This window comes from Vanellus vanellus, assembly GCF_965231255.1.
Source record: "Vanellus vanellus genome assembly, chromosome: 3".
In the NCBI taxonomy this organism is placed as follows: domain Eukaryota; kingdom Metazoa; phylum Chordata; class Aves; order Charadriiformes; family Charadriidae; genus Vanellus; species Vanellus vanellus.
The window spans coordinates 129,294,884-129,534,945 of record NC_138907.1 but is presented as its reverse complement, the minus strand read 5'-3'; the positions used below and the strand labels follow the sequence as shown (position 1 = coordinate 129,534,945).

The 240,062-nt window shown below is 48.6% G+C and overlaps 1 protein-coding gene across 1 annotated transcript; it reads right to left on the bottom strand.

The window, feature by feature from the left end:
* Nucleotides 1–310: 310 nt before the first annotated feature.
* Nucleotides 311–216,319, bottom strand: DTNB (dystrobrevin beta). The gene is given in 23 exon segments (XM_082481519.1): nt 311–579; nt 2,548–2,582; nt 6,078–6,131; nt 10,157–10,246; nt 17,058–17,217; nt 61,091–61,111; nt 67,662–67,758; nt 72,218–72,331; nt 73,938–74,023; nt 90,948–91,035; nt 98,733–98,747; nt 98,749–98,850; nt 115,018–115,095; nt 145,380–145,504; nt 155,521–155,687; nt 168,034–168,139; nt 175,753–175,907; nt 185,349–185,434; nt 190,324–190,537; nt 192,512–192,592; nt 196,799–196,866; nt 215,446–215,524; nt 216,183–216,319. Coding segments are annotated over 20 exon segments (1,911 nt in total). The 5' UTR covers nt 196,866; nt 215,446–215,524; nt 216,183–216,319; the 3' UTR covers nt 311–579; nt 2,548–2,577.
* Nucleotides 216,320–240,062: the final 23,743 nt, after the last annotated feature.

Here is a 240,062-nt window from a genome sequence, read left to right as displayed (position 1 = left end):
GCGGGCGGCTGGTGGCCCGTCCCTGCCGTCGCGCCTCCCGGCCAAATATGCCCTGGACCACGCGCGACGGCAACCAGACATGGACAGACCACGGGGTTTGGAGACGGTGGGTGTTTGGAAGGCAGAACCCCCTTTGTGTCACAGGGAAGGGGGCCCGGGGGGCCCCCCCCCATTTTGTCATGCATACCGAGGGGCAGACAGCGAGAGGAAATAATGGCGTGTGACACGATGATGACACCATTTGGGAGGAAATCAAAAAAGATCAGTACACTCAGCAGGAACAGGGAGTATCAGCTTTCCTTTTGTTGTTTTTTCGTTTTTAACCTCTCATAAATTGCTGAGTTTGATGGGGCATTGTCGGATTATCGTTAGTAAACACATGGAGGAGAGCAGTACATGCAATGACCTAAGGGGCACGTGCCCACGGGGAAAACCCTCCGGGTGGTTCGGAGAAAGCCGCTTTCGTCAGCAGGTGGTTGAGGTCGGTCACAGTTGCACGATGGTGAATGGATCAGCTGAAACGTGCCTCTTCCGAAGGACGGGGAGACGTCTCTCGATCGTCAGCGTAACCCTCCGTGCCTGCGTCAGCGGAAACACACAACGCGCCGTCAGCATGGCGGAGCTCCAGCCTGGCCCCCGCGGGTTTGGAGATCAGCTCCTGCACGGTCACGGGGCGGGAGCCAAGCTGGGACCTCCTGAACCTTCTGGTTGGGGCTGTGCGTCTCTGGGGCCACCCCCGGCAAGCTCTGAGGGGACCAAACATGCAGCACCCCCCATGACCATCAAGTGTCCTGCTGACCCCAGAGCTCCTCACCCTGGAGCCCAGACAACCCGGGAAAGAGAGGAAACCTGAGCTCCGCAGTCAGTGACACCAGGACAGCAGGAGCACGGTGCTGTGGCATGTCCCCAGGTCCCGTGAGCGAGGGCCCACGAGCTGACATGCTTGACTTCGCAAGCCCGGGTGAGGGTGGTGCTGGGCATTCCTCCCCGGGGACAGCCCAGATCTGCCAACAGAAGGCCCCCGGTGATGCTGCCCATCCCGGCCCCCTCCATCACCGGTGGGCAACCAGAGCCGAAGGGCGGCCAGAGCCACCAGTCCGGCCTGGCCAGACCCTGCCACCAGCAAGGGCCAGAAGGACTCATCACAGGTTCCAGCACCACAAATGGGAACGGGAGGACCTTGAAGAAGAACCACCGCAGCTTAAAAGGATTTTTTTTCTCTCACTGACATGTCTTTTTTCATTCTTTCTGGAGGATAAAGAAACCTGAAAGTAGTTTCTCTTATATTTTCAGTTGTCTCTAATTTAGCACTCATCAGCGCCGGTCCTTGGTGGTGTTGGAGGCACTGCTGGGCTTCTCGGGGAACAGGGAGCTTCTCATCTCCATATCAGCGGCTACGGGGTGACCAGGGTCAAAGCCACCCTTTTCTCCAAAGCCATTAGGCTTAAAGGGACATTAAGAAAAAGCCACACACAGCCAGTATAAACAGCTCTCCATTGCCGGCTTCCTCTCTAATGGTATAATTTCACTCCTTCTTGAGTTACCAGATTGTCTCCCAGATGAGGCAGGACTTGAATTTCTAATGTAAAAACTATCAGAAAAACTCTCAAGCCGCTTTCGGGTTATCTCCACCCGGCACTAAAATGGCAGAAAGGGCAACCCTCCTTTTCTTCTCCTTTGCAAATTACTTTCAGAAGACAACTGTGGCGGTTTTATTATGCAAAATTGGGTTTCAGATCCATCAGGACTATCACGGTGGGCTGGGTCTGAACCGGTAAGTTAAAGATAAAAGACTTTCTCCTGTCTGGTTTCTACAACTCACCAACCTACAGCGTCCTACAAAGAAGGTTACCTATTCCAGTGGTCCCCATCCCTTTCTGGCTAATTATGTGCGTGCCCACGCTGCGTTGTTCTGCCAGGAGAACCCTTCTTCTTCCCACTGGGGAAGGTGAAAGATGGGCATTGTGGCTGCGTGTCTATGGGGAGTCTATGGGGAGCGTGGAAACCTGATCGCGTGCCCTCCTGCAGGCTTTTCAGATGGGTCAGGATAAGGATCTCATTCAGGTCCTTCAGAGGCATCGTCACCACAGGGCTCGGGGTCGCTCCCTCGCCACCATCTCCAACCACCTGTTTGTCTATCCATCTGTTGCGCCTTATTATAACTTAAAGCCCAGGCTCTTTGAGGGTAGAGATTGTATTTTTAGTACATCTGGATAGTGTCCATCACAATAGGGTCCTATTTCCTGGCTGAGGCCTCTCACTATAGAAGCAACACTAATAAAACAGGAGATAATGCTGTTCTCACTGAGGTTAGTGACATTTTCCCACTGTCTGCAGCAGGAGGAGAATCGGGTGGTAACAAGAAAACCACTCAACATCTTTTTGAGTGGTTTTGGAGCGATGGGCAGGTGGGGAACCTTCCTTGTGCAGAAACAGGACATAAAGGACAAGGGCGGGAGGTGACCAGGGACTTGGTCCTGTGCATCGCAACGGTGACTACAGAGCGGTGCTGCTGGAGACGGGAAGAAAAAAGATATCCATCCTTACCTGAATGACTGTACAGCCTGCGCCGCCTGTCTAACCTGCAACACAGCGGGGAGGCGCGTTTAGGAAATAGGCAATTTTAATTCTCGTAAAATGAGAAATCCACCCCCTCCCCATCCCTCATTGCTCTAATGGGTGACTCTTCCCAGGACTGCAAACAGCTTCACAGCGTTGGGGTAAATGGCAGGTCCCCCAAAATACACGGTAGGTACAAAACTGTTCATGATCTTACTGAACCCCAGAAGTCCCAGTGTCGCTGGGGTCGCCCAGCCCAACCCCCCAGAGCAGGGTCAGCCACCGCAGGCGCCTCAGGACCTCGTCCCATTGGGTTTTGAGTACCTCCCAGGGTGGAGACCCCACAACCTCTCTGGGCAACCTGTGCCAGTGTGTGACCAGCCCCACCATAAAAAGGTGTTTTTTATGTTCAGACAGAATTTTCCATATTTTGATGTGTGCCCACTGCCTCGCGGCTCTTCTCTGGGCACCACCGAGCAGAGTCTGGCTCAGTTCGCTTTACTCTCTTCCATCAGTTATTTATACACACTGATTTGACGCCAGCTCTCTCAGCCTCCCCTTCATAGATGCTTCAACGCCTTAACCATTGCCATGGCCCCTCGCTGGGCTCTCTCCACTCTGTCCATGTCCCTCCTGCACTGAGGGGCCCAGCGCTGGACCCACCACTCCCGAGGTGGCCTCACCAGCGCTGAGCACAAGGGCACACTGCTGCCTTATGGTCAACTTGGTGTCCACCAGCACCCCCAGGTTCTTCCCTGCAAAGCTGCTCCCCAGTTGGGTGGCCTCCAGCACGTCCTGGTGCCTGGGGTTCTTCCTCCCCGGCGGCAGGACTTTGCACTTCTCCTTGTTCAGGAGAACTTCAGGAGGTTCCTGCCGGCCCGTTTCTCCAGCCTGTTGACGTCCATCTGGATGGCAGCACGACCCTGTGGGGTAGCAGCCGCTCCTCCCAGTTTGGTGTCATCTGGAAACCTGCCGAGGATGGTCTTGGTCCTGTCCTCCAAGAACAGATGGCTGCATGGACTCCAGTTTTGATCCGTATGGGCAGCTGTATGTCAAATTGCATATTTTTGTCTAACAAATGTTATGGGGCTGCAAACCATGCCCTTCCTCCCAGCAGTTTGAGCGAGCGGATCACAGCACTTTAGACCCTTTTCTAGTGGTTTGGGGGTTATAACATCCAAATGGCCAATACACGAAGGGACCAGCTCATGGAGAGTCTCGTTTCAGGTGATACTGTCAAGGGTCCACCCCTTGGTCACCAACAGGAGCAGGCTGTCTTGGAGAGAGGCAACAGGACCATGGCAAACAGTGGCTGCAGGACAGCCCTAACCAAGCAGGCGTCCGACCAGAGTGATGCCTGGCACACGTGCAACGTATGGATACGGAACACCAGGTTTCAAGAAGGGGCAACTCGAAGAGAGCACCGAGGCTGGCTGAACTGCTGTGGGGTGATGTCTAAACGCGACCGGATGGACGTGGCTTTGCCAGATCCCGACTGTGCTCTTTTGTGCCTGGAAACCCGTGTAGACATCTTTTCTGGAGATGCTGCTTAATTCGTAATCCGAACCACAAAAGGCGCAGCCAACTTGGGAGTCTTCCCGAATGATTTCATCCTGCTAAAGCCGTACCACGCCGCTGCTATATTGAGCGTACGAACGTAAACCTCTCCAGCGGGGAAGCGAGTTCTGAGGTTGATTAATTGGGACACAGAGAAATATGAAATAAGTCTGTGAACAAACTTGTGAGGAAGCCCAAGGGCGATGCTGTCCCTGGGAAACACATCGCAGCAGCGTCCCCACGAGGACCGGCGTCTCCCTTCTCTACGCCAGTGCAGTAGTTGCAGAATACGTGACCTGCAAGTGATTTTTTTCTTCCTGTCTGTTCAGGGTGGGAGGAACAGAAGAGCTTTGCTGAGATGGGGCTGCGCACACAGTCACTGTGCAAAGACAAAGCCGGGGCAGGCAGAGCTCGGTGTGGGTACGGGGTCTGTCGGACCCCACACGCCTGCAGCATCCTGTCCACGGGTCCCCATAGGTGACGTGGGGCCGAGCACAGACCCTTTCCGAACGTCCGTCCTCGACGTAGCCCCCACGAAACCCAGGGCCGGACTCCCCATCGCCACGTGCGCTTCGGTGTCTGGAGGAGCTCCCGGAGCGCACACTCCGCGGGAGGACTGCAGTCTATGTACCCATGATTTTTCTGCCAGATTTTTATCGCACTAACTTTGCGGCATTAAGAAATCACTTACTCTCTGGCAGAGATAATATTTACATTCCACACGAAGGCTTTTGGACCAAGTTCTGCTTTTGGTTACACGTCTCCGTCCCCGTCCCCCCCCCCCGACTCCAATGCTGCTGCAGTGAGTAACAGAGCTGAATTTGTCTTACTACGTCTCCGCTACCATGCATCGTATTTCAACTCTTCAAAATCCCCCTTTCCCTATTTCCCATGCAAGATACAACGCACATTTGGAAAAAAGCAGAAGGGTCATCTGCTAAGCATCTAAAATATTTAACTGGAGAGGAATGTTCTAGGGCAAAGAGAGCCCTGTGATTTAGAGCCAGCGCGGTTCTGCTTTGAAAACTCCTGTTTTAGCTAAAATCAAACTTACTGCACTTCTTCCGACAGACTTAGAGTGTCTAAGAGTGATGGACACACCATCAGGAAGCAGAGCACTTCCAGACACCCGAGTGCTTTGCAGAACTCGCTGGACAGGAAAACTCGGGGAAAACAAGCTGTTTCGGCCAGAAACGTGAGCGCTGCCACTTCAGCGGAGCCAGAGGGAAGATGTGCGTACACCAAAAGAAGGATAAAAACTTCCGCTTTGTTGATGCTGAAATTAGGTTTGACTCAAGCGAGGCAGAAATGCTCGGGCTGACTCAAACCCGTCCGAGTCTGTTTCTTGTGCTTCGGTTTAAAACGTGGAAAGCAAAAGCCGAGAGCCCCCCGGGACGGCCCCCTCACGACGGCACTGCTCACGACGGCACTGCTCAGGCGCGGTGACCATCAGCAGAGGAGTTCCGAACGTTTGTCCAGCCGAGGGCACAGGAGGCGGTGGTTCAGCAGATGACGGTCCCACTGCTCAGGAGCTTCGGTGGTAACCGGCCCACGCTTTGCTGCTTTTCTAACATGAGACGGGGATTTCTCACAGCACTCGGGGCACCTCCTCCTCCTCTGACACGTTTCTGTGCATGACCTTTGCTGAAAGAAAAACATCCTTGAAAAGCTGAATACACACGCTGAGGAAACCCTGGCCACGATGTCACCTCAAGCCACGGCAGATGTTGGAGAGAGCGACCTGGCGGCGCGGCGATGACCGGGGCGGGCAGATCCACCGGGGCCGTGTCTGCAGGTGGTGTATGAGCAGCAGCGGCAGCAACGTGGGCTGCTTCCACCCGGAGCCATCTGCGCTCAGAGCCCTCTCCTGGGGCTCCGAACGGAGACGGCAAACCGAGCTCCCGCAGAGGAGCGAGTCACAAAATGCTTTACAGCTCAGAGACCGCAGTTTGTCCCCTTACCTCGGTCCTTTCCGTTCTGCATTTTTTCTGTTTCTTCTTCATCTTCTTCCTCTGCTTCAGAAAAAAAGAAAAAAGAAAAAAAGCGCATGTGAGACAAGTAGGTGAGGGACCAGATACTTGGGGAACTTGGAAGTCCTTCCTTGGAAGCAGGGAAGAACTGGCTTGTCAGGCACAGCTGCCACGGGGAGGGGGAAGGAGGACGGGTGCTCAGGCTCCCAAGGAGAACCTGGATGGAGGTGTCACCACCCCTTCCGTGGCACAGTGCCTCTTCACTGCTGGTGGCAAAACAGTCCCCGCTTCATCCTGATCGGATGGTGAGAGGTTGCAGAGCTGGAAGCAGCATCTACATTGTCCAAACGAGTGGACTACTAGTGGACTAACACCCGGCCCAGGCAGCATGAGGGCCGAGGTCCCTCGCGCACGCTTAGTCCCGCACTGTAGGAACCACAGAACTGCACAACGTACAGCGTGGGAAGGAGGTGGCGACTCTTAGGCTGAGCTCAAATCTAAGGAATTAAAATGGAAGTGGTTTGTGGCGAGGTGAAAAGGCGGAGGGTCCCTCCCAGCGCCGCAGGGTTGGCCCACACGAGGGGTCTGTTGGCACCGATGGTCACACTGGGGCAAAGCCCCAGAGCCGGCGAGAGGCTGCGCCCCCGGAGACGGGCCCTCGTTTTATGCCTGAGAGCTGGTGGTTCATTATATTTAACTCCGGTTAAGTTGAAAAGAATTTATGGCCGGGCTCGTATTTATGTAGCAGAGAGCGGGAGCAGGAGGTCACATTCTTCTGCAGATGGTGGCTGCTATCTCTGCGCGCACCATTTCAATGAGACCTGTGTAAACAGGTAATCGGTATTATGAGCAGTGATATCACTTCTGCCTCCTTCGCATGCTGCTGAGAGCAAAGAAAGGGAGAAACCCCTGCAATAAAAGGCACAATTTGAAAAAAAAAAACCTGAAGTATTCTGAGCTGATCTGATCAAAGGGGATCTTATAAACATTTGCTCTCTTTGTTGCTTCGACAGCAGGGCCGATGAGACACCGGGGAGTCACACCACCTCTGCCGACTCAGCGACGGCCACCGACAAGTCCTTCCCGCGAGCGCAGAAGAGATCACTGACAAAACCAAACGTGTTCTGAATAACAAGAGGTGAGCTAGCACCCAGCAGCTACTTCGGGTCCCGACCCTGCCTCCTGCCTGGCAGCTTCACGGGGCAGTGGCCAAGATGCCTCCAGCAGCATCACGCCCGTCCCTGGAGATCCGCCATGCGTGTCTTTTTAAGCTCAGCTGGGGTGAGAATCATAAAATCACAGAATGGTTTGGGTTGAAAGGGACCCTGAAGCCCACCCAGTCCCCGCCCTGCCCTGGGCAGGGCCACCTCCCCCCAGCCCAGGTTGCTCCCAGCCCCGTCCAACCCGGCCTTGAACACCTCCAGGGATGGGGCAGCCACAGCTTCTCGGGGCACCCTGCGCCAGGGGCTCACCGCCCCCACAGCCGAGAATTTCTTCCCAATATATCACCTAAATCTCCCCTCTGTCAGTGTCAAACCGTTCCCCCTCATGCCACGGCTCCCCTCCCCGACCCAGAGTGCCTCCCCAGCTCTCCTGGAGCCCCTTTAGGCACTGGAAGGGGCTCGGAGGTCTCCCCGGAGCCTTCTCTTCTCCAGGCTGACCCCCCCACCTCTCCCAGCCTGTCCTCCCAGCAGAGGGGCTCCAGCCCTCCCAGCAGCTCCGGGGACCCCTCTGGCCCCGCTCCACCAGCTCCGTGTCTCTCCTCTGTTGGGGACTCCCGAGCTGGAGGCAGTACTCCCGGTGGGGTCTCACAGGAGTGGAGCAGAGGGGCACAATCCCCCCCTCGCCCTGCTGCCACACTTCTGATGCAGCCCAGGGCACGGTTGCCCTTCTGGGCTGCGGCTGCACGTTGCCGGCTCGCGTTGAGCTTCTCATCGATCAGCTAATGATGCCAGCGGTCCCTGGGCAGCACCGGGCGCACTCGGCTGTCACCTCAGGAGAAGGGGGACAGCGGGAGCACCCCTGGAAGCCCATGGAGGAGGGGGAACCCTCGGCACTGTTGCCTTCCCAAAGGACCCGTTTCCCGGCCTCGTGCAGAGGTACGGAGCGGCAAACAGCGGCGTGGGCGGTGCACGCACCCGTGTCGCACAAACCGCTCCAAACACAATGCCTGCAGCTATATCGGGCCAGCCCGGGGCTGGAGGAGGTGTCTATTCTCACAGCTCACCGCCGGGACAATATGCGTTAAATCCCACTGACTCTCATCAGCTGAGGATAACTCATGCTTTTCCTAATTTACACAAACGAAATGATTTCAGATACTTTCAAGGGAGCCTTCTTTAGTATCTGCATATCCTCATGTAGGAGACTGTAATTAATTCCGTCCTCACTCCCCTGTGAACCGTAACTGCTTTCACAGACTCACAGAATGGTCAGGGCTGGAAGGGACCTCTGGAGACCATCCAGTCCATCCATCTCATCCACCCGACAAGGCTGAAAGGGCGCCAGTGGCGCAGACCCGGGCTGGTTGCCTTTGCCGGGCTCTCGGGGGTTTCAGAGGAGGGCAGGAGAGCCGCCGGTCCGGCCGACCCTCCGGCTCTGCTCCGGCCACCCCAGCCCAGCCCCTGCGCTCTGCCGCGCCGCCGCAAACGGGCTCTTCTATTAACAGCGTAAAAATAAATTACTGCAGACATCTGTTTTGGGCAGAGGGTTTGCTCACCGGGTTTCAGCCCAGGGGGAAGAGCGCGGCGCGTCTCGAGCTCAGTGATTTATTGATGAAAGACACGGCCCTGCCCTGCAGTGGCACCGGCGATGCCGCTGTCATCCAGGAAAGACTTTATTAACCCGCAGCTGCCTTTGCAGCCAAGGCGCGGGGTCCGGGCCCGGTGAATTTACTGCTTGGCAGTAAAAGATCAACCCGGCTTTATAACTCTGACTTCTCCACTAAGGGCAGTGGGAACAAAAAAGCCCAACTGGTTTTAACATGGAGTTTGATAAATTTATGGAGGGGGATTGTGGAATGCAGCTGCCGATACAGCAAGGGGCTGGGGGGCGGCAGACAGAAGCGGCGAGGTTCAGCCCGCGCACAGAACGCTTCACTTTCTTAAAAGAGGAGGTGGCCCACAAACAAGCTGCCGGAATCCTAAATGACGGTATTCTCCATTGCCGACACGGCTCGAGAGCCACGGGGTGCGTCCCCGGGCTCCAGCAGGAGCGGCTCCAGTCCCACCGGCATGTTCACCTCCACTGGCACAGTAAACAGGCACGAAGGGAATAATTATCTTTTTTTTCCACACTGCTACTTAGTCCTTTGTTGCCATTGGCCTCACGTACATGTACGATCTATTTGTGATAGGTAGTAACGGAAACAAAAATGGAAAAAGCCTGTGGAAGAGGCTGCCCAGAGAGGGGGGGAGTCTCCCCCTCTGGAGCCATTCCAAACCCGCCTGGAGGTGTCCTGTGCCACTGCTGGAGGTGCCCCTGCTCTGGCGGGGGGTGGCACTGGGGGAGCTCCAGGGGGCCCTTCCAACCCCACCAGTGTGGGGTTCTGGTGGAATCATTGCAGAAGGGGCTCAGCTGCTGCTCAAGTATCGCCATCACTAAGCGGTGCTTTGGGGAGACTCTCTCACGACTCTGCCCCGGCCCCCGGCTTGGCTCGTTAAGGAGCTCTGACTTCCAGAAGTGGCACTTCTGCCTCGTAAGCACCCCAGGACGTGCCTGCAGGGTGCTGGAAAAGCTGCCCAGTGCTGTTATACACGCACGGATCAACGCGAGCGGGAGCGAGATGTGAGTCTGCTTCACGACTCACCGACGGCGCCATCAGCCAGGTCTGTCACCACCGAGTGTCGCCTCAGCTATCAGCGACAAAATCAACGGGAAGCCTGGTCAGAATCTGGAGTTCTCAATGACGTTAGCTATAAAAATGATTTTTAATTTTCTCATTGAAAAAAATGAACGCAAAATCTCACATTACGCTTTTATAACAAACTGATCTAAAGACAAATCTCCCACCTGTGGCGTCAAGCTCTCCTTTTTCTGCAGTGCCCATCTGCCGCGAAATTAACTCTTACCTGAATGAAGTTCCTTCACCAGCGACGACATGGTGTTGGTGATGGAATCGGCCGCTACCAGCAGGTCGTTGCGGAGGTTCCTCCTCGTACCTGGGGACAGAGCAGACACACAGACAGCGGGAATCGCACGTGCCGCATCGCCACCGCCCGACCTCCCCGCGCCACGCTGCTCGGCCACGCGTCCCGCACCCCCCCCACCCGGTCTCCTCCCCGGGACGGGGCTCGGACACCCCATCAAAGCAGCTCGGCTTAGCGAGAGATGACGCTGCCTGGCCGCCTGATCGCCTGTTTGGCTAATTAGCTGTCACACCGCTCTTCTCCCGCACAAGGACGGCAGCGCAAGGGCAGATGCTTCTCCCCCCCGGCCGGAGCCGCCACGTGCTGGCCGTGGCGCAGCTCATCCACGCTCTGTCTTTGTGCAGAGTCGTTATCGCCGCCGGCTGCTCTGCTGCAATCGATATCGCCGAGGTTTGAGGGGAATAGAAGATAACTGAATTCTCCCTCTCGGCAGAGCTCTCCTCTCGCATGACCGCAGGAAGCAATCCTCTCCCTCGGTGGCACTTTGCTGTCACCACCGTGACACTGCAGTCTGGACCCTCGTCTTGTGTGAGCCACTGCTCGAGGGACGTGCTCGCCCCACCACCACCCCGAGCCTCCACCACGGCTCCGCGGGAGCGGCGGGGGCCAGTGTGGGGCTGCGATCTGCGGAGGACCCCTCACACTGGCTGCTGCCCCCCAAAGCCATGAGCGGGGGCGGCAGGAGCTGCAGCGTGGCAGCGATGATGCTCGTTGCCTCTTGCTGGTGTTGGGAAGATAACGATCATCTTTGCCACCTCCTCTGGCTCCCCGTGCCGGCCCCTCCGGCAACACCAGCCAGACTCTCACAGCAGATGATGGCAGTGCCTGCAGACGCCAGTCCCCGTCCCCGCCGAGCCCCTCTCCCCCGGCGCCTTCCTGCGCTGCGCTGGTTCCGTTTTATTTGGAGGCTTTGCTGGTGTGGGGGTCACGTTCTCCATTTCTCAGGTTGTGGAGCCGATGGCCCCGAGCTGAAGCTTTGCCGGGTCCCCGTAATGGTTCATCGGCGCCACCTCAGCCGTCCCCGTGCTGGAACTGCCCACAGAAAATGGCTTTAGGTGGTCCGTTGTCCCACACAGGCACCAGATGTCCACACTGGCGCAGGCTCCGGGAGCACCGCTTCCATGCCGAGTGCGTGCCGGTGCTCCCAGATCTCAGTGTTTGGGGTCCCCTCCTGCCACTTACACCAGCGAGGGCATAAAGATGACACATGAGGAACCGCCGGAGACATCTCATGCGACATTTTGCAGCTGTACTGAACTGCACCGACGACAGCTGTGCATGACACGTTTACTTTTGTTTGAAGTCGGGTCCCTCTCTCATGCCAGATGTGCAGCTTTCACCTCCCAAACGCTGTGCTGGCTTTCACTCCGTCCTTGGCTGGGGGGCTGTCAGAGCGCCTGCTCCTACATCTTGCCTACGGGTTTTAGTGCTGTTTGAGCGCTGCCAGAGCACGCTACCGACCCGACACGCCTTCCATCAGCATCTTCTTCCTCCAGGTTAGGTTTCCAACTGACCGGCATAGAATCATCGCATCATCAAATGGTTTGAATTGGAAGGGACCTTGAAGATCATCTCATTCCACCCCCCTGCCCTGGGCAGGGCCACCTCCCCCCAGCCCAGGTTGCTCCCAGCCCCGTCCAACCCGGCCTTGAACACCTCCAGGGATGGGGCAGCCACAGCTTCTCGGGGCACCCTGCGCCAGGGGCTCACCGCCCCCACAGCCAAGAACTTCTTCCTCGGACCTAATCTAAATCTCCCCTCTTCCAGTTTAAAGCCATTCCCCCTCGTCCTATCACTACACGCCCTTGTAGTGAAGGCCACAATAAGGTCTCCCCGGAGCCTTCTCTTCTCCAGGCTGAACAGCCCCAACCCGTGACTTAGGGGTCTCCTCTGCACCTCTGACACCATGGAAGCCACTTTATCCAGGTCTCTAGGTGTCCTGAGTCCTGTCACCACCGAGGCCTCTGCCCGGCGTTAGTTTTGGGAGCGAAAGGTTGTAAAATTCCACCCTGTCTCCCCCGTGAAACAGATGAATAACGTTAACGAGCTCGTCTGGACACCGACGTGCAGAAGCCACCCGAAGCCCTCCTGGCTGGTGGCATTCAATTATTTTATTATGTGAAAACATGGACATTCTATCCTGTTTCCTGTGTTCTCCACTTGCCTTGAATTTGCCTGATTTTGCATGATTAATATGAAATAGCACTAATTGTGCAGATTGCCTTTCCGGAAGGATCATTCCAGGAAACTGATTATGGAGTCTGTTGGCCATTTTTTTTCTTGCAAGAGTTTTTCTAGTAGCTGAGAAGAATAAGCCATCGCTGCAGTTGTCGCAAGAGGAACTTCCACCTGTCCGTTGGCAGCGGTGGATCGTATGTGCAGCTGAGACAGCCCGAGGGACTGCTTGCTTCTCTTTCAAGATGCTCAACAGCAGCATTAGTTTTCCGATTAGACGGTGGCCGCTGTATCTGAATACTTCAGATGGAATACCATCAGGGCATCTTATTCGAATACTGTATTACTGCATTCTCCCTCTGGCCAAGTGGAAGATCAAGAGATCACCTACGGAGGAAACTTATCTCATCTTAAGGCTGTATGATCAAGATCACCGGGTTCAATTCTTTAAAGGTTTCCTTCTCTAGACCTTCCCGCACTGATGGGGAAGCTTGCAGACTTGTGCCCTGGGAGGAAAGACAAGATGTTGGCATCCCTGCCCGCCCACAGCAGCAAGAGGTGGAACAGCCCCAAGGTCTTCACTCCCTTTTCACAGAATCACAGAATGGTTTGGGTGGGAAGGGACCTTGGAGACCATCTCGTTCCACCCCCCCGCCCTGGGCAGGGCCACCTCCCCCCAGCCCAGGTTGCTCCCAGCCCCGTCCAACCGGGCCTTTTCCTCCTCTCTCCCACCGTGACATTTTATAAGAATCTGATGGATATGCAAAAGTTAGCAATAATAATGTAAATGTTTTTGTTAAACAAAAACCCCACCATAAAATAAGTGTACTGCAGACATTGCCTATAGATTTTTTGCTTCTGGGGAGTCACCACCCCCACCGGCACCGAGCTGTTGTGGTGCGGCTGCTGCACAAGCCCTTAGCCCAGCCCTGAAGAGTTTTATACAACACCTGGTTCTTTGCAACATGCATTTGAGATGCTGTCAGGTGCTAAAAACCTAGAAAAAAACGAGTTTTCACTTTGGGCAATATCAACAGGTCCTGACGAATTCTATCCCCTCACGAACCAGTCATTCAGGTAAAAGGCATGAATGAGTCCTTGATTAATTACATCAGCTTCTCCCGGAGCCAGGAGTTTGAGGAACACAGCTCTGGTGATTGGAGACCGTGCAGAGAGAAGTTTGCTTTGTCATGGCTTTCGCTTGTATCTCCCGAAGAAAAAAGCAGATGGATAGAGAGCAAACGTGGATGCCAAAGCAACACTGTAAAATGAAAAAAATATCAAGCAGGGCAGTTAATGTACTACTATAATCATGTGTTCGTTACTCCGAGCAGCAGAAAGGAGATCATTTCATCTCTTTGTGCTTTCCTAATTAAAAAAGGAAAGGGGAAAATGATGAAGCAGATCGAGCAGATTTTCCCAGTAACTGGTAGGACTCATTGCGCCGCTGTTCCACTTTACGCAGCCTGGAAAAAGAAAGCCAATCTGCGAAGGGGGGAAGGAGAGGCAGCTGCCAAAGAAATCAGTTGAGAGCTCTCGGCTGTACCATCAAACTTGTTGTAGAGATGAAGAGGAGGCGACTGGACCACCCACAGCAACAGATGGAGTGTTGTGCCTCTGGTATTTGGCATCTTGCCTCCCTGGAAATGCCTGCTTCTGCTGTCGTTTCTGGAAGTGTTTAGAGAGATGAGGAGCTTGTTCCTACCAACGGGATCGGAAAAAGACATATCCTTCTCCCAGATGAGTTGTAGATACTCGGTGTTGCAGACAGACATCCTCCATCTCCCGACCTGTTCACCACCTGAAGTTCTGGAGAACTTTCCTTCAACCGCGTACGCTGGGGGCTAAGGGCTTGCAGTCCTTGCTGTAGCACTCCCGGAATTAAATACCAATTAAAAGTATTTGCCGATACTTCCTGCTCCTCTGCTACCACTTTGTAGCCTCTTTCCTCACCTTCCTCTGGCAGCAGCTCATTTAGGCAAGGAAGATCATTCTAGAAGGATATACCCGATGAGCAGCTGATAAATGCAAATTGTTATTTAAAATCTGTTTGGTTTTGAGATACATCATCAGTTCTGGGAAGTTTATTTTCATGTTTTCTTTGTTTTGAAAAGGAGATCGTCCATCTGACAAAGGTATTCGACACTAATATTCACGATCTTCCCTACCCAGGATGAGAAAACACCACCTCCAGTTTTGTGACTCCATATGATACAATTTGTCATCTTTTAAAGAAATAAACAACCTGGGCTCCGCCACAAGGCGAGGGCTCGTGTTTACTGCGAGGGACCAGCACACAAGAGAGGCTGCAGCACCCTGCCACTACGCGCGCTACAATGTCCATCACCCAGTGGGGTTTCCCACGGAGCGCCAAGAGGTCCATATGAAGAGTTCCTGCCGCCGGTTGTCTCTGCCCGCAAGCCGGTGAAGTCTTTGCCACTGCATTAGGGAGAAGTGGACTTTCTGTCCTGTCTTTTATTGTCAATAGGAAGAATATAAAATACAAGTGGACTTCCATCTCCAGAAACGTGGATGTGTTCAGAAACAACCTCCCTCTCTGAGAGGTACGCAGCGATACCAGGTCCTGCTGCTGATTTTCTCACAGCTCTACACCCCAGGGTGCTTCTGGAGTACTAAAGATGAAGAGTTCTGAACCAAAATGAACAACAGAGAAGAAAAGAGCACACAAACCTGAGAGACACTACTCCTGAGAAACAGAGTAGTGGCTTCCTGAATGGCTTCCTTCACCAAGAAGCAGAGCTGAAGTAGGTAGGACTGAAGAATAACTAATTTCCCTCTGCTCTGCAGTGAGATGGTCCCTGAAGGGAAAAAAGTATTTGCCAAGCTTCTTGACATCAGCCTGACAGTCATGTCTTTGCTTTGCCGCCTTCCAGCATCGCCAGGTAGTCAAACCTCTTCAGTATTCGAGGAGGAGGCAGTGGTCTGCACTGGGCTGAACGAGTTTCCATTGCTTCTGGTTGTCTTCAAATTTTGGAGCCCATCTTGCGCTGACAATGGCTTTGACGTGGAAAAGTTTGAGGTTTTTTGTAACGCGTAACTGTAAAACTTTTTCTCTTTTTTTTTTTTTTAAAAAAGGAACAGCAGCTAAGTATAAACTCACGCTACCTACAGGTGTTGGGGAATAAAACTATGTATGTCAACTGCTGCCCTGATTTTCCACAAATCTACACGATACGCTGTATTATTCACAAATGGACAGCTTACCCATTCGATCCAACCACACCGATTTTGCCAAAGAACTGGAGGACCAGGCGGACAGAGAGGAATACAGCTGAAACTACCGGAAAATCCAGCACTTCTTGTGTCTACTGACGGAGCAGTTGGCAGCAATGAGCTTAGCCCAGAAAGTGCTATTTTTTCAAATGCGGAGGGGAGTAACATGCAGAAATGGTGCAAAAGAAGGAGCCCCTCTTGGAGCAAGAAAAAGCTCATTGTCCTATCTGTGCTTCTGCCTCTGCGTTATGCTCTTCTCTTCTCTTCTCTTCTCTTCTCTTCCTCTTCTCTTCTCTTTCTTCTCTTCTCTTCTCTTCTCTTCTCTTCTCTTCTCTTCTCTTCTCTTCTTCTCTTTCTCTTCTCTTCTCTTCCTCTTCTCTTCTCTTCTCTTCTCTTCTCTTCTCTCCTCTCTCTTCTCTCCTCTCCTCTCCTCTCCTCTCCTCTCTCTCCTCTCCTCTCCTCTCCTCTCCTCTCCTCTCCTCTCCTCTCCTCTCCTCTCCTCTCCTCTCCTCTCCTCTCCTCTCCTCTCCTCTCCTCTCCTCTCCTCTCCTCTCCTCTCCTCTCCTCTCCTCTCCTCTCCTCTCCTCTCCTCTCCTCCCTCTCCTCTCCTCTCCTCTCCCGTGTTCAGCACGTTTTTCTCCCTCTCCCCACAGGGCTGTGCAGTCTCCAGCAGAGCGAGAGCGCCATTCCGCAGATGTGCACACCAGCCAACCGCTCCGTCAGGAACAGCCGTGAGCTGTGCTGCAAAATTTCCGCTTCCTTTCTGCCTCGTAACCAGCAGAGAGGTGAGTCGCCGTTAGCTAAATACTCTGGATAAGAGGGGCTGTTTGTCTTCCTGCTTTTGGTCATTAAGCTGCTTTTTTCCTCTAGTAAATCATAGCACAGTTTGACCACCAGATTTGTAAATATGATCAGTTCTTAACGTCTAACTGTTAAATTACTTGCGGGCGTCACTTTCTGGGATGGAAGATCCCTTCCCCGGAGGGAAGATCATCATCACAGAAATAATTACATTGAGTTGTAAAGATTAAAAATGTGCCCCCGAACTATTTGGTTTAGAGTGCAGGAGAGGAGGTTGTAATTATTGGCTCAATACTGGCGAGGTACGCTTCTGTTGCACATAGAACCAGAGAATTACAGAACATGTTGGGTGGGAAGGGATATTTAAAGGCCATCTAGTCCATCCCCTGAAGAAGGGACCTCAACTAGACCAGGTTGCTCCCAGCCCCGTCCAACCCGGCCTTGAACACCCCCAGGGATGGGGCAGCCACAGCTTCTCGGGGCACCCTGCGCCAGGGGCTCACCGCCCCCACAGCCGAGAATTTCTTTCTTAGACCCAGTCTGGCCCTCCCCTCTGATACATGACGATGTCAGGACCAACACCAGATGTGGTTCTGCTCTGTGCGATACTCACCTTGTGTGAAAGCGTCCTGCACGTCTCCCCCGACACCTGCGAGCGAGTCCTGCGGGACGTGCGTCGGGGTAGAGCCGGCGGAGGTGGATCTGACGGGCATGGGCATGGGGCGGCCGGCTCCGTGGGTGGGCGAGGAGTGCGCCGAGCCTGCTGCTTGCGCCTGCACGGGAGACACGAGACACACAGTTTCCAAATTTTTAACTTTTTTTTTTTGGGTCAATGTCTAAAAATAATTCTGGAAAAAAAAAAAAAAAAGATAGCATGAGGAAAGAGACGCTTCACCAAAACACCCTCAATTTGAGTAAGACGTGATGCATGATCGGGAGGTGTTGTGGGAGGACCCCGCGGTGGCGGCACGCCGGGCGCAGCACATCACGCGTCGGGCCGCAGCACCCGCGCGGTTGGGCTGCACGTGGTACCCACAGCCATGCTGCCTCCGGCGCAGGATCTGACCCACCACCATATGCTTACCACGTCACCGGTCAAACGCCGTGCTGGAAAAAACCCCAGGAAGGCACGGCGTGACCTTCCCAGCCCTGTGCTCCAGAAGGACCCTCCACCGCTCGGCATCTGCTCGTCCTCCCCGCAGGCTGCACCGAGGACAACCCCAGAGCTCCGCGGTGCCACCGAGGCTCTGCTGAAGCTCCAGCCCCTTTTTAAACTTATTTTTATACTTTTCATACATATGTTATGTATTTTTATTACTAAAATAGTGATTTTTTAAAGTTCTTTTTTTAAAAAAAACACATTTTCTCCCAGCCAACCCCACCCTGTCTCTGCCATGCAGCGCCGAGAGCCTCGCCAGCAGCTCTGCCCGTGGGTGCCCGTGCCGCCCTCCAGAAGGCTTCTGGTGCTCCCCTACAGCCCTCCACAGACGGCGAGAGATGGCCCCAAGGGTCTTTCAGGTACTGCCTATGTACCCAAAGTCTGCTGAATTTCATAGCAAATCACAAACAAATAGAGAATAACCTTTTTCCCTGAGGTTCGAAGGCTCAGAGAAAACTGCCGTAATATTCACTCAGGCAAAACTCCCGCTGGCTTCGAAGAAGGTGCCGCCCCAGCAAAGCCTCCTGAGCAGGGCCTGAGGTGGGAAAGGAGAGGGACTGACGAACGGATGATGAGGAGATAAATATAGGAGACTTCTGACATGCACTTATGGGCTCCGTGTTTCCAAAAAAACCCATCTCGGCGCCTGGTGCCAGCAGGAGGGCGCGCAGGGCGGCGTCCCCGGTGTGACGCACCTCGCCGGGCGGCGAAGGGCACTTTGCAGAGAGGTCGGGTGCCCATCTGCCTCCTCCGGCCGCTCTCGCGCAGCCCGGTCGGGCCCCTCGCCCTCGGGGGCCGCTGGCTCCCCACCGTCCGTCCTCCACAGACCTCCCCCTTCCCCGCGGCATCGGCCGCCGTTTCCGCAGGCTGTGAACGGGCACAGCGCTGCTCTACTGTCACTAATCTGGTTATTCTCTGCAGCCACTCCTGTCTTTCAGCAGCCCCCGAACCCTCTTGCTCAACCGCAAAGTTGCCGGTGATGGGTTCTGTCCGGCTTTGCTAGCGAGGGTTTACGACCTGTGACTGCATTTATATTTAAGCGCGGTCCCCACGCTGCCGTTGATTAAAGGAAAGCTACTCATAAATAATTACACACTGAGGGCATTAAAACCGCACAGCCCCTCTGAGCAAATACCTGGTTTGTTTGTGCTGTTTGATTTATCGTCTTTTTTTTTTTTTTTCCGAGCCTGTTCATCGTTTGCTCCCTTTGACGTGCATCAGTTACCGGGGCAACCCGGCCGGCGCAGCGGTGATGCTGCGCGGTGACACCGCCGATGACACGGACAGCACCCTGCGCTGCCGGTCCTCGCGCTGCCGTGGGGCGCAGCATCCGTCGCCGGCACGTTCGACCCGCGCTGATGTCACACGCGGTGCTGCCGCGAGGTCCTGCGTCCCACAGGACCCCCCAGGAACGGGGACGCTGCGCGGCACTGCGCGGGGACGGCCGCGGCTCCGGCTAATCCCTGCCCGCCCAAAGCTGATATTCTTATTAACGCGAAAACCGAGTCATGTGTGAAATTGTCATTTTGAAACTGTATTAATAATAGGGGGATTTAAAGAAGTGAGTAAAACGTTCTCGTGACAGGGGCGTCTGCAGGGGAGAGGGCTGCAGGAGGGAAATGACATCTTTCGAAGGTAAAATCATTAGAAAAGGCACACGCAACACCAGTGACTTCCCCTCCCTGCGCCGAAACCTCAAATAAAGCCTTAAAAAATGACCTGAAGGTGCACAGAAACGGGCAGGAGTGGCTGAATTCGCCCACAACCGCGGCGTGGGCACACCGCTCGGCGCTCCCGCTCGCGGCACGGGGAAATCGGCATGGCTTCGCTGCGGGGGAACCGGCTCGGTCCCTCTCCTCCCCCCAGAGCCAGCGTCAGCCTCGGCGCCCGCTCAGACGAGGGGAACCAGCCCAGGCGCGAGCGAGGACCGAGAATGGGGAGAAATCCGGAGGCAGAGTGCCCCTTCCCCGGGGGAAAACTTTCCCTTTCGGAGCTCGTTCCCCAGGCTGCAGGCGGCGTTGCGGGACCGGGGCGCGCGCGCTCCCGCTAACCCCCGGAGCTCTGCCTCCCCGTGAGACTGCGGACGAAATGCCGCCTGCAGGTTTTGTCATCTGGAAAAACAAGAGTTCCATTAACGGAGTGGGACCCCACCGCTGACCTCCTCTCCCCAAAACATGTTTGCCTGCACCGCGAGGGGACGGATTTTTACCCCGGCGCGGCAAACTCGACCCATCCCACCCGCCTCCACATCTGGCCCCGGACAGCGTTCCCAGATGTGCGCACTCCTCGGACCAAGGGGAGACCCCAAAACACAGCAGAGCAGCACCCGGACACCCTCCCGCACACGTGGACTTCAGCCCTGCAGGAAGGGAAATCTTTCTTTCACCATCATTTACCCCTGAGACACACCGTCTACGGTTATATTCTTAGAGTAAGTGCCCAATTTTTGATTTCTCTTTTCTTTTTTTTGAAGTTTTTTTTCTAACCGCTGGGCAGGCAGATGGGCTGTGCCGATTTGCATACAGCCGCCAGTGGCGCAGAGGGGCCGGGAACGTCCCTCATCCGCGTGACGACGCAGTTCCTGGAAACCGTCACGACTGTGCGCGCAGACACAGACGACGTATCGCGACAGGGAGCGGTGGCAGGGCCGCCCCTCCTCAGGGATGCTCACGCTGCCACGCTCAGCGAGCCCAAGAGATGCACCCCACCGCGCCCGCTGCTCCGAGGAGGATCTGAAAGTTTTTGGTTCAGTGAAGACTTGAAAAATCACCTTCACGAGAAACACCGCCTGCTGGAAACGCCACCACTGCCGGGACCCCACGGCTGCAGTTCCCAGGCTGCTGGTGCTGCCGGAGCTGCCCTGGGACCCCACTGGGACCCCCTTGGGACCTCATGGGCTCCAGGAGCCACAATGGGACCCCACTGGGACCCCTTTGGGACCTCATGGGCTCCAGGAGCCACAATGGGACCCCACTGGGAACCCACGTGCTCCAGGAGCTGCACTGGGACCCCACTGGGACCTCAGGGGCTCCTGGAGTCACACTGGGACCCCGCACACTCCAGAAGGTCCACTGGTGGGGTGGCCCCAGCCAGCAACTGAGCACCCACCAGCCGCTGGTGCCATCCCCACCTGTGGGATGGGGGAGAGAAGTGGAAAAGCGAAAAAGCAAGAAAAACTGGTGGGTTGAGGTGGGATGGAGGCCCTGGGCAAGGAGAGACGCACCACTCACTGCTGGTCTGGAAGACGAATGAATGAGCAGCTCCCGGCCAACCTCCACACAAAACCTTCTTGTGCAGCATCTGCTGAGTGTGTGCCCGCCTGCGGGGGCTGGAACTAGGCACTCCACGATCACGTCTCTAGGAGGAAAGGAAGACTCCGATCTCCTTATGGGCAATTTCTTGGGAGATGTCTCTGAGGCCACAAGTCCCCATCAGGTGGTCATATTTCTCATGAGTGGAGAGGACACCTGAACAGGCCTAGAACAGGGCAGGAGACCTCCACACGCCTCTCTGGGCTGCCTGGGCTGGATGAAGAGCTCAACACCTTTGGGGAGGATGACTCCATTCTGTTCATGGCAGACCCTGGCACAGGCTGAGGGCTGATGGACCCTCCCCAGGCCCAACCAGAATCCGGGCATCAAGGGCACAGAGAACAGCAGCAACTGTGACTGCAGAACCCAAACCCCAGAAGGAGCACTGACATCATCGACACAACGCACCGGAGCTTTGGAAAGAAAAGGAAGAAAGATTGAGCCCAGAGCAAAGTCGTAACGATGCGTTCACTGAACTCCAAGCCAATAAATGTTGATTCAACCTCAGCAACAGCCTCAGGGGGTGTGGGGGGTGTTCGCTGCTGCGCACAGTTTGGGTAAGACCTTCTCAACACGCTCTGCAGGTAATGCCGCAGCAAGAATTACCGTTCTCTCCAGTGGGGAGATGTACTCCCAGCGCGAGTGTACACAGAGGCAAACACCCGCAGGGGAGGGAAGGGGCGCGCTTCAGGCTCAGGGCCGCACGCGGCTCTCCAGCGCCTGGCAACATCTGGTTTTGTCTAATTCCAGCTAAACCGAAATAAAACAAAACAAAGTGAAATGAAATAAAATAAAATATCTGTGTTACATCTTGATCTCTCTCTTCTTGTACTTCATATAGCACATGTAGTCTCAACACGCTCGCGTGCTTTCCGTCTGCACCGAATGATGAGCCCTGTGGAAAGATGATGCACGTGGAAAAATGGCGTATGACCTCTACCCGTGATGCGCATACGTACAGAAAGCAGAAAGAAGAAGGTATGAGCTGGAGTTTCCTAACGGTTAACACTTTTGTACCTGCCCGCAGCCCACGGCTCTCCGGCAGCGTGGTGCCTGGGGGACCCCGAAGGCATCTGCAGCCACAAGGAACGCGGGGCTGGAGCCAACGGAGGATGCTTGAGGACACCCGTCGAAGCCGAGGACAGCGAGGGTGACAACGAGCCCCACCAGCAGCTGTGCTCACGCCGCACGGCATGAAACCAGCCCTGTCCTAGAAAGCACTTCATCGCCTGAGAGAGCAAGAAAGACACCTGGGGCAGAGGCAGAGGGAGCAGCGCGGCGCCCGGTGCCCAGCGCGGGCACCCACCGCGCCACTCATGGGCGCCACGGCGCAGTGCCCGGGGCAGAGGAAGCCGTGGGAGGACACGGCGGGTGTCACAGTGCCCCCGCGGAGGCGGGAAGTGGAGCCGGGACAGCCGCAGGCAGCACGCCACCCTCCACGGGTAGGCGCAGGGATGGCTCCCACGGCTGAAGGAGACTCCATCGCTGAAGGGGGTCAATAAATGCCTCTCGCAGCCTCCAACGGCTGAGGGCAAAGGGAGCGATGGAAGGAATGACGCAAGGTCCAATGAATACCGGAGCTGAGGCTGCCCCTGTGGTTTTTGAAGCTGCTGAAGTGAGCCGGCGCTGGGGCTGCCGGTTCGGTGTCTCCCTTCCCCAGCTCAGGCAAATGCTTCTGCGGCTTCGCCTGGTAAAGAGAGGGGACTACCGAGGAGCTGCGCGTGGTTCTGCTCTGCCAGGGCCACCGCCGCAGAGCTCACGGGACAGGAAGCTCCGCGATGCCGCTTGTACACAGAGCAGGGGCGGATTTGGAAAGGTTTGTAAACTCCTTTCTGACTCTGTCAGAGTCGCAGCCTTAGAAAATCCTGGGAATTATTGGCTCGTTGCACGTTCTTCCTGGAAACTGCACCAGGGAGGACGCAGAAGATGGATTTCAATTTAGAAAAACAACGAAGGAAACCTCTGACCCAGCTCCTGAAGTGTTTGGGAGCTGACTTCGATTTATTGGCCCCAGCTTATCAAGCCTCGTACACAAGAGTTCTGAGGTTTAACCTAAAAACCCCTTAACATTTCCTGAAGGAAAGAGGCAGAGCTCTGGTCTGTGCATTAAAAGCAGTTCAATGGAGGTCCAGGAAGGAGTGACCGTAATAGCTTTTAGCAGGTATAGAAAATGCTGCTGCACCATCGCCTCCCTCCTCCCAGCAGCTTCACTGGAGGTCCCCCACCTCCCTGGTGACCTGCCGTCAAATTTCCTACAACCACCAGGACAGAGGAGAGTTTTAAAGGAGAATGGGATGAAAGAAGCATTGGAAAACTCAGGTCGGAAGGAGCTTCAGAGGGTGTCCAGTCCAACTTCCTCTACTGAGCAAGGCCAACTTCAAAGTGTTGCTCAGGGTCTTCTTCAGCTGATCTTTCACAATCCCCCCAACGGGAGATCCCACCACCCCTCTGGGCTGCTGGCTCCAGAGTCTGACCACTCTCCTGGGAATTTCTTTTCCAGATCCAGCCAGCTTTCCCCAGCCAATGTGTGACCATTGCCTCCTGCTTTCTCCATGCACCTCGGAAGGCTCTGGCTCTGCTTTCTCCTCCGTCACCCATGAGGAGACAAGATTACAGCTGGATTTCCCTTTTGCCCCCTCTTCGCCAGGCTGAATGCAACCAGCTCACATGTCACCCTGACCAGAGAGTTTCGTAGGACATTAGGGAAAGCTTCTTCAGGGGCAGGTCACCAGACAGGCAAGGGACCTCCATCCTTGGAGGCTTTCAGAGCTTGCCTACACGAAGCCAGAACTAACTTGACCTAGTGCCAGCAGCAGTCCTGCTTCAAGTGGAAAATTGAGCTGAAGACCCCCAGAAAGCCCTGCATTGCTACGATCTGCAGATGTTTACTGAGAAACTAAGAAATCTTGCTTTGCAAGAAAAATACATTGATTTTAATGCATTTTATTATGCAGCATATTCCTATGAATAGATTAGTATAAAAGGGATCTTGTATGCACAGAAAAACGAAGAGCTAACAGTTTTTAGATAAGCGATTTAGACAAGTAAACATCTCATCATGCCCCAAATAACTAACTCCAGAAAATATGGCAGAAACAGAACAAAAACGAAAATATGAACACATGCTCTACAGCTCTCATTTTTTGTTCTGCATCCTTGCTGCAGGAGGTGAAGCAAAGCCAGAGGACCTCAAACGGCACCCACGAGAAAGCAGGGGTCTTCATTAGAAAGTGAAATGGTGAAACGGCAATGGGTTTTTCATCTGCGTATCATGCACACTCAATGTCTAATTCACGTTTACCACGCTCTCCTCTCTCTTTACTCAAGGATGATGAAACGGCTCTCCAGCCCGGCTTCCTCGCGTCAAGTATCACGGGGCTCGAGCTGAAGAGCTTTCATAACGCTCACTGCAAGTAACCGGAGCTCTTCTCCACGCTGCAGGGGCTTTCTCGGAGACAAAAGCCCCTCTCTTCTCGCCCAGGTGTTCTCCCCACCTCGAGGGTGGGGGGAGGACACCGGACCGAGCCCCCGGAGCCGACACTGCCCGTGGTGCTCTCTTCTCGTTCAGCCCCTCAGGCCCTCTATATCCCCATGTTTTCCGATAACATTGACACCACCCAGCTCCAATGGGCAGAGTAACCTCTGCCGACGATACCGCGTGTACCGTGGCCACCAAGTATTGTGTAGCAGGGAAGAAAAAATACGCGTCCTGCATATTTCACCAAAAAAAAAGTCAAGTAGGAAATCAAGTTATTCTTTCCACGGAGGTACAGGTCATCCGCCTAGCCTACATCATCTGTGTTTAAAATTTCACGCGTATATACAACCCAAAAGCCGCAGTGCCCTTGCATTCCTCTGCTCCTCTTGGAGCCGAGCCAACTCAATAAATAGCATCGAGGAGCCCGAAAACAGCGATCCCAGGCGCCCCTTGCACCGAGGTTAATTTTGTTTAGAAACGTCTTGAAATTGGGGAAATTTATGAGTCCTGAAGAGCGTAAATATTTTACTACGCAGAATGTGAGGGGGTGCCGCAGGCAGGTTGGGCGGACGGCAATCCTCGGCCAGCGACCACCTCAAACAAACCAACGAACCCGCACGTTTACAACGACGAGGACTAAATGACAGAAACACAGCAGATGTCGGACGAGTTGGTTTTGCTGAAAACAGGCCTTGCCAAATACCACCTGATTTCCTTCCTTGAGAAGATTATGAGCTTTATTGACGAGGATAATTACGGAGCAATAATATCCTTCATAAGGCGTTTGATTTAGTAACGTGTGAATTTCTGATGAAAAAAGCAGTGGGCAGCAGCAGCAGCAGCAGCAGCAGCAGGAGGAAAGCGCACTCCGCACCGATTACGCAAAAGAAGACTGTCAAAAAATGCACCACCACAGGGCATGTCCCATCGAAGGTGGGTTGGGTTTGGTCTTCAGAGCAACGCGTCACCCAAGCCCGGCCTGACTCTCCTGCCACAGCCACGTGCTGTGCACCTCCTCCTCCACCCTCACCGCTTGTTGGCATCACTTTCCCCATTTTCTTGCGGTTTTCATGCACGCTTCAATGTCCTGCCTGTCCCCACCGGTGGAGCAAGAGCAAGCCCTTTGTGCGCATGGACATCCCCAACGTGGTCGCAGAGCTGCTCTTCCCTGAGAGTCTACCCTAGAACCAACATGCGGGAGAGCTACAGTGACTACTGCCACTGAAGTGACAAAAATAACTTGTGTTTACTGTAATTTCAGGCACTTTTTCTGCAGTCAAGAGTTATGGAAGGCGCTGTTTACAAAGGTGTGGTGCAGGGAAAGGCTGTTGTTTGCCGAGACGGGAATGAAGAGAATCACAGGACAACGTAGCTGTAAGAAAACACCCCGTCCCCGCCATGTGCCACAGCTGGATCTGCTCCTCGTAGTCCCTTCCTGACAGATGTTTATCTGATGTGCTCTTAAAAACCTCTTCATCCAGATTTCCCTAAAGTCTAAATGAAACTCCAAAATGAAATTTTCAGCAAGCGGAGCTCACGGCACAGCCCAGCTCTGTGGGACAAGGACAGCAGCTCCTCCCTCCTCTGGGCAGCGATCTTTTCTGTGCCTGACGCCTTCTAAACCCGCTATTCGCCCTCTCTTCTCCAGCTGAACAACTCCGGCCCTTCAGCCCCCTCGGGTGAGCCCGCGGTTCAGCCGGGACAACTCTCCTCACCCACCTCCCCGGGACTTGCCGCATCTTTTTGGAGAGCTGGACTCCAGAGGTGGACCTCCCGTTCCAGGTGGGACCACAGGGATGGTGTAGGGTGTAGTGAACCCCAAAGTCATCTCTAGGCTTTTTTTTTTTCAATACCACGAGAGCATTGACTCATGTTTGCTTTGTGATCCGCCACGGCCCCGGGTGCTCTCTGCAGCACGGCTGTCCTTCCAGTCGCTTTGTATTTCGTATTTGCCTAGCTGATTTTCCCACACAGAAGCTGCACACAGTCCTTTGTACATACTGGAATCCATTTTTTTTTTTTTCCCTCCAAATATCCCTGCAATTTTTTAGGATAATTTTGAATTCTCATCCCCTTCTCAAAAGCCCCAGCAATTTCCTCCTGCTGGACGCTGAGAGCAAACCCAAGTCCCTCGCAGGAAGGCTGAATAGTAATTAATTCAGGACAGAAATAATGAACTATAGAGGAATTTCAATTTACACATCTTTCTATTTTAACAGAAAACCCTTGACAACTGATCTGGGAGAAAACTTTCCCAACCGAATTTATAACTGCTTTGCATGAGGCTCATCCAGCCCACGCCGCTCCAGCGCCGCGGGAGGGACACAGGAGTTCGCTCTGGAGTAGGTTGGCAACGAAGACCTCCAAAGGGGACGTCCAAAGGGGACACTCGGAGACCTCCAAAGGGGACGCTCGCTGTTTGCTGCTTTTTCCTAGCACACATCTGTTTGAGTTGCTTTAACCTGTGATAAAAACTGGAATGCTGTTGAGCCGGTTTGGAGTAAGACCGTTGGGTCTTGTCCTTGCGGCAGAGGAACGGGGTAGGTGCGAGAAGCAGGACAATGCAGCTCGCAGGTACCAAATCCTATTTTCTGGGGACGCCAGGGGAGCCGTCCCCGCTCCCCATCCGCTCGTGCAGTTGAATATCACCACCGCAGTCACCCGGGCTGTCGTTTCCCTGCACGGCCTTTCTCCAGAATTCGGGTCTGTATCACAATTTGCGGTGTTCCTTTTTACTAGTAATTTAAAAATTATTTATGTTAACCAGAAACGGGGGAGAAAAATCCTTTCACTGCTGCAAATGAAACTATTGCTGCTGCTGCCTGAATAATTCCAGCTCGATCGAAGCGTGCGCTAAAAATAATCCAACCCCCTCGCCACAAATACTCTTTGAGGAAAATATTTAAAACAGAAAATAAGGTCACTAAATCAGACACCCCCTCCCCCAGTCGGTCCTGTTGAACTTATTCTTGTAGGAAAATTGAATTTTACTGTCCTCTGTGGCACACCAGCCAGGGCTATCGGCTCCCACAGGCCTCTCGCTGCCTGCCGCCCTTCTCCAGGAACAATCACGCCAAGGAATGCATAAAAGCCTTATTAGCCGGGTAGGCTAATAACCTTTCTGCAGCGTTAATAAAATCCCCCGACTAAAACCTAACGCAGGGCTGTTTTCATGGCAACGGAGGGACAGAGGCGTGATGCCCGCGTCCCCTGGTCCCTCCCAGTCTCCCCAGTCCCCCGGCAGGACAAGGACCTCCATCCCACCGCAGCCTGTTTGAACACATCACCCTCCCAACATCTATCTATGGACATACGCACCTGCCTATATAAAATAAACATATATATTTATAATATATTAATATTTTTAAAATATATTTTTCAACATATTGATCAAGGACTCGAGTTGGGTGAGAGGACAGAGCGTCCCCTCAGCAAGTTTGCTGATGACATGATGCTGGGAGGAGCGGGTGAGACACCATAAGGCTGTGCCACCATCCAGCGAGACCTGGCCAGGCTGGAGAGCTGGGTGGAGAGGAACCTCGTGAAGTTCACCAAGGGCAAGTGTAGGGTCCTGCACCAAGGGAGGAATAATCAGTACAGGCTGGGGGCTGACCTGCTGGAGAGCAGCTCTGCAGAGAGGGACCTGGGAGTCCTGGTGGCCAACAGGATGCCCACGAGCCAGCAATGTGCCCTGGTGGCCAAGAAGGGCAATGGCATCCTGGGGGGCATCAAGCAGAGTGTGGCCAGCAGGGCGAGGGAGGTCATCCTCCCCCTCTGCTCTGCTCTGCTCTGCCCCGGTGAGGCCACATCTGGAGCACTGTGCCCAGTTCGGTGCTCCCTGGGTCGAGAAGGACAGGGAACTGCTGGAGAGGGTCCAGCGGAGGCTGCGGAGGTGCTCAGGGACTGGAGCATCTCTCTGGTGAGGAGCGGCTGAGAGCCCTGGGGCTGTTCAGCCTGGAGAGGAGAAGGCTGAGAGGGGATCCCATCAATGCTGATCAATATCTAAAGGGCGGGTGGCAAGAGGATGGGCCCAGACTCTTTTCAGTGGTGCCCAGTGACAGGACAAGAGGTAATGGGCACAAACTGGAACACAGGACATTCCATCCCAACATGAGGAGAAACGTCTTTCCTGTGAGGGTGGCAGAGCACTGGCACAGGCTGCCCAGAGAGGCTGTGGAGCCTCCTTCGCTGGAGATACTCAAAACCTGCCTGGACATGTTCCTGCCCAACCTGCTGTAGGTGCCCCTGCTCTGGCAGAGGGGTGGAGGAGACCATCTCCGAAGGTCCCTGCCAACCTCTGCCGTTCTGTGATTCATAGAGAGAGGGCTGGTGCGAGGGTGTGCGGGGGATGCCCCATGAACACACCAGGCTGCTCCGTGCTGCCTCCCCGCCGGCACCGGGCTCTTGGGTGATGCTGTCCCAGTGACGCCAACTGCCGGACTGGGGTTGCAGTGCCAGGGAGGCCGAGCGTGCCGGGGGGGCAGGACTGTGCCCAGAGCAGCCTTTGTTTGCGAATCACAGTGCAAATTGAAGGCTAGTTTGGTTGGGAAGAAGGTGGCCACAGCTCCAGCCCTCGCTGAAGGTGCAAGCTGGGTGAAACCCCCGACTGCAGCTCGGCCAGGACCGAGCCCGCCAGGCTGCAACACAGCTACGGCCACTAATGCCAAAAGCTACGGCCACTAATGCCAAATTAAATCTGCTTCGCCAGAGCCCCCATGTCCAGTCCCAAGGGCAGGGCCCCACGGCAATGGCCTCCATCCCTGCAGCACGGCACGGCTTGCCAAACCGGGAGATGCTGAGCCTCAGCGTTATTTCCACCGCTCTGCTGGCAACTGTCTCATATGACTCAGCTCCTTCTGCAATTTGCTTTATCAGCTTTAATCCTAACGCGCAGATAAGGCACGACTTCAGGACAGGTACGTTATCCAGCTCCACTGCTGCTGTGATGGGGGTGAGCCTTCCCAAAGCCGTCGCCCATCGATGCAGGAGCTGCCTCCCCCGCGCAGCCGCCACCACGCACAGTCCCTGCAGAATGAACACCAAGTCTTATAAAGGAGAAGAGCGATGAAGGCGATTGTCCCTGGATCATGATAGAGAAAAGCGGGGGAAAGAAGAGAAAGCTCCACTTGGCTTTTCCACTGGACCAATTTAGAAGAATCCATATTTTCCAGTGTTTACCACTGAGCAACCCAATCCTTCTTTTATCAGTACAGCATCCCAGACTGGTGGGGGCTGGAAGGGCCCTCTGGAGCTCCCCCAGTGCCACCCCCCGCCAGAGCAGGGGCACCTCCAGCAGTGGCACAGGACACCTCCAGGCGGGTTTGGAATGGCTCCAGAGGGGGAGACTCCCCCCCTCTCTGGGCAGCTGTGCCAGTGCTCTGCTGCCCTCAAAGTAAAGAAGTCCCTCCTCAGGTTGAGATGGAACTTCCTATGGTCAAGTTCGTGCCCATTTCCTCTTGTCCTGTCACTGGGCACCACTGAACAAAGCCTGTTCCCATCCCGCTGGGACCCTGCCTTTAAGGGTTTATGAGTATTGATAAGATCCCCCCTCAGGATCTCCTCAGTACACTAAAGCAGAAGATGTCACCAGTATTGGAAAGCTGGGGAGGGACTCTGGATCAGGGAGGGACAGATCAGGGAGGGGAGCGATGGGACGAGGGGGAACGGTTTGACACTGAAAGAGGGGAGACTTAGATGAGATATCAGGAAGAAATTGTTGGCTGTGGGGGTGGTGAGCCCCTGGCGCAGAGTGCCCCGAGAAGCTGTGGCTGCCCCATCCCTGGAGGTGTTCAAGGCCGGGTTGGACGGGGTTGGGAGCACCCTGGGCTGGGGGGAGGTGTCCCTGCCCAAGGCAGGGGGGTGGACTTGATCATAGAATCATAGAATGGTTTAGGTTGGAAAGGACCTTGAAGATCATGGAGTTCCACCCCCCTGCCATAGGAAGGGACACCTCCCACCAGCCCAGGTTGCCCATGGCCACGTCCAGCCTGGCCTTGAACACCTCCAGGGATGGGGCCTCAACAACCTCTCTGGGCAACCTGTTCCAGTGCCTCACCACCCTCACAGGGAAAAACTTCTTCCTAATGTTCAACCTGAACCTGCCCTCTTCCAGTTTAAAGCCATTCCCCCTCCTCCTATCGCTACATGCCCCAGTAAAAAGTCCCTCCCCAGCTCTCCTGTAGGCCCCTTTAGGGACTGGAAGGCCGCAAGAAGGTCTCCCCAGAGCCTTCTCTTCTCCAGGCTGAACAGCCCCAACTCTCTCAGCCTCTCCTCATAGGAGAGGTGCTCCAGCCCTCGGATCATCCTCGTGGCTCTCCTCTGGCCCCCCTCCAGCAGGTCCATGTCCTTCTTCTGTTGGGGCCTCCCGAGCTGGAGGCAGTACTCCAGGTGGGGTCTCCCGAGAGTGGAGTAGAAGGGCAGAATCCCCTCCTTTGATCTGCTGGCCACACTTCTGATGCAGCCCAGGGTATGGTTGGCCTTCTGGGCTGCGATCACACATAATGATGTCCTCAAGATCCCCTCCCACCCAAACCATTCGATGACTTGATGATTCTATTGGCAGCTCCTGCCTTTTCCACTGCAGTTACTGTCCCAAGGATGCCCTCCTTACACTTTCTTATCATTTGCTTTTATCATTTGGCTTTTTCTGAGACAAAAAAAGACAAAACCCACGCAATCCTCATGCTGCCGAGGAGACCAGTGCTGCCCCAAGACCCCCTGAAAACAGGTCTGCTCCGTCCCCAGCTCCGCTGAGCCCGAGATCGCTGTTTGAACTCCCCCATTCACGAACCGCTGTTTGTTTTCATTCCTCCCTATCCCCCCAGCTGCGGGACGCAGAGCAGGGATCAGGAAACAATAAAATCTCGGTTACCACACAGAATGCCTCCTTTTTCCGAGCTCCTTTCAAAGCCTGACATTTTTGCTTTCATCCGCCATTTCCACAGTGCTGGGGCATGTGCTGCCCCCCTTCCAGCGGGGCCTCATGTGGGAGCCCATAACTGCGCTCAATATGGACCAGATTCCTCCCCCCGGCCCGGCATCGCCTCCAGCCCCACCGCCCTCGCTCTGGCGCTTCCCAGGACTCCGGCGGTTTCCATTCCCATCCCGTTCCCCCCGCCGACTTGTATTACAAAGGCCAAAAGCGAGTGTTATCTTTCAAAATTGCCCGAGTTTAGTTTTCAGGCTTCTCAGTTGGCACTTTTATCCCGTTAGCTCATCGGCGTTGCTAACGTGGCTGGGAAGCTTTTCCCCGGCCTCCCTGGGGGGAGTGGAGCTGCGGCTGGGCAGGGGGATGGAGGAGATCCCCGTCCCCACCCCGCATCCCCAGCCCGGGGGGGTCTGCACCAGGTTGGGGCAAAACCTCCTGATTTGGGAGCATCCAGACCAACCTCTAGAGCCACTCTGCGCAGCGGGTGCGGGATTTCTCTGTTCCGCAGGCATCACCAGGGGACACGTGAAGTGCCTCAGGTCCAAGTTCTCCACCGCTAGAGAAACAGCGAGCGAAGCTCACCCAAGCTGAGAAGGCAGATCTGCACTGCCAGGGGTACGATGGGGATCCATAACTGACTTTCCGCACGGTTATAGCACGGCAGCCGCGTAACGACTGACCCACCACTGCCGCCGGGACCTGGGGGAGAAGCCATCTCCCTGGGAAAGCACCGAAAATCCCGTGCGGGGAGCTGAGAGCACAGGTCCTGCAGCTCCGGCTCCGCACCGAGTGCTCCGCGAACGCACAGCCTCATCAAAGCTCCTCTCGTCATTCGTGGCTACCCCTGAGCGAGTGGCCACGGAACAGTCCAACTGCTCCAGAAGGCGGTGTCACCGCAGCGGGGGAACAAACCTGGAGGGTGCGATAATCAGCGTATTGCAGCGCAACACCCATCTCTGACACCTTGCTCCCCCAAACAAAGTTCCTCCTCCCTCCACGCAGGCAGAACTGCTCTTGAGGAGAGAGCAGCATTGCTCTGGGCAGGGTGTAGGTACCGTGATGATGGAGGCCAATTAAAGAGTTTATGGGATAAAACCCAGAACTAATGAGTATCTCGACAGATCCAGCTTTTAAAGTCACCGATGAAATTCTTCCTTGGTAATAAGAGCACGAAGCTAAAAAGACGGTATATAAACAAGTTTGCACACGAGCTTCTAAGCAGGCAAGGGCATGTGACGTGCAAGAAAGTTGGACGCGAACCACAGCTCTGTCTAAATGCGTGACAGACACTGACAACAAAGAAGTACCTTTGTAATCCTGGATGAGCCGTGCTCCCCTTTCACGGACCAGGAAAAAACCCCTCCAACGCCTGCAGCTTCTGGGGGCCAGACTAGACAGGATGACACGTATCTAGAAGCAAACGCTCAAACACCAAATCCAAAGGATGAGGGGGTTTTGGTGAGCCTGACGTGATGACCATTGCCAGAGACACACAACAAAGGCAGAGATAAGGTAAACAAGCGTGTGAGAAGCTGAAAAGATGGATTGTCGACTGGCGACCGTGAGACACAAGCGTGAAATCTTCAAGCCAGGACACAAGAGTCGTTAGATGATGCTCAGAAAAATGCACCACCGAAGGAATCTGCCCCAGGCACCCCGCAGGAACCGGCCACAGGGGATGAACCCTCTGAAGCCGTCGTCTGCACAGGTCAGCGACTGTCGCCGTAAAAGCGAGAAGAAAATGGGTTCTGCTGAAAGACAAACCTGCGAGCTGGAGGATACAAGAGGGATTCCTCAGGGATTCATCTATTTAATATTCTAATTATGTGCACAAAAATAACCACACTCTAATGAAACTTCCTGATGACATAAAGGTTAGGATGAATCATTAACACAGAGGCAGAGCAGAATATTACACACGAGCCGGAGGCTCAGAAGAGTAGGAATGGCGCGGGGTATGCTCACGCACAACCCAGCGAGGGTTTCTGACGCCCGGGCACAGGGACGCCCGCAGGAGGGCAACTGGGGACTGGTTACCAGGCAAGTACGAGTTACTGGTTACTCACGCCAGGTTAGTACTGGTTACCAGGACAGTGTAGTCAGGTAAGCAGCCCCAGGGCACACTCTGAAGGCGGTGCCATCAATACGTCCTCACCTCTATTTTCACGTCCACAATACCGACGAGACGCTCTGCAGAACAACGCCCACCATCCGGTTAGGCCAGTTCCAGAAAGAGGAATTTGGAACGGAAAAGGAGAAAATGGGGGGAGACACAGACGCTGGTTTCCATCTCAGCAAAAGCAAAAATATTGTTGCTACCTAAGGACAACAGCGTTGTGAAAACTCGGATCATAGAATCATTGAATTGCTGATGTTGGAAGGGATCTTTAAGATCCTCAAGTCCAACCGTTAACCTACCCTGACAAAACCACTTCTAAACCACGTCCCCAAGTACCACATCTACCTTTTTTTTAAACACCTCCAGGGATGGCGAATCCACCCCCTCCCTGGGCAGCCCGTGCCAATGTTTGGTAACCTTTTCAGTGAAAAAATTGTTCCTCATATCCAATCTAAACCTCGCCTGGCATAACTTGAACCCGTCTGCTCTTGTCCTATCAAGATACAAGAATATAAAAAGTCCTTTGGGTATCCAAAAGTATTAGTCCAAAGAAGAAGCAAAAAAAAAACCCCAGAAATCCTGGTGAATCACAGAGATCACAGAGAACTTGTGTGCTTGGCATCTTAAAATCCAACTTTTTCCTGTTTAAGAAAGGTGAAGAACGTAAAGAGAAAGAGGTGTGTGGGTGGTAGCACATCTGAAATATTTTCCCTTTAGATATATCATTAACCCGGAACTCTCGGATGCAACAGATCCATGAGATCACTGATGCAGATGAAGAGCGCTAATGGAATTAAGCATCACAGCAAACGAGGGAGCAGGATGAGCTCTTCTTTAATCACCTGCTCACAAAGTGCAGAAACGAAGTTACACGTTTTTGGAGGATCTAAATTTGAGATGGGTCTGCAAGAGTTCCTGAGGAACCCTGCTAGTGTCTAGAAAGGTTAAAAATCAGTTTTCTTCTACAAACTGCACTGTACCCAACGCTTGGACTTCAGGATGTTGAACAAAGATGAAATAATTGATGCTGGGGAAACCTGTCATCGTTCTGGGACCAGATTTTATGACTTGATTACAGCACAGTATTTCAGTATTCAGCACACTGTTCTCCGAAGATCCTTATTTTTAAAGGCAGCAGGCTGGATAACTTGAACCTAGGAGTCCCTGAAGAGTTGCTTGAAGAGTTTTTTTGCCTTACTGATATCCATTTTTAATAAATCTTGAAGTAACAAGGAAATTCCAGATGGTATCTTAGCCTTCTCCCTGCTAATATTAAAAAGGAAAAGCAGAATGATTGGTAGCTAAGCCAGTCAGCCGAAGGTTAAAACCAGGCAAAATAATAGAAAAAGCTGACAGGAGATTATAATAACAAAAAACTGAAGGATTATAACTGATAAGTATTAACAGGACCTTTCAGTGGGCTGCGGCGGCAATGGTGGCGATAGGGGAATACCTGAGCAAAACACATTCAGAGGCCACATCGTAAAACAGAATGAGAAGGAGAAGGTGCTCACAAGAAAAAAAAAGCCAAACAGGGGCATTAGTTAAAGACTTGAAAAGACCAGGAGGCACCTACCTTCTTAGCGTATCCAAAAGGTAATTAAGAGCTGACTTTATCTAAGTAGGTAGGTACTTTCACAGGATGAAAATACGGAATATGAGAGATGTTTAATCTAGCAAGGAAAGGTAAAATCAAAACCAGCTGAAGCCAGATATGTACATCCTGGGATGGAGACAACATGTTTTTCAACGACGTGCGACGCAGCAGTGGGATAACTCACATTGCGAACCAACGGATCCTTTGTATCGTCATGTTTTTACAACATCAGAGCCATTTCTGGCTAAACAATTTAATACAGAATGAAATTTTACTGGATTCAAAACCTGAATTAAGCAGGTGAAATGCTTGACAATAAAAAGGACATCAGACTAGCTGGCCAAATGGTCACTCGCCTTCAGGAGTCCATGACCTGCTCAGACTAGTTTCCAAGCTGGACATCTGGACTTTTGGGCAAGAAACAACTGATATGAAGGAGCCTGTAGGGGCCCATGCCGGTCTGAGAGGAAAGCCAAAAGAGAACACCATCAACCCTTCCCTAAGGAGCACTGTTACACGGTATAGCCGGAGAGCCATGTGTCTTCTCGAAGGGGACGTCAGGGACCCCAGTGCACCAAAAAGCTGTGTCCATCCTCCGCCTGCCTGGGGCTCTGTGGAGCTCAGGACCGGCACTGCTACGGTGCAGCTGTGCAGGTGGTCACTGGTCTTGGCAAGCATGGGCTTGGGAAGGGGAGAGCTCAACGCGCAAGCAAACTCTGACCTCACACATGTCACGTATTGTCTAATCCTTAGGAGCAGGTGTAGTACATCAACCCAAGAGCACCATGAAATCTGTACGCGCAACATAATTTCGACATTTCTGAGTATGGGAGAACCTTTGCTATGCAAATGTAAATGTCTTCTGGACACAAATGTACTCACTGAAAAGTGAAGTTCCTAGCCTTGGGGATTTATTTTTTTTTTTTTTTAAAAACAAAACCCCCAGTTTTCTACATTTAGACAACACAAACTTTTTGGAGGAGTGCGTAAAAGCAGCAGTAGGGGAACAGTAGTCTTCCAAGGAATTGAAACATTTCAGTCACTTAAAAAAGGCTGCTTTGAGCAAAAAACACCTGCTTCATGGAAAAGATAAATGACAAAAACGCATTAACAGAATATTGTTACATTCAAAAGAGAAAACGATCTCCTACAGTACCATGCAATTATGGTAAATCTGATTTCACTGAGCTTGCAACTCTTGTGTTATTCAATAAAGTTTGAGGGAAGCCATCCAGAAAGGAGACTTCTCAAGTCAAGACTCTTCTTTTTGACCCAATAAAGACCTGCACTTGCTTCATGGTTTGGATCAGACTGTATCTGACCAGTCCTGACAACAGCATGAGACATTCCATGTTTAAGAGCAAGGCATCGCTCCAGGAAGGCATGTTCCTCTTGATGCATGCAAGGCGCCCAACCATGAGAATGCTGTTCCTCCTGGGCTATGTGTTATACTGCACTTGTTTTATATATTACTCACTACAGAGTAACGCTATGTTGACTCAACGAATGAATTTGCCATAGGTGAAGAAGTCCAAAGCTGGGCTCCCAGCCTCCCTGACACGCTGCTCCTGCCCATCCTCGCTGCAGAAGGTGCAAGCCAAGCCCCGTGGAAGAGGAGCCAGCAGCAGCAAAGGCCAACCACCTCCTGGGGTGTGCTGGCAGTCGGCAGAGCCAGGGAAGGGAGCCGTCCTCCCTGCTCAGTATGTGTGGCTGGAGCAACCTGCTCCAGCTGGACCTGCTCCGGGCAGGAGGTTGGACTGGGGACCTCCAGAGATGCCTCCCACCTACAGGAGAATCATCCAGAGGAGATCTTCCAAGCCAGCTCATGAGTGAGGAGGAAGGACCATTAGCAATTTGCAACTGGGATCGCCACTTGCCAGGAGGACTCTGTAACTGCTACAAGTCATGGGGTGTACACGCTTGTAAAGGGACCCACAGCGGCAATCGGGTGAAGGAGGAGAACAGTAATTCTGGCCCTAAATTGAGCCCTGGAGACTCTACTGACGTGTGCAGAGGAAAAAAGGTATAGAGTTGTCCCCTGGGGAGTCTGATGTGGGGTGGTGATGGAAACACTAACTGCATCTGAGAATTAATCATTAATTAATGATACAGCTTCAGATGCTGAAAGCGGAGAAACACTGGATGGATTTACAAGGTCGTTCATCTGTTGTTTAACTCTGCGGCTGTCATGTCAGAGAGAACGTGTAAAAGCAACAAAACGCTCAAGGGTTTTGCAGGACCTTAAAAAAAAGTGGCTCAAGGTTTGAGTTTGTTGGCAAAAAGCAAAGGAAGCCAATGAAGACAGAATGTGGGCGAGGACAGAAAACTCGGGAAAATATTTAAATTCTTCATGGCTTCCATCATTTCCTGGAACACTCTCCCAATATTTTATGCAGTCCTCAAGGACACTGGAGACTGTGCTTGGGAAGTTCTGCGTTGGTGACGAACACTGCCAACGCAGGTGTTGCTGGAGCCTAACCTGCTGCCAAAATAGCAGTCCTGTGCCGTGCCACGGAAATGGCTGAAACAGGCACGATTAATCTAGAAATACAGGCTGCAGCCACACATACGTGTTCCAGTGTTGGCCCCGAAACAGGGGCACTTGGGCCAGCACCAGCGTGGCGCGCGTGGAGGCTACACAACGTGCTGTGCGCGGGGCAGGGACTAGGAGCTGCCTGGAACGGGAAAATATAATGCATTATTCAGGAGAGATCAGCACTCAGTCTGCAACCAACAGCGCTGACAAACTGCGGAGACTCTCCAGGAGCTCAACTGGGAAGGTTTACTATGCCTACTTGGGCTCAGAAAGTCAAGACATGAAATAACGAAGAGTGACCCTGGCTTTGGCTAGCTGTCCCTGGCTGAATCCGTAAACAGTTCTCAAATCTTACCTTTTTGGGCTTTACATGTAGCTTTATGCAATCAAACCAGCAAGAAGTTAACACTGGTGGAGTACGCACAGAGCCTCCACGCTGCTTTGCGTAACTGAAGCACAGCCATCGCTGTCAGGGTCTGGAGATGACTTCTACAGAGTCCACAAACGGTGACTAAGAAAAACTGCATACTCCTTTGGTGTTCCCAAGAACTGCGCACAAAGTTTTTGCTTTTTCATCCACTCTTCCTTTGAAAAACTTTTGTGTAGAAAATCAAAAGAAAGAATAAACTTCTCTTCAATGGACTAAGAATAGAAACTATGCTGAGAGCTGGGGGAGGCAGGGCTTTTCGTGAAGTCTAGTTTCGCTTAGCGGGGCCTGAGGTCATGCTGAAGTCAACAGTGGGAGGGACAGCATCCTCTGGGAAGTGATTCAGAGCAGGAGGCTGGTTCAGCCTCTGACTTGCTCTTCAGAGGGCCACTGACTGCAGAGACAGTCATAGAATCATCAAATCATTGAATCATCAAATGGTTTGGGTGGGAAGGGATCTTTAAAGATCACCCAGTGCCACCCCCTGCCCTGGGCAGGGCCACCTCCCACCAGCCCAGGTTGCTCCCAGCCCCGTCCAACCCGGCCTTGAACACCTCCAGGGATGGGGCAGCCACAGCTTCTCGGGGCAGTTTGTTCCAGTGTCTCTCCACCCTCACAGGGAAGAATTTATTCCTGATATCTCACCTAAATCTCCCCTCTGTCAGTGTCAAACCGTTCCCCCTCGTCCCACGGCTCCCCTCCCTGACCCAGAGTCCCTCCCCAGCTCTCCCGGAGCCCCTTTAGGCACTGGAAGGGGCTCGGAGGTCTCCATGGAGCCTTCTCTTCTCCAGGCTGACCCCCCCACCTCTCCCAGCCTGTCCTCCCAGCAGAGGGGCTCCAGCCCTCCCAGCATCTCCGGGGCCCCCTCTGGCCCCCCTCCACCAGCTCCATGTCTCTCCTGTGCTGAGGCCCCCGAGCTGGAGGCAGCACTGTGGGGGGTCTCCCCAGAGCAGAGCAGAGCAGAGCGCAGCAGAGGGGCACAGCCCCCCCTGGCCCTGCTGGCCACGCTGCTGGGGATGCAGCCCGGGATGCCGGGGGCTCGCTGGGCTGCCAGCGCACGCTGCCAGCTCCTGGCCAGCTTTTCACCCACCAAGAGAGTCATGAACAGCAGCTTCACCAGCTAAACTTAGCGGCTGGGAATACAGCTCGTGTTCCGCGAGAAGCACTGGCACTGCGAGAAATATGGAAATACCCAACTTCCACAGTCCCTGGTGGTTTCAGTGTTTGTGCTGAGCTGTGTCTGATGTTGGATGCTGAACCTCCTCTGCACCTTCTCACCCTGAGCTTCTGCCAGTCTAGAGACCTACATCCTCAGAGAGTCACGCTCCAGGTCCAGTTTTCAGTTGGGAAAATGGGTATAGATGGCAAAATATTATCCCCTCTTCCAGTTAAAATGCATTAGTAATGCTCCTGGTGCTCTTATCACTGGGTAATGAGAACACAGTGAGGACCAACCTGTGCTCCTCCAAGACATGGACAGGAATGAGCAGCACCAAGACCAAACTACAAGTCTGACATGAGAGAATAAAGGGCCTAGAAAGTGACAGATGCTGAGTATCAGCCCTAAGCTCCTTCTCCTGCAGTGGCTCAGTTGGTTCAACCACCCAGGAACACCCTGCAGATACTGCAGGTGATGGTCCCGAGGTCCAGCACAAGGACTCGCTCTGAAGGCACGTGAGCAGCACCATGAACCACTCCATGCCAAGGAGCTCGGCAGGGAGAGGACCCTACAGCGGCCCCTTCCAGATGCTCCTGATGGCTGGGAGTGCTCAGCTCTCTTCCAGGCTCTTTTTATTCTGTCTGGTTCCTAGAGAAAGATTTGTCCCTTTTCTCTCCACAGTCCATTTCCTAACACTCCTCCTGAAAGACAATGTCAAACGTGGAGGTCACACGCCACAAAAACATAAGGAAACCTCTCCAGCCACAATCTCTCTCAGAAGACACGACTTTTATGGAGATAGTGACCATGACAAAAACCCAAACTAGCCTAAGAGCCCCCGCCTTCGGGTCCTGCACGGTGCCGCTGAGGCCAACGCCATCGGTCCCACGCTCCGAGCGAGAGTCGCTGCCTTCCCCTTCAAAGCCAGGTACGCACAACTGAGACACCGCCAAAGCACTAGAAAGAACAATCATTAGGAAGATGTATCTTTCACCGACCACAGACGAGCACAGTATATAGAGTCTTAACAAAGGTCCAGAAATGCCTACTTTACTCACAATAAACTTAAATCTAACCACCAAATAATAAAAACCGTACACAGTTTGATTTCTGTACCTAAACATTTTCTCTGAATAGCTGTAAACTGGTTAAAATAGATTAAAAGACAAATGAAGTGTTTGACGAGAAGGACACAACTCATGAGGAGCACCGTTTAAGGAAAGCGTATCCCACTGCTAATGTAGCATTATGAACTTCCGTAGAAACTGATCAAAGTGCGCTTTTTAAACCCGTTTCGGCAAGACTGTGATTACAAATAATTTATTTTGGGATGGAGAAAAACTGCTGTGCTGTTATGAAATTTGTAGTTCTTTGGATGATGTCTATGCTTCTAGCAGACCAGGGAAGGCTTACAGTGCCCTCAACAAGTCATTTCCCCGCTCTTTGAAGCCACGGTCTTATAAATTTTCATAGGTGAGTAGCAGCTGGTTACTTAGCAACTTTCACTACTTTTCTGAAGTGCACTACCTATAAAATTCTCAAGGATTTGTCATCCCTTTTTTAACATATTTGGCTCTTAAAAGAGCCAATAACGAATGCAGATTAGTTGCCTGCAAGGCGTGAGGACGCTGCGAGTCCTTTACAAACGAATAACCTCATCAAACAACCTGCGCGTGGAGCTACGCCTCGGCGCGTGCCTCCACGGGCAATGGCCGACACAAGAGCGTAAGGAGATGACACAGGAATGGGCTGGTGAACCTCATTCACACACTGGACCTCCTTCTTCTTCTCCTCCTCCCCCCCCGCCCAGCAGTGCCGGGGATGCTCCGAGGCTCGGCGAGCCCGGCTGTGCAGGCAGCATCCCCAGGCGAAGACGAGAGGACGGTTACTTACCTCCCCAAAGTGCCGCTCTGGGGATGGATCTCTGGGTGGGTTTCAGGCACCTCTCATGCACGAGATGGGAGGAATCTTCTCTCTGCTCCCCATGGAGCCCGTGCTCCTTCCGTTCCTTGGCATGGGGCAGCTGCCGGCACGGGGTGGATGCCCGCCGTAGCTGTGGACTTGGAAAATAAGCAATGGGAAGGATGCTCACGGGAGCCACGCTGGTCCAACCGCCCCAGCGAGGGCAGGATGAGCACTGGCTCCTGTCCTCTGAGCACGTGGCAGCGCGACTCCCGCGAGCGTGCTCTCCTGGACCGACAAAAGAAACTGGAATTCCACCTTTAGTAAAAGGTGAAAGATTTACCAGATCTAAGAGGAACGTGAGGAAGCAGAATCCACTCTAGATGGACAGCATCAGAAGCATCAGCTGGTACATGAATTTGAGACCGAAGAACTGCGCTCCTCAAGTTTGCCGAGACCCGACCCGAGGATCGCACATGTCACAGAAGGCAGTAGGTTGCTCCATTGCCTCACAGCTGCTGGAGGCATGTGTTTAAAAGCAAACTCCCCGTGTCCTGGCAAAGCCCCTTTGATCTTTGGAAGGAGTGGCTCACGAGCTAATTAGTAACACACGGACACGGAGTATGACTCATCACGAGAGCCTCTGATGTGATGCTGTGGTCTTTCAGTGAGCTGCAAATAGCCACAGGGAGAGAACCTGAAAGGCGTAGTCCTGACAGCGTGAGGGAGCGGGGCCCAAGGAACAGCGCACACAGCTCCTCTCTTCCCTCTCTGGGCTGTGGTTTCTGATGGAGAACTCCCCGGTGGGTCACTTAGCTGACCCCACCATGCAGGCGGTGCCTGCTGGTGCATCGCCCGCCGTCCCACGCACAGAACACGCACTGACCATGGGGGTCAAATGGAAGTGTTGTGCCTCCGACAGGCAACTTCTTCCCGATCGAGAGTGGGGTGGGGTGGCTGACACCCCAGAGGGCCGCGCTGCCATCCAGCGTGCCCTGGACAGGCTGGAGAGCTGGGCAGGGAAGAACCTGATGAGGTTCAACAAAACCAAGTGTGGGGTCCTGCACCTGGGGAGGAAGAACGCTGGGCACCAGTATAGGTTAGGGGTGGACCTGCTGGGAAGTAGCTCGGAGGAGAAGGATCTGGGGGTTGTGGTAGACAGTAAATTATCCATGGCCCAGCAATGTGCCCTTGTTGCCAAAAAGGCCGATGGAATCCTGGGCTGCATAGGGAAGAGTGTGGCCAGTAGGTCGAGGGAGGGCATTCTCCCCCTCTACTCTGCACTGGTGAGGCCACAACTGGAATACTGTGTCCAGTTTTGGGCTCCCCAGTTCAAGAGGGACAGGGAACTGCTGGAGCGAGTCCAGCGAAGGGCAACTAAGATGATGAAGGGATCGGAGCATCTCCCGTATGAGGAAAGGCTGAGAGCGCTGGGACTCTTTAGCCTGGAGAAGAGAAGGCTGAGGGGAGACCTTCTTATGGCGTACAAGTATCTAAAGGGTGGGCTGAAGGAGGATGGAGCCTCTTTTCAATGGTTCCCAGTGACAGGACGAGGGGCAATGGGCACAAGTTGGAACATGGGAAGTTCCGTTCAAATACACGGAAACACTTCTTTCCGGTTCGGGTGGCAGAGCACGGGCACAGCTGCCCAGGGAGGGGGGGAGTGCCCTTCTCTGGAGAGTTTCCAGACCCGCCGGGATGCAGTGCTGAGGGATGTGCTCTGGGCAGTCCTGCTGTGGCAGGGGAGTGGGGCTGGGTGATCTCTAGAGGTCCCGTCCAACTCTGAAACTCCGTGATTCCGTGATTCCGAGAGCAGAGAAGTCTCTGTAGGTTTTGTTCCCTGGGACGATAATATTCCTCCTATTTTGCAGGACCCTCCATAGGAAAGCAAGAATGGGGCATACTCTGGGCATATCACTTCCGAGCTGGAGGCCAGTAGGGAAAAAAGCAAGGGTCACCACCCTGAACCTGAGACAGAGCCACCGCTTTGTGCCTTCCTGGGTCAAGCAGCAGGAAAAAAAAGCTTTTTCTTTGAAAGGAAAAACCACTGGGAATAAAACCCGTTGTTAGCTCCTGTCTACAGCAACGAGCACATGCCAGGTTCCTGTAAGAAGCACCGCTTGAGGGAAGAAGGATCACGAGAAGGACAGAGTGGCACCCAAATGGGTACGGGAGGGACAGGTGGTGGCTTCCACCCTTCGTGCCTGATGCCTTGGGCACAGCAGTGGAGTTTCTGAAATGTCACGCTCCCTCATTCTGAGATGGTTCACAAAAGCAGCATCAACTTTGCAGAGCTGTCAGCTGAGCACCGCTGCGGATGACACAGACCGATGATCTCTGCTGTATTTTGGGTTTTTCCCTGTGGGCAGAGCAGCAGTTGCCTGCGACGCTGCGAGTGCGGCCGCTGCCTCGGCTGAGCCCATGGCCCGAGGGTCTGCGGCGGGGAGCTGAGACGGCAGGCGGGCAGCGCACAGCGCGTGGCGGCACTCGCAGCCCACCCGATAAACACCAGCTCCTGAAGGATCTCGACTTTCCCCCTTATTCCCTTTTCTAGGGCGAAGCCGGTGCTTGCAGCCTTGACATTCTGCATCATCACTCCATGCTGCTCTGGGTTTCAGAAATGCCTCCTGCCGTCTGACCCAGCTCCCCTGCGCCCCTCATTACCGCCTCGGAGTTTTAAGAGAAAGAAAGTCACCCTACTCCGGTTTAAATAAAAGCCGGGCTTGGCTATTGTGGTCTGGCAGCTTGCAGACGGGGATGCAGAAGAACTCGGGCCTTGGTAGTCACCAGCCTTGAAAGGTGCCCTTCAGCAAAGGGGATTCCCTGCGGTACTGACACATCCAGGGAGCGAGAATGGGGTGGGATAAGATACACAAATCCTGGCAGACAGGCTTAGCTCCCATCTCCAACCATTTGAACATGGGTGGCTTGAAGGCCAGTAGAGCAGCATGGCTGAACATCATCCACGTTATCTAATCTCATAAGAGGTTTCACTGATGATGGCCAGGGTCACTATCAATAGACTCTCTAAAACTCATGAATTTTTCTAATAATCTTCAGTCACCTGCTTTTTTTTAGGGTAATACAGAGCTGGGAAAGACTTTCTAGACATCAAGCCTGATCTCCTCATACCACATATAACCACATCAAGTAATTGTGCTACAAACCTGTCAAGAGCTTTGGCAATGGCTTCCCTTGGTAGGGAGGCTGGACATGACAGAGCTCAGAGCTCCTGCCTGTTTCCTCCTGATGGCCTTGCCCAAAGGCTACTCCTGCGCTCAAAGGAGATGATCATAGAATCATCGAATCACTGAGTGGTTTGGGTGGGAAGGGACCTTTAGAGGCCACCTAGTCCAACCACCTGCCATGAGCAGGGACATCTTGAACTAGACCAGCTTGCTCAAAGCCCCATTCAACCTGGCCTGGAACGTTTCCAGGGATGGGGCAGCCACCACCTCTCCAGGAAACCTTGGTCAGGGGCTCACCATCCTCGTCGTAAACAATTTCTTCCTTATATCTAGTCTAAATCTCCCCTCTTTTAGTTCAAAATCATCACCCCTTGTCCTATTGCAACAAGCCCTACTAAAAAGTCTATCCCCATCTTTCCTGTGGGCCTCCTTTAAGAGACGATGATCCCACGAGGCATCGAGGCATCTCCTAATGTCACAGGTGACCTATTCTCTGTAGCCATTCTTGACAATGAAAGTAAAACTTTGGATCTGAAACTGATGGTGAAGATTCTTGATATCCTTGATATCACGATGATGAAGCTCTTGATATCACCACTACCAGCAGTGGGAGATTCGGGAACCAGAGGCTTCCAGTCTCCTTCCCTGAGGAAGAGGGATGCGTAACGGGATATCTGAAGATACGGGCTGGGCTGGAGTGAGCGTGGCTGTCAGCATCCAGCTCAAACGGGTCAAAGCCAACTCCTGAGGCTGTGCATCAATGGATGAGAAAGACTGCAGGACTCCTTGAGAGAATTAACTGGGGCGAAGAATTTGGCAATTCGATCTCGCCAAGAGGGCAGTCCTGACCGCGACCACTCCCACCACGCGGAGACAGGGCGTACCTGAGATCCGGGTGTGCGGCCATGTTCAGCATTGACCGCGCGAGTGCCAAGAGCACTCGTAACAGCGTAACCCAGCTTTACAAGATGTAGATCTCCTGGAATTCTGTATTTTATTTAATCCGATGAACTCATTAATGTTGTCAGAAATGCAGGATTGAACCTACCACGGGTGCACTCCTGCTTTTATTCTTCTCAGTCGCAGGAGGCTACTGGAATTCAGGTCTTTCTTATAGCAAGCACCCCCCTCACCTCCATTTGGTGAATTTATTTCAACAGAGAAAGGTTCAGAGAAAAGAAAATTAATTTTCACGTTAGAAGAGTTCTTCCTAAACTACGTTAGTTAAAACCCCGAGATTTTCTATTTCGCTGCTGTTTTAATTCTTTGTGGATTTAAGCACATCTGCTTTAGGCTTGCAAAACTGTAGGGACATTTACAGTAGTCAGACTAAATCACAAATACAATACTCTAAACCCAATTTGGATTACATGACGATTTTAGTAGTTAGAACAACTGCCATTTCACTTTGATAAATAAAAGCCCCAAGAGGTTTCAGCCTGAAAGCACCACGAAGGGCCAAATCTACAGCTGGAACAGATATTTCATACAATCGGGCTCTTAGGTAAGACTATTTTGATCTAGCACTACAGATAAATTGATTCCAGGTATGGTTTTTTTTTCCCATTTCTGTAGTACAGTGCAATATTTACACCAATGTTTGACTATGCAAAGTATTTTGATGTTTTTGATAGCTAGGTTGTAAATACGTGTTGTCGCAGCGCAGTAGCCATCACAGTACAAGAGGAAGCTCTCTCAGTAATGGCTAACATAACATCTGAGTAAGCAAATATTGAACCTCATCATTTCCAAGGTCTTGAATTCATCATATTTCTTTAATACTAACCAGCACTGCATCTGTGTTTTCTGGGTCTCTTTATCTTCCTTCGAGCATGCTTCAAATCAGCTATAACTACAAAAAACAACACAAAAAGTAAAGCAAAACACACAGCTCAAAGGTGTTACCCTTTCAGGAGCACCACAAATCGGGCATTTAGCTCCATGGCCAGCAGAGAGGACACCCAGCCACCTTCCAGCCCACCTCCGGACAAGCTAGAGCAAGCTCTGCAAAGATCTCCTCTTGCCTGCTCGACCTGGGATGCGATTCAAGGAAAACAGAATCGACAACAGTGAGGTAGACGCCAAAATGCAAATCCATTCTCTAGGTGTTACGCGCTCTTCCAAACCGGGCTGGCGGGCACGCAGCTCACTGGGGTCCATCACTACATTAGACTTCAGTGACACAAACGCTGGTTTGAGAGAGCGCATCGTGTCGACAAATACGGGGTTGTGTCTTCTCGTAGCTCTTTCATTTGCTCGAAGCCGGAGTGCAAAAGTGTATTTGTGGGCTGGGGAAATAAAGAACAAATTGGAGAGAGGCCAATAACCCATAAGAAACTACCGACTTCAAAAAGATAAAAGTTTACAACACAGTTAGTAAAAGAGTGATTTATGCTCAAAGGGATCATTTTGTTGTACCAGACCGTACCTAAACCCTTGTGCCGCATGTAACATGCTTTAACAAGATGTTTCGGGACTCCCTTTGAAACAGACAGCCCTTATAAAGAGACGAGGTGGAAGAAGGGATAGCTCCTTACAAAGGAAAGGGCCAAAATGGAGTGATAACGTCTGCGTAACAGATGATGAAATGAGCCCCAAATTGCTGCCATCTGTTAGCAACCTTTGCCCAGTGAAATGAATTTCATGTGAGGTCAAGAAATCCCAAACTGCCATTTCCTCATTACTATTAATAAGGGCCAGGTGCCATATAAACCAACACTGGATCCAGATGTCCTTCACGTGGCTTTGATTACCCTTCCAGGCTTGGGTAATGATAGGAGGGAAAGTATTACAGATGCACACGCAGAAACACGTTTAATATTAATTTCTCTGCAATTGAATTACTGGGCATTAGCAGCATTATACGCCCTCCACCCTACTGAACGGCTGTGGGTCAGCTCTGGAGACGGCACTCCTGCAAGGTGTCGAGGAGGCCGTCCTTCGGGCTGAAGGTACAGCATCTGCAGCTGCCACCGGGGCTTCTGCCATCTTTCCCGTGATTGTGTATGAGAAGCAATCCTTCCCGCGAGCGACAGCCAAGATACAGGCGACAGCTCGCATTTGAATTTCATCAGCGCCTTGTTGGATAGTCTTGAATGTCTAAAAAAGTATCGGTTTTCCCTGTCTCTGAAATGGACACACTCAATTTAATACAGAAAGATGTGAAAATGTATGGTTGTGCAGCTCGGTTAAGATTAAAACGCCGTGGGAAAGCTAAGCTTATTTGCTATTTATGGCATCAAACAGTTGTATTTGGGTGCCAAGCCAGTGCTACAGCACAGTAGAAGCAATTAGTAATTGCAGAGAATTAAGCATTACGCTGGATCGTATCCTGAAGGAGGAGTGTGCGTGCATTGTCTGCACTTACTTAAGCTTATTTACATACTAGAGCAGGTCCTTGATGACAAAGTGAAGAAAACATTGTTTTAGAAGAGTCAGCATGGCCACGAAATTCAGCAGGGAAGCAATAAATATTTCACATCCCGGACTCTACAAGGATAATCATTTAACCCATTACAACCCACGCTCAAAGAAAATACGGTAAAATAAATTATTCCAGAATTCTGTCTTCTAGCTTTCACTCTTGCCAAACTCATCAGCAGCATCACATTTCTGAGGGACTAAACAAACACCAAGTAAAATCAGATCTTGCCAAAACAAATGCCAATCCTCATAGTACATCTCTCCAGTCATCTGAATGATACCTCCGCAACGGAAACACATCTATAGGCTCACGAATACATGTCCCCAAATGTAGCAACAAATGCTTTGGTGGAAACATCTATGTGAAATGAAAAACACCACCGACGCACCACAGTGAATTCTCATGAGCAAGTGAGAAAGGACAGAAACACCCACGGAGTGGGAGAATATCTTCAACAAAAAAACCCCACTCTGACCTTGCATATGGGAGCTTTAGTGGTGACTGATGAAATATTCCTATAGGATTAGGCCAAGCACTGAATGCATGGTCCTAAACAACCCCTGACTCTGCAGAGACATCGCTCGTCAGCCTTTATAACCTTCTCTCTGCTCTGCCGTTACACAAACTATCCTTTCTCTTACTGCTCCACAGGGCCACGCACCTTACCATGCTCCTGCTGATCCACAGGTGCCCACTACCTGTCCTCCACCCAGGAGCGTACGTCATTGACACAACAAGGTTCCATCTCGGGAATGGCAGCCAGCCTCTTCCAGTTCGGAAGAGTTCAGGGCTCCTCCAAGGTCAATGAAGGTGTAGTCACCAGAGCTTCCGGCTTCACCTTTTTTCTCGGAATGCTGTTTTTACGTAGGACCATTTCAGTGCTCTGATTTGTAGCACGACCCCTCAAAATCTGTGTGAACATAACGTCCAGAGCGGTGAATAAGACCCAGGAAAAGGAGTGTTTCAAGCTGGCTTTGCTGTCAAAGACCGGTTACCGTAAAGCTGAACCCTGAGCGTTTGACAAATACACCTGGGTGTTTCAAACATATTCCTAAACTGCCAAGAAGCGAAATTTCTCATAGAAGTCACTTGTAGAATAAAGCTGTTGTTGGCTCACCCCAAACCGACAGCCCATGCTCAGACACCTCTCGGACACTGTTCTCACTCTGCGGCCTCTGGGGCATCATCTGGACTATGGCTTGCTCCTGTCAAAGACGCAGCAGCAGCTCAGACCTGGTGGTGGGTATTAGCTCAAGCATTGTTCCCACGCACCTCTACGCCCAAGGTAAGGTTAGGCTTGAAGACACGATGCTCCTGCGTGCTGACCGCTGCTCTGGCACAACGCGGTGACCCCACTGATGGACGCTGTTGGATTCACACTGGCTGCACTGCACCCTGGTGCTGGGCTCCCAGAAGTGGGTGCTGGGTGATGGCACTTGCGGTTCTGCAGCGAGCAGCTGAGGTCTAACGGGATTATCAGTCCCAGCAGGTCCGACCCAAGCTGAGCCTGAGCAAAGCCATCATTTCTGCAGCACTTCCCCCGATCTCCACAGTTATTTGCTGGGGCACACAGTGATGCCTGAGATGGCTCTGTGCTCTGTGCTGCTGCTGCGGGACCCCTGTGACCCTGGGCCTCCGGGGGAGTGCAGGAGCATCCCACCAGGTCATAGAATCATAGAATTGCTGAGGTTGGAAGGGACCTTTAAGATTATCAAGTCCAACCATTGACCCAACCTGACAAAACCACTTCTAAACCATATCCCCAAGTACCACGTCCACCCTTTTTTTAAACACCTCCAGGGATGGTGAATCCACCCCCTCCCTGGGCAGCCTGTGCCAATGTTCAGTGAAAAAATGTTTCCTAATATCCACTCTAAACCTCCCCTGACATAACTTGAACCCATTTCCTCTCGTCCTATCACTTGTCACCGGGGAGAACAGGTCAGCCCACACCTCCCTACAACCTCCTTTCAGGTAGTTGTAGAGGGTGATAAGGTCTCCCCTCAGCCTCCTCTTCTCTGAGCTGAACAACCCCAGTTCCCACAGTTGTTCCTCATAAGATTTGTCCTCCATACCCCTCACCAGTTTCGTTGCCCTTCCCTGGATACGCTCCAACACCTCAATGTCCTTCTTGTAGTGAGGGGCCCAAAACTGAACGCAGTACTCGAGGTGGGGCCTCACCAGTGCCGAGTACAGGGGGACGATCACTGTCCCAGTCCTGCTCACCACACTACTGCTGATACAGGCCAGGATGCTGTTGGCTGCCTTGGCCACCTGGGCACACTGCTGGCTCATATTCAGCCAGCTGTCCACCAACACCCCCAGGGCCTTTTCTGCCAGGCAGCTTTCCAGCCACTCCGCCCCCAGTCTGTAGAGCTGCATGGGGTTGGTGTGACCCAAGTGCAGGACCCGGCACTTGGCCTTGTTGAACCTCACACTGTTGGCCTCGGCCCATCGGTCCAGTCTGTCCAGATCCCTCTGCAGAGCCATCCTACCCTCAAGCAGATCAACACGCCCACCTAGCTTAGTGTCATCTGCGAACTTACTGAGGTGCACTTGATCCCCTCATCCAGGTCATTGATAAAGATATTAAAGAGAACGGGCCCCAGCACCGATCCCTGGGGGACACCACTTGTGACTGGACACCAACTGGATTTAACTCCATTTACCACCACTCTCTGGACACGGCCTTCCAGCCAGTTTTCTACCCAGTGAAGAGTACACCTGTCCAGGCCATAAGCAGCCAGTTTCTCCAGGAGAATGCTGTGGGAAACGGCATCAAAAGCTTTGCAAAAATCCGGGTAGATAACATCCACAGCTTTTCCCTCATCCATTAAGCGGGTCACCTTGTCATAGAAGGACATCAGGTTTGTCAGGCATGACCTGCCCTTCACAAACCCATGCTGACTGGGCCTGATCACCCTGTTCTCCTGCATGTGCCGTGTGATGGCACTGAGGATGATCTGTTCCATGACCTTCCCAGGCACTGAGGTCAGACTGACTGGCCTGTAGTTCCCTGGATCCTCCTTCCTGCCCTTCTTGTGGGTGGGTGTCACATTTGCCAAACTCCAGTCAGCTGGGACCTTCCTGGTTATCCAGGACTGCTCATAAATGATGCAAAGTGACCTGGTGAGCACTTCTGCCAGCTCCCTCAGTACCCTCAGGTAGATCCCATCCGGCCCCATAGATTTGTGCACCTCCAGGTGCTGAAGCAGGTCCCTCACCATTTCCCTTTGGATTACAGGGGCTTCATTCTGCTCCCCATCCTTGTCTTCCATCTCAGGGGTCTGGGTACTCGGGGAACAACTGGTCCTACTGCTGAAGACTGAGGCAAAGGCAGCATTAAGTACCTCAGTCTTTTCCTCATCCTTGGTCACTATGTTACCGGCCCCATCTACTAGAGGACAGAGATTATCCTTAGTCCTCCTTTTATTGTTAATATATTTACAGAAACTTTTTTTGTTGTCCTTGACACCAGAAGCCAGGTTTAGTTCTAACTGGGCTTTGGCCCTCCTGATTTTTTCCCTACATAGCCTCACTACCTCTCTGTAGTCCTCTTGAGTGGCCTGCCCTCCCTTCCAAAGTTGCAACCCCAGCTCCCTGTTCAGCCAGGTCGGTCTTTTTCCCCGACGGCTTGTCTTTCAGCGCACGGGGACAGCCTGCTCCTGTGCCTTTAAGACTTCCTTCTTGAAAAACATCCAGGCTTCCTGGGCTCCTTTGCCCTGGAGGACTGCCTCCCAGGGGACTTTGTCAACCAGGCTCCCAAAAAGCCCAAAGTCCGCCCTCTGGAAGTCCAAGGTAGCAGTTCTGCTGACCCCCCTCCTTGCTTCTCCCAGATCTGCCGGAGTTACTCTGGAGCCGGCAGGAGCGGTGCTGGACCTGCACTAGGGAGGCCGGCACAGGGATAGGACACCCTCCCCATTGCAAGACCGGGGTTCTTCTGGGGCACCCCAGGGCCCACTGCAGAAATAAGGGAGAATTGGCTGTATTTAACCATCTGTGATGGTGTGCTCCACCCCCAACCTGACCTTTATCTCCCCCAACCCTGCCCAAGCGATAACCACGCGTGCTGGTCATCATGGGCGCATCTAGTTGTGATGGCGGCACCCGGCTCAACGTGTTTTCGGGGAGACAGATAACACAATGGCCATGGGCTGACTTGAGCAATGCGCCCACCTTACCACAACGCTGGTACAGTGGTCGACATGCAAAGATGACCATAGGTCAATCATCTCACCCCGATAAATAGGGAACAGCCCAACAACTCTTTCAGCTCTCCTAAACAACAGTGGGCTGCACGCCAGGATCTCCCCTTGAGTAGGGACGCTGCTCAAGGTCACTCCTTGGGATTCAGAGACTCGTTGCCGCAACAGATCCTCATTCAGTGACCAATTGCATGCTAAACTTTGGAATCTCAGCTAAGTGATATAAAGGATTGATTGTGCATATATAAAACCTTAGACATAAACCATTGACCAAGTCTGGGACCAAGATTGGGTCCAGCCACACCTAGACTCCTCTCTGAGAAGTTCAGAAAGCAAGAGGGTCGCCTCTGAACCTCGACTCCATGGGAGGGTCTCCCTGGCAGTTCTGTCCTCTATGCAGTAAGTAACCGTGTGCCTTGCCATCGAATCCCGTTAAAACACTGTTGCATTTACCATCAAACTTTGCTAAAGCCCTGGTTTATATCAATAAATGTATCGGTGCTTCTCGCTACGAATGAAGTGCATCGCTCCATCCGTGACACCGTCTGAAGAGACCTACAAAGCAGGCACCACATATATATTATATACAGCCTTCACACACCTTCCTGCATACAACCTCCCTCCAAAGCTCTGCTCCTCACCCCCACTCCCCCGGGGAGAGTGGCTCTGGGGATGGGATGGGATGGGGTGGGATGGGATGGGATGGGATGGGATGGGATGGGATGGGATGGGGATGGGAATGGTGATGGTGATGGGATGGGATGGGATGGGATGGGATGGGATGGGATGGGATGGGATGGGATGGGGCAGGGCTGGGGCTGGGGCTGGGGCTGGGGCTGGGATAGGGATGAGATGGAGATGGCATGGAGATGGGATGGGATGGGATGGGATGGGGATGGGATGGGATGGGGAGGGATGGGGATGGGATGGAGAGGGGATGGGGATGGGATGGGGATGGGACAGGAGCTGATGGGATGAGGATGGGGTGGGGATGGGATGAGGATGGGGATGGGATGACCCTACAATTTCTGCAATGGCCCAGGAGCTGCAGGTGGGAACTGCAACCAGACTGGTGTGTGACCCAGAGCCTTGGCCATTCCACCCTGGTGAAAGGCATCTCAATGCTGTCTCTTCCAGTGCAGCCAGCCGGCAGCATGGCCAGCGAGCAGCAGCACTGCCACGTCCCGGGGAGCACAATGTGCCTTTCCCAAAGCAAGGACGCTCCTCTCCTGCAGCCGCTGTGTTTCAAATTTATTAACAACAAAATGGGACATCAGAAGGAGGGGGAGAATATGCTGAATATGGAAATAAGCTCTCGGGGTTCTTGGAGCCCCTCTGAGCACGTGGCACACGACCAAGTCTTGACTTTCCTTGTAACCGCCCACGATAAATCTATAGGAACTGCTGTGAGCGAGTACTGTGCGCCCTGGTGTAAACGCCCTAACACTGCTTCATTTCTAATCCTCTTTTCACAAGTAACATGCATTAAAACAAAAAAGTATGCAAATAGAAACCGCTGGAAGTTAAAAATTGAATAATTTTCATGGTGGGCAGCCTCCCGACAGAGGATCTGTTTAGGAAATAAACCCAGCCTCTTCAGCTGGTTTAGAAGTACATTAGAAGGAATAAGTGTATTTTTGCCCCAAGTCAAAAGCAAGCGCAGCCGCAATGCTTTTGCACAGAGCTTTGTTAAAAATGGTAGCGGCTTAAAAGTTGGAACTTGGCACATGTGTCTTTCTCAGCGACGGCAGGACTTGGAAGACAAGAAACTGAACAAACTCCTGCCTGTTTCTAGCTGTGCAATCCAACGTGTGATTAAGTACAGAGGAATGCGATTCAGGGAAGGCATGAATGGAGCGGGACTCCGCTGAAACCCTCCTGCCTTGTGGCTGTTACCTCTTCACGGGACAGCGGGAGCATCGGAAAAACCACACTTCTCCCCGGCAGCTTTCCCAATGGCTATTTTGGAAAACATCTCTGGTTACTACAATTCAGGATTAAAAACATCTAAGGGCTCTCCACTGTTTTATTTTGCCTTCTGCACTGGACAGCACTTCCTCCCTCGTGCTGGTTGTGTGTCCTGCAAAGTGGGACAGAACGACCAGATGCCCTCTGGGCTGACAGCAACAGCCCCGCCAGTCCCCTGTGGGGCGTCAGCAGAGCCTCGTGCACCTCTTCATTGCTCCCCTCCAGCAGCAGGTTTATGCCAAGCCACCAGCCCCAACTGCTGCAGGTCTGCCTTTATTCGGGAAGGCTCTGGCGGACTTCTGCAGCGTTTGGCCTCCATCATCCACCAGACACAGCATTCGGAAGACAAGCACCAGCCCACTTCCCTCTGCTGCTGACCCAGCCACGGTCAATGCTCTTCGCTCTGCCCGCCCAGCTTGGCACAGACGGCAAAAGACATGAGCCCAGAGAAACTCGCTGATCATCGAACCCTAGAATGGTTTGGGTTGGAAGGGACCCTGAAGATCATCCAGTCCCACCCCCCTGCCCTGGGCAGGGCCACCTCCCCCCCAGCCCAGGTTGCTCCCAGCCCCGTCCAACCTGGCCTTGAACACCTCCAGGGATGGGGCAGCCACAGCTTCTCGGGGCACCCTGCGCCAGGGGCTCACTGCCCGCACAGTGAAAAACTTCTTCCTGATATCTCATCTAAATCTGCCCTCTTTCAGTGTCAAACCGTTCCCCCTCATCATATCACTCCCGTCCCTGACCCAGAGTCCCTCCCCAGCTCTCCTGGAGCCCCTTTAGGCACTGGAAGGCCGCAATAAGGTCTTCCCGGGGCCTTCTCTTCTCAGCATGCTCTGCTGGTGTGGGGAGAGGGCTTTTCTTTCTCTTCAGAAAGAAACCAGGTCTTCTGCAGACATCAGCTCCACACCTTGGTCTACATTTCACCGCATTCATCCCATCGTGATAACAAGCACCACCAGATTATTCAGGGATTTGTCGCTTACCTGACACTCAACCACCACAGGACAGTACGACCCACCAGAGCAAACAGACTGCCAAGAAAGTAATCCTGATGCATTTCCAGGGCTATTCTCTGCCAACCCTTCCTCCTCATATCTGCAAAAGTCGTCTGCTAGGGGCAGTGCTGCCAACGAAAGAGTAGGGTAAGGTCTTCTTCACCTCCAACACCTGACGTCAGCACAGACCCAGCCTTACTTTCTGAAATGTCTACTGACAGATGAAATCCATGGGTACGGAAGTACGGTTCCCTACACAACTTCAAATCTTTAACATCTAAATGGCTCTTTCAGGAGCCTTTCTGGGTTTGATACCCTCCAGGAGGCCCATGAACATGGCTCTTAGTGAGGAGGCACCAACTCAAAGCTTATTCTAAAGCTATGTCTGTCTATATTAGTGAATTGAACTGTACCCAGGAGTGTTTCTGGCACTGGAACAAGAGAATTTACAGTATCTAAGTGTTAGAACACTCCCCGGCATGGCTGTGACACATTTCAGCTAGCGCATTCCCCGGCAGTTCCCAGGCACACCGTTCCCAACCCTGCATGCAGCCATCAGGTCTTGGAGGCCAAGAAAATCCGCTAGCACGGAGGCGGGCATCTTCAGGCCGGTTGCTCTCAGCATCAGAGAATTTTTCTGTGCGTGTTTATGAACACAGGCGTAGCCCGTGTGCTACAATACCCATCAGCTTAACCAGAGAAGGCATTTAAGGCTGCCAGCGTGGTGGGTAACCAGATTTGGTCCCTTCCTTAAATTTATCCTGAACAGGCGGTTTTGTGTTAATCTACTTTATGCTCCTGGGACTGCCCACTCCTACCCTCCAGAAGGTGGTCTTCCACTTATTTCAGAGAAGTTTTTCAGTTATGAATGTAAATGAATGTCATTCAAGCCAGTTGGGTCGTGTTAGCTGTACAGCTGGCAGACACAATCCATCGGTGCTGAGAGTTTGCTGATCATCCAGAGAGACCACCAGCACTCCCTGCAGATGAAGGAGGACTTGCAGTGTGGAGGCATTAGGAGGAATTCTTCATATTTTTGTTAAAATGCATCAGTATGTGATGGTGGGAGTCACCCATCAGTGATCCACTCCGGAGAGGTGTACAGGACCTTTGGCTGATGCAAAAATGGATGCAGAACTGAAGAGCACTCTCAGACATCACCACGATGAGACTTCTTCAGCTGTTACAGGGCTCTTCAAGGGCGGGAATCCCTCGCTTGCAGGCTTCTACTTCTCTTGGGAAGGGACGTGGGTACCATCCTAGCTTGCTGTCTGGGCTCAGCTTTGTTACAGCCGTTGGTTAAGAAGGTTCGCCTCATTAAAGGTATGTGCGCTGCTGCCCTTGCACTTCTCAAGCGGACTGAAAGGTATCATCCATATACTCTGAATCATCTCAACGACGGGAGGAAAATGGGAGCTCCTGACTCCCTCTCCACGGGGTTAAGGAGCAACCCTCCCACGACTTCCACAACTTCACGAGGACTGTTGGGTGAGAGCGTGTTCACTTTTCCTGATTGGTAACACAACCTCGAAATTCATGAGCCCATTCTGCTCTGCTGTGTCGTATGGTTCCCACCATCTTCTGAAGGGAAAAGGTTTCCGTTCCAGTGTTTAAGCACTCCCATGTGAGTGCCTCTGCTGTGAAGCCATTTCTGTGCCTGTTTGGCATTAGAGAAGTTCTCTTGTGTTGGAGCACGAGCGCTTGATGCTCTTCTGGATTTGTTGTATGAATTGTACTACACGCCAAAGACATCATACATGTGAAGTACATCTTTGTGAATTCCTTTAACGTTCTTCTGAATATTGAACAGTACAGCTCCGATGCCTGTTCATTTGACTATAAAACAAAGAGGTTTTAATATTTAGCAGATTATTTAAGCCTCTCACCAGCTGTGACATGAAAACGGTCCTGTTGTAAATTAGGATCTACACTGGCAAAGATCTTTATTAGCTGGGACACAACAACCTCAGCAGTAGTAGAGAATAGTGTGGTGGACTATGAATATCATGTGGCTTAATACTCCATAACTGGAATAATCTCTCTGCCCAAGGCACGGTTCCTCAAGGGTGTGACCAGGACTGGCCCCATCCATTCCAAGGGGCACAAAGGGAACGACTCTACAGAAACTTTCAAAATCTTGGTAGGAGATAGACTCTGAAGATGGGGCACAGAAGTTACTGGACTTTCCTGTAAATACCGGGATCAGAAATAGTGGCTCTCTCCTGATACACATTCCTTACAGCTTGCCACGATTTTCTGACCAAGACTGGCCAAGAAACACAGTAGCTTCTAGGCCCTCTGAGGACACTTTTGTGACTGGAGTTTGGTCTCTCAGATGCCACTGTGCTCACCTAGTCTTTCGCTGGAGATGAAAGTCTGTTATCACAGTTTTCTGTAGGCACTTGGTGGTAATCTCAGTGTCCAAGTAACTTCTTCTTAGCCTCCCAGGAGCAGCAAAGATCTCTACCCAATGCTTACGTGTGCAATCACTCTGGCTGCAAACACATGAACAAACTGTCCCACCAGGTTAAGCGTCTTGCTGGACTAGGTGAATGCTGGCTTGTGACCACAGTCAAGCCATTCAAAATGGCCACGCTGACCCGGGCGCCTTCAGCCCCTGCAGTACACCGTATGTTGTCTCAGTTAAGTGCAGAATGAACGAGATGGCTTTTTGTTCAGGAAGCCTTTTCTGCTTGCCAAGCAACTTGCTTGAACATCGCCAAGAAAGCTGATCCTCTGTGACCCATCTCTGTAAATCTTCCCAGCAATATGGAGAAGGCAGAATGGGACTTGCAGCTTTAGCAGTGGAGGGAAATCAGAAATTCCTAACATGGCCGCTGATGGCACTGCTCTTGATGTGCCGCCAGTCCTGAGTCAGTGACTGATATTCTGCCTGTTACTCACCTTAACCCTCCATGTAAATTCATGTTGCCACCACATGACCAATCGATCTCATCAAGGGCTGAGACGATCATCACTTTAGATCACTAAGGCACTTGGGCATTCTCTTCCACAGGACTCAGATGGTGCTCCACGTTTTCCCTCATACGTGGTCCTGCTGTTTCTGGACTAGTCTGTAGACCTTTGTGAGGTACTAACCAGACCAGGCTCTTCTCCTCTAACTTCTTTTTCCAAGATGCATGCATGTGGACACAAGGATGGGGCTGGCTGAGCACACAGTAGACTGGTGCCCTTCTCTAGCTACTGTAGTGTTTTATACTCATGTAGAGGGAAGATGCGAGTCTAGAGCCACCAAAACTGGTAGAGGTTCTAAAGGACAGCGGGATGTTTAATATTTTTAAAGTTCTTCAGTTGGCTGTGTTTCTTCAACCCACACTCTCACAGTGTGGCCCTTCATTCGGCCCTTCATTCAAGTATTTCTGCTATTGGAGTACATTGATGACCATGATGTCCTGAAGACATCGGAAAGCCAGTATATGGTCCAATGAGTTCTTCTGGACTTCAAGCTGGAGATATGCCATTACCTCCTTTTCAGAATAGTGCAGTGTGTGATGTGTAGGGTTGTTATCAGCTACATGGAAGTCCAGCTGGAAGCCAGTTACTAGTGGTGTGCCTCAAGGTTTGATACTGGAACCAGTGCCATTTAACGTCTTCAGTAATGGCCTAGATGACAGGACAGCATGCACCTCAACAAGTTTGCAGACAATGCAAAACTGGGAGGAGCGGTTGATAACACCAGGTGGTTGTGCTGCCATTCAGAGGGACCTTGAAGCGCTGGAGAAATGGGTAGACAGGGACATAATGAAGTTCAACACAGGGTGCAAAGTCCTGTTCCTGGGAAGGACTAACCCTGTGCACCAAGTGCACTCTGGGGCTGACTGGCTGCTGACTGGCTGGAGAGCAGCTTGGCAGAAAACGATGTTGGGATCCTGCAGAGAAGTTGAACACGAGCCAGCAATGTACCCTTCCAGCAAAGAAAGTTAACAGCATCCTGGGCTGTGTTGGGAAGAGTGTTGGCAGCAGGTCAAGGGAGGTGATCCTTCCCCTCAACTTAGGACTGCTGAGCTCACATCTGGAGTGATGGGTCTAGTTCTGGACCACCCAGTACAAGAAAGATCTGGAGCAAAACTGAAGCAAGTCCAAGGAAGAGCCAAAAAGATGATTAAGGAACCAGTGTATCTGCCATATGAGGAGAGGCTGACGGCGCTGCGACTGTTTGGCTTCAAGAAGAGAAGGCTCAGGGGGATCTTATCAATGCATACAAATCCCTAATGGAAGAAAGTGCAGAAAACAGAGCTAGGCCCTTCTCAGTGGTATCCAGTGACGGGACCAGAGGCAGTGGAATGGAAATATAAGCACAAATGGAAATACAGGAAATTCCATTTAAAAATAAAGAGAAAACTTTCTTACGGTGAGAGCACTGAAGCACTAGAACCAGTGGCCCAGAGAGGTTGTGGAGTCTCCACCTTTGGAGATACTCAAACCCTGATGGGACAAGGTCCTGAACAGCTTGCTCTGGTTGACCCTGCTTGGAGCATGGGGGGCTGGACAAGATGACCTCCAGAGATGCCTTTCCACCACAGCTGTTTTGTGATTTCTGTGTTTCTCAGCCAAGTGGAGCACTGTATCCTGGGACTTCCAGCTTTTCAGGCTGCACCTTTATAGGTAAGGGGACAGCATTTCAAGTTACTTCAGCCCAGTAAGGAGGTGAAGTTTCAACTCCTACAGCTCAGCAACGTGTCCTTTGGTTGGTCAAAACCTGCCTTCTTGAGTTTCAAATCCTTTTTGGCTGATTCATCATAGATTCCACCAGAATGGGACGGCACGCAATGTCAATGTGTTGACATTATTTTAGCAGTCAGTTTTGGCTGTCTTATCCTCCTACTAACATAGCGTCCCAGGGAAAGAAGGGAGGTAAAATTGGGCAAATTCTTCCTTTGATCTCATATTTACCCTTTTTCTTTATCCATGATCAAGATGAATGTCACAGAGCAGGAAAAACAAGCTAAAATAATGCTGCATTTCCATGCAGGTGATCATTCCCAGCAATGATGCTGGGTAAGAGAACGACATGAGATGCAGCATTCCCCTTGCACATTAGAAGCTGGAAGACAGGGACGGTGGTGTCTTGGTTGTTTTCCTTCCTCCAGGAAAGTCCTTGAAGATCGCTGCCACATGCTGCGATCTGGTCCCTTTGCTAAGCCAAGGAATTTCTGCAAGGTGCCTTAGCGAACCCAGGGATACATCTTCACTGGCAGCATCAGCTAAAGATGAACTGGGCTCCAACAGAAGATACACACTTACCACCATCTTCTTTTTAAATTGACGTCAGAACTTTAATAAAAGGCCATCCAGGAGACATCAGAAGCTCATTTCAGCACACGTAGCACTGAAGCATTTTCAGCAATAGCAGTTACCCAGAAATATGTATTTCCTTACAAAAAATAAGTCACCAGAATTTCCAATTCATGTATCAAATATCCAATTCCGATATCTGACAAACAACACGTAACCCCCCCAACAATGGGAAACACATGATTCACCTTCATTAAAGCTTTGTGTATAAAGAAAAAACATGTTCCAAAATGCCGAAAATTTGTTCTGCTGGAGGGAAGACATTGAACATCTGGCCATTTCCGAGAAAAGCAAAAGGGCTCCCTCTGGAGTGGATTCCGAAATCAACACAGGATTCAGGTTTTAACAGGCGGGCAGAGAAAATGAAAATCAGTAACAAAGCAAATGCATTCTTGTCTCTTGTTAGTGTACTCATCCTGTTTACAACGAGCATACTGGGACCAATTCAAGGAGACTATATCATGACTGAATGATATGGATCCATGCCCAGAATATTAAGTCATTAATTAGTTTTCATGCATGGACTTGTATGTGGCAAGGAGGCAAAGCAAAGGAATCCTGAAGAGACAAGAAAGCTTTCCTAGCATGTAAAACACTCCAAAGCATCTCCAACAAAATATATTATGAAGCCAGCTGAGAATCCACATTTTCAAGCCTGGACGATCATGCACAATTCCATAAAAACCTAATGAATACAGCCACCGATTGTGTACCCACGGCAGTAAACTTAATTTGAAAGGGAGAGAGGAACAGCTTTGAGGACATACACGAAAACATGCTCTACTGGAAACAGGAGGGCTGCTTTCAAATTAACAGGTGAGAAAGACCCCACACCCCCATGGTTCATATGCATACAAGCCAATTAACAGAAAATTGTATTTTCATGCAGAAAGAAAAGAGTCAGATCACCTACAAACTGAAGTCAACTTACTGCCTGCTTTTGCTCTTCTTCCTATAAACGTCGGCAAAAGAAAAAGGTGAAGAGAGAAACGGGATATATTAATTATTGTGTGAAAAGGAAACACACACACACAAAACACACAACAGACCCGATGGAAGAACAGAACACGGCGAACTGTAGAAACATCTGCAGGCACGGAAGGGAACAAGGGCGTTAGACACAACAGCCGTGGTGGGAAGGTGTCATCTGCTCCATTCTCAAGAGAAGACTCTTGTCTAAAACGGCCTTCGGCGGTGGCGGGAGTTGCATACCCGGGATGGATGTCACAGTGTGGACATCTCGGACACAGGACAGGATATCCAACGGGTATCTCTTCTTCTATGTGGAACCTTCACTGGCTTTACTCCTCCTAGCCCGGACTCTCTAGCTGTCGTCAAGGCAAGAAAGACCAGACCACCATCCTCTAAAGTCTGGAAATGCCATGCGGAGCGTGCAACCGCTGCACGGCATTCGCTTCCCTGTGTGCACGGATCTGCCGTCACAGAGACCCAAACCGCCACCGCCCCAGAGGCAAAATGCCACCGCTTTGGTCAGAGAGTGCCCGTTGCTCCCCCCCACTCAAATTAACGAGCGGCTGCACCCGGGTCTGGAACGGGAGGGGAGAGCACCAGAGACGCGGAGTCTTTGCTGCGATGCAATGTTTGTCAGTACGGATCACTACTAATTTGAAAGACCAAAAAAGGTGAAATATGGATGAATTTATCCTCTTTTGAAGCAGAGAGGTGCCCACTGCGACCCTCTGGGGCAGCGGGATCACGTTCTGACTTCGACTATAGGAACATTCCTGGGAATGAGCAAAATACCACATAGTCCAGAGTTCCTTTCCTAATTCCACGGTTTTCATAGAGTTTGTCCTCGCATGTGTAACAACCCTTATGAGTCCCGCGGGCTGTTCTGTCTGCGGGCTGGGCGGTGCACTGAAAGAAAGGCTGGCGGCGTGTTTCGGACGACTCTCATCTACGCAGAAACAGCAACTGCAGCTCTGTCGGGGTCCCCTCCTACGCTGGCCTTGCACGGACTGCCAGTGCAGAGGGCAACAGGACCACTGGTAAGCACATCTCCCCAGAAATTCAGGTCATGGAGTTAAAATTCCCGGAATAAAAGCTCCTTCTCGCCTTGAAATCCATGAAACCATTTATCCACCTTCCCTCATTTTTTTTCCCCGTCTGAGCAGGGTTAACCAGAACCTTAATTTAGAGCAACTTCTTCTCACTGACCGCTGTCATAAAAGGTATTTTCCTGATGGTGCGCTGAGGGCACTGCAGAGATATCTGGGAACGACCGCAGAGAACTCCACATCTCTGAGCACAGACTTTTGTTTTTTTTTTTTGTCCCAAGACTTGAGGTTCTTTCAGGTGTGTTTTTGGGCACCGATGGAGCAGATGGAGGGAACAGCTCCGCTCAGCCGCAGCTCAGCATCAGCAGCAGAGGCCACCGCTGCCCTCCCCGCACTCCCAGATGTTTCCAGTCGTTCCTCCTACCGGCACTGGGACTTGCAGAACCAGATGGTGAGCCAGGTCAGGAAAAAGATCTTAAATGATCTCCACTCCACAAAAAAAAAGTTGTTAGTTTGAAAAATGAGGCTTCAGCGTTAACTACAGATGTGAAAGAACCTCTCAGGAGGCGTGGAGCTTTGCGAGAAGGACTGAGCAGTGATTAGATAAATCATCAAACTGGCCAGTGAGGAAATTACCCTTGGGGAAATGGAAAAAGTGAAACAGGATATGTCTGCTGAATATCCGTGTAGCTGGAAGCAAAAGCCCTGCGAGAAGGCCGGCAGTTGTCACCGCGGACTGCCTCCCAGCGGAGAGCTCACGGCACTAGGTGCGCTGCAGAAGGCTTCGGGGGGAAAGGGAAAGCTGAGCCAACGGCCTGGACGGGGAAAAGAAGGTAAGAAACATGGGAAGAAAGTCGCTGACGACAGCCCTGACAGGTTGTGGCCACCGATCAGCCCAGCGGGACAGGTGGCCTCTGGCGTGCAAGGGCTTCAGCTATGAACCACAGCCCGGCTGGAGCGGGCAGGAGGACAGGAGGGTAGTGGCCAGCGGGAGCCCCGCGGTGGCCACTGCAGCAGCCCCGCAGACTCGCAGGCTACAGCATTAAATGAAATTGCGCTCAGGCCTGCTGTCTGGCACGATGCGCACATGTCCTCGCTGTTAAAATCCCTTATCGCCCCAATCGGGGTGCCCACAGGAAGGGGTCCGGGTGCCGGACAGCCTCCGGGTGGTGATTGGAGATGGTTTGGGAAGTGCTGGTAGCTCTGCTCCAAAGGCACGTCAGCCAGCGCGCCAACAGCAGAGCAGGTGGGTGAGTGCCTCTCCAGGGAACGCTGTCCGGCACTAACGAGCTCACCCTGACAGCCACAGCCGGGGTCTCACATGGGACCACCCAGCAGAAGACACCAACGTGGTGAAGAGCGGAACGGCCAGAACTTCTCCTTCGGGGCAGAACACCAACACATTCCTGTAACGGAAACCTCCTAACAGGAGCGTCAACGCTCATTGCCATAAGATTTGGAAGGACACTCAATGCAAACCCCAACCTTAACTCTAAATTGCCACCGGCGTGGGTAAGTCACGGTGTGGGCTAATAAACATCAGAGCAGGACCCTAATCACGGGGTTCTGATTACCTCCGAGTCGAGAGCCCTCCTCTGCTCTGAGGCCAACTATCACAGCATGGCTCACCATGGGAAAACTGGATGAACCTCCCGAGAACAGCTACGTCCTTCCAAAAGTGGTCTTTCCTCTCTCTACTTCTTTCACAGAGGGAGACGGGGTACCAAACTTTCAGACAACCAAAGTCAGGTAAGCTGAATCCAGCTCTCAATGGTGAGATGAAGCAGCATTAAAAATGTAAAAAATACCTCATAAGAAAATGGAAAAAAACATAAAAGCTTAACAGCTGATATAAATTATAAATAAAAATTTCTGAAGTGCACCAAATGATGAGAGAAGCTAAAACGCTGCGGGAAAAATTTGTGTCTGGCAGAGCTAAAACCACGAAAAAGGAGACTTTGCAATGAACACAAATATCAGTAACAAAACAAAGCCTTGCGGTGCTTCTTGATGGTCATGATAAAATTCTTAATATGGGAAGAGGAATTAGTATTTCTGTTCTATGTTTGACTAATAGTACTTTCCCCCCGCAGTTTCTACCAGCAAACAGTGAAGTACTTTCCACTAATAATGAGAAGAGGTGTTAAAAAGCATCTACTAGAAATAATATTTGTAGATCAGCAGGCCCGGGTAGCTTGCAGCTGGGATTCTTAAAATAATTACATGAGGAGTTAGCCGGTCCAGTGACGGTAATTTTGCACAGACCTTGGAATCCCCAGGCTGGAACGCCCCGTGTTGCACTGAGATTCAAGAAGGGAAGTAAGACCACTCTCAACAAGCATAAGCACCGTGCCCTGTCGTTAATTTATTCAAAGCAACAGAAATGCTGACACAAGACTCAACTAATAAGCAATACACAAAGCATTGTAACTTCCCGGAAAAGAGCTCCTGCCAAATAACTCTGATTTTGCTATCGGAATGTCTTACAAGTTTGGCTTCTAAAGGAACGGCACAGATGTAATACATTTTCATATCTGCAGTTCCTTTAGAGGCCAAACTTGTAATACATTGTCATTAACCAGTTCGCACTATACAAAATAAATAAAGCCCTTTCCAGGGAGTAAGATCTGGATGACTGACAGCTGTCAAAAAGCAGTGACTGGTGCAGAAAGACACAAAAAGGAAAAAAGTGATGAAGAGTAATGAAACCCCTCCTGTAACTCTCTGCATACTGTTGCTAAGAGTCAGAGAAGAATTCAACATACAATTTGCTTTTTCCCAATTAAAAAAAAAATATTAAAAATCTGGAGAAGGCAAAGAAATCAACCATAAAAACCACCGAAGCACAGTTTGGTGAGAAGCTCAGAAAAGCTCTACCTGTTTAACTGATCTAAAAAAGAAGACTGAGAAGTGCCTTCACTGAGATGCATAAGTATCTGCGTAGGAAAAAACGAGGGGTGCTGAAGTAGTCCTTAATTTAACGGAGGGAGAACCACGTGTACCAAAGCCAATGGCTGTAAACTGAAGCTAAATACATAAAACTGAAAATGAGGCATAAATTTTGAACTGTGCAAGCAAATTTGCATTGGCAGAGAATTTTCCATTTTTGATTTCTTCGGCTCAAGAACAGATGTCTTTCTGGAAGATGCTTTAATCAAAGAGAAGCTGCCAGGCTCCATAGAAAGCGAAGCTGGGGAAGCGCAGAGAGCCATGTTACGCAACATGTAAGAACCGAATAATCACAATAGCCACGGGCTCACGGGTAGCTCGGGTTGGACGTGACCCCAGGTGGTACCACGTCCTCCTGCTCAGAACAGGGCCAGGGTAACCTCAGACCAGGTTGCTTCCAGCCCTGTCCAGCTGAGGCTTGACAACCCGCCAGGACAGAGAAGGCACAGCCCCACTGCCTGAGCATCCTCGTGGGGAAGAAGTTTCTCCTTATATTCAGTCCTGTTTGCCCTTATAGGTTTTAAACAGTTTGGGAACTGGAGGAGTTAATTAAAAGACGCTGGAGTCATAAATGAAAAGTCTAGTAAGAGCCAGCTCCTAAACCAACCTTCTGGATGATACAGCCTAGAAGATGTCATTAAAGTTTCTGTCAAGTCGATAACTCAACTGCATGATTCAACCTGGCGAAGGGGTCCTAAAAACATTAGTTTACCACATGGGGGTCAGTTACGGGTCCCTTCCCTGTTCCGCAATCGCCTTTCCTCTCTCCTTTGTCTCTGCAGCTGCAGCATCTGCTCGTGCTCGTGCTCCCTTCCCTCCGCAGCACCTCCGTGCTCTCCCCATCGCGGTGTCACCGACGCCGCCAACCTCTGCTGCTCCACACGATGCCACGTCCACGTGTCCGACCCGCCGGGCAGGAGGGACCACACAGTGTCCGGGCAGTTGGGAGATGGGAGTGCGATGGCCGAGCGGGCAGAAGGGTGGGCAACGCTCCGCGGGTGGCTCTGGCGTATGGGTTCGGAGCAGGGCGGCCGGGGATGGTGGCCCACCTGGCCGTCAAGGCTTTTGAGGTGGAAGAGCAGAAAGCCACGCCAGCCGACAGAACAGCCCTTCACCCTCGTGAGATGACGGCGCTTACGTCAGGTCGTGTTTGGGAGAGTTCATTTGTGGAGGGGTACGAGTGCTTTGGAAAGAACGGGATCTACGGAAAACTCACATCAGTGCTTGTCACCGTGTTAGGGCCGATGTCCAAACTCATTTTGTTATAAAGAGGCTCCTCAAACACGTGCAAGAAAAATGCTCAGACTGTGGTCACCTGAACCACAAAGAATGAAACTGTTTCTGATGAAACGACTTTTTATACTTTCCTAAAGCTGTGATTCAGTTTTGGGTGCCCGTTTTCAGCGATATCACACTTCAACTTACAAAGATTTTGGGTCTGAAGAAATCAAGGTGAATTTAGCAAGCGATTGTCTTCAAATTTTTAGAAGACAGACATTAACAGGCTGAAGAGGAAAAGGACTACAGTGTGTAGAACCACTGATTTAAAAAAAAAACCAGTTACTTCCCAAACATTAATACTGTGTGCTCATCTGCGCAGGGAGACGAACTAAAACGGGGACCTCTGAGGTGTGTGTGACCACAGCCTCTCGTGTGCGCACCCCCGTTGCAGAAGGCACGCCTCAGGCGAAGAGCGGCTGCATTCAGACTCACAGACGATGCGAATCCATCACCGCTTTCACCTGCAGACGAGCTCTACGTTCTTCTGGAAGTACCGAGATGCGGCTGACCTATAAACCCCGCGCTGCTCCCGCCAGTGCCGCCGCTGCCATCCCTCTCCCACTTCTTCCGTTGCCCACGGCATCTCTGTTGCATCTTGTCTCACACCAAAACCTCTTCGAGGAAGGACAATGTTTTGCCATTCACTTTCTAGAGAGGCTCTTGTCCAATTTAACAAATGGAAAGAATAAAGGCATAGCAGTATTTCAGACCACAGCCATCAACTGTGAGCTCAACTCCGGCGGGGCTCTATAAAGAATAACGACGGACCCTCATCAGGCATCCAAACAACAACGCGCCCTGCGGATGAGAGTCCACAGCGCCGTACCCTCCCCAGCTGCTGCGGGGTCAGCGTCGCACCCCTGGAGAGACGCAGCACCGCAATGCCGCGGAGTCGCAGGCTCTGCTGCAGCGACCGCAGTTTCCAGCTTATTCTCCAGCACAAGTTGGAAAACTGAATTATCACCCCCAACAGCATGCAGTTGATTACCAAATCTAATACTTCATTGAAGGCCTCCAAATCTTACAGTTCTTGACATTTTCACCAAAGCAGCAGCACATGCACCTGAAAACCCGTTACCCATCTGCACCAGTGCGCAGAGCCAGCACGGAAATGACTTTTCGCAAATTCCTTCTATTCCTCATGAAGTATTCATAACGGTACGGCAGCAAAGCAGGAATCTCAGCGTGGCAACAGCCAACTCCCGAGCCGGGGAAGAGCAGGAGGCACTGCATTTCCCGCGGGAGACGCCTCACCTTGAGCAGTTTCATCAGCCCTTCGAGCTGCACCATCAGTTCTCTCCGGCTCTCCTGAAGCGCAGACATCCTCTGTTCCAACTCATCCTTCCTCTGCCTGTCCAAGTTACATGAAAGAAAGAGTCAGAAAATAAACTTTGGGTATTTCAAAACCACTTCAGGAAATTCACCCGTATAACTGTGTCTTTGGTGTCCACCACTCCCCTCTGCTCCCAATTTAAAAAACAGAGCAAAGCACAGTACGATGACCACGAAACCTATATATACCGATCAGCTTTTCACTGAAAATCCAGAAATCTGCGCTCAGCACCTCGGTAGTAGGAAGCCCTTTCCAAGAGCACTGCGTTTTGAGAAAAAAAGCCCACTTTTTCTTCCTTTTAAGAACTCCCTTAGGGTGAGACCCAGGCACCCTGCAGAGCTCTCTGACGAGCAAGGACGAGCTACGGGAGGAAAGACAGAGAGAAAAAAAACGAGGGGAAAAGGCCGCAGATGTTTGGAAAGGAACAGCTATCACCTCTCTGGACGGAGGCTCAGCAGAGCTATTTCTGTCCACCAACGTGACGTACAATCTGTGGCGTATCTGCTGTACCAGAGCCCAGGTAACAAGAACAGGAGACAATACGTGACCTTCCCCTTTCCTTGGTGTCAGAAAACCACTGTATTTCTACTGACACCCATCTGTGAGATATTTAAGATACGACTGTTTGGATTTATTTTATATTTAAAAAATAAAGAAGTGACCAATATAAGGAGAAATTCAAAGATGAACGTCAACACATCAGAAGTTCATTATCTTTCATGATAATGAACATAATAACAACAACAACAACAATAACAACAACAACAACACAAACCCCAGACACAGATAATGATAGGTAAGTGTAAGAAAAAAACAGATTAAAAAGGCTTATTTATTAATCTACAGTTATTTTTGTGGACATCATCATGTCTTAATCCAAAGTTAAAGGCACCCCGTGTTATAGACTGATTTTTTAAATGTCCTAGACTATATTGGTATTCGCATGTAGTATATTATGAATAAATCATTCCGGGAATTTTAATAACCAACTGGTTTTAGAAACTGGACATCAGAATCCAGAACAGAAATGGGCCATTTACTCAGACTGAATAGATCCGTTGGGTCTGGCTCTGGCTTGCTTTTGCTCTGGTGACGGTGAACGCAGCACAGCATACACACACCCCGACCAGAAAACCGCCAGGACTACGTAACGGAATTAACTTGGAATTAACGAAATTAACACTGGTTCTTAAAAGGACAGAAGACTACAAAGTATTAACTATCCTGGGTGTTTCCTTCAATATCTTTTTGTATTTTGAAGAATATGGCTCTTAAATGCCAAAACATATCACAAAAATAAGGCAATAAAGAGATGATGGCACATGCCGGTCACCTACAATGTGTTAACCCCCCCAGACAGCTTTATCTGATACGGTCCTTCTTCTCTCTCTCGGTCAGTTCAAAGTCTGTGCTTTTTATTCTGTAGTTATTTAATGTAGCATTGTGGTTAACAACCACAAATAACGTAACAATCATCATATTAAAGAAGTACAGCTCTGCAAACGTAGCTGCTAACGATGGATCACAACCAACGTCTATGTCTGATTTTGGCTGACGTTACTCAATTTCCTTTTCGGTGACCTCCACTGGAGAAAGCAGAGGCACTCTTTGTCAACGACAAAGGCTGTTAAATGTTCAAAACCAAAAGCCAGGGGGAAGGGGGAGGCGCAGGCTGAGGCGGACGCCGGGGGGACGGGTCCTCGGCACTTGAAGGAGCATCCGCGGACCTGCGCGCAGATGTGGGGACCGCGAGGACGGGGGATCCGCCGTGCTTCATCCAGGGTGACGTTTGCCAGCGGCGCGGTGGAGCCGACTCTGCTCTGCGGGTTTCTAAACCTGGGGCACGTTGTTTTTCTGTGGATTATCCTTCTGGTGCTTTCACAGCCTAAATCCCACGCAGCAGCTGAACCCACTGGGCGACGCGCGCTTGCACGTACTCCTTGCGTACCGCTGGCGGGCTTGGGGCACCTCTCCTCGGCAGCTGTCACTTCGTGAAGTGCTTTCATGTCGCAGATAAAACTGCTAATTGTGACGCTACGCAGTCAAGAAAATGAACGTGCACTTTGAGTTTATTAATGAGAGTGACGTTCGGCGGTAAGAGAGCTGAGATCGGTTCTCTCTGCAGCAGCGCGGAGGCTGCGCGCGGGGGACCGGGGCCGGTGCACCCCAACCTACAGCATCCCAGAGTGGTGGGGGCTGGAAGGGCCCTCTGGAGCTCCCCCAGTGCCACCCCCCGCCAGAGCAGGGGCACCTCCAGCAGTGGCACAGGACACCTCCAGGCGGGTTTGGAATGGCTCCAGAGGGGGAGACTCCCCCCCCTCTCTGGGCAGCTGTGCCAGTGCTCTGCCGCCCACACAGGAGAGAAGGTCCTCCTCAGGTTGAGATGGAACTGCCCATGGTCACGTTTGTGCCCGTTCCCTCTTGTCCTGTCACTGGGCACCACTGAACAAAGCCTGTTCCCATCCCCCGGCACCCTCTCTTTGGGGATTGATAAGTGTTGATAAGACCCCCCTCAGCCTTCTCTTCTCCAGACTGAACAGCCCCGAGTCCCTCAGCCCTTCCTCAGCAGAGAGACGCTCCGGTCCCCTCATCATCTCCGCAGCCCTCGCTCCTACGCACAGGGGAGACGCAGAGGCCTTAGAGAGAGCTTGACAGCAAGCCCAGGGCACAGCTGGAGATCTGGCACACCTGCTTTGTGGGGAAACTGGAGAAGTTCACGTCACTTACGCAAGGTGAGGTTAAGAGGGAATCGAAACCTCCAAACCCTCACACGCAAAGAGGAATTTTGAAAAAGACCCTTTTTACCCCAGCAGGCGAAAGCACACGGGTTGGAAAAGCGCAGCAGGCTTACGAAGGTCAGAAATAACGCACCGGGCACAGGAGAGGCACAGAAATTAACTGGTGATCCCATTAACAGTTCGGGGAGACGCGGCACAGTGTTTCCATCCCTCACACGAGCGCCCGACCGTGACGGGGCTGGAGCGCAGCCGCAGGGCTGCGCAGGAGAAGGTTCCGGCCCGTGTTACACAGAAGGCCAGGCCGGACAATCATGACGAGTTGGCGGGTTTTACGTGCTTAATTCAGCTTTTTTTCCTTTGTAACTCTTCTATTTGCCAGTGGTGTTTACGTATTTGAAGGCCGGAAGGGGCTACAACGATCACTCAGCTTGTTTTTCCCCTTTAGCAAAACGCAGGCTGCCGAATTCCTCCTGGCCAGCTCTGGTTTGTTCCCAATAACCTCTATTTTTGGAAAAACATCTTCAGGAAAGATGACTGGGGACTGAAAACTCTATCACTGCCCTTGAGATTATCCCCTCGCGTTAAAAAGTGTGTGCTTTGTTTGTGGTCTGAGCGCGGCTGGGTTCCAGTTTAAGCTCTCAGCTCTCATTTCTTCCTCTGCCGGGTCAAAGAGCACATCAAGTCGCCCCTCAGTCTCTTTTTTTCCCCACCTCTTGCAGAACATCCGTGGGCATCTTCCGCATCCTCTCCAGTTTTTTAAACATTTTAAAAAAAATATACATAGCGATGTAAAGCATAAAGCGGGAAAATCTATGAGCTATTATCACTAGGTAATAGAATGAAAAATATCAGTGAGATACCAAAATATACTATAACGCGGCAAATTCTGTATGAAAAAGTAATGGAAGAAGAAGTAATGCGTATTTTGCAATGCAGGGCGGCTCACACCTTGCAGACGCTGCCTGCAGTTGCAGTCGCTCCCTCCCGAGCGCAGAGCGCTTTATGGAACGCCTTTAAACGCTGCGCGCAGCAGCGGCAGTGTGCCATGGCCCGACGCGGCAGGAGAAGCCCACCCCAAGGAGTGACGCACAGCGCAGTTTGCACAGGGCTGCTGCCACCACGAGCTCAGGTTTTAGAACCGGCTTTAGATTACAGATGGCATTTTTGAGGGTTGAGCTCTGAACTAACTGGTAACAGAAGATGCAATAAAATACAGCCGGAGAATGCCCTTGTGAGTACCCGAACTCTGAAACGCTTTATTCTAAAAATACTGACAATTTTCTCCCTGTCACTTCGAAATGCAAACTTAATCAAAGAGGCTTTGAAGACTGTCCTCCAGCTTTGGATGGATGTCTGACTCTGTAGGTATGAGCTTTGGGAGTTTCACTGACTAATCAAAAAACTGACATTTATCTACAGCTCTGCTCCTTTGGACAATAAAGGATGAGCAGTGAATGCCCGTTTGGCTCGTTCTTCCTACCAGTCTTTACAGTTTTCTGAACTCTACGAACAGAATTAATCTTAAGACACATTTTTATTTACTTCTAAACCCACTTTAAAAAAAGGCAAATTGCAGTATGCTATCCGTCGTCAGGATCCCGCGGTTTAAAACAACCCTTTAAGGTGACTGCAGATTCGCCGCCCTTCCCCTTTCCCAGGAACAGCCCGTGCGGTCGGGGCCACCCCGTGGGCTGACGGACCCGCGGACCGAGCGCGCGCGCTGTGGGTGTTTCTTTTACCGTAGGAGCCGGAGTTCAGCCAGTAAAGTGGGGTTCTGCTGGGCTTTCTCAGGGGTGGGCTGAGAGGCTTGCTCGTGTTCCAGCCTGAGACGCTGAATTTCTTGGAGTATCTCTCTACAGAAATGACAGAGGGAAGATTAAAGAGCCAAAAGGTCAGCCCCTGCACTGCTCTTAAACACTCTTTTAGCCCTTCAGGCACTCTTTCTGTCAGTCCCCGGCCTAAGTACAGCGATTTCGTTCGCGTAGGACTGGCACAGACTCAAACACACAACAGGGAAGTTCCTGCAGTCCCGCGAATCGCCGTAATACACACAGGGAATTTATCACTTAATGAGAAGGATGAAATCGCTCATGTGCCATAGGCTGGCAGTCTCTCTCCTAAACCTTTCATGCAAAATGGGCTCAGACACTGTTCTAAGAGGGAAAAAGTTCCATTTTCAGCATAATCGGCACTGCACGTGCTGCGGGGGGGGCTCTGAGGCAGCACCGCCGGCACCCGCAGCCGTGCCAGCACTGATTACCACCCCACACAGCCTGCCACGGGCTCCTGCAGGTCAGCGGGAACAGCGGAAAGCGTCTCACAGTCGTAGAATCATCGAATCATAGAGTGGTCTATGTTGAAAGGGACCTTGAACACCATCCAGTCCCCCCCCCGCCCTGGGCAGGGCCACCTCCCCCCAACCCAGGTTGCTCCCAGCCCCGTCCAACCCGGCCTTGAACACCTCCAGGGATGGGGCAGCCACAGCTTCTCGGGGCACCCTGCGCCAGGGGCTCACCGCCCCCACAGCCGAGAATTTCTTCCCAATATATCACCTAAATCTCCCCTCTGTCAGTGTCAAACTGTCCCCCCTCGTGCCACGGCTCCCCTCCCTGACCCAGAGTCCCTCCCCAGCTCTCCCGGAGCCCCTTTAGGCACTGGAAGGGGCTCGGAGGTCTCTGCGGAGCCTTCTCTTCTCCAGGCTGACCCCCCCACCTCTCCCAGCCTGTCCTCCCAGCAGAGGGGCTCCAGCCCTCCCAGCATCTCCGGGGCCCCCTCTGGCCCCGCTCCACCAGCTCCATGTCTCTCCTGTGCTGAGGCCCCCGAGCTGGAGGCAGCACTGCGGGGGGGTCTCCCCAGAGCAGAGCAGAGCAGAGCGCAGCAGAGGGGCACAATCCCCCCTCGCCCTGCTGGCCACGCTGCTGGGGATGCAGCCCGGGATGCCGGGGGCACATTGCCGGCTCCTGGCCAGAAGATGGAAACCAACTCCTACAGCCCATCTATCTCTTCCAGCCTTCCCAGTTTCTTCAGATGTTTTTGTTTCCCAGTAAAAGGACAAAACCCCTCATTCTTCTCAAGCTGAATTTACCCACCCCGGCTTTTCAACCTGCTCGCTCCACTACATCGCGGCTGATTTATTTTCCTGCTGCGAGAAGTTTGCTGGGGTTGCAGACAGCAACACCAGACAGCAGCGCAGCTCCTGGCGCTCAGAGCCGGCCAAGATGATGTTCAGAAGATCAGTGAAGAAGATCGACCTGCTCCCCGGGGAATAAGGGCACCGCAGCTGCATCCGCACTGAGCTAATTGGTTAATGAGGCAGCTACACCTTTCAACAAAAGATCTAGGAAAACAACCTGCTTAATATAACACAAAAGGTCAAAACCAACAAAGCACAAGGACTGAAGGCTTTTCTCTCCTCAGATGTTGTTCCCAAAACAATACTGATCAAAGTGTGCATTTTACCTGTTTTTGTTTTCCAGCTCCGCTATCAGCTGTCTCTGTTGTTTATTGGCATCAAAGCTGAAACCCAGGTCTGTTGGTGGGCGAGGCTGGTGGATGAGGAACAGAGAAAAATTAGACAAAATATTCATTACCTGTTACCGCGCTCGACACAGTTTGGATCCGGCCCCGTATTTCCCGGATGCCGCGGTGCGACGCTCACAGCCCCGGCTGCAACGCTGCGAAAACAGAAAATAGCGGTGCGGAGATGGGCTACGGGGGCACATCCAGACGTGGCTTTACAGTGTGATCTCAGGGTGGGCGGCTGCTGAAAGGGGGACCTGCCCCTTTGCCCTCACTATCCCTCCGAAGAATTTTATGTGCTTTTTTTTTTCAAACACCTTCAGAAAAAAATACACCATATCTATCTATTCCTAAAGCGCCGACAGGCTTCCCGGGGGGCGATGCACTCACACCTTTATCATAAAGCCCCTTAGTGAAACAGTGACCTTCCCACAGGCCAGCTAGTTAAGAAAAGTTACGATAACTTACAGTTCATGAACAAGATTATTCACAGAATCACAGAATGGTTTGGGTTGGAAGGGACCGTAGAGACCATCTAGTTCCAACCCTCCCACCAGACCGATTCACAGATACTCAATGTAAGCACGGTCGCTGCTTCTGGAAAACCTAATTCTTCTCGACCCCTCAAAAGCATCAACTGAAGGGAGATTGCTCAATAAATGTGTTTTCCCAGCGAGTCCTGACCTTTGTGATCCTTGTGTTTGGCACACTTTTCACCAGCAGCCATCACCGCTACCAAGGAAAGGACCAGGCAATTAAACAAGAATCTGTAGTTTCTGGGAGAACCTGTTGGCAGCTGGGCTGGATGGTGAAGAAACCAGTTATATGGACCAATAGAGAGAGAGAGACAAGAATTACGGGGTCTTGTGCTCGTTTGGTGCGTTTTCCCAGTGGAACCCCAAGATGCTGCTTAGGAGATCACGTACAACTCAAAACTATCCTTCTGACCCTCAGACACATGAAGCTGTCCACTTGGAGCTGGGGAGACATCTCTTATCGTGGACAGGTCTCCCTGGCTAAGAAATGCCTGAGGACTGAGATGGCGTGTAGGGTCTGCTTCTGACACCAGGTCATTACAGAATCACAAAACGGTTGAGGTTGGAAGGGACCTCTGGACATCATCTGCTCAAGCAGGGCCACCCAGAGCTGGTTGCCCAGGACCATGTCCAGATGGCTTCTGAATATCTCCAAGGATGGAGACTCCACAACCTCCCTGGGCAACCTGTGCCAGGGCTTGGATACCCTCACAGTAGAAAAGTGTTTCCTGATGTTCAGAGGGAACCTCCCGTGTTCAGTTTGTGCCCATGGCCTCTGCTCCTGGCTCCGGGCACCACTGGGAAGAGCCCGACTCATCCTCTTTGCACCCTCCCTGTAGGTATTTGTAGACACTAATGAGATGCGCCGGAGCCTGCTCTGCTCCAGCTCTGCTCCAGCTGAACTCTCTCAGCCTTTCCTCAGGTGTGAGATGCTCCAGTCCCCAAATCCCATTTCCTTATTCTGGTGGTCTTTGGGCGCTGTGCAGAGGGGGTGCGTTGGCATTGGCAGTGCGGATGATTAAGGCCACGGCGCCTCCGCCTCTCGCTGTGTCCTTGGGAAGTGGGGTGTGAGCATCCCCAGGCTGGTGCTCGCGGAGGAGATGATGCCAACACAGCAGCCCTGGGAGAGCAGAAGCATCCCACCCGGCAGTGGCTGTGCTTTGGGACCAGAGGGGGAGAGGGACGCTGCGGTTTAACTCTTGGGTCATCACGCTGATGGCAGATCACAGCGAGGACAACTTGTTTCATTTACAAGCATCAGTGCTTCTCCAGGAGTGCAGACTGGACAGGACTATGGCTCCAGGGGAGTCCAAAAGTGGGCAAGGGGAGCCTGGCTAAGTCCCCTCACTGCTGGTGCCAGCAGGATGGGCGCAGACACCAACGCACTGCGCAGCTGGTAGATCTCTGGGGCTTTGTCGAGAGCACTGAACTTCGGGGCTCTGCTTCTGCCTTTTGTTTTCATCTGATCTCGAGATTGCACAGATTTTTACCGCAACGTTTTCAGAAGGACCTCAGACTGGGATCCTGGTTTGAGAAGGGGGTTTCACAACCATTTTTGGAAGCTGTTTGGGTACAAAAACGGAAGTTGGAGGGAAGAGCTTGGTGTCCACCATTGCTCCCGGAGACAGGGCGGAGAGTGACAGACCCGGGACGAAGGGGACAGGCACCGCTAGGGTTTCAGTTTTGTTTTGCTGTGGGTATCTAGAGCCAACCCTGACTGGAGTAAGGGACAGCACTTCTCTTCTTTGGGCAAAACCCACGTGGCGGGTGGGTTTGCACCTGGCAAACGAGCCTTGTTTCAATGACACACCTATAAACTGGTCCTTTGTGTCCTCCAGCCAGACCAGACAGCCACCTCAGGAGTCTCCCAACAATGTGGAAACTGCCCGTGTAAAAACTGCTTGGAGAGGCAGGTCCCGGGCAAGAAGAAAGCAAACAGCTTGGCAGTTAAAATGAACAATGTGAAAAATAAAAATAAATCAACCCAGAAACCCAAGTGCAGAAACACCGTTTGTTGCAGCAGGGTCAGGAAAAAACCCTCTTCGCGCAGGCAGCGGGGAGGAGCTGAGGGCGCAGGGTGGGCTCTGCTCCCACACCGAGGAACAGAGCTGGTGTGGGTGAGGAGCTGGCATGGACCTGCCCATACAGCCGGGGCAAAACCCCATCTCTCATCTCATCTCATCTCATCTCATCTCATCTCATCTCATCTCATCTCATCTCATCTCATCTCATCTCATCTCATCTCATCTCATCATCTCCGTGGTCGGGGTAGGTGCACAGTGTAGGCAACAGCACTGCCACACCTCTTTCCATCTCAGGGTGACCTGGACAGTCTCAGTGTAGGTAACACTGATAGGACCTACTGGTCCCCCAAAACAGTGTGTCACAAAGCCGAGGTCCCACGGTCTCTCCCTGCATCCCGGTACAACCAACTGTGAGGGCAAGTGCAGGTGATGGGTTTCACCTGCAGCCTCAGGAGCTTTCTGAGGCTCTGCGGCTCCATCTGAAGCACATGAACCTTTGTTCTCCTGCCAAGTAGGACTGTGCCAATAAAACCACAATCTTGTCCTTAATCCATTTCTGCAGAAATCCTGTCCAAAGCCTGAAATCACCTGCATGACCCAAAGTACGCCAGTCCTTCGGAGCAAAGATGACACTGCAGAGAACTTAGAGGCGGCACATCCCTCATGCTGCTCACTTTCAAACATCACTAGCAAGAGGTCTTTTTGGAAACTGTACAGTGGCTATTTTGTATGACAATTCAATGTTCTCTTATTTGTTCTATTGCTTCCAAGAGTCCAATATTTTTTTATCGTAACTCAGAATCGGAATAATTGGGGTTGGAAAGGACCTTTTGAGATGGTCTAACCCCAAAACCCTGCTCAAAGCAATGTCAACTCCAGTGGGTTGCTCAGGACATCGTCCATCTGAGACCTGAATACCTCCAAGGATGAAGACTCCACAACCTGCTGGGGTGACCTGTTCCAGTGCTTAAGCACTTACACCCTGAGAAAGTTTTTTCTTCTGTTCAAATGGATGTGAGCTGGTGCCTGCTGTCTCTTGCCCTTTCATAGGGTGCCACTGGAGAGAGTCCGGCTCCATCGTCTTACGTCCCACCACCATGTATTAATACACAAAAGGACCCCCACAAGTCTTCTCAAGGCTACACAGGCCCTGAAAAAAAATTCAGGCTGCTGATTCTCCATCGATGTCTAAATCTTCCACGTTCGGTGCGTAAACTTGAAAGGGACCTGACGCTCACCCCGCGAGACCGCAGAGGGACTGCCTACGCTGCTGAGATAAAAAGCAGCAGCCAGAGGCACTGGAATTTGATCACCTCTATTGTTAGATATTTAGTGCGGCCCCTGGCTTATTTTTAGCCCAGACCGATCAGGGCTCTCACGCAATTCTCCGCGTGGTTTGGGATTTACCCCGACTATCTGCAGCAGGCGGGCTGCACCAGCTGCGCTCCGCCGGAGGGTGAGAGCGCTCGCTGTCCTCCACACGGGCACCGGAAGGTTTCAGTGACTGCCATACACAAAGCCTACGTGTCTGTCGTACGCTCAGCTACTGAGATACCGCAGTTACCTCTCACCTGGTCTACGCTACACCGTGGTCGCAGGAGGAGCGGCGTCTAAACTCTCGCATATCCCAAAGTGTGTCAGGGTCACCTGAGGCAGCACCGAGCCCGCGGAAAACACCACAGGGGTATGTGGCTAATTGCTGCTGCGCTTGTCCAGAAAACATCTGACACCGGCTCTAGATATATCTGACCTTGAATGGGTAAGAAGAGACAGGTCCCGTGCCCGCTCCCCACAAAGAGGCATCCGGAGAGGCAGCGGCTCCATCCGTCCGGCCAGCGCCCCGCCGCAGCCGCGAGGGGCAGCGCTGGAGCGGAGGTGGCCCTGGAATGCTGCTCCGGGCGCTCGGGGTGAGGCTTTATTAAAAAAAATAATCCAGTGGTGGTCTAACATGAGAAAACATTAACTGTTCAGGACATGGGATTTACAGCTTCGGGGTAAAAACGGATTAGAAAAGAGAAAGCAGACTGAAGACAACACAGACAGACGTCTCGAGTCGCCGGGGCACGAGGAAATTCACGGGAGGACTGAGACCTTGGCACTTAAATAAACCCGAGGCAACCGCAGAGCTTTTGCGTTCGCCCCTGAAAGCACCAAGTTTGATAAGGTGACACTGCAGGCGCTGGGAGAGGCTGTCCATAAGGGTGAGACCCGGAAGCAGCGTAAGAAGGAACCAACAGCTCCAGAGCAGGCAGCTTAACCTCAGCTCTCGGGGAAAAATCCGCAAGATAAACCCGCTCCTGCAGACTTAGAAGACGGGCTGAGTAATAGTCTACACGGAGTTTTTAAGAACAAATCACGCCAAAGCAAACTACTTTCCTTCCATGGCAGAATATCAAATCCTACGTACAGGAGAGGAACTATCAACGCAATACACTTTCACCTCCGCAACGCTTCTGACATCCTCTTGTGGGGGTTTACGGCTTTCCTCTCAGATTTAGTACCATTCCATATTTTCACTAATATCATGGATGCTGGAATAAAGCACACAGGGGCGAGCTCCTGCTGCTTTCTAGGACAAGACAAAACAGAAAATGACAAAGTATACTGAAATAAAATAATTATTTGACAAATTGGAGAAATGGTTTGGGAAAACCAGGCTGTATTCCATTAAGACAAGTGCAAACTCTCACCTTTACTTTTGACACGTGAACTGCGTAAGCACTCAACGGATGAGGCAGCAGTTCTGCAAAAGGGGTTCGCTAATGAGTTCAGTTCGCATCCCAAAGGCGAGGGGGTGCCCCGGGCCCCGGCAGAGCCCCGGCGCCGGCTGTCTGCAGCAGGAACGCTCTGCCCCACCACGCGGGGCTCAGCCCTGCTCCCCGACTCGGGGGAGTCCCCGTTTCCAGCCTGAGCATTACAACTTAACAAAAGCCAAGGGCTGGCTGGAGAAAGGGGGTGAAGAAGAACGATCAAATCGCAACAATGAGGAAAGATTATCCAAGAACTCAGATTTTTTTTTTCTTTTTCAGTTCTTTTGTTGATGGGAAGAAGTCTTTCTGTTTATGTGGCATTTTCAGGTGGCTTTTCTAGTAGCTCAGCCATTGCATTTATTTCAAAACTGGTTTTTCTCCAACTACGAGAGCCTGGTAGTCTTACACAGCACGGCTGTGCAGCATTTGTACAAAAATCTAACATTTTGCCCACAAAACCACAGCTGAGCTCCAAGCACCCAGCGTGCTGGGCACCTGTATTCACTTCTTCTCACGAAGTCACTTAAGCAACCGAAAATTTCGTATCAGTGACTTTGCTCACAGGATCAGTGGCCTTAGTCTTTCCTTGATTGACGGTTGATCAATAACCCCCCCGAGTTCCTTTACAACGTAGCCCTGAGGTGGAACTATTTCCTCTGTGACAGGAGTACCTTGCTGTAGCCTGTATAAAAATACGACGTCACAATGAAAGAGTTTACAACGACAGCTGGATTTGGAAAACTTCGCCGCTACCTTTCTCAAGCCTAGATGATTGCAGGCTGTTTTACAGAGCAGACAGTTTAACGAGCCCTGGTTCACCCTCTGCAGCGGTCCCAGGATGCCCCTACTCTTCTGCAAACGTGAGACTTCATGGGTGAGGGGAAGTATTACTTGGGGTAAAAGGATTCTGAAGAGTGACTGAGAAGCTGGTGGACATGGCGTGGGACCTGTTACTGATCTAAGGGTTTCAAATTAAATACATATGAGTTGTGGCTGCCCCATCCCTGGAGGTGTTCAAGGCCAGGTTGGACGGGGCTGGGAGCATCGCATTACCTCTTGTGGATGTGAGTATTTCAAATGCATCTCCCAAATACGACTATTAGGAGATAATTAGAAAGTATGAGGTATCATTCAAATGTGCAAGTACCATTCTGGGCTTCAGGTTGGACACTGGTGGGACTGCCCCTATTTCTTCAGGGAATTAACTCCTCTGGGACACAGGGAAGGAAATCGAACTGTAGTTGCTGCTCTCATTTCTGCCCAGCATTTTATCAACACCAAATTCTTACTGTCATCGCCTTTGGCAGAATTTTAGGTACACGGTATAGGATTGCGATGGCAAATGCTACTCTCCTTGTAAAGCAGGGAGGCAGAACTCATTAGAGCATTCACACGCTGCTCTTCACCTCGATGAGAGGTACCTGTCCTCTCCGTGAAGTTGTATGTGGTTCTTAAAACTTCTGCGCTTAAAAGAGAAAAACAACTGAAAACACTCATTTACTAAGTCAGCACTCTTACATTTGCACGCCACGTTGCCGGACAGGCACGAACAACTTGTGTCTTCCGAGATGTATTACTGTAATTCCTTCCTTTAAAAAGCCCGGCAGTTTCAGGTCCCTGCCCGCTCAGCAGCACTGAGCCCCGACGACACATCCCCTTTCTGCTCAACTCTCGCAAAAGCGTTCTACAAACGGGGAGCAAAGTCCCGGGGGGAGTCAACAGCATAAGACGTAAGGCCTTTGAAATTACCACAAAAAAACCCAACCCAAAACCCGTTTGCACATGTGCATGAGGAAATCAAGAGTTTATACTATTTTGTCCTCTGTAGCTTTCCCTAAGGAGTAAATATCTCAGGAGAGAATAGTCCTAACTGTTACGGCATGGAAGCAACGTGGAGATCTTTTCTTGGCCCTACTGGATGCAGCTCCCAGTTTTCTGACAGTAACTTAGTATGACCAAGCCCCAAAACATTACAGATCCCTGCAGAAACAACCCATAGAGTTTATCTGAGGTAAAAGGATTTTGAAGTATGGTGGAGCTGCAAATGAAAAAAGACTTTTTGACACAGTGAATTGTAACACAGCTCTCTCATTTTATACCAAACAGCAGCAAGACCAAAGCCAAAGTTTTTTGAGCTGAGGACTAACATTTTCATAGAATCATAGAACAGTTTGGGTTGGAAGGGATCTTGAAGACCATCTTGTTCCACCCCCCTGCCCTGGGCAGGGACACCTCCCCCCAGCCCAGGTTGCCCACGGCCACGTCCAACCTGTCCTTGAACACCTCCAGGGATGGAGCAGCCACAGCTTCTCGGGGCACCCTGCCCCAGGGGCTCACCGCCCCCACAGTGAAAAATTTCTTCCTAATATCTCATCTAAATCTCCACTCTTTCCATTTGAAGCCATTCCCCCTCATCCTCTCCCTACATGCTCTTGTAAAAAAAAAAGTTTGCCTTAGTTGATGAGGACTGGGTCAGAGACCAGTTAAGCAACCTGGACATCCATAAATCAATGGGTCCAGGTGGGATGCACCCGCGGGTGCTGAAGGAGCTGTCTGAAGTCATTGCTGGACCACTCTCCACCATCTTTACCAAGTCTTGGGAAACGGGCGAGGTGCCTGAGGACAGGAGGAAAGCAAATGTCACTCCAGTCTTCAAAAAGGGCAAGAAGGAGGACCCAGGTAACTATAGACCCGTCAGCCTCACCTCCATCCCTGGGAAACTGATGGAGCAGCTTATCCTTGGTGCCCTCTCAAGGCATATCAAGGATAAGAGGGTTATTAGGGGCAGTCAGCATGGCTTTTCCAAGGGGAAGTCATGCTTGACCAACCTCATAGCCTTTTATGAGGAAATAACGAGGTGGATGGATGATGGCAGAGCGGTAGATGTGGTCTACCTTGACTTCAGTAAAGCATTTGACACGGTCTCCCACAGCATCCTCATGGCTAAACTGAGGAAGTGTGGACTGGATGACCGGATAATTAGGTGGACTGCGAACTGGCTGAAGGAGAGAAGCCAGAGAGTCGTAGTCAACGGGGCAGAGTCCAGTTGGAGGCCGGTAACCAGCGGAGTGCCTCAAGGGTCGGTACTGGGGCCCATATTATTCAATATATTCATTAATGATTTAGATGAGGGAATTGAGTGTACTATCAGCAAGTTTGCTGATGACACTAAGCTAGGAGGAGTGGCTGACACGCCAGAGGGCTGTGCTGCCATCCAGAGAGACTTGGACAGGCTGGAGATTTGGGCAGGGAATAACTTAATGAAATACAACAAGGGAAAGTGTAGGGTCCTACATCTGGGCAGAAACAACCCCAGGTTCCAGTATAGGATGGGGAGCTACCTGTTAGAGAGCAGTGTAGAGGAAAGGGACCTGGGGGTCCTGGTGGACAGCAGGATGACCATGAGCCAGCACTGTGCCCTTGTGGCCAAGAAGGCCAATGGCATCCTGGGCTGTATTAGAAGGGGGGTGGTTAGCAGATTGAGAGAGGTCCTCCTTCCCCTCTACTCTGCCCTGGTGAGACCGCATCTGGAATATTGTGTCCAGTTCTGGGCCCCTCAGTTCAAGAAGGACAGAGAGCTGCTGGAGAGAGTCCAGCGTAGGGCAACTAAGATGATTAAGGGAGTGGAGCATCTCCCTTATGAGGAAAGACTGAGGGAGCTGGGTCTCTTTAGTTTGGAGAAGAGGAGACTGAGGGGTGATCTTATTAGTGTTTATAAATATATAAAGGGGGAATGTCATGAGGATGGAGCCAGGCTCTTCTCAGTAGCAACCAATGATAGGACAAGGGGTAATGGATTCAAGCTGGAACACAAGAGGTTCCACTTAAATTTGAGAAGAAACTTCTTCTCAGTGAGGGTGACAGAGCACTGGAACAGGCTGCCCAGGGAGGTTGTGGAGTCTCCTTCTCTGGAGACATTCAAAACTCGCCTGGACGCCTTCCTGTGCAACCTCATCTAGGTGTTCCTGCTCCGACAGGGGGATTGGACTAGATGATCTTTTGAGGTCCCTTCCAATCCCTAGCATACTGTGATACTGTGATACTGTGATACTGTGATACTGTGTAAAACGTCCCTCCCCAGCTCTCCTGGAGCCCCTTTAGGCACTGGAAGGCTGCTATAAGGTCTCCCCGGAGCCTTCTCTTCTCCAGGCTGAACACCCCCAACTCTCCCAGCCTGTCCTCCCAGCAGAGGGGCTCCAGCCCTTGGAGCATCTTTGTGGCCTCATCTGAACTTGCTCCAGCAGGTCCACATCCTTCTTATGTTGAGGGCTCCGGAGCTGGACGCAATATTCCAGGTGGGGGGTTTCACGAGAAAAAAGTTATTTTAAAATTTTAAATTTTAGAATTTTAAAAGTTAAAGTTTAAAAGGTAAGTAAACTCTCCAACACTGCTGAAGGTACGCTTACCATTGTCTTCTGCTTTCCTGGTGCTCAGCAGGAATGCTGAGGCCTCACCAGTTCCGAGAAGATCATGCAAATGACAGCCCCATCCTCTCTCAGTAAGAAAATTCACAAGATGATGATCATAAAATCTACTTAAAATCCTTACTATCACACAGGATCAGTAAAACCTTCTAGCACTGTAATTTAGTTTTCCTATGAATGGACCATTAAACTTGACAGAATTCCATGCTGGAACTTCAATTCAGACTGGTGGGGAGCATTCAGACCTCACCTACAGTGTAGTCTTTTTTCAGTGATAGCAGAGGATTTAATGACAGGTTAATCAAGCCCCCAAAAAGCCAGTTTTGCAAGCAGTTCCACTCTTCCATCACCCTGATTTGGAAGAAACTGTCAAAGAACAGTAAAGCTTGCAGCTCACGGGCATCAGATTCCAGGTTCCTCAGTACAAGGACTTCATAGTGTCACGGGAAGTCTGAACCAGTACTTCACCTGCCCATCACTGTGGTATCACAGTCGTCTTCTGATCAACTGACAAAGAAGAAGAGGAAACAAATAACAAAAATGGTTCCTATAACTGTTATATCCAGGAGAAGAAGAAACGCTCCAAGAACCATGGAATCATAGAACGGTTCGGGTTGGAAGGGACCTTGAAGATCACCTACTTGCAACTGCCTGCCCTGGGCAGGGACACCTCCCACCAGCCCAGGGGGCTCAAAGAACCAAGCTGCAGATTTATCCTGCAAAGATGTATAACAGGAAATCTGGTTTACTTGTTCTTTCTTTATTTAAAAAATATTTATGAAATAATGCCTAAGTTTCATACAGGGAATATTGCAAATATTATTTAGGTTGTAGGTACAGTAGCTTCAATTAGATGAGATGATGATAGGAAGAAGAGCAACCACACACTGTTTTCAAAAAAGAGCAACGTGGGCAAGAACCTAATTATTGTAACTCATCCACATAACCCAACCTAATTATCCACTCATCCATAATTGAATACTATCTTATATTTATCAGGTGCTCACGCTTTTCCTAGCAGCAAGGCTGCCAAGGTCAGCAGAGTCCTGCCAAGAGCGCACCGTCCCTGTGAACCTCTGCTCCTGCCGAGAGCCCCAGGCTGCTGCCCACCGTGGTGGGTGCTCTCCATCAGAAGTCATCGGGAAGCAGTGGGAACGCGCGGCTCACAGACCAGACACCGACCTGGGCTTGTACCAATCACCCTGCCCGGGCCTATCAGCAGGAATTTGAGGCCCTGGGAGTGTGCTAACAGCAGAAGAGGGGGGAAAAAAGAGCTGAGGTAGAGCAGGTGGAAGAGGAGATGAAGGTGGTATTGGCTTGGAGAAAGGGAGGTGTTGTGTAGGACAGTGGTAACAGAGGGCCTACGGTCGCTTTATATATATGGCTGTATATACATATATTCACCTAAAATACATGTCATCGCCCCTTATCTTAAAAGCACGCAGTCCCCTTATAGGCAGGATTACCTCTGGCCGAGCAATAGGGCAGCGCTGAGGGGGGATGTGCTGCCTACGTGGAAGGGGTTTGGTAAGGGAAGGCAGGCAAGGGGGCCGGGGAGGCGGGACGTCATTTTCAGTCCCTGCCTTTATCAAAAGATGGTGCTTGATAGGAAATACCAGATTTTTTCCTACCTCAGACTGATAATCTGAACAGATCAGCAGAGGGAGACAAACAGATGAAGCTGTGATCTTGAAAGCCGTGATTTAAGCGAGGTTTGGCTCGCTTTCCGTTAATTTCTTCACTTTATTCATCTAGTCACCTTCTGCTTTCCCCTTTCGCTCTCGAGCTGCGCGGTGTAGCGGAGCCGCCCAACAGCTATTTTAACGCACAGCGCTCCGCTGTGACCGAGCTGGCAGGCCACGCATAGCCCTGAGCGACGTGAATTCAATAAAAGGGATTTTGTCTGCTGAAGACTGGCTTGAAGAAAACCCGAGTAGCCGCGTCAGAGCTCGTCTGAGCGAACGCGGCCTCAGCCGGGGTCTCGCAGTGCGCAACCGCACGGGCCGCACGCCGTCAGCCTCGCCTGCCCCGCCGCGCAGCTCCCGCGCATCGAGCCACAAACCATCCATTCTCCTTTCTTCTCCTCCCTCCCCATTCATTCTTCTTCTTTAAGAAGGAACAGACTTGGAGTTCAGGAATTAACTCTGAGATCTGCCTCAAATTATTTTGCCCCTGTAAGACTTCCAGCAACGGCATTTCCCCTAGAAATGTTAATGCAATGTATTTGCATTCATATGGCGAGCGACATTTATCCCAGCAACGAGCCTGCAGAAGGCAGATCTAACATTTTATCTAATTTGAGAAAAAGCAGAAACTGATGGGCTGAGTCAGATCCTTTGCCACATAATCCAACGTACAGCTTCCAGCAGTGACCGCTGCCAACTACTTCAAAGGAAGGAGTAAGAAACTTTGCATTAGGCTGCCTGAGTATGAACAGTCTGCATCTGGGATCCTCTTAACTTCTAGCAGTTAGAGCACGTTAAAGAATAAAGCGTATTGCACCCCAGAAGTAGGGCTGGAGAGGACATCAAGAAATAATTTTGTTCACGTCAACCTCTCTCAAGTATTCCCAGCAGATACCGGTCTGTCTTGGCTTTAAAATCTTCATTGACAAATATTCCATAACCCCTTTACGGTGGTTTGTTCCCATCCTCCACTTTCTTTAAGGTCCAGATTCATAGAAAAATATAGGTGGGAAGGGACCTCTGGAGGTTTCTAGTCCGTGTGCTGCTCAAAGCAGGGCCAGCTCACAGCGGGTTGCTCAGGAACGTGTCCAGTTGAGCTCTGGATGTCTCCAGGTGGGAAGATTCCAATTCTTCTCTGGACAATCACTTGGACAACAATATTTGACCGTTATAATGGCGAAAAAGTATTTCTTAAGGTATCGTTGGAATTTCCCTTCTTGCAGCTTCTGTCTGCTGCTCCTTGCCCTGCCACTGTGCGCCTCTGCGGGGGCTGAGCTGGCTGGCAGGTCCCCCCCTGGCTCACTGGGCAGCTGCAGACAGCAGTGAGATCCCCCTTTGCTGTCTCTTCTCCATCCTGAACATACGCAGCTCTCGGCCTCTCCTCGTCTGTCACGTGCTACAGCCACCACCCATCTGAGTGCCCTCTGCCGGGCTTGCTCCAGTACGCCCACGTCTGTCTTGCCCCAAACCAGCCCCAGTACTGCTGATGTGGCCCCACCAGCTCTGAAGAGAGGGGGAAAGTCTCTTCCCTCGACCAGTGACCCTCGTTCTCCTGACTGCACCCTCAGTCGCGGTGGGCTGCTCTGCTGCAAGGCCGCGCTCCGGACTCCTGCTGCCCACCAGGACGCCCAGGGCCTCTCCTGCAAAGCTCCTTCTAGCCCGTGGGCACTCAGCCCATACCGCTGCATGGTGTTACCCTCTCCCAGATGCAGGACGGGCATTGGGCTCTCTTGAACTTCTCTATAGCTCTTCTAGTGGGAGGTGTCCCTGCCCACGGCAGGGTTTGGAACTAGATGGTCTTTAAGGTCCCTTCCCACCCAAACCAGATTCTATGACAGTTGTCAGCTCATTCCTCCAGCCTGTCAAGGACTCCCGAGTTAATGCCAGGCAGCTGCAGTGACTTACCTCTTACCTGTTTTAAAAGTTCCCATATATTTACTTTGAACTGATCTGACTCCTCCAACTGATCTGCTATAAAGCAGACGTTACATGATGCACCTTCAGCAGTAAAGACCGATGCAAACAACTCATTGGGCTTCTTTGCTATGGTCTTTTCACTCCTGACTTCTCCGTTGTACACCTCGGTCACCAAAAAGTCTTATTGATTCCCTAGTTAGATTCCTAATTTTGATGCTATTGAAAATCTTTTGACTATAGACTTCAGCACCCCTTGTGAAGTGCTCTTCAAATTGTTTTCCCATCTCTGAATTTCCTGTTAACATTTAACCAGACATGTTTATAGGCTTTCCTTTTCTTTCCATTGGGGCGAGCTCTCCATTTCTTTAATGCCATCCTTTCCTTGGGACATCCTCCTCAGCGTTCTTATTGACCCACGAAGAGAGGTTTTTTGTATGGCTTTGTTTTCTTTTTGAATTTTGACGTACAGATTTCCTGCGCTTCTAAGACGGGATTTTTAACAGCCTCCAGGCAGCTTACAGGCTTCCTGCTTTTTGGACTGATCCTTTTAGGATGTTTTTCTAATTGCTTCATTTTCACATAGTTCCCTTTAACTGAAGACCCGCATACAGGTGTGCTTGGCGTGCTCTCTCCTGCGGCCAAGCCTACGCGCATGACGGTGACCCCTGTGCTAGCACACTTAACGCTACTGGTTCCAGTCCTTGTGCGCCATCCAGGACCAAATCCAGGAGGGCATCTTTTTGTGGATTCTAAAACTAGTCGTTCAAAGAAGCATTTATTCATTTATTGCATTTATTCAAAGAAGCGTTTATTCATTCATTGCACTCCGAAGTGTTTCTGCACTTCCCCCTGAAAGGGCACTGATTTGGTCTCTATGTGGGTACTGAAATCTCCCACTGTCACTTGTCCTGAACTCACAGCTTGTCTCACCTCCCTTAACATTTCCTCATCGCTACTGTTGTCTAATCAGGGGGTCAGTATTTCTTTTCTACTATTAACCATTTGGAATTTCAACCCACAAGGACTGTGCAGTTCTTCTCTTTCTCTGTGACGTTTTTGTGCAGTTACACCGTGTATTTCCTTTACGTACGATGCCGTTCCCTTGCCTGCACCTCCTACCGCATCACTCGGTAAAGCGCACAGCCACGTGTACTCAATGAGCACCTTTCTCCTACTGGGCCTCTGAGATATGTATTATATTGGGATTGTGATTTGATATTCCCCATTTTAATTCCATATGGGAAGAAAAAATCGTTCCTTTTTTGGTTTTGTTTTGAATTTCCCAGCCTCTAACTTACTCCTGTCTCTCTGTTTTAACGTTATGATTATCACAAAAACGCGACTGTGGCTGACAAATCTCAGCTATTCCGTTCCCCACAACCAGCGAACGCCCAGGAGCGCTCCCGCAGCCGCCGCGCGCCGTCCCAGAGCTCAGTGGGACAACTGGCCAACTTGGCCACTGGTCAGGCAGAGCGCTGGCCAGGGAAGGGGCATCTCCTGTTGGCAAGAAATAATTTGAACCTGCCATGAAGCAGAGCATTTGGAAAAGGGCCTTTAAACTCGGATTCTTTCAGAATATGAAAAATATACTCATTTCAGCTGATTACTATTTCCGGACTGTGGGTAAGCAGTGGACCCCATCATGAACCTTTCGATTCCTGGCTGCTGAGTGCCGGTCGCAATGGAAACACACCGTTGTCACGCTTACATCCCTTCTCTTCCTCACTTCAATCCCTGGCAGCACTTTGACGTCTACACTACTGTGTAACTTATTTGGATGAAGAGAAAGCAGTAATTTGTCAAAGGTCTTTGAAAAGTCTCAATACACTCTAAATGCTGCTTTCTTTGCACCCAAGTAAGTAGTTTTGGTTTTGACCTTCTTCAGAACTACGAAGTACACACAAACGGGTTGAGGTGATTTAAGGATTTTTAAACGATCAGGTTCTTTCAGAGCCGATATTGTGACTCTTTAGTTTCCATAATGTTTCTTTCTTACTACCAGAAAAAGTCAAGTCATGAGTAAGAATTCTTCCACCATTTTCCAGAGTGAAACAGATTCAGCATTTACTATCTCAAGAACTTTAATTTTAACAAAAATCACACAGAATTTCCCTCTTTTTCCATCTGAACCAGGAAGTTTGCACTGTATTGCTTTAATATTTCAACACGAACGTAGTTCTAGTGAACCGATTGACTTCAGAAATGCCAATATGCCATTTCACAGAGATAATGGGAACTGACAGTTAAAGATGTTTAAAAAGCATAATTCTTTTATATTAAAGTTTTACAAAAGGGAAATATCTGGTCATATCTGTATGGCAAAGTCAGGTCATTGGCTGAACAGACACTGAAGGAACTTACGAGGAGGCGTGAGCCCACCTTGGCTGGGAAGGACTTGGCCGGATTTATACAACAAATATGCAATGAAAAGGGGACTGAGAACACTGACGTGAAGATGCTTCTCTAGCCACGCTAACACATCATAGAATAGAATCATTGAATCACAGAATAGTTTGGGTTGGAAGGGACCTTTAAGGGTCATCCAGTCCCCCCCCTGCCCTGGGCAGGGCCACCTCCCCCAGCCCAGGTTGCTCCCAGCCCCGTCCAACCCGGCCTTGAACACCTCCAGGGATGGGGCAGCCACAGCTTCTCGGGGCACCCTGTGCCAACACGTGGCAGGATGCAGACGCTGCCGTAGTGGTAAGATGCTCAGGAGAGGTCACTGCTCCTGCTGGAGGCTGCAGAAGACAAGGGCTACATCCGAAATGGTACACGGATAGGAACAGGTTTTGCAATAGCCATGGTGGGGCGCAGCAGTGAGGGTGAGACGTTGGGGCTGTTACAGCTGTCCCGAGGATGTGCACCGTCGACGGACGGGGAGAGCAGCCAGGTTTTGGGTACGGGCTAAGCCCAGCTGCCTCTGAGCAGCGTACTCGGTGGAAATGCTGTAAAGCGGCAGGCGGACTCCAGGGAGATCCACTGCTGCTCCGCAACGCGGGAGATTGCTCCTGCAAACACCGCTCTCCTTCGCACGGGCTAAACAGCACAGGGGGTATCTCCCCATCCAGATAGACTGCAATTATGCTATGGAATTTCTGTACGTTCTTAATTGCCATGATCTCCTATAGCAATTTTCTGTTAAAGCAGTATTTATTTTTACCAATTTAAAATGGGTTGGGTGTTTCCTTTAGTTTCTTTAACTACAAGAGACTGCAAACATAAGGAAGACCTTCCTTTCTCTCTCTCGGGCTCCTTCCCTCTGCAACAAACATATTCCAGAATGTTTGTTCCGTGATTTGCTTTCCTCGGGTATCTCTGTATTTATCTCTTCTCCAGACTAAGTAGGACTAATCTGCTTATTCTCTCGTCTCCTCTGACCTCATTTCTAATAATTTGCGTTGTCGTTTCCCGTTTCCCCGCTCTTCCCCCACTGCCTGAGCACGCAGGATTCCTGCTGAAAACGAGGAAAACGTACCGCTCTTTCGCATCAGCCGAATAAACGAAAAAAAAAAAAAGACAGTTTCATGCAGCTATTAGCGCTAAGCTACTAATTAGACTCTGAAAACCACCTTCCGTATCCCACGGTGGGTAGAGAGGGATGAACAGTCACTTACTGTGTTTCCAGCTTCGGCAGCCAGCCGGGCGGCGTACCTGGCGATCAGCCTGTGCTCCTCGTCCAGCCGGCCGGGGCTGTCCAGGACACTGCCGGGAAAAGCCACAACAGCCCGTCAGTACCCGCTGCCTCCAGGTGCTGCTCATACCGGGGGACGACAGAGAAAAGGGTGCATTACTGCAAAGAGACAGTGGCGGGGAGCAGAAGAGTGGCACTGGAAATAATCTAGATCATCCCCTTTTCCATTCTGCTTCCAACTGCTCTCAAGACCCTCTGCCTAGCAGCACTTTCCCCAGGATTCACAAACTCTGGTTTTAAATGATTAAAATAACTTGTTTTCCACAATTCATATACCCATATCATTAGGAAAAAAATTAACTTGTTTCTGAGGAGCTTTTCTGCAAATGCGTTTGGTTCACCCATGGTGAATTCGGGGGGGGGGGGGGTGAATGTGCTGGGTGATGGAGAAAAGCCTTCTCCTCCAGAGACGGAGGATGGCAAGCGTCAGAGTCAGGATGGTTTCCAGGAGGAAGAGAGGGGGCACCACGCTGACCTGGGAAGAAGGGGCTCCGTCGCCCAACAACAGGGCCGCCAGTGCCAGCAGCTCTGTGAGCCAGGCTGCCGGGGACGCGCGCCCTGGCCCCGCACACCGGCGGCAGAGGGTGGCACATCTCCCGCCGCCCGGCACGGCCCCCGCCGGCGGGCTGCGGCTGCCTGGGGAACGCTGCGGAAAGAGGTACTGCAAAATGCTTCCAATAGCCACCAGCAATGGTGACAGCACCGTGAAGCGACAGAAGCAAGGGACGGTGAATATTGAGGAAGGAAAAGCAGAGACAGCAAAGGTGAGAGATCCCCGGCGGGGAAGGGAAAGGCAACGCTGGGTCCGCCTCGTGTTGAACGCCAGCGTCATCCCCTCTGCTGGTTTGGTATGAGCGTGGTCAACCTGGCCCGGTAACCCGGTCAGTGCCTGGAGCGCTGAACCGCTTTCTACCATTCACAATCGTCCTTTGAACTCTAAACAGACGGTGGGACAAAGGTTTCAAGTTGTATTAACCGAAACCGGTCAACGCTAAGATCCACGACCCGCTCGGTTTCGGTGGCGGCGTGGCCTTGCCACAGAGAGTCAGCGGGGGAAAGCCAAACGAAAGAGCAACTCGCTAAGTCAACATCCAACCGAACTACTCGATAGCTGCTTGTCGTCTTACCGCCCACCACCATCTCCCTTTAAAAGGGAAGGCGCTGAATTAGTGACCGAAACCAAACCATTATCAACCCAAAGCAAGGCGGGTTAATGTGGGACTGAGCAATGCGCTTCATGTTGCAACGCAGCCGTTCCAAGGCCAGCCTCGGTGCTACACGTGGGATGCACCAACGCCACGCCGGCCGACACAACTCAGGGCGGCGCCGGGCCGGTACGCGCTCACAGCGACGCTCAGGGTCAGCACTGCGCCACAGACCGCGGCAAAGGAAAAGAGACACGTACCTACTGCACTGCAGAAGCTGCTCTTCGTCCACATTACTGCTTCACAAGACAATTTGCATTTCTTTAAGCTTAATTTCACAGGTTTATGTTTAACTTGTTTAAAGAACTGAATCTATATCGCATACATCATGTTTATTTAAAAATGTGGATTTATTTTCTTTTTTGTAATGCCAAATTTAACAACTCGGTCTCTTTTAAGACTCTGAAAGTCTGCCAGATGATGTGTTTGAGATGGCTTAGAGACACTGGACTGAATTTAATAGACATACGACTACAGTGTACACAGACGGGTCTACGATGAGTATAAACTGCACTATTCAGCCTCCGTGTTTGGGCTGCCGGATACCAACCTGAAGATATTCAACTCAAGAGTGCAAAGGAAGGAGCTGGCGGCAGGTGAGCTACAACAGGGGGAAAACAGGTTTAAGAGAACTAAACCCAGAGTCTTTACACGTGGCTCAGTGAGCTTCTCACGCGCCCTCACACCAGTTCATTTTCTGATTATTTTTTTGAAGAACAATCTTTCCCATCAGACTTTTTGAACTGGATATTGTTTTTTTTTAGCTTTCCTCTATAATTTTGTGCGTTCAAGCTTTTTTCTGCTTTCACAGGAATGCAGACCATTCCACCCCTTCTACCCTTTCCATAATCTGGTATCTCCTAATACCTCTCCCAGCTACTGGAACTATTATCTCGTCTTATCTAAGTGAATTAGGAAATAGTCATTGACAATTTCTTGCTTTCTTGAAGAGAACTTGTAATTAAAAAAAAATCCTTTTGTGTTTGCTTTTAGAAATATTTTACATACGGAGAGGAAGTGGAGTTCAAGCACATCTCCTGGCCCTCCCGTGTATTCTTTCGTACAAACCACTTTGAACAAATGAACCGCTACTGCAACCTACAGCTCTGTCGCATTAACAGAGCGCCATTAAACACAATCTACACAACACCACAGAATCCTTCACATCGCTTCACGACGGAAAACTCACTTCTTCGTATTTTTAATCTCTGTGGAGACATCGCACAGGACCCCTGCCCTGAAAACGCAGCAGCTCGAGGAGAACAGGAAGGGCAGCAAGGGGGAGGAACAAGCCTGGCCTCAGCCCGGAGCGCAGGAGGGAGAAGAGCACCTGAGTGAGAGGTCAGAGATTTTACAGAAGCAGAATTTTGGGAAGGTAACAGTACAGATTTCCCTGTCTTAAAAACACTGGGCCAGGTTGGATGGTCTATTTTGACCAAACATGTTTAGCAACCGATGTCATCTACCTGGACTTGTGCGAGACATTCGGCACTGTCCACACGACACCCTGGTCTCTAAATTCGAGAGACATGGATTTGACAGACAGACCACTCGGTGGGTAAGGAACTGGCTGGATGGCCGCACCAAAAGAGTTGCGGTCAATGTTTCCATGTCCAGGTGGAAACCAGTGACGAGTGGTGCTCCTCAGGGGCCAGTACTGGGACTGGGGCTGTTTAACATCTTTGTTGGTGACATAGACAGTGGGATCAAGGGCACCCTCAGCAAGTTTGCCGATGATACCAAGCTGTGTGGTGTGGTTGACACACTGGAGGGATGGGATGCCATCCAGAGGGACCTGGACAGGCTGGAGAGGTGGCCCGTGCCAACCTCATGAGGTCCAACAAGACCAAGTGCAAAGTCCTGTATGTGGGTTGTGGCAATCCCAAGCACAAATCCAGGATGGGTGGAGAATGGATGGAGAGCAGCCCTGCCGAGAAGGGCTTGGAGGTGCGGAGGGGGAAAGCTGGCCAGGAGCCGGCACCATGCACTGGCAGCCCAGCGAGCCCCCGGCATCCCGGGCTGCATCCCCAGCAGCGTGGCCAGCAGGGCCAGGGGGGGCTGTGTCCCTCTGCTGCGCTCTGCTCTGGGGAGACCCCCCACAGTGCTGCCTCCAGCTCGGGGGCCTCAGCACAGGAGAGACATGGAGCTGGTGGAGCGGGACCAGAGGAGGCCCCGGAGATGCTGGGAGGGCTGGAGCCCCTCTGCTGGGAGGACAGGCTGGGAGAGTTGGGGGGGGTTCAGCCTGGAGAAGAGAAGGCTCCGGGGAGACCTCCGAGCCCCTTCCAGTGCCTAAAGGGGCTCCAGGAGAGCTGGGGAGGGACTCTGGGTCAGGGAGGGGAGCCGTGGCACGAGGGGGAATGGTTTGACACTGACAGAAGGGAGATTTGGATGAGATATTGGGAAGAAGTTCTTTCCTGTGGGGGCGGTGAGCCCCTGGGGCAGGGTGCCCCGAGAAGCTGTGGCTGCCCCATCCCTGGAGGTGTTCAAGGCCGGGTTGGACGGGGCTGGGAGCAACCTGGGCTGGGGGGAGGTGGCCCTGCCCAGGGCAGGGGGGGGAATCGATGTTTTTTAAGTTCCCTTCCACCCAAACCATTCTATGGCTCTATCACAGTGCTGTGCTACCCATATCGCACCGATTGCTCAATCCATGATCTCTCCTACTTCCCGTGGAGATGCAGGTGACAGCTGACACATGGATCAGGCAGATGGACAGGTCTGACGAGGGGAGGCTTTGACATGCAGAAGGAGAGCTTGGCTCTGTCGCTGCGGCCCTGAGACAATGAGACAGAACCAAACTGATCTGAGCCACAGAAGAGGAGCACCCCAAGAGGGGCCAGGGAGGGTGAAGAGGTGCTGATTTTTAGGTGTCCTTGGAAAAGTTTGGGACAATGGGATGAACACCTACAGAAAGTATTGCTTCTGCAGTCACTCTGATCTGACCCAAACGTGTGCAGGGACATCCGCAGCCTCTGCCCTCCGCCGCTGTGCTGGCAGTCGTGCCGGGGGACGTGACGAGCCGGCCGAGGCAATGGGACCGGCTTCGGACTGGTCTGACAAAACGTCCCTGGTTCTCTGCCAGGGCAGCGCCTGAGCCAGCTCGGCCGGTGGCTACGGGAAGGTGGGACGGGACGGGGGAAGAGCGGGGAAATCAGCACCCCGCACTGCTGTTGTCCCGAGGCTCTCATGAAACCGTGCCCAGGAAAATGGGGGCACGCGCTGGCTGTAAAGAGAGGCGAGACGGCAGTGCCCTGTTGTGGAACGCTAACACAGAAATGAGCTGGGACAGCCAAAGCAGTGGCGAGGGCCGGGCCGGCCCTAAAGGGTGTAAGAGAAGATGATACAACATGGGGGGAGGTTTGAGGTCTCAGGCTCCTTCCAAAACTGCTTGGGAATTGATGATGCTGAGAAGGGCAGAGGAGAGCAGAAGAAGGCATCGCTCATTCTCCCAGCACTGACCTGAAGGGCCAAACGTCCCAGGTGTCAGCTGATGCCGAGCCAAGAGTAAGGATCTTGGGGACAGAATATCTTTAAGAATTTTTTTTCCTTTCATTCTCCTTTAAAATGCCACAGACAATTGCCGTTTCAGAGAGTCAGGAATTTAAAGGAAACCAAATCAAAGCAGCCGAGCAGCTGACCACCCACCCATCCGCCCAGATCAACCCACCAAAGGCAAAACATAAACCCCGTGGCCAGCTGTCTTCTGCAGGAAACGCAGAATTCAGAATACATAAAAATAACGCCACCCCAGGTAGGGGTATTTAATTTTTCTGGTGAAAAGCAGAGCTGAAATAGAGGCTTCACGGGGACTGGGGAAAAGCAGTGCTGAACGGTGCGGAGTGGGGCTTACGAAATATGTAACAACCGACCGTCCAAGTAATAAAGCACAACCCATCAGCTCCGTGAGCTTTCCAACCACATACGGTATAACATGCTGCGCTCTGCAGCTGTCTTTGCCTGTAGCACATCCTTTAGGGTGGGGATTTTCTATTATTTCCTTGAAATGCACTTAACCAATCTGGCTTGCTACCACAACAATACAGTAAGTAAAAAAAGAAAAATATGTTATTATAAGATAAATGAAGTCCACTGGGCTCTGCTTGCTGTACGCCTTATGTAGCTTGGATGGACTTTCTGCTTGGAGGACATCAGTGAATTAAATAATTTTGAATATGATGAAAAATCTCAGGGATCCAGCCAGCCACGGCTCAAAGGCGCTCAGGTTGGCTGGAAGACATGAAAAGCCGCTGGGTGATAAAGAGCAAAGGTGAGTACGCACAAAATCCGTGACTGGAAGAGGAAGAAAGGTAAGTTCAAATTTGAAGTAGGGCTCTGTTCAAAAAGAGTCAGCACAACTAATGACTGGGACAGACTGTCAGTGAGTGGCATCTCCATCACGGTGTTCTCTGAAAGCCAAACCTTTACAGAAACAGGGTGTAGGCTCAGCACAGGGATGGATGGTGGTAAATGGCTTTACACTGAAAGAGGGGAGGTTCAGATGAGATACAAGGGAGAAATTCCTTCCTGTGGGGGCGGTGAGCCCCTGGCGCAGGGTGCCCCGAGAAGCTGTGGCTGCCCCATCCCTGGGGGTGTTCAAGGCAAAGTTGGACAGGGCTGGGAGCAACCTGGGCTGGGGGGAGGTGGCCCTGCCCTGGGCAGGGGGGGGACTCTTCCTACCCAAAGCGTTCTGTGATTTGATGGATAGGACAGGACAAGACAGGATAGGACAGGACAGGATAGGATAGGATATTTCAGTTGGAAGGGACCTGCAACAACCATCTCGTCCAACCGCCTGACCGCTTCAGGGCTGACCAAAAGTAAAGCGTGTTCTTAAGGACATTGTCCAAATGCCTCTTAAATGTCCAAATTCCCGGACACTGGTGTGAGCCTGGTGTGAGACGACAGAGGAGATGCTCTGACGGTCTCGTCTGGCCCTGCAGGCTGAACTGCCCTGGCAGGAGAGGGGCCGGGAGGGGCACACGAAGAGCAGCGCTGCGCCTTGTCTCCGACGGCAGCCAGGAGCGGATGCAAGCAGGAGAGCAGCGGAGAGAAAGGCAGCGATGGTTATTAGAGGAAATGCTGTCCGTGAGCGAGATTTACTGTTATCTCAATCCGTCAGAAACAGGGAGGGTCCGCAGGGGCTGGCCAGAGCCCCCACCGCCAGCCGAAAGCAGATTTACTGTTATATGAGATTTTTGGGGGGTGAGGGGTGAAGATGAAGAGAAGTGACAGAGGAGCAGACATTTCATCAGTCTCTCATGCTGACTGGGAAGACACTCCCATGCACAATGAAACCGGGATCTAAATTATTCTCTTCGCGTTTGGCTCCTTCTAGGGGTGCGCCGTTACTCTGGTAACAGTACCAAGCGCTTTTTTAAAATTTAAAGACCTGAAAGACTGAGAACCTCTCCTCCAACTAGTTGTAACACGGCAGCTATGAGCTACACACAGTATTTCAATCTGTCATAGGCTCTTCAAGATGCACTCCTTTGTATCTCCAAATCCTATGATTACAGTAATTGAGGGAAGGTGCGAGTCTGAAATTCCTTGTTTTTTATTGCCTTGCGGACAATATTACAGGCTCTCAGCTCATAGCAGGTGATAGCAGACAACAGTGATTCACTACCCAGAAAAAAACTGTCTTTCCCCAGAGATGCCGCCAGCCAGAACGCGGCACTGGAATACAGATTTCTACATGACAGAGTGATGAAACAGGACTCTCAAAATATTATCCAGAGGATGACAACATGGATAGTGCACAGCCTTTACGTATAGCCTCCAGATCACTACGCCCCCTTTTCCTTTCCCGCACGGCTCTGGCTCTGTAAAGGCATAATTTAATTAGGTCCAAAAGCAGAATGGTGAAAACCTCTCGGCCACGTCCTGTGATGAAACGGGAGAGCAACATTTTGGGGCTTTGGGGTAAAATTTCTCTGCGTAGACACAGACATGAAATATAAATGTGCACAAATACTAAAGCTGAGATAAAAGCAATTAATTCTTCAAAGCATTAACGTTTTTTGGAAAGGCACAGACAGAAACAGTCCCGTGAAGCAGGTCACGTTGACAGGACTGAGCTCCTTCGGCCCAGCTCACATCTGCCCATGACCGCCTCTGGGGCGGAGAGGCAGAAGCAATAAGGAGAAGGAAGAACAGTTAGAGTTACAGGACAGCGTTGGCACGAGAACAAACGGGCAGGAGCTGGCTGGGGAGAAAATTCAGGTGGAAATTAGTTTCCTACTGGTGAAAGGAGAGAATGGTCACGGAGAGAAAAATTCCCATCTAACCCGTCTGGGACGATGTTAATCAGTTCACGTAAGGGATTCTGTCACCCAGCGACTGCGACGGGCACAAACTCATCCCCTCCAAGCTGGCGTTTGTGCGTGCAAACCTATTTGTGTGCTTTTCAGAAGATTTTAGACAATATTGATGCCTTTCCCTCTGTTTGCCAAGGGCGGCCAAATACCTTTGCCGGGAACAGCCCTCCCCGGGGGAAGCAGTGTTACCGTCCCCGTCCCCGCTCCTAACACTAACCGTGCGCCGCTCTGCAGCCGGCTGACGTAGGTCGCTATCAGCGCGTGCTCGTCAGCTAATCGGCCGGCGGCATCCCGGGGGCACCGTGACCTGGCAGCGACGAAGGCAAAAGAGAGCAAACAAAACACAACATAAACACAAAGCGAATAATTAATGGGTGTCAACGAAACAAACAGTTAAAAATTAAAACAAACAGATGAGTAATTAAAAATGCGAACGTCTTTCCGCAAGTCACACGAAAAGGATACCTTCTGCTGTTAAAGATTAAAACGCAATTAGAGGAAGGTTTGGGTACCTAAACACACAACGACTATGGCGGTGGAGCTTCCCCGAGCCGGCTGGCGCGCCGGCAGAGCGGGGCCGACCCCAGCGACGCCGTCCGCAGCACCGGGCAGGCTCCGACGGCGGCAGTGATGCTCCCGGCAGGATCTGCGTCCTCCGGGAGCCATCGGGAGGAGACTGCGGAGCACAGCCAGGACCGGAGCCTCTGACCCGCACAGAACTTACCCTTCCGCTGCCAAACAGCTCCAAAAATACTCCAAACCACAGTGGGTTGCAGTTTTATTGCTGTGTCTGAAATCAGAATTGAAAGCAGCCAGCCTCTTCTCTTTCTCTCATAACAACACACGAAAATATGAGGAAAGTGATAAAAACCTGAAATATTAGTGGTTGGTATCAGCAGAACTACCCTCTAACAGGGATTCATTAAACGATGGGGTTTTTGTTGTTTTGAGAACTCATAAGAATAAAGCTACTATAGGTTTGAATACTTCAATGAACAGAGATTGAACGTGAGAGGTATTTGCCAGAAGCTATCGCACATTAACAACTATTTGTCTGTACGGTCCAATTTAAACGTGCCGGTTTCCACCAGCCTTGCGACAGCAGCATCTCAGAACCCCTGAGAGAAGACAAGAAAATGGTTCTTTTTGTATCCCAGGCACCGCGCACAAAGGCCGCAGCATCTTCTCCTCCATCCCAAGGGCCAGGTCGCCTCCGCACCCAGGTGAGGTTTGGCCTCCGGCACCCCCGTCCGCCGGGCCACCACGCGGAGCGCGGCCACGCAGGGCAGGTGGGCAGTGCCGGGCAGACAGGAGATCACACTGTCCCCTGAAAAACGACTCCCAAAGACGTATCGCTAGGATTTAGGTATAATAGGCATTTCTTGCAAGCGTACGAGAAATTCCATTTTTCGTTTCAGTGTCAGCTCGTCAAGCCGCTCCGTCAACTTACAGCTGCAGTTAATTCCTTCTCCACACGTGTCCAGGAAGTGTTTCTCTCAGAAGCTTTTACAAACACGGCATTTATTGCTTTCAGCATCAATATACTGATACTATGAAAACAGAATTCACATTTTTCAGACATGCAAACTCTTTTCTTCTCTGCTATGTGCAGCAACATGTCAGAGAACTCTGCCAGAAGCGGAATAAGACCTTATAAAAAAAAGAGGTAAAATGGAATTACCCGCGTCAACCCCTCCAGGCAACGACCAACCTTTGTAATAATGGGTTTGTAATAAGAAAGAGACTTAACATTAACCACTGCACGGAAGAATTTTTAAGCAATCTACACTTCGTGAAGCCTGACTACCGGCAAGGCTGAAAAGCTGCATTTTAGCCATGCTTTATCGCAGACCCGTTCCTGCGACCACAATTAAGATTCCAAGGCCCTTCCCATTATAACTCCTTACACACGCTCCTTTGAAAAGGAAAAACCCCAGCAGAAACGACCGCATTTTTCACTCAAAATGGCAATAGCTTTACCAGTGATTAGCATTCCTGGTTTCGGAGGAAAAATGAGAGCGCAGAGAGTTCCCCATGGAGGAGAGCACCTGGGGCGGGGGCAGGAGAAAGCGCGGGGCTCAGTGGCGTTCTGCGGTTTGCGCCGGGGCGATGTAAGCACTTTGTAGGTCTGCGTGATGCTTTCAGAGAGCAAAATTATTAAAATAAAAAAGCTAGTGTGAGTAATCCTGATCGGCAAACCTCACATAAACACAAGCTTTGCGGTACAAAACCCCCAGCGTTAAACTCGTACTGCGTGCCCCGGTCCCCTCCTGCTGCCGTTTGCCAAGGGCAGCCCGCCGGCGCCCCCAGAAGCGGAGCCCGCAGGGCACCCAGGGAGCAGAGCTGGGGTTATGCTGACACAGACTTTTAACGCCCGTCCCCAAAGGGTTTGCCTTTCACTGACCCCCCTCCTCGGGGAAAGCCCGAGGTAACCACGGACAAGCTTAATTAATGGAATCCCAGCATCCCAGACTGGTGGGGGCTGGAAGGGCCCTCTGGAGCTCCCCCAGTGCCACCCCCCGCCAGAGCAGGGGCACCTCCAGCAGTGGCACAGGACACCTCCAGGCGGGTTTGGAATGGCTCCAGAGGGGGAGACTCCCCCCCTCTCTGGGCAGCTGTGCCAGTGCTCTGCCGCCCCCACAGGAGAGAAGTCCCTCCTCAGGTTGAGATGGAACTGCCCATGGTCACGTTTGTGCCCGTTCCCTCTTGTCCTGTCACTGGGCACCACTGAACAAAGCCTGATCCCATCCCCCGGCACCCGCCCTTTGGGGATTGATAAGCAATTATCATAATTATAAGCAAGTATTTATATTCTTTGTAAACTTGGTCAGTATAGTACCTACGGAGCATCGGCAGAGCAACAAGCACTGGTCCAGAGCAGCGGCAGCTCCCAGCAGGGCGGCCGGGAAAAGCAGCAGTAGCACATGGCGGCGCCACGGATGGGACGGGAAAAGGGATCCCAACCTGGGATCCCCACGGCTGAGCCGGGATCCCCTGGGGTGAGCCCAGATCTCCTCCTCTCCGCTCCATGACAGCTTCTCGCCTCTGCCCATGGCACCCCGAGGCTGCCGACTCGTCTCCTTCCCTCTCCCCACCTCATCCCGGGACACCATACATCACAATTCTGTATTCGCTTCCTTTCAGATGTGTAAGTGTATATAATCCTTAACCTCTGCAATTCTGGAGTTTTGAGGTTTAAGTGGAGGCACTCTGGATTTCGGAAGGCTATTAGATACCCTTGATTAGCACTGTATTAAAATGGTTCTGAGGCACTTTGTTTCTTCAGATGAGAAAAAGCCCCGTAGTATCGGCTCATCACAGCACAGCTCCATCCTTCCGCGTTACCTCCACCTCTGTCCTGACCGCCGCCTCACCGGCCCCGAGCTTCACCCAGCCCTGCCGCGCCACACAGCCGCGGCACAGCCCTTGGTCACCAGCCACCGAGCGACACCTCCCAGGGACACGCTCGTAACCGCGGGTGTTGATTAGTACAAATTCTCCTCTCTGGCCTTGACAAATGCAGTTCTGACCCTCTCTTCTCTATCTTTTTTACTTCCCACTGAATCACTTGTACATCAAAAGGCAATTCTGGAGTATCCCAAGCCAGTCGTGACCTCTCCGTATTGCTCAAGCCATACTCCCAGTGAACTTTATGGGGACATTCGGTCTCACGTTGGAGCTGTTTCATCTAATACACTTACACAGATTCTTTATGTTAAAGAAAATCAGAACGGCTCAGTGGCTTGCTAATTAAGAACTGCTAGAACTGTGACGTGGAAAGGGCCTCTGGAGGTCTCCAGTCCACCCTCTCCTCAAAGAGGGATCAAACAGGTAAGACAGCCGATGTTTTCCTAAACCGTTCTTAGCGAATGTACTGCTGTACTGCGGCACCGGGTCTGAAAGGGATCTGCAGAACTGAACAAACCTCTAGACCTACAGTTTCTACCACTCATCTGAACCACTACAATTCCCGGAACCATTTCTGCTTCTTATTCTCTGAGGGCGGTGAGCCCCTGGCGCAGGGTGCCCCGAGAAGCTGTGGCTGCCCCATCCCTGGAGGGGTTCAAGGCCGGGTTGGACGGGGCTGGGAGCAACCTGGGCTGGGGGGAGGTGGCCCGGCCCAGGGCAGGGGGGTTGGTACTCAATGATCTTCAAGGTCCCTTCCAACCCAAACCCTTCCGTGATTATTCATGCATTTTATTTTATTTTCTGTTGCTCAAAGCTGTCTATATTAATTTCATCTTATGGATCTACAGGACCGCTCCGAGTTAGAGGTTTGCCCTCTGGAGAACCTCCAGTACCTCCTTGGCGTAGTGCCAGTGTGACATTTGTGTACGCCCGTTCTCTGTTTCATGGTATAAGCCGCCAAGACATAAACTGAGTAACACTGAACTGGGAACAGCCCCTGTGGGATCCCACCTGACACGTGCTCCCACTTTGCTAGGAAAATATTGATATTTTCTTTCTCTGCCTGCATTTCTTCAACTGGTGTTGCACCCACATAACAGCAGTTCCAACCAGTCCACGTTTACCCAGTTTATTTATGAAAATACCATATGGGATAGTGTCAAAAGCTTTATGAGTCAATACATGTTAAATTAGTGCTTCCCCCTCCTTCCCGAGGCCACCCACCCAGGCAGAACCACCCGATTTCCATTCTTTGACACGATTTGTTCTCAACATAGACGTGCCCGCTATTTTTATTCCCTACCCCTCTACGTGGGTACGGACCGATCGTTTCACAATGTGCTCTGGAATCTGAAGGTATCCCTTTGACTTTCAGACACCTATTTCAGCAAAAATACTTCTTCATACAGCCTGAGAGCCGCGAAACAGCAATGTCGGCTCTTGACACCACAACGTCACCCCCTCTCCTTTCTCCTTTTTTTTTTCCCCATGATTAAATTATGAGCGGCTCGGTTCCCCGTCTGTGCAGAAGCAGCCCCACAGCTGGAGGACGGCCGGTGGGGACAGGGACACTGCTGCAGATGCAGCCACAGCTGTATTTGCACCTCTCTGAAAATGCCTTTAAAACCTGAGGTCTGGGAAAGTTCCTTGTTGAAAAATTGCCTTTAGAGGTTAACTTCCTATTTATCCAGCATTTTGACTTACATCCACATCTTCCAAGAGAACTTTTAGACATCCCCCAGAGTCACGCCTGGCTCTTAACATGGCCTGAATTCGGCGAGCGGTCAGACACACTGCTGAGGGCTTGTTTCCTTCTGCTTTTTAAAACAATGAACATATCCCTGGTAGAGAAACTCAGAACTACACGATAACCTCAGAAACTTTCTGTTTTCAGAAGATGGTGCCGAGGACAATGCACCACCTGCTCCCCCCAAGTTAGCCACGTGCTGCAACTGAATCCTTCAAAGCAGCATTAAAATGTGAGTTTACAGTATGTTTCCCACACTTTTCATAGAACAGCCGCCACCACGCGCAGAATGAGGTTACACCACGCAAAGCGATAGTCAAAAGATCGCAAGAAATACCACTAACCATTCTCCTTCGGAGGGAGTATTAAGCGGGAAGAGAAAGTGGAGGTCAGAGGACTGTGCGGAGCCGCAGGACACTGCTCCTCCTCCTGCTTCCCGGGGCGGGCGAAGGTCGGGGCGCTCAGTCGCCCCTGGGGCTCCCACGCGTAACCGCCCGCCGGCGGGAACGCGCTTCGGAAGCTTCCTTGGCTCCTGCCGCAAATTTGCCACGCTAAGACTCGGCTCTGCAGCTTTGTAAGCAACTCAGTAAATTACTCAGGTATTTAAATGGCGCTCCTGGTGTCTTAAATTAATTTTTGTTCTGAAAATTTACCAGGAAGGCCAAGTAAAATAGACAACTTATTTAAAAACCTGCGATTTACAGCAAGAAGTCCCTCAACTTTGCAAATCTTTATAAATTGCACACGGCTGCTCTGGTGACTGAGACGGGAAAGAGCTTCTGACAGAGTCGCCGGGACGTAATCTGGAGGGATCTCCTGTTTTCTGTCGCATTACTTTCCCCCATGATCGATTTAAACAGATGTTAAGGTCAAAAAGGATAATTACCACCATTCTCTCTCAAATTTAGCACAGTAATCTCTGAACCCAAGCCGCACTCCTGAGCGACCCGCGGCGCTCTGCTGCGGCAGTGGTGGGGTCTGGCTCACGGGGAAGCCACCGCTGCCCTCCAACACTCTAAACCACCTTTTAATTTGTGGAGCCCCCCACCTCCAGCCATCGCCTGCAGCACAGGCCACGGGGCCCACGTGCAAGCCGAAACCCGCGCAGTGTAATTATACAGGGAAACGTGGCGCGGCCCAGCGGCAGCAGCGTGCCGGCGGTCACCGCTGAAGAGGGGACAAAACGTGATCTTGTAACACTTGAATTTAAAGAGATTCATGGCGGGGGCGGATGGAGAGCCAGCAAAGCGGCTGCAGAAGGACAGCGGCGATAAAAACGGTTCGGTTACGCGTGCTGCTGTTAAGTTACTTCAAAAAAAATCAAATTCTTAATCAGGAAACTTATACGGAACATGTGGAAGTGTAAAAACAGATGACTTTAACAAAAATGAAAGTATCAGCATCAGAGTGTCAGCAGGAGGGGGAGGGAGGGGACCCTCCCCTCTGAGAGGCCACCCCGGGGGTGGTGGGTCCGGCGCTGGGCTTCCCAGTGCAGGAGGGACATGGACGGAGCGGGGAGAGCCCAGCGAGGGGCCACCGGGACGCTGAGGGACTGGAGCATCTCTGCGGTGGGGAGAGGCTGAGGGCGCTGGGACTGCTCCGCCTGGAGCAGAGCAGGTCGGGGGCTCCAATCCGTGCGGATGAACCCCTGCGGGGGGCATGGAGAAGAGGGAGCCCGGCTCTGCCGGTGGTGCCCGGTGCCGGGACCGGGGGCCGTGGGCACAAAATCAGAAATTCCATCTGAGTACAAAACCCTCACTTTTTTACGACGAGGGTGGTCAAACACTGGCACAGGTTGCCCGGAGGGGCTGTAGAGTCCGTGTCTGTGGAGCTATTCAAAACCCAACTGGGCACCTGGTTGGCCCTCCTTGAGCAGGGGATGGACCAGACGATCTCAAGATGTCCCTTCCAACCTCAACCAGTCCATGATTTCTGTAACTGTTCTATTAACGTTGCGGGGAACCGGGCTGACAGATCTCAGAGCAGACACAAATCAGGTAGCTAGCGGGGGGGGGGGGAGGGACCAAAAAAAGTGCAGGCAAAACGGAGTAAAAAAGAACTGCAGAAGAAACAAAGTGTTTGAAAGTGATGAGAGAGAAAGTGATAGAGAACCAACCCAAATTCTCACTCGGGACCGGCTCTGCCCGCAGGGCGCTGTGGACGGACCGTCCTGCTCCCCGTCCCCTTCCCTGCCGGCACGGCGGTCTCACCCCCGCTGGTCTCTTGGACCCAATGGCCCTGGGACAGCAGGTAGAGCACAATCAAATTATTGGAAAACACACTCTAAACTGGAGGGAGGAAGAACTGGAATGAATGAGAAATATTACATCATCAGCAGCTGCAAGATAAACTGAAGCAGTGCTACTGGAGAAAGGAAAAAAACTACAGAAAAGGTGAAAGTAGCTGATGTGAGAAGTGGTGAAAAGGCAGAAAAAAGCTTTCCCAGCAGAAATAGGTGAGACGGTACCATCAGAGCAGCATCAGGATGAAGGTCAGCTATCCTGCCCGCAGTCCCGTGTCTCCCATCCCACCCAGGATTCATAGAATCATAGAACCACAGAACGGTTTGGGTTGGAAGGGACCTTGAAGATCATCCAGTCCCACCCCCCTGCCCTGGGCAGGGCCACCTCCCCCCAGCCCAGGTTGCTCCCAGCCCCGTCCAACCCGGCCTTGAACCCCTCCAGGGATGGGGCAGCCACAGCTTCTTGGGGCACCCTGCGCCAGGGGCTCACCGCCCCCACAGTGAAACATTTCTTCCTAATATCTCATCTAAATCTCCCCTCTTCCAGTTGGAAGCCATTTCCCCTCGTCCTATCACTCCATACCCTTGTAAAAAGTCCTTCCCCAGCTCTTCTGGAGCCCCTTTAGCTACTGGAAAGCTGCTATAAGGTCTCCCCGGAGCCTTCTCTTCTCCAGGCTGAACACCCCCAACTCTCTCGGCCTCTCCTCACAGGAGACGTGCTCCAGCCCGGCAGGCGCGTGTGGCTGCAGGACGAGTCTGCAGAGCCCTCCGAGGTGTCCGCATGCCAACAGCAAGAGAGAAACGTCTGCGTTCCAAACCCAAGATTCCTTTTCTATTTTATTCAGGTGTTCTCCTCTTGATCCTTACAGCCGCTGCAGAGCAGTGCACAAATGTCCCAACTATTCCCCTTGCTGATGCCTTCTGACCATTTCCCCCCATAAAACTCTCCACGCTCTCACCTAATGCATCTTCCTCATAACCCACGTCCCACAGATGCCCAATTGCACCCGGAGGATTTTAAACCACAGGTTAAAAATAAATACCTATAGGCACCTAGATATCAGTTTAAATAATGAGCACTGAAACACGGAGGTTTTGTTTGGAATTGTTAGGCTGATCCACAATGCTGACCCTTCTCCTCACCCTTCCTTCCTCCGTGCCGTCCCCTTCTCTTTCATCTTGTTGTCAAGTGTCACATCTTCAGTGAGCGGGGTTACACACGAGCTGGGATCTCCCTTGTCTCGAGATAAAGAGATACTTTCATCCCTTCCCCAGAAGCAAAGTCCATTTTGGTACGATGTATGCGTACAGGAGGTGTTATGGTGCAAACGTGCCCGAGGACCCGGCTACATCTCCAGCAGCAACCCAGACAGGGCCAGCCGCCACCATCCACCCGGGCTCATGCTGCCAAACTCTTCCCCAAAACCTTTTTGTGGCTGAAACTGTGGCTAAAATGGATCCAGGCTCTCTAAGAGGTCACACAGGTCTAAGAAGGAGAACATAAGAAAATGAATGTGCTCCACCTGCGTCAAAGAAAAACGGCAGAGCGGACAGTAGCGGTAGTGTCCGTCACCTCCAGATGGAACTGGTGGCTGGGCAGCGAGAAGGAAATGTCACAGAGATGAATGTGGCCACGGGAACAACGGAGAAACACGGCACATTGGAAATTGTCAGAAGATAAATGAAGCTAGCCAAGCAAATAAAAATCACTCTGGGACACAGAACTTCAAAAACCAAGGGACAGCATCAATGACACCGCTGCGAAATACATCCACGCAGAGCCGATGGCAGAGGGCAGTTTGTGGAGGTGTGATGGAAAAGCTGACAACTCCCCGTCGCGCACACACTCGCAAACCCAGAGAGGGACAGGGCTCGGGGTAATCGGTGGCACTGGAGACAGCAAAGCTGAACAAGGACAAACAGAAACAAAGGCAGGAGCACGAGGGACCAAGCAGAGCACAGAACAGTGACATTAGGAGCAGAAGACTGAAAAAAAATCCAAGTTAGAGTTAGTGGAAATAAACCAGAGACGTACATAAGCCTTTTCGGGAAAAACAGAGACCGATCCATCCATCTTTTCACACAGTATGTACATTAAGAAGACTGAAACACAACGCATTTGAATTCTAACACGGATCTGCAATGAAAAAGATGCAAAATAGCCCACAGGCTGACCACGGCTGCTGAGAAAACTAACGATGTAGAAGGGTATTGAAAGAGGGAAATATATGTCATTAACCTAATTGGGGACAGGTTGTCTTTGGGAACAGAATTACTGAAAGAAGAAAAGTGCACATTGAGCACAACAGGAGGAAAAAAAATCTGTTCCTCCGGTAATTTAATATACATTAGCTATCAGCAAGAACATCTAATGGGCTTGGCCCTGTCTTACAGAACAGACATAATCACCTCCGTTGGTTTCGAAAGGCTGTAAGGATCAGAGAAATACTGTGCTTTCCTGTATCATAGGTAACAAATATAGGCAAGGTTGCATTAAAATTTCCCCTTTTGCAAATGTCTCAACAGATGCACGGAACATCTGTGTCCCACATCCGACAATACACTACCAAAAGTAAATGTGCCATTGAATTAAGCAGCTTTTTTCATTTGGAAACTTGTATTTTGCAAGATGAACAATATCAACACTGTAATGTTACATATTTAAATGGGGGATAAAAAAAATTCCACATCTGAGCATGGCCATAGCTCCAATTCTGCTCCCAAACTCCTGCTTACTGCAAAAAACTTCCTCTGACCTCATTCTGTCTACAGCGTTTCAGAGACGGCAGAAAGCCTCCCGCCGCGCGCAAAATAGTTATTGAAATGGTGGGATCCGGAGAGCTCATCGCCCCTCTGGATATTTTCCCAGTGACAGCAGAGGATGAGGAGGCTGGAAGCGCCGGGGGCTCCTCCGAGAGCTGTGCATGGGCTGAAGAGGAGCACCGACGAGGGGTCGTTTGGTTGGTTTGTTTTTCACTTTTTAGTTCACAAAAAAAGTGAGCTCAGGCATTAAAATCCTGTTCTTTCAGCTCAGTTGGGAATAATCCCAACAAAACAGTTGCCAAAGGGAGGTTATTTTCAGGTTTTTAACAGCAGGAAATCACAAAAAGAGGTTTCCATCCTGCCCTGCCACTGAATGGCAGTGTTCAGTGTGTCCTGGGAGAGCGAGAAGCTCCGCAGAGCAGCCGGTGCCTGTCCTGGCCTTTGGCACCCCTTGTGTGACAAACGGATGTGACCACCACAGGAATCATCGAATCATTGAATGGTTTGGGTGGGAAGGGACCTTAAACACCATCCAGTCCCCCCCCTGCCCTGGGCAGGGCCACCTCCCCCCAGCCCAGGGTGCTCCCAGCCCCGTCCAACCCGGCCTTGAACACCTCCAGGGATGGGGCAGCCACAGCTTCTCGGGGCAGTTTGTTCCAGTGTCTCTCCACCCTCACAGGGAAGAATTTATTCCTGATATCTCATCTCAATCTCCCCTCTGTCAGTGTCAAACCACCCCCCCTCGTCCCATCGCTCCCCTCCCTGACCCAGAGTCCCTCCCCAGCTCTCCTGGAGCCCCTTTAGGCACTGGAAGGGGCTCGGAGGTCTCCGCGGAGCCTTCTCTTCTCCAGGCTGACCCCCCCACCTCTCCCAGCCTGTCCTCCCAGCAGAGGGGCTCCAGCCCTCCCAGCAGCTCCGGGGCCTCCTCTGGCCCTGCTCCACCAGCTCCATGTCTCTCCTGTGCTGAGGCCCCCGAGCTGGAGGCAGCACTGGGGGGGGTCTCCCAAGAGCAGAGCAGAGCAGAGCGCAGCAGAGGGGCACAGCCCCCCCTCGCCCTGCTGGCCACAGCCTTTCTTCCCCAGGAAGACCCCGGACCAAGGACCGCCTACCGTGCCGCCGGGAGCCAAATCGCTGCCCCGGTTTCTCGAGGCCGGAGCTGTCAAGCAGACACTAGAGAGTTCTCTCACTCTCCCACAGCACACGTTACTGATTTCAGCCTCTTCCTTCCATGGGCGATAACGTATTTTCTGGACGCAGACCGGCTTACCTTTCGTTTGCAGGGGCCAGTACGGCGCGTCCGTGGCAGACGGCCGAGCGCAGCCCGGGGGCGCAGCAGCAGAGCCGAGTGCCGCCCAGAGGGACCCTCAGCCTCCGCCTGTGCCTCCCGGGCCAACGGACCAACACGGGCACGCGGACGGTTTTCACACATAACGTAGCGCAATCCACAGCTGTGACTAAAATCCTTCACTTATTAAAAGCATTACGGGGAAGCACACGACAAAGGCTTTTTGAACCGTATACATTAATTGGTACGGGCTTCCGCTGAGGTCCTGCGTTAGCCGTACCGACCAGCAGCTGTGTCTGCACCTACAGAAGCCCCGGGAGCAGCGACTTCCTAATGGCACGTGGGTGCAATTAAAGAATTGCAGAAGCGGTTCTCTTTTTCCAACAAAATCACACATAGGTATCCATTTACTATTCCTTCCAACGTTGCCTTCAAATGAATTGATCCATATTTGCTCCATCTTTGGGGGAAAGAAAGCAAAGCGAAACAACCCCCCTTACTCTCGGACTAGTCTACCAGTGGAAGCTGGAATATATCAGCATGAGGAAGGAGGGAAGTTTGATGGAGGTATAAACTAATGCCTTGAGAATGGGAAGGATTTAGGCAGGATACTGCCTTTTGCCCATACTATAGTATCACTCTCACAGACACCGAATACATTCCCAGCAAACGCTATTGCGCTTTGCCGATGCCCCTTCATCCCTTCTCAGCACTGAGGACATTCAAGGACGGGGTGAGCCCCATCCTTCCCAATCGCGGGATGAATTTTGTGTCCGCAGACAGGCAAACGTGTAACTTCTAACATTTTCACCCATCGTTTATTCCAGTATATATAACACAGCCTATTTTAGGAACAAATTCTGCTTTCAAGAAGAAGCCGAGCCAGTGAAAAGTGCCCAGTCTGAGCAGCCTCAGCCCATTAAAATGCAGATCCGACCCCCGTTCAGCTCACACAAAGCAACCTCAGCGACCCGGCTGTCTTCCGCTCGCGCTGCCGAGATGCGCGGGTGCCTCCAGCTAGGGAAACCAGGCCCTTAATTACCGTCCGTGATGGTCTTTCACATCACGGATTAACCTACAGCAACAGTAACTGTAATAAATCTTGGGGAAAACACTGTAATCGGACATATGGGAACTGACAAAACAGAAATAAGAAGTTTTCAAAGGGGGAAAAACCCGTTTCTCCTCCGGAGCTCACCCTATAATTAACTACTGCCACCAGCCCATGTCGCAGGCTTAACGAAACGGAGGACAGAGAGACAGCACAGACACGTGCTTCTGCGCCCCCGACAGACTGGATGGGAGATGAACCAACGACGCTTCAACGCGTTCAGTGGCTCAGTCAGTGCACTAAAAGTCTCAGAATACTCAGCAATACTATACCATATATGGTATAACGGGTATATACGGACGGGCCTGTGCTGAGACAGGTACAGAGCCTATTTAAGCCGAGTATTTTAGCTTTCGTGCTTGCCGCTGCATCCACAGCCCCTGTAAGCAGCCGGTGTGACTGGCCGTGCGCAGGGGCTACGCAGAGTTTAGTGGCTCCTGAAATGCCCTTCCGTGGAAGGCTAAACCCCTGCTACGGGGCGTATCGCCACGTATAAATATTTGAAACCGAGCAATCAAATCCCGTCTCTACCCTCCTTCAGAACCTAAACAGATAACGCTCCTTCAGCATCGCACTTCCAGCTTTCAGATGTTTCCAGAGCTCTCTTGCAATTCATTTTGCAGTGTTTCCATATTCTTTTTGAAATACGTATACTTCTCCTGAGCCAAAGTTTTGGCAGTATCAGGTAAAACCTGGTGAGCAGCATCTCCCTGGTACGCGTGGACACGGCCTGACTAAGATACTCTCTGCTACTTCAGAAGTACTTTTCAGTGCAGTTCCCGCAGCGACGCCGCAGGCAAGGCTGGCACAGACGGGAACAGTCCGGATCCTACAAATGCTGTAAGGTGAATGGCTTTCACTGACCGCTCCTTGTAGGACCTCAGCTGAACAAGCGGAGGAGCTCTGATGAAGACCCGTATTGCTCATTATTGTGCGGTTAAAACCGTCCCAACCCTGATGAGACCGGGTCAGGTGTACACCGCCACCACCAGGAGATACTTCGCAAAGAACAGAGGGCTCAGCGGGGTGTGCGTGACAATACCCTTCGAGGGATGTGTTTGGGTCCCACTGTGAGCCTCAGGCACATCCCCAGGGATGCCGTGGAGCAGTATGTGTTCTGCAAGCTGAGAGCCTGAGGAGCTGCAACGACGGAGGCAAACGGTACTGCCCGAGCCTGGGGCAGCCTGTCCGCTCCCCCTGGGCCCCGGAGCAGATAAATACCCCGTTCCTTCTTTGGAACAAGCAAGTATAGAAAGAAGCAGCCTCTTCCCATGAAGAGGAACTCTTGCGGAATCTGCTGGATGAAGTAACCTTTTGTATCAGGGTTCTGAAAGCGGGATCCTTGAAGAGGATGAGCCAGGACCTTGGTAAGAGGCGGGAACTAATATGGGTACGGTGATCACAGATGGCGACATCTACCATGCATTTGCTGCCTGTGAGTTCTCATGATGGCTGGCAAACGATGACACTTGAAAGTAAGATGATTTTGGCTTTCTAAAGATATGTTCTGGACCGATTTAGTGCCATTCCACACTTCTGCGAATGTCTCGCCTCTCAGCAAGAGCAAAGTGCAGACAAAGAATGACAACAAGCATCATTTTGCAGAATCAGGTCGTTTCTTTGGTGTTTTTTTCCCAAATTTATTCCAACTTCTTTTTAGTCTTTGCTGGGGATGGTATCTACAAAGTGTATGTGTGATAGAAAATTACCTCAGTGCAGCCTTTGACTCGCCGAGGGAGGGAATGACATATTTATCAGAGAACACCAAAGTTCTGCGCTTTTCGATGGGAAGTCACCTACAGTCACTTGCACATTTTCCCAAATACGATCTGCTTGCAATCAGCTGGTATATTGTTGGGTAATAACTGTGACCGAGGACCGTCCCAAAGGCTGAAGTAGCCTATCTCGACATTTTTGTTACCGTCCAGATTTTTCTGATGATCGCGCTCAACTCAGGTGGTTAAACAAAGAAGTGGAAACTACGGAACTAGGTGATCCCTACCCACGTTAACTGTTGCTCCCGAGTCAGAACGGACGGAGGGTTATAGCATCCCATTTTGTGTGACTTGTGTGCAAGGGGATGAGGATGCTGCAGGAGAACCCGTCGGACATCGCTACTGCGGAAGTGTTCCACACTGGTGTGTGCACAGGAGAGATGTGTCTAACGCAGGAGCTTCTCGGGTAGAGGTTTGAGGAGGATTGCTCTTTGCTCGACAGCCAAAAAACCCGACCCCAAGCGGAGGCTAGAAGCAGAGACAATGCAGGAGGCCCTGCCCACAAAGTTGCCTGAAACCCAGTAAACGGGAAGATGTTACGGGTCATGCTGCTTAAGGACTGCCCACATGAACGCTCTGTTGAGCACCGGCGTTGGGAACTGTCCGCTCTCTCAGCCTCTTTCTTCTCAGGCAGCAAAAGCGCATTTCACGGAATCACAGAGCAGCCCAGGTCAGAAGGCACCTCACAAGACCACCTGGTCCAGCCTTTCGTGGGACGGGAGCCCAGGTGAGATTATCTAACACCCTGTCCAATCGCATCTTGAAAATTTCAAGTGATGGGGACTCCACCACATCCCACATCTGAAGTCCTACACTGTACTGCACACTGGGCAGCGTTTGTGGGCACTATGGGGAATGGTTTGCAGACAGATTTTGAAATAATTTTAACACAGCCCGTTCAAACCTGCAGAATCCCAGAGTGGTGGGGGCTGGAAGGGCCCTCTGGAGCTCCCCCAGTGCCACCCCCCGCCAGAGCAGGGGCACCTCCAGCAGTGGCACAGGACACCTCCAGGCGGGTTTGGAATGGCTCCAGAGGGGGAGACTCCCCCCCTCTCTGGGCAGCTGTGCCAGTGCTCTGCCGCCCGCACGGGAGAGAAGTCCCTCCTCAGGTTGAGATGGAACTTCCTATGGTCACGTTTGTGCCCATTCCCTCTTGTCCTGTCACTGGGCACCACTGAACAAAGCCTGTTCCCATCCCCCGGCACCCGCCCTTTGGGGATTGATAAGCGTTGATAAGATCCCCCCTCAGTCTCCTCTCCCCCAGACCGAGGAGCCCCGAGTCCCTCAGCCCTTCCTGCGCACACAACTGACTTATTCTGTCCCGGGAAGCAGAAGGGCAGCACAGGGATCTTTGCTCTGTGCTGTTCGCAGGACTGCTGCGGCAGACGAGGGGTCCGTCTCACCTCTCCAGTACCACCCCGTCATGAAAACAGCGACAGTTCGGTTTCTCATTCCCTGCCGGGAACATTCATTGCTACGCAGCTCTGGGCAATGCGGTCTGCAGCGAACCCCCTCGCTGTTCTCCCTGGCGTATCTTCACGAGAAACAACAGCGCAAATACAGGACTGGGCTTGTTTTTTGCATGTTTACATAGGTACAGCCATACAATAACTCACGTGTACATAACTAAGCAAATGCAAACCACAATTCCACTCAAACCTAAATGCCTCTAGTGGACACGGGCAACTGGAAAGGACTTTGCAGCTCAGCTGTGTTTGGTGTGGAGAACAAGCGTTAACAACGGCAACGCAGTCGCCTCCTTATGTGAAGAGTCTCCAGCAGAACACAATAGCCCTTTGGAAGCGGAGGCGCCTCTGATACAACAAGACCGGCCCTTCTCAGAGCAGCTTTGGGAGCGAGGCTCTATTTACAAAGAAAAACAAAAATCTCTTTAGAGCTCTTTAGATATTTCTTCAGTCACATTCATGGAATAACATCTACTCCGATACAAGAAAATCACTCTTCAGAGAGAACCAAATGAAGCGCTGCAAACAGCTCCTTACATCATGAATGCTGCGTTCACAGTTTGAAGTGGCGGTGTTATTTGAAATATAATAGAAGAGTCCCAGTGATACGAAATCCATACTCTGTATTTTTTGACCTCTCTCAGAAATAAACCACCACCATCGCAAGGCACGCGTACCTTTTTGTCGGTGTGGGTGCTCCAGAGGACGTGTGGGTCACCATGGCGTCGTTCATGTTAGTCAGAGGTCGAGGAGGACTAGAAGAGAAATATTTATTCCAGTTAGCATTAAAAAAAAAAACCACAACAAAAAGGCAACAAACCCAACACTGAGGAAAAGGACATCACTGTGCTCTGTGACAACACCACGTCGAGGAGCAGCAGCAGAAACTGCTTTGCCCAAAGATGCATGAAGAGCTTGGGCTGCTCCAGTCTAACCACTTGTCACAATTGGTGTGTTACACTAAAACGAAGATAAAACTAACGCTTGTGATTCCACAGCTGACCTTTGGTAGTTCAAGCACAGGTAGGAACCATTCAAATTAAGGCAATGACTCGAAATGTTTAAAGAAATTAAGCCAAGTTTTATTCTAACAAGCAATGCAACAGCCACAGTTTGGTCTTTATATTAATATGCATTCACTTTCAGTAAGATTTACTGCAGGTAATACCGAAACGGACCCTGGCCGAGGTGAGTTTTCCACAGCCCGAGGGGCAGGAGGCGGCTGCGGCGTTCGCCCGCCCCGACGTTCCCAGCGCAGCCGCCCGCTCCCAGGGCCAGCACCAGCAGCTCATTACCTGCCCTTAGGGCTCATTACCTTATCGCATTCAGCAATCTGCAGAGCCCAGCAATGCGGAGTTGGGCAACCACTACGAAAAATCACCTGGATATCAAACATGTAAGATCACAAAGAACGCGTTCCCGGCTGAGCGCGTCCCTTCTCCATGTTGGGTTTGAGCGCAAAAGCACTTCTGTTCTCAGTCCTCAGGACAGCCATGCCCAGAAATGCTTATGCCGCACGTCTGACGTCAATGCTGCTCCAAATACAACGTTATACCAAGAAATGATTTGGTCATAATACATTTACTGAGGGTGCTCCTTTGGAAAAGGAACTCCTCACCGTACGCGGCAGCAGGAATGGGACGGTAACGCGGTGGGAAGCCGCCAGAGGTGGTGCCCCGCGGTACGGCTGGAGGCCGTTCATTTTGCTAGTGAACACGCAAATACACCCTGCGGTAAGGAGCGGTTAATTAGCAGCGCTTCCCCTCTGCCCTTTTAGCTCCCTGCTTACTTCTTCTTGCCCAGAGCGAGGAACGCTCTGTCCGCATCTACACTGCGAAACTCGCCTTCTCCCCCAGCTCCTGCTCCTGCTCTGCCTCTCCTCGGCGCACACCGCAGAGCCAGACCCGCAGCCGCCGGCGCAGCCGCTGCAGCGAGCAGCAGCTTTCGCAACCCAAACTGTATTTTTCAGCGACCTGTTTCGCCGTCTCTGTGTGCGCCAGCTGGGGCAAACCCCGGGACAAAGGGTTTCCGCACACCCCTGTGCTCTCCGGCACAGCAAACACCCCCCGATATTCCTCATACCCGGAGGACAGGCGGATTTCGGCGTGGAACACGGGCAGCGGGAGCGGAGCGCAGCGGGCAGAGGAGGGCACGCACCCCCCACCCGCCCGCGGGATGCAGACCACGGCGCGAATCTTCACAGAATTCATTTCACCCCCAGTAACAAACACTACCTGGGGCACATCTCCCGCTGTCCCGCAGAAACTCGCGATTTTGAGTGAGGGGTAATTCTTTACTTCATGACAGTACGGCTTTTGTATGACCCTTCTCGTAAGAAAGTGGATGTGATTCACCATTTGTAATCTGCTTTTAGTATCGTTATGAGACATTTCCACATGTTCCTTCCAGTTCTGTAAATACCACTGTCCTCAATTTTCCAGCTGAATTCTCGCTAACAGTGACAAAGGCAAAGAAAAAAATTAAATACGAACACCTGGCTAAAAGATTTCTAATAGCACAATTCTGTCCCCTTTACTATGTACAAAAAAGCCTTTCCCAGTGCAGAGAATTTCTTAAGGCCATTTATAGGTTTTTAGGGAATGTCTTTTCAAAAAACTGTAACTCTGTCAAGACGGGACCGTATTTTCTTGTATAACCACAACAGACAAATGGAGTAGTTCGTGAAGCCGGGAGGATGCTGGAAGCAGGTACGCAATAGCGCCGGCGCAGCACGAGCTGCTTGTATGAACCCGGGACTGCCAGTGCAGGTCAACCTCAGCCTACCAAAACTTCTGGTTTAAAGGGAACATAACGGATTTCCCCTTCCGAGATGCTCGTGATTGTCAGCATCTGCTACAGCCTATCAAAATAACAGAAAAAGAGACAAATATTCTTCAGTGGCCGAAAGGAGAGATTCTTCTGCATCGATAATCTCACCCGAAAACGTAACTATCCGGGCGCCTGAGGCAGGAGAAATCCCAAACTATCACTGGCGGAGAATCCCAGAAGACGCGGGCAGAGCTGTAACTCCTCTCCCGCCCTCGGCTGTAGCCGATATTAGAACAACTAAGGCACCCGGATGGATAGCAACAACAGCTTATGTCTTTCTTTCAAAACTAATTCTGAGAAATTTAACCTAACGAAACAGGTTTAACTCACCTGACATTTAAGGTGCATTTAATCAGCCTGGGGCGCTCTTGGGAAGAAAAGCACCTAAAAATAAGCAGTGAAATCAGAGAAATCTCTCAGATACCCGGGAGGCGGCAGCCCCCGAAAGTGAGAAATCAAACTCCTTAAATTTTCTTTGTCCCCACTGCTTACGAGACGGGACATCGGCCGCGCGGCTGGGAGGGCAGGGAGCAGCCCACCCCAGGCAGCAGAAATCACGACGGCGGCGATCTTTATTCCCGTTCCACGCGCGGGGTGCAAGGCGCACACTGCGTAAACGTTAAGTAGCTTGAAAAACACGACGGTGTCCTTTGCAAAAGGAAAACGCTGGTCGCACTCGGCACCTCGCCGGCCGCACTGAAGCGGGTGCCAACTGGCTCAGTCGCGGCGTGCGGGATGCCATCGCTCTCCGGGGAACCAGAAACAACCGAGGACGTGAGAGCAGCGCAGGCTCAAAGGCAGGACGAGGGCTCGGCGTGGCATCGGGGCTGGGGAGAAGCATCTAATGATGGGGGCTCCTTTGGGCAGGGACATGTAGCAGCAAACTCACAGCTTTGGGTCTGTGCGTTGCCACCGCGGTCTCTCTGGCTGTCCCGGGCTGAGCCGCTCACCGGGGACCGCAGGCTCTCGCGCGCCGAAGCGCGGCGCGGCAGTGGCAGACACGATCAGAACACAAATACAGAGCAGAGCTTTGCGGAGGGCTTGGAACAGGGATCACGAGAGCCCCCCCCCTACTCAGCGCAAATTTGGGCAGCAAGGAATAAGGACCAGGCAGAACGATGCAGGTGTGCCACCACTCAGGAGCCATTTAAACAATTTATTCGCCCACATAATTTTTTTTTCACACAAATGTCAGAGCTAATTCTGAAGCTGAAACACCTTAAGTCGTCTTACAGACGGTATCAGAAGTTTGAGCATTCCAGCCCCAGCATCACTTATCTTCCTTCATCTTTTCAAACCATAGTTATGTACAGATATCACCTCTGTCCCTCCTGCCGTGACCGACCCTCTCACTCAGCGTTCAGCTCTGGCTACTGCCGGAAACAGGACATTGGACCAAACAGCTTTTGGTCTAACCCAGGAGGGGTGACGCCCTGTTCTTAGGTTTCCCCATCACCTTCCTGAACACGTCAACAAGCTTTTACGGGTAATTGCCGTAATTCTAATAAAATCAGCAAAGATCTTGATTTCTCTCTACGGCCATTATTTACTCTTATTAACTACTGTCTCCTACCTGTAGTAAAACCAATGAGACCCAGACGTAACTGAAGTTGTTGTCACATCTGTTCTCAGTAATCTTGTCTAAATATGAGAGTAACCTTGTCTAAATATGAGAAACGAGAAATAGATTAGTCACTGCTATTTTGTGTCAACACCTTTCCTAAGCAGGAAAATCAATCATTGCGCATTGTGAAGAAAAGCACAATTAAGCCTAGGTCTAATTACTTCCTTGTCTTCCTTCAGACTTGATGGGTGAAGGTCCAGAACTAAAACCAGGATGACTCTGAGACCTCAGAAGTCGAAAACCTCAGTAAATAAGAGGAACTAAGTCCTGAGACTTTTCGCTGTGTTGGACAATCACCCTGTAAAGGGACCTTTACAAAAAAGCAAGAGTAAACAGAATTTACCAAACTGCCTTCCGCTCTAAACGCTTCTCCCATCTGAGACTGCTGATGTGCAGCAAAGCGCATTACTTATTTGCTTCCATCAGAGTACAGAGCCTCGGAAAACGCAGAGCTCAGGAAAAGCCATCTGCACCTGAGGGTTAAGGGCTGTCACAGCAGCCAATAAAAAAAAAAAAGGCAAAAAAAAGCGAGCAAGCATGCGCTGTCAGTCCGAGCTGGGGCGGGGGAGTCTGACCTCAAAGACTGATGCTTGAAATTCCAAAATTTGGAAAACGTCACTGGCCCTCGAGAAGGACAATTAAATGGGGTCTGGAGGGTCCCGAGCCGGGGCGGGATTTCAGGCAGTGGGAGATAAAGTGTATCCGTGTCAAAAGGGTAACTGATGACATCTCCTACCGGTATTTGAGGTTTTGTGCGTAAGAACCAGAGTGTGTGTCACATATCACAAAAAAAAGACAGTATTTTTCAGGCGGACTGATTAGCACTGTAATAAATGTCAGTGTTTGTTTAATTATCATATAATGATGCCTGGAATTAAGCTACTTTTTAATTAGGGATGGAATTAATGGGGATAGCTGCATGATATCATAGAATCAGAGAATGGTTTAGGTTGGAAAGGAGCTTGAAGATCATCGAGTTCCACCCCTTTTGTGTTACTTTTTCTAAAACTGTACCTATTGTATTCACACAGCTACAAACTGAACAGCGGTATATTTGCTAACTTGCGAGCTGAGTTTTGCTCTATCACCTGAGAATTTCTAAACTAGTATGATTTTATAGCAGAAGTTATTAGTCCTTTTGACATTGCTTAGGAACCCCACCGACAGTCCGGGCTGTGTTTCTTTGCGCAAAGAGAACTACAAAGAATTCCAGCCAAGGCCGGAGCAGCACAGGAAGGTGGGCACAAACCAACCAAGGGATGTATGGGATACAGTAGCGGTATGGAACTGAAAAATCATACCGACATTACATCCCACTGCACTACAGCGCGGTTGACCATAGACTCTGATGATTATTACTATTATTACTATTGTTATTCTACAGGCATGCCGACGGAATTTCAAGGACAGATTTAAAGGAAACCAGATGGGTTTGCAGGCGTTTGTAGGTAAAGGTGAACATAAAGCATTTGGAGGTGCCCGGCCGGGTGGTGTCACGGGCAGCAGACACCGCAGCGGAGACCTCGGTATCATGAGCGAGGTTTGCTTCAAGTTGAACGGAGGGTCTGTACCAAAGGCATAGCAACCGGCCCACAGGGAACCCTCGTTCAGGTTATTATCTGAAAAACCCCACCGTAAATGATAAATAACGGCTGCTGAAACAGTTGCCTCAACCTGTAAGAATACCCCCCCAGGTCGGCGCGGCAGTCCTCTCGCTCTTCCCAGATAAGGGCTCAACTGGAAAAAGCAATAAAGTGAGATTGATGCCTTCTTCTGGGAACTTCGTTATTCCTCGTATAGCGGTTTAGGAAGTACAAGTCACTCGAATTCACCGGAACTGTTTGCTCCTGACAACACACGCACCATTAACGCTTTTTGCTCAGCGCTTCCCTCCAGGTGAGAGGGACACTGACCGTACGGTCCGACCTGACTGAACGCCGTTCTAGCTTCCTACTGCACCCCGCACCTTCCGAGCAGCAAAGAAATGCCTCAACAGCCACCGGGAAGGCCGGTGGGAGACCCCCACAAACAGCCATGGAAAAACTCATCTCTTTCCATCATACCGTATCAGAAGGGATTCAAAGCAAGAGAAGCGTGACTGGCTTTTATCACGTCCCGTTCCTGGAAGAACCACGTCAACACACTTTGATAACAGCACAATAGTGTTACCTGCTCTGCCTCGGCTCTGCTTCTCAGTGGAGACCACAAAGATTCCTCCAAAGAACAGTCAGGACTGAAGTTACCCACAGTGAGGACCATCCCCGTTGGGCAGCAGTGCCGCCCAGTTCTCCCAGAAAGACAAATGCTGTGATGGTTTGAAGTGGCAGAAGCAAGGTTGTGCCCCCCAAACATATCCTTTCTTGCCTGTTCTGACAGCTGATTTAACAAGAGACACTCCCTCCCCCTTACTGCTCCTCAGGGCAGCGGAGCTGTGAGGGGTCTGGAGCACACGTCTGGTGGGGGGCGGCTGAGGGCCCTGGGGGTGTTCAGCCTGGAGAAGAGGAGGCTGAGGGGAGACCTTCTCGCTCCCTACAGCGCCCTGACAGGAGGGGGGGCGGAGGGGTGTGTGTGTCAGCTCTTCTCACAAGTTACAATCAATAAGACAAGAGGGAATGACATCAAGTTGCACCAGGGGAGGTTTCGGTGAGACATTAGGAAAAATTTCTACACTGAAAGGGTTATCAAAGACTGGCAGAGACTGCCCGGGGCAGTGGTGGAGTCGCCGTCCCTGGAGGGGTTTAACAGAGGGGCAGATGTGGTGCTGAGGGACGTGGGTTGGTGGTGGGCTGGGCAGTGCTGGGTTGATGGTTGGACTCAATGGTTCTAAAGATCCCTCCCCACCATACTGATTCTATGCATCCATTCTGTAGGAACCAAGGCTACTTGCTGCTAAGCATAGCTCGGTACCTCCGTATGCAAGGTTTTGATTATTTAAACTTCAGGTTGCAAAATCACACGTTGCTCAGTACTACACATGAACACACGACACACATCACAGCAACCGGGAGGCAAATCACAACGTGTTGCTCTCCTTCGCTACCTCACACCCGTACGTCACTGTGGTCACACCACTCGTGGTGAGGGTTGCGCAGGGCACGCCGTTGGGCTTCGGGTGGAAGCAGACACCAGCTCCCACTCTCTCATGAGCCAACAACTGCATCCACATCTGAGACCACGCCGTTGAGGATGTGACACCAGCTTATCATTCCAACGCAGCTCAGGCCACATTCCAATAACCCAGGACCTACTGCCACCACAACCTCCGTCTCTCACAACAAGCTAAATACGGGCTACGGGCACACTGTGGTACACCACATCCAGGATTGTGTGCATGTGAAATTGTTATTTCTCCCAAGAATATCACCCGACCACTCAGCCCGCAGACACAGACAGAGCCCACTCTCCTCCCCCATCTCCCTCCCTTGTTCTGCAAGCTTAGCGCTAACACTGATGGGACTGTACGTCACTGCTCTTCCAGTGTCACCAGCTCGAGCCAGGCTGGGACTCATCCTGCAGTGCACTGTGGCAGAACATGGGATCCTCTGCAGCACCGTGCTTTGCTCGTTAGCGCTCTCGGCTGCGGAACTTCAGGACCAGTGCTCCTTCCTCGTACCTGCTTCACACAACACCAAACCATGGACGATCCAGCACTGCTTATTCTGACTCAACGATGGTCCTGCTGTCGCAGAAGGACTGAGAAGAGACTCAGCAATATGATGAACAGCATTTCAGCAGCAGTTTCTGGTCACTGGCAGGCAGGGATGGCTCCTGAAGGGGAGTTCACAGGGTGGAGACACACATTAGTGGTCTTCCAGTGCCTAAAGGGCCTACAGGAGAGCTGGAGAAGGACTATTTACAAGGGCATGTAGGGATGGGATGAGGGGGAATGGCTTCCAACTGGAAGAGGGGAGATTGAGATAAGATCTGAGGGAGAAATTCTTGGCTGTGGGGGCGGTGAGCCCCTGGCGCAGGGTGCCCCGAGAAGCTGTGGCTGCCCCATCCCTGGGGGTGTTCAAGGCCGGGTTGGACGGGGCTGGGGGCAACCTGGGCTGGGGGGAGGTGGCCCTGCCCAGGGCAGGGGGGTTGGTACCCAATGATCTTCAAGTTCCCTTCCGACCTAAACCTTTCTGTGATTCTATGATTACAGCTGCAGCTACTGAGGGCTTGTGCAGGAGCACCAGCAGTCCTACAGCAGGACACCTAGTAAAGGACTGTCTCATGTGGAAGAACCCCATCGTGACATCAACCTGGAAAAGGCAATGGAGATTCTGGCACCTTCACAAGAAGAGAGAGTATTTTACAGAGATGTACATACAGATTACCTTGCCCCTTCATTATCTGGATGAAAATTAGGCTGAGGCGGTGTCCCATCTGCAGCAGGATGACACCACCGCCAGGAGCTGGCTGTTATACTGCTGCTACCTGGTGGCACACCAGTCTGGTGACTGCATCTCAGCTGGTGCTGGGATAGTACTGATTTATGAGAAACTACAACCTTTTTGCAGATGGTAACTAGTGCATTTAACAAAACAGATAATGTGGGTTTTACACTCAGAAACTTGGTGGTTTGTTTGCCAGAAGGAGCATGTGCATGTTTCATCCAGAAAGGCCATTTTTATGCGTGGACTGGTGGGTTCATCAAGGCCAGTAAAGGCAGTATTACACTTGATGCTGGGATGATGCATCATTTATTTTACTGGGACAACGCGGACATTATTCACACCAGAGATGATTAGTGGGTCACCTGTGCTTCCTGTTATTCTAGCAGGTCTTGTTTATCTTTAAGATGACAAGACACAGGATCTACTGCTACTGTTTTGTTTTAAAGCTTCTCTTCTGGCCAGTTTTACTCTATAATAATCCAAAAGCCCGAGGAGGACACACTCTCCCAGGGTAGCGTATGAAGGAGATTGACTCTTTGTTTTGCTCACCGACCGAAGACCCTACTGAGCAGTGGCAAGGGAAGACAGACGCAGAGACAAACACTGGAAATGCCCTCTGCCAGAGAACCTCACCACTTATATGGAACTTCTCCTGTTCAAAAACTTCCCACCTGTCGCAAATGAGACAAGACCCGGCACACGCTCAGTGCGGCGCAAGGGCACTGGGCTGCTCTAAGTCTCTCCCCTACCTGTCATGACACAGACGCGGCAATGGGACAAAAGGCACAAGGCACGACCATGAACAGAAAGCGTGGCCCGGCCATCGAGGGCTAGTGACAGTAACTACCCAAGTCTGCTCCCCCCGGCACAGCGGTCGGTGGATCTAAACGACCAAAAGGAAGGGTGGAGCGGGGGGGAGAAGGTGCAAGGGAGCAGGGACATGGTTAGCTTCCTCCCTCTTTGAAAGAGGATAAAGCCCTTTTACCGTATGCGAAATGCTCTAGACGGATGATGTGGATAATACAATTGAAATCTTTCCCCCTTGCGTTGCAAATCCTCCACAAATAATAACTAAGATGAGAGATACTATTTACCGAGTTAAAGATCCAGAGCCCATCCCAGCACGTCTCATTTGCAAACTGTTCCTACAGTTTATGTCCCACAAATCTTCAAGAACGTAGTGCGATGGCGTGATCCAGAGCCAGTTTGGCCCCACATATATTAGTAAATGAAACAGTGACATATATTAGTAAATGAAACAGTGCCGGAGCATCTTCCAGTCTCCTGGAATGGGATCATCCACACTTTTAAGCTGTTAGCGGACCCTCGCACAGCTTTGGCCTCAGTCAAACAGCTCTCTCCCAAACAATTCCCGGGAGTAGTTTGGGAGCCAGCAGGAGCCGGGAATGACTCCCAGTAAACAGCTCAGATGCAGCCAGGCTCTCTTGGAAGGTAAGAAAGATTAACAGCACGGATGTGATGGTTCAGAGCCGGCTGGCTTCCCCGGCAAAGAACGGTCCCAGGCACACTCAAATTAACAGCACAGGCAGCACTCGGACTCGATCGAGGCCTTATTCCTCCAACTTTGCATCTTCAGTTTCCCTCTGATATCAAAGCCACACAGCATTTGACCAGAAATCTGCCAGGGGATGGTGCTGGATCAGCAGCAACGCTCCAGGCAAACCCCGGCAGCAGTGGTAGCGGACAGGGAATCGACAATCGCGAGTTAACCCATCGCTTCCGGCACCGAGCGGTCTGCCTGACCGCCCTGCCCCCAGCACCTCGAAGCCGGTTCCTGCAGTTGGGTATTTCAGATGACAGAATCGTTGAGGTTGGAAGGGACCTCTTGAAATCACCTAGTCCAACCTCCCTGCCCCAGCTGGATCATCCAGAGCAGGTTGCCAAGTCCAAATATCTCCAAGGATGGAGACTCCACCACCCCTCTGAGCAACCTAAACCAGTGCTCAGCTCCCCTCACAGACTTCATCCAAAATCAGGCAGCCTTTCCTTTTTACACCAAAGGTTTTGATCAGTCTGATCTGGGACGATCAGCACGAGCAGAGCAGTCTGCACCAAGGTACTCACATCAAAGGAGTCGCGCTCGATGACCCTTATGGGTCCCTTCCAACTGGAGACATTCTATGGTTATAAACCTACACATGCTCAGGAGGGAAGACCAGACCATACAAGGTTCGCGCACATCGCAATGGCCTTTCAGGCCTGACTTCACACAAGCACTGGCTATTATCTAGCCAAAACAGGTATAGGTTAAAGAATGTCCAAAAGTGAAAGCTTTAACCCATGCTAGGCAAGAGAACATCACTCCAAAGAACACATCGACTTGTGTTTCAGAGCTTTGTGTGCAAACAGCGAGGATTCTGGGGCGGACAACGTCCATAACGTGGGCCAACCGTGCAACAGACATTCATCAGGTTGAAAGAGAAGGGAGCAGACAGGGATGTTGTGGAATGCTGCAGGATACTGAAGCTTCAAATAGCTTCAGCAGTAGCCCACAGAACTACTTTTAAATAAGATTAGGTGAAAATGGTTTCAGACTTCTTTCTTAAGCATTGCCCTTGCTATTCCACTCTCTGTGCCTGAAGAGTTCAACAATTACTTGAAACACTTGTGGAAGTTAATTGTGTCAGATACCTGCTTGCTTTGGAATTCATCAGCTCTGACGCCAGTAGGTCATACCATACATTTGATAACTGCGGGCGCTAGATGGGTGAACTTTCTGTCTAATGTTCTCTCTACTGAACAAATTTGTTATACTATTTAAGAGGGTAATTCTTTTACTGTTATTTGCTGTATGAACTCTTATCCTCTAATTACTCAAAAACTATCATTAAGTAGGTGGAAATGAAAGAACGACCTCTTCTGTACAGTATTTTATATAGAATCAAAACCATAAATAAGGCCCATTATTTATGATTCAAATCTAAATCACAATCTCCTGCTGCCTTTTACCTCCAACTACGTGCCTGAGTGAGAATATAAGATCAATCCATCTGTTCAACGGGACACACTGAAGGCAGACCAACAACGAAAAGGAAAAGCTAGTTAGAAATGCAATAGCTCACAACGAAAAATAAAAGTACACAACAGACAGCAAAGAAGGGGGTGCTAGAATTACCCTTTGCCACAGAATTAACAGACGGGGGACACAAAGAGACTCCATCTCAGGAAAATGACTGTAAAGGGCAGGAGGGCTCCTGGCAGTCAGCTGAAGAAGCATCCCCAAACCCAGCCCAACGCAACAACCACGGGCAAAAGCCGGAGAGCGGTTCCTGAGAACTGAGGGGTTCCTGTTGCATTTGGCTCCGTAAGAATACTAATGGAATTACACCCAATTTTAGGAACTACAATTCAAGAAGGAGGCTGAAAGGCAGGGACGGTTAAGTGAAGAAACCGTCAGCAGGAACAACTACAAGCTGGAAAACATGCTTTTCACAGACAGAATCGTCATGCCAAACCTCCCATTTAGCAAATAATTATGTGGTGACTTGATGGCAACCTACATATAAATGTGATTTATTTCTAATAAAACCAAAGCACAGCACACAAGAAAAGATACAACAAAATCCAAAGAGCAGAAACGGCAATGACCAAAGTGCACCAAAGCACATGAACGACTCCCTGGGCTGCGGCAGCCTCTTCATATCGGAAACTTTCACGCTTTTTATAAAATGCCTGATTTTTTGTTGGTATTTTCTACTTTGAACAGGAAGTAATTAAAAGAAATCTTCTGATCTCCGCTGTATTTGTGGCTGAGGTTAAACATCTGTGATGATTCACTTGGACTCCATGAACTCTTCAAAGAGAGAGGCAGAGGGGAGCATCTGTCGGTCCCATCTGGGGTCCCTCAGGTCCCCAGTAGTGGATTTTGGCCTAAACCATGACAGAAATAAATGTAGTAATGTCGGTGTATGTGTTTTGAGCTCTGCTGTCCAAACCAAAAATGTAAGGGAAAAACTTCACAGTAGGAAAAGTTTTGGAAACTTTTGTTTGCCATATACATATGGGATTTCTTACACTGACTGACGACAAATCTCTGACACAAGACAATCCATCAGAGACAAATGTAGGAATTACCAGGCGAATTCAAGAGGCAGGATATGCCAGCTGAAGCCCAGACGTTGGTGGGCAGCTGAGCCCGTCTTCTCAGATCCACCAGCCAACCAAGAGGGGTGGCCACGGAGCGGGTCCCTTCCAAAGGGCACACCAATGCAACACACTGGTGGTTCTTGTCCTGCGACACTGTACTTTCTCTTAGAATCACAGAATGGTTTAGGTCGGAAGGGACCTTGAAGACCATCTCGTTCCACCCCCCTGCCCTGGGCAGGGCCACCTCCCCCCAGCCCAGGTTGCTCCCAGCCCCGTCCAACCCGGCCTTGAACACCCCCAGGGATGGGGCAGCCACAGCTTCTCGGGGCACCCTGCGCCAGGGGCTCACCACCCGCACAGCCAAGAATTTCTTCCTAAGATCTCATCTCAATCTCCCGTCTGTCAGTGTCAAACCGTTCCTCCTTGTGCCATGGCTCCCCTCCCTGACCCAGAGTCCCTCCACAGCTCTCCTGGAGCCCCTTTAGGCACTGGAAGGGGCTCGGAGGTCTCCGTGGAGCCTTCTCTTCTCCAGGCTGACCCCCCCACCTCTCCCAGCCTGTCCTCCCAGCAGAGGGGCTCCAGCCCTCCCAGCATCTCCAGGGCCTCCTCTGGCCCCGCTCCACCAGCTCCATGTCTTTCCTATGTTGGAAAGAGAGCTGGACGCAGTACTCCAGGTGGGGTCACACCAGAGTAGAGTAAAGGGGCAAAACCCCCTCCCTCGCCCTGCTGGCCACACTTCTTCTGATGCAGCCATGCAATATACTGTACGATAAAGTCTCCGAGAGACTGAATTTGCACGACACAAAATAAGGTTTGAACAATGCCGTGGGGAGCTGCTGCAGAGCGTGCAAACCAGACCTTGGCGAAAAAGTCACTGTATTTTAAGAAGGGTTTGTTCTTTTTCTTTTAGGCTTTTCTTTCCTTTTCACCATCTATACATCAAAAACTCACAGCCAGGTCCGCAGCCATGCGTGCAGCAGCCGTCGCCACCCCGCAGAACTCGCAGAGAGCCACGCAGCCAGGTCCAGCCCTCGAACCCCGCACCGCGCCTGGCCGGGCTCCAGGATCAAGCCCAGGGTTTCTGATTTCTCTTGGCAGGAGGACTCGGGAGGCAACGTTTCAAAACGCTGACTGCACTCCAGCTGCAGGCTGAAAACTGCGCTGGAACACTACGTACAACTAGAATCGAGAGGAGGGTTTCTGGCTACTTGTGTAGGAGAATATTTGATAATATTACATATTTTTTTGAGAGGTACTATGCACAATCCAAAAATATATTAAATCTTTCCTTAGAGGGTTTTGTGGATTTTCTAATCTTGGGTAGGAGTTTGGATTAAGAAACAAGAAACTACCTCGTCCCTCCTTATAAAGGGGAAGGAGGCAAAGGACGGAAAACAGCGAGTGGTGGGACAAGAGGCAACAGCCTCAAGTTGCGCCAGGAGAGGTTTAGGATGGGTATTAGGACAAATTCTTTCCCCAAAAGGGTTGTGAAGCACTGGCAGAGGCTGCCCAGGGCAGTGGTGGAGTCGCCGTCCCTGGAGGGGTTTAACAGAGGGGCAGCCGTGGTGCTGAGGGACGTGGGTTGGTGGTGGGCTGGGCAGTGCTGGGCTGATGGTTGGACTCGATGATCTTAAAGGTCTTTTCTAACCCGAATGATTCTACGATTCTATAAATAGTTTCAAAGTCTCAGTCTGCTTTACACCAGGAACCCCTCCCTGATCATTAAAATATGCTGCTACAATGAGAAATTTTTAGAGAGTTTTGAATTGTTGGAGTTCTATTACTATTCTGAAACTATTTCACATGAGACCTCTTCAATTTCAAATAAAGAGGGCATTCTGTAGCACGGGCAGGTTGGACTTGGAACCAAAGCATCTCAGTTTTGTCCCATTTGTGCTTTGCACAGACACACAGAGACCAATTCTACTTTTGGGGACAGCGGCACAAGTGTTTTCTCCACCGAGCGTGTGCGACTGCTGTGCCGCAAGAGAATATGACTCACACTTCTGCAAAAGTAACGGCTGCAGTTAACTAACGGAGTAAAGGACTAGAAACACTTATTTCTGTGAAGTGCATAGATACAGCCGTAGCGGCGCTGGAAGCTATGAATCCACGAACGGAGCAACAGAGCCGAAGGCACAGACCTGGGGGAGACAACGCTTGTTGTCTTTGCGGACACGAGCAGGTCGTGCATAGGAAATAGCACGAAAAAAGACTCTGCGCTGGAAAAACAGACATTTAAAAGTGCAACAAATTTAGCTCCAATTCATCCAAAGGAACTTCGCTGCTGTTGAAACAGAGCTGCATCGCACTCGGGGGTTACACGACGCGGCGCTTCAATACACCCGTTGGTTTGCCCGTGCCGCGGGGGGACTGGTCCCGGGAGCCACGTCCCCGGCAGCGGCCCCAGCCCGGGTTTACCGCAGCCACCTTCAAGGTGAAACTGCGCGGCGCGTGGCGCGGTGCACGGCGCGGTGCTCAGCTCCCAGGCACGTGTAGACACGGCCACGGGGCAATGAAAAATTCCCATCGCTTCTTACCTCGTCTCTATTCTATTCTATTCAAGCGCTTGTTCGACTTCCCCGGGGAGCGCAGCTGGTCGGGTTCAGTCTCCAGCTTTGATGTCACCTCTGAGATCCCCCAATAAATTACCAAAAAACTCCAGCAAAAAGTGGGAAATTGTTACCTGTTATTTCTACTGTTAAATAAAAAAGAAAGTCTGTTGAAAGTCAAAGTGCCCTTTCAGTAAAGAAGAGAGGTCTAAGTTTCTGCTACTTATTCAGTTTCTCTTCTGAGCAGGGAACAAAAAAAAAAACCCCAAATAGGGGTAACTTGAATTTACGGACATGCAAAACAGTTCATTGTGAGATGAAAGAAACCTGAGAACGGAAACGCACTTGTGGCTGTCCCTGAACGGCACAGAACCAGACATAAAATTCCCTGCAGCTCTTGACCAGTCCCGTAAAATACCCGGATTATAGTATTGTTAAAATATTTCTAAAGAATTACTGCACTGTAATTAAACTAGTGTACACGACTGCAGTTTCGGGAAGGCACGAACACTTACTCTGCACAGACGTCTGTAAAATTGCAAGCACAAGACGACTGTCAGCGGTTCCTCGCTGTGCCGGGCTACTTTCTGACAGCGCACTTATAAGAAAAAATTAGGAATTGTTTAAAAATAGCCGCCAACACTTCTCCAATGAGAGCACCAAGGGCAAATACGTCCGTGGATATGCTGAGCCAACACTCTTTTTCCCCATAAAAATGGAACATAAGAACTGTAGTATTAAACGGGATCTCACCACCCTGTTCCCGTGCAAATCACGTGAGCAACTTTCAAGAAAATGTGCATGTATATATATTACAGATTAATTACTCCTTCACTGCCTTTGTTATTTTAAACAGCAGAAAATAGCCAATTCCTGTTCGCATACTATTCAAGAGGTTTTTTTTATTTGGGGAGTAGGAATGAGAAATGGGGTCCCTGCTTCCCTTTAAAACGTTGAGCCAAGTTTTCTATGTGCCTTTATGAAGCTTTTATATCTGTTTTTTAACTGGGACTAATTTTCCTTGTGCCACCGAGTAGTCAACCAGCCAAAAGCTGTCTTGATGCAGAGGAAGGCAGAAAAAATAATTACGGAATCACGGAATCTTCAGAGTTGGAAGGGACCTCTAGAGATCATCCAGCCCAACTCCCCTGCTAAAGCAGGACTGCCCGGAGCACATTACTCAGGACTGCTGAGTATAATGCATAACAATGCATAATCCAACAACAATTTAGATTAAAAAGGTATAATCCAAGAACAGAGCCCAGCCGTTTGCCAGCGGGGAGCGTTTCAGGCGTGTCGGCGGGATAAGGCGTCAGCCCCGAGCCCCGCTCCCCACCACCCCGCGCCCCGGCCAGGCTACTCCAAGACCTCATCCTTTTGCTCTGTCCTCTGGAAAACAGCAAATTTAGGTTATTTTAGTAGCAGGAATGATGGACAGACTATCCTATTTTCACAGGGCTTGTAGCGATTTAACAAATAGTTTCAGGCGTACGCTTCAGTGAGGGTGGAACAAACAAACGGAACAGGCTAAGAAGTTAAAAACCAATCGCAAACCTGAAAATATATACAGAGATTTGAGATTTTGCAAACAGAGGAGTAGAGGAAAATAAATCCCTGAGCGCTACAATAACACCTGGTGAAAATATACATAATGTATTGTTTCTGAGCAATTTTAAAATGAAGTCTTCACTTTTTTTTTTTTTTATGTAACAGCCAATTTATTTGTACGCAACATCTCTAACAAAAACATTAAAGAGCGTTCTTCAGCTGGCGGCTGTCTCGGCATGGGAACGGAACAGCAGCAACTGCTCAGAGACACCGACACAAACACGAGCTCGTTATTATGCCTATTTATTTCCAGTAAATTGCCATATGCGTATTACTTACCGTGACAAAACGTCATGGTAAACTCTGCTGTTTTCCACTAAAACGTCACCTGGGCACGAATGACCTCTCAATGCTAATTCTCATCGTCAACAAGGCATCAAGCGAGAGATTACTTCACAGTGACTTTGTTCCTGCCCTGTTCCGAACGACTAACGGGAGAGGGGGAGGGAGGCGTTGGGCAGCCACCCGCTCCCGGCCGGTCCGCGAGACGCCCCGCGCCGCCCCCCTGCCCGAGCCGGTCCCACCACCGCCGGCCAACAGCCGGAGAGAAATACAACCCGGCAGCAGGGTTGCACCACCGCTCCTCCCCAGCATCCCTCTCCCCGCAAACCGGTGCACAATAACAGGACTGCACTTCCAGCAGCATCCGGAGAAGTTAACTCTGCCGTGGCAATGGGCTGCGCTACCCTGGCGGCACGCGGGGACGCAGCGAACGCCTTCGCACTAACGCAATGATTGCAAATCCGGCAAACCTTTGCGGTCCTGGAGAACGCCGCTCCGGTCCTCCACTGAGCTGGCATCCCGAGGCGGCATCCCGCACGGCACAGCGCCGTCTCTACGGAAACGGAGCCGCCACGTGACCCAGCATCTCCTGGGCACAGCCGACAAAACGTCTTTAGGTTGGATGAGGCGGTCAAGGGTGAATTGTCCAGCTACAAAAGGACGGGGGATTTCTTTTTTTTTTAATTTTTTTTTTTGTAACGTGTGACCCGTTGGGCTGTGTGTGAAGGTGAGGGGCCGGACGTGCCCGTTACCCTGTCCGCCGCAGCAGCACGCCCACGCCGATGCAAAGTTTTTTAACAAACAAACGGCGCTTTACATTTCACTATGTTCTTCCCCCGGAATGAATGAATAGAAAAGCGCAAAACTTACCTCTCCAAAACACGACATTCACCCAGGGGAACACAAAGGCAGCGAGGGGGATGCCCCACGGCTGGCTCCGCGGCAGGGTCTGCCGTGGCTGCGGGGGGCGGCTGCCGGTGGGCAGCTACGGCACAGCCCCCCCGCACCAACGACCGCACGGAGCAGCTCCTCTCCTTTGTGAAATTCGGCATCCCTGGTTCTTTGCCATACGGGCATTTGTCATTTTGAAGTCTTCAGCGCATCAGGCTTCTTCCTATGCCAAGGGGACCCCAGGCTTCAGCAACACCAGTACACGTGAGAGCGGAACAGGCGCAGCGTCAGAACTGCGCTCTGCCCACGGACAGAGGCGCACGGAACAGCCCCGGCACCGCGTCCTCCACAGCGCCCGGGAGCAGCGGCAGCTTCAACGGGGGGAGGAAGGGAGAGAGCAGCAGAGACGGGACAGAAATAAAGACTGAACACAATATAAGCACAGATGTCACCAGTATGCACCCGCTAAAATCAAACTCCTGTACGTTTTGAGCAAGAAAAAAATTGATATAGAATTCATAAACCGTAAGTACAATAAAGATTATTCCACCGTGTAACCTGACCTCCTGCGTATAAGAACAAAACAGAATTAAATTTCACTCACTTACTCCAGCACTGAGCCTAGTTATCTAGGTTTGTCTAAAGCCCAATTTCAACAAGTTTAGATCTAAGGCATCAAAAAGTCACAACAACTGCCTTTGGCTGCTTATTCCATTACCATCTCGATCATAAAAAGTAGATTCTTAACTGAAATTGGTTTGGCTTCAGCATCAATTGCTTAAGCATTAAAAAAAAGTCTGAGCTCCTTTTCCAAGTATAAAAGGAATTATAACATGCACCATATTCTGTCCCAGAATAACAGCATCATTTTCAGAACCGTGGACACAAGTATTACAAGATGTGAAATTATTACTAAATAAATTTTGACAGTATCCCGTATCACGGTGACATAGCGCAGTACCTTGACAATATCGTACTGTCAAGGAACAGGCGAGAGCTGCTTACTAATGTGGTAAAAAGACCATTGCAAGATTGATGTACCATGTGAATAAAAAAGATTTAAAAAAAAACCAAAACAACAGAATTCTCATCCACCACTTGGATGTTCCTACTCATTTTGCTGGACGATATCATCATAACCTTCTACCAGCCTGAAATCAAGAAGAGATTCCTCTCAGCCAGCGCAAAAATGCACATGCCCACAGCCTACCAGGGAGACAAACAGAAAGAGTTGAGAATAAAGAAAAATTTTGTTCTGCCCCAGAGAACAAGGAAAGCTGCAGTCAAACCAAGTGTCTCACCCGCACCTTTCTACTCTCAGCTCTTCAGTTATAATAGAGCCCAAAATGCTTCAGGAAAATAAACGGAAGAGCGCAAAGCAGAGGGGCTGCGCGGACGCGGGTGCCCGGGGGAAGGCTGATACGGAGGGCGGTGGGGAGCTGCCCCGTGTCGGTCCAGGCAAATGCTCGGCCTCTGCGAAGCGGCAAAACCATTTGTGAACCAAAGGGCAGGAACCTGCCGTGCCCTCCAAGGAAAGCACGTAGATGCTGCAAGAATGCCTCCCCCAGCGGGGGCACAGCCCCTCATGTGCGGGGCCGGCTGGAGCCCAACCCGGTACGCACGCTGGGACCCGCTTCAGCCGCCCACTGCCCAGAAGATGTCAGAGAATCACAGAATGGTTCAGGTTAGAAGGGGCTTTGAAGACCATCCAGTGCCACCCCCCTGCCCTGGGCAGGGCCACCTCCCCCCAGCCCAGGTTGCTCCCAGCCCCGTCCAACCCGGCCTTGACCACCTCCAGGGATGGGGCAGCCACAGCTTCTCGGGGCACCCTGCGCCAGGGGCTCACCGCCTGCACAGGGAATTACCACCCTCAAAGTCCACAGGGCATCAGCCAACCTGAGCCTCCAGTGCAGAGACACCTGAAAACATTCTCGTCCTGAAGAAGCAATGACCAAGACAACTACAGAAAATACAGAATTTTCCTTCGCTGGGAAATGGAGGAAAACTCAACATAGCAGGTGCTGAATTCAAATGCGAAACCTAGTGGAATACCGAAGTCACGGAAAAGATGCATTTCAAACATGTTCAGCTTCACAGCCCTTTTATAAAAAAAGATGTAATCTGTCTTCTGCTAAACATCTTTACATTTCTTATATGTATATTTATGTAATTTTGGCAAAGAAATGCCTACAATGTGACAGAAGCAGACACCGTTCCTCAGCAGTGACAGAATGAGCATGGAAGTTAAAAATACACCATCGTATTCCAGCAAAATAAATTCATACCCAATGCTTATGCAGACCTTAGGAAAATACAGCCATTTTCAAAAAATACAAAAGGATAAAACCCACCGAATGCCTCGATGTGCAAGCATCTAATCAGTGGCGATAATTAAGATGAGGGCGGTGAGCCCCTGGCGCAGGGTGCCCCGAGAAGCTGTGGCTGCCCCATCCCTGGAGGTGTTCAAGGCCGGGTTGGACGGGGCTGGGAGCAACCTGGGCTGGGGGGAGGTGGCCCTGCCCAGGGCAGGGGGGTGGACTGGGTGGGCTTTAAGGTCCCTTCCAACCCAAACCGTTCTATGATTTGATGTGCTTTTCAGTGTCTCACATCACCTTCTTCAGGTCACGGTGGCATCAGCGCCAGTGGGGCAAAGCGGGTGCCGGCCTTACCGGGGCGGTGTGGTGTGGCACGCAGGTGGGACCCCTGGCAGAGCTCTGCTGCTGTCGGTGCTGGGCTGGCGCCTGCTGGAGGGAAGTGCCATGACCACGGCCCGTGGGGGACGTTGAGCTCTCAGCCTGATGGGTGCAAGCCCACAGCTCCTTGCTCCGCGGGAGCATGGCCCCACGGCTGTCGCGGCTCACCACGGGGACCAGCAGGAACGTGGCCATGACGGATGGGGATGGGAATCACTTCCAGTACAAAAGTTTGGAGAAAAGAAGAAAGCGTGTAACAAACTCGTGAATTTGTACCACACAGACTCACCCACGCATGTGTGCGTGCGCACACAGACACGCAACAGCGCAGCGAGAAAACCTCTGAGCACCCAATGCAGAAAGGAAAAGTTTCTCGTGGCTCCTCCTGACTGCGACCCGTAGCGAGGGGAGGCACACGCACACCTCCAGGCCTTACTGCTCCCCTTTTCTCACACTGCTCCCGCCTCAGATGAGAGGGAAAGCTCTCTCAGATATCCAGTTTATCTTTTTCTCATCCATTAAGCACAGAAAGGCAACAGGTTGTTCTCTCTCCTGTTCCTGGTAATCAAAGAGGATTTGACTCCCTCTCTGGGCAGCTGTGCCAGTGCTCTGCCACCCTCAAAGGGAAGAAGTTCCTCCTCAGTTTTAGATGGAACTTCCTATGTTCCAGTTTGTGCCCATTGCCTCTTGTCCTGTCACTGGGCACCACTGAAAAGAGCCTGGGTCCATCCTCTTGCCACCCGCCCTTTAGATATTGATCAGCATTGATGGGATCCCCTCTCAGCCTTCTCCTCTCCAGGCTGAACAGCCCCGGGGCTCTCAGCCGCTCCTCACCAGAGAGATGCTCCAGTCCCTGAGCACCTCCGCAGCCTCCGCTGGACCCTCTCCAGCAGTTCCCTGTCCTTCTCGACCCAGGGAGCCCCGAACTGGGCACAGTGCTCCAGATGTGGCCTCACCGGGGCAGAGCAGAGCAGAGGGGGAGGATGACCTCCCTCGCCCTGCTGGCCACACTCTGCTTGATGCCCCCCAGGATGCCATTGCCCTTCTTGGCCACCAGGGCACATTGCTGGCTCGTGGCCATCCTGTTGGCCACCAGGACTCCCAGGTCCCTCTCTGCAGAGCTGCTCTCCAGCAGGACATCCCCCAGCCTGTACTGGTGCAGGACCCTACACTTGCCCTTGATGAACTTCACGAGGTTCCTCTCCGCCCAGCTCTCCAGCCTGGCCAGGTCTCGCTGGATGGTGGCACAGCCTTATGGTGTCTCACCCGCTCCTTCCAGCGTCATGTCATCAGTCTCCTGGAGCAGCACCCACTTGATAAACTGTATTTTAATACTTTGGTGTAATATTATACTGTATTTTCATTAGGCCAAATGTAAAATTATACATCTCAGACATAAAAATGCAGAGTAGATTCAGAGAATAGTGCTCTGTTTCCAAAAGCACTGACTAAAGAAACCGATTATAGACCACAGCGGGCAGCAAAGGCAATTTGTTGGAAGCAGAGCTAATCTGATCCTTGAACATATATACACGGAAATGTATTAGTGTTTAGGCAGAGAAAGGAAAAACAAAACAAGGGCTGGAAACAGGACGTAGTTTTAGAGGGGGAAAAAGGAAATAAAGCACAAATACTCAACAGGAAGACAGACTGTCTGTTCAAACAAATGGCTATTCCAGAAATTGGGCATTTATAACCTCTGGAAATCAAGAGTGAGTGCCTTCACGGAGGGTAACCTTTCCCAAATACAAATTACTGGGCTCAGTAGAGGAGGAAGGCGGTGACATTTAATGATCAATGAGATACAGGAGGTCAGACCAGCTGATTTAACGTTTTCTGACCTTAACTTCTATGAAGAGTCACCTCTGATGTACGTTTGCAATAAATACTGGCAACCTAAGCATCTCGATTTTATTTAATACATTTAAGAAGCCGATGTGGATCAGCAGCCCTTCAGTCGCAGAGAAAGGATCTGTGTTTTCCTGGAGGTTTTGGAGGCCGCAAAGCTTTTACAGGAAGGTTTTCCAGCAAAGTGCAGAAAAGCTGTGATTTTGAATATTGCTAATGAGCGCAGTCTCCACTCCGCCCCAGAGCGCGGTGGTTTCGGCAGCAAAGCGTTCTGTAACGTTTCACAAGGCTCTTCTCCAGCAAACACCAGCCCCGCTGTGCCGGCTCTGCTGCCTTTGGGATCTGCTTCCGGACCCCGGTACTGGCCCTCCTCCGCCCGGAACACCGACCACTGACCTCTGCCTTCTGCTTCCCGAACCCGTTACACCGTTTGGTACATCAAAAGACCTTTCTTCCAGTCCCACGGAACTTCATTTCTCTAACAGCCTTTGACAAATTACCCCTTCAAAGGCTTTTTGAAAATCCGAATACATGAAATCCACTGGGTTCCATGGTCCATCCGTGGTCCTCCACAGAGGACTGTCACTGTCAAAGAAGTCCAGTCAGTGAGCGAGGCTGCATTGACTTGTCCGAGAGGGGCTGGAAACCCTAAGTAAACACAACTGTCATACAAAATTTAGTCTAAAATAGGGCAGGATGGGGGTCCTGAGGGCTTCCAAGCAGGAAACAATAGTGAAGCGTTTTGTTTTGTGCTGTGAGTTACTGCGGTGGGCACGTCCCGCAGCCATGTGCAGTTAATCAAAATGCAACACGACGTTATTTCTCGTGCTAGGAGTATTGGGTTTTGAGGGATTTCAAAGAGAGCAGTTTAAAAGGACGCCCATAGTGTTAGAGTAACGCACAAGTTCAGACCCTATCTTGCTAGCCAAGGATGACACGGTAGCCACAGCTGAAGGATGCCCAGGGACAGGGGCCACGATACTCGAGCTCCAGTGGCCAGCACCACCCAGGGGCACTCATGGAACGGTCGGGGTTGGAAGGGACCTTCTCTCCGTACTCCCTCCTGGGGAAAGAGCACGAGGGCAGCTCACAGGAACATCTCCTCCGAGCCACGTGAGCATCTCTGGTGTACTGTACCTCAGACAAGCAGGTCTCTGGGCAGCTCCAAACCTCAGAGCTTTTTGGCAACTGCAAGAAGAAAAGGTTTCCACCAAAAGCAGACTCACTAAATCAGCTAATAACATGTTAGCCCCACTGGTGAGCCCTGCAGAGGCGACAGGCAGCCTGGGCTAGGAAACAGGCAGTGTTGTAAGCGTAGCAGTTTTTGGTTTGCGCTGTAACCCACGTATTTTTCAAGCTTCTCAGTAGAGCTGTCCACAGCAGCAGCAGCAGAAGGGATATGATTTTTGACAGGTCACCGCTCCCTCCAGGGTTTTGAGCTGAAGTAATGACAGAGACCCAACTCATTGCTGCCTGAGAAAGTGTTCGTGGGGAAAAGAAGGGAACAGTCAATAGGTAGTTTAACAGTCAAACAAAATAAAACTTCTGGCCACGTGTATCTGTCCAGAAACATCTCTGTAGTCTGCGAATCGGTATTCTTACCATAACTCTCACAAAGATCTTACACAATTTTTTTTCATGTGCAAAGGCAAACCTTTTACACATTATTACTGCAAAAGATCCTGGGAGGAAACATATTCAGTGTCAAACCCGGATCTCTTCCCAAATGGGTCATACTGCTCTGGCAGAGAACAAAAAGGTCATTGTGGTTTCTCAGGGGAAGCAGGCGATGCCGAACCACGCTCCGTTTGAAACTCAGCAATTTCTGCGTTTCACAAAGAGTTACACCTACTGTCTTGGCCTTTTGAACTCAGGTAAATCTATGAAGTGTCATTTTGCTAGAAACAGGATCTAATTCACATTCTAACTTAATCACAGAATCACAGAATGGGTTGGGTGGGAACGGACCTGGAAGATCATCCAGTGCCACCCCCTGCCTTGGGCAGGGCCACCTCCCCCCAGCCCAGGTTGCTCCCAGCCCCGTCCAACCCGGCCTTGAATGCTTAATGTAAATAAAATAATGTGAGAGGGAAGAAGCCGCAGCCCGTCCATAGGCGGTTTTCCCCATTTAGACCCCACCGCTACACCGCTCTTCCCCTGTATAGAGAAATTGTACTTTCTTAACAGGCAGGGCACGGCCGCACCGCACCATATACAATATATACATCATCTATGCTGGCTAGCATGCGTCAGCCACATCGTCTTCTACACGCCCCGCCGGCTGCAAACCCCCGAGCAGCCGGTGACATTGCTCGATCGGGGGGATGGCAAAGGCTCGCACGGGGACCTGTCTACAGAGCCACAGCCGGTCGGAGCGACACGGCTTGCCGGCTGAGCCGGGGCGAGCAGCACCGCTTCCCTGCGGGGGCAACCCGGCAGCTTGGGGGCTATGCCGCCCTTACGACGCCGGCCGTGGCTGACCCCAAGGGAGGCACAGTAACAGAAAACACCTCCTCATCCCATTTGCTCTTAAAGATGCATCTCCAGTCCTCTGACACTGATTTGAAGTACTCCATCCTCCTTTATCTCTCCGTGGCTTCATGTGTTTGTCACCTAGAGCGACTCGTAGCAGACAGACCCCCTTTCTGTGAGTCACCGGAGTGGGACGTACATTTCCTCTTCAGCTGTCACCGACCACGGCGTAACTCATTAGCACAAGGCCACCTTCACCGTCGTCACACTGAACTCCCCCAGGCTGCGAAGGGGAACGGCTGCGGAGGTGACACACGCCACGTTCTGCCGTGAAGACAGCGATTCCTCATGGCGCGGAGAGGGGAGCAGTCAGGGCAGCAGCGCCGAGTGCCACAGCCGAGCGTGACGCAGCCCATCTGTCACCGCGGCCGCCGGGAGCGACGGCGCTCAGCAGCAGCCCAAGGACGCCCCGGCACCGCGGTGCTTGCTGTAGGACGACGCTGGCAGCGGCAGCTTTTGCCGGCGTACTTATTTCAATTAGGAACGGTAATTTTTCACATGCTGTGGAACAGGGTTGTGTCACCGAAGGGATCCACCTCAGACAATCTTTTAAAATAACAGCTTTACCGGGAGTGGTGTGGTGTGTGCCTTTGATGGGCCCGGAGCCAGGGAAATGATCAAGTTATAACCTGAAATAACATCGCAGTGAAGGAAAACGCTAAGCGATTTCTCCCAGGAAAAGTAATCCATGTCAAATACAATCTCTGCTTTGTCAGATATAAAATAAAAAGAGTTTTTTAACGCCTATTATCTTTTTTCCATCATGTCGACTGTAATCCCTTAAAAAAGGGGGAGCCTTTGGAGCCTGCGGGTTCCAGCAATCGTATTCAGAAACCAGACACCTAAAAAAGAGCAGGATTCCCACAGAATTACTCTATGGCAGCCAGGAAGCTCCCACCTAGACACAGCTCACAACCTGGAGGAGGATGCATGAGAGAGATAAGGGGAAGAGCAGCAGAATGTACCGAAATAGCAGAATTTCCATTTTTATATTACTGACCCAGCACGGCTGCAGGGATTCAGGTGGGGGCAGGCAGAGGTAGTTTCAGAAACACTCACTTATTTTTGGAAATGTACGTAAAGCAAATCCGTAATTGCCCTATGGAACATGTGTACGGTGCTCTTTCAGGGGATTCTGTGAAATTCCTGACTCTGCGACTACATTACAATTTTTGTATGTGTTTTCATATGTCATAGAGCTGCAAGGAGACACTGCAACAATCGAGCTGCTCCCAAACACAGAATGTAACACTGACTGGAATTCTTATTTGATTTAAAAATACTCTCCTCTTGGTTTTAAAGTTTCAGTGGTGGAAATTCCACCACCACTTTCGATTTTGGTAATCTATTCTAACAATCATTTCCTGACATTCACTATTAAAAGCATGCTGCTTATTTTTATTCTGAATTTGCTGGGCTTCAACTTCTGGTCTGTGTCTTTTGTTAAGCCCGTCTGCTAAAGCTCCCTGGGATTATATTTAATTTCTCTAGGGTAGATATTTTTAGAAATGTCAAATCATTCCTTAACCTCCACGTGTTATACCGACGTTCCTCGAGCCTCCGGATGTGAAGCTATGCATCTCCCCCTGTCTGTTCCCAGTCCTTTCATCATTTTCACTGACCTTCTCAAACCCTTTGGTCTTTCAACACTTGTCGTGACGGGGGTGCTGTAACCACGGGGTTTTCTGCCCAGCACCCTGCCCCCACCAGGCACGAAGGGTACTACCGCTCTCCGATCCTGTTCACGTCCGTCCTGACCAAATCCCCCCGAAAACGCACATTCAGCCAATTGTACACCATGACCCCCCCCGATTATTTTTGAGTCATTCTGCCCACCGTACCGTCCTTCTCACCTTCCTCATTCCTCCAACATTCTTCCCATTTCCCTGTCTAGCCCACCAGCAGCGATTCCATACGTTTTCCTCCTGGTGATGAAAACCAACGTTAATAGCACAGGAGTGAGGTTTGATCTCCGCAGGACTCTGCTGGAAAAGCACCCTATTCAGTAACCTTCTTTTTGCCGTTATATTGAGGACAATGAGCTAATTTTTTTTTCCAATCTGCTGTATATGTGCCGTATTGATCATTGTTTTCTAAATTATTCAATGCTCATAATAAATGTGTTATTTTTGCAGCAACATCACTTTATTAATCAAAATTAATCTCATCAAAAAAGACACAAACTGAGTCTGACTACACCAAACTGCCAAAAGCCTATGCTTGGTTGGCGTGAGTTACCTCTTCAGTTACTCATCAACAAAATAGCTTATCTACTGCTCAATTATTTTATTCACCGTCAAAGTCGTGTCGGTAAACTAACATGTCAGAGATAGCCCTGCTTGACTTCGTTGCCTGCCCCTCCACCGCCTCGAAAAAAGAAATGAGATCATACGCATTTTCTTCCAGTGCTCTGGGAACTTTCCAGTGCTCCGAGACACACCAACAATCAGCAGCGAGTATCCAAATTAAGAAATTCTTTCGAAATGCGGTTTGGACTGTAAACATAGTCGGTGCAATTCAGCGTCCTCTTGGGTTATCTCTGGAAGGGGAACATCTCCCCATCGGCACATCGCACAGCTGCTGCCCCTCTGCCAAACCACAACCTGGAAACTATTTGCCAGTAACTTTTAAACCACTAGTTTACATTCTTTGCTACCAATCTTTGTCTTTTCTCCTACCCTTGACAAGTACAGCTGTTTTTTCTTCCCTTCCAAGCCTTGTTTTCCCCGGAGCATTTGGCCAAATATTCTTAAACTGTTCCTAGTTATTAATATTTTTACATTTGCATTGTTGACTCAGCTGAAGTCGATTTCTGCTTTGTGAGACGCTCCGCTCTAAAGCGTTTGTTAGATGCTGATGTGCACCTCATTTGCATGGAAAAACAAAATCAAGTCGTGATCACTGACACCTAAATAATGACTCATCGTGGCCCTAAGCAATTCCTCTTTCTAAGTTGAGTTCTATCAAACAATCTCCAGTGGCTATGTCACTTTTCACAAATAAAAACTGGGGGAGGGGGCGTTGTGTGCCTTTTTTTTTTATTTCAGTGGTATCACTTATACAGAAAACCCCAACGCTCTTATATTGCTTACATAAAAACCCCAGTAGGTCTATTTAGTCCTATGTTCATTTTATTTCCATGTGATTTAGTGTTTGATATAAATCACCTACTTACGTCAGTTTTGCACCAGACCGTTGCCGGTTGCTCCTGCAGCCGCCCGGGCAGTATTAGGCAGGGGTTCCCAAAACTTTGGCTTCTTAGGGCACAGGGTTTTTTTTGAATTAAAGCCGGCAGCGCAGAGCAGATGTCTCGGGGTTGTCCTGCTGCTGCCGAGAGCGGCTGGGCCGCAGTGCCTGTCACCGCAGAGGGTGCCGTGCCGTGCCGCGTCCCACTCCTCGCCATTGGCCCTGCCACCCTCCTGCCACCTCCTCCCAGCCCGCATCTCCCCGGCCGGTGCCCGGCGCTGCCGCGGCGGCACACAACTGCCTCTGGGATGAGGAAAACACCGCTGCCGCGTGCGGAAATCGAGGTGTCCTCTGTTACTCACGGGAAGGCAAAGCAAACCTGGAGGCACTTCTCCACCAGCACCTCCCACGGGTCACCTACACACCTACAGAAGTAAGCCACCCTCCACCCTTCCTCGTCTAGCTCAGGACGGAAACTTGTTTGATCCGTTAACAAATCAATGAGTCCCCGCAAAAGAAAGAAGTAATTCATCAAACTTGGTAACCTGTGTCAGGAAAGAAACTTTGGCTGGCAGGTTTGGGATCAGTTTCTGCGGCTTCCCTCCGCACGCCGCCACGGCTGTCATCGCTTTCATAGGCTGCACTCACGCAATTACATATTCTTTTAATTTTATAGAAGCATTACATCGTAAACTACTAATTTTCTCTTGTGAATATTAGTGCGTTTCAACATGGAAGCAGCACAGAGGAAAATCTAAAGAAAAATGTGAACGGATTCATGATCTGACAAGATCTGAAACACGAGGTGGTTTTCTGAGTCTGGGCAGCACCTTCCGACAGAAAGCCCAGATTCAAAGCGAAGTGACCAACGCCACAGCACATCCCAGCCAAGGCATGGAGATAACTGTGCACAATGCACAGCCTTGTCCTTGAGGGTGTGATAAGCCATCCGTTTAGGGGAGCCCAGACTTCAGCTCGCAATTCAACAGTAGCACAACAGACTTCTTTTGGTTTGTTTTTTTTTTTTTTTTTTTTTAATTTGAGGGCAATTTCACAGAGAAAATCAGAACAATTCTATTTCATCAAATCAGAGCAACTCCCCTGACTGCACAGGACTAAAGCAAGCATTATAAAAGTTGTTAAATATTTAGTGATGCAAGAAGTGGAAAAAAACAATCACAGAGCTAAGCAGAAATCGGTAAAGCTCCAAACTATGCCGTTAATGCATCTAGTGTTGCAACTACTCTTCCGTGCCAAGTTACGGGTCTTCTATGCTCTTCACAAAAGAAAGCCACACGAGTGTTTTGCCACACTACGATAAGCTGCACAGTTCTCACCTTTCCGACATTTTGGCAAGCTAGCCTCCAGCTTTTCCTTAACGACTGCCACAACTGTTAAAAGGAGCGCATAGAAGAGCGGGTCAATCAAAGCCACACGGCGGTAGGGAGGGCCGAGGCAGCACAGCCTAACATTGAGCCGCCCCAGGTTATAGGACATTCGGATTCGAACACCTTGGTTCTCCGGTCAGAAACTGTGACAGAGAAACGGTTCAAGAAGAACACGGCATTTATGACGTCAAAAGAAAACCAGAAAAGCATCAACTCCGCTCACTCTCAGAACCGCCAACTGCTCAATACTCACAAAAACGGCAGTCCTCCTGTTTACCTAAATTATATCCCTTCGCTCTGCTCCTTTCTCCTCACTCTTCTCTGGAGCACGCGCTTACGTTTAGATATACGGAAAGCCTGAGACTTTTCTCAAGACTCTGCAGGACATTACAGCAGATCTGTCTGGAGGCCCAGTTTATCATACCTATACAGCAACAGAATTCGTTTGGTTGGTTTTTTTTGTCTCAGGCTTTACTTTTGATGTGAAAAGTGGCAAATTGGGGAAGCAGACTGATTTCAAGTCCCTTCAAACCAACACCAGTAAAAAGGTATTTCATCAAAATCATTCCATCGGTTCGACACTGAGGTCGGAACGAAAGGGTTCCAATAACGCCATTGAGCAGAAAACCACAGCGAACCTCTCAGAGAGACAGACGGGAGCGTAAAGCCAACGCTCCCAGGCGGCGGCGGCAAGCTAAGCCCTGCTCCTGCTAATATTAGGCAACGTTAACTTGCAAGTAAATATGTTTAACATTGTTTTGTTTATGTCATTTTAATCTACAATAAATGAGAAAATAGAGTCCGATCCGATACGGTGAGGTGCAAGCGCCAAGACTGATCCGCGCTTTGAAACGCTAATAGATGCCCACAGTCAGGCCCGAGTCCCACTCTACGTAAACATATTCTGTACCTCTGTTCTTGTTAAAAAGGTATTCTTCACAAAACAGTATGTTGCAAATAATTTTTCAGACAAACACCTGTAACAGCTACAGCTTTGCAACTTTCCAGCTCTAATCGGAGGGCTCCTTTCTGCTAGCCAGTTCCAAAGCCCAGTACAGCCACAGACACTGCTGTGTACCACTGATTAAGTGAAAAATAGATTAAAACAGATACTCACACTATATGTGCAAGATCAAGTGGCTTTTCCGGCTGCTCGGGAAACACAGGGCGAGGCGGTTCTCTGCTCGGTACACAACCAAGGGATTTACTGATCGCGTGGCTCAGCTTCTTTGCAGGCGATTTCTGTTTTTGAAAAGAATGACAAAAGTGAGTTGACTCCTACGAAGAGCAGGGCTGTGTGTGCAATCAGGTAACAGAAGAGTAAGAAAATGCATAGTGCTGGAACATTCAGAAATATCCATTTACGCTATAGCAAACCTGAGAAATTAGTACAGAAACTATGTCAGTGAACAAGCTTTGTGGGGTGTTTTTGGTGCTATAGTATTGAAAAATGAAAGTAGTTTAACAAAAGTATATAAGATCAAGAAATAAACCATGTCTCGCGTTTCTAGCGGGGATCAAACCAAGGGGCAGTCATATGCAATGAAGGGATTCATCATAGAATCATAGAAGGGTTTACATTGGAAGGGACCTTAAAGCTCATCCAGTGCCCCCCCCTGCCCTGGGCAGGGCCACCTCCCCCCAGCCCAGGTTGCTCCCAGCCCTGTCCAACCCGGCCTTGAACACCTCCAGGGATGGGGCAGCCACAGCTTCTCGGGGATCACCTAGGGACGGCTGAAAGGCTGGTGACAAACGCAGCCAAACCCCCCAGGATGGACGGCCGGCCAGAGTCATGCGCTTAAAATGTCTTAAGACGTTATTACACCCACTGCGCTCGTGCCAGTGACGCGGGAGGCCACACAAGGCTTTTAGGAGAGCTCCGAAGGGACCTGGCGCTACTGGTTTTCTGATCTAACTCCTCAACAGCCCGTGTCTGTGTAACCTACCGGCGAGTTACTCCTATGTACATTTGTAATACTCCTGTAAGACATTCCAAAGCAGAATTAGGACCAACTCTCAAAGCACATTCAAATTAAAATTCAGATTAAGACTGATTTAAAGAGGAGGCAAGGCTACCCAGGGCAGGAGCTACACACATAGTTACAGTTAATATAAGTTAGTAACCAACAATTACTAATATTTACTAACAATGAAATAAACAATTAGTAATCAGTAAACCACTGAGAATCATCAACCGTGGGCCTCTTGGCTTAGCACCACACAACAGGCAATAAAGGGCTTTTTGAGCGGAGAGCCCGTGTGTGAGGAAGTTGCTCCCGCTGTGGATTTACGTGGGCTGTAGTAGATGGGGATGCATTTTAGCTATGAAGTAAAATACTAATATCAATTGGAAAACAATGAAAAAAAGAGAAAAATTCCTTTCAAATGAGAGAAGAAAGATGAGCCGGAGGCCTGTGAGGCTCTGCTAGGATAGCTGGTTCTGAGCTGCAGATTTACTATCCTCCTTCGATCACCTTACAACTCAAAGTCAATGGGAACTGAGAACTCTAAAAACCACGAAAGGAGGCTGCCACCGAATTCGTGATGATCGTAGTCTTGGGAAAAAAAGAATTACTCATGATCATATTCTGCCCTGGAGTACCTCAGAGAAGATTCAAGCAGTAGCTACGGTGGAATTCCAGTCACACGCCTCCACCAGCATCTCACACTTCTTTACAACACGTACTTCGGCCTTGCTACCATATTAAGAGCATACTGTTTCACAAATTAAACCGCTTATTCAATATGTTGCAGCCTAATTCCTTTCAGATTCTGGAATTTTTATCCCTCAGCCCACAGATCCAACCTGTGAGGCAGCAGAACGCAGACAGGCCATGGAGAGCAAGCCACCCAACAACATTCAGATACCAGGGGAAATGGGCAACTCATCTTCCCAATATATTATCTTTGGCTCTGCAGACAGAAAGTCTTGGCCCTGTCAAAGTACCACTGCAGAAATCTCGTGATGGGTGTAAGATTCTGATGTCCTGTCACCAAGAAGGGCTTCAGCAGGAAGGACGTCAAGATCATGAACTGCTTGTGGGGAGTCTCCTCTAGGGACCTCTGCACTACGGCACCTTCAGGAGCACCTCAGCTTAGGAAGTGCTAAAAAGACTTGCTGATGGTAAGCTGATGGGTTTCTTTTTTCTTTTTTATGTGTTGAGAAAACCTGGTAGATTGCAATCAATGCGATGACCCCTACAAAGAGCGTTGAAGCGCACGGCGCTCTCCCTGGGGAAGGTTCTACAGGTGACCAGCAGCCTTTAGTTATTTTGAAATCCTATGAAAAAACACAATCCAATCTGTATAGCACTTCCTACTAAGTCCACAGCAAAATTTAAATTATGCACATAAATCTGATGATACCATAAGTAAAATTCTAGTTTTTCTCAATTAATTCTTCTACATGTTGAAAATTTCCACATATATTTCTCTCTCAGTTTGTTCTCCACCACTTCCCCTTTTAGAGTATTTCCCACTTTACCCGATTCATCTTTTGGTTTCTGCAGAGAGCATCTATTCTCAGCGTGTCTTTTCTGTGACCTCCTCTTTGCAGTATTTTCAGGTTTAAATTTAATTTTAAAGGTTTTTCCCCATTGTGGTAACAAACACTACATCCCATTGTGCTACCCCACCATTTATTTTGTCAGACAAACGCAGTGCTGTCTGGAATGCCGCACAACCGAGCTGCTGCCGCGGCTTCACTTTCCGAAAATTATAGGGGAGAGATAATTTCCATTGATCCCAACGTTTTGATACTGCTTCTCAGTGCAGCTGGCGGGGAAAGGCGGGGAGCCGGCTGAATGGCACCTACACCTCTTACCGTGTCGCCTTTCCCTGAGAAACAGCTATTTATTTTTTTTCCTTTCAATTAGCTGGGTTCCGCTTTAAACATTTCTAATAAAAACCACCTCTCTCTCACCACTGTTGCCAGTCTCCACCTCCTGTTTGATATCGTCTGTACGGGGAGAGTACCATTCTGCCAAGGTGGGGCGCTCCCCCTTTCACAAAAGCAGAAAACACAGACGGAAAGCCCCGGAGTAACATAACCCTCTCACCCACCACCGACACCCACACGAAGGCACTTCCCTGCCCCTCCCCAGACAACGCCGTCCGCTTGCCCGTCACTAGCACCCCTGCTTTTTCACCATCTTCCTCCTCCCCACCTCTTCGTCTTGTTTCTTCTCGAATTCAATCTATATTTGTAAATAGCTGGGGGCAAACTACGTTTTATGAAGGATCTGTAACTTCTGCCACAACGGGATCTCGGCTAGTTTGGAACTCGGATATAGCACTGCAAAATTCCCAGTATTCATAAATTTCAATGCTAAATAAGTAGTTAAAACTTATATTAGTAAATTAGTTAAATTTTAACAAACAAATAACTCACTTTTATAAAAACAAATAGTTTCAGACTTTGAAAAAGGCTTCACACATCCTGGAGTCCATTTTACGGTCTTATTTATCTTCAGCTTTAGACGGAAAAACAGTCCGGTGTGCCTTTATTTTCAGAGGCATTTGACCACCTCACATTGCCTTCTGCTACAGCAGCGGAGCCGCAGACACTGGCCAACGTGGCCCCGCGCTCCCGGCGGCTCTGTCCGCGTCCTGCGGGGAACGGCACGGCAATCCCTCCTGGTTGACTTCCTAATGGGCATGGTGCGTGGCTCAGCAGGATTCGCACCGCTGTGGCCATCGCACCAGCCTGACGGCAGGCGTGGCTGATGATCCCCAAAATGTCAGGCACACAAATAAGCGCTGTTTATCTGGACAAACATCTCAGCAACCTTCCTGGACTCAGATGTTCATGGGTTGGGTTCTCCTCCAAACTGTTAGGTCATACAGCCATTTTCTTTCCCCGTTGACCGCTCATCTAATTGCCCAGGCATCCATGATCGGTTTCTCCTCCGCGTTATTCCCGAGGGTTCACGAGACGCAGGTGCCAGTTTGGCTCCGGTGGTGCCAGCAGCGCTGTGCGCTTTTGAGTGCATTAGCAAGGAACGGCTGCAGTGCCTCTCGCGGAGCTCCTGCCCCACAGCACAACGCTTTTCAAATTGTACAGCCTTTCTGAGACCCCTTCTCCAGCAAACTCCGTCTTTTACATATGCAGGCCTGTCACTGGAGGACAGAATCATAGTCGTTGAGGTTGGAAGGGACCTTTAAGATCATCAAGTCCAACCATTAACCTACCCTGACAAAACCACTTCTAAACCATGTCCCCGGGACATGGATACTTACCTTTTGCCCAAATCTATCAATAAAAATTCAAAAGAAACAGTTTCTGCTTCTTGTTCATCGTGCACAGGATAATTAAACTTGTGAGAAACGTTTGCCACGAGGTACCGTAAGTGTTTGAGGAATCAATGAAGCTTCCAAGTAGTTTCAATTCAGTGTGCAGTTACCAGACATCCCCGTGGACCCCCTTCCTCTTGAGCTGCTTATCTGGCATTTACATTTTGGGGTTCCTGTGCTCTGAAACAACTACAGAGTTCAGACTCAGCGGTAGACTACCGAGTTGGGTATGAACCCAGATAGCCACAACCATTTCTGTAACACCACTGCCCCCACCACTTTCTCGATGATGCAGTTTAATAAAATTTTTCAGCTGAAGCAGCAACGGAGGTCAGAAGAGATGGGGTGAACGCTATAGAGGTCGTCGCAGCACCGGTGCGCGCGCTCTGCGCGGCTGCACAAGGCTGACCGGCAAAGCTGCACCGCTCAGCGCTGCCACTGCAGTTCACAACCAGCAGTGCTCAAACACAGTTTGCACGATCCAAACCAGTGTCTACCCACCAGCAAGCACATCTGGCTCCTTCAAGAGAAAGCTTCAAAAAAGTAAAATAAATACTTCTCAGAAGCTGGGATGTTTGTTCTCTTTTGTAACGTAGGAGGCTGAGGGAGCCCCTGCTCTGCGCTGCACACTCTTCAGGGGATTCCACATCCCACTTGGACAGCCCCAAGGTACGGTTACAATATCTTTCCTGTCAACCATGGAATCCCTCTCCCTGTGGCACTCATCCTCAGGCAGAATCAAACGCAGCCCAAACGCTCGGGGTGCGGTTATTTCAGCAAATGTACCGTTGATACACCACTCAAGGGCTGTCCTGGATTCTACATTTGTATTTGATGAACAACCCTGTTTCTATCCAACTTACTCAAATAAAGCATGAATATAACTTAAGTAGCGATGCCTGCGTAAGTGTGCAACTCGTCTATAAATAAAAGTAATTTGAAGCATTAGGAACAACTACTGGAGGAGCGTTCCCCGGGGGCCCGGGCAGCCCCGCACGCCGCCCGCGGGGAGCGGGAGAACACAGACAAGGGGATCTCCCCAAAAAAGCGCTGAGTGTGTGTTCTTAACCAGGTTTAGAGAGCGCGGAGCTGCGCCCGCCTGCACACCAGCATTACCCTCGGAGCTGCCAGACGGGCACAAACCCGCGGGGCCGAGGTACACATGTCAAACCCACACCGCCGCTTTCTGCTGGGAAAACCAGTGCCTTATTGACAGATCCCACTGCAGAACTGTGCTCCACACGCAAAAGAAGTGAGAGATTATCAGTAAAACGCAGCTGTGATGTTCCATATGTTTGAAAACACATTGTATTTGTGTTGTGCGTTGCCACATCCTTTTCATTTCAGAATGGTTTGTAGAGGCTGTTTCTGTCCACCGCCTTCCTACCAACGGCTGTCTCCGTTAAAAAACCAAAAACCTACTTCCATCACGGAATTAAAAAGCTGGAAACTACAAACTATATTACCAGAAGTTGTCTTTCTACCTTTTTCTAATTGTCTATTTAAAAATCACATCCCCCTCTACCAGAAGGGTCTGGTAAACACTCGTTAGGCTTAGAAATTTGTAGGTAATAAAAACTGAACTGAAACTTGGTGGGCAAGAACACTTGTTTGAAAACGGAGGGTTTTAAGTTATCCATTTCTCTTTCTCTCTCTCTCTTCCCCCCCCTCCTCTCCAATACCTGCCTATTTTACTGACATGACTTGTAATACCACGGAGCGCCCAGGATGCAAACACGACGTGAGGCAGCATTATCCCCCCTTCTACGCTGAAAACGGGTAAGCAAGCAAGCAAAAAAATTTTGGAAGTCAGCGCCCAGAGAACTTTCCCTCTTCTCCCAGCAGAGGAACCGTGCCGGGCAGCCGGGCAGGTTGAGTAGCAAGGAGCCGAGCGGGAGGCGCAGCGGGTGCAGCGCTCACACAGGGGCCGGGGCGCGGGGCACGGGCAGCGGTGGGTGCGCGGGGGCGGCGTGGCCTCTGCTGGACCCCCCCGTGGGAAAGCACCTTCTCCAGCCCGCACGCACGGACAGCAGCGTGACAGGGATGCAGAGCGCGCTGCTTAATACCGCCTTCCCTTTCGCCTTTGGTTCTGCGGGACTGAACAAAAACGTGTTCAAAAATTTTTAATAACTTCAAGATAGTCTAAATGGGAAATTAAATGAACCAGAAATATAAGAGATGCGACTCTGCGAGCAAAATGTTATTAGCAGCTACTTACCGTATTGCTAGCCTTTATCTGGGTAGATAAAAGGGTCTGTCTGTAGTTTTAGATTCAATTAGTACCCAGCATAACGACTTCCCGACGGAAGCCACAGATATTATCGCTATAGAAACAACTAAACATGTGTTTGGCTTGTTGATACCTACTCCAAAGCCACCACGGCAAGGGTGCTTATAAATAACAACCAGTCCATCATTTACAGCAGGAAGAGCGTTCTAACTCAGCTACAGTTGCTAATAAGCCATCTACACTTATGCACCAGGGTAGGAGCCTTCAGGGTAACTTGGCTATTTTAACATTTTACCTGAAATTTAGAGATGACAGAGACTGCTAAACAAAAAATAAACAAACAGAACGAACAATGACTAATCTACACGCTTTCAAAATGAACAATTTGATTTTCAGTTCTGCTGCGCGTAGGTAACTAAATGAGTCACTGTTTAAGGCTATTTAATAGAAACAGAATTAAAATAGGCCAGAAGGAAAAATTTGGAAAGCGTTTGAAGTTCCCCCCCCAATAGTCCCCAACACGCACTGTGTTCACACAGCAAAACCTCTCTTTCGGAAAAAGGTTTCTACCTGAACTTACATATATATATAAAAAATTACTACAGTAATGTATATGTTTTCATATATATACATAAAATCACTATACGATGTGATTTATAGTATCAAAAAATTATTAAAGGCACTTCAGAATTTCAGGAAAAAGAACCTTACGAAAATACTCACTACTAATGCTTATTCTGGCTCTTGGGGCTCCGAAACTTTGAAAATATACCATACAACCCTGAGCTTGATCTGGCTGGGTCAAAAAACCAGGAAAAATAAACGTCTTGTTTTGTTGTCTCAGAGTACCAGCTAATCTCCGCAGAGCTGGGCAGCAGGAGCCTTCGGGTCTTCACTCAAGAAATGACTGCTGAGTGAACACGCGAGCAGGTCGTGCTATTTCAGCTGGAGCTGCACCGGTGCTGAGTAGGATGACAGAGTTACGGTGCGCGTTCGGCAGTCACGTCATCCTTTCTGGACCCCAATACAGTGTTTCCACAACAGTCTGGCTTTGCTGACGCATGTTCAGCTCACAAGCGACCGCCTTCCCCAACCTGTCCCCTGCAGACCTGCTCCTCGCCAGGATTCCTCCACAAAACTTCGGGGCTGCTTAGTCCCAGCAGAGAACTTCGCCATTTTCTGTACTTTTTTCGCACCTTTTTTGAAAACGGAAGTGATCCAGACGAGACACCTTCACATGCATTGCCTTTGCTGGATGTTCTTCATCTTTTTACCTGGTGCGGCTTTGCCCCTTTGCCAGCAGCACTGCCCCCCGCTAGCGAAGGCAGCGGCCTCCTACTGAAGGCTGACGTGAGAAAGGCACCGCAGGTTCCCTGACCTCACCACCTGATGGATTTCACTGGCTGTCATTTCACTAGCAACACAGTCCAAATCCAAAAGTATGATTTTTTTTTTTTTAAATTAAGATGCACAAATTTTTAATTTTCATAAAATTAACAGACAAAGCTTGCAAAAGTTGAGAATGACTACAGTAAAAAAATATGTAAGACACCTCTCTCTTAAAAGACCACTCTTCCGTGCTCAGTTTACAGGAGACAACCCAGTCTGCAGTAGTATTTTACATAACCCTGATTTTTTTAGTCCATTTAAAACACTGTTGCTTGAGGAATCCGGGAAATGGTTAACAAGGCACAGATACAAGTTTTTAGAGCCAGAGCCAGCAATAGCACTTTGCACTACGAGAACAGCAAAGCTCCTTATGATTCCCTTATTGTTCACTGAAATCCCTCAGATTTCTCCGTTTTTCTCCTTGATTTCCATCTTTTGTCTTTGCTTCACCTTTAGACAACCTTTAGCCTCTTCATTTCATCTTTCCCTGATTGGGATTCTGACTCTGCTGAACATGGAGTGTAGGTATCTCCTTCCCTCTCACGCCTTCCGTTCTCCTGGCTCAGGCGCACCTCCGGCGTCGTATACACCAACTCCCCCGATGGGAGCAGGTTTACACAGGCGCACCCTGTGAAGCGTGCCTTCCACCTCACCTCCTGCTGCCATTTCTTACGAGCGTGAGTTACGTCTTCTTTCTGTACAAGACAGCCAACTTTGCTGCTGCTAAAATTCCTTCTATGGACTTCTGCACCAATTGCTCTTGCGCATCGATGCTTTCATCAGATATTAAAATCTCGTCTCTCTCAGGCTTCCCAGCTGTCACTGTTTTCTTTCATAGATTCTTTCCTTTTGTTCTGTAAAAACTCCGTTTCCCAGTCCTGTTCCCGCTAATCTTCTGCCTCCAGTTCTGTGCTCTGCTCAGTGTTGCTGCCGCAGGTGCAATTCCCTCTTCCCCCTCCACACGAAGAGTGCGGAAGGAAGCGGTTCCAGACCACCACCGGGTCCTGAGGCCAGACGCTCCGAATTCCCGCCCTGCAAGCACGCTGCCTGCACCCAGCCCGTCCGGCGGGCACGGTTCCTCGCTGGGTCGGCACCTAAGCCTTCCCTTGGACTTGGGGGAGCGCCGCCTGGGCCACGCTGGCGCTCGGGATTGCTCCGACAGCCCCGCAGTTCGGGTCGTGCCCCAGCCTGCCGCACCGCCTTTACCACAGAGCCATCGTCGGAATAGCCCCTTTTCCCTTCCTGTAACTTCCCACTCCTCCAGTTCACATGATCTCTTAAAACCAACTTACTGTGTACAGCCTCGTAAGAATCAAAAGCCTCAGAACAAATACTGGAACAAGACGGGATGAGACTCACAGGTCCTACAACCGGAACGGGGCACAGTCCATCCAACCCGACTCGCTGCAAACACGGGTCGGAGCCTTCAGAGGGAAACAGCTGCCTCAGAGTTAGAGCTACTACTCAGAGACGACTTTCTGTTAGAAAATGGATTTATATATACGTAAGGGGATAAGAATCTACTGGTCGTTCAGATTAAACATTCCAGAAGTTTATTACCCACACAGTTAAAAAGGGACAATATTTAAGACTGAATTTTCCTATCTTCACCTTTCAACTGCTGAATGTTGAAACGGTATTAAGCCCCAATGTTCCAAATTAAACGGTAATACTATAATGACTCTTCCTGATGAAGATAATTACTAATTATAATCCAATCATCATCTGAACTTCTCTTTGAATAAGTAGAAGGTGGGCTTAATCTTTTGCCATAAAATAGGTTTTTATATCTGAAATTGTCTATTATTTCTCGAGATGTGATTATCATATAGTCATCTAACTCAATGTTACTTCTCATATAATTTCTTTAAACCTTTTTAGTTAAGAGTTTTCAGTGCATATATTCACAATTTTCAGGACAATGACAATACTCAATTTTTCTGTTAAAGAAACACTATCTTTAAAGATGCCACTGGGATAAAGTTCCTTTCTAAGCACAGCATTCATGCTAACTAGTTTACCTTTTTAAGTCTTTTTAAGCTAGAAGAGAGGGAAATATAAGAAAAGTAAGACTGATGTGAAGAGGGGAAGAAAACATACGTGTTAAGGCCTTGAGAAGGACTGTGCTGTCTTGTGTGCTTCAAACAGCACTGAATACAACGACAACCATCAATGAATTAACAACATGACTTGTAATAAAACCAGTACACTTTACCTATTAATACACTTTTGCTATTTGAAAACCTTTAAAAGCCCCGCTGTGCAGTTCTACTATAAAAACTTTAACTTTCGGAATAAATCAGTACAGAGGCAGTTGTTTTCAGCATGACAAACAAAGGTGAGTTACCCAAGAGGAATGCTCCTTCATCTGATGCTGGTTGCTATGAGGACCATTTGCATGGCCACGCCAAAAACAGTTTTGACAGAGCTGGTAGTTGTGGCACTGCTGGCATCGGTACCGGAAACCCATCATGCTCTCGCACCGGCAATACGAACATTCCACGGGATGGAAGACTTGGTGGAGATGGGGAAAGAGGGGAAAAAACAAAAAAGTAATGAGCAGACTTTAGGAAAACCTCGACCGTCAAATTGCATTGGAGCATCCAACCCCCGCCCCAGGTTCTTAACCATTAAACCAACTTGTTATTCTGGACAGTCATGGATTTTGAGTGCAGAGCAGGTAATTTCAGTAAGATTAACCATATATGTAAGCTGATGATAACACAGCAGTTCCATCTGACAGGTTCAATATCTCTTCTTCAGCCTTCTCCCTTCTCAGATACACTCCGACCCCAAAGTCTCCATGAACGTCCAACCACGCTCAGCATCCATATGAGCGGGCAGGGAGAGCAGAAATTCGCTATATTCACCCAGGTTAACTTCTGCCCAAGGAGACCGCTCTGCCCTTGAGCCAGCTGAGAGAGCTTTTCACACAAGAGGCAAATTCAGAGCACCACGATGGGCTTCTGCTCTGAACCACCTCTCACCGAGGGCCTTCCCTCGCTCTTCCCCAACTGTGAGCTGCCTCTGGTGCCTCCATAGCTTATGGGGAAGAAATCTCCAATGTACCTCTAAATCTTAACATCACGAGACCTGGACCTAGGTGTGCCATGCAGAGGGACCCTCAGAAGTGGGCTAAAAAAGCCATTTAAGAAATGCTTCTTCCCTGTTCTCCTACCCATGAACAACCACAGACTTGATCCGTTTAAGAGAGGTCTTCAGAATAAACAAGAGGAATGTGAGAATGAGGTCAGGGAGCTATCTTACTGTGTCAACTGCATCTCAAAAGGTGAGGCACAGGCGCTAGAATGGAAGGATGGCGGTGAATTACAGGAGCAAATGGTTTGGCGTTGCTGTGGGTCTAGAGCGCAAGTCATTCCAGGTGGGTATAAATAACCGTGCTGTGGAGAAGACCGTGGGGAAAAAAGAGCAGCTCACTGGCCAGTCAGCTGAAATTCTTAGATATGTCTCTTATAAACTACTGAAAGATGCAAGAGAAATAGTTAGAAGGAGTCTGAAGCTTTGATCTATGATGAAAATTACGATTTACCTGTTCCAACTGAGACTTGGTGCAAAACTGCACAGGGCAACAGCGTTAATGCAGAGAGACGGCTTCTGTGGGAAGGTGTGGGCAGTTAAAGAGTGCAGAAGTGCCTGACACCGCACGAGGGGATGCACGTGCCAAAACTGCTAAAAACACACGAGTAACAATTAAAGCAAAGACAACTTGAGCATTGGCCCGGGCAGAAACGCCATGGATAATTAGGCCGAGATGACCAGGCGATGAGGCTTCATTGCGGCACACAGCGACACTGTATAAAGCACCACTTGATGGTGGTGGGGGATTTCAATATACAGATGCCCAGTGGGAACGGACTGTAGAGGAACTGGTGACTTTTTTTTTTTACAAAAAGTAGAGAAATCAATGAAAGGAAAGACTTCCCGATTTGTATCAAACAGGAGCTAAGAACTGGCTGAAAAAGATGACAAGTGACCTTAAGTCAACATGCCAACGGAGTGATTTTGTGAATTTTAGGGAGCAGAAGAGAGAGAACATGACTTCAGTGCAGCACATTTCAGTAATCTCATGAGAATTAGTGGTTAAGCTACAACAAGAAACAATTCAACAGGAAAAGTGAGTTAGAAGAACTGTCAGTTCCTTACAGAAATGATGCTAAAGAAACAAGCATAAACTATCTCAGTGCAGAGGAAAGAGCAGACCATAATAAAAGACCGGTGTGGCTAAACTTAAGAGTCCCTCAATAACCTAAAATTCAAAAGGAAGCCTACAGAAGCAAAAACTGGGAAAAATTAATAAGGCGGGTTAAAAGAATAACTCAAATATTCAGAGACAAAGTCAGAAAACGAGCAGGGGATTTAAAAGGGACGTTACAAGAATTGTGATGATGATCCTTAAAAGGGTGTAAAATTATACATATGTAACTACTGACTTCTCATGTTATTTTAGCTTGTAGAATACATACTGGAACAAATAATAAAGCAAAGTATTGGGTGCACCTGAAGAACAACAGAGAAATGAGCCACGGACAACGTTTGCCAAATCAACCCAATGTCTTTCCATTACAGAGTAATTGACCTTGAAAATAGGAAACAGGCATCAAGTGCCATCAATTTTTCATTTTGCTTCAGTACTTCTTACAAAGTTGGTCTCCCGTGATATTCTCGTGACAGGGGGAAATACACAATAGATGAAAGGACTGAAACTTGGATGTGAATCTCATGGAAAAGACCAGAGTGCCGCTAATTGTCTAAATGGAAAGATCTAATAAGTGGAGGGCTTTATTCCCGGTCACGCACTGGTCAATATTTTTCATAAACATATTGCACAACCATCAGAAATGCCTGATTTGGGTCATCCCATTTCAAGGAAAATGTGGGTTAATTATATGTAGAGGAGAAGGCAATAGAATTGTCTGAGCGATATCTAGGAGACGTCTCAGCTAGGAGCAGGCTGTGAGAAGCTTTCATCAAACATGCGAGAGGTACTTACAAAAATAGCAATACATTCTCCAGAGCCAGTGGCCAAAAACCAGGTACTTAAGGGTCAAAACTGCAATAAGAAAACACTCATGCTAGAATATTAGGGAAAAAAAAAAAGGTTTCTCACCCTAGGAATACTGAAAGAGTGATCTATCCCCAGCTTCAAGCCCAAGGAGGTGTTGAAACTTTTTGACAGAGGCTTTTAAGGAGCAGCGAGGCAAATATTTCAAGACTGTTTACATGAATTCAAGCTTGCCTTTGGAAAGAGAGATGGATGAAGTCACAGGTTCCCAAAGCTTTTTTTTCTTTGCACCCCTCCCCCCACCGCACACACTCTCCCACACCGTCCCTCCGGCCCACGGCAGGGCTGCCGTCTCCTGCGGCGCCAGAGCATTCGCTCGCTGCCTTAAGGAAAGCCACGCGCTGGTATCAGCTGACGGTGGCACGTTCTGTCTACCTCTGTGCTCCGCTTCAGCTCGTCCCTTCTTCCCCACCCTTCCAAAACTGTCTCTCACCTTCTCTGACTCTATGCGTTTAGAAGAGATTCCTAGTGATGAAAAGGGGACAAAAGTACTGCAGAGTCCTGAACTAAAGAATCAAAATCTTGACATGGATATGCTTGATTTAGGAAAGCAATAACATTCTGATAAAATAAAACACAAGGCAAAATAATAATGGCGACATAATAATGGAGTACTGCCTCCAGCTCTGGAGCCCCCAACATAGGAGAGACATGGAGCTGGTGGAGCGGGGCCAGAGGGGGGCCCAGAGCTGCTGGGAGGGCTGGAGCCCCTCTGCTGGGAGGACAGGCTGGGAGAGGTGGGGGGGTCAGCCTGGAGAAGAGAAGGCTCCGTGGAGACCTCCGAGCCCCTTCCAGTGCCTAAAGGGGCTCCAGGAGAGCTGGGGAGGGACTCTGGGTCAGGGGGGGGAGCCGTGGGACGAGGGGGGACGGTTTGACACTGACAGAGGGGAGATTTAGGTGATATATTGGGAAGAAATTCTCGGCTGTGGGGGCGGTGAGCCCCTGGCGCAGGGTGCCCCGAGAAGCTGTGGCTGCCCCATCCCTGGAGGTGTTCAAGGCCGGGTTGGACGGGGCTGGGAGCAACCTGGGCTGGGGGGAGGTGGCCCTGCCCAGGGCAGGGGGGTTGGTACTCAATGATCTTCAAGGTCCCTTCTGACCTAAACCTTTCTGTGATTCTATGACAGCACTCGATGTACTGCGAAAAGCACGCTCTGCAAATGATTGGTAAAGAGAAGACTGGAACAATCAGTACCAGAGAGTATGAGATCATGTGCAAGGTACCTGGCCGTCAAGATAGAAACCAAAAAGGTGCACTTTTTAGTTTGTTTGTCTGGTTTTGGTTTTTTTTTTTTTTTTTTTTTTTTGGGTCTTTTCTTTTTCTGAAAGTGACCAAGTTTAGCTGGATGGGAAACAAATTTAGTGGACCAGCGCGATTCCTCCCAGTACCAACCTGTTGCCTTCCCCTTCCTGGCTTGCTGCCAGCTGGTATGTCAGGATCAAATGTAGGTATTACTCTTTTCCCATTTTTTGTTCATTTCTGAATGCCATAAAATATGGTGTTGCAAACTTTATTTCTCTTCTCTCCTGTTCAGATCGCATTCCACACTGCCATCGGCATAAATCCAACTGCACTGAAGTTGCCATGAAACTGCCAATTGAAAATGTTTTTCCCATCACTGACATGCCCAACTCCAAGTCACGCTTGTACCAGCGCATCCCCTCCCACCTACGGACTGTCAGAGTCCACCTCATGTCCGGATCCCTTTTTCCTCTCTCCTTCCTGCTCTTCCTTTCCTGCCTCTGCAATACTTGTTCTAATCGTAACGCTCATGTTTCGTGTTCTCTGCCTCAGTGATCTGAATGTTTTCATGCTGTTGGCACCTTCTCTTTTGAAGGTGCCCCATTACCAAAGGTGGGAGTTTTAAGCTTCTTTCCATCTTTCACTGCATCCGAGTCTTCAGTCATTCCCTTTTCTGGTTGCCAGTACTCCACACTCAAACTTCCGACTGGGTCTTTCTTGAGGGAGACAACCTGCTCCTTCCTGCCTTCCCCCGCCAGCAGCCCCCTTCCCTTTGGAAGGTGTGGGAAGGGCAGGAGAGAGCGCTGTGGGACATGTCCTTCTGCCTCCCGTCCCAACCTGCCCACCCCAGCACCACTGACCGCTCAGGCTCCCACCCCACAGGGTGTCCTCGTCACCAAACTAACCTCACCCAGCAAAGCTTGGAAATTCCTCCAGATGAAAGCTGGAAGGTTGTGAAGTGTCCTTTCTCCTCTTCCGCCCTCCCCTATCACAGATGTCTCTCATTTGCTGTCTTCTACAAAGCCTAATTTATTCAAAGATCTTGTGCCATCTCGTGATTTCCCTCAGCCTCCTCGTAGCCATTCCTTCTTTATTATTACTTTCTTCCGTCTGTTCCCCTTGCTCTCCACCATCAAAATATACAAACAATTGTTTTCGGACTCCAAAGAAAAAAAATTGACCATATTTTCTTCTCTAACTCCAAGTCCCTTTTGCCTCTAAGCTTACCGAGCGCAGGCTTACTGCCTGCTGTGCCTCTCCTTCAGTTCTGATGTTAGGAGATCCCTCTGCCTCCCACATTTCCAGAGAAGCCATTCTGGTCAAAATCCCTTATTACCATTTCCCACCCAAATGCAGTTATTGTTACTCCATCGCCAATTTTTGAGTTGCAAACCCCAAATCCAATATTCCTCCTTATTTTGAAATCTCCATATAGTGCCCTGGCTCATTGTATTCATACTTTATCTTATATTTTGACTGCTGAAGCCAAAACCAAGTCTCTGCTCTGTCTGAACAACACCCTTCCCACAGAGGCATACAATTAGGGCTTCTAAAACATGATAGTAATATAAATGATAGATTGCTAAAATTAAATAATGAAGAAGAGTTTTAGAGGAAAATTGTGGATCCATGTTTTGGATCCACATGTTGTTTCAAAGCACCCTAATTTTAAAGGCACGTGACAGAGGTAAGAGAGACGCGGGACTGAATGGCCTGAGACTGGTCTGGAACTGGGATCCACACCCACATTGTCTGCTTCCATGGGACTCAGTATTTCCATGGGAAGAACAGCCTAAATAGCAAAACGTAGGTAGAAGTAAGTATAGAAAAAGAACAGAATCTTTATTAAATTGTGTAGGAGAAATTCCCAAAGACATTAAAAAACTGGCAGCTAAAGGAAAATGAAAATGTGACAGCTGCAAAACGCAAGAAAAGAAATCAAAGAGGAGATAATAAAAGTAGAAAGCTAAAGCATGATGAAGATGTAGTAATTCAACATTTTTCACATAAAAATGTTTTCAAGGAAGACCTGGAAAAAAATCCACTGCTGCAAAGTCTGACTAAACCAGAATTAATGTTGGAGGAGAACTGCTTTGAAGAACTTGCCGTGCTTCTATTATAGTATTCCTTCACACGTGGTACTAACAGCTACACCTGCAAACAAGACGCACTGCTACAAGGCTTTGGGTTGTCCCAGTGGACACAAGCCAGCAGTAGTGATGTGCACATCCATCACTTCTAAACTTTACTACTCCAATGTAAAAATACAAACGACAGCGCTAGCTAGGAGATAAAAACGCAACCATCTGCTTAATTGAGCGATACATAGCACAAAAAGCAAATACTCCAAATACTGCATTCCTTTTAAAGCTGTCTGTAATTTTTCCCACAGAAATCATGTCTAGTATACAACGTACATGCCAAGCTCCAGCTTTCAACTCTGTCTTTCAGATTTTGCCATGGAAACTATTCAAATGAGTGGAAAGAGAACTCTTCCATGAGATTAACCTCCTTAGCTAAAAATCAATGAATAGAGGTGGCAGTTTAGAGCAGGAATCTGTACTTTCCCACGGACTGAAGCAGGAACCTCACCTCCTTGGTCTAAACTAACAGGTGTGAATACACCCAAATACTCTCTGGTCCTGCAATCTGCTGCCAAAGCTCCAAACAAAACCCTGTCTCTGGGACTAAACACATTCTGCTCCGCTCACTGCGGTGAACGCTGCTTTACACCCTGTGATCTACGGACCACGTGGATCTGATGGACTACAACCACGGCATCAGCAGCTTATGACGAACAAAGCAATCTGGCACGTGCTACACAGCAGCCGACGTGGAACCACCTTGTAAAATATCCACATTCCGCGGGAAAGCTTAAGGACCGGCAAAACAGAAAAGACCGAAGCGCATTATGGATTTTCTATCCAGAAAAGAAATGATGGGCTTAAAAACTCACAGAATACACCAGTGAGACATGCTCCAAGGTGCCAAGTCAGACAACGGCTCTAAGCAGGGCATGGAAAAACACACGCGTATCGCAAGACCCGGCCTAAGTTGTGCAGACTCCGCTGAGCGGTAGCTTGCCATCTTCCTGTACTCTGCAAATATGCTATACACAATTATCACAGATGGGAATTAACATACCAGGGCAGCACGGAGTGAAACATCTTCGCAGAGGCTGCCTTTTGGAACCCGCTTCCAGATGTTTGTTACCACTCATACAAGTGACGCTGTGCCCCTTCAAGGGGTATTGGCCTTCCTAATTACAATGATGTCTACAGCAGTTTGTGGCTTCCTTTCCCTTCCTTTAAAGCAATCAGCTGGAGAATCTAAATAGTTTACAACTGGTCATTAAGGACCAGAGTTCACAATGAGAAGAGCCTTCCTTAATGACAACTTACAACTTGGGCAGTGCAGGAAATTGTCTATTGCTGGTACAGAAGATTTCAACGCTACATTTTTTCTTAAGCCTTTTCTTTACCTACTGACAAGCCAAGGGCAATGCAGACCTCCATGAAAATGTCCAGATTCCCTAAAGCAAAAACTGAAAAAAATCTGGCTCCTGAGTAATCACAAAACACATGGTCTCAAAACCACAGTAAGGAAAAAGGGAGAGCAGTTTCTCTATGGATGTCAGCAACACAGCACAGCAAGGGACAGGCTGAATTGAAGGCATGAGTTTCTGCCACTGTAACTCTTTTTCCACAGGCAGGATAATTCTGAAGTAATTATGAGTACGTCTCTATACTTATACTACATTTCCTACTGGAAGCTAGAATTCATGGAAACCCAGGGAAGCACAAAAAAACCTGTGAAAATAAGGCAATCCTGCTTCTGGAAGGAATGTTTCCCCTGTGTTTCAGGGAAGGCAGAGAAAGGCAATGCCACTCACCCACTGACCCGCCTGTCTGGAAGCGAGGAGGGAAGAAAGGCAGAGGGGGCAGAGATGGGCCATGGACCACCACGGGCTCGGCAGCAGCCGCGGCCGCCCCCGGCCCTCCCGCGCCGGCAGCAGGGGCTCTGCAGGGAGGCGTCAAGATGGTCCCTTCCAAACACGGGCATGCCTGACCTGCCTGCCCAGGAAACCACCTTCCTCCCCTCGAGAAACGTGAAAAAGCCAAACCCCCAAAAACGGCATCACCACTGCAGTTCTGTGGAATTGTTAAGCTTTTTTTTCTCTTTTTTCAAAGAAAAGTTGAAAATTAATTCCACTGCGAATTGGAATTCCACCATCTTTCCTTGTGAAAAGTAAAGGGCTGAGCCCAAGTAAGGCTGCAGAGCAGCCGCTAAACCAAGTTTGTCACTTTCAGAAAGGCAGAAATTCTCAATTCCATTCACAAACTATTGAAATTAGTTTGATCTTCTGGGAAAGTTAAAGATCTATTTGTCACAGAGGTGGCCAGAGCCTGAGTTACAATACCTGACCCAATAACAACCTGACACGGTTAAAAAATGTCATGGAACATTTTTAAATTGGGAACTCCTAAACAGGAGTTGCGTTCTCCCTATCACAGACATTTGGTTTGTTTTAAATAGTTGTATTTCAGGTAAGATACAATCCTTACCCTAGAGAGTCCACGAGGTAGCACAGCATTTCTACAAACATTAATATAAGCTTAAGATAACAGGCATAGTGAGTTTAAAAGCCAGATATTCTTTCTATATTTTCCCTTTGTTATAAATGTGAGAGGAAAAAGAACCCCAACCATAGCCGGAAGACTTCTTCCACTCGCATTTACAAAGCATAACTATTTCTACAGAGGCATAACTAAAGAGATTAGAACGCCTGCACAAAAGCATGCTGTTATGCTGCATATTAGCATGCAAATCAAGAGGATGGCTCTCAAAAATAACAAGCCGGACTATTTGTTTACATCAATGCTAACAATCCACAGAGTTTTTTTTTAACCTGTAAATGTTATTTCACCAATAAAACAAGCTCATTGCAGAGCTTAATTGCCTTTTGCTTACATCAGAGTTGAAAAGATGACTGAGGAAATCACAGGATTTTTTTTTTTTTTAAAGGTGTCAACCGAGGTGTTCAAGTGCCTCTGAAGTAACTCAGCAGTGATTGCCAGAGTAATTAATGAGAATATTTACAAGCTGTGAAGGAGACAAACATCTGGCTGGGAGGAAAGGTTAGGGAACACAAGCACTACACTCCGACAAGGTGCAATCCGGAGAAAACTAACTCGTGGTGGAAATCGACAGCTGACTCCAGAACAAGATGACTACTAAACACGACAAGGAAATGTGTCCGAGGAAGCAGCAGCAAAGACATGAAGGGTCTTTATGGATCTTTATGGGTCTTTATGGACTAAGCCTGCGGAGGAGAACTTCAGGGAATGATTGAATGGGATTTCCATTGCACTCACACCGAGAATCACAAAATCACTCAATGGCTGAGGCTGGAAGGGACCTCTGGAGATTGCTCAAAGCAGTATCACATTGTCCAGTCAGATCCTGACTGTCTCCGAGGACAGAGACTCCGCAACCTGGGCAACCTCCTGCAGAGATTGACCACCCTTACAATAAAAGAATTTCTTCTTATGTTTAACCAGAATTTCCTGTATTTCCATTTGTGCCCATCGCCTCTTGTCCTGCCACCGGTACCACCGAGAAGACTGTAGGTGTATCTCCTTTACTGCTTCCCACCGGCTGTTTGCACATACTGGCAGGGTCCCCCCGAGCCTGCTCCTCTCCGGGCTAAGCAGTCCCACCTCTCTCTGCCTATCCTTGTACCACACATGCTCCAGTCCCTTCAGTAGCTTTGTGGTCCTTTGCTGGACTCACTCCAGTAAGTCCACGTCTCCCTTGTACGGGAGAGCCCAGCACTGGACACAGTACTTCAGATTTGGTCTCACCAGCAGTGAACATCTCCCTCAACCTGCGAGCTCCGCTCTTCCCAATGCAGCCCAGGACACTGTTGGCCTTTTCTGCTTCGAGGTGGCATTGCTGGCAGGTGTTCAACTGGATGGCCACCAGGAGCCCCAAGCCCGTTTCTGCCAAATTGTTTTCCAGCCAGTCAGCCTCCAGTGTGCACTGGTGTGTGAGGTCATTCCTTCCCAGGTGCTGGACTCTGCACTTCCCAGTGCTGAGCTTTGTAAGACTCATGAGGAAAGAGGTAAAGTTATTTTTGAGACCTCACATTCTCATGAATCTGCACTGGGAGAATCATCTTGTACCTGTCCAGATACCCAACTACAGCCTTCCAAACCTATTCTGAAGAAACAGTTCAGCACCTCTAGTAAAGCATCTGCAGTAAAAACAAAAATAAAAAAAAAACCACCTGTGTAACACTAGAGAGTGAGGTGTACCTTGAGCAGGGAGGTTATTTACCACGAGCTGTCCTTTTGTCCAAGAGGGCAAGAACAGTGGCACAAATTATCAATGGTAAAATAACTCAGCAAGCAGCTTGGGAGGCAGCTGTAGAAGAGGCTGATCAGAATTAGAAACCTAACTTTAATGACACAAATATTAAAAATCATCCTAAGGAGTTATCTGAATGTGTAACAAGAGTCCTGTGTGTAACACAGGATTAAATCTGGGACCGACTGGCAGATCAGATGAATGCGGAGAAGCTCTGCCTCCTTGGAAGAAAGTGTTAGGAAAAGGGGCGCTTACACAATGGCTCCCAGGGCAGATGGTCAGACCGGGATCTGCACATCCTGGAGCAGCCGTACTGCACAATGAGGGCAACAGAAGCTGTCAGCTAATACAGGAATGCACGCGCTAATCTAGAAGGATGATATTATTCTGAGTACGTAGCAATTTCCTCCAGGTACTTTCAAGCAGAAAAAAGGATCAGACTATGGATTATCTCTAAATCTTTCCACCATTTCACTTCTGTCCAAACACAGTGTTGAAAGACTTTACCCTTGCCTAAGCTCTGCGCAATTCTATCCTGACCTGTAACTCATATAAACATTTTTACTGCCTGTTTCCTTACCGTATTTATTCCACCCTGTGTGCTTTTCTTGAAGTACAAGTTTATAAGGATAAGAGGATGAAGGAAGAGGCAGGAAGCAAGAAATCACTGCTGCCCTTCTATTAGCGCAACCTGTCATGTAAGGGTGGGAAAGACACTGCAGTACTGTAGTTTACCAAATATTTTAACTACACCAACCTCCCCATCTTTTTCGTAACTTTTCCGTAAGATTTGTCTCCATGAAATTGCTCCCCTCAAAATTCTTTTAAAAAAAAACACACTTTTTTTTAAAATGAGGCCGACAGGAAATGTCTGTAAACACACAGAGCAATCGGGAAATTCACCTGCTCTTCTGTTGCAACAAAGAAGGAAAGGCCCATGGAGCACCTCAATTCCAGTCTTGTTCAGTGCTGAACAAATGCAGATTAAATTCACAACCAGATACACTTTGCAAAAGGATCAAGAGAAGACAACGAAACAAATGCCAAAAATCCAGCATATCAAAATCACAGCAGTGCTGAACCATGTCACAGGCACAAGTGTCAAGAAAGAGAGACTGGAATATCACTCATGAAAACTTAGCTGGAGAGAGACCGCCGAGCTGCGCCTGCAAACAGCTGGGCAAAGCGGAGTTCATCTGCCTGCACCTCAAAAGGAAGAAGGTCTTTACACCTTGACATGACCACAAACACACTAAGCGGAAGAAGAGGTAACAACTAGTGGGGGTGCGGTGGGGTGGAGGGGGTGTTTGAAGGATGATGACACGATTTTGCTCCGTGGTGAAGGAAACAAAAGATGAGGGTTAGTTTATGGGTGAAGAAAGACAAAAAAAAAAGGTAGTTTTTTTTTCTAGCATTCATAGACAAAACATCATACAACTATACTGTGTGCAACTGGAGAAGAAATTAAACACACCACCTTTTTGGCCTCTAAAGACAACAAATAGTTTCAATACACTTTCACAGCCTTCTGCAGGAAACCCCTCTGCTTCCCTGAACTCCATAAAGCTCTCTCAGCCAGATGACTCTTTCATCACTCTTTCTCACTGTTAATCTTCAGTTTTCCATCCCTTATTGCTCCTTAAATACTTTCCATAGGCAATAAACCCAGGAAATTTTAGCTAAATAATGGTCTGGAAGTGAAAGGAGCTCAGCATTTACCTCCCAAGGCGAGCACTGAAGTGACTCAGGCTCAAATGCTACTCAAGGCTGAACAGGTACCAAAATCTCTGGGAGTCAGCACTTGAAAGTGTACATTAAAGCACAGTTCAAGTGAAGTTTTTTAATAAAGTTTCAGAATAAACATGAACATTTAGAGAATATGATTTTTCTGCTGCTTGTTTTTCATCTTCCGCTACTAACGGTGCTAGAACTCTCAAACTAGTCTTGTTTTGCAGCGTTGCTGATGATTGCATGAAGAATCAGTCTTCATCCCAGAAGGATTGTCGCTCTTACCAAAGTCTGGCCTTAAACGCTCTGGGACTAAGACCACTGCAGTGGAAATGATGAAGACATTAAGTGCTTCGTTATGTGAGAAAGGACAGCATATTTACATGTGTTGAACAGAAACCCTGCTCTGACCAGATGTTGCAAGAAAATATTCCATTTACCATTTTCAACATGGGCGAGTCTGTGCATGAGAGGCAGCCACACAAGGCACTGAGGAGGTGGATCAGCCATCAAGGTGTCCAAAAACATGTTTAGCATGATCTTTTTCTGCAAAGAAAAGAGAAATACAGCTTATAATTATAAGAAAAAATTTCAATTTTATATACCAAAAACTACTTCAGCCTTAAAATGTCTCTATGACTCAACTTGTCTACCAGGGACATTTCATAGGCTATAAAGAGATAAAAATCACAACTTTGCTCAGGGAGTTTCAATCTCTATTAGGCAAACAGTAACACCGCAAAGAAGGTATTAATATAGACATGATATAATCATACAAAAATAAATGATAAACAGATGAACAGAAAACTCCAAGAGAGGGAAGACAGGATTGGTTCCCGAGTTGCAGTTTCTTATTTTGAAGAGGGATACAGCAAATGTGAGCGGAGGTTATTTAACAATGTAGAAAACAGTATTTCAAACATACAGACAGCACTGAAAAAAGCAGGCATACATAAAAGTAATTACAACTAATATTCATACATGAGCTACACAGTAAGGGATTTATTTTTTTTTAAAGGCAAAATAAGAAAAAAAGAGGTAAGGGGAGAACTAGACTATAAGATTTTAAACAACTGTCAATAAAAATGAAATTGATAGGAAATCATTAGGAGGAGGAAGTCAGGCACATTAAGAGTACTATTTGCTAAGGTTTCAAATTCAAGTGAGCAAGAGAATTTCTGCTGCAAACACAAACAGATGGAGAGAGCCGGTAAGAAAAACAGCTGAGAATATTATGGATACAAAGAACGACTAGGTTGGCTTTGGCATGCACTAAGCTAGATGCTTCCGAGCTTCCCCCAGGCAGGCGGCCAGCTGCTCAGACGGCACTTTGGTCTCACCTTCGCATATTTGCTCCACAGAGCACCCTCCGCAGGGAGGGTGAGCGGAGCCAGAGGAACGCCAGTCTGGTTTTCCAGGAGCTGCGAAACTAACTGTAGCTTTCACTCGCAACTCTCACGCCAAAAATTGAGCTGGTTTTTGTTTGCAGGTGTGGTTTCGGTTGTGGGTTGTTTGGGTTTTGTTTTGTTTTTTAATTAAAGAGAAGGTTTATATTTAGAGCATCAATATATTTGTGATTAGCAGCAAATATACACACCTAATACCTCTGCAGTACTACCCTGAAGAGATAACGTTGAATTATAATCACCTATCCCAGTCACCATTAGGGAAAAATTCTAAGAAACATTTAACCGTACTTCTTCCAACTTTTACAGGGTGTCCTTGTTCCAGTCTCTCTGCTTAGTAACTGAAAAGCTTCTCCCAAATAGCTAACTGCTGCTACAGGAGAGCCCCAGAACTTCCCTAGCCACGTGCGACACCAGACGCCCTACCTGGACGCGAGGCAGCCCTGGCTGGTGCCGGAGCCTGCCCCCCGGCTGTCCCCCCATCACAGCCAAATCATCCCCCCGGCTGTTAACAACCACACACAGTCAACCCACCGCCTCCTCCCTTTAGGGTGAAGAAAGCCAAAGTCTTTTAACAAACGCACATCTCGGTAACGCCCCGAAGCCCTCTACATACGCTGGACCAAGTCTTCTGATAGAAGGAGAACCACAGTTTTTAATTGGGAATTAACTGATTGTGGTATGCAACGTCTGAGACCAGAAAGGGCTGTGTGCGTAACCAGGAACCGCTGTGCTAATGGCATTAAATGGCAGTGTCGTCTGTAATTGAAGTTTCAAATCTTAACAGAATTACCCAGTTGCTTACTTGTATAGGTATTGTATGACTTCCCCAAAACGCCTCCAAGGTCCCCAGATTTGCCTTGGCTCTCATCTCTCATACTGTTTCATATACAGGAGCATGAAAGTTACTCCAGATAATAAATACTGTGCATAGGCAGACAAGATTTCTGAGATAAGACTCCGGATCCATTAGACATCACACCCATTTTTAAAAAGTATAAGATGGACGGCCCAGGGGACCACCAGTCATAGAATCATAGAATTGTCTAGGTTGGAAGAGACCCTTGGGGTCATCGAGTCCAACCATCTACCCTACTCTACAAAGTTCTCCCCTACACCATATCCCCCAACACCACATCTCAACGTCTCTTAAACACATCCAGGGATGGTGACTCAACCACGTCCCTGGGCTGTCAGCCTCCCCTCCATGCCTCTAGAGATCACGGAGCACAACCTCCTGGAAAACATGTTGAAACATAGGGAAGACAGGGTGGTGATTCGAGACAGCCAGCATGGCTTCGTGAAGGGCGACTCCTGCCTATTTAGTGGCCTTCTATGCTGTGACTGCATCAGGGGACAAGAGCAGAGCTATGGATGTCATGTACCTGCACTTCTGTAAGGCTTTTGATACAGTTCACCGCAACCTTCTGGCCACTACATTGGACATAGATGATGGATAAGGAATTGGCTGGATGGCGGTGTCCAAAGCGTTACAGTCGATGGCTCAATGTCCAAGTGGAAACCAGTAACGTGTGGTGTCCTTCGGGTCTGTACTGAGACCAATACTATTTAATACCTTCATCAATGACATGGACATTGGGATTGAGGGCACCCTCAGCAGATTTGCAGACAACACCAAGCTGAGGGGGGCAGTGACACGCTGGAGGGATGGGATGCCATCCCAAGGGACCTGGACAGACTGAAGAAGTGACCCCGTGTGATCCTCCTGAGGGCCAACCAGGCCAAGTGCAGCATCCTGCACCCGGGGGGGGGAGGCAGCCCCCGGTCCCACCACAGGCTGGGGGTGGAGGGATGGAGAGCAGCCCTGCCGAGAGGGGCTCGGGGGTGCTGGGGGGGAAAGCTGGCCAGGAGCCGGCAGCGTGCGCTGGCAGCCCAGCGAGCCCCCGGCATCCCGGGCTGCATCCCCAGCAGCGTGGCCAGCAGGGCAAGGGGGGATTCTCCACCTCTACTCTCCCGAGACTACAGTTGGTATATGGCATCCAGCTCTGGGGCCCATGGCACAAGACAGACACATCCGAGTCCAGAGGAAGGCCACAGCAATGGTCAGAGGGCTGGAAGACCTCTGCTATGGAGGAAGCTGTTCAGCCTGGAAAAGAGAAGGCACAGTGGCAGTGCACAAGGCTGGGCCGGATGGGGCTTTGAGCTGCCTGATCGAGTGAAAGACGTCCCTGCCCATGGCAAAGGGCTTGGACCAGGTGATCTTCAGAGGCCCCTTCTGACCCAAAACATTCCATGATTCTATTACTCTCTGATTAGACAGTGACACACCATACACACAGTGGCAGAAGAACTTCAGCTTCTTTCTGCTATAGACAAAGATGTTCCTCAAAGAAAAAATCTGGTTCCCTTTAAGCAGTGAGAACCTTGCGATTTTTCAAAGCCCTTGTATGAAGGGCTGCAAGTACCATGTGAGTCACAAGAGGGCAGTAGGCACACAGGCTTTGGGGTTTTTTTCACCGTTTCTGGTAGGAAATTTTCCAACCAATTGACCAAAAAGAATCAGGCAGCATTATCCCTGCCACATCTTGGCTGTCCGGTTATCGGCATTCTTGGGGATGGCAGAGTGGACAGGAAAGTAAACAGCACTCTCCTTCTGGAAGTGATGAACGTGTCAGAGAAGGAGCCTACATAAAGCCCTTTCTTGTAGCTGGGCTAACATCTCCAGGGTTCAGAACCCAACCACGGAGCAACCACAAGAAATCACTCAGTCACTGTTTGTGATGCAAAACAATCAAATAATCTGCCAGCAGGTTCCAAACTCCAAGTGCACGAACTGAAAACTAATAAATATGATGGCACAACCAGTCATGGGGGTCAAATGCTGCCCAGGAGAACACACATTTCTGCATAGATACTGTCTCTAATCACCTGCTTACTCTCGATCCTATTTTAATAATTGTTTTTACCAATTGCTGTCAGCATACCTCTGTCTTAATAGCGCCTCAGTCTCAGATCTTCTCGCAGTGGCAGGTTATACCAATGCTATTCTTAGATTCAGAATATCCCAGACTTGCTTCAACAGCAAAAACTCAGCCAGTTTTATTGTTACACTGCCAACACGCTTGTTCCAACAAGATGTTAACACATCTATTTCCCCACAAAATACTGGCACAAAACCACATCCCCTGAGCCAACGCAAAGATATGCAATTTTTAACTCTACAGTGATCCAAACAAGTTATACCCAGCTAAGCAGCGGTGCATCAGACCCTCCCCCATCTCCAGCTGCCCTGTGTCTTATGCTCAAACTGCAACTCTACCAGAGCACGCTTACACCACCCTTTATACGCAAGACCACCCTGTCCTTAAACAAATCCTTATTACTCCCTTTCACAAGGCCGCACATCTGACCACCCTTCCGACACTGCTAGGCTCGTGCAGTCAGTTCAGCTCTCAGCCACACCATCCACGAAGCCCAAATCAGCCAATGCTTCAGCTAAGCTTCTACGTGAGCGAGGTGTGCACAAGCCAACGCCTATCTCGCATCGTTGGTGCTGCCGAGCTTCGACAGACTAATGTGCAGTTTGACCCTAGAGAAGCCCACGACTCCAAAGCGAACTTCGCAGCTCAGCAGAAACACTGCAATTAGACTGCTCTGTAACCGAGACGTGAGGTGGACACACCTCTGCCATGACAGGACAGGCTGTGCCATAAGCACAGCAAGATTCTGACTAAGGCAGAGAATGTCGCGGTGATGCACCATCTCCATGACAAACAGATGGACTGTAGCCAAGTGAATAGAAGTCTTAAGAAAAGTATGAAATGGTACCTTACATCTTGGAAGCCCCCACTTGACCTAGAATACTAAATTACACCTGGAAGCTCGCTGTACATCTGGAAGCCATCACAAAAAACACAGCTCTTGCCAACAGCATCCCAGTGAACTCCATTTTGTGGGGGCAACAAGTTTGAATTAGTCCATCTACGACCCAAGAAACGAAACAGAGTTGTGGAGTGTATACAACCACTGACACTTCTTTGCCTATTGGCCCTTTCGGCATGCAGGCAGCAGTGAATTATTAGCCTTTTGCACCTCAAAGGAGTGGCTCCGAGAAGCGGGACCTCCATGAATAGCCAGGAACCACAGCTGGCCGGGCAGGATGTCTCTTGGTAGTTGAAGTAACACCAGGGAATGTTCCTGCACTAAAACTCAATCATACATGCTTTTACGTTATTAAACCTGTGCCTGGTTCAACCACTCGCTCTCCCAAATGATTCCAGCATCCAGATCAGGTGTTAGTATCAGCTAGGAAAAATTTTAATAACCAGATTCCATGTAACCACCCTGCTTGAGGGAATAAGAGTTTAATAGCATGGAAGCGGTTAGACTATTCCAGCTGGCCTTAGGACCACAGAACAGCTCAAGTACAGATGTAGCTTACGTGTCCCACATGTAAATGCCAAAGTCGGAAACCCCACAGCTTTACCAATGCCATCTGGGGAGAATTTCAACAAAGGGATAGGCTGTAACAGGAGAATATCATGGAAGTACCTCTGGGAAGGTTTTTTTTCAAATCTGGGAGGCATAGGAGAATGAAATGAAATCTAAGATAGATGATCCATCTAATTCCCAGGACCCGTTTGTTTCATTGTTTTCAAATAAATGAAAGAACTGTCTTGGGGCAGAGCGTATATCTGGATTAATTAAAATAACATTACCACTCTCTATAAACCTGGCCTTACACTGGGGATTTTGTTTTGCTGAATAAAATTAGAGCAAAGTTGTTTCTAAAAGTGAATCAATAGGGAGAATTAGCCTTCTTGTTCATGGGAGCCAAAGGCGGAGCGCTAAGACATGCTGCAGGCAAGCCACGTACAAACCACAGAACTGTAGAATCATGTAGGCTGGAAGAGCCCCTCAAGACCAACTGTTGACGTCGCACTGCCCAGCCCCCCACCAACCCACGTCCCTCAGCACCACGGCTGCCCCTCTGTTAAACCCCTCCAGGGATGGCGACTCCACCGCTGCCCCGGGCAGCCTCTGCCAGTGCTTGATGACCCTTTCAGGGAAGACATTTTTCCTAAGATCCACCCTAAACCTCCCCTGGCGCAACCTGAGGCCGTTCCCCCCTGTCCCATCGCCTGTTCCTGGGGAGCAGAGACCGCCCCCCCTCGCTACTCCCTCCTTTCAGGGCACTGTAGGGAGCGAGAAGGTCTCCCCTCAGCCTCCTCTTCTCCAGGCTGAACACCCCCAGGGCCTTCAGCCGCCCCTCACCAGACGTGTGCTCCAGACCCCTCACAGCTCTGTTGCCCTTCTCTGGACACGCTCCGGCGCCTCAATGTCTGTGGTGTCGTGAGGGGCCCAGAACTGAGCACAGCACTTGAGGTGGGGCCTCACCAGAGCTGAGCACAGGGGGACCATCACTGCCCCAGTCCTGCTGGCCACACTCTTCCTGGCACAGGCCAGGGTGTTGTTGGCCTTCTTGGCCACCTGGGCACACTGCTGGCTCATACTCATGGTCAGTTACTACGGCTCTCTCGGCTACCATGGCGAGATTTGCACCAAGCGTGTTAGAAATCTCAGTCAGCTGTCGAAGCCTGGCTAGCTACACTAGCCTCTCGCCACGGGTCACAGAAACGGTCACCGCCAGAGCCCAGGCTTCCGAGCAACAAAACCCCGTCCCCATTCCCTTCGCAGGCAATGGAAAGAGCACATGGGCTCCAACGTCCGGCTTTCCTAGCTGCGAGGTGAGGCTGAGGTTTCGCAGTCAGCAGTGGTGCCACCTACACGAAATGGGATTTGCTCGGATGCGTTCCCTACGTGCACAAACGTCATTCTTTGACATAACTGAAAGGGCGACACGTCTGTGGGAGCTAGAACGGCCCACTGATGCCTCAGCTGGTACGGAAAGAGAAAAAAATACTCATTACACTATTAGTAAGCCAAAACTCTATCCTCAGTAACAGATGAGCTGGAGCCCTCATTGTTTCCTAAATGAAAGGCTGTTTCCTACTGTGCTGTATTTCAAATATACTAATTGCTAAATAACTTAAATTTAGCACAAGTGACTATAAATTCTAAATCCAAATACTTCAGAAATACTTCTTCCAGAGCATAATCATGACCGGAGTCTAAACATTTAATTTTAGGTCTAAGATTATCTAGGCTCATGTTTACAGTTGAATTAAGGATTATTTATACTGTTTACATTATCTCAAATTAGAAACAAATCCTGGAAGCAATTAAATTACAACTAAAATGTATAAAGAAATAAAAAGCTCTTTTAAGATTGCTACTACAACATCTACTCCAAACATTACATGTAATGGAAAAATTTTGGAAAACAGTGATACCAGTAAGCGCAACGGTGAAACTGATTTGCAAACAGACTACATGTACAGACCCAACCACCGAGTGAGGGATTTGTTAAACTAGTACTATTAACACACTGAGAAAGCTTAAAAAAAAAAAAAAAAAAAAAAGGGAAAATAGTAGAAACGCCGTATTTCATGTTTTAGAAAAGAAATAGGTCATCCTTGCTGTTGTTCTGATGGGGAGCAGAAGTATCCCCTCGCGTAGGGGGAATAAACTAAAATTGTGGAAAATCCTTTCATTGCTTAAGACCTAGACGTACTATTTTAAATCATTCAGACTTTCTTAAAACCTCTTAGGTTATACAGTGTACATTCCCAACCCCCTCCCTCTGACCCCCCCACCCCCGCAGCCAGCGCAGCGCAGCGGAAAGCACTGTGCTAACGAGCGACGCAGCAGTCCTGCGTTGGTGACTCTTACTTGTTGTGGGAAACAGGTCCGTACAGAATGCTCTGTGTATCCAAAAGAAGGCCCCTCAAACACAGCTGTTGGAAGTTTTAGAACTTCTTTCAAAAACTGATCAAACTTTGTAAATATCATTAGTCCATTTGAATCTGATATTTGAGAGAAAATATCTGTAAGAAAAATATAATAAAACCCTACAGTAAATACATGCTTACTAGAGAGAAGAAAAAAAAAATTCAACCCATTTAAACCCCAAGAAATTTCTGCTTTTGTTTTATTCTTATCACTTGCTACTAAGATAAAATTTATAAATGAATGTATTTGAACATACTACGATATAAACCTTGCTGTTTCCTCCACCCCATGTCACCCCGTCTTGAGCAAAGATTCTGCCAGTGCATTAACTGTAGCAGCAAGAAAGCAGAAGCCAGGAGCCATTATAAAAGTTAAGAACATTACATCTTCAGGGTTACGCCTGCAAAATAAAACTATATAAAATCCTTCGAGAAGTCTCCTAGAATTAAAAAAACTTGTAAAAATCACAAAGTCAAAACTGGCCAAACTCCTGGCAAACCTGGTGCCCGCCACGGGTGCGCTGCGTTAGGTAAGAGGCGTTAGAAGAGAGCAGGAGAAGCGGGGCGCAATGACCTCCGTCCCCAAGGGCACAGCACAGGAGCCGCACAGCTGAGCGTGTGGGGAAGAAGAAATCTGGTCTAATTTTATATCAGAGACACTGCGCGCACTAAAGAGCTCGAATAGGAACTTTTGTCCTCACGCAAGGAGAAGGTTTGTGATGAGACGAGGTATGCTTTTTCATTAGCTACGTGGGGCTAAATACATTTCTGACACCTAACAGAGGATGGAGCAAGATGTTGAGCAATCTTGAGCAGGTATGGAAAAAGAAAGGGAGGGAGGGTGCCGGAAGGTGGCAGCGGGAGGGCAGTTGTGCAGGTGGTGTCACTGCCCTGTCACACTCCGAGCGGTGGGCACGTGGGTGGAAGGACGTCTCCTGAGCCTCCTGCTCTGGAGCCCCTCTGTCCCCGCACTGCACCGAGCTCGGCTCCTCCAACCCATCAGCTCCGGCCATTCTGCGCCACCAACCCAACGCTCCCAGCTCTGGCGTCTCGGGAAAGGTGTAACCGCAGGAGAAGAGGTGTAGATAGCATTATAAGAAAATGATGTCATATAAAATACCAGGAGAGCTGCATGCAGACAAAGCAGATAAAAAATCTCCTTGGAAAAGACAAATCTCTCCAAGAGCAAAACTGGGTCTCTGATACACTTGCAGAGTCAGATTGCTTTATAAAGGAAGATTTCGCTAATAAAAGCACTAATTTTAGTAAGACCTAAAATTTTCCAAGATGTGACAGATACCAGAATTCTTCACTAACAGCCACTGAGTCATCTCTGAGGTTATTTAAGACACCATCAGTAACTGAACATCAAAAAGGATATGTTGACACAAAATAAGCTTAATTTAAGTGATCAAAACTAGGTTCATAAAAAAAAAAAGACGATTTCAGAAAGGCATATTTCTAGTAAACTGGAGCAATCATTCCAATCTCCTGAATGAAGGGGCTGATGAAGAAGCCTACAGTATATAAGTTAAGGGTGATAAAGCTGTCTGGAATTTTGTATCCCTGGCTAAACAGACAAGCTTGAAGTGGAGGTGTAAAGCCCTTGTTGAATAATCTTATAAGGCATATTAGGAATAATGGGAGGTGGAAGAAAGGAAAAAAAAAAAGAAAAAAAGATAAACAGGGGTCGGGGGGGACCCAATTAAGCCAAACAGAAAAACTGAATTTACCCTGAAAGTTGAATGTGGAAGAAAAGTCAGGATCAAAACCATAGAACGATTTAGGTTGGAAGGGACCCTGAAGACCATCTAGTCCCCCCCCCTGCCCTGGGCAGGGACACCTCCCCCCAGCCCAGGTTGCTCCCAGCCCCATCCAACCCAGCCTTGAACACCTCCAGGGATGGGGACACATCCCTGCTCGCAAACGAAAGCTATGGAAGCAACTGAAACTAATTAGAGAGCCAAACTTCTAGAATCCTAATCCATTCTACATCAACGTCACTCCAGAACTGGCACACGCACAAAACCTGAAGGTCTGGTAATGAATCTGTCAAGGTGGGACTGGTAGAACATGACAGGAACATGACAGTACTTGTACTTAAAAAAGGACAGAAATCTTCTGGGTAAATGCAGTCTATTAATCTGAACTCAACAGTTTGCAAGACTGAAATGATTTTAAGGAGAAAGTTAATTAAAGCTATGGAAATAAATTGAAAATGAGATTAAATAGAACAGGCTCTATCAAGGGTAAATTTAAAAAAAAAAAATAAAAAAAAAAAAAAAAAAAAACCCAAACCCTACTAACCTATATCTTGCGGTCATAAAAATGTGGCTTTATAGTCAAAGTAAAAGTTGAACTCGTTTACATGGGAAACTTCCACATGGGAAATTACCAGTGAAATTGGAAAAGATACAGATTAGTAGGCTATAATTATATATTCATATGCCCTTTTAAAGGGCAGTAAATTACCCTCAAAGAGAAAACCTCAAGCTAAACAGAGGCTAATGGTGTAATTTCTCAGGAGCCCACCTCAGGATCACAATGGACAAGTGCTAATAAAGTTTCCTGATGACAAAGTATTATATTTTAATTCTCATATAACATTTCCGTTCAAATACTACTATGCTAGAAACATAATTTTTTTTTTAAACCAGAGATAATCACAAATTTGGAACTGCAGAAAGCACTGCTCCATTCCAAGGATACCAACGTAAAATGGTATTTGTGCAACTCACAGTTTTCTTTTTCTGAATCTTTGTAGTAGAATTTTACATTGAAAAGAGAGCCCAGAATATCACATTCAACCTGCCCAACAGTCCTCTTGAGAGCCTCTCCAGCTGCTTACAACTGCCAAAATTGGCTGTTCTGTGTTTCCCAATCAAGGCATCTGCCTGATGCTTTGCATGGTTTCAGCTGAAGGCTCTACCATTGCTCCGATCAAGTTAAAACCAAAGCAACAAAAACCTGGCAGCCTCATTTTCCAGGGTCTTGACCTTGAGCATATCCTGTGTCTCAATTCCTACAAAGTTGTCAGTTTTTATCATACAAATTCATAAAATACTTGTTAAAGACTACATTTAATATGAGCAAAAGCCAAGAAAATAAATTTGACAGATTAATTAGTTTGACTGTACTTTTTGGGGTGGCGTGTATGCAGGTTTTTTTGTCATTAACCCAAAGTATTAAGGTCAAAAGGACAATCCAAGGAAATACAGGCCAGTCAGCCCCACTTCGGTTCCTGGGAAAATCCTGGAGCAAATCATCTCGGCACACATGCCTGGGCAGATGAAAGAAAAGGTGACCGAGATCCATCAGTATGGATCTACTGAGGCTAAATCACACCTGACCAGCTCGACTGTCTTCTGCAATAAGATGACAGCATTTACTGGGATGTCACAGTCTGCGTGGGTGAACCAGCAGATGGGCGAGTAGCTGGTTGGAGGATCAAGCTTGGAGGGTAGAGGATAACAGGTCGAATTCTACATGGAGGCCACTGCTGGAATCTGTCCTGGGTCATGTCTGGCTCATCATGTCTATCAATGATCTGGGAGAAGCACCAGAGTGCCCTCTTGCCGAGGGTGCAGATTACGCCAAATTGGGGGTCCAGGGGATACCCTTGAGGGGAAGGGCTGCCATCCAGCAGGACCTAGACTGGCCAGAGGAATGGGCCGGCAGGAACCGTATGAAAGTCAAGAAGGACAAATGCAAAGTCCTGCCCTTGGGAAGGAAGGGACTCTGGCAGCCATACCGTCTGGGACCTGCCTGGCCAGGGAGCAGCTCTGCTGGAAAGCCCTTGAGGGTTTTGAGGTCACATGCTGAACATGAGCAGCAGTGCGCTGTGGCAGCAAAGGTGGCCAACAGCAACCCCGGCTACATGGACAGGAGCTCAGCTCATAGAGGTGAGTGATTGTCCTCCTCCACTCAGCACTTGTTAGACCTCCTCTAGGTACTCTGTCCAGTTTTGGGAACCCCCCCAGAATCAGAGAACTGTTGAGAATCACAGAACGTGAAAGACAAACTGAAGTGAGCTCTGGATGGTCAGCGTGCTGGAGCACTTATCCTCCAAGGACAGGCTGAGGAAACAGCAGTTGTTCAGCCTGGAGAAGATAAGACACTGTGAAGACCTACTAACACCACCCAAGCACCTACAAGGAGATTATGAAGGTGCTTTTGGAGGAAAATTGAGCGATTCAAGTTTGAACCAGAGAGGTCGTAAGTCTGGGACAGATCCTAGAGAGACCAAAGGATCCAAGAGGCTCCAAGAACCAGCTACTAGATAGACTACACAGAATGGTCAGGGTTGGAAGGGACCTCTAGAGATCATCTAGTCCAACCCCCAGATGAGAATGTCAGGCCAGTCACTGGGGGGATCCATATCATGCAGGTACGTGCATATATGTACATATTTATGCCACTAAAAGGTTTCACCCTGATCAGGTAGCCGGGGGGAACAGAACCAGGCCGCTGGTGCGCTTCATGTCTGCGTGGCTGTTGTCTGCCTGCGTTGATCCCTGTGGCTCTGTGTGCGTGTTCCTACTGGGATCACATGCCCACCCTCGGCGCTGGCGGACTGGGGACAGGACGCTGCAGCAGCCTTAACTATCAGATCAGGTGTTGTGGCAACTCCTAATGTTTGTCATAAACAAACCAGATGTTAGAAATCCTGTATAAAATCATGCACTGAACTTGTTCAGTTTGAATAGATGTGATACCACAACAAACCACATATTATCGCTACTACTCCTTTCGTCCGCTGATTAGGACTAAAACAAATAACTCCCCTTTCACCTCCACTCCTCCAAAACACCCTCTCCCCCAAGTCAAAACCCCATCTATAGCCCGTTAACTTTCGGAGCCTTTGTTATCAGAAGGGTAGTATTTAGCATCCATTATTGTATGAATTTTTAGGGTGAACTTCCTGGTGAGAGGAGAAACAGGAGCTAGCGAGGCAAGGTAGCACCACACCGGTAGAGCCCATCATTAGAGAAGTCGGGCAGCCCTTAAAACGAACAGAACGGAGTCTTGATGTACTTGAAGTTCTGTTTGCAATTTACTTGCAGAAGTGACATGGAAGGAAGCACTAATTACTTCACATTGAATCTACTTGGATGCCAAAGTGAAGTCATCTGAATCCACAAAATTTGATATTTTTATACGGCATTTGGTTGGTTTAAAAAGCTATGACAAAAATCAAAGTCCAGAGCAGCAGGCTGGGTTTACAGCTCCTGCCTCGCACAGCACATAAAGGAACTCCTCGGCAAGGAGTATCATATCCCAGGAGATGTGTCTCTTTTCCAGAGACAGCAAAGCGGTATCATTGACCAACTCCCGTTTACAGCTTCCCAGATTTGCAGAAAGCCTGGTGTTCCAGCTGAGCCGGGGCTGACCGCCTGCTTCGGAAAGGGAGCGGAGGTGATGCAGGGGTGGGAGTGGAATCCAGGGAACAAGTGAACTGGAAACAGAAGCAGCTGACTGATGAAATGGGTCAGTGGCCGGAGAGACAGGTGGGAAAGACGGGAAAGGGAAAAATACCAGACAGCATATTCATAATGATCAGAAGAAGCAATAAAGAATATGAGCACAGCTGAGGCAGATCAGATCAGAAGTCTGTTTATCCCAAGAGCAGATGGCTCAGGCAAGCCCAGAATATTCCTCCGCTCCCTGACAGTGTCTCTGCATTCAGCAGCCTTCGATGAATTGGCCTTCAGTGAAATTGGTTCAAGGAGTAATCAAGTGGTGTAAGTGTTTGATACCGACAACATCCTTTGGTAAAGTTGAAAAAACTACTGGGTCTTGTTGCTTCATTCTGTCACTGCTCATTTCAGTCACTGCCCTTTAGTTCCTGTACTGGAAGGGAGAAGGAACAGCTGAAGAATCCTGCTGTATCTAGCTGTTCTTTGTACAGAAAGCTTTCTCTGTCTTCAATGGTCTCTGCTGTTGTTCTCAGAAACAAACTGGAAAGGGCAGAGTACCGGACAGGGGTACTAGAGCAGCACTCATGGATTTACGTGGTGCCTCTACCTCTCCACTCTGTCCTTCACGTCCTTCCCCTCTGGAACATTTCACGTGGTTTTAGCCATTACTAAACAGAGCTTCAACATCTTCATAGGAGCACAGCTCCACCATCAGAGGCACAGCCCCACCATCTCTCAGCTGAGCAACATCAAGTTTCTTCGCTCACCTTTCTGTGCATCACGAGGATAACACTTCACCCCTCCAGCACACACCACTTCACATACGTTCACACTGAATTTCACCTTCCGTTTCATTTCACAGTTACTCAGTGCTGTCAGATGATACTACAACTCGTCAGTCTATTTTAGCTTGTACTACACTGACTTTGTATCAAATTGTCACCTTTCACTGTATTTTTCCACATCATTTATGACAGTGTTAAAACCAGTTTAGGTCCAGCAGTATCCACCAATCTCAATATACAAAAGGGATCTTTATCGCTCTTTTTTTGGTTCCTTTTAGCCAATTTTCTACCTGCATAAAGACCCCACCTTTCCTCCCTTTCATCAAACTTTTAAATGTCTTTAAGCATTTGATAAGGGACCTTCCTGAATGCCTTTCAGAAATCCAAGAACTCTGTATCAGCCAGAACTCCTTTGTCCATCTGTTCAGGTTTTTTGCCTTTAATGAACTCCTGCGGTTTTATAACGCATCCCTTCACAGAAGCCATTTCCCCCAACAATAAAATCTCATTTATCCATGCAGCAACTAATTCTATTCTTAATTACCAGCAGCTTGCCCAGACCGTGTGTCAGGTGTACAGGCCTGCAGCTCCCACACCTCCCCTCCCAAACTTCGCCTGACATTTCCCTCTTCCCATTCCCTTGCCCCTTAGGAAGTCTGCAGAAAGACAAGTAACCAACAGTTAATAGTTCAGCTAGTTTATTACTTTTCTTGAGTTCTGGTGATATGTAGAAAGGTATTCTGCTAACAATACGACACACTTCCTCTCTTCTCCTCTGCCCTCAGAAGGGTTACAAGATCCTATCCCGAATCTCAGATTTTCTCCAGCATTCCACAGAAAGCTGTCCTATGACCTTATCTGAAAAGTTTAATTCTAACCTGGTTTAGAGAAAGCTTTTTCCTCCTGCACAGATTTCCTATACTCCTAAAATCTCAATTCCTAGTTAGCCAAAAATCCCCTTTTCCTGAGCAATTTGTTAACCATGCACCGAGATTCCGCCTCTGTGGCTAACCTTGCACGTGGCACTGTGGGCGTTTTAGCGAATAACAGTGAGGCGGTTCCAGCCTTTAACTTTCTCTCCAACTAAGCAGAGACAACAAGCACCTGAGGGGACAGAGGAGCATCCACGGCAGACGGTGCATGTGAAGAAAGTGCCATGACCATACAAAGCAGTGCCAAATCTGTTACAGTTACAGATAAAGAAATTTTTCTTTCTCAGTTGAACCATGAGATACTACACCTGACAGAACAACAAAAAACCCCTCACCAAACCCAGGCTTTAAATAGGTGTGGTCAACAGTTAGTGTCCCCTCATAAGAATGAGCCCAGAAACATCCAATGGTGGGAAGTCAGTGTGAGTGACATACTGACAAGCCAGGGAGAGGAACTGAGAGTTAACGCTGAATTAAAAAAACAAAGAAGTGTTACTGTCCAAAACACATCAAATACAAAGTCACATGCTCTTTGAAAATAATGCTCCACCTCCCAAGAGAAGTGCACCAAGGAAACAGGGAGAGCGGACAGTGGAGGGAAGACCCCAGAAGTACAACGCCAACCAAAGGCCAGCCAGTACGCTACAGGCAAGAGTAAGTACATAACCAGCACAGAACTGAGCTATACCGAGGCAGCACTGTTCAGTGAAAGTACTCAAAACCTTTCCTCCAACATGTATGAAAATCAGCTAAGAACTTTTATAAAGAAGAAAGTTACAGTGGCAAAGGAACCAGGAGCCAACGGAATAAGAAAACAGAAAAAGGAAGCTTCAAATGCTATGAAGAAAAGCAGACATTACGAAAAGACAGAGAGAGAGAGAGACCAGTAAATAAAATGCACAAGTTTTAAGTTTTAAAGCGAGACACATCTATTAAATAGGACTCTTAAATGAGGTGTCCTTAAAGTGAAAGCATCTTAACTAGCCACCTTTTGAAACAAACCTTGAGGCTTAATATAACTTCCAGAAAGTTATCTAGGTCTTTGTCTGAAAACATCAAAGGTTTCCTGGTTCCTAGAACATCGAATTCCAGTGGTTAATTGCCTTTACCGCTAAAAGGTCACATTGCTGTTTTCTTGATGTGTTTCAGTATTGTCTTGCTAATTCTAGAAATAATGCTCCTTTTCAGTCCCAGGCCTGTGCTGAACTGCCCATCTACTGTAACCTCTGCAAATCTTACCCGAATTAAATCCAGAGGCGATATAGCCTCTTTCCACCCCAGTGTTTGATCGTACGTATTTTATGGAGGTAATGTGTTTGTTAAAAATGCTTAAGAAGTCTTAAATATCCCCTGTCATATACGCCCGTCCCCTTTATTTAACACTAATCTTTAGTTACCTGCAGCTTTTTTTTTCTTCAATTGGAGTTTTATAGTTACTACCAGATTAAAAAAACCCAAACAAAAGGTATTTCCTGGTACTGAAACCTGTGCAGCCCTAATATCAATATGTGCATGCAATGATTTCTCACTATCTATTTTTCAGACCTTGACATGTAGTTTAATTCAGCACACTAGTATTTCACATTATTATATTTGCTTTAAAATTAGCAAAGAAGCTTAATGGTGTAGAAGAGTCTAAAGAACTATTTCTTGTGAATGACAACCATGGAGATTAGGAGGAACGAACTATTAAAAGATAACTTTCATAAAGGAGACTGAGGGTGAGGTGAAAATGCCAAGACCTGAACAGTAAAATCTGGCGCTGGCAGTGAGATTAACTTCACAGCTCTTCAGGGTGGAAGTGAAATGGGAAAACACTCATAACAACAGTGCACCGTGCCACTAAGAAAGAGAGAAGAACAAGAATTACTACTAAAGGACAAAACCAATGTTTATGGGTATCACCGATTCTCTGCTGATCCAGCAGAAGGCTCACTCAAACAGGAAAAAAGGAAGTAAGACTGATGAAGAGAGAATAAAAAAAGATTTAAAAACTAAGAACTGAGAAGCTGGAATCACAGAACGAGAAGATGCGGAGAGCGCCTCTGATGCAGCAGAGATACACAGCAGCAGCCCAACATCCTCAAAACAGGGGAAATGGCAACGAATTTGACAGTAAACGTAAAACTTCAGGTCGGATTTTTCTGATAGTAAAGAAGTGCCCAAGCATTTCAAAATAAACAAATGTACTTGCAAAGGCAACTCAATTACAAACTCGGTATGTTTTATGGCCAGCAGATGGCATGTGTGACAAACACATTAATGTAGCAAGCTTCCTGCCAGAACACAGACTGCCGAGTAAGCAAAAAAGCTAGCTTTCAGGGCTTCATACAATAACACATGTGGGCAGTCATGGAAACAAAGTAGTTCATAAAATAGTTTGATTTGCATGAAAATACTTACATCGTAGTTTGTCGAGTATTTTACCGCCACACATTGTTGCTAACATAGCTTTCACTGAAAACACCGTCAGCTTCCCATGGCCCTCACTGTGAAAAAAGATTGCAAGGTAAGTAATTACTCCAGAGAATGGCAAGTAACAACAGTACTTGGGGGCTAGGAGGAAATTCATAAACGCCCTCCATTAACTGCTAAGATCTGCCAAAACTATTTAATGTAACATTAAAACAGTAATAACACTAGCATTTTTAGTATACTGGAAGAGTTAACAAGGGTCTAATCGCAAATCAAATTTTCTTGCAGAATGATGAAAAAATGCACAGATAAAGAGACCGCCATTTGTCTTGTCTGTCCCGTAACTGTCCTATAAAAAAGTAACGTTAATTATTTTTTTTCCATTAAAATACATTTGTTCACTGTAAAACATCTCATTTTTTCCTCTGCTACCCTTTGTCAGTTGTTTTAAATTTTTACTCCTGGATTTAAACTCTGATGTTCAAATATACATTTCGTTCTAAAACCAGTAGAGGAATTGACAGATAACGGAGAAGTCGTATGACATCCTGAATACACCACATAGAAGAGGAAAAACATCAACAGTGTTTTATTCTAATTTAAGATAATAAAGCGGCTGTGCTATCGGAACCGACGGCACCTTTGGGGAACCCTTTTCTAGCATCAGCAAGAGAAGGAATTTGTCCCTATGGAAAGCACGAAACCCCCATTCAGCAGGGTGTGATATGTACAACCAGCGACGTGTGTTACTCCTGTTACCGGAAAGAAAGAAAAGGATGAAATTAGGAGGGAATTAAGTCATGCACAGACGAAGGCTCGCTGAGGTAAAGCACAGCGCAGCTGGTATCAGTACCGGCTTCTCCCAGCTTAGTGCGGGCCCAGAAGGCACCCCGCTCCCTGCCCCCCGAATTCCCCTTTCACAGCGACAAGACAGGAGTCAGAGACCCTCCAATGTGTGACGTTAAGACAGCCACAGGGCAGTGATCTTGGTGTAAACCCTCTGTTAGCAGGAAGTTGGTTGAACGTCGGTTTAATGGCACACAGAGCAAAAAATTGTGTGTAAATATGGGTAAAAGGTGTTGGAATTCTGAACAACTTATTGTCAAACAGAAATGTACTGAGTTGTTATCGTCAACTATAAACAGCAATAGTGGTGATAAAACAACAAGAAAGGCAAAGTCACATCCAAAAGGAGAAAAAGAATTAAAAAAAGTTCATGTAATTATAATTAAACTTATTGGACAGGTAATTTGTACTACCGTGGACAATACGACGATGGGGAAAACACATGACGAGTGCTGAAAGAGATGTAGAAAAACTTGGGAATACTTCTCAGTGGAAATGAGGTGCATATTTAACATTTGCACTTGGAAAGTGTTAAGAGTAGAATTATTCCAAGTAAACATTGGCTCATGGTATCGAAGTAGTGACAAGGTCTAATGTCGGTGACAGACGAGCAACCAGATGGAGACATCAGGAAGAAACCAAATAACTTTTTCCCCTTTCACACTCAGAGTTAATAGGCAAATATTATCTTCTGGGAACATTTCACGCTCCACAGTGAGGTAAAGGCTCTCAATCTTTCTCAGGCTGAGAAGTATCTGAAATACAACATGCTGTTTCTCTAATACAGACTCAGAGTATCTTTCAAATACTCCCTCTACAGAAGAGAGGCGATCTTTCCTCGAGCTACAGCTGCAGGGAGATCAGTGAAGAGGAACGGCAACTCGAAGGCCATCACTTTGTTGATATCCAGTACCCTTTCAACTGCTCTTTAAAGAAGTTATTTCAAGCTATATAACTGCTATAAAGTTAACAACAAGGTGAAGACCTCAGCTATCCTATTTTGTTTCTGACTTTTAAATAGCTTTCTAAAAGGATTAAGTTGGCACTCTCTCTGTGTGTAAAAAACAGTAAGACGTGACTACATCTGAAACTGGCTGTCTGAAAAGTTCATCCTCTTCAGGCCTCGGCCTCTGCTTTTTCTGAGCAAATCCTACCAGCTAATTCAAATCTCCTTACCTTACAGTTTCAGCCCCCCTCCTTCTCTTCTTTTTTATGCATTTTCATTTTCTCTCAAAAGAGAGTTCGGCTTTGAATTAATCAAAAGCCATCAATAGCACCTCACAGGATACAGTCTTATCCTTGCAAAGGTATCTTATGGTGCCTCCAGATATTAGGCCTGCTTCTGCCGGCATTCTGTTTATTAATCAAGAAAAAAAAGCAGGACTCCTCCCCCTGCCATCTGGTAGAGGTGTAAGCAACTTGCCAAAATCAATTTTTGTACCAATGCTATTCAACGCGCTGAACTCCCTAAGGAAAGGAAAAAGGGCAAAACTTTCAATATGATTTTGGAACTCCTATGACAATCAGGAGTTCTCAGGATTGGCAACAGAACTGGGCGAGTTGTTTAAAAGAGACTGGGCTGTGTGCATGGGGCTTCTTCCAGTTGTCCGAAGAGAGCCTCATCCTCTACTCCTTCCTGCCCAGGGGGTCCGTAGCAGACGCCCACAGCAATGATGTCCGTGTCTGTCTGCCCACTAATCCCGAACCTCCCAGCTGGCTCCTCCTGGTTCCCCAGGCAAAGCTCCATGTGCTCCAGCCATGCTCTCACATAAAGAGCAACTCCCCCTCCTCGGCTGTCCCTCCTAAAAACCTGCTGCAGCGCTCCAGTTGTGCCAGCTCTCCCACCGCGTCCTCCAGTTCCTCCTGCGTGTTTCCCACGCTGCACGCAGTGCTGTAGAGCCGCTATAGAGAGGCACCCGCTCCCGCTGATGTCCCGGGAAAGGCACGAGAGCTTTCTGCGTAATGCTGATCTGCAGGCATTTCCGTACGTATGCACATATGCCCCTTCCAGCTCTGCTGTGCTGATTATGAGGCTCCTCCTAATCGCACCACTCCACGCTGTGCTTGCCAACTCACTTCCTCACTCTCTTGTTGGCCATCCTCTCCCTCCCCCTTATTGCATGCTGCTTTATTACCAGCATACAGTCTGGTGTGATACCTACATTTTAAAAAGAATTTGGAGCAACTAAACCCACTGTCAAATCAAATGTGATTTCTATAAATGAGGAAATAAAAACCTAACTGCTCTGGAACAGTCAGATGGGGTCAGGGAACGAGCCGTTACTCTGGGGTGGCAGTAACAGGTCAGGGACTTTGGACAGCCCCCAGAGGCTCTCAGGGATAAACTGTCAAACACCCATGCAATGCTCTGTGGGAGAAAGCAGCGAAGAACATCACACCACAGCTGTTCCACCTCACGCCTCACCGCTGATGCGGCACGAGCCACCGCTTCTGCACCATGACCAGGGTTGCTCTGTGGCTCCCAGCGAAGTGTTCATTGTGAGCATTTTTCACACTTACCTAACACAAGCTCCAACTTAAATGTTTGGTGGAATGCTAATGACTTTGTGATGTTACCACCAGCACCATGTTGTAAGAAGCTGTAGCACTATGTGCATTCAAGCAACCACACAGCTACCCCAACGATGCAATTCCAGTGCAGGGGTGTAGTTTGGTGTTTTGTTTTGTTTTGTTTTTTTAAATAAATATCTGCCATGTTGATGAACTCCTGGAGAGGGAGCCACAGCCCTGTCTCTCCTCTTGTTCTTGGTTCTCCCGCTGCTCAACGCAGCAGCATCCCAGCTCCTCTCTCAATCCCGTGTGCCAGCCAGAGGAAGCAAAAGAGAAGCTGATGTTCTGTGCTGGGATCGAGCATCCTGCTTGGCTTCCAGAAGAGGCAGAACTTGCAGGGTTGGGAGCAGTGGGGGAGAAAAACATATCTCTAACTAAAGCCTCAATCTTTTGATCCAGCTCCTCAAAACATGAACATTTCTATTTAGAAATTCCATATTTTCTAGTGTGATCTGTCTCAGAATAACCAAAACCATCAGCTAACCCTTACAACTTGTCTTACAACTAACACCAAATCAGAACTAAACAGAAAAATATACATTTGGTTCTGTTGTCATGGCAGTCTTCCTGCTCTGAGCTCTGTGTTGTTTTTATCTGTTCTTAGCGAGACAGGAATTGTTCTGAAGCCTTGGACTTTTTTGGGAGGTAACCTAGCTTCTATTTGGTGACAGTAAGAAGTAGTTACATTACAAAAGAATCAAAGTCTGGGTATTATAAACAGAACAACTATTTGGCATATTCAGTGCTGCAGATTGTCTTGGGTAAAACTCCTCAGTCTCTGTGACAGCATCCTGGCCACAAGCCGTTCTCTACTGCTCGGAGAGAGGGCAAAAGCAGAAGAGAAAACTGAAATAATAGCTGATTGTGCGAAAGATAAGGCAAAAAGTAAGAAGTGCTAAACAACAGTGAAAGATTTGCAGTTGCTGCTCTGAGACCCACAGAGACACATCTACTCAAGAAGATTAACAGACCGAACCCTGAAGAAAGGCCGCCAAGGAAACTCATAAAACTGGACACAAGGAAACGCCTAGACAGTGCCCTGAACAAGAAATCAAGCTTCGTCCAGCCAAGAAATGAGAATTAGCCTCTGTGGGGTCACAGCATGTTAGAATGGGGTGCAAGCTGACTATCAAAACAAGGGAGCGTTATAAAATGGTCTTGATCAAGATTCAATAAAACACTTTCACTTTGTAAAACAGTGCTATACCACCATGAACATAACATGTTCTACCACAGTCTGCAGAATACAGCTTCACTTCATCTTCAGTTCAGATACACAGCTTACAGCACTCTGCAAGTCCCAGAAGGCACTAACTCATCTTTCTTAAGAGAGCAATTTTTAAGACGCAGCATTGCTGCTGTGGCAATGTAAATCTCTGCAGGCACTACTGTGATATTAAATATATGTGTGTGCATGCGCAACACACAATTTCATGAACTTGAGAAATAGCATGCGGACAGTTTGCCAGAGACTCGTGCAGTTGTTGGCTGCATTCATCTAACTAAAAGAGAAAATTAGTTTAAGAATACTAGAGGAGTTACTAGCCTGTCATATGCTGCTATCATGAAGTTGAGGAGGAGGCTGATGGATTGCTCTACACTGATTTGGTGAGTAGAAGGAAGGCGTTTGTTTAGCTGGTAGTAGATGGATGAAATGATTGTTTCTAGTCGAGACACGTTGATCTCTGTGTTATGATCCAAAGTGTTAAGGCCATTATCTCGGAAGGCTTCAATCATATTCCAGATATCAACAAGATGAACTAAAAATAAAGGAAAAAAAATTAACTTCTATTCTGCAATGCATGCAAGCTTACTTTTATGGTACTGTTTCTAAATATTATGTTAGCTTTTATTTTGGAATGAACAGTTACTTATTTGTATTCAAAGTGCGAGACAGACTCTTAATATTCATACTCATAGCCCGTGTCAGCTAGTTTAAAGTAACAGAGCAGTGCCCAGACATCTTGCGTGCCTTTTATTCCACCCTTCAACACCCGGGTGCTCTGACATAAAAGCTTCATAAAGGAGAAAAGCAATCTTCCATCATCATGCAGTGTGTTTTAGCAGAGTTAGATATTTTCACTTGAGAAAGACATCAGCCATATTCCAAACGCACTACAAATTGGTTACAATAATTTTGAACATCCTCATGCTGACTAGTAGTTGAGTATTGAAGGAGGAACTTGATGTTCCTGTTAAACTATGACTGTTTCCAGTTGATCCAGTTGCCAAGTCCAGAGCATAATGCTTTGTAAACATAGGTTTAGAACTCCAAAGCCTTTCTCTAAATTACCCTGCCATATCTTAGTGCATATCTAAGAAGTGTTAACAACGTAGAGAAAAAGTTTTCCAAACCCACAGTAAGTGCTCTGCAAAACCACATTAAATAATATTTTAAAGCGTTTCAAAGCTTGAAAAGTATGCATGACAGTGGGAGAAGACATCTAAGGATCAACAGTAATCCATCAGTCCAAACTGAACGTCCTCCAACAGTTACAAGGGACAGACTTATTCGCTAGCTTCACAACTTTTGTTATCTTCCCTAACTTACAAAAAAGGGTCTGAAGTAAGAGTGTGATCTGTAACATTTCTTACATAAAACTCATCTTTATATTTCTCATATAAAACCCCCACAACAATAAAAGCCAAGCTACCTATTCACACCCAGCATATGCCCGGATCACTGTGTGGTCCAGACAAGGATCATAAATGCACAGCCTCATCTATACATACCCGTGTGGTAAAGGCTACTCAAGGCATATGCGTGGCAACAGTTAATCGGGCCCAAAGTGTGCACTGTGCTATAATTAGCATTTCTTAATATCCCTCTACCAATTAAGTGATATTCTTAATTCAAAAGCGTGAATTACAGACAAGAACTAACACTTTTCCACAGGAATTAAAAAGTCGTAAGCCATCCATCAAACTAAAGGCACTGCGGGTACTGCCACAGGAGCCCGAAGAGCCACACGCATCCCGGGGGCAGCTGTGCTACGGCGAAGCTGCAGTTTGCAGTTGCACGTGTCCTCTGCAGGACTCCTCAGCTGTCCTCCTGTCCTCCTCCACACCAGACACACGCTAACCCCGCTTTGCTGGGAGCAGGGACCTATTCCTATGCATGCCGGTCTGTTCCGCTCCTTGCTTTGTCCAATCCAGCACTGGCAGCAGGATGCAAAGTACTATCACCTATTCCTCACGGACTAATCCTTGCTGTGGAGAGCTGCCCAAGGGCAAAGGACCAAGGAAGAGAATGAGAAAACTTATGCTGACTAGTATGGTACAAACTTACAGAATTTTTTACTGTTGCTACATTTCATATATGCCACCATGACCAGATGCAGACACTTCCATGGCAGCGCCTGTATTACGCAGCCCCAGACGCAGGGCTGTGCCTGGCCATCAGGCGGTTTGCGGTACACCGTGATGGAACAGGAGCTCCAATAGCTTGCGACTGCCTGCATCCAACCCTTGGGACAACTGAAATACGACAAGCTGGCCTATATTTTAAATTTTAGAAACAATAAAGAATAAAACTGAAGGTATTACAGAGTATTGGACAAAGTTCACTGCCTCTTTTTAATTATATATTTAATCTCTGTTTAGTTTAAGTAACAACTACCATTGTCTGATAAAATGTTTGCTTACTCTTGCTATACTTAAAATGCACACAGGTAGAATATTTGAAACAATCATGCATGAGAAATTTTTGAAGATAAAGAGCAATTATAACTTACGATTACATCTTTTTTGTACAAACCGCAGTTTACAGGCTGTTCGATACGTTGAAAGTCTGATGACATCAAAATTCTGTGCTCCTATGAATAAAAAAAAGTTTGTGTTTTTCTTTCCTCTGTAACAGTCAGCTTATCTGAGAGAATTACTTCAAAAATGGTATGAGTGTTTCTTCACATACATCATCTTTGTCATATGAACGTGACAAAGATTTTCATTAGGTATCTCATGGTAAAGTGATTTTCAGCACTGTATTATAAACTGACCTAGGTTTGAGACTGATATGAGTACCTTAAAAGGAAGCAAGAATGAAGTGGTGAGTGGGTAAGGAAGAGGACTGCACTGATATTAGAAGACACGTGCACAAAAGCTCAGAGACAAAGAAAAGGGGGGTTGGTACTCCTACCACCATCTGCATGGCAGCCCCATCAGGAGCATGCTTTTGATCTTCCAAACAGATCCGAATCAGGTAAGAATCAGAAGAAAAACCACAGAAGAAAAAGCATAGGAGAAAAAAAAAAAATCTTATCTTCACCAATAACTTCCCACTTCAAGATGTGTAAGTGTTATCACAGAATCATCAAATCATAGAATGGTTTGGGTGGGAAGGGATCTTTAAAGATCACCCAGTCCCACCCCCCTGCCCTGGGCAGGGCCACCTCCCCCCAGCCCAGGTTGCTCCCAGCCCCGTCCAACCCGGCCTTGAACACCCCCAGGGATGGGGCAGCCACAGCTCCTCGGGGCACCCTGCCCCAGGGGCTCACCGCCTGCACAGACAAGAATTTCTTCCTAATACCTAGCCTGAATCTGCCCTCTTTCAGTGTAAAACCGTTCCCCCTCGCCCTATGGCTCCCCTCCCTGATCAAGAGTCCCTCCCCAACCTTCAAACAATACCACATCACAAACAATTTGAATGCTATTATCTGACACCATTCTGTAACACATCGACCAGTTCCAGCAGTTACTCTGAACATTACAAACTTGAGCCATTTCAGAAAGTTGTGTTAACCCTCTGCCACACAGACCTGTGTATCTCCTATGCTGACCAAAGGAGATGACAAACGATGTGGGGATGATAAATGATACTGGTGTAAAGTCCAGTATTGATCATTTTTATTTGGAAGCAGCCAACAAGTCAAGTCTCGAAAATCCCATTAATCATAAACCAAAATGCCTTTTAAACAGCTCACATTTCAACAGCATTAATGGCTATGTCCTATAATCCATACAGTTCTAAGGTGCAGTATGGAACAACCCACTGCACATGGGCAATGGCATGGGTGCACATGGCTCCTGTGCCTCCTGTATTCTCACAGGAGTGTATAAAAGCAGGATCTGCTGCAGCCTTTCATACTTTTCTCAAAAGCCAGAGCCTAGATGAGTAGAGGCCTGAGAAACAGGGATAACTGTGACTTATAGAATCCAGACTTCTAGAAGATACTTAAAAACAAAAACCCAAACCCACATCCTCCTGAAGAAGGCAAGCGATTGCTATACTGGAGGGTCTTGCTTAAAGGTGATAACTTATTCCCTCCTACATTCTGAATTCAGCAACCAACTTGCAAATACCTCATTTGAATTACCTTTGTGTATGCACCCGCTGACTCACAGTTGCAAATTTAAGAAAGGATTCTTGTCCTTTAGATATTTCATTACCAAATACAATGCCAAAGCATCTGCACACATGCCAAAGCATCTCCTTGTTCTTAGAAGCCTATGTACTATGTCTTGAAAATGACATACAAGGATTTTTTCTCTTCATCACTGATGTAGAACATGAGAGGAGAAGACTCCGATAAGATCAGCACGGAGGCTGAGCCCTTTCCCAATCCAAGGCTCCCCACGGCAGCTTACCTGCGCGGCTCTAGGCTCGCCGACACCTGAGGAGCGTTCTGCCTGATAGTATGGTACAACAAACTTGAGAGCATTATTTCACACTATTGTCTTCAGAAAACTTAGTCTTGGATACATTTCGGGAAAGTACTTGGCCAGGTAATATAAGCTGGAGTATTCAGATCCCAGGCTACAACAAAATAGCTCATTTAGCATTTTCTATGCAATATTCTTTCAAAACTCTCAATTAGGGTGGATACTTCTGTCTTTCAAACCAAGGAATCACTCCCACACATCGTGAGTCCTCACAAAATGCTCTGTCTATATAAAATATATGTATATAAAGGTATATAAAATGTACAGGGGTGTGTATATACACACACAAAAGGTCATTTAACAGCTACGTGCAAAACCAAAAAGTCATCCATTTTCTGTTCTTGTCTTCCTGTGTCACATTACCACAAAAGCTTCACTAAGGTCATTCTCCTCAACTACCCGAAGATAAAATGGGATGTGTTTCCAAGACAATGTCTGTAGGTCAGGACCCCGGCAGAGCTGAGGCTGGAAGGGACTGCTGGAGATCCTCTAGTCCAGCCTCCTGCTCGAGCCGGGTCAGCTACAGCAATCTGCCCACAACTGCGTTCACTCAAGTTTTGAGTACCTGTAAGGATAGAGACTCCATCCCTTGGCAACCTCTTCCGGTGCTCAACCACCCTCACAGTAAAAATGTTTTTTCCTAACATTCAGATGGAATTTGCTGTGTTTCAGTTTGTGCCCATTGCCTTGTATCCTGCCACTGGGCTGAGAAAAGCCCGGCTCCATCCTCGCTATACCCTTCCAGAAGATAAACTCTATATGCATTATGCAGTTCCGAGAAATCAGACTAGCTCATACAGGGTTCTTGCCTGTCAGAGCTCCACAAGTACTACAAACCCAACAAACACGTCCCTGGGTAGCACGTCCAGTGGGCATGAATGCCAAGGTCTAGGCTTGTCTCACACGAGCAACTATCTAAACACTTCAGCGAATTTGTATGTTGACTGACAACAAATGGTCCCTGAAAGCATCAGTCTGACACATCGCACATCTGTTCTGTGTATGAAGCTCACCTAGAAAGGAAAATATCTATGTGTTCACTTTACAGTGAAATATTCCACCAGGTGAAGCTTGAAGACCGTAGATTTCTCACACAGATATGCTAACGAGCCTTACAGAGAGGGGAGTGTGGAACGTCTATGCACCAGCACTTCCACTGACCACGGACAGCAAGAACCACGGCTGCAAAAAGAGAGACCCTGCACAAAGATAACCAGAATAATTCTGAGTATTTTTAACAATCTAGCCAAAGCTAACAACTAGCAAGTCAGCTTCTGTACTACATGATCACAAGACGACTACAACCCTTTGAAGTGATGAGACAAATGTAATACTCCGGTGCAGCAGCCAACGCGTTCCTACGGGAGAAGCACTACTGTCATCTTACAAGGTTCTAATGAGATTTCACCCAGGAAATCACACAATTCCGTCACCTTTGCTCAAATAAAACTGGACAGAGGCAGAGAAGAACAGGGGATGAGGTGCACAGCAGGGGAGCTGCAGGAGTGAGCTTGTGCCGTACGTTGAGCAAGCTAGAAAGGGATGTGACTATAAACTCGGACACAAAGGCAGCTGGGAAGGTGGGGAGAAATACTCCCCAAGACAGGTCTCAGATGAGAGGATGCAAATATAAATTAGCCAGAAATGAAACTGCTCCTGAAATAAGACGCTCACAGACACAGTAAGACTGTTACTCTGGAATTCCTCCAACAAAATAGCATGAATATACTATTACACTATTTGTTTTAAGACAGACCTTCATCAGCCTGTAGTTGGAGTTCTAGGACACGCTTGCCTAGTCTAGGAGTTTCATTCGGACCCATGTTCCCGTAGGAAAGTAAAATAACATGACGACATGCAAGCACACAAGCTTTTTACCTCTAACTGCACAAATCTTTTTTAAAGGTTATGTCTCATTCCTTTAAATCATATTATCTCTGGACAGGCATTTGATTTCTAGTAACAATTACAGCCTCTCTTTCAGGGAATGGTCCTGTACAAAAAAACAACCCCCAAACACCACAAATTGTTTCTCTTCTGAGTCATACTAGCGTTGTGGTGCAATTTTTTTTTTTTTAAGGTAAAAGGTGATCTGTTTGTTGTCACAAACGTTAGATATTGTCATATATGAGAAATGTGAACTTTCCTTAAAACAGGAGCTTCACAAAACCCTGAAATGAACAACCTTTTAGGCGGCTGTGACCCACTTCTCACATTCTGCTCCTGACCAGCACCCAGGATGCTTCTCACTAGATGCAATGGTCTTGTGGGAACAAGATGTAAATGATCTGGTAAAGCTTACCAAAGCGAAGCTCGCAGTAAAGAATAAATGACATTATGTCTTCAGATTTCTTACTTACTCATTTCCATGAACAGCTGTCTCTTCTCTGCCATTGTCCTCCTCCTCTTCCCACTCTCCTCAATCATTCTGAAGACAAAAATGGCAAACACCGTTTGTGCTAGAATTTCTGTTACAAGAGCAACTTACTGTGAACAACATTATTTTATCCCTCAGTTGAAACAGTTTGATTATATTTGGTAAATGAAAAGACCAGTGGAAAGACAGACACCTCCATAACTATCGTAATTCCATAGCAGAGAGATATGTTTTGGACTTGTTAATACCTTTTAAAGCAGCGCACAGTACAAGAAACATCAATCCAAACATTTTAGCTGCTAATGTAAAATTTGCGAACCTCAGAGCTGCATACATATATATAGCAATGTTGTGTAAAGCATTCCTTTCTGCTCAAAGAGATTTTGTTAGGAAAATACAAAGCAAGCGAGACCTCTCCATGAGCAGTTGAGCCCTACAGAACCACACATCAGTGGTCAAAAGGAGAAGGCATTTACATTCCTTTCCCTGGCTGACAAATAAACCCCACTCCTCTTCCCTGCCCGGGGTCCCGGTGTCGCCGTGGGGTTTGGGCGTGAGCTCAAAATAAAACTTGTGGTGCTCTAAATAAAACTTGTAAGAATTCGTTTAACTTTGAGACCTGATGCCTGAGTTCAAATCAGATTTGTCAGGGAAGTAAAGATCTTAAATATAACTAAGGTGGGGAAAAAAAAAGTATAGTTTGGTCACCTGGACCCTTCTTAGGAAAGTAGATTAAAGAAATGACAGTAACATAGTGGAACTTATAACAAGGCAAGGAAGATGGGGACAATTTAGTACCTCTGACCACTTACTTCCCTGTGTAATCCTAAAAGACAGGCGCTAAATTTCAGTCAACTCCAGAAAAAAAAAAGGCAACTAAATTCAGTATCAGTGTAAAATTTCACTTAAAATTACTACATTATATTATTCTGTTAGCAGACTGACCAACTAATCAAATATGTTTCTTAAATATCTAAAAAAGGCAAAAATACCAAACTATTATTCTACAATTACAGCAGAATCTAACTCTTAAGGAAGTTAGTCAGCTCACCCTCATGCAACATGGCAGGACAGACTTCATTAGGCTTAAATGTCAACCAGGGAAAAGAGAGTCGTGTCTTGGCACTTAATATACGCTCTCTGATTAACAGCTTCCCTCAGCAGTTGTCCACTGCCTGTTAGTCATTCTCCAGTAAAGATCTCACAACATGTATTCATCTCGGAAGCTACCAAAGCCTTTTTCCTTACCTGTTCATAAAAAGAAAATAAGCATACGATGGTACAAAGTAATCTGCAAATATATTTTATTTCCTTATTTTTTCCTACTTTAGAGAATTATGGACTCAGAACCAATGTGCTTCTGTATTTATTTTTTTTTTTAAAGGAAAAAACCTCAACAGCATTTTTGCAGACAGGTAAAAGTTTGGGGCTTTTTCAGCTTTCTAAAATAAATTCATTTTATTAAGTTAAATGAATATATGCAGAGTGCCTGAGGCAGGTGTTCAAAGAGCCAGGCACTGGAAACTGCCTGTGCGATTCATTTTGGTCACAAGTTCCAGCTATCTTCATACACTGCCCCAAGCTTGAGAGCTTTTGGAACTAACTACTATTTATTTCCTCACCACATAAAACATGAATGTCATCTTGAAGAATGCCAGTTACTGTACCAGTAATTAGCTTTATTTCAAGTGCTAGCACCTTGCTAAATTCCACAACAGATGGACTGCAAGGAGTAGATCAGTTGTTTGATCTTTTGTTTTTAGTGGAGACTATTTTCTCAAGGCACAAGGGACAATACCACTTGATTCTTCTGCAACACCAAAAAACCAACCACAATAATAGCAGATCTCCTGGTCCTTGGGCTTTGGGTGCACGTGTCGCTCACTCCCCTTTCCCCACCTCCTGCTTCCAAGGCAATCTCTTTTTTCTGCAAAGCTGAGCCAGTGCCCAGGGAACTTGTCTCACATGGGAGCCACACGGTAGAGCGATACTGGAGATACCGGAACCAATGTTCCTCCCAGGCGTTACCTACCGGAGCCCGTGGGTTCTGGCTAAACCCAGCAGAGAGGCCTCCTACCGTGCTTTCACAGAAGGCAGGCAGATGTGCTACCAACCAGCAAGACCAGCACACGGCGAGGCCAGAGGCTGGCGCTCAGGGCACCGACAGGGCGAGGAAAGGACTACGGGCAGGGCTGAAGCAGGGTATGAGGCTGACGCTGGATACTAAGGGCTCCAATTAATTGTGCTGCTGTTGGGTAACGCATACATGTAAGGCCATGATGTTACCATGACATCAATCTCTTTCCCTACAGATGCTTTATTGCTTTGCAGGTGTCAGGATCTGAATTTTTTTAGAGGTCATTCAAGCTGCACAGACAACAGTCATTGAACACTATCATACATAATTCACAGCTAAATAGGTTGGATTGACCAAGATACACACTTTTAAAATTTTAAAGGAGCTAGGCATTACGCTTCGTGCTCTCTGCAAAGCAACCCAGTGAATTATCTGTTCAGCAATGCCCTTGAAATGAGATCTGAGTAAGTAAACTGGTCTCTCCATGATTACGAAGTGCTGCAGGGACACATCAGCAAAGCCCGATTAACCCATAGCTCAGGAATTATCTTGTGCAGATTTTCCAGGTGTGATCTCAGGAAAATCATGTCCTAAGGAATGTTGCCTCAGGACCACCTACAATTTTTTTGCCTTTCCTGAAGGGAGCAAAAGATTTGAAGTTTTCATTAGGAGAACAACTCAGTCATGTACCTGCTCACCAAAACCCACCAAACATCCCCCTTTAGATTCACAAGCTCTCCATGCCAATTCTTCCCTCCTAGTACCTGTGAGGGGGCAAACGGGTAGGAAATGATCTTCCTGGGCCAGAGTTACACATTCAAAATACAAACAGAGTGGGAAGAGAAGACACAAACTGGCAGATATTTGGAAAAGTTGTGGAAATTACATTACTCATATGAGATCTATGAGAATAATTGACAAGCCCATTTTTAAAGCCTGAACAATCAGACACAGAAGGATCCCTTACTGATGCAGGTGGGAAGAAGAAAGATGGAAAGTCTATATTCACCTTGGCATTTTAAACCTATCTCAAGTCCAAATCAGGAATGAACTAAAACCAGAATAACTGCAATTATGCTAAGGATGCAAATTCCAGTGCTTAACATCAGAAAACAAGGAAGGTAAAGTGCAGTTTGTTCTGTATTGTTTTTTTGGTTTGGTTGTTTTTGTTTGTTTGAAGGGGGTGGGGGTATTTGGTTTGGGGTTTTGCTAGGGATTTTTTGGGTGGGTTTTTTTCTTTGGCTGGTTGTGTGTTGTTATTTATATTTTCTTTATGATTTGTGGCACAATGCACGAGCAAAGTGCTATGAAACATGCATAGATTGAAATAACAAGGCACACAAAAATTCTCAAGATGGCTGCTCACCTTATAACAGGCGTATGTGGAGAAAAAATGCTTAAATATATTTAATGTACCAAGAGGGGAGAATGTGAATGCACTGGGGATCCTCCAGTACCACACTACACGTTTAAACGGGTACTTATGAGGTGTTTTTTCATTCAGTTTTGTCCTTTGCATTTCATGATGAGTTGCTGCTAAACACTTGGTATCCTCTTCATCATTCTTCCAAACCCCGACAGATCGGCAGTGCTTGGGATGAGTGCCATACAGAGACCAAAGCCTGTCACAGGGATCAGTATTGCGTTTCCGTGCTCTCTCTTTAGCATATGCTCCCATTTTAGTATGTGCTAACTATATAGCATATGCTATATGACCACTCTGTGCCAAGGAAGTCCCAAGTCCATGCCTACTGTAACCAGGCACTGTACTGCTACAAAAAGGACAGCAGCAACACACATCTAAAACTGTCAATACTTTACACTGTCAACAGAAGAAAGTTCTTATACATTCACAAAATGTCAGCTTGGGACCTGAAGATTTCCCTAACAGTAAGCCCGATCAAGTTTGTGGACTTGAGTCATAAAAAGAACTCAGATAAAATGCTAAAGAGGGATTCAGAAGAAGAAACGTGCTTAGTCATGCTTAAAAGCCTAAACTATTTTATTGCGAAGTTCTACTAAAAAAATGACAGCAGGCTACTGGGCCAGATCCAGCTTGCCAACATAGTAGTGCATCACCAGGAGTCCAAAGGAGATGTGCAGGGAAGAGCACAAGAATGGGGCAAGCCTACAGTAAAACTTCCCAAGAACTTCCTTTCAAGTTCCAAAAGTTTGCAATGCCAAAACTTCCTGAGCCAAAGTGATTCTCCACAGTTAGTAGCCAACAACCACTTCCCCCCCCCCCCAAGCCTGTGCGTCTGTCCCTTTACCGCCCGTAAACTTTTGATGTTCACACACTCTGCAGCGAGAATTCCCCAGCATGAAGCCCACAGCTCAACAAATCACCTCCCTGGATTTTTCTCCACCTGCCTCCTCCTATCGGCTTCACAAGCCTCCTAGTTCTTGTACTGAGAGATATGGAATAATCAATCTGCCCTCTCCATGACATTCATGATTTTATAGATCTCCATCGTATCTCCTCCCGAGCTGCCTCTCTCCCATACTCACCCCTTGTACCGAATGCCCTTCGTGCTCCCGCGACTCCAAATCAACACAGGCACGCGGAGACAGCTGAGCAGCCAAGGAAAGGGCAAACCAAGCTGGGTGGGTAAAGCAATTAATGTGCAGCCCAGGATGGGAACCCACAGCAGACTGACCAAGGAGGGGGAAGTGAAGATGATGAGGGCTCACGGCTTTGCACATGGATGACTGGCATGGCCACGGGCAGCAGCGCACCACACACAGGACATTATGTGACTTGGACAAACTGAAAGATGAGAGGTAAGGATCAAAATTGCTACAGACAGCAGAAAAAATAGCTTTTCCAAAATAAAGTAACTGTGAATTAAGTTTTCTTCTACCCATGAAATATAATAATAAAAAGCATTTCATTTTCCTGTAGCTTGTGGTACCTGTGGCTACGTGCTACCTGCAGGTGCAAATGCCTACAAACATTAGAACTTGCAGATGAAAAACCCATGCTGGAATCAATACGGACTCAGAAGATGAAATTAGGAGAGAGTTTTAATAGCAAACTACCCTGAGTATTCATCAGACTTTTATAAAAACAGCAGTAAACACTGTATCTTAGTGCATGTATTCGAATGGGAATTGCCAAGACTGAAAGGGAAACGTTAATCCTAACTTCAGTGTTTCTGTAAGTACCATCTTAAACTGCAAGCACAAATACCAAAAATGCCAGACAGCTTTCTGTGGGTTTGGCCATAGCACGAGACGCCCGACCTCCATCCCATCTGAGACTCCTAATGCCAGACAGTACAACTGTGCTCTACAGACCAGGCATCGTGACTTCTTATTTCTTCTCTTACCCTTCCTGCCATACACCCGTCGAGTGCTTCAAAGGTAAAGCTCATCTAAAGAGTCTATGCGTTAAGGTACCAAGACTAGGGATTAGCAGTGTTAAATTAAGGAATCTGCTTTTTTCCTTCCCCCACTCTAAATCACCACTAAACCTTGGAATAATTACACAGAAAAGCGAGGTTCCCCAAGAGGTCCTTGCAGGAAAAAAAAAAAAAAAAAATTAAAAATCTCACGTGTCAGCAGAGATGCTTCAGCTTCTTGAAAGCCAAGCACTGAGATCCAGACAATACTTCTCACTATTTGTATAAAGCTAGAAATCAAAGCCCTCTGAATTTCACAGAAAACTCTAAAAATATTTCTAATTAGGTTCAGAGATGTTATGCTTTAATTATTCAGAAAAGGCTGGAATTTGCTTTAAAGGTTAGGGTTGAAACTGCAGCACTGAGTCCTGTTGTGTCCATGCTCCTTCTGCAGGATTGAGAAACCTGCAGAATTCCCTTGTGCGCGTGTGGAACGTGCAGGGGTGTGGCTTTCCTTTGTTTATTTTAAACAGAAACATAAGAATGACCATACTGTGTCAGACCAAAAGTATGGTTCCTCATCATCTTTTTGCTTCTTTTAGACTCATTACTGGCTGGTTCCATTTTATGCTTCCTCCTGCCTCCACCCATTTCTCTATCAGACAAGAGACAAACATAACCTCTTGTCTAGACAGAAGAATCTGGAGACGGGCTGTTTCTTGCACAGAAATCACTCAGGATTTCTCTCTACTGCCTTCTACCATCCCTTTTCTTGTTCCATCATCTACTTTCAGAGATCACAGAATCACAGAATGGTTAGAGTTGGAAGGGACCTTAAAGATCATCTAGTCCACCCCCCTGCCCTGGGCAGGGCCACCTCCCCCCAGCCCAGGTTGCTCCCAGCCCCGTCCAACCCGGCCTTGAACACCTCCAGGGATGGGGCAGCCACAGCTTCTCGGGGCACCCTGCGCCAGGGGCTCACCGCCCTCAGAGTGAAAAATTTCTTCCCAATATCTCATCTAAATCTCCCCTCTTCCAGTTTGAAGCCATTCCCCCTCGTCCTATCACTACATGCCCCTCTAAATAAAGTCCCTCCTCAGCTCTCCTGTAGGTGCCCTTTAGATGGAGAAACAGAACAGAGCATTCAATGTGTAGGCACACCACTGCTTTATACAGCAGCAATAACAATATTCTTGTCTTCTTTTTTTATGTTTTAAGACTCTGAATATTCTATTAGTTTGTTTGGTTTTTTTTTTTTTTTTTTACCATGAGCATTGGTCTGAAGCTTTCACAGAACTATATTAAATCACGAGGATACTGTTCCTGAGGCACAGTTCAGACCTGCGAGTAGACAGATAAACCTAGGACTGCCTGTTTACCTTCTCCCCTCTCTCACCCCTTTAACTTTACATGCTTCTACACTGGACAAAAAAAAAAAAAAAAAAGATTAAATTGCTAACAGAGTCCTTCTAACATTTTTAAGAATCGGCTTGCATTTTTAATACTATTTCCTTCAGCAGACATCCCATTGTTCATCCTCTGGTCACTCACCAGTTGTGATTATTCACTGCTGTTTATGACACTGACAGAGTTGACTTGGGGACAGCCAGACTACAAGGAACTGATCTCTGACTCTTGAGGGTAGGAAGGCTCTACAGAGGGACCTGGCCAGGCTGGATCGATAGGCTGAGGCCAATGGCGTGAGGTTCAACAAGGCCAAGTATGAGGTCCTGCCCTTGGATCACACCAACCCATGGGTGCTACAGGCTTGGGGCAGAGTGGATGGAAACTGCCCGGCGGAAAAGGACCTGGGGGTGTTGGTCAACAGTGGCTGAACATGAGCCAGCAGTGTGCCCAGGTGGCCAAGGCAGCCAACAGCACCCTGGCCTGTGCCAGGAAGAGTGTGGCCAGCAGGACTGGAGCAGTGATGGTCCCCCTGTGCTCAGCTCTGGTGAGGCCCCACCTCAAGTGCTGTGTTCAGTTTTGGGCCCCTCACGACAAGAAGGATATTGAGATGCTCAAGCGTGTCCAGAGATGGGCAATGGAGCTGGTGAGGGGTCTGGTGAGGGGCCGCTGAGGGACCTGGGGTTGCTCAGCCTGGAGAAGAGGAGGCTGAGGGGAGACCTTCTCGCTCTCTACAGCGCCCTGAAAGGAGGGGGGAAGCGGTCTCTGCTCCCCAGGAACAGGCAATGGGACAAGAGGGAACGGCCTCAAGTTGTGCCAGGGGAGGTTTAGGATGGATATTAGGAGAAACGTCCTCATGGAAAGGGTTGTCAAGCACTGGCACAGGCTGCCCAGGGACGTGGTGGAGTTGCCATCCCTGGAGGTGTTTAAGAGACATGTAGATGTAGTGCTGAGGGACATGGTTTGGTGGTGGACTTAGCAGTGCTGGGTCAACAGTTGGACTCGATGTTCTTAAAGGTTTCTTCCAAGCATAATGATTTATCTATATTTGTCTCCTGCCCAAAAATGTAACCTTGCTCTTAGAGTAGGATATGTTGTTCTTACCTCTACCCTACCCTGAGGAATTCTTAGCAGTAAGATAATGTGTTAGTCTGTTTCTATTTTCCTTTCCCTTTCCCCACCTCAGTGTTTTCCAAATTAGAAATCTATATTGCACAATATAAAACAAACCTATTTTCTCTCTTGCTAAAGAGACACAGATGTCATGGTCAACTACTACACACACAACTGAATCGAAAGATAAATCTGAGGTCTACAGATTGCTTCAAGTACTAAGTAAGACTAGCAGATTTTCAAAACGTATAGAATTGGTACACATGTAAATAACTGAAAAATAACATCGGAATTTATTTAGCTTTAATAACACTCAAGTCAACCAAAGGCTCAAACTTCCAGTACTTAAAGAAATATGCCTGGACACAAACCTTCTGTACTGCCACCAATCTTTATCAGAGGGGAAAAATCTAAAATCTGATAAAGATGTGAATTTCACACATAGAGGTGTTTCATGACAAACATCCTGTTTTGCTATTCTAGTAAAAGTAGTATCTTCAAATAACTTACTCTGCTTCCAGTCACAGTGATGTGACAGTGACTCTACAAGGTCTGTCCTGGATGATTTCCACAGGTATTTCTTCCTCAAAAAGCTTTTTGTAACCTTTAGCAATCTGGAGAGGATGCCTGCATTACGACAGCTCCTGGTTCACTTATGAATAAGGACCAAGAGCAGGTCCAACCTACTGCATTTTCCTTTAAAGGCTGTTAAAGCCAGCTGCAGTTGAATTTGCATGCCAGAGCCAATCTCTTCTGGCTGGACGTCTCCCAAAGTTTCAAGAATTCTGATAAGCATGGACAGCTGGAAGCAAACATTAGTTCCACAGGTTTTGGTCTTCCCATCAGGTCTTGCTCTGGCAGCACGGGCTAAATTTACACTCACCACCCAAGGTGGAGGTACAGAGAACTTACAAGAGAGCACACAAGTGTGACTCAGTGAAATACCGAATTTCCTCCCCACGGTGACAGAACAGTGCTTGAATTTAAAGTAAGAACGGTGCTGGTCCAACAGAGTACAGCTCTGCTTTATGTCAAGAGGCAGCACCTTTGCTGAAGGAAGACAATCTGCGAGCAGTAAGATGAATCCAGTACCGGCCAAGAGTTGATCTTGTATGTGCCAGAGAAGTCAGTTTGGGCACTAATACTGATTGCAGCTGAGAAGTCTTAACAGTCAAGTGTGCCCAGGCTGAAATCAGAGCTGGAGGTTTCCAAGTTGCAGTTACTACCGCAGACAGTACCTGCTCCCCCACAGACTGCCTTTGCTGAGTTCACCTCAGAGATATGAAAAGTACCAACAACCTGCTCCAATTTCAACTAGTTCCGTTGTAACATGTGCTTTACTTTAAGTATTCAGATTAGAGGCTGAGGCTGTTAAAAACTACTGAGACATTATAATCATAGAATGGTTTAGGTTGGAAAGGACCTTGAAGATCATCTCGTTCCACCCCCCTGCCATAGGCAGGGACACCTCCCACCAGCCCAGGTTGCCCACGGCCACGTCCAGCCTGGCCTTGAACACCTCCAGGGATGGGGCAACAACCTCTCTGGGAAACCTGTGCCAGTGCCTCACCACCCTCACAGGGAAAAACTTCTTCCTAATGTTCAATCTGAACCTGCCCTCTTCCAGTTTAAAGCCATTCCCCCTCCTCCTATCGCTACATGCCCCAGTAAAAAGTCCCTCCCCAGCTCTCCTGTAGGCCCCTTTAGGGACTGGAAGGCCGCAAGAAGGTCTCCCCAGAGCCTTCTCTTCTCCAGGCTGAACAGCCCCAACTCTCTCAGCCTCTCCTCATAGGAGAGGTGCTCCAGCCCTCAGATCATCCTCGTGGCTCTCCTCTGGACACGCTCCAGCAGGTCCATGTCCTTCTTCTGTTGGGGCCTCCCGAGCTGGATGCAGTACTCCAGGTGGGGTCTCACGAGAGTGGAGTAGAGGGGCAGAATCACCACCCTTGACCTGCTGGCCACACTTCTTTTGATGCAGTCCAGAACATGGTTATGTATGTATATATACGTATAATAATATAGTATGTATATAATAATGTGTTTTTACTTATGCATAAGTGTGTGTCTATATCTGTATGCCTATACACATCTATAAAAAAAGGACTTTTTTTACTGCAAGGAGAAGACTAACCTCAAGTCCCATTGGAGATTTTAGTTCAAGATGCCTATTATTTAAATTCATAATTTTGAGAATCGGCAAGGAATTATCTGCACTACAGTAAAATACTCACTAAAGAAACATAGTTTAATTATTACTGAATAATATTAGAAAAAAAATCATTAAATGCTAAGTTATTTGTATATACTTGTTGCAAAGTAATGTTCACCATTCACCTTAAAGCATGAAAATTGTGCAAGATATAGCACCTTACAAAACTACTGGAGTATGTTTGAGGCAAACCTTCAAGAAGTTTACTATTTCCCTTTATACATTCACCTTCTCCCTCTTTCAATAGCTACAATAACACTGTTCAATTGGTTCATGAGTAACCTCTATGACAGCGTTAATATAAAAGCTAATTTATAAATCCCAAACCAGTAAGTTTGGAGAGTTCTACAGTCAGTCATCATCTAAAATACATTCAATAGCACCATAAATTCAAACATTTCTCGGGTTGTTTTTTTTTTTTTTTTTTCCTTTTCACAGTTCTCCCTTTTCCTTACCTTTAAAAACTCTCTCCCACACCCACACCACATGCATGCATTATGTAAGTACACCTGGCTGGATAAAAACCAACAATATAAATAAAAAGTAAAACCTAATGACTGTTTTCCCCTCGACTTGCTCTAACAGGTTCAACCCCTGATGACTCTGGAGCACGTGTTTCTGTGGCTCGTGATCACACTTATAGCTTAAGCACAAAACCAAACGCGAGCAAGCCACTCCGGGGGTTGTTAGGCCAATACTACAGGACCTATCTTAAAAGGTTTCGCTCTTCTTGGAGCTCATCAGCTGTAGGTAACGGCCTAAATAAGCAGCTTTTCCTCTTCAAACTGAAGGGAGGGAGACAGACTATGTAATTAACCTCAGCTAACACAGCAGCCTTTATATTCCTGCACTAACTGTAGCCACCATCTCAGAAGTCACGCTTCTTCCCTAACTACTATTATAATGATTTCCTACTATGTTAGAGACTAGGGACTTACACTTCATCATATATGCAATTTCAGGTGCTTCCTCACTGCCTTGAGTACTCTAATTTAGTCACTAAATCAGTTAATTAGGTAGAGCATGTTCTTGGGGTTGGTTTTTTTTTTGCTTTAAAGTCAATTTTGTTTTATTTTGTATTTCCACCTTTAAGATATACTCCAAAGGAAATTCTTATCTTTATGATTTGATAACCATTTCCAGCCAAATAGAACACAGAAATACAAGTTGATTTATGAATTTTTAAATTTGAGTTTGTTCAGATTCTTGATGTTGCATTTTACTAGCAGAAATAATATTTGGTATCACTGATAAGACAACTGCAGTTGCTGTGTGAGGGCAAAATTGTGCTTATACATATCTATGTTCAGAAATGAATTGTAATTAAAGAAATCAGAATACCAGTTTGGGGCCTAAATTAATCTTAACGTACTTGATACACAGTGAGGGAAGTTTAGTAACTTTCTGCCAATTTTCTAAATAGAAAGAACACTTCTTCCCAGGTGGTTTAAAGAAAAGCTCTTACCCCTTGTCAGTTCATTCACTTTTAAAAATTTGAATGAACTGTCATTGAGATGAAAATATTGAATAAAAATTGAGGGCATATCTGTATGTGCAGAAAAAGGTATTGCTGTCGCATCTGGTTTAGCACTTCAGTCATTTGTTTTGGGCTTCTAAACTTGTATGGCTTCAACTGTCTTTGATTTAAATAATTTTAAATAATTCTAAATTGTCATAAATGTTTTGTTAATTTTAAAGTATAAAAATAAAATTTATTTATGATATAAAGGCATTTACATTTATTCTCTTAGACGGATTTCAGTAAAAAGATGTTGAAGTATTTTTACGTTTTCTATACTAAGAGTTTGAATGAAAACCCCAGACTGATTTCATTCCCTCATCTCCCTCTCTGTCTATCCAAAATACCCAATGCTGTCTTACTCAGTCTTTTGCTCTTCATCCTCTCTTGGTTCATATTCCCATCGCCCTTTTATCAGCAAACATTAATGTACGTAATTGATTATAAGTATTCCTTCATTCCCCCATGCCTCTTGCTAGGAAAGTGATCAAGAAGTTATTTCAGGGGGACATTTCTAACATACTTACACCAAAACCCAGGAAGACAAAAATATAAGCCTTTTATACTTATGCAAGTAGACTGGCAACACCTTTGAAAGTGCATTTTAACCATTTCTGATAATAGTCCTAGTTTAATTTCAAATTTCAATCTCTGTTCCCATCACTGTATGGGATAAGTAATCGAAGCATAAGCAATTATGCACAAAAGTATTTAACATATTTTAAAATGTTAGTTCTGTATCTATGGCAACAGCAGTAACAGAGCATCTTTGAGAAATAATATGCATCTTCTAGTAGGATAGTTTCCTAAAAACTTAAAGGTCTGGATCACTCACAGATTTTTAAGATAAAGCTTTCTTACAAGTATTGGTCTCAAATGCTTGTGTAAGGTCTTTACAAGTCAAAGTTACTGACTTCGGTCTAGAAGGGCATAAGTGCAAAAATCCACTAGGCTAAGACCAAGAGAATGGATTAGAACTTTGCAGTGAAATTCTGTACAAGTCAATGGTTCCTTTTTTTTATTTCTAATAAATACAGTGGATCAAAAGCTACTCTTAAAGAAGATTTTGAAAAAACATGCACATATTATACTTTACTGAAAATGAATGGGCAATCAAGTAGCCTAGGAAATAAACTTTAGTACTAAGAACTAAACATTTCCCTACTCCATGCTGTACCACTTCTCTTTAAACTGTAAGATTTTTTCAAGGCATAAAATGCCATCTGTTTTGTTTGTACAGGACATTGCATGCAGCAACACACCCTCAGCCAGGCCTTACTGCTGTAATTTACCACTGTGGAAAACAGCCATAGCATCGGTCTAAGCCCCAGTATGAGACCAGCAATCTTATCTTCCCAAATAGTAAGAAATTGATAAAGATTTTACTAGGTACGAGTTAAACAAAGATGGAACAAGTAACAATATTTAATCATCAGTTTCTTTCAAACCTCCAAAAGCTTTTAACACTAGTTTAAAAAGAAGCTCCAGATTACCTCAAGACAAAAATAGAAATTCAAATCCAGGTAGAGTTCCAAACCATCCAAATTAATGTAACACAAGCAGCTTTCACTTCACGTATGGAACTATTTGTTCAATGCCCGGAACAGAAAGAAATCCCTGCCCTAAAGAATTTACAGGTCAGGTGCCAGACAATAGAGGGTTGATGAGACTGACAGTAGGCACCATACGTTAGTAGCCTACTTCTTGCGAAGTTCAAATCACAAAAAGAAAGCAAGCTTTAAAAGAACACTGCAAGGTATTATTTTAGGTACATAGCAATATATATTGATTTTTAGTAATCAGGGAATTGTTGAGCATGGGGAACAGGAAAACTGTAAGCTATTAAGGACAACACTGCATGTTTAAACACATTGCACAGTCAGATCTGTTTTCCAGCAAACTCAAGAGAGGATACATAGAAGTCAGGACACAGAGTGCCTAGAATACAAAAATGCTTTTCTTGAATAACTGGAGAGCCATCACAAACTCTGGTTTTTCTTTACTGCCCAAAAGCCTGAAGAACAGAAATGGGTTTTCACAAACTGCCCTGTTGATTTTGAGGCCAAAGTTAAAAGTAATGTCTATACTTAAGAATTACCATGAGCCTGCAAACAGGAACAAATTTAGCAGTTAAAATTGTTTTCTTAAAATAAAGCAGTGTTAATGTTAGATAACCGAAATGAAATATTCCACCATGATTTTAAAGCAGTAAGAAGTTGGAAATATCCTAATTAATAGCTTACCTCTCCCTCTCAGGAAGGGAAGACTCATCTTCTTTATAACACTGGAGGGGATTTCTGCGCAATCTGTGCTTCCCAGCTTTTCCAACGTGAATCTTACAAAACCCTTTCTAGCCATTTTAATCTGCACGTTCCCAGAACTGCTTACTAGAGCACAAGAGAGAATTCTAAAATTGCCTCTTCAGCAAAAAGAAGTCTTTATTAGGAAAGGTTTTGAGTAACATTTTTGCCCTTTTCTCTATTAACCTAGATTAACAGATCAAGCACAGAGTAGGAATGCACCGCCAGCAGGGTAACACACATACATGAACACTGACAGAATGTAAATTAACCCTGATTACGGGCTGGCGGATGACAGTACAGAGCATAAATTCTACTCTCCTCCCAAGCCATCCACAGCAGTAGACAATAATACCATTTTCAGCACCCGCCATCACCTCTAGTTCGCTACCATCTGCTACCATCTTCACCAATCAATATTAATCCACACAAGACCTTCCCTTCCCACCTCACTTCAGATGTAATCACCTTAGATTAAAAGTTTCAGCACATCAGAAAAAGTTCACACAAACTGCTCCTTTGGCACACCTGTAGAGACGGCAAATTCCAGTCAAAGGGGTAATGACAAACACCTGGAAACACAAACAGCTTTCACTATCACAACTGAATTAGGGAAGAAGAGCTTACCCAAGCTTAAATGTTTACATAAACATTATTTTATCTCCTACATTAATTTAAAATGTAAAACACTCTCACCAACTTCACAAGTCTACAAAGCTATTGTTTTTTTGAAAAGTGTTAAAAGTTATTAGAAAGGTGAAAGAGTATAGAATAAGGAATTTACATTAATCTAAACTTAAAAGTGTATCTGCCATTTGCCCCAGTCAATGGGAAAATGAACACGGTAATAGTCCCAGGTACAAGAAAACCTTAGTTTTGTCTGAGCTGCCAGAAACATACAATATAACTCCTCCAAAAATTTGGCTGTACCCAAAAACCACCAGTGCCTCCCTACCGCCTCAGTATTTCCTTTGATGTGATCATTCTATTAAAAAATAAATAGAAGAGTAACTCACAATAATTAAAAGATAAGATCCCATAAGCACTGCAAAAAAAGGTAATATAAATAAACAAACTCAAAGAATACTGTTGTGCTTTTTACAGGGCATTCCACCCGTCCCCAGAGCGCCTCTCTCCCTGGCTGTAACTCCTCCATGCCCACCCAGCTGGGCTGCTCCGCTCGCAATCCAAGTTAAGCCTCTCAAGGCTTGCTCACAGTGCAAGGTATTTAAAAAAAAAAAAAAACAAACCATATTTTGGTTGCATCCACTAGGTAACCAGGGCAGGAAACACTTTAATGTGTGTACTTCATAGTACACCTACTTCCAAATCATTTGCTGTCTGCTCTGCTATACAACCTGTAGGATCCACTACCCAGTCAACTGTTCTTAATGTTTACTATTGCCTTAAGTTTCTTCTCAAAGTCTATTCAGCTGTTATAAATACCTGACCTACAAGCTTTAACACAGAACACATTATAGTACAACTGGGAACTTCACCCCTCCCCTGTCTCCCATCTAACTTCTCTTTGCAGACTATATTCAAAAACTCCCTTTTAGAATATTCAGACCTTAACATACAGCTCTACATGGTCTTCTATGGCTGTTCCCACGTATGTGTCTGTAACACACATGCAGAAGCCTCTCAGCTTCTTTTCTAATCATCTATGATCCAACAACATTCCAAATATCTTACTAACTGTGGGCACAAATTAAGGTTTTTCTTTAAGAAAAAACAAAATAAGCCCATTGTAAAACTTTAATTGATCATGCTTGCCATTGTCTTCTGTAAAACTAAGAAGTTTTATCCTTTAGCTTGGTCACTTTTCCTGTTTTAAAGGAAATTTAAATTAGGGACTAGTTTTGCTTTATGGCAAAACACCCTCCTCATTTCTCAACCTCTTAAATGAAGTAAAAAGCTGCATGAGAAAGCAGGAAGACTGATAAAGACTAAAAAATATCTCACACTTGTAGTCAGTAACTACTCACAGTAGAGTTGTTATGATTTTAAGTGTTTTGTAACTATAGTACACACTTTATACATCCGATCTTTTTAAAATGTAGACATGAATTTGTACCTGCTGTCATAATTCCATTCATTTTCAAAGAGATATAATGTGCAATTTTATTTGGTCAGTTGTAAGATCTCCTACTACTTCTTCCAGATTTAGGTTGCCTAAAAATCTTCATTGGTGTAAGTATTCTTATAAATCTGTATTACTTAAGCACAGCTGTGAAGTTAAAATACTTTCATTCCTTCTAGTAGCCCTTGAAAGCCCACAGGAACAGAAAAGACCCGTGAAACTACTTAAGTTTAGCCACAGTTTATCAGTGGAAACCTGTTTAAGCACTAAACCAAACATACACAATACAATTATGATTTATTCCCCCAGGTAATCAAGAAAAAAAAATTTACTGAATTCAAATATTATGAATTCAAATCCTTATCACCAGATAACATGACTCTATAATGACAAAGTTAAAAAAGTAGCAGTGATAGATAATGGTAAGAGAATCAGGCTGTGCTGTGAGTGGAATGCTGGGAGCCAACCCTTCACGCCTGCAGGGAAATTGTCTTGTTTCTATCAGGTGGTGTATTCTGTCACTGCAAGGGCAGTCTCAACACTACAGACCACCAAGCCTGTGCTAAGAGAATTATTTCCCTTTCCTTTTAAAAGAAGGTCTAGGAAATTATTTGCAAAAAGTGCCTTATCTGAATACATCATTTAGGTCCTATAAAAGCTTGTAAGGGACCAGCAACGCGAAGCCAGACCCTCTGAAGTACGCAAACAGAGTATGTGCTGTGCACTTTGGTTAATGTGCCAAAAAATCCCCAAGTCATTGCTTAAAACTTCAAGACTTGATTTTCTCCCTCTTCAAAAACTGACAGCTTGCACAACATACCATAGATAACATGTGACCATAGCTACAAATAAGTTGTCACTCCTCATGCCACCCTGTGGTACTGAGTGTGTAATATAATTAAACTGATGGAAAAATTAAACTGATGCAAAAGCCCTTGTTCTTGCATTAAGGCTTCTTCCTAAGTTTCCTATACCATTCATCACTTAACTTCTTAAAACTTATATTATTATTGAAACGCCTAAGTTCTGTGATAAACCAACAACCTGAATGAATTAGCTGCACCACAGACAACATATAAAGGAATTTACTGTTCTAAATAATCTACAGCCTAAGACAAGAAGCAGTCTGCTGCAAAAATAAAAAACAGAGAGCCTGAGACAACACTGGCATGGCTTCTGTATCCATCACTAGAGAAACTTTAATGAACAATGAAGGGGGTGTCACAAGGCACAGAGGTCTACTGGATGTACCCTCTTAAATGTGAGATCATGTAATAAGTTGGCAACAAATTCCGGCATCCCAAACATCAGAGTGGGGAACTCCCTTCTTGGTATTGAACCTCAGCTGCAGATTGGGGGTACATCAACAAACAGCTACAAAACAAGGACAAGAATCCTAGGTATAATAATGATAAGCAGCAGAAACCCAAAGAGGATTTAAATAGGACAATACGGTCAAGGCAATGACCTAAGCAGCTATCCCTGGCGTAGCATCCTGGACAGATGAAAGCCCAGCAAGAATTTAAGGTTCAAAGGAATGATGTTGCTGGAAACGTGACATGAGCTGACTAGTCTGGAAAAGAACTTCAGAAAAGACTGCAGCATAGGCCATGAACAGCCTTCGCAAAATGTACATGTTCTGGTGAGAGAGGTTACTGCTCAATCTGCCCTATGCTGTCTACAGTGATTAATTCTCCTCTTACCTAAAAAGGATGTCTTCAGGTCAGTGGCATGTTTGCCCTTTTATCTGAATTACCCATTAATCCAAAAGAAGAGGAAACACAAAAAGCAAGTGTCTTAAACCAATGCTTTTGGGCTACCTCCTTTCCTTTGGGTGTACTTTATGACATCATCTAGCCGTACAGGATCACGTGTACCAGGTAAACAGGCAGGGGGAGGGGGGCAGGCAGACAACCCCGATTCTTCAGTCCGGCATTCCCCAACTTTTAAAACCTGAAACTGAGCCTCCTGACTTTTTCAACCACTGGTTCAGGCACGTGGAGTGTTTTGTCACTAGGCAGCCACACCAGACAGAGCATCAGACTATATTGTCAGTTTTTTGAACCAGAGTAAGAAAAGAAAACTGAAAGTACGAAGCATTTTTAAAGGGTAGTCATGCACAACTATTGACTAAACTCTAACTTTAGTAACTCAGATTCTACTAGACATGGATTTTGAAGCAGCACAGAAACAACTTTCAAAGTATCCTTGTGCTATCCAGCCCATTGTCGGTGGCTCACCTGTCCCCTCTGAAAGAAGGAAGTACTACACTGGTGCTCTGCATACCACTAAGGGTCTCCGCAATAACATCCATCGGCTTCACCTTCCCCAGCTAAGGGATCTGTTGCACAAGAATGTAATTGTGTGAGGGCATTTTTTTAAGTACAAGATTGCATCTCACATAGGAGTATTTTTACATGCCCAATACCTCGCATAAAGTGCACTACTTCATACCGGAAGTTTGTCATAAATGGAAAATTTCAATACAAGTTATATGAGTGTGAACAAACAGGTAATTGAAATCCGTTACATAACACAAGTTTTTAAGTTCAACACCACAGGTAGTCACAACGGATCGCGTTACCTGAATTACACTGAGAAGTCTCTCAGGGCAGCTTCCACTTTCCTGGACTCAGTTCCTTCTTCAAACATTTAAAGACAATCTAAAAAGATGGGAGAAAAAAATCCCAAACATTGGGTGTTCTTTTTTTCCCCAACAAAAATGTGGTTTTCCACAGAAAAATAACACCTCCCCCCCTCTTTCGCAGTTACAACTATGATTATGCTACTTTTGCCCTGATTGTGTCTCCTGTTAATCACAAAGAAACGAAGCCCGCATCTGCCTGCTACGAGATGAAACAGTAAGACACAGCCAAAACCCCCCGGGCGCCGGGACTGTTCCCGCTGCCGGCCAACGGGCTCCCCAAAGCCAGCAGCCACGGGGCAGGCGAACCTGCGAGCCTCTCTCCAAGGTATCTGCGGCCCCTTCAGGAGCACCCGAGGCGGCAGCGCAGCCCTCCGCCCTGCCGGCCCCCCCGCGGGGCGCTCCCACCGCCGCACCAGGCCCGGAGCCCGCCAAACCCCGCAGCTCCCGGGGCCGAAGCGAGGGGCTCCGGCTTGGCGCTGCCGCCAGAAGACCCTGCAGGCGGGACGGGCGCTCCCCGAGCCTGCCCACCCGCCGCTCCCCGCACCCCACCCGGCGCAGGGGCACCCTCCTCCCCACAAGGCCCCGCACCCTCCCACCCCGCCGGCGGTAGCGGTGCTCGCAGCGGGCCCGCCTCGGCTCCGCCAGCGCCGGCCCCCGTCCTGCCGAGCACGCACCTCTCCCGGCGGCGGCGGTCGGAGGGTGTCCCGGGGCTGTCCGGGCGGCGGGAGGCTCCGTCCCGGCGGGCTCCGGCCGCGGCACCGCCGGCTCCGCGGACACGGGCGGCCAAACGCCTCAGCCTCCCCGCTCCAACGGTCCCCGGCCGCCTCACGGCGCCCAGCCAATCCCAGCACGCCTCCGCAGGGGCGCGCGCACTCTCGCCAATCTGAGCCCCGCCCCTCGCCCGCTGTCAGCCAATCGACTGCCCAGGCCGCCAGCCCCGTCCCTCCCGCTCCGCGCGGCGCCCGCCTGGTCGCCAATCACGAGACATACGCTGCCCTGGCGGCGGACGTGCGCGCGATCGCCCGGCGCGCGACCCCGCTTTGCCTCAGCCAATCGGCGGCTGAGGCCGTGCGCCGCCCGCGCGCGCTCTCCTCGCGCCGAGAGGGGCCCCTGGAGCGCTCGTGCTCTCCAGCCAATCAGCGGACAGCGCCGCCGCGCGCGCTCCCGTTTCAGGGCTCGGGGTAGCGCGCAGGCGCAAGTGGGCGCCGCTGAGGAGACGGCCCGTCCCCGGTCCCGTCCCCGGTCCCGTCCCCGGGATGCACTGACAGGATCGGGCCGCGGCCGGGGCCGCCTGTGGTGCCTCTAGAGCTGTGTGGAGTGGGGAGGCGGCTTCTTAAAGCCATTTAAACGTCTGGAGGTAACTGTGGAAACCCCGTTCTGAGCCTGAGGGCGACCTGTCAGTGGGAGGCCCGGCGCGGGTGGGCTCTGGTAGAGTGCTCCGTGGTGTTGCTGTGACTCCGAAAAGCAGTGTGGTGTGCGTATATATATATATATATATCATACGTATATCTCAAAGCCCCACAGAGCCAGTCGGTCTGGTGCCGCCCAGCACGTGCTCCTGTGTGCTGAGTTGATGCCTGATTTTGTGCCTGGGAGCATTGGTGGGTTTCAGGATTGGGTTGGGGCTCTGCATCAGAGAAGGCCCAGGGCCGGGGAGGGAGGTCAGGGTGCGGGATGGAACCTGCCAGCCCCCTCGGCAGCCATCACCAAAGCACTCTGTGGGATCCTCCACTGAAGGTCTGGCGCTGGTGGAGTGCCTTAGGTCTGTCGGTATGCTTTGCTGCAATTATACCTTCGGCCCTCGTGGGCTGGGAGGGCAGCTTTGGCTTGTGAGGAACTGTGCACTTCAAGGATGTGTCACTTCTGCACCAGGGGAATCTTCTAAAAGCACGCTGCTGTGTCTCACAGCTTCCCCCACCAGAGGAATAGCAAGTTTTTCAAATGACAATCTCCCCTGCTCCATTCTTTGACCATCTGTGTCAGGCTGGATAACGCTATTGCATAGCAATCAGCTATATTACAGCTTGGCTTGCTGGCAGCCAATCATAGTACAAACAGTCACAGCAATGACTAGTACGTGAGTGTTTTCTGAGGAAGATTGGACAGGACGGGCATCTGTTCCCGGCTGTGTGTGCAGCCTCCCTCTGCTCAGTCTCCCTGTGTGAAAATGCCATGGTTCCTTCTGCAAAATGTTTTCTGTGCCTGTGGGAAAGGAACAGGATTCTTACACAGTGTGTGGAGAGGAGGGACTACTAACATTTTGCATGTGTGGGAGGGAGATCCTTTTGTCTTGAAGGAACAGGAAAATAGGAGAGAAAAGCACTGCTTAGACATTCTAGCTAGTGCTGCGTTAATGTTTATTCTGAGCTATATATGTGCAAATGATAGTATGTGGGGGGTTTTTTCCTCAAGTCCTGGAGTCAGGCGCACTAGCAGTAGTGGAACCAGATTCGGCAGACATGGTGTGGAGGGCTGTTTCTGCTGGCTGCATCTGTGCTAGTACATTAAGTAGCAGCAGGATGTAGGCATTGGCAGTGGAATTTGATGGTACTGTTTAACTGTTGAAACAGTTAAGCAACCAATGTATTTTAGTGTGCATATATAAGCTCCAGCCCAATTACTGTTCTCCCAGACATCCTCCAGACAATTCTGGGCATCTTGCATGAGACAAGGGCCGTTCCTGATAGGCAGTTTCAATAGAATCACCGTTTTGTGCAGTCTGACAGGTTTTAGTCGTGTGGCCGCAGCCCATTCTGTACCACACGGTCTCATGCCTGCGAATAGCCCTCTGGCAGGTTGCACACACTGGTCAAAACACAGTTGCCAAATTCACTCGATATGAAGTGGCTTACCTGAGGCTTTTTGCAGGGTGTGCAGCACAGCGTTTGTAACCTCTCCTTCTATGACAATGCCTTAATTATCTTTGAGGCTTTTCACTGCACTGACGCCAGTAAGTCTGTGTCTTTCTTGTACTGGGGATCCCCAAGCTGAACACACTACACCAGCTGTGATCTCACTAGTGCTGAGAAAGCAGAGGGATCGCCTCCCTCAATCTGCTGCTGACGCTCTGCTTAGTGCAGCCTGGGATGTTGTTGACCTCCTTTGCCCTAAGGGCAGGCTTCTGGTCACCAGGACCCCAGGTCCTTTTCTGGTAAGTTCCAGCCAGTTGTCCACCAGCCTGTACTGGTGCATGGGGTTGTTCCTCCCCAGTGCAGGACTTGGCATTTCCCTTTGAACTTGATAAGGTTCTTCTGTGCCCATTTTTCCAGCCTGTCAAGGCGCCTTTAAATGGTGGCACAATCATCTGGAGTATCAACCGCTCCTCCCAGTTTTGTATCTTCTGCAGACTTGCTGAGGTTGTACACTGTCCCATCATCTAGATCATTAATGAAGATGTTAAATGTCTGGACCCAGCACCAAGCCTCGGGGAACACTGCTAGCGACTGGCCTCCAGCTGGACTTGGTGCCACTGATCATAACTCTCTGAGCCGGGCAGTTCAGCCTGTGTTCAGTTCACCTCGCTGTCCCCTTATCTAATTTGTTTCACCAGTTTCTCTATGAGTATGTTATGGGAGAGAGTTTGAAAAGCTGTGCTAAAGTCCAGGTAAACATCCACCGCTCATCCCTCATTGTAGATGGCTCACAGGTTGGGCATTTCACTGCAGAAGGCTATAAGGTTGGTCAGGCATGATTTTGTCTTCACTGACTACTATTAATCACCTTCTTGCCCTTCTTATGTTTCAAAATGATTTCCAGACTTACTTGGTACATCACTTCCCCAGGGGTTGAGGTAAGGCTGGATCTGCCTTGCCCTTCCTGATGACAAAAGTGATATTTGCTGTTGCCCAGTCCTCAGGAACATCTCCTGATCACGATGAGCTTTCAGACGTAGCTGGGAATGTCCTCGCACTGATTTCAGCTGGCTCCCTCAGTCCTCCTGAGTGGGCACCAGCTCCCGGCAGAGTAGACTGTTCCCTTCTGAAGTGCTGTGGATTGCTCAGCATAAATAGGACAATATAGTCACACTAGGGTGTACTTAGTCCCTTGGCTCAAAACCTTTCCTTAACAAAGGCGAAACCAAGCCTGGGATGCGGCCCAAACCAAAGTCACTGCCTGGGAGGGGAGATTGATGGGTATGGTTTGCACAAAACTCTTTCCATTCCCTTGTGGTTGTGCAGTACAGTCACCTCCAAGATGCCAACGTCTTGCTCCATTCTCGGTCACAGCCTCTCCAAACCATTCCAGGAGGGAAAAAAAAAAAAAAAAAAGGAGGAACCGCAGGAATAGTACACAGAATATTTATGCAGCTAAAGAAAAACAGCAGTGGAAAGTGTGCAGAGAGACTACATCCTTATGTAGAGTACATTGATGTAGTCTCAAGAAAATAAGCTGAGACCATTAATAGCGTGTGTGCAAGAGAGGCTTGTGCTGTTGAGGTACAAGGGCTAAAGCAACAGCTATCGTGCTCCAGAGCACCCCAGCTGATTTGCTGTGTAGGATCTTAGGACACTATGGCCACAAAACATTTTCTTCAGCTTGACCTAGGCCCCAGGAGCCACTTTTTAACATGGATTAGAAAGACATTATTCCATTATATACAATAAAAAATTAAGCACATGCAGGGCTAGATAGGGGTTTTCTCAGTGCCCTGATGTTGGACTTTGGTGAATAAAGAGACATTTAGATGCCTGTATCTTCTTTGTGAATCTAGCCACCTGAGTGGGGTTAATATTATCTGACTTGAGAAATCTGAAAATAAGATAAAAAGTCTGATCCCAACAGCCTGGGATCCCTTTACATAAATAGGTACCTTCAGACAGTAGTTCGTATGGCCTGCCTTAAGCACCTGTCTTACAGTGACATGATTGCCCTCGGAATTCTGTCTGTCTGCATTGACTATAAGGGAAGTCATAACTTGTTTAGATTTACACATCTAAATTAAAGATGCCAAAGTTAAGGCCAGTGAATCCCATCTCATGTTTCTGTCGTGGTTTTGGCAGGTAGTGCACTCCACAGCTTCACCCTTATGGGTCACAATTTCTAAGGGAGTGTAGCAGGTACAGTCATGACTTCCTGACTTGAGATAACCCAAATCAATTGATATGTTTTTTTTCCTTGCCACGTTGAATTTCAACATGAACTACGTGCGATTAATTGAAGTGCCCTCAAAAACATTGCATTGTGCAGTGCTACATTCAGTCCCATGAAGTGACAGCATTTGAAAAGAAACACTGTCGCTTTTAAAGTGGAGTGAGACAGGGTGAAGCCCAAGAAGCGTACCACTATATTTCAAAATAGAGGCAGCACATGAGCTTGAAGAAAGTCCTCACTTTGTATTCAGACCCTGTGGTCAGGGACAGCAATGCCCAGCTGCCTGACAAAGGGAGACGAGCTAGAAGCTGAGGGTGACCACAGTGCAATCAGTACCCTCACTGACCAGGGCATCGTCCCACAGGATATGAACACAGCAGACAGAGTAAGGTGCTCAACAGCATCCATCAACAGTCCCAGAGACAATGCAGTGAATGAGGTTCAAGGTCCATCCAGGAGGTTATCCAGTCCTGCCCCTGGGAATGGAGGTCCCTGACAACAGGCTGGGGGCAGCTCTGCTGGAGAGGACCTGGGAGTCTTGGTAGACACAAGCTGAACTTGAACCACCAGTGTGCCCTGGCACCAAGGCTGACAACATCCTGGGCTGTAGGACTGTGGGACCACAGCCAGCAGATAGAGGGAAGCAATTATCCCCCTCTGCTCAGCACACTTTAGCCCACACTGCAATTCCATGCCCTGTCCCAGGGCCTGTAATAAAGGAAGACATCAAAACCAGGAGCGAGCTGAGGGCCACCAAGATACTCAGGGGACTGCAGCACTTGCCCTGTGAGGAGAGGTTGAGGGACTGGGGCTTGTTCAGGCTGGAGAAGAAAAGAGGCTGAGGGGCACCTGATAGCCACCACCCTGCTCCTGCAGGGAGGCCAGCAGGAAGATGGAGCCAGGCTGGTCACAGTGGTGCATGGCAGGAGGATGAGAGAAAACAAGCACGAGTCAGATGGGATGTAAGGATAAATTTTGTCCCCATGAGGACAGTCCAGCAGTGGAGCGGAGGCCCAGAGGTGTCATCTCCATCCTTGGAGGTCTCCAAGACTTGACTGGCCAGAGCCTTGAGCAACCTGGGGGAGGCCAAGCTGACCCTGCTGTGAGCAGGAGGTTGGACTCCCTGAGGTCTGAATTATGCCTCTGACTGCCTTCAGGTGCAGGTATGCTGCTCTACAGACTTTACATTCAATGAGCCATAGAGTAATTTAGGTGAGAAGGAACCTCTGGAGGTCATTCTGCTCCAAGCCATTACTCAGTTGAGGACCAGACCCATAGGAGCTGCTTTAAAGTTAGATCAGACTATTTCAGTTTGTTTTTAAAATAGTTTTCTCCCTCCAGAGATTCTGGTTCATTTATGTTACAGATATAAATTTAAAATTTGAATGAAACTAATAGAGAAGGGGAGCAGCTGTTTATGACATTTGTCACTCTAGCATTTTGTTAAAAAATGATCATATTTCCTTTGGCTGATGGAAAAAAAACTCTGGCTTCTTTCAATAATAAAGCAATTTGGTCATCTCATTCATAATTGAAGGAGATACTGTTTCCCAGTGACATATCTTTCTGTTTCATGTTCTTATACTGAAACCTAATTTCCTGCTTCCTTAAGAAAAAATAGGAACAGGAACATATTCCCATTTTTAAGTGTAGTGCCAGAAAATTAGATTAATTTGTTGGTTCTGAGCAGTGACGTGATATAGTGTTACAGTGTCTTTTGCCATGTCTAGGGAAGTCAGGTAGCCTTAGCATGTGCAGATTCTGTCCCGTGCATATATGTAGTAGTTATGTGAAAACATACTTCCTTTTTATTCTCCGTCAAATGTGCTGGCAACATGGAGTACATGGAATCTGGCATTACAAACTACACTTAGTGAAATGCATTATATATAGAATCATTGAATGGTTTAGGTTGGAAGTCACCTTAAAGACCATCTCGTTCCACCCCCCTGCCCTGGGCAGGGACACCTCCCCCCAGCCCAGGTTGCTCCCAGCCCCATCCAACCTGGCCTTGAACACCTCCAAGGATGGGGCAGCCACAGCTTCTCGGGGCAACCTGCCCCAGGGGCTCACCACCCGCACAGGAGAGAATTTCTTCCCAATATCTCATCTCAATCTCCCCTCTGTCAGTGTCAAACCGTTCCCCATCGTGCCATGGCTCCCCTCCCTGACTCAGAGTCCCCCCCAGCTCTCCTGGAGCCCCTTTAGGCACTGGAAGGGGCTCGGAGGTCTGCGCGGAACCTTCTCTTCTCCAGGATGACCCCCCCACCTCTCCCAGCCTGTCCTCCCAGCAGAGGGGCTCCAGCCCTCCCAGCATCTCTGGGGCCCCCTCTGGCCCCGCTCCACCAGCTCCATGTCTCTCCTGTGCTGAGGCCCCCGAGCTGGAGGCAGCACTGGGGGGGGTCTCCCCAGAGCAGAGCGGAGCAGAAGCGCAGCAGAGGGGCACAATCCCCTCCCTCACCCTGCTTAAACACTTTTAAAACAATTTAAAAACATCGCAAACAATGTAAGATTTATGATTTTTCAGTAAATTGCTTTTTCCTCATGCTGCTACTTTGTTTTCTGGACCAGGGATAATAAGTATTTGGAGAACCTCTTTACCTCATGTCTATGTACTAGCTTACTGGTCCGAATTTGTGAGAAGCAGAAAATAGCACACTCAATAAATAAATGTGAAGAAATTACCAATGCTTAGAAACGCCCCACTGTCATTTTCAACTACTTCATGTTGTTACAGCTTAAATGTACCTGCATACAGAAGCTAGATGTTAAAAAAATGGATTTTCCCTTCAATTTGTGTACATACAAATTCTCTTTGCTTTTGTGGGCAACAGATATGTGCATCAAGAGGAGAATAAAACCCTACAGATACTTCTTAATTCAAAACATCATTTTCTTTAAATGGTGACTAAGTGGATTGGAGCTGGTAATATCAAACAGCTCTTGCAAGCCCACAATTTTGCTCTTTCGGATGCAGAAACAGCTACATGAAAAAGCAGAAGAGGCTGAAGAAATTCTTCTCTAGGAATATGCTTTGATGATACAATTGTGACAGAAGTTTTTGTCAGAAGAATGTACTTAGCATTCCAGAGTAGCAGTACTAGTTTAAAAATAACACGGAATTTGGCATAGGAAATATTTTCCTTCTTGTTGAGTTCTTCAGCGTTAGTGTTGTCATACATCATTTCATCCGATTGTGAACAAAACAGAAAAATAAAAGGAAACCTCAGATGATGCCACTTCAGGTCTGAGCACAAGATTGAATTTGCATTTTGGGGCTCTTGCAAAGATGTTAAGAGGAACAAAAGCAAACCCAAAAGTAGATGATTGTAGATGTAGAAAGTTTATAATATTCTGTAATTTTGTGTTCTAGTAGAACTTGGAATATAGTGCACAAACAGAAAGTCTTGAACGGACCTCTTTGTCCTGTGGAAAGATGAACGTGCCCATTGTTTTTCTCATAACATGGAACATGTGCCTATAATACGTTTGTCAAATGTGGTTTAAAAAACTTCTGGCAATGGCAAACTCATAATCTCACTAGGTGATCTATTGCAGTGTGAAATTAGCCTTACCATTAGAGAGTTATTTCTGCACTACTCTTTGTCCTCCCTCCATTGGATATTGAGCAACTTGACTCCCTTCCTCATTACAGTTACTTCTAGATTGCTGTGATGTCCCTTAAGCTTCCTCTTCTTACATTGAGACCACAGCGCTCCGGGTGGAGCATGTTTCCTATGCAGAAATACTCAGCTGCTCTTTTCTGGGCTCTTGTCCAGTTGGCCCACTCGTCTTTGAACTTTGGTTCCCAAACAGAGATACGGGGCTCCGGGTCAGTGCCATCCTGATACTGTGCTCAGGAAAGAGCCACTTTGCCTTACAAATAATACTTCTGCTTATGCAGCCCAGTGTTATGATTTCCTTTTTCTCAAGTCCAATGTTTGAAAGAACTCCTACATCTTTTTACACAGCACTGCTGCCTGTCCTGTCCCGCTGCTGCCTGTGTGCCGTTGTTTGTACATACGTGCATTTGTCTGTGTGGACTGCTGCTACTACGCTTTTCCTATTTTTCCTTTAAAAACTGCTCAGCACAGATCTGAAGGGGAATCAGAATATAAAATACATCAGTACCTCTTTGCAGTGGTACTGTGTCACAATAGTCAGTGCCCAAGCACCTTTTGGAACATCACTGTAACTTCAGTTTACAAGTCTCTATATTCAAAGATCTCCGGCAGAGAATCAGCTGTTCATTTTATTTTCCATTACTAAATATTCAGCACTAAATGGAATTTAAAAAACAAAATGCCTAGTAGGACCATTCTACTCAGTTTCCCCACACTTACAAGTTACATGTTTTGGACCAGCTTTGGTAAAGACAGGAGAAGGTTTTCAGAAGGCGTGATGGGAGAAGGCTAAACCAAATTTAGTAGAGGTGAAGAGGAAATTAAAACAGAAAAAAGCACTGGAGTTGTTCAAACTCTGTATGGAGAAATTGCGAGGAATTTGCAATGTCAGTAATAATAGGAGTTGCATAGCAATGTAAATAGCTTACTTTTTCCATTATTCTGAAGTAAAAATAAGTATTTTCCACAGGCTATATTAGTCGCCAGTGTGGTTTTTCTCAGCAGTACGAGAGTATTAAGGCTTCTGTCTAAAAGAACCACAAAGACCCAAGACAAAGGCGGCAGTGGGAGCTGCCCACTACAGCCTGTGAGCGGTGAAATCTCAGCTAATGCTGAGGCAGCGAACTCAGACCAGAGTAATTTCAAGGGCAAATGTGTCCTCAAAGATAAATTGTGCAAAATATAGAAAAAGATGTGGGGGGAGGGGGGGGGGGGGAGGGAGACAGTGGCACACACAGTCTTTTATGTCTTTCCCCTTTTACAGCTGTTGCTTTCTTAGCAAAGTGGCAAAATGTGGCAAGATTTGCTTAAAATTCATTTGCTGCTTCTCATGTCTTGAAACAGAGATAAGATGTTTCAGAAGATAACCGGCGAATTTAAGATCTTCAGCAGATACTTGGTTTCAGTCCAGTCATTGACTGAAAATTGCCTTTCTCTTAAACTTGTGGTGAAATCAATGGTGAAGAAAGATGTTGGTAAGGGGTGACTCAAAAGCAGCACATTCCACCCCTGGGTGAGCCGGATGCTTTTATTTATATGACATCTCCAAATGTGACATAGTGCACAAAGTTTATTTAATGATTAGAAACATAAAAAAGGAAAGAATCTCTTGGATCATCCAGAACAGCTCGTTGATGTCACTAGCAACATGTCTATAATTCACTTCATAAATTTTAACGTTTAAAAACTGTTGGATTTTCCCACCTATTGGAAGATGTTCCAAAATCCTACTTTTGTGCAGATATAAGCCATTTTCTACCTTTCATTCAAATTTATTCACTGTTCAGAGCACTCCAATCCTATGTCAGTGTTTCTTTAGTTCCAGTAGTTATTTTGTATCTTTTTGTTTTGTTTTGTTTATGAAGAGCAATAGGATCTACCTTCATTTTGTTTAATTTCTGTCAATGGCACGTTCTCTCTTCCCCTGGTTACACTAAAAAGCTCTCAGGGACCCCGTTGCACTATGAATGCACTGTTCTTGGTTGTGGCTGATCAGAGCTGTGCACTGCACTCTGCACAGGTATGCTTCAATGTACTAGTACTAGTTACATTTACTTATTTGTAGTTATTTATATCAAAAATTCTAAAAATTAAACTTACCTATGGCTAATTTTGAGCTCATTCTTTAGGTCTGTATAGCTTCTGCATGTAAAGAACTCTAAATCATTTTTCTGTTGCCCACAGATTTGACAGTGCATGGTTTAAGTCTTCTTTCAGATGGCTTAAACCAACCTTTTCTCATGTTTGCTTTTCTTTATTCTCTATTTAGAAATAAGTGTACCACCCAGAACACTGTAAATGTATATAGCATCCCTGCTTGCCAGTCTGCTGGTATGCGCCAAATCGGTGGCTTTTCTTGATGAAATGTGATGATTACTGTGTAATTATGAACTCTTAGCCGTCAGTGAGGGGCTGACAAGACCGTGGACACAAGCCTCATCCCCTCGGACTGTACGAGCACAGGCTCTGCCAAGGCGAGCCGGCTCTTTGGGTGCTTGACTGACCGCAGCCTATTAAAATGCCCAGTGATTAGCCGGTATTATGGGCTACGCGGCTCACTCGGGTCCTCATCTCTTGCCTACTCCTGAGGTGGTAGCTGCCTGCCAACCGGTCATGTCTCCCTCCATTAACTTTTCTTTTCACTAAGCATCTGTACTTTGAAAAGTTTGCCTCAACCTGGACTCATCTATTTGAACTTTTTTCATGGTGTTGGTCTCAAATAGTTTAAACTTTCTGGATTCCTTTCATAATTTTTATCTAATTTCTCCACATGAAAGCTGAATTTTCTCTTTGAACACTGACTCACTTTTAATTTTATGCTGTATCCCATTAATGTTAGAAATTATGGCTGATTGCCAGGTCTAAGGAAAGAAAAAAGCACTTTTAGTAGTATTTTTTAAATTCTAAAAAGAAATTTCTCTACACTGTTTGTGTAGGTCCCAGTCTACCTTTTAGTCTGTATTTCTTTGTTGGATTCCTGAATACTATGGAAGGTAAAGACAAGACTGGTCTGTTGCTCCTAGTAAGTATTTTATGAAGCACAAACCAGAATTTGTCTGTTCTGTCAATTCCCCATTCTCTATAGTTTTCCATTTCTTCGTTCTTCCATTTTCTTTTCTTACCTCTTCATTCACGTAAGAGTTAGGTGTTAATTCTTTGTTAAATCTTTCACATACATCTTCACTGTTGATGGCTATCAGTGTTTTATATTTTACTGATACCTTGATTTTAATTAATTTCCAGTTGTATAGCATGGTTTTGCTCCGTATCTTTCACCATTACAGAGTACACCTTTACACATTTATGAATCCTTTTGATGCCCATGCCATCAGCCTCAGTGTTGTATTTGTCTTTTCACTGTTCCTGGTATTTTATATCTGCAAACCAGTGGTAACTCTTGGTACTTCTACATGGATTGTAATGCACCATCCAAGACTGGGCTACACTTTGTAACACTATAATCTTCACATCTTTTTTTTTTTTCCTTTTCTGGTACCATTCCTAATTTTGAGCTATTAGCTCATTAGCTATCACAGCCAGGCTGCTACGTTTGCCCTTCTTCATTTTTCCCCTTTTTCTCAAGTAGCAACAAAAGTGAACCCCCCACAGAAATCAAGTGCCTGTGCTGTTGTTTGTACATGATCTCTTGGCATGCAGCACCGCCTGAAGAAGTCAGAAGGCTCTGGTCTTAAATTCTTATGTCATCTTTCCTCAACTTTTACATGAAGTTATGCTGTACATGGTTGTGAAGAGAACATAGTTCACTCCAAAATAAGTATAACTAAAAAGGTGAGGTTGAGAATGTCTCGAATGATAAATCGGGATAATGTTTTTGCTATCCTTCTGCTTTTATTTACATAATATTTTCAGAATTTTAATTTCTGAAGATAAAATTTTGCACTTTAGCAGCTGTCTTAAGTACCAAAGAAGGTCTTTATAGCCCCAGGATATATGTACCTCCAGCTGTTGGCGTAGCAGCCAGTATTAGTTGTTGTGCAGGTAATGTTGTGTCACAAGCTGCTCTTCCAGCTCCCGGGTATTCCCAGTTAAGCAGCCAACGTGGTAACTGAGGTAAAGTAGAAGCTGAGCTCAGGAGAGAGAAACAATCATCTCCTCTTTTGTTCCTTTTCCGTGTGACAGGCTAATTATCTTGCTGGAGGCATAAGTGTGCTCCTTATCTATATTTAGAAATGGATTCTGCAGCTTTTCTTTCACTTACAAGTTTTTTTTTATTGCCATTTCGCAGAGAACAAAACAAGCCAGATGATTGTAAAACTGAAGCAGATTCTGTTAAAATACAGGTGAAAAGTCTAAGTTTAATAGGACATACTTGTATGGTTCTCTCCCTGGGCACAGAACTTACCACAGCTGACTCATTGCTGAGGAGAGGTTTGGAAAGAAAATAGACATGGGCAGGTATGGAGCTCTTAGAATATACGTACTCATCGGTTATAACCAGCTAGGAGCAATAGTAGGGAGGTTTTCAGTGCAACAGGGCATTCCACGGCACGGTAACAGAAATCTGCCTTTCCAAGTATTTGTTCTGCATTATAGAGAGAATAATGGCAGTGCCTCACAGCACCGTTGGATGGACCTTTGAAAACTGTCCCTTCCCCACGTAAGATGGAGAAGCTGAGACAGCATTGTAAAGTCAGGAGTGTTTACTTTCATGTCTTTCCATGGTGGAAACAGAAATGGGAAGAACTGAACTGTTCACTTCTTGTCTTTGTATTTCTCATACCTTATTCTCTGTGGTCTTTTTAGTCGTAAAATGTTTCTTATTTCCAGGCATAACTTTTTTTTTTCCTGGCCCGTAATCCTTGTTTTTTCCCTAGGCCCTTATTGTGTTGCCCAGTCGCTGCTAACTGGCTAATGCTTACCACCCAGCAAGTTGTCCCATTGTGGTTTAAGGACTGGGAGACAGCGAATCCTGGACTTCAAGTTTGTTTCAGTGCATAATCACCCTCACTTTTATGGCTGATGTGATGAAACTGTTGTGAATGTTCTGCTTCACAGTGACTTGGGGTCTGGAGCACACATCTCATGAGGAGCAGCTGAGGGCCCTTCGGGTGTTCAGCCTGGAGAAGAAGAGGCTGAGGGGAGACCTTCTCGCTCTCTACAGCGCCCTGAAAGGAGGGGGGGGGCAGTCTCTGCTCCCCAGGAACAGGCAACTGGACAAGAGGGAACAGCCTCAAGTTGCGCCAGGGGAGGTTTAGGATGGATCTTAGGAAAAATGTCTTCCCTGAAAGGGTTGTGGAGCACTGGCAGAGGTGCAGTCGTGGAGTCGCCATCCCTGGAGGGGTTTAACAGAGGGTCAGCCGTGGTGCTGAGGGACGTGGGTTGGTGGTGGGCTTGGCAGAGCTGGGTTAATGGTTGGACTCAATGATCTTTCTACGACTCTATGATTCTGTGACTGTATCTACCATTTACTAACAAGATGTAGGCTCCAAAGTAGATGCAGAGGAGGGCATGCAGCATTCGTAACACCACCCTGTCTCCTTAGCAGTGTATAGCCAAAATAGCATTTGGAAAATCAGTTTGCCATTTGGTCTGTAGGGAGAGGTTCTGAAACCTAGAAAAACAACAGATGGTGACCTGGCTGTGTTTATTTATGCCTTTGACTCTGAGTTCAGGCTTCACTGTTTTGTAACTGTGGGTTCTGCCCATCCTCTTTCTTCCCAAGGGTCACAGGGGGGTTCTATGGGGCTAACAAAAGTTTAGAGTCTTATTTATTTATGCTGCATCCCCAGCAGCGTGGCCAGCAGGGTGAGGGGGGGGTTGTGCCCCTCTGCTGCGCTCTGCTCTGCTCTGCTCTGGGGAGACCCCCCCACAGTGCTGCCTCCAGCTCAGGGGCCTCAGCACAGGAGAGACATGGAGCTGGTGGAGCGGGGCCAGAGGAGGCCCCGGAGATGCTGGGAGGGCTGGAGCCCCTCTGCTGGGAGGACAGGCTGGGAGAGGTGGGGGGGTCAGCCTGGAGAAGAGAAGGCTCTGCAGAGACCTCCGAGCCCCTTCCAGTGCCTAAAGGGGCTCCAGGAGAGCTGGGGAGGGACTCTGGGTCAGGGAGGGGAGCCGTGGCACGAGGGGGAAGGGTTTGACACTGACAGAGGGGAGATTGAGATGAGATATCAGGAATAAATTCTTCCCTATGAGGGTGGAGAGACACTGGAACAAACTGCCCCGAGAAGCTGTGGCTGCCCCATCCCTGGAGGTGTTCAAGGCCGGGTTGGACGGGGCTGGGAGCAACCTGGGCTGGTGGGAGGTGGCCCTGCCCAGGGCAGGGGGTGGACTAGATGGCCTTTAAAGGTCCCTTCCCACCCAACCCCTTCTGCGATTCGATGATGCTAACACCCTGCTGGCAGCAGCTCAGCTCTGCAGGGTATGGAAGGGAGGTGCTGCAGCAGTTCCAGGATGTGGATACCTTAATGCAAGAAGCAATTACGGATAAGTTGCATTAACTACCCATGAGGAACTGACATCATTGCCAGAAATTAAAAACAATTGTGTATGTCCTGGCTGGGGAAGACCAATCCTTTGGTAGGCTGCACAGAGAGGAATAATACCAGTGGAGCTTTTGATCGCACGGTGTTTCAGAAACACACTATTTCAGCAATGGCATGTGAGGTGTGTGGGATCGCTTGAGGAGTAGAGCATGAGTGCATGGGAGACATTACTCACATTTACAACACATGACTGGTGGGACTGAGATGAAACAGTGATATAACAACCTTTAACAAATAGAACAAAATAGATGAAAAAGCAGTGTCGAGGACATGACATCACTTTTAACATAGACACGAACATGAATAATTTAAATTACTCATAAAAATTACTGAGCTCTAAAATGGAGTGTTTTATTCAAGAACATTATCTGGACAGTCCTGTTGACATCTGAAAAAAAATTAAGTTTTATTTAGGAAAACAGGTCTACCAGGGCTTCCTGCAATATTAAGCCCAAGCCTTTAATAGCAGCATACCAGCCCTGCAGGTCCATGTATTCTCTTCTGGTTTACATTTTGTCAAATACCAACTTTCTTCTGACTTCTAAACAAAGTTTATCCACAGCTAACGCATACTCGTTGGTTCTTGTACCAGTGCTGAATAGCTGGTTTTGCCCCCCTTAATGTTTATCCCCATGATAGACAGGCTTTTACCTTTTGTTTTTAACTTAAACTTTTGGGCTTCTTACCATGTCAGAGCCTCTCCCGTCCTGGGTATTTAGATGCCTTTCAGCGCCCTTGTTCCAGTCTGCTGACTAACTCCAGTTAGTTTGTCTTGCCTGCTGGCGAGTGGCAGTGTGGCAATTCCCACCCGTCATCGCTGCTGGCCGTACGCGGACTGGACTTTCAGAATTGCTTTTCCTTCCCATGGCTACATCACACTGACAGCTTATAATCACCGGATATGATTAATTAATATATCCAGTGCCCTGTCATCTTCCTTCCAGTTACCGTGCTGCTCCTAGAGCAGAGGCTTGTGTTACTTGTCCCTAAATACCTTGTGACACCAGTGTGTACTGCTGAACTTCCCTTGACAGCTCGCTCTTGAGTTACGATTTTCCAGGCTTGGCTGTATGCACAGATACCCCAAGTTTGTGTCATCAGCTAATTTTGCTGGGATAGTCATGACTTTTGGTGCTAGTACCACTGATGAAAATCTTAAAAAGATTCATGTCCAGACTGATCCTTGAGACATTTCAGTAGAATTCTCCATCAAACTCACCTCCCGCTTTCAGTGTTGTGTTAAACACCTTTGAACCAGTTTTTACTTTATATCTACTTTATCTTCAGCTTCTCAAGTTTTATTACCAATTTCCCATATTTCAGTTTCTTTTATCATTTTTATTACTGAAGATATACCTTATTTTAGCTGACCAGAGACAATTTATCAACGCAATACACTGAATTGCTCTGCACATACCTTTGGCGAGACTGTGTTGCTTCCTACCCCCTTCAGCAGCATGTCTTCGGTTGGTCAGAACTTCCAGAGCCTCGCGTATGGATGGTGTCATTTTCTCTTATTCTTAAACACAGACAGAACTATGCTGCACAGGTTACCAGGCTTCTCTTGATAAACAACAAACAACGTTACCTGTGCTCCAGCTTTTTGTGTCACCTCTTTCAAAAAGCTGTGGTCCGGTTACAGCGCATGTGTAACAACATCCCCGGTGAGCACGGAGCAATACTACTACTTTTGTTTTGGCCATTTTTCAGGCCATGCCTGAAGACTATCTTTAATCACTATCTTTTCTTCTTTTCCTCTTTGTCTGATCTTTTGCTACATGAGGCGGTAAAATTTGGGGTTTTTTTTGCTAACATCTGCAGGCTCAGCTGGACTGCTTGATTCGCTCTTTGCTCTGAGACACGAATTTCTGTACAGATCTTTCCTTCTCTATTTTCTGGTCACTCTTGACACTTTCGACGTGGTTATTCGCACCAGTAGGCTCACAGTGCTGTCACAGCTTCTCTCCGTACTTGAAACAGAGAGTGGTGATACTTTAATGCATTCCGTGAGGAGAAATCCCAGTCTGCCTATGCATCCCGGGCACCGCAGTCCCGCTAATTCTACTGACGTTGTTCAGTGTTTCAGTTGTTTCCCTGTCAGAAATCAGGACAGGTGATTACACATCAATTTCTCGGAATCCCTCCATTCAAGAGCTGTCGTGTTGCAATCACTAATACAGGTTTCTTCCTGCTTCTTTCTTTTTCCCAAATCTACCATTCATTGCCTCCAAAATGTTTCAGGACCCCAAGTGAGGCGTGAGGGAACTGCAGAGTGTTTATTAAGGCTTAGTATGAAACCAAAGTTCTCCCTTGAAATATGTCGAAAAAACCTTACAGATGTCCACAGCTTATAAAGCCAGAAAAATGTAGTTCACTATGATGTATCAGCATCCCTTGAAAGAAAATATTTCGGTTTCATTGACAAATCAAGATGAACAGTACTAACAACCATAAAATCATATGCTTTTTATTTAACATAAAATGAAACATTAAGATAAAATACACATTTGTCCATGTGCTGAAGAACTACTGTATTTTACATTCATTTATAAAGCAGGTAGTTTTACATGACAAAAATAAGTGAGAGGAAGAGGAACAGACTCCGCAGTAAGACGTAAGCCACAGGGCAGGCTGTTGCTTGTCAAAGTGCTATCTCCTAAGGGCACACAGATCGTCAAGTGACAGGTTAGACACAGGCTCTTTGCAGCGCTCCTCAGATCCCTCTCAATGCTGGTGAGAAGCTAAGGTGGAATCTTAGACAGTGAAATGAGTGAAAAACTTGTTGACAAAACCACCTTTGCCAAAATGCATAGCTGCAGCAGGACGGGCCGCCTTTGTCCCTGATGTATCGCTCCTTCGCTGGAACTGGCCCGTGCGGTCTCCAAATGCGTAGAAGTCACCGTACTGAACTACAGCTGCTTTTTTCCCCACACAAACCTCGCCACGGTTCTTATTTCCATTTGACTTGGCAAACGGACTGTGATAGGGTACGGGCTTACAATCGCACAGCAGATTTACGGCAACAGAAGGCGCTGTATATGCAGCCAAGGCGGCTGTTTGTGGGGGTACCGCTGTACACCTCGAGACGCCCGATAAAAAAACGGTAAGCGAAACCTCTGTCCCTGAGGGTCAAGGTAAGAATGCCTGTCCTGTCTCAGCTACGGGCGGGCCAAGAGCATCCGCACAGGCAGTACAGTTACAATCGCGCCGGCTGGGAACTGCAGTGGCTGCATTGCACGCATCTCCACGCCGGCGTTGCCTGCTGGTACGCATGCCTGGCGCTGGCCCCCTAACTGGCCTGTGGGGGCCCCCGGGGCCGCCAAAAGTGAAAGTCTTGGCCCAGCTTTTCCTATCGAAAATCTATAGTGCAGCATCTGAGAAGTCTTAACTGAAAGGTACGGGAGGCCAACTGGGTTTATGTTTTAAATTGGGACAGGAAGGAACGGGAGATGCAGCAGTATCAGGGGAATAAGGAATGTTTTTTTAAAAAGTGCAGCAGATCAAAACACATTGCTAGTATATATTCTGTCTAACCCATATATCTTAAATATGAAAACAAATATAAAAGCTGTAATTCCCTCTCAGGTCTGTGGTAACTTTGCAGGGTGTAACATCACCAGAAGACTGAGATGAAGCCGGTCTTACTATGTACACTTTGCTAACATACAGCTGTGTGCGCACACGTGTACCCGCACAGCCCTGCGCAGCCCCCCATAGACTCTCGAGATCCACCCCCCGCGCCGCGGGGCTTTCTTATAGTGCAACTGTTTGTAGAGTGAAAGCCCCTCCCAATGCGTCGACAGCAAGTTTTGACAAAGTATTGGGTGCTATGTTTGGTTCTTTCAAGATATTCCATTAATAATTGTAGCAGTATAAAAATACCAGTCTCCTGCCTTTTCAGGTTTCTGATTTGTACTTTTAAAACTTGACCTGGTAATTTTTCTTCTTTTCCCACATTCAGTTTCCTTCCCTGTAGGTCCCTGCGACAGAGAATTGCTATAAACACCTTCAATTTGTGTACAGGGTTCCTGCAATTGCTTGCCGGAGGAATAGTGTAAATGTCATTTGAGATTCATCTAAGCCAAAATGGGCAGCGTGGAAGAGGGGCTGAGGCAGGGCCACGGTGCTCCTGTGCTGCGGGGCCACTTCCCCCTTCCCTCTGCGGAGATTTGTATTCTCTCTGCATGCAGCACTGGGGCCAGCAGGTACAGGGCCTGCAGGTCTCCTGTCTTTCAGAGACAGAACGAGCAGTATTTGCTGTTTACTCCAATAAATAGTTCCAGGACGCAGTGCCAGGAGGACGGGGAAACCCATACACAGCGCTGTGTAGCTCAGCTAATCCTGACTGCGCCGTGCCCTCTCGATTTGCACCCCATTGCTGCCCGACCCACTCCGCAGCTGCCCTTTGCCGCACATGTCTATCGGACGACTGCCGCGCAAGAGGAGCACCTCTAGGATCCCATCCCTGGGGAGGACCCGCTCCATTTTTTAATAGCTGCAACGTATCATCCTCTACAGTGAGATTTTCACCACAATTCCTACAAAGTAAAAAAAAATAAATCTGCTTTGATAGTGTTTCCTTGAAATCACTGGACTTTTGGTGCATTGTTCGAATTCCCCATAAGCAGCCGAAGATGCTCACACAAGAAATCAAGCTGCTCACTAAAATCTCAGTGGCACAGCAAAACTGAGTCACTTCCGATTTTGTTTTGGTTGCGTAGCTTCTGTACCAGAGTGTCTCTTTGGCTCTCGCGGTCACATTGCTCGTATAAAAGATCCACCTCAACTTCTTGTCTTCTCACCATAGATTACTCTGGGTGGTTATGAGGCAAAATGGACCAATAGTAACGGAAACACAAACAGGACACGGGACTGAAAAATGTTCTGTATGCACTATCTAAAACTGCTCAACTCTTCCAAAATTCCTTTGCTCCTGAACGTCTGGGTCCTCTGCTACCCTGCAGCTGCTGACGGCAGCTCCGGCCGGGGACAGCACTCGCATCCACTCACCCTCTTTTCATCTTTTCCTTTTTTTTTTTTTTTTTTTTAACACATTATTACATGCTCAAATCCAACCAGCTCAAATACTTTTTAATACATTGAAAATGTAAAATAAAGAATATATGAAGTACATACAGTATATATATACATATTTAAAATACTTAAAATTCTTATGTAAAATATGTTTTTTCTATATTATTTGTGTAAAAATACATTTTTAAATGGTGTCAACTTGATTTTTCTGTACATACCCTCTATTCCAATTTATGTCCCTTTTAAAAAGGCAAAAGACAGACAAAGGTTTAGTATCTTCTAAACTGTGTTTACAGGCCTGTTGAAACAAGAAAAGCACGTGGTAAACAGTATTGGATTTCTTCTGTTTAAGAATTCCCATTTTTATTGCATTAATGGAAAAAACTGAATCTTTTCAGTTCTGCGAGTAAAACTGTTCTTGGCCTTGCTGAGAAACGGCAAAATCCCAATACCCTGTTTATCTAATTCATAAATCATCCTTTGTCTTTTTTTTTTTTTACAGATACTAAAATATATATTACTTAAAATATATTACTGTAAGCTCTTAAAATTGATCTTCGGTTGTATCAAATGTATAGCATTAAAAAAAACCCAACCTAGGCAACAAAGAAAATGCGGGATGCCACCCTCCTGGCAAACGCTGGAGCAGTCCTCCCTGGGGGACGGCGCTGGCAGCAGCCCCGGTGCCTGCGGGGCCCGATGCCCCGGCCGAGGCCGCACGCCGCGGGGCAGCCGAGGGCGCCAGAAGCAGCAATGGCCTGGGAGCGGTCTTGTCCCCCACCGCAGCAATTAATCCGTGCTAATCGCGGGAGGTAATTCAGTGTGCACACACTGTCCTTTCCCTCCGCCCGCCGCTGCAGCCACCCGTGATTTCAGACGTGGGACTCTGGAAGTTCGGAGCTGCGCCAGCCCAGCCCGAGCACTCTCCTCCATAGCGCCCACAGCCAACAGAGCCACGGAGGCACCGCCAGGGCCGACTGTCGGGGGGCTTTCAAACATCTCGGCCGAAGCAATGCTCCCAAAAGAAACAAACCCGTGTCCCTGGTGAGACAGTTCCAGTGAAGGAAGCCGCTGGCCTTCCCGGCACATCCCAGAGAACACCCCAGCCCAGCCCGCCCTTCTGGTGGCCCCCCGCGGCCGAGGGGTTTAAACGAAGCATCAGATGGAGCCTCCCTGGAGGAGAGAAGCTCCTGCTGTGGGCACGCCAGGCAGGGACCAGCCCTGGTGGGGTCTCTGCTGCCGCATCAGGGTCTTTCCTTTTGATTTAAGAAGGGGCGTTAACATCTCACACAAAATTCCTTCCCTGTGCTACCAACCTGTCTCAAAAGCTGAACTCATCTACAGAGCTGCGCCCGCTCCTCCGCTGCAGCAACTCCTACGCGGGGTTTCTGCACTGGGAAGTTAAGGCCCGTTGATCAGTCTGTATTTCTAGTTCTCACGCTGCAGGACTTGGATATGGCCCAAAAGGGAAAATTTAAATCCGAGTATCTTTTCTTACTCAAGTTGCTTTTCCTGCCACACAGTTTGACATTAGGCTTTGGAAACATTTTATCTCAGATTTTTTTTTATGACAGCATTTACTATAGTGCTTTTAATTTGGGGGGAACTGAAGTCTAATGCTTTAAACTGTGTCACGACATCACTTTTATGTATAAATCCAGTGTGAAGGCAGGTTTATATCTTGCTGGAAGGACCAGCGGGAAGGGCAGACGATGGGAAGAGCGGAGGCTGCGGGAGGAGCCCCAGCAGTGAGGCGGCAGCGGGCTGACCCCACGCCGGGAACACTCCTGCAGAGGCTGCGGGATTTCCCCCTTCTAAAATGCATCATTCGGTAACCAGCACTGTCAAACAGGCAAAGCTTTCAAGGTTTTATGTTGACCTGTAAATAAGTGATTATTACGCTGAGCCCCATTATTTCTAATGAATTCTTAACTACTTAATGCCCTCTTGCAAGCCTGCGGAAATTGTTCCGACAAGTTGCACCTAGTAGCTCATAGCGTATGTTAAAATCAAAGACATGCAGTTAAACGAATTTATTTTCTTAAACAGAAATAGAATAAAAGTAGCCCAAGAAAAGTGCTGATCTGTTAAAATATACCTAAGGCACTGAAGAGAGTTGTAAACTTCCAGGTCATCCCGTGAGACGCCTACCCAGTCCAATCCAGGTCTGGAGCCACGGAGACCTCGTGGTCACCGTACATCCCGCCCCGGGACAGCCACGCTGAGCAGGCGCGATTCCTGCAGGACCACGCACGAAACAGCAGCTTCTTGCGCTTCCCAAGAGGACTCACAAGAGGCGTCTGTGGCACAGAAAACCAAACCCACACGCGACAGAGGACACCTGTAAAATTCAAAGGGAGGAACAAACTGGACCCACAGCCAGGGGCGGTGGCGGCTTTGGAAAGTGCCAAAGGAGCAATGGAACAGCCTTTCCCAGCGGCAGCAGGGTTAAACGCCGGTGCCCGAAGAGCACGGTGGCAGATCACAGCCTGCTGCTCCCTCACCTCTTCTCCTCCCCCCCCAAGCAGCCTTGTCAGCCTAGGAGAACTACAGCAGTCAAAGTCAAGGCATGAACGGAATTGATCCCATTATGCCAGCGAAACCTCTTTGCTCTTATTTGAGGCAACAATGACTTTTTCAGTTTATTTTGTAACTACCAACAATCTTTAAATTGGATTATTACTGGGGGATCTGTCTCAGACAGGAGTGAGCGTGTCTACCTGAGGATTACGCTGCTGGAACTTCTTTCACGTCTAGACAAGGCTTGAGTGAACAAGGAATGCACAGACCCTGCTCGCAGTACATGACTCCCCAGGACACACAGCTTGAACCCACGTTACACTGTGTCCTGCAGTGCAAAGACACGGCAGAAACTCCTCCTGCAGCACCAGAGACGGAAGCGGGTGGTGGTGGCTGCTGCCCGGCGCAGCACCGATGTACCGGTCAGCCCAGGGAAGGAGATGGTCCCCGTTACAGGGTCTGGGGTTGTAACGGGAGACGCCTGGGGCTGGTCTGCCCCTCCGCACGCACACACGCGCACAGAGGGGACACGCATGAGCTGGGGTGGGTCTCGGGCTACAGCCACCAGCAATGCCTGTGCAGCATGATGGAAACATCGGGAGTAATTTGTGCGTAGGGTTTGGGGTTTTTTTTTGAGATTTCAGTTATAGATTAAAAAAATGGACTTTACTTCTAATACTAAAATCCTCTTTGTCGCTGGCTGTCTGCGCAGTGATGCATCACTAGAGAGCAGCGGTCACTGCTCCTCAGTACATTTACAATGCGCAAAACGGAGACCAAGATGTGCTGCAGCTCTTGCTAACTCCCACCCGCTCCTCCTGCTCTGGAGGATGCTGTGCTCCGCTGGACAGGGAAGGAAACGTTTTTGTTATGACATGATTAAGTCTGTGACTCTTTTTTTCTTTATCATTACCAAATTAATCACCACCCGCTCCTCGGAAAAACGCACTGCTTCACAGGTGATTACTTCTGCTCCATACCACCAGCATGCCAGGTCCCCGGGCGAGGGGGACGGGGAAAGCTGTAGTGCCATCAAAGGGAGAGAAGGAGAGGCTGCGGACCCCGCTCACAGAACGGCTGTCCCACCTGTTCTGTTAATATTGCTTCATCTTAAAAAGGCCTTTGGATTAAAAGTGAATTCAGTGCTTTTCCATCAAAAAGATACATAGATCTGTTCCCTGACCGAGATGCAGTATGGCCCCCCGCCCGCCCTGAACAGCGACAACATGGGACTGGAGGTGATTAGTGAACCCCACGTTCTTGCTTTCGGAAGAGAAATAACACAGAAATCCTGGATGTGATGTGGACACGTTGCAATACATCAAAACGCAGATTGGCGTGTGCTTCCTCAGCCAGCCTGTCGTCAGCTCTTGTTGAGAACAGAGTACCATTTTGTAACTGCTTTAATTTCGATTAATCAAAGTGAATGAATTTTGAAGGCTGAAAGCGAGGATGAACATCCCCAGCTGTGTCCCACGCTCCGGCCGGAGGGGTGCGGCGCAGCGCCTTCCCCGGCCCCAGCACAGCCCCGGGCCTCGGCCGCGCAGAGCCCGCGCGCAGGCAAGCCTGACCTGGCGCAGTAAAACACTGACACCCACAGCGGGCTCACGGTGAGGCCCAACAAGCCACTTGTTTTCCTTTCCCTACACTTAGCTAAATATAAAATCTCCTACAGAAATTGGAGAAGTCTGACTATCGGGGAGGTCTGAAATGCCTCATAAACAAGCAGGTTTCTGCTGAGCCCCGACAGACCAGAAATGAAATGCAGTTCAGCACATATTTGTGA